This window comes from Musca vetustissima, unplaced genomic scaffold (assembly GCF_032173495.1).
Source record: "Musca vetustissima isolate MV318-11 ecotype Yass unplaced genomic scaffold, APGP_CSIRO_Mvet_v1 utg16036, whole genome shotgun sequence".
Lineage (NCBI taxonomy): Eukaryota > Metazoa > Arthropoda > Insecta > Diptera > Muscidae > Musca > Musca vetustissima.
In genome coordinates this window covers 5,035-233,988 of record NW_026880467.1, presented here as the reverse complement: position 1 = coordinate 233,988, position 228,954 = coordinate 5,035, and the positions used below count along the sequence as shown (strand labels likewise).

General features: G+C 35.9%; 28 protein-coding genes across 34 annotated transcripts; 19 read left to right on the top strand and 9 right to left on the bottom strand.

The window, feature by feature from the left end:
- Positions 1-3,690: 3,690 nt before the first annotated feature.
- LOC133326128 (beta-1-syntrophin) lies at positions 3,691-31,663 on the top strand. Its single transcript, XM_061534803.1, has 9 exons — positions 3,691-3,935; positions 4,008-4,251; positions 5,079-5,313; positions 23,193-23,402; positions 26,988-27,295; positions 27,620-27,705; positions 30,805-30,913; positions 31,040-31,393; positions 31,524-31,663. The coding sequence occupies exons 1-9, from the start codon at positions 3,703-3,705 to the stop codon at positions 31,605-31,607; spliced, it is 1,863 nt and encodes a 620-aa protein (XP_061390787.1). The 5' UTR covers positions 3,691-3,702; the 3' UTR covers positions 31,608-31,663.
- Positions 31,664-37,926: 6,263 nt separating this feature from the next.
- On the top strand, positions 37,927-38,844 carry LOC133326116 (uncharacterized). The gene has a single exon (XM_061534789.1). It carries the CDS (start codon positions 37,927-37,929, stop codon positions 38,842-38,844), a length of 918 nt encoding a protein of 305 aa, XP_061390773.1.
- A 1,813-nt stretch (positions 38,845-40,657) lies between these two features.
- On the bottom strand, positions 40,658-41,613 carry LOC133326134 (uncharacterized). 2 transcript variants are annotated; one of them, XM_061534811.1, is made up of 3 exons: positions 41,433-41,613; positions 41,210-41,372; positions 40,658-41,134 (listed from the first exon to the last, which is right to left on the bottom strand). In XM_061534811.1, exons 1-3 carry the CDS (start codon positions 41,565-41,567, stop codon positions 40,971-40,973), a joined length of 462 nt encoding a protein of 153 aa, XP_061390795.1. In that variant the 5' UTR covers positions 41,568-41,613; the 3' UTR covers positions 40,658-40,970. The 2 variants fall into 2 exon arrangements, with proteins under 2 accessions (XP_061390795.1, XP_061390794.1); XM_061534810.1 differs by having other exon boundaries at positions 40,658-41,372.
- A 5,703-nt stretch (positions 41,614-47,316) lies between these two features.
- On the top strand, positions 47,317-50,623 carry LOC133326114 (uncharacterized). Its single transcript, XM_061534788.1, has 2 exons — positions 47,317-47,774; positions 50,097-50,623. Exons 1-2 carry the CDS (start codon positions 47,330-47,332, stop codon positions 50,621-50,623), a joined length of 972 nt encoding a protein of 323 aa, XP_061390772.1. The 5' UTR covers positions 47,317-47,329.
- Positions 50,624-52,527: 1,904 nt separating this feature from the next.
- Positions 52,528-53,103, top strand: LOC133326113 (myb-like protein V). Its single transcript, XM_061534787.1, has one exon. The coding sequence runs from the start codon at positions 52,528-52,530 to the stop codon at positions 53,101-53,103; it is 576 nt and encodes a 191-aa protein (XP_061390771.1).
- A 2,051-nt stretch (positions 53,104-55,154) lies between these two features.
- On the top strand, positions 55,155-55,703 carry LOC133326112 (uncharacterized). The gene has a single exon (XM_061534786.1). It carries the CDS (start codon positions 55,155-55,157, stop codon positions 55,701-55,703), a length of 549 nt encoding a protein of 182 aa, XP_061390770.1.
- Positions 55,704-57,773: 2,070 nt separating this feature from the next.
- Positions 57,774-58,352, top strand: LOC133326111 (uncharacterized). The gene has a single exon (XM_061534785.1). It carries the CDS (start codon positions 57,774-57,776, stop codon positions 58,350-58,352), a length of 579 nt encoding a protein of 192 aa, XP_061390769.1.
- Positions 58,353-60,381: 2,029 nt separating this feature from the next.
- Positions 60,382-60,982, top strand: LOC133326110 (uncharacterized). Its single transcript, XM_061534784.1, has one exon. It carries the CDS (start codon positions 60,401-60,403, stop codon positions 60,980-60,982), a length of 582 nt encoding a protein of 193 aa, XP_061390768.1. The 5' UTR covers positions 60,382-60,400.
- Positions 60,983-63,110: 2,128 nt separating this feature from the next.
- Positions 63,111-63,689, top strand: LOC133326109 (uncharacterized). The gene has a single exon (XM_061534783.1). The coding sequence runs from the start codon at positions 63,111-63,113 to the stop codon at positions 63,687-63,689; it is 579 nt and encodes a 192-aa protein (XP_061390767.1).
- A 492-nt stretch (positions 63,690-64,181) lies between these two features.
- LOC133326108 (fibrous sheath CABYR-binding protein-like) lies at positions 64,182-64,682 on the top strand. The gene has a single exon (XM_061534782.1). It carries the CDS (start codon positions 64,182-64,184, stop codon positions 64,680-64,682), a length of 501 nt encoding a protein of 166 aa, XP_061390766.1.
- Positions 64,683-66,072: 1,390 nt separating this feature from the next.
- LOC133326107 (uncharacterized) lies at positions 66,073-66,651 on the top strand. The gene has a single exon (XM_061534780.1). It carries the CDS (start codon positions 66,073-66,075, stop codon positions 66,649-66,651), a length of 579 nt encoding a protein of 192 aa, XP_061390764.1.
- Positions 66,652-68,950: 2,299 nt separating this feature from the next.
- Positions 68,951-69,457, top strand: LOC133326106 (fibrous sheath CABYR-binding protein-like). Its single transcript, XM_061534779.1, has one exon. It carries the CDS (start codon positions 68,957-68,959, stop codon positions 69,455-69,457), a length of 501 nt encoding a protein of 166 aa, XP_061390763.1. The 5' UTR covers positions 68,951-68,956.
- Positions 69,458-70,088: 631 nt separating this feature from the next.
- On the bottom strand, positions 70,089-137,047 carry LOC133326127 (lysosome-associated membrane glycoprotein 5). Its single transcript, XM_061534802.1, has 6 exons — positions 136,954-137,047; positions 136,230-136,312; positions 135,904-136,152; positions 134,873-135,282; positions 134,756-134,802; positions 70,089-70,098 (listed from the first exon to the last, which is right to left on the bottom strand). Exons 1-5 carry the CDS (start codon positions 137,045-137,047, stop codon positions 134,760-134,762), a joined length of 879 nt encoding a protein of 292 aa, XP_061390786.1. The 3' UTR covers positions 70,089-70,098; positions 134,756-134,759.
- Positions 71,335-71,911, top strand: LOC133326132 (small ribosomal subunit protein bS16-like). Its single transcript, XM_061534808.1, has one exon. The coding sequence runs from the start codon at positions 71,346-71,348 to the stop codon at positions 71,877-71,879; it is 534 nt and encodes a 177-aa protein (XP_061390792.1). The 5' UTR covers positions 71,335-71,345; the 3' UTR covers positions 71,880-71,911.
- On the top strand, positions 82,232-82,820 carry LOC133326124 (uncharacterized). The gene has a single exon (XM_061534799.1). It carries the CDS (start codon positions 82,334-82,336, stop codon positions 82,811-82,813), a length of 480 nt encoding a protein of 159 aa, XP_061390783.1. The 5' UTR covers positions 82,232-82,333; the 3' UTR covers positions 82,814-82,820.
- LOC133326105 (uncharacterized) lies at positions 86,345-86,935 on the top strand. The gene has a single exon (XM_061534778.1). The coding sequence runs from the start codon at positions 86,350-86,352 to the stop codon at positions 86,932-86,934; it is 585 nt and encodes a 194-aa protein (XP_061390762.1). The 5' UTR covers positions 86,345-86,349; the 3' UTR covers position 86,935.
- LOC133326103 (uncharacterized) lies at positions 88,723-91,300 on the bottom strand. The gene is made up of 2 exons (XM_061534777.1): positions 90,581-91,300; positions 88,723-88,783 (listed from the first exon to the last, which is right to left on the bottom strand). Exons 1-2 carry the CDS (start codon positions 91,207-91,209, stop codon positions 88,723-88,725), a joined length of 690 nt encoding a protein of 229 aa, XP_061390761.1. The 5' UTR covers positions 91,210-91,300.
- On the top strand, positions 92,105-93,091 carry LOC133326130 (uncharacterized). The gene has a single exon (XM_061534806.1). The coding sequence runs from the start codon at positions 92,310-92,312 to the stop codon at positions 93,018-93,020; it is 711 nt and encodes a 236-aa protein (XP_061390790.1). The 5' UTR covers positions 92,105-92,309; the 3' UTR covers positions 93,021-93,091.
- LOC133326123 (cationic amino acid transporter 2) lies at positions 101,570-103,926 on the top strand. The gene is made up of 4 exons (XM_061534798.1): positions 101,570-101,944; positions 102,239-102,499; positions 102,619-103,404; positions 103,472-103,926. Exons 1-4 carry the CDS (start codon positions 101,578-101,580, stop codon positions 103,924-103,926), a joined length of 1,869 nt encoding a protein of 622 aa, XP_061390782.1. The 5' UTR covers positions 101,570-101,577.
- Positions 111,472-115,924, top strand: LOC133326100 (cationic amino acid transporter 2). 2 transcript variants are annotated; one of them, XM_061534774.1, is made up of 7 exons: positions 111,472-111,717; positions 111,863-112,147; positions 112,210-112,314; positions 112,548-113,081; positions 113,141-113,476; positions 113,548-113,823; positions 115,765-115,924. In XM_061534774.1, exons 1-7 carry the CDS (start codon positions 111,477-111,479, stop codon positions 115,863-115,865), a joined length of 1,878 nt encoding a protein of 625 aa, XP_061390758.1. In that variant the 5' UTR covers positions 111,472-111,476; the 3' UTR covers positions 115,866-115,924. The 2 variants fall into 2 exon arrangements, with proteins under 2 accessions (XP_061390758.1, XP_061390757.1); XM_061534773.1 differs by lacking the exon at positions 115,765-115,924 and adding an exon at positions 114,007-115,577.
- Positions 121,218-123,716, bottom strand: LOC133326125 (T-related protein). Of its 2 annotated transcripts, none has more exons than XM_061534800.1 (5): positions 123,475-123,716; positions 122,563-123,019; positions 121,983-122,475; positions 121,520-121,907; positions 121,218-121,422 (listed from the first exon to the last, which is right to left on the bottom strand). In XM_061534800.1, the coding sequence occupies exons 1-5, from the start codon at positions 123,705-123,707 to the stop codon at positions 121,314-121,316; spliced, it is 1,680 nt and encodes a 559-aa protein (XP_061390784.1). In that variant the 5' UTR covers positions 123,708-123,716; the 3' UTR covers positions 121,218-121,313. The 2 variants fall into 2 exon arrangements, with proteins under 2 accessions (XP_061390784.1, XP_061390785.1); XM_061534801.1 differs by having other exon boundaries at positions 121,290-121,417.
- Positions 137,048-144,823: 7,776 nt separating the features above from the next.
- Positions 144,824-157,258, bottom strand: LOC133326137 (long-chain-fatty-acid--CoA ligase 5). 3 transcript variants are annotated; one of them, XM_061534814.1, is made up of 9 exons: positions 157,144-157,258; positions 156,904-157,058; positions 147,082-147,255; positions 146,123-147,014; positions 145,850-146,052; positions 145,700-145,782; positions 145,369-145,597; positions 145,128-145,301; positions 144,824-145,001 (listed from the first exon to the last, which is right to left on the bottom strand). In XM_061534814.1, the coding sequence occupies exons 1-9, from the start codon at positions 157,208-157,210 to the stop codon at positions 144,864-144,866; spliced, it is 2,115 nt and encodes a 704-aa protein (XP_061390798.1). In that variant the 5' UTR covers positions 157,211-157,258; the 3' UTR covers positions 144,824-144,863. The 3 variants fall into 3 exon arrangements, with proteins under 3 accessions (XP_061390798.1, XP_061390799.1, XP_061390800.1); XM_061534815.1 differs by lacking the exons at positions 156,904-157,058; positions 157,144-157,258 and adding exons at positions 149,689-149,724; positions 149,986-150,069; XM_061534816.1 differs by lacking the exons at positions 156,904-157,058; positions 157,144-157,258 and adding an exon at positions 149,986-150,071.
- A 6,176-nt stretch (positions 157,259-163,434) lies between these two features.
- Positions 163,435-164,054, top strand: LOC133326102 (ninjurin-B). The gene is made up of 2 exons (XM_061534776.1): positions 163,435-163,863; positions 163,926-164,054. Exons 1-2 carry the CDS (start codon positions 163,435-163,437, stop codon positions 164,046-164,048), a joined length of 552 nt encoding a protein of 183 aa, XP_061390760.1. The 3' UTR covers positions 164,049-164,054.
- A 167-nt stretch (positions 164,055-164,221) lies between these two features.
- Positions 164,222-169,030, bottom strand: LOC133326135 (short/branched chain specific acyl-CoA dehydrogenase, mitochondrial). Of its 2 annotated transcripts, XM_061534813.1 has the most exons (5): positions 168,900-169,030; positions 168,801-168,855; positions 168,524-168,635; positions 165,192-165,499; positions 164,222-165,122 (listed from the first exon to the last, which is right to left on the bottom strand). In XM_061534813.1, exons 2-5 carry the CDS (start codon positions 168,831-168,833, stop codon positions 164,328-164,330), a joined length of 1,248 nt encoding a protein of 415 aa, XP_061390797.1. In that variant the 5' UTR covers positions 168,834-168,855; positions 168,900-169,030; the 3' UTR covers positions 164,222-164,327. The 2 variants fall into 2 exon arrangements, with proteins under 2 accessions (XP_061390797.1, XP_061390796.1); XM_061534812.1 differs by having other exon boundaries at positions 168,801-168,910.
- A 3,019-nt stretch (positions 169,031-172,049) lies between these two features.
- LOC133326098 (large ribosomal subunit protein uL24) lies at positions 172,050-173,225 on the bottom strand. The gene is made up of 2 exons (XM_061534771.1): positions 173,094-173,225; positions 172,050-172,724 (listed from the first exon to the last, which is right to left on the bottom strand). The coding sequence occupies exon 2, from the start codon at positions 172,698-172,700 to the stop codon at positions 172,251-172,253; it is 450 nt and encodes a 149-aa protein (XP_061390755.1). The 5' UTR covers positions 172,701-172,724; positions 173,094-173,225; the 3' UTR covers positions 172,050-172,250.
- A 3,049-nt stretch (positions 173,226-176,274) lies between these two features.
- LOC133326101 (protein PBDC1) lies at positions 176,275-178,258 on the top strand. Its single transcript, XM_061534775.1, has 4 exons — positions 176,275-176,307; positions 177,087-177,272; positions 177,808-178,013; positions 178,069-178,258. The coding sequence occupies exons 1-4, from the start codon at positions 176,275-176,277 to the stop codon at positions 178,256-178,258; spliced, it is 615 nt and encodes a 204-aa protein (XP_061390759.1).
- A 910-nt stretch (positions 178,259-179,168) lies between these two features.
- LOC133326122 (protein argonaute-2) lies at positions 179,169-181,954 on the bottom strand. The gene is given in 7 exon segments (XM_061534797.1): positions 179,169-179,262; positions 179,336-179,703; positions 179,773-180,429; positions 180,508-180,873; positions 180,935-181,529; positions 181,588-181,705; positions 181,741-181,954. Coding segments are annotated over 7 exon segments (2,370 nt in total). The 5' UTR covers positions 181,913-181,954.
- Positions 181,955-182,044: 90 nt separating this feature from the next.
- LOC133326133 (protein argonaute-2-like) lies at positions 182,045-183,103 on the bottom strand. Its single transcript, XM_061534809.1, has one exon. The coding sequence runs from the start codon at positions 183,101-183,103 to the stop codon at positions 182,045-182,047; it is 1,059 nt and encodes a 352-aa protein (XP_061390793.1).
- Between the last annotated feature and the right edge of the window lie 45,851 nt (positions 183,104-228,954).

The window sequence follows — 228,954 nt, the reverse complement described above, 5'->3', positions numbered from 1 at the left end:
AGGGGCCAACGATGTCAACATTTATGTGTGATAAACGCTCAGTAGGTGGCTCGTACATGTCTGGTGTTGATCTCGTGTGACGCTGCGTTTTTGATCGCTGGCATGGAATACATGTTTTGACAAAGCCCGCAATTTCTTTTTTCATCCCTGTCCAAACAAACCTCGAAGTAACTAATAAGGTTGTAGCACGAATTCCAGGATGAGCTAAGTTGTGTAATGAATTAAGTATCTGTTTCCGAAAACTTTTTGGGACGTATGGTCGAACTCGAGTTGTTGAGGTATCGCACGCAATTTGTTCATCACATCCTAAAATATCCAAATACTTTAATGTCAATGAGTTATGGGACGTACCTTGATTTTTTATTAAATCATGCAGTTCATTGTCCTCTCTTTGCGCTGCTGCTAACTCCTTCAAATTGACGATTGCTTGATTTTGGTTGTTATGTATGGTATTTATGCGAGACAGGGCATCAGCAGTCGAATTATCCCGTCCAGGCGTATGTCTAAAATCAGTTGTAAACTGGCTAATAAAATCGAGCTGGCGCAACCTACGGGGAGATGCTTTTTCCATCTTCTGCTTGTAGGCGAATATTAGTGGGCGATGATCGGTAACTACGTAGCAAGGGCGTCCCTCAATTGCGTAGCGAAAGTGACAAACAGCCTGGTAGATAGCAGCTAACTCTCGGTCGTATGTTGAATATTTCTGCTGCGTCTCCGTTAGCTTTTTGGAATAAAACGCTAATGGTTGCATGTTGCCACTAACCTTTTGGTGCAATGCTGCTCCAACGGCTGTGTCTGATGCGTCAACGTAGACTGCTAATTCTGCGCCGGGTACGGGATGAGCAAGTAGCGTTGCGTTACATAATTCGGTTTTGCAGTGCTCAAACGCTTTTTCGGTGGCAGGAGACCATACCAGTGGTGTTGTGTCATTTTTTTTGTTACCCGATATCATGCCTTGTAAAACTCCTTGATAAGCGATGGTATGCGGCAAAAACTTTCTGTAAAAGTTGATCATTCCCATGAACCTTTTAAGCTCTTGCGCTGTCATCGGCTTTGGGTACTCTTTTATTACAACGACTTTTTCGGGGGATGGTCGAATTCCATCTGGAGTAACAAGGTGGCCAAGAAATGTAATCTCTGACTTTCCGAATTCACATTTTTTTAGATTAATGGCGAGTCGATTTTCCCGAAGACACTGAAATACCAAGCGAAGATCGTGACGATGCTGCTCTAAGGTGGCAGAGAAAACAAATATGTCGTCGACGTACGGGAACACACAATCGATGCCTCTAAACACTTCATTGATTAGCCGCTGGAAGGTCTGTGCGGCGTTTCGCAGGCCGAATGTCATGCAGTTGAACTCGTACAATCCAAATGGAGTACTAATGGCTGTTTTCGGAACATCATCCGGATGAATAGGAATTTGATGATATGCTTTTTGCAAATCGATTTTTGAAAAAAACTTGTTGCCTTTTAAACTATTTTGGAAGTCAGTCAAATACGGTAGAGGATACCTGTCGGGCAAAGTTTGAGCATTCAGAGCGCGGTAGTCTCCACACGGTCTCCACGACCCATCTTTTTTTTTAACCATATGTAATGGGCTGCTCCAATTACTTTTAGACGGTTGACAAATTCCTGCCTCGGTGAGAAAATTGAACTCTTTTTTTGCTGCTTCAAGTATTTCAACGGACAATCTGCGAGGACGACAAAAAGTGGGCTGGCCAGTCGTTTCAATTCGATGAAAAATGGTGGATTTTGTTTTGGTACCGTAAGTCGAGAGTTTCGTGATATCGCTGAATTCGTGCAAGAGATCTGCAAACGGGTTGTTTGTGCAAAACAGTTTAACACAGGCGATTTTTGAGGTCGATGGTAGCTGTAGCTGGGAGTTGTGACCGGTGATGTTGTCTATGAGACGATTACGGCGCAAATCGATCAACAAATCGTGATATTTGATGAAGTCTGATCCTATTATTGGCGTCGTCACATCGGCAATGACAAATGACCAATAGAACTTTCGCTTTAAACCAAGGTCTAACTTTAAGCGCGTTTCACCAATAACTTTAATCGGGGAGCCGTTGGCAGCATACAATGTGACAGCCGTTGGGGACATGTTAGAAGATTTAGAAGAAAGAGGAAGCACAGATACGTCAGCACCACTGTCAACTAAAAAAATTTTTTGGGACCATCTGTCGGTAACTTGTAGGCGAAAAATTTGGCATTTAGTGGGGGATTTTTCGCTGGAATCCACCACTGGCCTAAAAAGTCAATCTGAAGGGTGCGCTGTGACAGCGTGCTCTTGCCGCTGCTTATGCTTGCACGGGCTGCGGCATCTCCTTGCATTACGTCCGTATTTTTTATGATACCAGCACTCGTCTAAATTTGAGGTTTCGCCGTCGGGTGAAGCTTGTCGATGCTGGGAACGGTGACGAGCAGTGTTATGTGTTCGAGATCGTGAACGTGACCGCATGGTAAATTGCTGGAACTTTCTACTTAAATCCATTATAGCTGTGCGTAGCTCGCTTATGTCACTGGCGTGGTCTTTGGACACTTTACATACCTGTGATGGTGACACGGCATCTACAATTGAGTCAGCTATTTTGGTAAATTCCGTTGCTGCACCATTTGACGCTGCTACCACAGGTTGCGCAAAAGTTGGCAATCTTTTGATCCAAAGACCTTTGAGTGCTGTTTCTCCTATCGAGTTGCCGGCTACTCTTTTCATTTCGAAAAAAAGCTCGGAAGGTTTTTTGTCACCTAATGGCATTTCAGACAGGAGTCGGTTGAGTCGTCTCTGTTCGCTGTCGGCAAGATGGTCAATAATTTTCCGCTTGATGTATTCGAATCGGTCGGATGCTGGCATAGATGTGATAACCTCGACCAACTGCGCTATAATTTCAGGTTTTAGTGCGGCAAGCACGGTGGCGGCCTTTTGTTTGTCAGAGGTTATGCCTGAAGCACTGAACCAAAATTCCATTGAAACGAACCAGGCTTCGACATTCGTGTAACACATTTCTGGGAATGGCAAACGGGCATAAATGGCGGATACATTACTGGCGTTGCTTCTTGGCATTTGGCCTTGATCATCGTCATCGGTCTGCATAGCCACGGTGGATGCCGTTGACAAATTGTTGGTTGTCATTTCTTTTTTGTGTTGTCTCGGGGTCACCAATTTGGGTTAGTTTTGACTTACGTTTGTTTACCCAATTAAATAAAATCAAAATGACGCGAGTTTCAATTGATATAAAAAAACTTATATTTAAATTAACTTTGACAAAATATGAAATAAGAAAATTATCGAGATGAGTTGTGTAGGTGTGAACTGCATCGCTGCCGACAGGAAAAAGGTCGAGAAAGTTCTCGTTTTTATGCAAATGCAAAAATGCATGTGCTTGCGCAATACCGGTTATCTGTCTTGGGTAATCTGTATTTGGTAGCTGAAGGTTGCCACATATTTATATTTTTTATTTACTGCGTTATCATTCAAATCATTTGTTTCCTCTTCCAGAAACCAAAACATATAAATTCAACAATTCAAGACTTCAAATAAATATAACAACAACAGAAATCATATCAAAGCGCCATTAAGGCGACGCACCGGGATTCCAATATGTCTGAACCACATCTTTTTGCGGTGTGAGTTAACGAGTTAGCCATCGAATAAATTGATTTTTTTACGTGCAGTAGTAAAAACTGGAAGCCACAATGGTGGAATCTTCTAATTTGGGTAGAACGCTGAACAATCCGCCGGTTCAGCCGCTACCTACACAATCACCATCCGGTATGCGCTGTGGTACCCTGGAGACACGAGTGCGGGGCGCCTGGTATCGAGTACTGGTTACATTGGAAACGGATTATTTGGCCATAAGTTTGGATGAGACGTGTGAGAATGCTGGTAATGGTGGTGACCAATCAACAACATTAAACGGTACATTGGGGTAGGACAACAAATCTAATTTCAAACATTTGGTGAGAGTAGATTTTCCTAAATTTTTATTTTTATTTTTTAGAAGCAATCACAGTGGCCATAATGGTACAATACCATCATCCGCATCTATGCAGGGCATGGGTGGTGGCGGCGGTGGCGTCGTGGGCAGCGGTGGTGGTACTTCAACAATAAATTCTACAACTTCAACAACTAGCAATGAATTGGATACAACAGACAATGGTGATCACATGCTGAACAATAATACGTTAGACAATGGCATGGATATGTGCGATGTACCTGATCATGTGGCCAATCAAAAGAGACACGTAAGTGATGATGAAATTGTTTAGGATTATCCTCATTTCGAGTCGTTTTTTATGTTGGAGAGTATTATGTTTGTAAAGCCTAGAAATACTGGTATATCAATAGATAAATCTATACGATAGGCCCAGTTATAGACCTTCAAGAATTTCATTGGAAATCCATTGCTTCAATTACAAATAGAATAATTTGAATATCGAACGGATTAAATTAATTTTCTAATGGAATATATAAATATCAATAAGACTTTGGGAGAAGAAAATTCGGTAGAGGTATGAAAGCTCTTGGCGAGTATATACACAGAAGGACAAATAAGCTATAGGTCACGTTTCTGATTTATAGCCTTTTTGCGGGTATTCCAAAGTTCATGAAGTAAAACCTTCATATCTTTGTTTGCAGCTATTGCATGCTATTTTGAGCCACATTTCAAATCGACAAGGAATATGTTTGTAAAACATATCCACCATCTATCTCGAATCCTTACAGTAATTATTATCTTGCAAAAAATGCATCACGCCATAATTCATGGTCAATTTGACATTGTTGGTTCTTAATGTACTTGTCGAGTGCTTTTATACATCTAAGGATTTATCCACTACGAGACCATGACATCGATTATGTTTCACAGTGATTAAGTCAGGATCGGAATTTTTTCCAAAGAAATATTTTACACAGTAAAATAATGATTTAGTTTCTGCAAATGATTTTCCTGTACGTCATCTACGCTCTTGAGTCGTTTCCCTCAGACTAGATTTTTTCAAATGACTTTATTTGAGTTTATTTTTTTGTTTAAAAATATAGTGTAATGTTTTTATTTAAATTATACTTTCAGGTTCGAATAATAAAGTCTGAAAACAATGGTCTGGGTATATCAATTAAGGGTGGGCGAGAAAATCGCATGCCCATTCTTATATCAAAGATATTTCGGGGCATGGCCGCCGATCAAGCCAAAGGCCTGTATGTGGGCGATGCAATACTTTCCGTGAACGGAGAAGAATTACGGGAGGCAACACACGATGAAGCCGTGAGAGCTTTGAAAAGAGCCGGCCGTGTTGTGGATTTGGAGGGTAAGTGAATACATTACATTTTACATATTGAAAAAAAAAATCCACTTGGAAAATTTCGACGTAAACTGAAAAAATTCCCAATCTATAAAATATTGTCGAAATTTTCAAGCAATTTGTCATTAGTCACAATGAGGAAGTGTTACACACAAAAAATAATAAAAAACTTAACATAGACATTAACACGAATAATACAAGTCAATTAAAAAACACTTGTCAATCGCCGCAATGGCGTATGGAATTTTAAGTAGTGTCGAAGTAGTTCATAAGTTCCGAAACCCATTTTAAATACAAAGGAGAAGATTACATTTAATTTGTTACCGGTTTAACCAAATTGGATGATGGATGTTTAAGATGTGTGAGCGGATTTATTTTTGTGCTTGAGTAGGGAAACATGGGAAACAATTGTGTGTGTGAGTGTGTTTTTGGCAAGATAAATTGATCGCTCTTTTATAACTACATATATACGAGTGTAGTGATTATATTGCTAAAAAAATATGTGAAATCATTTTCTCCCTCCACTTTTGCTATTAACTCCATTAATTCAAACAAGTTTTTGACATATTCCCCGGGCAACATTATTCAAAATCATTTTCCCACACAGATTGTGCATGTCGGGTTGTGTGTAAAGCTTATTTTATTACAATATGTCATAATGTGCATACAGATTTGTGTATGTTCTTATGTGAAGTGAGAGAGTGTGTGTGCGCGCTCCTCGCTTAAATAAAATAGTGTAATAGTAAATGCCAACATTCAGTTCGCACACACACACATAGTTACACTCACACTGCCTGCTCTGGGTGATGTATGAATACAAGACAGGGTCACATATGGCACATTATTTGCTACAACTGCATAAAATTACAAAAAATATGACATAATTTATCATCACAGGCCTCAAAAACTACAAATGAGAGGAAGAAAAAAATAAAAAAAATGCCGGGATATATATGTAAGTAGTTGTACTGGCGGCTATCGCACACAGTGGTTCCAAACACATATGGTTTCAGAAGTTGTATAGGTCAAATAGATAAAACGAATTATCCAAAACTCATATAGAGCTTCAAGTTCTAGATCAAATCCCCCGGTTCCTTCTTACATCAATGGAGGGTCATATGCTCCTCATGGACCCCATTGGTAGTCCTTAATTTTTGCCAATTCTTTTATGTGTGAAACCACTTTGTAGCCCGTGCGTGAGTTTGTATGACTGCGTGATTGTTTGGTGTGCATAATAACCCTAGAGTTGATAATGCAATTTTAACCTTTTTTTTGCTCTGAGAGTAAATGAATTAACATAATAAAAAAATAACAATCAACAGTGACATGCTTACACATACACTGACAGCTCCATGGACAGCCAACAGTAAAAAATGCCATGAATCTGCCTCGCCAAATGGACATTCGAAAATACAAACAACACCAATACACTTAAACAGACATAAGGACAAATAATCATTTAAAAAAGCACACGAACAGAACACCGAGAGCAACAGCACTCACACGAATACACACACACAAATCTCCATCCATAGAGAACACCATCGAGCAAGGAGAGCAATGTACTGCTGCTGCTACTGCTGCTTGGGTAAGGGTGTTGAGTCAGTTCGAGACGAGTTCGAAATAAAACGATACAATAAATTTAAGTACGTGAGTGGCATAGACGGCGATGACTGCAGCGGCATAAAAATGAAAACGAATTCAATTCATACCAAAAAAACAAAACCAAGAACAACAACTACAGGCTAAATGTATAACAACCGCCGATGACAAACATATGTATGTATAAATGCACGTACCTACCTACATATGTAGGTATATTCTATGTTGTCACTCGCGTACTACATGATGATCATGCTGATGATGACGATGATTTTGTTGCTGGCCATACGGATGATTATCATTTATTACGAATTAACATTGAACCCCAAAATGAAACGCATAACTATGTCTGTAGCTGTGATACGTCGGAATGTATTCGTTTGTATGTTTGTGTTTCTCTAGGTGATATGTGAAGAAAATATTAGGGTGATTCGAAAAAAATATATACCAAAGAAATAAGTTAACAGAAATATTGGAACGGTGTATTGTTATGGTCCATTTTAATTATAATTAAAAAAAGGAAATTACTAAAGTTCATGCCGACGGTTCTTATGTTGGAGATGCTCTGAGGATTCATATTAAATAAAATGTGGATAAATTCTAGAAACTTACCTAGAATTGATTTAAATCAAATTTGATACATTTCATTCAATACTTTAACAGGCCACATATAACGAACGAAATACGTTCTAAGGTTTCTGTTGTAATTAATAGGTTAAACTCTATAGGTGTTATTTACATATGAGATTGATAGATAGTGCCCACACCTTCTGGATGCAATAACTATTGGTCATTTATCCAAAGAATTTATTTTAAATAACAACTTCGAATAAAATATTTATCAGGGTTAAGATGTATAGATATGACCTAGCAAATATTATTCAAACAAATTAAAAGTATTTTAAATTCATACCACACAACAATAACTGTTATTTATTATTAATTTATTTGCACAAAATACCCTTGTCCGTCCCACCCTAATAACCAACGAGCATACTCGATTTTTTTCCAACTACATTAGCAACGCCAGCTACGTATAGGCACCTCTCCGTACACATGATCTACATTTGTATGCTGCTGCACGACATCGTTTAAATGAACAATTGTTTATCACGAGTAAAGACGCGGAGGTGGGTGGCATGGGGTAAGATGGCTGGAAGGGAACCTTAACGCCAGACCGAGACTGAAACAATTATGCGTTTAACGCGTCATCACAGCTTTTTGTTTGTTTGCTTCGATTCGTTTCGTTCGTTTGAGTTGTCACCAGGTTGGGATTGCCTTGGTTCCGACCAACAAGAATTGAATTCTTGATCATTTATAGGTTATTGAGTTTTATTGAATTTTATTGAGGACCGTCGTCGTGAATTTTTTCGGTGGTGAATTTTTATTTGTGAATACGATCAACCAACCAATTTTTTGTTGTGCTTTTATTTTTGGCAACAATGACAAAGACTCCTCACTGAAGTGCTATAATTTGTCATCAATAGTAGTTTTAACTATAAAAGCTAAGTTTGGTTCATTCATCTACATCAGTAGCAACAGTTGCTTAGAATAGTAACCACAACAAACCAACCAAACCACCACCCACCCAACCAATCAGATTCCAAGGGATTATCAACTATCATCCATAACCATGACTACTTCCAGAGGATTACAACTTTTCATTGTAGCTTTGGCTATTTGCGGCTCATTGGCCAACCCCGTTAAGAGAACAAGCGGCAAAAAATCAGCTCGTCAAATTGAATTCACCACACCCTCATCGGTGGTGGAAACTAAAACGGGTTATCCCGAAGCTGGATTCCGTCCCAAGATTCCATTTGAATTGCCCAATGAAAGCCGCAACGAAGTTGTAACCGAGACAGTGACTGAAAGTGTTACCGACTTCAGTGTGGAAACCATTGCCACCACTACCCAATCGACTTTGGAAGATTTCGATGAAGTTGTACCAGACACCACTGTAACCACCACTCCAGCCCCTGAAGTTTTGGATTACACCCCTGCCGATACCTATGGTCCACCAGCTGAATCCCCAAAGGAGTCCGAAGAAACTGAAGCCGAAGTTGTGCCAGCACCCGCCGAAGACTTTCAACCCCCTAGCGAAGAAGACAGCCAGGATTTCTCCGCCCCTTTCAATACTGTTGATACTACTGACAGTGAGTTTATTGCTGATATTCCTGCCGCTGAACAGACCACAGAAGCCGAAATTGAAAACGAAACTGAAATCGAATCGGAAGCAGAAGAAGTAGATGTCACCGTTAACCAAGTGCCAGCCACCACTTATGGTCCACCTGCCGGCGATGATATGGTCAACGAAGTGGAAAACTCTGAACCCAAAACCGATGTTGAGACAGTCGAACAAGACATCTTGGAAGTTGTTGAACCCGAACAATTCGATTTGGTACCAGAAGTGGCAACTGAAGAAGGCGAAGCAGAACAAGTCGATGTTGTCGAACAAGAACAGGAACAGGAAGGTTCCGCCGAAAGCGAATTGGAATTGGTTGGTGAAACCGAACCCAGAATCCAAGAGCCTGCCGATGTTTATGGTCCACCCAACACCAGTGTTGAAACCGAAACTGAAATTGAATCGGAAGCTGACAATGAACTCGAATCGGAATTGGCTGATGTTGAAGAACAAATCGAAATCCTCAGCCAATTGACCAAATTGCGTAGTGGTCGTCTCGTCATTTTGCCCGTGCAAAAGAAATTGTATTTGGGTCGTTTGGTCTCAGCCCCTAAGGCCTCGAAGAGACAACAACGTTTGAATGGTCGTTTGTTGAAATTGTAAATGTGATATTTTAAGGACTGTTGTTGGTGTCCTGCCGCTGTGCAGACACATTTGATTTGTTGTTTTTTTGTTTTATCGTTAACGAAATAAAATATATGTTAAAAAAATAATATTTCGGTGATTTTTATTTGGGGGTGATATTTAATCACAATTTTAATATTAGACATTTCGATCACTGCACTGGAACGTTTGGATTCAAACATTATAAGTTATTTGAATAAAAAATAAAATAATGTATTTTTTTGGGAAACCGAGAAAGGAAATTTTCACAGGTTCTAGGACGAATCAAAAATTTTAGTTAAATTTTCTCATGTTCTATAAACTGTCGAATCATGTTCTTCTTGTTTTAGCAACAAAATAAAAAATATTCAAAATAACAATTCGACAACAATTGAATAGAACTACGATATGAATGCTTTCTCGCCAGGACTACGTCAAAATTATACGGTTTGTTTGGGGAAAATGTTGCCTATCGATCAGAGGTTAGTCACCCTAGCAGCGGCGAACATTAACTTTTAACTTGTTTTTGTAATAGTTTTGATAACCCCACCCTCTCTCCAAACTCTCCCTTCTGGGTGGTATGTTGGCTGGCTCAACTTAAGCATAATTCAATAAATGTTCATATTTTATCCCACAAGGAAACGAAATTTATTCGGCATTAAAAGGACTCTTCATTGTGACAAGTGATAAATATCAAAAGAATAAATATGAGCTAATTGGGAATATTATATTTCAACAATAGCAGTACAAAAAAAAAAAAAAAAAAAAAACAACAACAATAACATCAACGCAATTCCTGGTAGGTAAATAACTTAGCAACCGGATAAGAGATAAACAAGTGATATCACTCAACATTATTTACGGAATATGAAGAAAAGAAAAAGCGAAACAAGCAGACATGGTGATCGAAATACAGGAGGACAAACAAATTCCATTGAAATCCTAAGAGGGTGTTACATCAACGCCACCTCGGCCTTTTCAGAAGAAACAACTAGAATGTGATCTCCCCCTCACATGACCCGACAATGAAAACAAAGCAATGAAAAGCTATAAATTCAGTTAATGTCCTTAAAGTACTTAAAACTCGTTTACATGTCACACCAGACCCTGCGGAAGGACACCAAGGCATTATGTCTTGTCTTCGGCGATACAAATACTTGGCTGTTGCCGAAAAATGCCACTGAATGTGTGAGTGTGGAGGGAGTGCAATTAAATTAAGTTTCCTCAGGTTTTATTTTGTGCACAATTAAAACAACAACAACTGATAGAAGAACACAAAAAATTAAATCAACGCCATCAAGCAAACCATTTTCAAGAAGCAAAGGAAATTGGAAACGTTCAAAATAAAATAACAAAAGAAGAAGAATAAAACAAAACAAATCGAATAACAATGGCCACAGTGACGAGATATAGGTGGAAGCAACAATGCCGGTGCCTTAGAGATAACTAAGAAAATGAATTGAATGAAAATCTAGTAACGTGCTGCGAGATATCAATCGAAACGAACCCATTTCCAAACATCTTTGATTCGAAACGCCCAACACCAATTCACACCTAAATTCAGTTCAACTCAACAATGAAATGAGAGAAAAGAAATGAAGAACCAAAAAAATTGTAATGAAAATTAAGAGACATCAGAGAAAAACAATTGTTTCTGTTTCGAAAATACCAAGAATTGCCAGAGTATAGAATTTCACCTTGGCCACAATCAAAATGCTGGCAAAAATTTAGGTGTAACAACTTTAAATGAAATTGAATTGGAATCAAATATCATAGAAGAAGATTAATGAAAAATATGTATATATTTGGACCAACTTTAGAAAGTGGTATATGAGTCGTTTATTTTGAAAGTGGTTTAATCCAAACTTTTTAATATCTCAATATAAGAAAAAAATTGACTTAAACCACTTTAAAAATAAACGGCTCATATGTGGATGACTCTAAAAATCGCTGTTGACTTGGCCATGTCATGTTGAAATCAGGATAGAGTTCTTAATATTAGCGATATATTTTAGAAATTCTCCACATACATGACTTATAATCATAGGATGTTTGGTAATGAAGAAGGGGTTATATTGGTCCATATATATGGATATTGTATCTTTATGTATATTGAGGGTCCTAGCCACATATTTCGACTGACATGACTACAATTGAACTTTTCGGTTTTTCAGACAAAACTCTTCTCTACGGTATTTCAATGAAATTTCTATACGCTAATCTATGCATTTCAATACCCCGCGAAATACGACCTTAAAATAATATTCACACTTTTATTTATTTTCAATGTCAGATCGAATAACACAATTTCAGTATTGGCAGCTAATCATATTCAAACATTGGCAATATCTTCAACTGATACTGTATTCAAGTGCCATACACTAGACATTGAAGTTGATTGAACTCAGTTCGGTAGCTTGGTAGCTAAGAGGAGAGGAAAAAAAATCGACAATCGATGTTTGGTTGGTTGGCAGGGTCTTTTCTGTTTTGTGGGTGAACCGTTCTTTTGGCTGGCACCACCACCACCTCCAAAAAACCCATCAAATCTGTCTCAATTGTACGTTTATGGCCAGATAACAGAAGATTAATTCTGCTGCGAGTAAATGTGATGAATGGCCAAGACCAAGAGCAACAAGACATTTTAGCCAAACCAAAATCTATGGCCAAAGTTGAGGATGCAAAACTTTGCTGTTCGGCTCTATTCTCAACGCTTGTAGATGAATTTATTTATTGTACAATAATTTATGGTTCTCCTACACAAACATACACACACAGGCGCACAGATACTATGACTCCTTTTGCTGTTATTCCTCCTGCCAAAGAGCGCTGCAAAAGTTCCATTCATAGTTTGAATGAGCAGCTAGCTGGCTTTTGTTTTCATTGGTGGCATTTTGTTGGAATTCCATAACCCCCAGTATTCGTTCCCCTTGACCGTTTGATTGTTATAAATTTTGCAATTGTGGGAGTTGCTTCATTGTTGTTGCTGCTGCTGCTCTTTTTTTGCTTCTTGCTTTGGCAGCAAGCATGAAAGTTTCTTTGAGTTTTTGTTTTGTTCTCCTCTTTTTTTGTTGGTGCGCAGTTTGTAAAAATATAAGTGTGGGAGGAGGGTGGTAAGTGTGTGTGTGTGAGCGTGTGTCTAATGTATCCATTTAAGAAAAAGTTTTTAAGTATGTTGTTGACATTTGTTTCCACAGTATTTGACATTTTACTTACATTTTTGCACACACACTCACACAAAAACAATTTTGCAATCATAGCGAGAAAAGTTGTATAAAACGTGTTGCCATGTTTGACCAAAACATTACGTATATATAGTAGGATCTTTGGGGGATTAGGGATATATGTGATCCATGATTTTGGATAACCTAAACAATCCCATCATTCCTGTAACTTGTCATTTCGGATTATTAGGAGATAAATACCTTTTGATGTATCCCCACATCCTGAATTTTGCATTTACGGTTCTCAGAGGGTAAAGTACATTTTTACAGAGGGTCCATGTTTTGCCATAAAACTTGAGTGTTTTCCAGCGATTGTAATTAAACATTTAAGGTTCTGCGAGAGAGGCCGACGTTTTTGACAAAAATCTGAATAAATTCTATTTTAAAAATTAAAACAAAATAATAATTTATGTTTCTTGAAGAGTTACTGAAGTTTTTGACAAAGGTTTTCCCACAATGCACAATATGTTTTCAATGGGGTTTGTTCGGGATCCCATTATTGGTTTCGTTTGATAGATATAGGAATAGTTCCTAAAAACATAATATCCGAAATAAAAAAAGCCTCGTTTCCCGTCTTTTATTTTTTTTTGGCGGAATCTGATCAGTTCAGAGGGAGTTTTTTGTTCAGAATTATCGTAACGGCAACACTAATTGGTTCCACTCACATCTTGTTGACTGAATGGCTTAGCTATGCTTACAAACGTTATTCGTATGTCATCTACTTCGGCTTCTTGCAGTCTACGAGATCTGCGTACATAAATACAACTTAGAGCGACTTTAGTTAAACCATAAAACGTTCAAAAGTCCATTAGCAAAACCAAAAAGTTTTTCACCAGCTCCAACGTTTATTTTTACATTTAGAGATACTCCAAGTTGAAAAAGAAAATAATGTGCGGAATGGTGGGGGTGGGATGCTGACTGGCTGACTGTCCCCATTGCCCATACTACTCCAGTTCACTGGCTAAGTGTAAATGAAAAGAAAACACACTTTTCATGGTTTTGTACGCATTTTGGGCCAAGAAGGAATCAAACTAAAATGGCAACAAAGAAGAGCCCAACAAAATAAGCGAACATTTTTTTATATGGCCCATGATGATGCTGACAATGGTAAAAAGTTCACACCAAATCGTAGGCGTACACCAACATCACAACGGCGCTACAAAAAATTATTATAACGGATGCAAATATGTTGGAATCTGTTGGTTTATGGAAAACATTTGCCAGCAGTCTCAGCATGTTTGTTTTGTGTTTTTGTCTGTTTTGCTTTTGTTTGTTTCATTCTTTGTTTTGCCAACTTTCTGCACTGAACTTTATTTAAATATTTACCTAAGATTTGTGCTTGCGAAAATATTCAGCACACAAACAGAAACCCCTATTTGAATATCCTGTGCGAGAAAACAAATGTCTCTTGGAATCATATTTGCATTGTATCTCTACTGGCTGGGGCTAACTGACTGACTGGCTGGCTGCTAGGTTGGTTATGTGAAGCGACCATTTGTAAAAAGGTGCCAAAAGTAGGGGTTTAGTTATTGTTCATGTCCTTTTTGGTTTTCAAATAACTTTCGACGATTTTACGATTGTTGTTGTTGCTATTTTGTGTTTTGTTAAGAAAGTTTGTTATTATTTTAAAGTTGTTATGATGGCATTTCATCTTTGGTGGAAAGCTCGCCATATAGTACACACTTGGATAGTTTCAGAATGCTTAAAGTTGAACCATGAAAATACACTACAACAGTGGCATTCCAGGCGTATACGTGACAATGTAAATTATACGTGGTGTAGTACAATTTTAACCATTAATGCTATCAATTTCGAATACAATTTTAATTAAATATAAATTTCAATTCCAGTATCAGAAAATATTTCATATTTTGATTAATATTCAATTCTATTACTTTCCATATTAAGCCTCGTATAACGACCCCATAACACTCAATGGGTTGTTCCTGTTACAGTTGTTGTTGTTTCTCCTTATGTGTTATAGTTGTGTTGTTATTTAATTTTATTTTCGCCAGTTTTTTTTGTCTACTCCATTCTGGCTTACAGTTGAAAATCAAACATCTATGGCTCCCTATATCTCAAGTCTTGGCTGTTTGGTTTTGGTGTGTGTGTGTATGGGTGCGAGATTGTTGTTGTTTTTTTGCTAGCTGTGTTGCATGAACAACCCAACTTTTCGACAAGTTTATTTGCAGTTAAATGCAAAATGTACACAAGTTATTATTGTACCTCTTGTAGTTGTCGTTGTTGTTGTTGGTGCTGCTCTCATTGTTGATGATGTTGTAGTTGACCTCCCCTCATCTTTGTTATTCTTTCTCTTGTGTAAGCTTTGTTATTACTTCTGTTCTAGTGGTCGTTGTTGTTGTTTTTTGTATACTTTTCATAAGCATTTTTAGGCCTTGTAGTTGGTTTTTGTTTGTTGGCTTAGCATTAGAGCCAAGAAAAAACAACAGCAGCAGCAGAAGAAGAAGAAGAAGTCGCACGAAAAGTAACTCAAAAATAATGTTTATTTAACATTTTTTTAGTTGTGAAGAGGGGGTGTGGTGGGTAATATGCCGTCTATGTGTAATGACCACTTCTGGTTAGTGGCATATTTAGACTTAAGATGCGACAACAAAAACATTGAATTGCCTCTTAAGAAAAAATAACAACAATAATGCCAGCCTTGAAAATTTGTCATAACCTCTCTTTCTCTCAGTGACCGCCAGTTATGCGTAAATGCCAATTAAATAGCATTTACTGAAGGAATTTCGAGGAGGGGAGAGACGATTTAATGTAATTGGCATTGAAAGAGGAGGCTGGACAATGGTGGAATACAAAATAGAAAAACTATGATAATGTTATAGAGATTTTAACTAAATTTAAATTTTGTTATTCCAAATTTCAGTGAATATTTATGTGAAATTAATGTCATATTTAGGAATATCTAAAATATCCACATATATCATAGGTAATGTAAATTTCGGACACATTGAGAATATGTGTCTAAAATTTTGAAAAATTTGGTTTGGTCAGGTCGCAAACAAACCATATAGAAATGTCAACTTAAACTATGATTTATTGAGAACAATTAACTTCTTTGGATATGGAATCTCATAGATTTTAAGTATGTAGATTTGATACCCATTGAGATTCTAAAAGATCAAATTAACGTAAATTCGGTTGAATTGTATTGTGGTTTGCCATCTACTCCTACTACTCCCCAAAGCAGTAGATAAAAAAAATAATTTCGATGTATTGATAAAATCGGTGCCATAACTCAATTCCATTGTAGGAAGATTACTCACAAGTTTTCAAAACAATTTTTAAATAGTCTAAATTTACGGCTTATTCGAAAACTGTTTTTTTTTTCAAATAATAAAGAATAATTCCCTGTCCTTAATACGACCATTACTCTATTAAACTTATAGTGTGTACATTTTATTTAGTTCAATGTCCTATACAGTAGACTTATACATATTTTTGTATGGACCTATTATAACGGTTTGTAACATTTTCCTTTAATAATTAATGAAATCCCCGTAATATAATAAAACTTATATGGCTTAATATCAAAATTTCAACATACAGTCCGAAGAATAATAAATTTTGTCACTGTATGCGTATTTTTTCACATTTAAACCGCTGTAACTCAGCCAATCCTCATTTAACATAAAATTAATTTTCGAAGTGACCCAGAAAAACCAAAGGTTTTTCGTGAATAATTAATGAAATTTTTTTTGTTATTTTGTAGCACAGTGTAATTAATGAAATTCCATGTTTCAACAGAAAAGTTATTTCATTTGGCCAACGATGTTATTTAATCATAATTTCGAATGAAAAATGCTTGAGTATTTGTAATATGTGCGTTAGTAATACTGTGTTCTACCACATAACTTTACCGTTGAATTTGACAATAAGTATAAATTATTGTCGAAGTAGTCGCATTTTTTGATATATTTGATTGTCAAAGGTTTTTATAAGTAACATAAATTTGCCGTCTTTATCATCGTCTGCCTATAGAAGAAGAAGCATCATCGACAACAACAACGATAAGAAGCAACACAACTTTACCTCAATATATCAAATAAGTAATTCATTTTCACCTTGACTCCACAGGCTGCTGTACACCAGGCGTATGATTAATATTTTTGGTATTGTTGTCGTTGCCACATTACTCACCCTGCTGGGGTTCCTTGGTATTTTGGATAAGCCAACAACAACTTCGACATACACAAATCCTTAGTCATTTATCTTTCGATATTCACAGCAATTTGTTAAGCAAACTAAATTTTTGGCTACAACTCTGCTACTATTTGCAATCATAATCAACTTTTGATTACCCTTTTTATTTTACCATGGTAATATTTTGCCAGAGATTTTCTGTGGCCAGGTATCGGAGTAGAAATAAAAGAGCACTTATTTAGCCATTACCAACTAATGACAGTCAATAAAACAGAAAATGTCTACTAAGCGAAATTGTAGTTCTATGGGAATACATACGAACAAAATATTTTATTAAGTCATTTAATTGGCAATAATAATTTGAGTATATACATATGATGATGTGTGTAATGTGGTGGTGGTGTGTGTGTGTGTGTGTTTATAACGAAAATTGTACCAAGAACTGATAAGAAATGAAATTAATCCTAAAATCATAATAATAACATTATGACGGATATTTATACTCCATAATCTATGCCACATATATATGCATATACATATGTAGATTTATGTGTGAGAGTGTGTGTGTTCTCGTCCATACATAGTTATGTCTATATGTATGGGAATTTATGCAATGATTCTTCTACATCATCAATATTTGTTAATTTGTTGAAATGCTATCAATAACAATAATGCTAATATTTCATACATAAATATCTTTGTATGTTTGTATGGATGATATCTCATCCATGTGTGTGTGTGCGTGTGTGTTGGTTCGTTACATTTAATTACTGGCACATTTGCATGCTTTTAATCCATCCATCTGCCAATTTGCAGAGATGTATATTTGTCTATTCTCTTGGGTTGTGGCTACTAGCGTGTGCACACACACATACACACAAATACACGTACACACTCTCATCGAACAAAAAATATAGAAAGAAAAATTGAATTGATGGAATTAATGGTCATGGTCGTACAATTTAGCCATGCACACACACAAAATACTCATGATAGAAAAAACGGAAGCACACACACACACACACGTATACACACATCCATAGCAAATGAATCTAAATCCGCACAGACAAATATAAATACGCGCTCTCACTCATCGATATAGGTTTATGGATAATTATTGATAATGAATTGAATTCGCCAAAAACCAAGCTATGCTGGTTTTTGCGGTAAGAGGTGTCAACTGTAAATTGCCGCTGCCTTTAAACACAGTTGAGTAGAGAATCCATAGATTTATGATGGATTTCGATGAAGGATTATTTGGAAACATTATACAAAATAGTGAAGGCAAAGAAATTCTCTTACATCAGAGGGGATTTAAATGAATGATTTGAGGAAAAAAATGTTTGTGGCATTGGTATTTGCGGCATTGTTGACATAGCTTGAAAACCACTCATCATGTTTACAGTTGGAAGGAAGAGGAAAATGATCTAATGAATTATTAAAATACATTGTTGTAATTTGGGCACTGTTCAGTGTGAGATCAAAAATACTATACATGATGTTAAAAAAGAAAATACGATCTTATGGTTGGTTTTAGAACCACATATTCACACATTGGTTAGATTAAAACCAACACATCGTCAATTAATGATTGATATTTCAGGTCATCAACTTTTCTTAAGAAATTTATCAAGGAATAACCTATTGAATATAAAGCCATTTCGGTTTCTGTCCTCCTAAATTCGTCTAATTTTTATATGGTATGGAAACGGGGCTTTTTTTAAACTTTCCAAAAATGGCAAAAGTAGTAGATTTATGCCTACAAATTTATTTAATAAACAAGGTTTCTTTGTTTCTCCCAAAATGTGAACAACATCCACCATAAATTAGGTATGAAGCTTAAGAAGATTTAGGCAAAATGAATACTTGTTGAAGCTATACTGTTAAACATTTGTTGACTGTCACAGGCAGCAAAACATTAAAATTAACTGAGCGGCAAGTTAAAAATTAAAAAAAAACTAGAACCCATATTAAAAGTTTAAACCAAAATTCACAGGGTAACCTAGAACACACACAAACTCAAAGAAAATATCAAATATAAAATTATTTAAATGCCGGGGTGGATGGATGGATTGGTTACCAGAGAGAACCTTTTTCATGCCACCCAGTTAATGATAAAACCCCATTGCCGAGGCTGATAATTAACAATGTTTGCCACAACACTAGAAATTTAAAAGCCACAGGAAATTGTTTCGTCCTTTTTCCTTTCGTACACTTTGCACACTTTTATTGTGCGGTATTTTAATTTAAAAAGTTTTCATTTTATGGATATCTAACGAAAAGAGATAGAGAGATACAGAGGGAGGGAGAGATTGAATTATATGGTTGTGTCGCCACCATGTCAACAAGCATGCATAATCCATACCCACAATGCCAAATCCCCCCTTAAAAAATAGAAAAGATTTGTGTCATTACTGGGTCGTAATCGTGAAACCACGAAATATTTTGCAATAAATACGTTGGCATGTGAATATTTATGCTGTTCTTTATTTTGCAGCTCGTAAATGAAAACAGCAATGAGAAGAGTACATAAAGAAAAAATCTACTCAGTTATACAATCTCGATTAAAACACTCAGAGAAATGTCATCATGGCTGCGTATGAGTGTTGTCGTTATGTATACGCAATGTGTGATAAATACATACAATGAATATAATTCGGATTTTAATGACTATAACTCGTCAGCAGCAATCAAATGGATATTTGTGGCATTACATTTTTAAAATTGTTGTGTATAACGTCCTGCTGGAGAATTACTGTGAAAGATTTGGAAATTTCTTCCTTTGCCCAGTATTTCTCTTTTGAAGTAGTTGCTATCGGTCTTAATTTTTATAAACCACTTAACCAGCAGTTACAATTCAACATTTCTGGTAACGTCTTTTGACATGCCAAAATAATTTCCAGTTACTAATTTTCTCAACGAGATGATTATTTCGAATTTGGCTACGTACTTAGCGTTCTACAAAATAATATGGCGTTCGCAATTTTTTATAAATTATTTAATCAGAAGCGTGGAAAGGAAATATCAAATATTTTGTAGTATTGTGTTTCTTTATACTGCTGTTTGTTTGACAACTCTTAAATCAACCTCCAACATTCTGCAACAGGCCACAAAGTAAAGAAACACAAAATTTGGTTGTTATCGAAATCCCAGTCACCAAAAAAAAAAAAAAAAAAACGGCGAACGCAATAGTCGTATATTGCACACTAAAGTTATACGTTTTTTGGTCTGATGACGTTTTTCCGGTTTCCTGTCTGCCATTACTCTGATAATGCCCGCCCGAAAAACTTGCCGCTCTTAAAGGTTCGTCTTTTTTACTTTTCTATATTGTGCTGAAAATGCAAATGCCAACGTAATTGCAGTTGCCAAGATACCACGACATGCTATGCCATCATGGTCTGCCGCACCATGTAAAGGACCTTCTTCCGCAGCGAGATAACAAATATGGTTTTCTGCAACAGAATGAACAACAACAACTGCAAAAAAACTGAGAAGTATTAGTGAAATACTGGAAACCCAGAGAAATTTGTCAACATAAAAAATTGGGTCTGGCTGACGAACACTGCAATAATATATATATATATATATATATATTTTTTTTTGCTGGCAAGAAGAGAGAAAACGAGAAAAAAAGTATTTTTTTTAATAATAACAACATTTCACTTAAACATCCGCCATAACTGCACCTATATAACATAAATGCTCATATTTTCATATTATTATGACAATTATTTAAAAGTTGGCAAATTGCAAACGTTTCAAGGCATTCGTTAGTGTCTGTATTTGTATGTGCAGAGTGTGTGTGTGTGAGTTTGTGTGCGAGCATAATTGTGAGTGTGTTTTGTAGTTTGGCGGAACTAATTTGCTTTCGAACTTCCTTTTTAGAAGTCAGCAATACAAGCTGCCGCAACACCATCGTCGTCAAACACCAATGGCAATAATAAAGCCTTTTTAAAATACACATTGAGCTCATAGCACACACACATTGATACAAATACATATATATATAACTACAGTAAGAGGACAGTGATATAAGACCCATAAAAATGTGCGGATAAATTAGAATGGAAACGAGATTAATTTCCACGTAAATTGTCTATGACTTCTGTCTTGAGGGCAACTCAAATATTGGAAATTTGTTGGATCAAATATTATAAATTATAATTGTTAACCCTTTAGGTAATGTAATAATTTGCACAACAGAAGGAAAGTGTAACTTGGAGTTAAATCTGGTCTTTTTTTGACCTTATATAATAGCCGTATCTAGTCGTCCCGCACATATTTATTAAACAATATGGCTAGCCTACTTAAGAATTAAGCCCAATTTCAAAAAATAGTTCGTAGCTATTGAAAAATATGTATTTGTATAATTATATTTTTTCAATTTTTCTAAATATTTATAACATTCTAACACGCTGGTGGCGTACTGTTCCCATGTCCCTCATTCAAGCGTATTATGAGTGTGTGACTGTCATTCATTGATAATGCTCTACTACTACTATGTAGTTGTATTCCCGGCATATGGCGGTGTATATGTGCAGAAGTGTGTGTGTGTGTGTGTGACTCTTTCTCGTATAGCATATTTTTGGGCTTCCACATTGGCACACTAATTTTCGCACACACACATTCACATGCACATAATACATTTAGCATTGCATTGACGCGTGCCTTATTTTAGCATTTAAGTTTGCTGCCGTTTGGTGTCTCCCACCAGCCCGCCCAATAGGGTGTATGGTGTGCTAGTGAGTGTTTGCTGGCACTCTGTTCTAAAAATGGAATGGAACGGAAATGTTGAATTTTCCAAGCCAAATGCAAGGTTGTTTGTTTGTTTGTATGTGTGTGTGTTTTTTCTTCTCATTTCAAGCTTTTGGTTTCTTTTGACTGGCATTGCTGTTGATACAGCTGCAGCTGAAATTATTGTCGTTGTTGTTGTTGCTGGTGTTGTCTTTCGTCATTGGTTGTTAGCACTGCTGCTGCTCCTGCTAATATTGCTAAGGGAAGTCAAACGGAAGACATAATGAATTTACACGTTAACATTGTCGTTGACATTATTGCCGTTGTCGTTGCCCCTGTTGTCGCTGTCGCTGCTGTTGTTGTTATTGTCGTTTCAGCTAGCTATATTTGTTTCAATTGCTTTGGTTGCATTCTTGTGTGATTGTCTTCATCATCGTTGTTGTCGTTATTGAGCTCTAGCTCGTCTTCGTCCTTGTTGCCATTGTTATTCCTTCTTCCTTTTGTTGCTGCTGTTGGTTTTGTTGTTGCCAACGTTGTCGCCATTTGAGGTTTAAAGTTTCAATTTCACTCGTGAAGGCTCTTTATGTGGCATTATGTTGTCTTCTAGTTTCTATTTGGCGTAGCTGTGTGTGTGTATTTGCGCGGAGTTCGGGTTTATTGTTTACTAGCAATTTCGCAACTCCATTCCTTCTTCGGTGTCCCCGTTTTGCTGTGGCAGCAACACAGTAACAATAGTTGCCGTTTAAAGTTGTTGCCTGATTGTTTTAGTGGTTTTATTGGCCGTCATGTAAAACTAAATTCCCTTTAAATTGTTGTTAACATAAATGCACATGTGCACACACACAGGCACAGACATACACACACATCAGTACGAACACACATTAACATTAAGGAAATTGTTACGAGCCTCATAAATTTCGGTTACCGCATTTGATAGCCAAAAAATGCTTTAAAATTAATTGTCTACAAAATATTGATAGTCTGGTGCATTGTTCGTTTAAAGACATGGTTATAAATTGTTGCCAACTTGTTTTTGTTGTTGTTTTGTTTTTTGTTTGTTAATTTTTATATAGAAAACTTTGTTGAATTTATAGACTTTTGATTATTATATCGAATGGGAGATATTACAAAAACATGGTTATGGACTAGTAGAGGGGTTTGAATGGAAATATAACAAATAAAAAAAGTAGACCTGTTCACACTGTGCCACAATAATTGGCGAATTGACAATTGTTTATATAGACGAAACCCCTTGTTAAACATAAGGACCTGAATGGGTTCTGATTAAGGGATTTCATGCCCAACACTAATTTTCTACTCTCCAGAGTACAATTTTATTGTGGAATTAATTTGATTTTCTTTTCATTTTTTTTTCATTTCAGTAAAATTTTTACGAGAAGTCACACCTTACTTTAGAAAAGCCAGCATAATATCTGAAGTTGGCTGGGAATTACAACGAGCCTTCTTATGCCCACTGGGACCCGGGGTATCGGCCTCACCACCTGCACCGAAGACAACACCAAGAGCTGATACACGTTACATACCGTTGCAGTTAACGCACTTGGCACGGAATTTAAAATATATCGATCCAGGTGAGTTTTAAAGCACAACAAATATATAAGATCGGGAAGAGTGAATTATATATACACTTCCTCGACATTGCGGGGCTCGAGAGATATAATTTAATTATTTGTCTATGCTCAGAGATCGGCAAAACTCATGTATAAACATATTGAAAAATTGTTTTCTCGTGTATAAAAATCGAGCCATTTGGCCCTAAGGAGTAAATTTATGTCAAACCCTCAACCATAACGTACGGAAAATGGGATATATTAAATCAAAGGCCCATATATCCATATTCTAAAACATTTTTTCATTAATAAGTTGACTCATATGATTAGATCTCTACATTCGCGTATACGATACGACAGCACTAATACGCGCCAGAGAATTTTGTTCATTTGCCATCTAGAGATCATCTACTAAGGGAATTGTAGTGTATCAACACAGTATACCTTGAATACCTGTAGTTTTGGAATTTATATAAATAAATTTTCTATTATAGATTAATATTTATTCCACCTTCAATACACATGAATACCTGTCGAATAGCAATGCGTAGACATTATATTCAATCTCTAGAATTTGTGAATATTAAATGTTGAATTCAAAACTTAATTTCGTTCACCACGTCGTTTCATCGACAATTATTTTGACATGGATTAATTTATTGCATACCATTTGTAAGTGGTGGTCGGCAATAGTTTGCCATCAATTTAGAAAGAGCAAACACAACAAAAGAACATTTCCAATATCACCATCGCCACTACTCCTGATGACAGAAATTTGTTTTGACACATCTTGACATGATGTTGCTATGATGCTATATATTCATGGCCAGGGTAACATATGTTGACTTAAATACGATTTCCTCGAAACTGAATTGAATCAGTTGTGTCTTTTCATTTCTTGTAGAGTTTGTTGTTGTTGTTGTTGGCGATGCTGAAACTACAAATCAAAACTTGAAAACCCAAGTGAAACTTTATGGTTTCCATGACTTGCACTGGTGGTGGTTGGCACAGCAGAATATGTAACAGTTGATCTTTAGTTTTTCGATGTGAGATTGGTTGGTTGGTGGGTGAGAAAGGAACCACACGAATGAATAGAAGACGCAGACGACGTCGACGATGGGGAAAATGAAAAAGTTTTAATCGTTTTATACAACCTGTCATCGATTATGTACGCATAATTCAGCTTAAAAAATGGAAATAGAAACTTTTTCGAGCTTAAATTGCAAAACTTGCAATAAGTTTTAATATTGTTATTTGATATGATTTGCTATGTGTTTTGTAGCTGTAGTTGTAGTTGTATAGGCAAATAACACACTCATATAGTGTATACATGCAAACAAAAGCCTTGTTACGCATTTAGTTATGCCAGTTATACGATGCGATATACACAACAGCTTTGGCTGCAAAACATGCGAATTTGCTGGTCCAATGTGGAGCTATGTACATATTTTGCCGCTGTATTGTGGAGGGGTTAAGAGTTTGTAACTCAATTTAAGTTTCAAAACTTAGGCATCATCGCCATCACCAGCACGAGGAACGGCAACATCATTAGGGTTAACTTTCTATAGCAACTATGCTGCTGTCCTCATCATCATGGGCCACACAGCAGCAAACGGAAGAATAACACAGCAAACTCATTTAACTCGTAGTTTATTTCCCTGTTCAATATAACAAACAAACGAACAAACAGACATGTAGGCAGAGAGGGGAACTACAACGCTACGTTCTACCTGAAGCTTTACAAAAATAAATTTCCCACCATATGTGTAATGCATGGAAGCCAGTCCACACATGTAACCCACACAGTACACGGTATACACGTGAGTGTGTTCGTGTGTGAACATGATGTTTAGTAATGTTAGTGTTTCCTTTGAAACATTTAAAACCTCTTCTCTCTCTCAATCTCATTCTCTCCCTAGAAAAATATTTACCAAAGTGGTTTGATGGTGCAATTGTAGAGTTTTTAGCCTCAAATTATGCTGCATTTAATGCTTTATTTGCTATTTGTTGTTGAAAATGTGAGTGTGTGGGTGGGTCGGTGTGCACGTGTGTGTGACTGTTTGTCTACCAGGATGATAAAATATTCCCCAAACAACAAGAAAACTTAATTAATTCCCAAAGTCTGTAAATATACATACACTCCCACACTACCGTAGAATTTCTTTCCCTCCCCCTCCCTTTACTTGCTGGCATCGACAAGCGTTAAGTGTGAAATCTTCTGTGTTTTTGTACGCAACAGTGCCGAAAGAGAGAGACTTAAAAGTTTCTCAACATTTTCAGCCAAATGACCATAAAATGTGTCTTGATTGTTGCCGAACAAAAACCCGAAATGCATAAAAATTCTATCAAAAGTTTTCGTTTTGTCAAGTAATTTATTTGGTTTGTTGTGGTGGTGGTGCTGATGACTACGACCGATGATGAATATGTGCACAAAAAGTAGTCCTTAATTAATGATGACGGCTTCATATACATATCTGCGACTGTGTACATAATTGTCCTATAAGCCATTTGGCGTTCTTACGAAAATCGTATTTTAAAACGTACATATATAATGGAATTGAGGGAACAATTTATTTATATGCAATATATATATATATATATATATATGAAGGGGGAAATATATCGATTCGAATTTGGAAAATAGCTGGTTAATTGGAAAGTCCCAAAAAATCACATTTGTCATGTCAGAATTAGTCTTGAAGCACTATGTACAGATTTTTATTCAGAAAGAAGAATACACGGTTTTATCTATATTTGCCTTCTCTACAAGTTTTCTTTCCACTCCCTATGAAAATCTCCTGGGGAAGATGTATTTGTTTCTCTTATAATTTAATTATTTAATTTTATAAAGTAGAACCTTCATAGAAAATGTTTAACACTGTCACAATTCAAACACACCTACACACATAATATATGTATGTGTGTGCGACTTCTGTATGGCATGGATGTGTATCTAAAGCTGTTGCATTAAATAGAAGACAGCAACAACAACAACAACAAATGTCTAAGCAACATCATTAAGGCAGAAATAGCAACAACAACAACGTAATCATGAGAAACATAAACTACAGCAAAATAACAACATTTTGAAAACCGGCAAGTAGAGGAAAATTGAAAGTTTGCTTCGTTTGCTTCTCGATTGTAGTATAGCCTGCCCTGTAATTTGGCTGGAAAATACGTTGCCACTCGAGAGAAACATCTGGGGCTTATTTTTTATGTAAAATGCCAGCATCAGCAACGGCAGTGGATCCAAAGCTGTACCCATGAACCGAACGAAGCTACTTCAAGTTATAGCAACTTAAAATTTTAATGACTTGCTGCTGCTTGTGCCGTCGTATTATTGGTGTATTTTTCGCAAAAGCACGAAGCTGACGGCACGACGATGATTAAAAAATAATTTTCACTAAAATGATTCCACAAGGAGACTTTTAGTGTTTGATGGGGGAAATTGTGAAGTGAGGGTGGTGGGAATTTTGAAGTGTTGCAAACATGTGTCACTTGATATTTATTTGAAAATAATTTCATAGAAATTAAGACCAAATTTGTATGTATGTCTGTCTATGTTTAATGATGCCTGTTGATGTGGTGGTGGATGTCTCGTTTCAGAAAATCGCTGCTTGGAATTACATTCACCGGATGGTGTACATTCGTGCATATTGCGCGCTGCCGATTCGGCCGAGGCTTTGGTGTGGTTTAATGCCTTGCACAGTGCCATGAGTGGCTCGACTCAACGTGCTTTAGTGGAAGCCAATCGAGCTTTAATGAATGTCATCGGCGAACTCAAACATATTGGCTGGCTGAGCAGACGCCTAAGTGGCAGCAGTGGGGCCAGCAATGCAAGTGGTGGTGGCCTGGGTGGCGGCAATAATGCCATGACAGGTACCACAACAAGTGCCGGCAGTGGTGGTGAAGTGGTAAGTTTTATCTTAATGGACTTCTTGTTTCTTTTCAATTTGCACTTTGAGTCGCCAAAACGAACTCCTCTAATATCACTTTCAACAGCATGGCGAAGGATTCTCTTTGAAAAAGACAAAGAGGAGACCAACAGTTTATGGCATCCTTATGCCCATTATGTTCCATTTCATTTGTACGATTTCCCCCACGTTCTTTTGGTTTTAAGTTCAATTGCACATTGCCATGTCTTTCGTTTCATGGTACCCCATTTCGGCCGTTTTCTTTTTACTTTGTATGCAATTTTTCTATTTTTCCCCTTTTTCTTTTTGTTTTCTCGTTTGCAGCCAAGTGGTCGTTCTAGTTCAGAAAGTTCTGATGAAAATGATAAATGGCAACCCATATTTGTGGCTGTAACCGAACGTGAGTTAAGGTATGTTCTTCTTATGTTACATCTCATTATTCATCTTGTTTTAGGTTGTACTTTGTCATAATTTCTTTTATTAAAAGGGTTTTTGGGATTTTTAGAGAGACAGAGAGAAAGGAAAATTAAAAATGACCAACAACACACACTGCTTAGCGAATAATTAAAGAACTATCTATTAAACTGAATTTGTTGTTAAACCAAATTAAATCCAGGGGTGCGTATGATCCGACGCCAACAGTACACATACGCACACACTCTCGGACACTTTGGCGCATGAGTTACATTATTATTTGTTTATTTATTGCCTGAAATTACTTTCCAATTTATTTGCTCCTCTATGGAAAATCTGAACTTTTGACCAAATAATTGTGGTGGTTTACTCTTTAGCCCTCAACGATTTTCCGATTCGACAGCAAGAAAAATGTCTCCACATTTGCACATTTCCTTGTCAACATTAACACATTGGCCTTTTGCTCGATATTAAATTAAAAGTTCCTGCCAACAGTCGGCATTGTTGTGTGGAAAAAGTTATTTAACCTCTTGACAATGAGGGTTGGCAAATGAAATTCCTGTTGTTGACAAATCTCAGATAACAAGTGAAAACTATTTTGCTGTGTATGTGTGTGAGACCATGTTTATCACCATACAAAAAATATTTTATTGGATTTTTTTTTTTGTGCTGCAGTGACTGCCGATAACAAAGTCAGACGAAGAAATATGTCCAGATGTTCATCTGCTTGAATTTTTGCCGGAAGATAGAAGATATTTGTGTGTGTGTGTTTATATGCGTGCATGTACTTGTTCTTGACTCATATAAATGCATGAGTCTTATTATTATTTGAGATTGTTGTATATTTTTCCATGTAACAGACAATATGTCAAATGTTCTTCGTTAGCAATGGTAAATCTGTATTTTGTATTCAGCAATACACAATGCACATATTGATGATAATAACGGAGGGTGTATTGAAAAGTTCAAGAAAAAAGGGTTTATTGCGAAAGAAGCAAGCAATTATGAATAATTTTAACAATTGCTAAATATTAAGATCTTAAAATTAAATTCTGATTATATTAAAATGAACAGTCCTCCGTCGTCCACATTATTTTACAACACGTACTCCCAGGCAAAAATATCCGCAAATAAGATAAAATTCGATATTTGGCTCAAGTAATTTTTAATATACAAATTTACTAACATATCTCATAAAAATCACTGCACACATGAAACTGTAACTCTCAATTAAAATATTTACCCACAAATTGTAGATTTACTCCTCTACCACATTTGCCACATTGTGTAAATGTGTGTCCTACACATGCGTGGACTTGAATGCTTCTAAACAAACTTCTTGCTGAAAAGTCAAATTGCAGGAAATTGTTATTTTGCTGTTTTCAATTTTTTTCTGTTCACTTTTGAATATTACAATTCTTAGTTATTGCCCATTGTCGATATGCAGATGACAAGAGAGCATGAGAAGAGTAAAAAATATGAAGGAAAAAAAGACAATACAAACAGTAAATAAACGACATGTGTCAAAAAAGATTCTACTCTATACCCACACATGCACACACATATACATATGAGCTCACATGAATATTGGCTAGAATTCTCATAAACCACATCAATATGACAAGAACTTTAAATGGGCATAGATTTATTCATAGCTCCCAACGTACACACATACACACAGCCACACCCCCGTCCCATACATAGAGTCATCAATAACTTTGAATATAAAACAAGATAAAAGATCACACTCACACATATTCTCTGTGGGGAATTTTCTGACTCTCACTCCCCGTCAGAGCAAATAAACGGAAATAAAGCAAATAACGGAAATAAAAAACCTGAAAAATACTGCATTTCCCGTTGAGATTTTGCTGAGTGTTGTGAAAAATGTCAGCACTCCAACATTGAAAGGAGGGGAGACATTCAAAAGAGTAGTAAAAAGAGCAAGAGAGAGTGATAGGGTGATAATCAACAATATACAAAACAATGGCATAACGAAAGAAATGTGTTGTTATCGTTTAATGCAAAATAACAAAGAAATTGAAATAAATACAAAAAAAACAACAACAAATCCTTGAATATAAAACAACTACTACAAAGAAATAAGCTCAAATAATCATGTTCTTCCTTTCAGTGTTGGTGTGGGGTCCATACCCTAGCCCATGGTATGCATGACACAAATCTTTTGTTTTGTGTTTAGGGAAATAAGGAGCTAATTTGTCATTGATTGATGAGCTCTCGTGGAGTGGAATAACTACAAAAAGAAAAAAAAAAACAAGAACAACAACAGTTGCCTTGACAAAACGTCTCAAGTAAATCAAATGAGCAATGAGAACAACTAAGGCCTTAGTTATTAATAACACGCTCTGAAAGCAAAACAACAAAGAAATGTATCAAGAAACAAGAAAAAAATGCGAAAAAGATAAAGAACTTGACAATTACTTTGTCATAGAGAATGATATAAAGCCAAAGGCCAAAAATCCAATGAAATGAATCTGTAAAAGATTAATGAATATTATTTTGAACTTTTTCTCTGTTATTTGTATTGAAAACATTGTGGGGGAGAGTGGGAGACAATGTTATATTATTTAGTCAATTTTTTGTACAACTAAATAACAAAAATGCGGAAAAAATCTTCATAAAAACGAACTACTTACTACTTAGCTCAAATATTATTTATTTTTCTGTCATCTTCCTTTAAATTTGTTGTTTGTACATAAATCTTTAGAATTTATTTCATAAAATTTATATACGAAATGGACAATGCTGTTAAAATTTTTAATGTTTTGTCTGTTTGTAACATGAGAAAATGTCTGCATTAATGAATACTACCGACGTTTTGTAAGAAAATCCTGTACTTGGCGTTTCTGGGTTATTTTTTGTTGTTGCTGTTGTTGTTGGTCATGCTATCACAACTTTTGTTTTCACAAAATGTAATTTATGTGTAACCTTATTTCCCATTCACTCATTCATTCATGCATTCAATGGTATCCAGTTTTTGTTTTAATATAAATTTTCTGTTGTTGTTTATTTTATGTCTGCTTCCTCCGCTGCCCCCTTTTGCTCATACTCTCCATGGCGCCGAAATGCTTTAGGATATACGAAAGTGCACCGTGGTCGGTGGAAGCATGGGGTCGGCCTTTAGAAAGTTTTGCATTGGCCACAACGAGATTAGCAGGTGCCGGCAATAATTCTTCTTTGAATGTAAGTAAAACAATAACAACAACCTTCAACATTCGCGAACTACAAATTTCTCGTTGCTTTTTTTTCACTTTTCTCATTTTTTGTTTTCGTTTGCTTTACTTGTTGTTGGGGTTGATTCTTCTCCAGGGACAGCAATCGACAGTATTCTGCATTAGATGCGGTACAACACGTGGTGTTCTGGTCTATTGGTTGCGTTCGGAGACCCATCGTGATATGGCGGCCTGGGCCAGAGCCTTAGTTCAAGGTTCCCATAATGCGGTCAACTATCAGCGAGAGTTCTCATTTCGTTGCCTGTACCAGGGCAGGCAGTGTCAATTGGTTGTGCACCTAAATCGTGGCTTTTGTCTGTACGAATGCGGCTATGCGGCACCAGCTCAAACGAAAACCCAATTATGGCAATTTCCTTTTGATAAATTACGCGGTTCGGCAGATGATGGCAACCGGATGCTGTTTTTGGATTTTGGCGATGATGGTGAAATTGTAAGTAGCATTAATGAGAAAGAAATTAAATTTGTATAAATAAGAGAACAATATTTTGGTTATAAAATATTTGTATGAATTGATTTGCTTATTTGTTTCTTATTCTTAATTGCAACTTTTTTCCTTTAAGGAACTGGATATGGAATGCTGTCCCAAACCCGTCGTATTTGTTCTACACAACTGTCTGTCGGCCAAGGTCCACAATATTGTCTAAAAAAACGAAACGAATGCAATAAAGTCTAAATAATAGGAGAAAAAAGGTAAAATAGTTGAAAACCCCCACTCAAGAATATGACATCCGAAACAAAGAAAAGCGAATCTAATTTTTTTGTAATTTCATACTTAAATATCAATCGAATGGAAATTTAGTGGAAAAAAACGTATAAATCAATTTAGAAATCAATTAAACTTAATTAAGTAGAAATTCAATGTAAAATTTCCCTACTTTCTTCTCAACTGAAATGTGAAAGAAAATACACTTGAAACAATTAATGGAGCTTCCTTTTCAAAATTAAAAAAGAAAAACAAACACATACACACACATTCACCGAACAGAATATATGGAAACATGTAAAACTGCTTTCCGAACATATCGTTAAATACAAATGGAATTTTTCAATTGATATATTTTCCAATCCAATGTTTTTTATATCTACATATTATTATTATTGTTTATTCATTTCCCGGGATTCTAGAACGCTAATAAACAATTTCATTGATCATACACACATACAGTAAGTATGTATTACAAATATTGTTTACATAAATTTTGTGCACATGTAAACAGTTGCTCACACACACCCACACACATGCACATACACTCAATTTAATTAATATTTATGGAAAATATTTGCATAATATTTAATTAATTTTTAATATTTTTTATTGTGGTTGTTATTGTCTGTTTCGATCTGCAAGTGTATGCGAGTGTGTGTGTGTGTGTGGTGGCTGTATTTGTTGTATGTGACATTTGTTGTTGTTCATTGAACTGTTGGCCAATGTTTTGGGAAAGGCACACTTTATGGTTGCAAAGCAAACAGTAAATCACTGCACACAACAAACAGCACAGATAAACTGACAAACTGGCAGATGGACAGAGAGCTAGACATACAAATAATCTGTGTTAGTTTTCTTCAACAACAACAACGAAAAGAACAACGGACTGAAATATTTTCTGTAAAATATCATTCCACCTACATATAAACATATATGACACACGAGGACATTTGTGTAGGTAAGGTGATATTTGTCACAATTTGTAAGAATTCTGTATATCAGAGTTCGAATATAACTCCTTGTGATCCTATGTTGTTGTCGAAATTCAATATCGTTTCGTACAAGCGGTACACAATTGAGTTTTTCCAAAGACAATTGTTAAATAATTAATTAACAATTGTTAATTATTATTTTCGTTTAATAAAATTTCATTAGATTTGATCATATATTCTCGTATTTTTTATTTGTACATGTTACTTCTTGCTCTTAAATAAATAAACGTTTGTTTTTTGAGAACTACAAATAAATACGAATTTTAGCATATCCACAGAAATTTGCATTACCTATATAAATAGACATATACACATACACATATACACCGAACATTTATATAATTATAGATATACAAACATACATAAATGCATACTTATATATATATATATATATATATATAAAAGAATAAACATGGACAAACAATATTACAAACAATACATATATTCGTAAATACATACAAACACATATACTTGATATTATACTAAGTACTCTATATATTCTCTCTCTAATGGAAAAACTGAAAAAAACACACACACACACACAAAAACCCAACTATATCAAAAGGAACAAAAGAAAATGGAAGAAAATTCAATACTTTTTTATTCTACAGAAAAAAAACAAAGCCTCTTTCAAATATTTTATAATTATACAAACAAAAAAAACGAAAATAAAATAATAATAATCTAATATAGACATTTGCTAAAGAACACATTTAAACATATATATACACATACATATGCTATAACTTATTTAAGTAAATCAGCAGAAATTGAAACACATGTATAATTGTAGATCACCTTTAATTATGATAGACATACATAAGAATCGAATATAGGATTATTTTTTTTTGTTTTTTTTTTTTTGTTGTATTGTTTATAAGATTCAAATTAAGTCACAATAGTTGTTTTTGTTTTTCTTTTTCTGTATTTTTAAGTAGTAGATTTTCCAAAATATATATATTTTATTGGCCAAGGTATTCAAAAATCTCTATATAAAGATTTATTTTCTATACTTTAGCCAAATGTCCCATGAAGAATATCGAATACATATAGTAAAATTCTCTTTTTAATTTATTGAAAAAAACAACAAATACCAAAACTACTGTGCAATACAAAGGACTAAGAAATCAGAAGAAAAAAAATTAATATTGGAAAAAAAACAATAAAAACACAATTTAATGGAAATCAAAAGAAAAAATGTGTTTTATTTTCAAAGGAAATATATTTCAATAATATTTTTCAGCTGGTAAAGGGAACACGATTTGGGATAAGGTTTGTATAGAGTAGGGAAAACCATCACATTTTGTTTCAGCCATAACTGAGTAATTAAAATGAAATTATTTCAATTACATTTATTTGAAAACATTTAAAATATTATTCAATACAATACAGGGTACGTCTACAGGGTAAAGATTTAATTATCGGTAAGAATAAGAAGAATAGACCACTAATACATTTCTTACGAAGAGATATTTTATCTACGAAGTACCAGAAATGCCATATTATAGTCTATTTGGTTTGGCAACTGTGGCTTTACTCGAGCATATTTGTTCCGATGTTCGATGAACGACATGCAAAATGCTTGGAATATTCTTTCAACAATTCCCTTCAAATCACAATCAATATTGCTACCTGGAATGCGAATTTTAATCACAGTAAGTACAATTACAGACGCACACATACATATATGTGTGTAAATGTGTACCGAATGTATGAAAGTGCATTAAGAACTCTCAAACTGGATAACATTTACCACGGAATTCTCTAAATTGCATTTAGTTGTAAAGTCTTTATGTGAAATTATGGGTATGAGTGTGATTTTACAACACACACACACATTATAAACATATACTCGTACGATTTAGAACTGTGTTGGTACATCTGAACATTGACAGTATTTACAAGACCTGCAATATTTGAAGGAGAGAAATTGTTTGCCAACCATCTACACACCAACCATCTACCCAGTCAGCCATCCATCCAGTCAAGCAACCAACCACAACTGAAATTTCATTAATCTTTCTGAAAACTCGACGATGATGATGATGATGATGACGACGATGTTATGCTCCATTACACCTCAGTCTAGCATGGCAAAGGATGACGTTTAAGGTTCTGTAAACATGTGTGTGTGTGTGTGTTTCCTCTTTTTCCTTCTTCTTTTTGCAAGCAGTTGCCTTGGTTTTTTTCCCTTGTAGAATAAGTCATAGCAAACAGTATTCTAATTTAAATGAAAAATCGAAACTAATGCCTTTTACTTGAGTTATACTCGAATTAGACAAACACACACACACCCGAACACACATAAATACCCAGAGATTGGTGTTGGCTATCTGCAGTAGTTGAATATATATGTATGCCATTGGACAGACGGCATACAGACCGAAGGTTAACAGCATGCATGCGAGAGAAATGCTATCGTCCAACTAGTACGTATTTAACAAAACGAGTGAAAAATGAAAAAAAAAGAAAACAGCAACAAGAAATTGAAGTCATGGTGCAAGTTTAACGCATGAATGCATAGACAACTCTAAACTTCGTTGCATGCACTGAAGGTAGAATAATTCTATGAATGAATATTAGAGTCAGGCATTAAACTCGAAGAAAAATGACAAATAACGTATTGAATTAAAGTAGAAGAGATAAAGAGTATCATCTGGATAAGCTTTAGATATGTTATGCCCGAACAATAAGCATGGAAGAGTATCTTGAGAAAAAAACATGTAAACTACAATAAGATATAGACACACAGCCTTGTAATCGGCGGAGCTTTACAATTTTTCCGCCCCAAAATCATGTCACATTTATTTGCATCTGAATTGTATTGATAAATCTTCCATTTTTTAATACCATATTATTTTTTGTTTAGAAAAAATATGTTGTTTTCCCTTTTAGAAACAACATCAGTTATATGTCAAGTCATGGACTGTTTCATTGATCAGTTTTTTATGTAACTTTGTTTACATTTCGTCCAGATTTTACATATTTTTCAACTTTCACATAATGCTAATTTTCTCTTACATAACATAAGATTATGTCTGTATTGCCAATGTGTATTAAAACTTCAGATCTCCCTCAATCCATTTTTGCAAAATTTTTAAAAATCGGTTAAGTATTCGCTGAGTTGTTATTCGCATTTGAATTCAGCGATGTTCCGAAACATACTTTCTGTTCGGTGCTGGGCGCCTATTACCGAAAAATGAAAAACCACACAAAAATCGATCTTTTAAAAACTGAAATTTTTCGCTATGGCTGCTGGTTTGTGAAGACAAGTATTGCATACTTTTAGGCCACAAACGGGCCGTAGTGCGATTTTTTAATTGATCGGCTTTTGCTTTTATAATTGGAAAAAGCCACGCCCATTGGCGGAGTTTAAAGCATAATTGGGATATAAGCCACGTCTATGAACGGAACTTAAGAATTAGGCCACGCATATGGGCGGGATTACAACATAATAGGGAAATAAGCCACGTCTGTATGAGATTAAGTATTATGCGTCGCCTATGGGCGGAGTTTGGTTCTAGGCTATATCTATGGGCGCTCTTGGGCGGAGCTTAGGTAATAGGCCACGCCTATGGGCGGGGCTTAAAACATAATTGGGGAATAAGCCACGCCTATGGGCGGAGCTTAGGTAATAGGCCACGCCTATGGGCGGGGCTTAAAACATAATTGGGGAATAATCCACGCTTATGGGCGGGACTAAGATATTAGGCCACTTCCATGAGGATTTTTTAAATAATAAGCCACGCCTATGGGCGGGACTTAAAGCACTATGTCCACGTCAAAGCACTAAACCACGTCTGTGGATGTGTCTCAAATACAAATATTTGTGAAGTAAGCAACGCCTCTGACAATATTCTTAAATGCCTGATTCTTCTTGTAGAACTAATGACAATACTATTGTCTAAAAATATAAAATGTTTCTATATTTTTAACTGAGTGTATTGCAGAACACACACAATAACGCCAAACCAAGAACAAGGACATCGTAGTCTAAAAGGATACCATTTGTATATGCATAGATCAAACGAGACCAATGTTGCATAAAAGCAAATCGGTCAACTGGCATTAATTCGAATTCTCAATGAGTTGAATGCCAGAGAGCACCAACAAACGCCGTATGCGAAAACATTTACAAGGACCGTTGGTCCTGTTGGGGTTGGAGAAATATCCCCGTTTTCCAAATACTAAACTCAATGATTTTGAAGTTTCGCTCCAGCTGATGAATGCTGATGGTTTGGTTCTTTATCGCGTCGTCGTTCCAGACTGTCAAGCTGGGTTGATGTGGTTCTATATGTTTGCTAAATAGAAATACACCACACACATGCATTTGTTGGATAGGTGACGGCTGGAGATTCGCTAACTGTATATCGTTGGTTGTCCGGGTGCAGAAACCACCAGACTCGCAATAGATGGGGCGCCACATCAAGAAGTTGCCACACGAATGTCGTAAATGAAATGGAAAAGTGTACCCTCAACACTTTGAGACTCCAATCATCACTAGGAACAAAGAACAAGGGATTCGGGGAGAGTTTAGATGAAATGCTTGTAAATAAATCGCATGGCATGAAAACAAAAATTAAATACTTCTAATATTAAATTGTCAGTTGGCAACATGTTTTGACGTGCCTGGCATACAAAGTCAGCCAGTCAGTCAGTTGGTCGTTGGTTCGTTCCATGAAAACGTGCCTGAATCAAAGGTGGACAAACACAACACCGGCATGTCGCCCCCAACCCATAGAGGGGGTATGGGAAGAGAGTGAGAAATAGACAAACATAAACCTGGGGACGGACTGCCATTTTGAGTCACTCGTGCCCATCTGACTGTGCCGTGTATTTTTGTTTTTATTGAAGACGTGTAATGAACTTTGCTTGGACTTTTCTGGTCGGTAGGTGATTTTGTTTATGACCATATTTAATTAAACTTTAATTAATAATAAACAAGTAAAGTGAGGCAGTGAATCATCCAGTCATCGCTCACTTTACTTACATTTCCGGCTTCCGCATGAACACAACAAACAAATAAAGCAAAACAAATCTGGCACCACAACTTTGGCCACATTCGAGGTCACCCAATGAAACAATTGGCAAGAAGCCATTTGCTCGGTGATTCCCATCAATCCGTAGAATGTTCTAAAATGGGGTTTGTCACTCGTTTCGGCTGAATATCCGATTACGAGTATATAACCCAGTTGACGGGCAGTTTTCAAATTAGTTTCAAAATATTCTCAACAATTTTAACATCTCAAAGGAAAATCTGACAAAATGGTTTGCCCGAAAGTTTTTGTCTTCCTGGCTGTGTGCCTCATAGCTGGCACAGCAAAGGCTGCTGTTATACGCAATGGTTCAGAGGAGGAAATGAAGGATAAGATGGAGGCGACAACAATGGATACGATTACGGAGCAAATGGATGTAACGACTCAAGCATCTCTAACTGATGACATCAAGGAGATGGAGGAGGAGATGACAACCACTTCGCCCGAATCATTGGGGGCTTTGACGCGAGATGAGGAAGCTACAATTCTAATTGTGGATCAAACTCTAATGGATTCGTCACCCTCGGAATCAAAACAAACTCCTGAACATTCAGTGCAAGAGGAGAAATTCGGTAAATTGTTGCTGTTGAGTACTCCGAAATTGGTGGAGAAACCCAAATTGCCGGAAGAGAATTTCGAAGAATCTGAAGAATTGGATACCTCAGAAAATAGCACAGATGCCACCACTGTTGAAACCACAACCGTCGATGAGAGTTTAGACGAAGAGGTGACTACTTTGGCTCCAGAAACTAAAGAAGACGCTGAAAAAGAACAAAACGAAGAAGTACCCGAAGTTACAACTGCTGTACCTACAACAAAATTATTTCCCATCAATGACACTCTCTATGAAGACACCAAAAAGGATTCCAGCAACACTGAAGAGAAGGTCGAAAGCACCCCTGTTGTGGTAGTGATGGATGAACAACCCAAAGAGGTTAAGAATTCCAAATTGGAGGCAATTGTTTTGAGCGAAAGTGAATCGGATTATGTTTTGGTCGATACAGCCGATACTGAAATTATCGAGGATGGTGGTGTCTATGCCGATGTTGACAGTGATTTACATCTGCAGCCAATTGTCCAGTCTGTGGAAATTGTACCCAGCAGTGTGGATGATTCACTTTTGGTCAATTACGTTCAAAATTGGTAACAGCCATCGGTCAACAATGCTTAAAGTTCAATGTTGTTTTATTGTTGTTTAGAGACACAGAATTACCAGTATTTTATTTTCATTATAATTTTCTTTGATAGTTAAGTTAAACGAATCTCGTTAATATAAGACAATAGTTATGTAGGTTGAATAAAACAAATATAAACGAATAAAAATATAAATCGAAAATTGATTGTGATTTTTGTAGATAGAAGAAAATATATTTTTAGAGAGACTGGAATATCTGGAAATGAAATTATTGGCCATTACATGCTGCAAAAGTGAACCGGTCTTTCCATAATCTTTTGATTCCATTTTTGGAGGAAACCCCATCGTGCAAGTCGGAACAAAATGTTTGTCACCTTGGAGAACCTCAGCATATGGACCTAATTAAAAAATTCTACATATGTCCAATTCTGATTTAAATTTTTGGTCGATTTTCCACTTAAATCTTGGTTGAAAAATCATTACCCGAACAAGCATCACTATTTCTAAAAAAAAAACAAAAACTACACCAGCTGTAAATATGTTGGATGCCAAGGTTCATTACATGTGCAAATCCGCAAAACAGCTAAAAAATATTGGCAATGTGGTGAAATTGTGTGAAAATTCTACCGAACACACACACTCTCGCTGGCGCACACAAAACCCACCGCCGAGGCACCCAAAAATATAATTGAAAGTATTATCTTGCCATAACAGGGAAAACGGGGTCTACACTTAAGAACAGCGACAAGTAGCAAAGAGAAGGGGCAATGCAAAGTGGCAAACAGAATGAACACCTGGTGGCATCATGGTGGCATAGATTCCGAACAAACATCCGTGACAATCTAGTTCATGAAATTGCAGTTAAGAGTGCAGTAGTGACAGAAAGGATTTAAATTCAATATGTTTTGGCAACATTATCACACATTTGCTCTCGGCAGCACCTGACACAACGGATGGAAAGGTGGGACAATATCATTATCGTAGAAACACTAACACACAGACACACTCATGTACACACACACTGAAACTGCATACTTAAATAAATTACAAATGGTAATGATTGGCATTTGTGCACGTAGCAGCACCCTGGCATGTTTGTAAGTCTGGATTTTATATGGGCTCGTGATGTGGCCAATGTTGTTACTTTTGTTTTGCCATTTGGATGGAGGGAGGGAGGGAGCGAGAGAGTGAAATGAAAAAGCGTCAAAGAACGAGTGAGACAGGGACAGATTTAAGGTGTTAACAACATTTCAAGCAGCTTAATTGAATTTTCATGAGAAAATATTGTTTTTATTTGTCATTTATATGCACATTGGCCAAAAACACATACACACACAGACTCACACATATACATATCATCATTCACGTACAGATGCCAAAGTGTTCGGGTGTTTTAACAACCCAGTAAACAATTTTTGCCGAATTCGGTCCGATTTCTGTCAGAATCTCTGAAAAAATGTCCGATTCTGATTCCGAATTCCTTCCGATTTCGGTACGAAAGTTGTATGGACGTGGTCACCGAATTCGGAAAGATTTTCTGAAAAAAATCTGAAAAAATATTAGATTTTCTGAACGAATTCGGTCCGAATTCGGTGAAAAAATAGGAGAAAAAATTAGATTTTCGGAAAAGATTCGGAGGACAACTCCGAATTTCTGAAAGAAATCGGGCAGAATTCGAAAGAAAATTCGGAATAAAAATCAGATTTTCTGAAAAAAAACGCTCAGAATTCGGGAGAAAGTTCCGATTTTCTGAAAGAAATCGTTCAGAATTCGGAAGAAATATCGAAAAAATCGTCACACCACTTAAAAATGAAAAAAACACATATTTATTTAAAAAACAAACAATTTATTATTATTTATATTATTTATATTTATTAGTTGAACAGATAACAGATAATTCAATTATTTGTTGTTATTATATACATATATAATTTTTGTAATTCAATGTATCTTTTTAAAATAAAAATAAAATTAATTCAGTCTTTCAATAATTTGTGTCGTGTACAGTGACCAAAAAAAAAATCCGTACACCCCTAGTATTTTTTTGGAGTTTATTTTCAAATATTAGAAGTGTACAATTAATTTTTTGAGTCCCTGTATAATAAAAACAATATAATACACAGGACTATTTAAATTTTTTACGATTCAGATTTTTCCGATTCAGATTTGTCCGATTGAGATTTTTTCGATTCTGCTTTTCTTTTTCGTTTGTTTTGGCGGTCTTTAGCCGAATTAAAGAAATTCTTAATATGAAATTCTATCGTACTTGCAGCAGTGCCCGGGATATGATCTATTGCTGTATCTATATAACAATTAAAGTACATACATATGTACATGTAATCTAACTTATCCATAATCTTAAATAGCGAATACAAACCTCTTATAAGCTTGATGTAATGCATATCTTTTACAGGTATATTTCTGTTGGCACTATTCCATGAAAATCGTGTGATAATTTCGTCCGTCTGGAAAACTAGTTTTAGATTTTCTTGAACAAATTTCCTTATATCGTCATGGGGTTGTGCTTTTATACGTTGAATCTGTAGATAAATATTGATTTGAGTACATACCTATTAAAGAAATGTGGGTTAGAAACTTACCAGTTTGTTTTTCAGTTCGCAATTATCCTTCAGTCTTCTTTCGAAGTCTAATACTTCTTCAGGGGAGCATAGTTGTTCAACGGAAAATACTGATCCTTTCATTTGTACTGCTTTCATGGCGTTTTCTACAGTCATTTTTAACTGAAAGAACTCAGTTGTGAAGTGGGTGTATATTTTGGAATTTTCCTCGGGAGTCGCTACCAGGAATACTTGCTTTGGCACCTAATGGTTCGTTATGAGGTTCACTCAATAATTTGCAAAGTAATTCTTGAGCCTGTTTTTTTGCATTTCTTTTGATAGATCGGCGTGACATTTTTATAATTTTTTCTTACCTGTAATAAACAATTTTGTTTGTTTTTTAATTTTAAACACCTTCTGGAAATTTTTAATTCACTTTTTGAACACTTCTTGTAAACACTTTAATTCAACTATACCGAAGCACGTTTCTCTTTCAACTGCTAAACAAGAACTAAAAATAAAAAGCAGTGCACACAGAAAACCGGTATGTAGTTGTTTTTGCAATTTTTTTCCATCATATTTTTTTGGGAACGAAAGAGAAAGAGGCTGATTCACAACAACAACAAAACGCACATTTTTACAACGGAAAATCTAACAGTTCACAATAACAATAACAAATAGCATTTTTGCTTTGCGCTTTGTTGTTGTTGAGATCTTGAAATGAATGATCACAACAACAACTACTATGGGAGAGAATGTGTCAAACCACCACCATCCGTTTACATGTGGGAGAGAATATGCCAGAGCAATACACAATCTACTCTCTCCGTTTGTACATTTTTCGAGTTTTTTTCGCTTAAAAACACAGGAAAATGTGCAGAAATTCTAAAAAAAAAACGTTTAGAAAATCGGACCAATTTCTATCAGAAATTTCTGAAAAAAACGTCAGAAATTTCGGAAAAAAATCTAAAATCAGAGCAGTCGGAAAAAATTGTTTACTGGGAACATACTAAAAGGCTTTTTTTATTATTTGCTTGGAATATGCATGTGTGCGTGTGTGTGATTGGGTGGCAATAGGCTTTTATGCAACTGATTGTCTTTTTGTTTGATTTTTATGTTTGTATAGCTATAGCGCTACGATTTTTATTTATATCTCTTGGGAGTACTTTTTATTACCTAAATATCTATATACATATGTACATTTGCAAAGAAGATTAACATATCACATATTTTTTTAGAAAAATAAAATGAAACGAATTAAAGGAAACCCAAGAATTGAGAGAACATTTTCCAAATCTATTAAAATTTAACGGGACACAAAATTGGGGATTCTTGATCACAGTAAAATGTCACTTCTCTCTCTTGAAATCACAATAGAGATCGATATTTGTATAATAGATTTGTTTAGTTCATTTTGAAATGAAGGTCGAGCCCCCCTTTCTATTTTTATTTTCTAAGTAGGCATTCAGAGGAAAATATTTCAGTTCGCAGACATATAGTGATTAAACACAATTTTAAGTATATTGAAGGTCCTTGTCGATTTTTTAAACCAAGTGTCTTTAACTTTGGAATTTCGTTTTCTACGGCGGTGAAAACCCACCTGGTAGACTATTTACAATATAGATCCATGATTTTGACATATATGCCATATTTGCGTTCGGGCAAATATTAGGTATTTATAAATAGTTAATTGACGAGGGTATACAAAGTTCGGCCCAGTCGATCTTAACGATGTATTTCTCGTTACTTGATACACATTTCTGTCGTGAAATATTTATTGAACGATTTTGTGTAGGGTAAAATTTAGTCAATTGTTACCAATATATTTAACATGTATCTTCGGTAGCTTATGGAAACATGTTCTGAATTTCATTGATCGTTTGTGAATAAACGCATACGTGACAACATAAAATTGTAATACTAACACAATATCGCTGGGCGATGACAGATCACATTTCAGTATGTAAACAAAATTTTTAGAAAAAACTTGGTGTTTTATTTAACTGAACATTGTGAGTATGTGCAAGGAATATTAACACTATCATCACCATTACATTAAAATAAATAAATAATAACAATAATAAATAGAAAATGAATTAAAGACATTATATTTTAATATCAAAATACGTCAAATAGTTCTGCATTTAAGATTAACAATGATTTTCTACAAACCAGTGTTTGCTGTAGCCACATTCCACTGTATGTGTACGTATATCGTTTATGCGAAGGTGAAAATCTATTCAAATTTATTTGGGATATATTAAAGATATGTAGATTTTGTGTGTGTGTGTTTTTTTATTTTTGCCATAAATTTTAAACTAATTAAAGCCAATGAAATAGAAAAATTGCTTATTAAAAAAAAAATTGTTGTATACATTAAGGCTTTGCTTTGTAGATTTCTATGAAAAGTAAAAGAAATCACTTCTTTGTAAATATTCTCAGAATCCTTTTAAAGCATGCGTACATATGTATGTGTTTACACACATGTTGGTTTATCAAAGAATAAATCGAATCTTTTGTTACTGTTTTATTTTAATTAGATGCATACTTTTAGGTCAAATTCAAACAAAGCCTACTTTTAGATACTTTTAATCTAGATGTGGCTGATAGATCACACATACATAGATAGTGTTTTTCATTTAATTTAATGTTTGTTTTTCTACTTTAAAATGGGTTCTTATGGTTTTGTGGTTTTATTATACATTTTATCATAACTTAATACAGCTGCGATTTCTTCATCCATTCTATCTCCCTCATTCGCACCTTCCAATTTAATAAAATGTCATGTAGCTGTCTAATCTAAGGTGTAAGATCTGCAACCTAGCTCGTTATACTTTGCTCCCCAGAAACCGTGTGTTGGAGTTCAAAGGGCAGTAGCTCATCAGTTCCGTTGCTGTTTTGTTTTTGTTTGCTTCTGGTCGGTGTCAGATGAGGTTATGTTGTTGGTGTTGTTGGCGCTGGTATACAGATGAGTAAATACATCGGACATTAGCTGTGCACACCACCAGTGACATCCGTTTAATGCTGCAAAAACAAGATTAGCTGATGAATTATCGGCAATGGAAAGTGGTAGGTAATAATGGGTTAGTATTATTTTGTTGTAATTATAAACTGAGTAACGGGGGGTTAATGTGATTTAAATATTAATAAAAAACAAAGAATGCATTAGTTGTTATATTTGGCCGATTTGGCCGCATAAGGCCGAATTTTGTCATTCCATTTGATAAACCTCGAAATATTTGTCTGAAACCTCAATAAAGTATACATATAGCGTTAAAGTAAAATTGAAAGTCATTGTATGTCAATTTGGTAATATTCGGTCCGATATTGGAATTGTAGGCACCTTATGTTTGCATTATGGTTCTTAAATGGTTCGGACTTCTTAACAAGAATATTGTCGAAGTGAGTCTCCACTCAATTTGAAAGTTTCGTATACGAAAAGTCCTTCGTTTCCGTTCCTTTTACTCATCCATCAGTTTGTACAACAGAACACATTAAGACATTTGAAATTGTATTTTTCACTTTGACGCCTGCCACATGACACCTGAAATCTGCAAATTAATTTTATGGTTTGTCTGGCCATCTCCTTCTCCGGCTCAAGCTTAAATCCAGCAGTTTGTAAATAAATAAATTAAATCCATCTTTTGTGTTAAAGTCATTTGTTTGATTTTAATAATCTTGAAATGATGATCTCTGATATCCTGAGACTGCCACTACAATACATGGTGTCTTAGTTCGGCAGCAGCAGAGCTGCTGGTGGTTCATTGTTTGTCCAGACACTGTGTTGTTTGTGTCCAGTCAAACACAGACACACACACACACAAATATACACATGCATAAAAAACACACATAGTCACTCAAATTTGTTTCGTTGGAATTACAACGTGACCAGCAAACAGCCAGGAGCGTCTCATACGGCAAGCATTGGCTCTCCATGTGATGCATTACACTCTCGAGCTGAGTTGTTGTTGCTGTGTTGTTCGGCTCTGGCGTTGTATGAATGTCCTTATGCTAAATGAAAGATGAAGAAGCAAACTCAGTGAGCTATAATGCAGACAAAATGCAGGCGGTAGCTGCTCTGTTGTTAGGTGGTGTTCTAGCTGAGCTATTATTTTCTTTGAGTCCTTTGGTGGTGGGTGGAGGAGCCCAGACCACTTTCGGTTCCTTATAGATGATCTTTATCTATGATGTGGCTATGTGAGTGAGGGTGGGCGCGTTGGTTCGTGCAAATGTGCGTTATGGTTATCCCTTTGTTCTATGTATATGTGTTTTCGTGGCCATGACTATGGTTGAGAATGTGTGAGGATGAACGTGTGTGTGTGTGTGCTTGTGTAAATGGTGAAATGCATATCATTGGCAAGCATCCAATTATCATTGTTATTATGTCTTTGGGGAGCATAAATTTGTTTGGCTTTAGCATGACAATGCAATTTAATTCTTCTTCTACTTCTGCCAGGAATTTTTTGTCCTGCTCCTCCTCCTGCTTTAGTGTGTCGTTTATTTTGTTGTTGGGTGTTTTGGTTACTAAAGCAACAACTGTTTTATTATTGCAGAGTATAGAAAGGATTTTTGCCCTACATCCTTATTATTTTTTTCCTCTTCTTTGTCTTTCCAAATCCTGCTTGTATTCAATGGAGCTACCATTGACTTCTATATCAAAAAGGCAAACACACAGGCACACTCACCCTCTCGGCGCCCACCTATTTGTTGGAACAAGGATCTTGAGCGTAGAAAATGTTGATAAATGGGCATTATAACTTAACAAGATTTCAAAATAAAATGAACAGTTTCATTTGAAGATGAATTGCATGGCATCGACGCAATGCATGCTCGGACATATCTCAATGAATATTAGGTAGCCTTGAGATATCAAAGCAAAGAAAAAAGCGAAGTACACGTCGTTCCCATTTTTCAAAATTTCTAATTTAAAACTATTTCAAAATGTATTACCTGAAGGCAATCGACGCTTCAAGGGGGAGCTAACTGACAGTCATGGCTAGACCTAGTTACATATTTACATAGATTTTGGAATCTAAATATAGGATTTTAAGAAGTTTTATACGAAATGATAAATTCATCATTGTAGCCTCCTTCTAATAGATGGGAAATCAAAAAAAATTGCCGTCCGTCTATATTCCTCCAAATATGTCCAAGTAATAAACTGACTTCTGGCACCTTAATTTGGCTCTTTTAAAGCTTTGTTTTGCAAACTTTTGCCAAACAAAGTGGAAGTATTAAATATCAAGGTCGATGGTGAGGCGGTTTATTATACGGAAATGAATTAATTTTACTTAACATGGCATGTACATGGCAATTCGAATCAATCAATTAGCTATTCCCTGAATTTGGTTAGCTCGAATTTGAACTGCATTTATAATGTGGCCAATAAAATCCCCAGAATTATTTTGGCAATACAAAACAAATAAGTAACCATCCGCATGTTAGCTAAGAATTTTGAAAAATATAAATAAAATGTGGGGTGTGGGTCAAGGAAGATGCCTTGAATTGTGATTGTTCTATCGGACATATTAAGACTAAAAACTGCTTCAAACGACGGATGTTCTAACCAAAAATAGTTTAGGCCTGTCTAGAATTTATTCAGTTACCGATGATATAAGCTGACTGTATGTGAGCGTGAGTAGTAGTTGGGGGTAGTTGTTTGGTTTTTGTTGTTGTTGTTGTTTTAATTGTTGATGATGGTGGCGAATTCTTAAGTTATGCCAAACATGTTTTTCGCACTTGCTGCTGATATTAGCATTGCCATCACCAGAACTTTGACAAACCATTAAATTTGAGTATTAAAATGCAGCACTGAATTTAGCAATTAATTCGTTCAGTTTCTAAGCGCGGCACTTTCATATAAATACCCTCCGGCGGTGGTCAATCGACATCAGTTGCCGTCTATTCAACTAACAAATCACAAAACCAAAACCTAAAACATGGCTAAATTCGTGCAAATCCTTTTCGTCGCCTTCTTGGCTATTGCCTTGTGTTCCGCTGAAGCACCTCGTTCTCGTTATGCCCGCGTCCAAGCCAAGCGCACCCGTTTCTTGGCCCGCCAAGAAGTCGCTGCTGAACCTGATGTTGTCACTCCCTATCCCAGCGCTGATGAATTGAAACCCGAAGTGCCTTTCGATGAAGCTGCTGCCTCCACCCCTGAAGAGGAACAAATCCCCAACCAACCCGATGAAGTCTATGGCCCACCAGAACAAGATGTCCCAGTTGCTACCGATGATGTTGCTCCCGTTGAAGGTGAAGTTGAAGCTGAAGCCCCAGTTGCTGAAGAAGAAGCTGTCGTCCCCGTCGCCGAAGAAGAAGTTCCAGCTCGTTTGACAGCTCGTCGTGCTGGTCTCCGTAAGAGTGCTGTTCGTCCCGCCAAATTGCGTAAGGCTGTCCCAGCTAAACGTCATTAAATAAACCATTGGCTGACTGTGATAACTGATTGAAGGAGTTCCAAGCTTACTTTGATGTGGTCTTATATTAATGTTAGTCTTTTTTTGTTTGCACCCTCATAAATCTAATTTAGTCATGTTGAAGATCTTAGGTGAAAATCTACTAAAAAAACCCGTACTAACGAACAATCCGAAATAAATAATTGTATACAATTTTATTGTACAGAATATAAATTATGTGTTTAATTGAAATTATTTTTTGTGATAACCTTCTGCAGAACAATGAAAGGGAGACACACTCCGTGGTTTAATATTATAGGATATTTTAAGATATAGTCCATATATAAAATAAATAAATATCAGGAATGGCAATAAAAATTTAGTACATCTAAAAAATTAGAATGATAATATGAAAAAAAATATATATAACTTCGAAAGATGTGTTAGAAGGTACAATTTTTAGACTTGATGAAGGCAGAAGTCAATTTTTTAATCTAACAAAAATATCGAATTTTCGATCTATTGCTTTTTATAGTCTCAGCCGTGTGGTTAGAGAGGGTATATATACATTGTAACGTTAAAAATGTGCCTCATGGACGTAAAGCAGTCGATTTACAAACCGATTTCATTCAAACTGTATACATATCTGAAGAAGGCACTTCTAGCCCCTCTCCCACAACATATTGAATAATTGTAAAGTTAATTAAAAAATTACCTACCTCAACACTAGACAGCAATGCCGCAGAGATGAATCCGTACGGCTATATATGTTGACAACACCGAATGACACTTTTTTACTTGTTGTAATTCCTTATGCTGATCTTCCTAAAAAACAAAAAAGTAAAGAGAAACACAATAAATATACTTAGAAAATTGGGCAATAAAAAATTAAGCATTCACATTCATATAAACTGTGCGAATTTTCTATGGATCTGTAAGGAGGCTTGATATTTTAACTTGAGGCATCCTATCGTAGACAGTATTGTAGGAACAGCCAAACTTACTTATATTATTTATACGTCGTATCCATATCTTCAAGCGAATAAAAAGTCAAAGTTCGGGAATATGGCGTCATCATTTATTTTGCTGGTGACCCTATTATACTTGTAGAGATAACTTCATATAGACATTTTTTATACTGAATTTATTGACATACATATAGGGTTTTATTGACAAGAAATGGGCAAAATTAAAAATGGCCCATTAAAATTTTAAAATATAGATCACGTCTTTGAGGACCGAACCTAAAATCGTTTGAGCAACATTATGAATATTACGATGATGAAAAATCTCATCTTGTGATAATTGGAGTCCGGTTCAATAAATTAAGGACGAAAAGGACACACAAGGAATCGATCTGGAAATAAAAAAATGTTCAACAAAAAATCCCTTATTCGAATTTAGTGAAGAAATTTAATGCCAAAAAGCTATCTCTTTAATTATAATAATTTCGCCATCAAAAAATTATCACGCAATATCTCCAAACTTTGATCTATGTCGAATTTTTCCTTCTGGGGTTTTCATATATTCCATAGGGTCTTTCATCCCCAATAGGAATTTCTACATCAAAAACTACATTATTTCATAGTTAAATAAGTTCAACGTGAAATTTCGTACGCTCGGCGTATTTCGGTAACATTCATATAAATACAAGCCTTTTACTTTTGCGATGAAAAATATCGAGTTTTAGGTAGGGGTCTTACAAATCAAAAAAATTTTAAATTCAAATGGTACCAAGTCTGATAAATTCATATTTAACTGGTGACCCATAAGACGATACTTAATATTTTTAATTTAATTTACTTTGTATGAATGTTAATTACATTAAAGACTTACATATTATGTAATGACAAACATGTTTTTGTATTCTAAAACAACAACCAGCGTGATATTTATAAATAATTTTTGTAAACATTTATTTTCATTTTCAATGTAAAAGAATTAAATTTCCAGAATATGTGTAACCCACTTCATGCTAATTGATTCATAAATCTTCTTGACAATTGTAATGCTCTACTCACTATTGAACTATTTGAACAACAACGACAACAAATTAATATATTCCAATAAAAGTTCCGGTCACTATGGAACTTAGGGTTATTGTACGAAAACCTATGAAATTATTAAATTATTCCAATCAGGTCTAAACACAGACACACACACGCACCAACTACAACAGCTACACCGACACCGACAGCACCAAGAACTACACGGCATATCATTTACATATCATGGATGGACACACAAAGCAATTTATTCGTCAAAAATTCTTAAGAAAATCACCGATCGTATAAATAGTTGAAATCGAAAATAGTTCGGTATCAGTTGCTTTTCAACCGAACATATCAATCAACCTACACAAACATGGCTAAATTCATGCAAATCCTTTTCGTTGCCTTCTTGGCTATTGCTTTGGTCAGTGCTGAAGCTCCTCGCAGACGTTTCCAAGGCAGACGTCGTTTCTTGGCCCGTCAAGAGGTGGCAGAAGAAGCTGTTACTCCTTATCCCTCGGCTGATGAATTGAAACCTGAGGTGCCATTCAATGAAGCTGAAGCTCCCGAAGAACAAACTCCCAATCAACCCGATGAAGTCTATGGTCCACCAGAACAAGATTTACCAGCTGAAACTGATGACATTGTCCCAGTTGAAGAAGAAGAAGAAGCTGTTGCTGCTGAAGAAGCTGCCGCTGAAGAAGAAGCTGTCGAATCTGCTCGTTTCACCGCTCGTCGTGCTGGTGCCCGCAGAGTTGCTGCTCGTCCCGCTAAATTGCGTAAAGCTGCTCCTGCTCGTCTCCAACGTCAATTTGTTCGCCAACCCGTCTTCTTCTACGTAGCTCAATAAGTTAATGGAGTATCTAGACTAGACTTTCACCAATTACATTGTTTGCATAATTTAGACCACATTTTTTAGTCATGTTAATATTTTTTAGGTTGATAATTAAGAATACTATTCGATAAAACCAATTACGAAAAATAATAAAAAGAATCTTAAAAAAATACACTAAGATGTGTGCATTCAAACTAGCTAAAATATGGGAGGTATGTCAAATCATGGGCCCACATTGTTAATTATTTTTCACGACAGACAGACTCTTAGGAACGAGACCATTATGTTAGGGTCTAGGTCAATACATGGACCTATATTGAACCTCCAAAACCCTTGAGTGTTTGGAAAACGAAGATTCAAATTTAAAAGATTCAAATTAGCAATATTCTACAATATTTTCTATAATATCTTAAATTGATTGTTGACACATGCTAATAGTTATGGTGTTTGAATATGGTGAAACTATGTCGAAATTTGTTTAATTTTTTTCTTACTTACTGGAAATATGAAATACTACATTACAGCCAATGGGAAATTACCTAAAATTCGTAAATACCCTTATATGAAGGCTGTAAGAAAAAATGGGCAATTGCAGTGGCATGGCCTACATCGAATATGACCATCCTCTAAACTGAGTAGTTTGTGTAATCGAAATATTTATACAAATATATACTTCCCGTCAGAAGGGAATTTTTTTAACCTATTAAAGTTTTAGAACCCTCTTAAAGTTAAAAAAAAAACATTTTAGACAATTTGGATTTGATTTAGAAATTCATGTCCGGTACGCATAATAGGAGTTACTGCTTTGCACAAACTTTGGGAATTGTAATATTTTTTACGAAACCTAGATTAAGTCTAAGGTTGATTTATATTGGAAAAGAAAAGCCCTTATTTTTGATGGCGGGCATGATAACTCCTCACTGGGACATCGGAATCCGAAAATTCCAACGGTGTTAGAAAGAGTACATGTCTGGATCTCGTATGATGTAGGATTATTGACTTCGCCCTAAAATTAGCAAAATGGCAGACCTTTAAAAAAATATTTTTGGAAAATTGCCGATTTTTTACCAAAAACCAAGTTAAAAAATAAGGAGAAAATACTTTGTAAATATGTACGGCATTGTGGAAAAAGAGAAAAGAGATTCTTGAAGGAAATTTGTCCAACTTGTAAAAAGCTTTTTCACCATACTCAAAGTGTTAAACCAATTTTCCACCTGTATGGGTATTTTTGTGATTCGTTTCCTCTGAGGATAAAAAAACACCTCTGTACAATTTACAATAGCAAAACCTCCATGTAAATGCGTTATACATAGTAGTGTGTAAAAGAAGTTCGCCTGTCTGAACTTAACTGGCATATTTAACTATTTTTTTTAAATAATTTAGACCAAGTTATAGGGGAGGAACTTAATTATATTTATTATAAATATTACTATAGTCATATTATAATTAAATCACGTACCCTTAAAGAGTTATTGTGCGCAACAATGAACCAAACATCCGATCTTATGGGTTCTTTTCCGACTTTATCAAATGATATAGCCATACGAATATTAAATTGATTTTACTGAAACCAGGCATTTGAATTATTAACTTTATTCCGCCAGAGCTTTGAATATAATATTTTCAAATTATACGGAAATAATATTCAGGGGAAGTTTCACACACTGGTCAACGCGCTGTTTGTGCGTTAAACTCCAACAAACACAGCTAATGCTACCACTTGTGACATTGTACGATATTTCACATTGAATAATTAAAACACCGACCACCATCAGCAGTTAGCATTCCAGACAATAATAACGAACTATAAATGCTGTATTCATTTGAATTTGATTTGTATAAAAAGGTTATTTTATTCGGAATAGAACATCAGTTATCGATTATCCCATAACAAATCACAATCAAAACATCAATAGAACATGGCTAAATTCATGCAAATCCTTTTCGTTGCCTTCTTGGTCATCGCATTGGTTGCCGCCCAACCAAAACGTTTCCAAGGTAGACGTAATCGTTTGGCTCGCCAAGAATTGGAGGAACCTGTTACCCCTTATCCAAGTGCCGATGAATTGAAACCAGAAGTTCCATTCGATGAAGCTGTTGCCGCTGAAGAACAAACTCCATTCACCCCTGTTTCTGCCGAAGGCGAAACTCCATTGACACCAGTAGCTCCAGAAGGCGAAACTCCCTTCACCCCTGTTGTTAACGAAGAAGAAACTCCCTATACACCCGATGAAGTCTATGGCCCACCAGAAGAAGATGAAGCAGTCGTAGATACTCAAGATGTTGTTGAAGAAGAATATGTTCCAACTGAAGAAGAAATTGCCTCTGCTCGTTTAACTTCTCGTCGTGGCGCTGTCCGCAAAGCTGCTGTTCGTCCAGCTAAATTGCGTAAAGTTGCTGCCCGCCCCGCTAAATTGCGTAAAGCTGTCCCAGCACGACTCCAAGTCCAGCCACAATACGTTCCTCAACCCATCTTCTATTATATTTCCCAATAAGCTCATAGGGAGCCATGGACCAGAGGATTAATAATTGTTTTCTGTTAAATTGTTCACATTACTATTGATGTAATAAAATCGAAATGAAAAAATAGTAAAAAAGTGTCAGTCGGTGTATTCAGACTTATTATAAAATGTATATGTTTTAATCAAAGAGTTGAACATCTGTAGAGAGGTACCAGAAGCGGTTGCTCTATAGACCTCATCTTCTGATTTAAATTAGGTTTGGTAAAATATTACGATGTGCAAACTAAGAATTCAATCGATTATTCCATTCGCTTTAAATTAAATTTATAGGTTTGTAAAATGTTGACACTTTGTGGGGGAGGTGACCCATAGGTCCCACCTTCGAACATGATCTGTGTAGGGTAACCATACTTCGATGTGTAAATGTTCGATGAAATTCGACTGTTATTTTTCATAATATATAGTATTTTGAACATATATCTGGCTATTCCTTACTAGTCCTGATAAAAAATCTAAACTTTTGTGGGCGGATATTTTTAAAATTTGGTAGGGATTTTAGTAAAGCATAATGGGGACCCCCCATTCTCGGTGTCAAACATTTTTTGATTTAATACGAATCTACTCTAATTCTAGAATGTCCCTACAAAATTTCAAATGAAAATCTCCCTTAAGTAATAAAGATGATAAAAACTCTACATGTCGCGTTGCTGCATTGCCACACAATGTGAATATCCATATTTGCGTGAAGTCGCCATTAAAAAAGAGTTGTTTCGAAATGAATACCTTAAAGCAGTGAAAGGCTAGAATTCGAAACGACTAAAGGTATACTTTAAGTTTTACAGTAAATAGTTTTGTTGCGAACCTATCAAAGAAGAATGAATTTGTAATTTACCACTTTGGATTCTAAATGAAGAAAGGAAAGAAGAAAAATGTCCTCCAAAGATTTATAAATATTGGTCCACATTGTAGCATTGCTCCATTGCAACACCCCAAATTTCGTTTATTGGGAAGATTTGGCTCGTATTTCAACAAAATTGCTTGTAATTTTATATTTTGGCTTCTCATTGGGTAGAAAATATCCCTACATTGGCTCAAGATTCAGGATGGCCCCCATTTTTCCATATTTTGGGGGTTTGGCATGTTTTTCAACCAAATTGGCTCCAAATTAATTTTTTAGGTCTTTAAGAGGTGTCAAATCTCCTTACAAAAAATAAATATCGGTTTACTATTTGGTTTACCTCCCAGATAACGATAACATATTTTGTATGTCTTAATCTTAATGTCTTAAGCCAACATAAGCGTTGGGAAAATGCCCAACGTAGTGACTGTAATTTAGTACAAAGGTTTCATGGACATATATATTAACATAATTTCCCATAAATGGGTCATTTTGAAGGAGGTTAGCCGCCTTTTCCAATTGTATTGGCTGTAATTTGGCATTGCTGGATATTGGAGGGCATAACACATTTTTGGGGAAAATTGTTAAAATAGGTTTGTGAAACATCAAAATTAGTACGTGGATTGTGTGATTAGAAAATAGCGCGTTAGTTGTGAATAAACATTAATTCCAAAGTCAGACAACCAAAACGATTCTCAACATTTTAAATGCATTTTATTTGCCTTTTTTATATAACACACACAAATAATTATATTAAGTTAATAAGTTAACAATACACATTATTTAATGTAATAGAATTGCGTATTTGAATTTCAAATGCATTATTGCACTTCTACTTCAACTCTTAAACGTTATATTTTAGGTCATTCACCCTTTTTCGCTTCAAAGTATGAAAGATTGTCTACTCCAAACTTACGGAAGGTGTCCTCATCATAGGAAGTACATTTCATGCATATCGTCGTGATTTTAGCACCCAATTATTATCGTGAAGTGTTTGTGGTATTGTCCATTGTCATGAATAATTGAAACACACAGCGCCACTAAGCATAAATTACCGCACAAGTAGCTGCGTACACACCCACCAACCCGTCAGATTTGTGTTTAATTTGATTTGTATAAATAGTTCATTCAGTATCAACTAGAACATCAGTTTCCGAACAAATCACAATCTAACCACAACAACAATATGCCTAAATTTATGCAAATCCTTTTAGTTGCCTTCTTGGCTTTGGGTTTGGTTGCCGCCGAACCAAAACGTTTCCAAGGTAGACGTAATCGTTTTTTGGCCCGTCAAGAAGTTGAAGAACCAGTTACTCCTTATCCCACCGCTGATGAATTGAAACCTGAAGTTCCTTTCGATGAAGCTGTTGCTGCTGAAGGACAAACTACATTCACACCTGTTGCTGCCGAAGGTGAAACTCCCTTCACACCTGTTGCCGCCGAGGGAGAAACTCCCTATACACCTGATGAAGTTTATGGTCCACCAGAAGAAGATGAAGCTGTCGTAGATACTCAAGATGTTGTTGAAGAAGAATATGTTCCAACTGAAGAAGAAATTGCCTCTGCTCGTTTAACTTCTCGTCGTGGCGCTGTCCGCAAAGCTGCTGTTCGTCCAGCTAAATTGCGCAAACCTATCCATGCCCGCCCCGCTAAATTGCGTAAAGCTGCCCCAGCCCGTCTCCAAGTCCAGCCACATTACGTTCCTCAACCTATCTTCTATTATATTTCCCAATAAGTTCATAGGGCGTCATGGACCAAAGGATTAATTATTGTTGATTGTTAAATTGTACATATTACCATTGATGTAATAAAATCGAAATGAAAAAAAGTAGTAAAAAAGTGTCAGTCGGTGTTGCCGACATGTGTAAATGCTCAGCCTATGGTTTGGGGAGGTCTACGGAATTATAAACAGGATTTATGATAAAATGTATAAGTTTTCATCAAAGAGTTGACCATCTGTGGATAATACCAGAAGAGGTTGTCCTACGGATCTCATCTTCGGATTTGAAGTAGAGTTGGTTAAATATTACGATGTGAAAACTATGAATTCAGTCGATTATTCCATTGGCTTAAAATAAAATTTATTGGTTTGTAAAATGTTGACCCTTTGTGGTGACCCAGGGTTCCCACCTTCGAAAATGATCTATGTAAGGTAACTATATTTTGATGTGAATAGGTTCGATGAATTGGATATGAGATTTACAAGTTTTTAAAATGTTGACCCTTTGTAGGGAATGTACTGGAATGAGTGAGCCGATAAGTACCATCTTATTTCAATATTTTCCTTCACGGCTGGGGATAGGGATGGTCCATATGACAAATTGTTAGGGTTTCGACTGTCAAAAAAGTGTAAATGTGGAAACTGTACCCGTATAAAATGTAATACATGTAGTAAACGTCATTTATTACAATAGTATTTTTTTACATATATCTGGCTATTCCTTACTAGTCCTGATAAAAATTCTATACTTTTTTGGGAAGATAATTTTAAATGTTGGTAGGGAAGCATACGTAATTTTCATATTGATTGATGGGAATCACTCTTTTGTCAAAAACTTTATAGGTTTGCGTGGGTTTCCGATGTTTTTGGCTTATGTATTATATGTCGGAAATGTATGTTAAATATTTCATTTTTTGATTTGAAAATACTATTTTACTCATATACATCGGAAGAATTTCCATTTTTATCGAATTATGTAATAAAGATGATAAAACTCTATATTTTGTGTTGCTACCTGCAGGAATTTGCTTTTTACCATTGCTCCGAACCTTGCTTAGAAACCCACTAAGTCAAATACTGCCAATATAACTTCTATAAAATTGCCACACAATGTGAATATCCATATTTGAAGTCGAAATTAAAATAGAGTTTTTTCGAAATGAATACCTTAAAATAGTGAAAAGCTAGAATAGGAAGTAAATTTTCCCTACTAAATTTTATAAATATAGGTCCACATTTTAGCATTGCTCTCATATAACGCAACATCCCAAATTTCGGTAATTGGGAATATTTGACATGTTTTTCGACCAAATTGGCTCGTATTTAATTCTTTAGGACTTTATAAGGTGTCAATGCATCAAAAATCAATGTCGGCTTACTATTTGGTTTAGCTCCCAAATAACGATACTACACTATTTGGGATTCCGGGATATTTGAGGATAAACCACTTGTGAAAAATTGTCTAAATAGGTTTGGGAAATATCAAAATGAATGCCAGCAATGTGTGATTAGAAAATAGCGAGTTAGTTGTGAATAAGCAATATTTCCCCAAAGGCAACCATTCAATAAATCTTTGGTTTTTTCTTAGATTCGGATGTCTGTTTATTAGACAGCCAAAACGATTCTTAACATTTGGAAAATGCCTTTAAAATTACCTATTTTAAATAACACAAAAACAAATTATTATATTCACTTAATATATTAACATACACATTATTTAATCTGAATTGCGTATTTGAATTTCAAATGCCTTATTTTTAGGCTATTCACCCGAATTCGCTACAAAGTATGTCAGATTGCCTACTCCAAACTTACGGAAGGAGTCCTCATCATAGGAAGTACATTTCATGTATATCGTCGTGATTTTAGCACCCAATTATTATCGTGAAGTGTTTGTGGTATTGTCCATTGTCATGAATAATTGAAACACACAGCGCCACTAAGCATAAATTACCGCACAACAGGCTTCGTACACACCCACTAACCCGTCAGATTTGTGTTTAATTTGATTTGTATAAATAGTTCATTCAGTATCAACTAGAACATCAGTTTCCGAACAAATCACAATCTAACCACAACAACAATATGCCTAAATTTATGCAAATCCTTTTCGTTGCCTTCTTGGCTTTGGCTTTGGTTGCCGCCGAACCAAAACGTTTCCAAGGTAGACGTAATCGTTTTTTGGCCCGTCAAGAAGTTGAAGAACCAGTTACTCCTTATCCCACCGCTGATGAATTGAAACCTGAAGTTCCTTTCGATGAAGCTGTTGCTGCTGAAGGACAAACTACATTCACACCTGTTGCTGCCGAAGGTGAAACTCCCTTCACACCTGTTGCCGCCGAGGGAGAAACTCCCTTCACCCCTGTTGCCGCCGAAGGAGAAACTCCCTATACACCTGATGAAGTTTATGGTCCACCAGAAGAAGAGGAAGCTGTAGTCGATACCCAAGAAGTGGTAGAAGAAGAATACGTACCCACCGAAGAAGAGATCGCCTCGGCTCGTTTGACTTCTCGTCGTGGCGGTGCCCGCAAAGCTGCTGTTCGTCCAGCTAAATTGCGTAAAATTGCTGCCCGTCCCGCTAAATTGCGTAAAGCTTCTCCAGCCCGTCTCCAAGTTCAACCACAATATGTACCCCAACCCCTCTTCTATTATATTGCCCATTAAATTGGTATAAATCGGAGACCAACGATGTGATAATAAAAATTTTAGACAAATTATGGCCATGTTAATGTTTGAGTTGATCATTTAAATATATTTTGCGAAAATTTATATATGTTTGTTTTTAATTTTTATTTGCGGAAGCCTGTGTGACATCTTTGTAGTCAATCGAAAAACAATATTTCTTTTTTTGGAAATTTCACTAATTGTGAAGAAATAGTACAATATATGTGCTAATATGAAAACTAAGGGGTACCAAATTATGTACAGTAGAGCAAACATTTTGGAATTTATATCGAAATAAATACAAAATTTAGGAAATGAAAATGTCTTATGAAAAATTTTAAAGGGTGACTTTTTGAGAAGAAATAATAATTTGTATGAGGATTAAACGGAACGATTACATAGTGCAGCACTAAAATCTAAATCCAATCAGGACCCCCAAAATCTGAAAGCATATGATAGTAGAAGAGAACCCATAGCTGGGTTTTAAATTATTAGCTTAGGTTTTGGTTTAAACCCGGTTTTACTTTTTTCAACTTGAGGCGGATTTTTAAATAATATAAGATATTCACGAGATAAAATCCAAAAAACAACAATGTGGCACAACTGTCAAAAATATACAACTTGCTATTGATTCGACAAACAAAATGTGACAGGAAGATAGTCAAAGGATAAACAAACAACAAAAATGAACAAGTTGTATTTTCATAGAAAATGGTATACCATAGACGAAGTTTTTCGACCAAAAAGTATTCTACAAAAATGTCACACATCTGATTTTAGAAAGAGTCCCCAAAGACGAGAAATCGATATTCGTATGATTTCTTCGTCATTTTCCAATTTTAACCGATCCTTAATCAGAAAACCTTATACTGAACTTTAGCATGGTTCACTGTTGTGAAAACTGTTTGGCTGACAAATTATTCCATGGTATTAGCAATGATTGTAGCTTTCAAATGATATACATCTCATACGGTTGATTAAAACAGGTACCATAATCTGGAATATTGTCTGAAAATACCGTTCAAAAATGTAGGGATCTGTATAATTAATGTATTTGACATAATGGGCACTTTTATGATAAATTTTTAAGACCATATAGGCAGTTCTTCATAATGTACAATTTATACATACGTTTTGTATGTTTTCTAGAAAAGGATCGGGAATGGTAGAAAATGACGGCGAAAACACACGAATATTGATTAATTTTTTTCGATGACCATATCTAAAATCTTTAGAAATACATTTTTTTAACATCCAACTATTCGGATGTTAAAAAATGTCGTTTTAAGGTTTCGAAAAATAAGAATGAAAAAGGAATCGTTTTAGGAGAAGGATATGTTTTACAAAAACAAAAAAAACTCCGTGAACAACAGCAAAAAATGCACATAAGTAACATATTTCCAGAATCGATATATGATCATTTTTGAAATGTGGGCATGGTACAAATGCCTTAAATGTATACACAATTGAAAGATGTTGACTACATAAACTATATTAAAGACTATTTTGCAAAAACAAAATATTAAAGAATTTAATATTTGATCCTAGTTCTGATATGAGACGAAAAATCCACTTATACGTCCTTCTCTTCTCACGGAAGACCCTTAACTGCAACATAGTTAAAGTTGTAATAAATCTAATTCAATATTATTATGAAATAATATAATAATATAATTTTTAAAATATACAAATATTTAGTTTCATTTAATAAAATAAAACTAAATATATAGGTTATTCACCCTATTACCCTACATTTATGTTTACCACTGAAAGTACATTGATTTTTAGGAAGGAGTTGTATTAGGAAGTATTTCTCAAACCTGGCGTCTAACGTAATTAAAAACGTCAATTGCTGTGATATTGAACATCATCATGAATAATTTAAACACACACAATACCTGTTAGCATAAATTATCACGCCTATGTACACTGTGCACACGCACACAACAGATGTGACTATAATTTGATTGGTATAAATATTTCAAATCAGTTAAAGTTGAACATCAGTTATCGAGTATACCATAACGAAGCAAAACAAAAAACAAAACATGGCTAAATTCATGCAAATCCTTTTCGTTGCCTTCTTGGCCGTAGCATTAGTCGCTGCCGAACCAAAACGTTTCCAAGGTAGACGTAATCGTTTCTTGGCTCGCCAAGAATTGGAAGAACCTGTTACCCCTTATCCAAGTGCCGATGAATTGAAACCCGAAGTTCCTTTTGATGAAGCTGTTGCCGCTGAGGGACAAACTCCATTCACCCCTGTTGCTGCCGAAGGCGAAACTCCATTGACACCAGTAGCTCCAGAAGGCGAAACTCCCTTCACCCCTGTTGTTACCGAAGAAGAAACTCCCTATACACCCGATGAAGTCTATGGTCCACCAGAAGAAGATGAAGCTGTCGTAGATACTCAAGATGTTGTTGAAGAAGAATATGTTCCAACTGAAGAAGAAATTGCCTCTGCTCGTTTAACTTCTCGTCGTGGCGCTGTCCGCAAAGCTGCTGTTCGTCCAGCTAAATTGCGCAAACCTATCCGTGCTCGTCCCGCTAAATTGCGTAAAGCTGTCCCAGCCCGTCTCCAAGTCCAGCCACAATATGTTCCTCAACCTATCTTCTACTACATCGCTCATTAAATGGAATTTCAATCATGAACCAAAGGATTAACAATTGCTTTTGGACCCATTGTTAGCCATGTTAATATTTTTAGTTGAACTTGTAAATAAAATACAATGAGTAAATAAATTTTGTTACCAAAAAAAAAAAAATATGAGTTGTCAATTTTTTACAATATATAAAAAGAGTGGCAATAACATTAGGTAGCCATATAAGCACAAATTACGGTCGGACCATGTTAACAGCCGTATTACATCTGTATATTTGTATAATTGAACTGGAATAGTTGGGAAATAAAGTGGTAAAATAGTTTTGAAATAAAAATCGATATGTATATAAAAATGGTACATACCAGAACAAATACTTTTTTAGTCCGGTTGAACTTTTTGGTCTCAGATGTTCTCTGCTATTCGATATGTATTGAAATAATTTTAGTATATCTATTTTAGTTCAAGGAGTCTTCAAATAGAAACGAATACAATTTCCTAAAGGAATCCAAAATATACTTCTATTGAAGACCAAAAAACATTTTTATACAACGACAAGGAATTTTCATATAGGAAACCAAGATGCCTTCCTATAGCAGGATGACTTTCTATAGGAGAAGAACCTGATCCAAAGGTTGATCCTGTAGTAGACCAATAAGGATCAACGTAAGAATGTCATGGGGTTTTCTTTTTCTAGTTATCCCTATAGAAGTCTTCTTATAGAAGATCAGTATTTTTTTTTTTTTTTTTTTGTAGAGTACCAATAGATCTTTTTGAGGAGGACCAATAAATTTATAGTTGAAGACAAGACGATATATCAGTAACAAGAATAGCTCTTGTTACTGATATATCTTCTGTATAAAAGGAGATCTGCTTATAAAAGACATGAAGGTCTTCTTATTTGGAGATTTGGAGGTCTACGTATAGGAAACGTGGAGGTCTTCTTAAAGAGAGTTTGGAGGCAAGTAGGTCTTCTTATAAAAAACTTGAAGATCTTCTTATAAAAGACTTGGAAGTATTTTTATTGAATATACTTGGAGGTCTTCTTAAAGAGAATTTGGGGGTTTTATAGAGAACATAGAGGACTTATTATTGGAGGCATGTAGATTTTCTTATAGAAGACTTTAAAGTCTTCTTATAAAAGACTTGGAGATCTTCTTATAGAAGACTAGAAAATCTTTTTGGAGCCACAAATGTACTACTGCACATATATGACGATCTTAGTATAAAATATCAGTAATTCTATTTTGTAGAAGATCAATAGATATGTTTTGAAAACGACCAAAAATTCTAGTAGAAGATCCAGAGGTCTTTTTGTTCCTGGTATATTTTATTATAGAAGAACTTATGGTGGTTCTCCTATAAAAGATTTGGAGGTCTTCTTATTGAAGATAGAAAAGTGGGAGGTCTTCTTATGGAAAAGGTTTGGTTTGGAGGTTTTCTTATGGAAAACATTGATGACTTATTATTGCAGGCCTGCAGGTCTTCTAATAGAAGACTTTGGAACCACAAATGTGCTACTCAGAAATGCTCCGCAATAACTTCCATCACCTAGGAATTTGTAACAGTGATTTTAATAATATGTTTTTCATTTCACGATTTGAGTGAGAATTCATCGGTAAACAAAATGTATCTCCTTATTTTCTAGGTGCAACTACGAAGACTGTTAATCACCAATTAGTTTCTCACCTTCTTGCCTTCTTTCCACTTCTTTAACGCATCAGTATTCTATTCGAGTGTCTGACACATAACTCTTAATGCAATTCAAATGCAGTACTGAAGTGATCAAAATTTTAATTAATCACAAATGCACATTCGGCAATAATGTCCGCTTCTATTTTGAAACATGGTGCTTAGGTTATTCACCCAAAATTGGCAATATCATGAAATGGGAACCTCACGGAAGAAATTTCGCAGAAAAAATCTTTCACAAAAAATAACACCGGATTTCTAGCAGCTAATTAATGTCAAGATTTGTGTGTTGATATTGTCAATCGCTAAAATAATTGAAACACAATAAAAATTGGTATAAATTAGCACACATTATTGATAGAAGTTTTGAACGGAATTCAATCAGTATAAATAGTTCATTTTAATTCAAATCGAACATCAGTTATCGATCGTTTCGTTTCATAACACATCAAAAACCAGTCAAGAAGTCATGGCTAAATTCATGCAAATCCTTTTCGTTGCCTTCTTGGCCATAGCTTTGGTTGCCGCCGAACCAAAACGTTTCCAAGGAAGACGTAATCGTTTCTTGGCCCGCCAGGAAGTAGAGGAACCAGTAACTCCATATCCCACTGCTGATGAATTGAAACCAGAAGTTCCTTTCGACGAAGCTGTTGCCGCTGAAGGACAAAATCGTTTTACTCCTGTTACTGCTACTGGAGAAATCCCTTTCACATCTGTAGCCGCTGAAGGAGAAACTACCTTTACATCTGTGGCCGCTGATGGAGAACTTCCCTACACACCTGATGAAGTTTATGGCCCACCAGAGGAAGAAGATTTTCCAGTAGAAACTCCAGTTGTTGAAGAAAATGCTGTTGTATCTGAAGAAGAAATTGCCTCTGCTCGTTTAACTACTCGTCGCAATGGAGTCCGTAAAGCTGCAGTTCGCCCCGCAAAATTGCGCAAACAAGTCCGTGCTCGTCCAGCTAAATTGCGTAAAGCCACCCCAGCTCGTTACCAAGTACAACCACAATATGTTCCTCAACCTCTCTTCTACTATATCGCCCATTAAATACGACTTAGACTGTACATTGTGACAATATTTGTAATTTGAAATAGAATAAAGGCAACTGTTATGAAAAATCTAATATTTTAAAATATTATTTCTCAGAGGATAAGATAAGAGGAATTTAATATTTTGTATTAATATGGCATCTTCTAAAGGAAAAATTTCAAATAATTTGCAAACACATATTTTGAAAATATAATTATGAGTTGAAAAAATTTATGAAAGCTTTAGATTTTAAAAACCTAAATTACTTCACATACGTTCTGAATGGGCTTTGATGTGAAGCACTTAGTTCACACACAACTGAGCATTATTAAAAATATGCCGCATGATTTTTAATAAACTATAAAACAACAAAACTAGCCGCACACGCACAAAATTAAATCATTACACACTCTGAATCGAATAATGTGGTATAAATAGCTGTGTTCGATTTGATAACCACATCATTTTCGAATCATCCAATCAAACAAAACACAAATCAAACAAACAAACATGGCTAAATTCATGCAAATCCTTTTCGTTGCCTTCTTGGCTATTGCTTTGGTCTCCGCTGAACCCAAACGTTTCCAAGGTAGACGTCGTTTCTTGGCCCGCCAGGAAGTAGCTGAAGAAGCTGTTACTCCCTATCCTTCGGCTGATGAACTGAAACCTGAAGTGCCATTCAATGAAGCCGAAGCTCCCGAAGAACAAACTCCCAATCAACCCGATGAAGTCTATGGTCCACCAGAACAAGATGTTCCAGCCGAGACTGATGATGTTGTCCCAGTTGAAGAGGAAGAAGCCGTTGATGTAGCCGAAGAGGAAGAAGCTGTTGCTGCTGAAGAAGCTGTCGCTGAAGAAGAAGCTGTCGAATCGGCCCGTTTCACTGCTCGTCGTGCTGGTGCCCGCAGAGTTGCTGCTCGTCCCGCTAAATTGCGCAAAGCTGCACCAGCCCGTCTCCAGCTCCAACGCCAATTTGTCGCTCAACCCGTTTTCTACTACGTTGCTCAATAATTTCATTGCTGGCGATGATTTGAGCCGTATGCATATTACATTAGCTTAAGGACATTAATAGCTTCGTATTTAGAGAATTTAGTCATGTTTTGTGTCATTGCTTTGAAATAAAATATATTTAAAATAAAATTACCAAATTTCTTTTAATGTGGAAGGACTTATTAAGTATCTTGTGAGGGTATAATGAGTATATTTTCACCCACATCTACTTCATATATAGACTAGCTGAATCAATCTAGCTTTGTGTGTCACTCCGACTGACCATACTATCTTTTATTCGAGCTACGGGCTAATATGCACGAAATTTAGCATGAACCTTCAGTTCTGGCCAATGACGAAACGTGTTGTTTGGTGTGGATGCTGGTTAATAGTTAGGGCCTCAAATGGACCAACTACATTACTGTTGTCTGTTTCTAGTTTGGTTGTAGGCATATGAATGTATTTTAATGACGATGGGTTAATATTTTGAAATCCAGAATTTATTGTAAAAAGAGACTTACATTCTACTACATATAGGTATAATACGCAAAAATTTATTACAGAAAAGTTGCTAGTAGTATTGACACATCGATGGTGCAGTAGGAGGACAATTGTAAAAATATTTTGCTTATATACGATATTTTGACCAGTATTAAATAGTTTGTGTTATTAAAGGAATTGAAGAACCATCCCATGGTTCAGGTGAACCTTTATAGTTCCTAATTTATAATTTTCGGCCCAGAGGACTTTCATGAATTTCCATGGGACCATAATATAGTGGCTACGTTAGAACATACACGTAAATTAAAAATTTACTGCGAGGAACTAAAAAGAAATTTAAAGTCCGTGGGTAAGAATAACACAACATGATTGTTGGGTTAAAAAGAGTCATATAAACTAGTATATCACTTAGTCTAAAAAATGCTCATATAGTCCAACTCTGAAACTTAAATAATACCATATAGGTACTGAACTAATGCTCGAGACCACAGAAAAAAAATATGGGCTTCTTTCCTTTTGTTTACTTCCTCCCTAAATTTATATTCTATTAACACGATCGACAAAGCATTCTTTGAAATTTAAATACTCAGGTTTCCAGCAATCACGTTTATCTATAATGTGCAACACCGTGTTTAGGTTATTCACCCAATTTGGCGAGATCTTAGAAGAAGTCGTATTACAAACAATTGATACAATTTTTTGTTATACCACAACAACACTTGGGGAGGGTTTTATTTTTATATTCACTACAATCATTGCTACCCATATTCAATATGGCATAAATCAACACACATTATGGTCAGATGTTCTGAATAGAATTTGTATTTGTATAAATAGTTCAGTTTAATTCAATTTGAATATCAGTTATCGATTATATCATAACAAATCACAACCTAACCAAAACTACAACATGGCTAAAATCATGCAAATCCTTTTCGTTGCCTTCTTGGCCGTAGCATTGGTTGCTGCCGAACCAAAACGTTTCCAAGGTAGACGTAATCGTTTCTTGGCTCGCCAAGAAGTGGAGGAACCTGTCACCCCTTACCCAACCGCTGATGAATTGAAACCTGTCGTACCATTCGATGAAGCTGTTGCCGCTGAAGGACAAACTCCATTCACACCTGTTGCTGCTGAGGGCGAAACATCTGTCACAACTGTTGTCGCCGAGGGTGAAACACCTGTTGTCGCTGAAGGCGAAACTCCCTTCACCCCAGTTGTTAGCGAAGGAGAAACTCCTTATACACCCGATGAAGTCTATGGCCCCCCAGAAGAGGAAGTTGAAGAAGAATATATTCCAACTGAAGAAGAAATCGCCTCTGCCCGTTTAACTTCTCGTCGTGCTGTTGCCCGTAAAGCTGCAGTTCGTCCAGCTAAGTTGCGCAAACCTCTACGTGCCCGCCCAGCTAAACTGCGCTTAGCCACTCCAGCTCGTCTCCAGGTCCAACCTCAATACGTTCCTCAACCTCTATTCTATTATATCGCCCATTAAATGTTTTTGAATCATTTGTACCCATGTTAATATTTGTAGTTGAAATTGAAAATAAATGGATTTAGTAAATTTGTGTAAACCAAATATTTTTGTTGATTTTTAAAGGGTTAAGATAACATCGTTTAATTTTTGGGGGAAAAACACTATAGATTCGGATTTTGTCGCAACTGCTTATCAATTCTCTTAAGAGAACCCCACCCATTCTCGATTTTAATTTTTCGAGATTTTCAATGGGCTGGTAAATCAATACCTATGCTTGTTAAGGTTTGTAACTTTGCACATATATATTTGAAGATTTAAAAGAGAAGAAAAATAATTTACAAAATTTTTTTGTTATTTCTTTGTTGTTGTTTTTTGTGATTAAAGAAAAGTCCTTATTTTTGATGGCGGGCATCTTAACTCCTCACTGGAACATCGGAATCCGAAAATTCCAACGGTGTTAGAAAGAATACATGTCTGGCTCTCGTATGAACTATAGTTCCTATAGGATTATTGACTTCACTCTAAAATTAACGAAAAGCGGACCTTTGAAAATATATTATTGGAAAATCGCCGATTTTTGACCAGAAACCAAGTTAAAAAATAAGGAAGATCTTTAACGATTGGCTTTATCCTAGTTCATACGATAGCTATACACTCACAGAGAAACGTGTAAAAATTTGGAATCGATTGGGTTATTAGTTTTTCAATTATTCGCAAAAGAGAAAAACACGTTTGAAGTTTGAGAAGCCCTTTAGCCGTCACTTGATGCTGACACAATAAATCGGCTATATCTTCAAGAGTTCTTAAGATTTTCGCTTGAAATTTTGTAGAGACATTCTTGAATTAGTGTAGAATCGAATTAAATCAAAATCCTCTTAAAGCTAATCACTCCGCTAATCAAAATTCATTCTTCTACAGTTTTGATACCTTCATAAACTCAATACGCAGGGCAACTAAAAAATATTCGTATTGAGATTTCTCCAAAGAAGAAAGAAGGTCGAGTCTTCATCTGATTCTTGTTGGGGGAAACATTCGACAAACAAAGAAAATATTAAACAAATTCTATGGGAAATCTGGCCCATCAAATTCATTCATAACGTGGTCTGCAGAAAAATTTTGTTAGAAAGAAAAAGTAATTTTTAGGGCAAAATATTTTTCCTATAGAAGTTCTTCTCCGAAATGTAACGGCATTATGTATAAATTGTGTAAGGGAGTTGTAAAATATGTATTTAATTTATGAATAAGTTTAATAAATAATATTGGAAATTTATCTCATTGATCCATATTCCATTTACAGACAATGGATCTAATATGCGCTTTAAAGAAAACGAAACAAAATATGTTCTATAATATAGAACATTTTGAACAGTATTAAAAAGTTTGTGTTATTAAAGGAAGACCCATCCCATGGTGCGCGCGAACATTTTTAGTTCCTAATATAACATTTTCGGCCATGAGGTTTTTTATCCCCTGAACTTCTGAAATTTCAAATTAAAAGTCATTAAAATAAATAAATTTCCATGGGACCATCCAAGTATCTAAAATGGGGAGGGACCAGTAAATTGAAAATTGACTATGACCTCGAATAGTAGGAATGTTATTTGGGTTATATACCAAAAAGTGGTCAAATTTATCTCACTTTCAACTTCTGGACCAAGACCCCTTCCTTGAGAAATTGAAGACCGAATGACTATAACAATTCAACCTTCATATGCTAGTTACGCTATCTCACAACTTTACGATCTTCCCCCTTATATAAGATTATGGGAGAAATGCTCAAACTATGCAATCATGAAATTACATGGAGTTAAGTACTGGTTTTGTAAAACGAAAATCAGTTCGAGGAAATATATTTTTTCTAGGTGTAAACTATTTCACTGATTTGCAGATCTACGTTAACATTGTACTATTATAAACCATATTTAATGTCAAAAAAGATTCTCTCCTCATTATTATGACTACTACATAAATATTTGGAATTTTTCTTTAATAAAATATACACATTTTTGACAATATTTCCTTGGTAAACTCTCGTCCGACCATTTCACGGGAAGTTATTTGCATATTCGACATATCTTATTCACCATGGGGATGTGATTGACCCCCATGTATGGTTAGGAAGTATTCTTCGTTTTCGCACACAACTATGAATTATTAAAAAAAATATGCCGCTTGGTTTTTAATAAACAAAAGCCGAACATAACTAGCCGCACACGCACAATATTGATTCATTACCAATACCGAATAAAACAATGTGGTATAAATAGCTGAGTTTGATTTGATAACCACATCAGTTTCGAATCATCCAATCAAACAAACAAACATGGCTAAATTCATGCAAATCCTTTTCGTTGCCTTCTTGGCTATTGCTTTGGTCTCCGCTGAACCCAAACGTTTCCAAGGTAGACGTCGTTTCTTGGCCCGCCAGGAAGTAGCTGAAGAAGCTGTTACTCCCTATCCTTCGGCTGATGAATTGAAACCTGAGGTACCATTCAATGAAGCTGAAGCTCCCGAAGAACAAACTCCCAATCAACCCGATGAAGTCTATGGTCCACCAGAACAAGATGTTCCAGCCGAGACTGATGATGTTGTCCCAGCTGAAGAGGAAGAAGCTGTTGCTGTAGCCGAAGAGGAAGAAGCTGTTGCCGCTGAAGATGCCGCTGCTGCCGAAGAAGAACAAGCTGTTGAATCTGCTCGTTTCACCGCTCGTCGTGCTGGTGCCCGCAGAGTTGCTGCTCGTCCCGCTAAATTGCGCAAAGCTGCCCCAGCCCGCCTCCAACGCCAATTTGTCGCTCAACCCGTTTTCTACTACGTTGCTCAATAATTTCATTGCTGGCGATGATTTGAACCGTCTTCATATTAAATTAGCTTAAGTATTACAAATTTGTTGGAGTAGCTTCTAGTCTAAAGAATTTAGTCATGTTTTTTTTTTTTTTGTACCAAAAATAACTAATAAAAAATCTAAGTCAATAATAATTAAACAAAAATAACACTAATTGTTTGGTTGTTATTTTCAAGAGAATTACTGATTGGCAGCGGAAATGGATGTAGACTTCTTTCGGTCAGATACTTTTTAATATATGTAATAATATTTTCATTCTATACCATTGTCAATATCGTGAAGGTTAATATCAAAAATGTTTTCGAAGGCAATCCAACTTTTTGGGGTTACATACAGAAATCGGTTGAAGTGAATCGTATTTAAACGCAATTATAAGAAATTGCCAATGGTTTTGTTCCCGTATTGCAAAAATCTAAAATTTTTTAGTAAAACATTGCAGGTTCTGAAACAGAGAAAACATTTCTATAAGAAAATTTTGTCAGAAATTTCGTTAATTACCCAAATTAAAAGCAAGTGAAAATTTGCCGGTTTTGGTATGTCTGAGTTTTTGTCGTGGACTAATTACTGAAAATCATTGATGGGTTTCCATTGTGTATCTATGAAAAAATGATGTTCTGATTAACATTTACTAGCGGCATTACCTATCTGACCTATAGACTACAAGAATTTAGTCCCAGTGCCAAGTTGGATTGGATTGAATTAATTCAATCCAAGAGGATTGTTAAAAATGCAATATGCATAAAAAACCTTACATTGTATTTGTTGATTCCTGTAATATCGATCAAACATATGTCAGAAGGCGAGCAAAATTTATCAGCCTTTTGATACCTAGCGTCAAAATATTATAATAGGAACTAGTAAAACATGTAATGTAGAAATAAGGCCTAGATTTCATCCCGGTCATCGATGAAATTTTATTCTGGTACAAGTATATTTTTTTACTCTGATTCAGACTTTTTAACGCATCGTGGTCGTCAGATTATCAATTCCCCTTTGGAAATTTAATTACAAGACGCTCTATAGAAGTGATTCGACTGCCTACATAGTGCATGAATAAATACACTTGACTACAATGCTGAAGAATACCCAGAAATATATTTCTGAGTTACAGGCATTTGTGAGATTTTCAGTATTTTGTATCCTCTCTAGAAAGAAATTTGGAGGAATGTCGTAAATGGTGAGTTCCTAGGTTCGCTCTATGGCTTCCCTTTTCCTTGCAAAATATGAATCATTAAGTTCGACTCGAAAGAGAAAAAACTGACTTAGAATTTCTTTAAGGTAAATAAATATTCTATTATCCCTTTGTGATTATTGAAATTCGCACGTAGTGGCAAGTATCAACATACTTGCAATGCCGTATTAAAGGCATAAAATAGTCCTCTAGCAATTCCCATCTTTCCTTCAAATTATGTTATTTAGTTATTTCTGTATAAATAGATTACACATTTTACACTTTTTAATTCAGAGAAAATTCCCGAAAAATGTCATCTGCCGTAGGCTTTTTTGTTGGCGCTTCCGGAAGAAAACAATCATAGGAAGTAAAGTACAGATTTCAAGGTATTCGAATTATTAATTGCTGACATGTGAGCGCTATGGTTTAAATGGCAAACCCAGTGAGTTATTAAAATATGCCGATCAGGTGCCAGCACCAACACCACCGGTCAGTGAACAAGAACTAAACACGAAACAAAAACTGAACTTACAAACAAAGGCACTACAACAAATCGTACACGTACGACAAAATAAAACAACAAGAACAACAATTGATGGGCTAAGAATCTAGGAGAACATTATTTTGTATAAATACTTTGTAGAGCTGACGATTTGATATCAGTTGTCTGTCAACCAATTCAAACCCCTAAACTCAAACATGGCTAAATTCATGCAAATCCTTTTCGTTGCCTTCTTGGCTATTGCTTTGGTCTCCGCTGAACCCAAACGTTTCCAAGGTAAACGTCGTTTCTTGGCTCGTCAGGAAGTAGCTGAAGAAGCTGTTACTCCCTATCCTTCGGCTGATGAATTAAAACCTGAGGTACCATTCAATGAAGCTGAGGCTGCAGAAGAACAAACTCCCAATCAACCCGATGAAGTTTATGGTCCACCAGAACAAGATGTACCCGTCGAAACCGATGATGTTGTCCCCACTGAAGATGAAGAAGCCGTTGCTGTAGCCGAAGAGGAAGAAGCTGTTGCTGCTGAAGAAGCTGCCGCTGAAGAAGCCGCTGCCGAAGAAGCTGCCGTTGAAGAGGAAGAAGCTGTTGAATCCGCTCGTCTCACCGCCCGTCGTGCTGGTGCTCGCAAAAGTGCCGCTCGCCCCGCCAAATTGCGTAAAGCTGCCCCAGCCCGTCTCCAACTCCAGCGTCAATTCGTTCCACAACCCATCTTCTACTACATTACCCAATAAGCAGCCCGATGTAGTTGATATTGGGAAAATAATTCTCACTGTCATGTATTGATTGCATTCAATTTTTATTGTTTTCATAAATGTTATTAGAAACCAAATTTAGTCATGTTGAACATTTTTAGGGAAATAAGGTATTACAATTATCAATAATAAATAACGAAAAAATAACACATATATTCTTTTATTTATTTAAATACTCATTTAAAAATGAGATTTTGGGTAATATTCTGAGTGGTCAAATAAAAATTAAAGTTACGTTGATTTAGATGATCGTTTACAGAAAAAATCTAGTATAGATATATACTACTGTACTATTTTACAAAATTTCAATTAAGTTTTTGCATCACAAAAATTTTTGATACAAACAAATTTAAATGCTTTAAATGTGTAATAATTCGGAATTATTGTGGGGAAATCTCCTTTCCAAAAAAAATAAATAAACTACCATAAAATACTTCACTCTATCCACCATTGCCCTGTGATACATATATCAAATCTCTGCAATGCTACCTATATTTCCTACCTTTGTCGTTGCAACAATCTCATTAAATAATGTAACATTATTTACACAAAGGACAAATATCCTGCCACAAATACTTAATCAACCAATATTTAAACAAGACGAAATAGAAATGTAAAATTAAATTGAAATAAATAAGTCTCCAATGACAGTTAGAGTATTCCAATGTGAACTAACGCACACACACACATACATTCACATACTCATTCACATTCAACTACTACTATTTACATCGACAGTTCTGTAGTTGTTGGGGGAGTAACAACAGAATACGTGAACGTGGTCACAAAGTTCGACAATATGAGCAAAGCGTGTATCCTTTTGCCTTAATCCAACAGGATATTTTAGCAACAGGTGAACACATTTTACTTGGCTATACTTACACATGGACCATTCATCAATGTATTTGTGTTCGGCGAGGTTACACCACACACTCCTGAATTGGAACCGAAGTTAATTCCAAACTATTTAAGTTCAACATGGATTTATAGAACAGCAATATCTGTAACTGTTCCAAAAGAGAAAGAGACTCAAAGGCCTGTGACTTGTGTTTGGCAACAATACTAAAAATGAATCCAACAACAACAGCAGCACGTGTATTGCAGTCCGTCCGTCTGCGCTATGCAATGAGTCAAGATAAGACCGGTGCTGTATTGGTATTGCAAGGGAGGGGAAGAGAAGGAAGTAACAGTTCAATGTTCGTGTAAAATGTTGGTTAACTTACTGGCTGCCTGACAGACGGCTCTGAATGAACATGGACAAAAAACAATGAATATTTGTTGGGTCTACAAGACAGGTAACATGGACAAAAATTATAGAAAGTTGAAGCGACAGAATGTTTCCCTACAATACGACATAGCAGATATATAATATATCTGCTATGTACTTACCAATCTAAAATGTTTGTTTCGAATATCCCCGTGAGAGAAATCACGTCTTCCGGCTTATATAATGACTTTTCTTTATGTCGAAATTTGAAATCGACATATTTCAGCAGCCAGAATTTCTTTAGTGAGACCGAATTATATATCCTAGATTTTTAGAAGAGCACAAGAAGTTTACAACTGAGAGCTACATACACTGCACTTCATAATGATTAGCCAGTCAAGAATAAACATTTTCCTGAAAACTCCCCCAATAAGAAATGAGAACAATATTTTATATATGCCATTATTCGCTTTGCCATAAAGTCCAAACAAGTGAACAATAAGGATATGGACCAATTGTCCGAGTGACAAAAAACCAAGCCAGTTAATGTAGGGTGCTATCCTTTTTTGTATGAAAAAAACCTAAGCAACGATATACATATATAATGTGCATGTATGTATGTAGTGTGAATATATGTATGTATATGTATTTCTCATTTAGAAAACAGAAAAATATTCTGTATGTTTGACACGTACTGCTAGCCGGCTTGACTGTGATCTGATGGTCGTTTTTAGCTCACACACGTACAAAATATGTCTTCGATTTTTGTTATTTCGTATTTCAATTTTTGTTGTTTTCATTTTTTTTTTGTTTTTGGTGTGTTCAATATCCCCACAATTGTCACTTACAGTAGCCGAACTGAATATTTTGTACACAAGTTAACGTCTCGATTTTATTTATTTTGTTGCTTTGAAAATATTTATCATTATTTTTGCATTTATGTTTTGGTAGCGCAACAAATCATTTATCATTCGTGAACATATTTCACAAAACCCAAACGGCAAATGAAATATTCGATAGAATTGTTGCAAAAAACCACCAACAACAACAACATTTGGGTGAACGAATTCACGATTAAAATTAGAGTGGTAAAGAGCAGTATTTTTGCCTCGCATTGAATTATATTCCAATTCAGAATTCAAATTTTGCTTTCAAAAATCAAAAAAAAAGAGACACATAAAAATAATGAATTGTTTCGCCGTGTGACAAAAATATAATACGCAATTCATTTATGCTAATATGTAAACATTATTTTTAATTTTTATTTTTGAAGTGATGAATTTAACGTTTGGGCGAATGCATATGTCCACCCGAACAAGGCAAGAAGAAGAAGAAGAAGAAGCCAGCCTCCGTCATCCACCAACAGCAAAAGTTCATTTGAGAAAAATTTGCAGAGCCCCTTGGGGCGTATAAGCAACACAAAAACCACAATGAAACGTTGTGGAATTTTTAATAAGTCGGTGTATTCATAAAATTTTGTTTTCAAAACAAATTTAGAAAACGGATATACACATCTGTTTATATTGATTCAAATATAAGGTATTGTATTCTTATTAAAAAATATTTAAATAAAATAGAAAAAAAAATTGATTAATATGGAGAATACATGCCCCTACGGTTAATGAAAACAAATCTCAATGGAAGCTACCTCATGAGACTAGATCAAATGCGAAACCTCACTATTCCATTTTGTGATAGAACCCTATTGCCATACTTTGCTTAATTCAGTATTTTTTGATTTTGTGCATTAACAACACATAAAAATGAGGATAATGTACAAGTTAATTTGAATTAAGGCTGTTAATGCAAATTAAGGATGTCGTCTGTCTAGGCTATAACAAAATTCAATGAGGAAAACTACAATGATAGTTAAAAATGTTACGGAATATTGATTAATCCTTAAATTCCTTGTAGTGTTGCCCAAAACATTTTCATTACGTTTTCTTTATAAATCGTACTGAATTCAAGGCCATATAAAAGTTCTTTTCAAAAATTAACAATTTAATCGTAAATTGTTTGTATCGCTTATAACGGCGGTCAAGGGACCTGTATCGTTTCAAACGACAGAACTTTTTGCGTAACAATTGGATACCGTCGTTATAACCAAAGGATAAAAACAATTTCAACATTTTATGGAAAATTTCTTCAGAAAATCTTCATCGATTGCTAACGTTGAAATAATTCTCCCACCATACACTGTATCCCCAAAAGTTCTAGGACTCCAGGGTCTTTGTTTTCCTTTACGAGTCGGTACATTTGTTGGTTTTTATTCCTCTTCCATTGTGCTCGCAACAATTATGGGCCTATATCAATTTTCTTTTTCTTTTTTTTTTTTTGAAGTTTCGCCTATGCCTGCCAAAATCGGACTGTTGGTCTTTTCAAAAAATGAAAATGAAGTAAAATGAAATGAAAAAGAAAACAAAGATATTTACAATGATGGTTACTTTTATTTTTACTGGTTTTTATTATCGAATTATATTGTTTTGAGAAAATAATACCAAAATGAAATAGTACAATACAACAACAACAAACGAAGAAACAAACATGGATTGTAGTAAAAAACCAAAATTGAAAACGAAACGAACGAAACTGAAACTGAATCACAAAAACAGCAAAGAAAACAACAACGACAACATACACAGTAAATTTGATTGGTATATGATTGTGTCTAGTAGCTTGGCATGAATTCGCTGGTGTTGGTCGGTGTATGCCTTTGAGCCAAGACCACCACAGCTTGGACCACATTGGTATGCAACACGTTATGCTGCTGTGTGTTTTTTTATGGACAATATTTTCGAATACAAATGACTTCCTACTTCCGTTCTAATGGTGGATCTCAATAGGTTTCGTCTTTGTCTACGAACGTTTACCAGACCTATGAACGAGAGGGAGTAGAGGGAATCGTTTTCTTATTCGTTTTTTGTTGCTTTTGTTTGTGATGTTCTCGACATGAATGTGAAATGAAATAGAATTGTTTGTGTTGGTGTTAGTGTTACAGTGACCTAGAAAGTAGTAACACAAACAGCAAAAATTACAACGACAAATATGGTAATTTTTTTAAGCCAAAACTACAAAAAAAAACACAATAACCTCGAAAAATATTCTAGAAAAAATTTATTCAAACATAGTTTTGAATTTTTATGCATTTCTGTAGTTTCATTCATTTTTCTCTTCGATAAAATATTAAGCAAAAGCCAAATACAAAAACATGAAATCAAACTTAACAAAACATTATAACAATACGAGTAGGAATACGGCGACAACAAATTTCCGAACAAATACAATTTTGCACAATAACTTAAATATCTACTGAGGAAGTTTCAGGTTCTCACTACCAGGTTTGAACGTGGGCGGTATAAACAAAAGGCCTTGTTATGATAAGAGGCTGGGCGGCTAGACGTACCGGCACGACCACAGTTTGAGGGTTTATAAATATTGTTTCAGAATCGGGATCTTTCTGAGAACCATCAGCCGGTTTGGGGGCCAAAGGATTTGTGCTTGAACCACAAACAGGATGTTTACTGTTGTCTTCCTTTGGTGTGATTTCCTCTTCTGCCTTTTCTTCTTTGTCATTAGTCTCTTCCATTTCTTCTTCCTCTTCTTTTAATTGTTCATTGGGCAACAGAAAAGCTTTTGAAGGCCTATAGCCACTTGGAGGATAGGGAGCCTTTACATACGTTTCTCCTTCTTCTTCCGGCATAGCCGTGGGCACAACTGCTGGTTCTTCAGATTCTTTCACTTGGTTTTCTGTTGGCAAATTAAATGCTATTTTTGGTCTAAAGCCAGCAGCTGGATATGGAGCTTTAACTGGATCTACAGCGGAAGGAATATCTGTAACCTCATCCACCGTGGCCTCTGTAACTTCTGGCATTCTTGTGGTGAATTCAGCCAATGGTACTTCTGTACTAAACTCTGGAGCAAGCGTTGTAGTTGTGATTTCACTGTCCTTTGCCGCGGCAGTAGTGCTCTCCTCTGGTTGTGGTATTTCCGTGGTAATGTCACCTCTTTGAATTCTATCTGGCAAATTGAATGGTATTTTTGGTCTAAAACCTGCAGCTGGATATGGAGCGTTTGCAACATCTACTTCTTGTGATTGTTGTTGTTCTTCTTCTTCTTCTGCTACCACCTCATCAGCAGCACTAGTCGTAGTTTCGATCGCATAACCTTCAGTTGTGGTAATAGTCAGACTATCCGGGGCTACCTCTGTACCCGATTCATTTTGGTTTTCTTCATTTGGCAAGGGAAAAGGTTTGGTTGGCCTAAAACCGGCGGCAGGATATGGTGCATATTTGATCTCACGCACTGTTGCCTCTATTTCGAACGGTTCGACAATATTGCCGGCATCGATGTCGTCCTCGGTTATCTCGGTCCTGTAGCGGCTATAGCGAATTTGTCTTGCATTTGCCAAACAAATGCTGGAAATTAACGTCATTAGCCAAAAGGACTTGAGAAACCACTCCATAATCAGTATTTTTTGTTCAAAACCCAACGACACAGACAGAATCCTTTTGATAAACGGCAAAATTCAACAAAAGCAACAACACCAGCCGTTTGCTACTAATTATTTGTAATATTTTCAACAGACTAATTCCACTCCAGCCGGAATTCATTATTTTTATATAAATTCTCATTAAATGGCAGAACCAAGTCCATATACATTTTGGCTTGCCTTGTTTTTTTCGGTTTCAATTCTAAGCCATCCCCCGAGGGAGGTAAATGACTGAGTTTGAAATGGAAAGTGTAATGGCGGCAGTGGCAGTGGCGTCTGTCTCAATTTGGCTACAATCCAAACTTGACAAATCGTCAACAGGCATGACGGTACAACACGTATTATTCACGTATGTCGGTATGCATGTGTGTGTGTGTAAATATTGTATAATAAGTCTGTGTAAATTTGATAATTAATATTTATTATTATTATTTTTGTTGTTGTTGTTGTTATTTTATGCATAAATACAAAATTGTTTGTTTTTGTGTGTGTGTGTGTATTGTGTTGTACTGAAATTTCTAATTAATTTTAAAAAAATATATGTATTATGAAATTTAAAATGTCCCACATAAATTAATTAAATATAAGAATTTATATCTGAAAGGATTTTTGGAAAAAATATTGTCGGTAATTGGCGCTCAATTTATATAAAAATGGACGAAAGCTAAAGCTATCGTAGGAAGCTAAATCCGAATCGATTTTAAAAAAATAACAAACGTATTTGTAGATTAAATTTGTGTGTCAACTAGACATACTTTCCGTCTTTATGCGAAAACCATTTCTAAATCTAAATCGGTCCTTACCAATTTCCGTTAGGTTAGTCCTTTTTGTCATATGAAAATTTGAAACAAAATCTTACGAATATTCCCTAAACCGATCTTTAAATAATTTTTGGTAAATCAAATTCGTAGTTACACCCTAATGTACACTTAAACACAAGCACACATTGCTGCTCCATAGGTAAGTTAGGAATTTTATTAAAAATTCTAAACATTTGCTTAATAATATTTACAAATATAGGTAGGCATTGTTCATCGTATTAAATAATTTCCTTTACTATCAATGATTGTCTCACCTCGCTTTATACGTACGTATGTATGTCGGTGTATAAGCATTTATTTGTGTGTGTGTGTATGCGTAGAGATTATACTGTCGTTGCCGGCTATGTATGTATTGAGTGAGAGATGCTACGTGCCTTGTTAGTTAAATGTCAATTTTCTCGCAACAAAACACATTTTGGGTTTCATTCATCTTTGCTAAATGTGTCTGTGCGAGTGTGTGTGTGGTTGTGTGCGGTAACATTAAATAGCTTTTAATATGGTCCTGTCATGAAAGAGTGAGTGAGAAAGCATTTAACCAAAATCTCAAATCTCTTTTTCTGAGTATCAAAGTGTATGTATGTGTGAGTGTGTTGATGTGTGTCTGGCTATGCGCTTGTATTGGTAACATTAACATATCAGTTTGGTCTGTTTGTCATTTGTCATTTCGCATGCAAAATGTTAAATTTGTCAATGGGGTTTTATTTCCTTTGCTTTGGTAACAGATCCAGAATAAACTTTTACGAAAACTGGTTTCTATGACTGTGTATATGTATGAATGTGTGGGAGTGTGTCTGAATACAGTGTACACTTATATCATCTAGACGACCTTGACAAAGTAATCTAATGATGAAGTTTCTGTTGATGTTATTAAAGCTGTCCTAGTTCAACATTTCACATCCCCCTATCGTTCGTTCTCCCAACCAAGCAGACGTAGTTGACTTGTTGGGGGTTTTCTTTGGGATTTGATTAGTTTAATTTTGAAAGAAATTTCTGCAAACACTTGGATAAATGGAATGACACACAATTTGGGTGACCTTAAGTTAATGATGAATGTTTACCGAAACCATGGTACAAAAACTAACCACAAGGATGTTGAATTAGCATTTTTTATTGTGAAATGAAAGGACACAATTAATATTATAAACATAGTTAAAGGGAAATGTAACTGTAAGTAGTTAATGCGACTAATGTCAATTTTCTTACAAATGTGTTCTACACTGTAATCAATCCCCAGAAAAAATCTTTACCTATAAAATTAACATCATAGAAGAACCGATACTTTGGCGATGCTACAAATACTCTCTTTTTTTGTATATACAGTAACATTCAAAAGAGTCTTCTTCCTAGGGATCTGCTGTTTTTTTTTTCTTTTCAAATTAATAAAATGCAATTGGCGCCACCCCGAATCGTCCAACCATAAAACCCTTGTGGATGGCGGTATCCAAAATTGCCTATGGCTAAATTTGAAAGGACAGCATATGGACATCAATAAAGCCACTAAAGCGACACATACCCGACGACTGTGTTGGTTCAGTCATTCATCCAGTCGGTGCCATGCATCCTGATGAAGCGCAATTTGCCACAACCGTCCAAACATTATCAACAGCCATATCAGCCAATGGCAATAAAACAACACTAAAGTGGGTAACAAGGCCCTCCATAAAACCGTCACAGCAAACAAAACACACCGACAATTCGGGGATTTAGTTGGATTGGACAAACAGTGACAGTCGAATAGCCTGCCAGCCAGTCAGCCATCCAGGCAACCGACCAGCCATTGAGCCCCAAACGTCAGCATATGAAGTTAGGCAGCATGAGCAGAAACACAAACATGTGGCTTCTAGCAATACCGGGCAAGGACTCGGGTCCTGTGTGGTTCAAATGTCAATAGTGTGGAAAAATGATGACAATGAGAATGTTGATGGCATTGCTGTTGATGAGACTGAGAATCAGAATCAGAATTCAAGTCCGAATGCCTGGCATGTTGAGTACGGCGTGGAAGGAAATGCAAGTGAAACGCCAGTAATGCAATATGGCTGAAATTAACTTGCATGCATGCACAAACAAGCCCGTTCTCTATCACAAAACACACGCACACACAGACACTCTCGCATGCAGCCGTGGACAATCGCATATTTTAAACGCTAATTCCATAGAGAAGCCACAAGGCTAAGTGCAGCACGTATCGTGTGCACCACAAGGCATGTAATTGTCAACGGTATTCCACGTTCTGGAACCCATCTGCCATGTGTGCGTGAGTGTTACATGCATGGAGTGTGATTCTTTTTGCCAAACGCATGCATGCAGGTCACTTTAGGGAATGCAGTTTTCTAAATTGCGTAAATAAATCTCGAAGTGGAAATTAAATAATTTTTGTCATTGGTGGATTTAAACCCTTTAACTGGTGTAATGTGTGTGTAAATTTCGGAGTGAGTATTACACATAGTCTTGTCTATGTTGTTTTTAAGGGAATAGCCGGCAGACGCTGGAATTTTACATGAAATCGATGGATTCATATTTAAATCTGAATAGATTTTAATCAACTTTGGGACAATTCAAGTCAAAATTCAATGCAACTGAGAAATATACCCTTTGTTCTGAACTTATTCCTCTAAACCTTTTAATATTCTGCGTAACATATGTATTGTGATACGCGACCAGCGGGAACACCCCAGCCGTACTCTCATCCTGCATTCCTGAAAAAATTATAAATTCACTTTGAGCTGATACTAAACAAAAGGAACTCCCGTTCCATTGTATTCTAATACACATCCCTTTCTGCTCTGGAATTCGGCTACAATTGCCATGCCCAACCCTCCAATGATGTGGAAAGTTGTGTGGTGTTTTGATTATTGACGTCTGGCCGGGATGTATAGCAATATTTTGTTCGCCTGCAATAAATATGTTTAGACTGCCACAATTTTCATTTTATGGAAACACCACCACACCTTTCCTCACTCGTTGCTTCGCATGCTTCGTGGAAAGGGCGGGTGGAGGTTTGGCGGTGGTACTGGGCCATGAATGAATTGATAGAGGATGTTTGAATTGCAATTGTTTCCCCAATTGGCTTTTATGTTCATTTTGGCAAAGGCATTGCTTTGATTTCCGGTGTGTTTGCAATGTCCAAATGCGACAACGCCGACAACAATCGGCAATAGCTGCTCGCCAACCAACCAGCCAGCCAGCTATCTCGATTGCTTGTGTATGGATGGATTCTTAATTAAAATTATTTGGCACTGCATTGTGGAGTGGAGACGACAATGTCAGGCGGGTGTTGTATAAAATCAGAGCACTATTTGGGTATTGTTTGCGAGTGTGTGTGCATGGATGTGTATAAGTGTGCGTGAGTCTTTGGTACTATTATTATTAGCCACAGTAGTGAGTTCTTTGTGGGACTTGTTGTGTAGTGTTTTCCATGAATCGCAATTGGTGCAAGGGGATGAAAGCTAGCACCTAAGCAATCCATCGAACTGCCAGTGTATGTGTGTAAATAAAAATGCACAATGCTGACTGCCAGCTAGATATATGGTGTCGGTTAATGGCGTCTTTGCTGATGAATTTTTGTGCATAACGTTCCGTTCTATACCAGAATCGAAAGTGAGTGGATCATTTTGGTCACGTTAGCCCATAAAATCAGCATAACTTTGATTGTCAGCACCAACAGCAGCAGCGGCGGCAGCAATGAATCCAACTATTTTTTGCTTATGCACGATGACGGACCAATCAAGGTAATTAATGCGATCTACACAAATAAGGATCTAAACGTTGTGCAGCTATGGCGCATCCGAGCAGTATAAATGATGAGGCGTTTCAACGAAATGGTATCAGTCGTCCCAGGCTTAGCCAAAGCTAAACAACCCACTTTACTCTCAACACTAACCCAGCTCTTTTCAAGTGAAAACCATCCAAACGAAAAATGGCCAAATTCCAATTCGCTATTGTCATGCTCCTCGTAGCTTTCGCCGTTTTGGGCTGTGAAGCTCAAAGACAACACCGTGGTCGTCCAGTTCGTCTCATCCAACGCAACCGTAAATTGGCCCGCCAAGAAGTCGAAGAACCCATTACTCCCTATCCCTCGGCCGATGAATTGAAGCCCGAAGTGCCCTTCGAAGAAGTTGCCCCCACTGATTTCCCCGTCGAGGAAAGTGAAGTTGCCCCCGAAGCCAGTGAGCCCATTCCCGATGAAGTCTATGGTCCACCTGAGGTCTCTGTCTTGTACAACACTCCCGATGAGGTCTATGGCCCTCCTGAACTCGACGCCAATGCTTTGCCCGCTGAAGTTGTCTTGGCCCGCCAAAGACAACGTCAAGCTCGTTTGGTAAAGGCCCGCCGTCAAGCCGCCTATCGTCAAGCTAAGTTGGCTAAATTGCGTGCCGCCAAGAAAACCACTGCCTAAGAAGAGCTGGCTGTGTAGGTAATTCTCTACTTCACAATGAGAAGTTTAGAAGAATTTCCACTCCCCCACACCCTTACCCCCCGGAAAGATATTGACATTGCTGCTGCTGTATAAACGCATTACGAAATTGTTCCCCCTACCAACACTAACAACAAAAAAACTAATCTAATTGTAAATTAAATATAATTTAAACGAATTTCTGAATGAAAGAAAAAACCTTGAATCTTAGAGAAATAAAATGAGCTTTGTAAAGTAATTTTCAATGGGTTTTGATCCGGCACATTGCGCTAATACACTTCCGACAATAGTTTATTATGGCAAATGCCATCGTTGGCAAATGCGTTCGAAGAGCCTGCAACAAATTGAAAGGAATTTCAATTTGAAGGCAAAAGACAGGCCAACAAGGAAGATGGCAAAGGAAGAGACAGAGAAAAATGGAACAAACAGGGCTCCTCGATCGAATGTCAATGCAGAAAAGGAATTCCATTTAAACGCCATCTACTCTACCAACCATCACAGCAACTGTCGTCGCTGCTTTACTAAATTTCATGAGACATTATCCTTAAGGATAGGAGCACGCCTCCTCTCCACCTTGCGCCGTTGTTCGATACAGGATTTTTAGATGCATTGGGTTATGGTTGGAAAAGCAATTCAATTGTCTGGTTCTTAACTTTCAAGTCCTATTGTAGTTTTGCCGAGGTAAATATTATCCTGTGATGACTGGCTCAGGGTGGTGTGTACGCGTGTGTGTATGTTTGTGTGTTTATTGCACTTGAATTGTGTTGAGTTTTCATTTCATCTGTATCGTAATCATATATAAGTGTTATTGTGTGTGTGTGTGTTTCTGGGCATCATGTGGATGCACCAAACATTGGGTGTGAATCGAGCGTAACTATTATCCAACTGCGGGATATTTCGTTCACTGAACTGGCAAATATTGATAAGAAATACCGAAAATACCACCACCCATTGACAATCATTGGATAGGGAGGGTTTTTTTACTGATTACCCTTTAGCTACCATGAAATTTTGTTCGCTGCATTTTATAGGGAAGTAATTGTGTCCGCTGGCGAGAGGAGATGAGATCAATGGGGAGTAGTTAAGAAGAGTTGTAGAGTCTAGCGATGTTTGGCATTATAATGCTTCAAAAGATTTGAAATATAATTTCTTTATATTGGAATACCATTCAAAAGAAAAACAAGACTTGGCTACTGAGAAGTTTATCAAGATTTTCTGCATCAATTTCTTATGACTTTACGAGATTTTGTAGTAACTTTCGACTAAGTCCCCTCTTTGTGTTTGATTTTAATAAATTTTGGAGCTATGGAAGCTAATTAATTTGTCACCAAATTTTGTAAATTATTTTGATTATCTTATTCTGAATGTAATTGTGACTGCAGGAGGAGATGATCATTGTATAGTCAAGCTATGTTTGGCACGATTGTGTTTCCAATGGTTAGAAATCTTTGGCTTTGGGTCTACGTAGTATTTTTTTGTTTTTATTTTTTTTTAATTCTAATGAATTTTGCAGCAATTTAGGCAAACTATTTTGTTACGAAATTTTGACCGTTATTTATATGTTCTTATTCTGAATTCAAATCACAATAATAAGTGCGTTTAATACTGATATAACACCCTTTGGTTTAGGTGATTTCGTTATGCTTCCGCTGAAGCTTTGGATCTAGGACTACATCTAGATACCTGGTGTTATCTGAGTATAGTATTTCTCGATCGCATAGCCGTAGCTTACTTTCACCCAATTTTGGCATACATTCAAAAACATAAACATATAATTCACAGAGAGAAAGTTTTCTTATATTTATGAGAAATCAAAAGAGCAGCTTTAAAAAAATAATAGCCTAAGAGAAACGTTAATCATCTCTTAAAATTTTAGTATTGAAATTATTTAAAATATAATTGAGGTTTACTACGTCATCTTGGGAATATCAAGAAATTATTAATCACCCGTCGCTTAATCAATGGCGAAGTTGTCGTCTTCATTGTCATCGTCGTGCTCATTATTAGCGTCATCATTATCATATTTGCCTAAAATGTAGGGGAGGTGATTTTCAGAATTCTCATGAAGCACGCGTTTCAATAATATTGCAAATATAGATAGCCGCCGAACCTCGCTCCGTTGCGCCAGACGTTTCTCGTGATTTTGTCAATTCGTGGCCTTTACAAAGACGTTTAGTTTGTTTTCGTATCACAAAACTCTCGTGAATGTTTTTGGTGTTGTTGGTATTGTGGTTTTTGTTTCGTCTGGGAATAACCCAAACCACAAAAAAGAAAACCCAAACAAGTCACCGGCTTTTGTCAAGACATATGAATGAGATACAAATGTGTCTACTTGAATAACAACTACAACAAAAACACACCAAAACAAAGGAGAATCCATGTTAACGGTGAGTAGAGTCAATTGGTTTGATGGACATTAGTGGCAGCATCATTGAAAGAAATTTACTCGTTATGACCATTGTGAGAGGCCCAATATATATGACGTAGGTTGTCTGTCTACCCGCTGAATTTCAACAGAATTTATAGGGGTTCAATAAATAGAAACAAGTTCATACTTGTGGTATAATATTTTCATAGGCAAATTCTTAATTAATGCAAATTCTTAATTTAATTATATATGTAATTAATTATAACAGCGGGAATAAATTAGAGTAACGTTCAAACTATTATTATTATTTATTCAAGAGATTATACGAGGGACTCAAAATTGTACAAACTTATCATGTAACCCACTGTTAGATTCTAAAAAGGTTTTGACAATATTCCAAGAGAGCTATGAATAAATTTTAAGATCAAATTGAGGACTGAAACCAGAAACAATGGATTTAAAAAAAGTTATTAGAAATTGAGATTTTGAATGATTGTTGTTAAATGTGGACCATATCTATTAATGTATTGTTCCGATCTAGAACAAAACAAAAAATACGTCATTGAATAATCTGCTATATAAACAAAAGTTAGTTGGTTTTTGTCTCGATTCCATAATAATGTCGATTTGTCTTTGTGAAAGGCCACATATGAATGAGTAAGTTCGTATACACCAAAGACATGCTTTTGTTGATAATTTTTGGTTGTTTTATCAAACAAATAAAAATAAACCATCTAAGAGAGTACAAACAATGCCAAACAAGGGTCATACATGCTACTTACTCATAAGTCCATGATCTCCCGTCTGGCCATAATGCTGGCATGTAATCCAAGCGTATCACTGTCATTGAGTAAAGACCTGCACCTGAAGAGAGTGAGCGAGATACAGAAAGAAAGAGAGTCTTTGATGCGAGATCAAAGGCAATCGAGGCAATATTCGTATTTATAAGCATCAGTTTAGTAAAGCTCATCGTAGTTCCATACGTGAAAGTGACATCAAAGTACACACATAAAATTTAAGCGCGTCAATTCAAATTTGCTAAAACAAAACGAGTTTGTTTGTATTTTGCCAAACAAGAAAACAGCAACAGCAGCAAAAAATAAACAGAAAACATTTGTGTAATAGAAGCAATCAACACACGAGTCAACACATGATGGCAATTAATGACAGATTTGTTTTAACAGTGGCAATAGGTGTACTTGCAATGCAAATGACCCTGGCCCAGAGACCCCCCTTTGCCGGTAGCCGTCCACCAAATGGCCTCAATCAAAAGGATAAATACAACACAAATTCGATTTCGTCAACTCCCGAAGTTTCCAATCGCTTTGGTGATTCAGCAGAGCCCATTAGCAATATCATACCCTATGGCCAGCCACAGAGACCTCCAGTGGGCCATGTCGTTACGCCCATAACACCATATATACCATTGCCATCGCCAGCTAATGTACCGTCATCTGTTCCCAACACCAATGCCAGTGGAGTTAACTTTGCTGATCGTTTTGGTGATGCTGGTTCAAATGCCGTCATATCACCTGGTGCCTCAACCACTACATCAAGGCCAGTACGTCCCTTGGATGCCCATGGCGATCTGGCGTTAATCGACAAACTGAGTAAGCTACCACCAGATCAACAGCCATTCTGGTTTGTCAACTATCAGGCCATTGAAGCCCAACGCAATGGCACGGCGGCAAATGTTGCAGGCTCCATATCGGCAAGGGGATCATTTTTCGGTTGATTTCCAACAAATAGCTTTAGTATTTTATTTTATACATATTTAGTCATTTTACAAATGAAATTATTTTAAACATTAAGCACTTAGTATAGGCATTTATTTTTTTACATTTTGTGTAAACCACAAAATATACACCAACAATAAAAATTATATTTATTTCAAAAAGAGACAAATGGAAACATTTTATTTAAAAACAAAAATCACCTTCCAATGAGGGAGGGGTAGTACAGTAAAACAAAAACATTAAGATTCAGAAATTCAGCAACACATATCATTATACTGAGATTAACCAGGGGTCTATTCTCCCGAATATAATCGTGTTATCTCTGGACATGGACCAACAATAAAAATAACAATAACAAAAACAACAGAGTATATGTTTGTCGTCTATAAATACGGTTTGACAGTCCACATGCAAGCTATTTTATTTTAAATTTATTGTTTACAGATTATTATTATTTGTCTCAAAAATATCTTCAATTGTGTATATTTAAATATGAGTGAGTGTGTGCGTATGTAATACCCATGTGACGCATTATTCGCAATGTAATACACAATGAAACTGAAACCTGTTCTTGGGGAATTTAGGTGGTTATATAATTTATATAAAGTAAATATGTATGTCATTTAATTTAAATGAATAAACACTTGATTTGATATATTGATGCATGCAGAATGACAAGGCAAATTTATTCACTATCCTGCAATAATGATCACTTAATCTCAAACATCCAATGCGGAGGAAATGAGTACAGTAAGGAAGTGGTCTACTGTAAAAATTTGAGGTTCTTTTGTCATTATCTGAAGTTCATAAAAAAGAGTTTTTGCCCCTAATATCATTTAACATCCCTGGGGATATTCTGTAAATAATGATATACGATTATATTTCGGTTCCAGGAGATGTGAAGTTCTACTTCGGACGAAATAACAACATTTGATTCCGATTTAATATAGTTGCATGAATATGTTTTTTTTTTTATAAAAATGTATATAAGTGGGACCATCACATATTGAAACAACTCTTTAAGAAACAACCTAGAAATTCCCGACAGAGTAATTTTTAATGAAAAAATCCCAGCAATAACCAAGAAAAAAATTTAATAGATAACCTTAATGTGTATGGAAATAATTCGGTAATACCAATCGTTTTAATCAGTGAAATGATGTTCAGAGTTTTAATAAGACAGAAAATATTCCATAGTAAAAAAAATCAGATCATCCTCATTTATCATTTAGAATTGTGGGAAATCCCATTCTTTTTGCACTTGATTCTTAGAATATGCTTCAATGTCATCCCACAGTTTATTAATAATTGTATTTAAAAAAATAATTCATTTATGATTTTTTACATTAAAATGTTCTACGAAATGTCGTAAATCTGTTAGCAATTGTGATACGCTACATTGCAACAACAACAACACGAAAAAATTTTCCACTCTTCTACGTTTCCACTGCTTCAACATTACTCACACGAACGTCCGGATGCATAACCACAATTGTCAACAATAATTGCCACAACACTGAGATGGGCAAAGTTCAGATGACGGGTTTTGGTTGCCTCTTGAAATTCCATGTAAATCGGCACAAAAGTAGAATAAACACTCACGACAAATGATTCAAGAAGTTGCAATGCCATCATCCCTGAGATGGATTACGTAAAAACTTCTTAAAATACGTATGTATATGACTGTATAAAAATAAAACAAGGAAACAGTAAGAAGCGGGGATGAACGAACAACTACTTTTGTGTGGCAATGAATCTGACTCCAGTTTTTACAGTTGGCATTACATTTAACGGTTATCTACCTCATCGCTGTCGTCAGCATCACCGTCTTCGCCATGCTTGGGGAAACTACAAGCAACCAGGAACAAAAAAAAACGACACATCTAAGTCTCGAAAGCAAACCAAGCAGGTGACAAGTACCTATGTATGAAGAGGCAATCAGTCAGACGGTCACAAAATAGCATCAACATAAGCACCCAACTTCATGCCACCCTGGAATGCCAAGTCACAGCAGACGTGAAGACAAATAAGTGAATAAATATTGGACAGACAAACCATCCATGAGCAGACATGTTGTTGGCCGTGGCGTTGCAATTTCCCTGGATAATCGTATTGGAATCAGCAACGGATGTTACCAACCAAAAGATATGTGGTCGGAAGTGTTTCGTAAAGCTTCATTAGTTCTATCCCGAATGGGCAAATATTAAAGGATTGTTGGCGGAAATGTTGTGGGTTTAGCTGTTCCACCCAAAGGACACGAGTGAAATTATCTGAATATAGGAGTATATCTGAGTATAGGAGAAGTTATTGAAATAAAAGTAAACTTCATATATATTTTTGTAAAATAATAAGGATAATTTTCAAACCTTAAAAAATATTTTATTTAGAAACACGATTTGAGTACACCTAATAAACACACTAATCCGCAATGCCGTAGAAATAAATGATTATGAAGAACAAAAACTAAAATTATAAAATCTGGAGTGAATAAATTAATCGAATAATTCCACAGCTAAAGCTCCTCTGAAAACTATTTTTAAATCGATTATCTTCATAACAGAGTCCCTTATAATCGATTTTTCAACCAGAAACCGACCTACCATTTGTCCAGTCAACTTTCAAACAACTAAAACTGCAGTTTTAAATATTTTCCACTGAAAAATGTTTTCCATTGTTTTCAAGCAATTACATAAAACGATCGTAGTCCGACACTACGACCATCCACGACTAACACCTCACCTCACTGGATGCTATCTATGGTAATTCAATGCCGTCATATTCCTTGCACAGAAAAACAACATTAATCTGGCCAAGTGATTATTGTCATTGGACGTTGGCAATAAAAACCAAATTCTCGTAAATGCTGATGTTTCACATGAATTTGAACTGGGCACCAGAAGGCCGGGAAAGGCAGCTGGTTGTGTGCTACCTGGATACAGGCCACCTATCTATGGCTGGCTCAGCCTTTCATCCATCCAACCAGCCAGCCAGTAGAACTCATCGCTTTCAATCAAGCAACCACTCACTCCTACCAGGGAATGTGACGGTTGGTGTGGCAGTAGAAACAAATAAATTCTTGATATTAAACTTGCAGCGAGGTAAAGACCAAACGGAGAAAGGCAACGGTTATAAAATGCAGGATAACACCTAGCAGTAGCTCGCTTTCAAAGATTGTTGCCATAGCTATGAACCATGAATAGAAGAAATGCCACAAAGACAGACAAATCGAATGACTGTCTCTGTGACTCAGATGCGGCAACAATTGGTGCCCTCTTAATAATAGTTTTTCGCCAACTGTGGTGGCTCGGTCGACGAATGGTTGGATGGATGAATGCTGCTGCTGATGATGGCTATGATGACGATGATGCTACTGATGGTGTAATAAATATAAATGGCCAAACACACACAGACACACATACAAACAAGCAATTCGTATTTAATTCGTTTTCTCTAAAGATTTATTAACAAGTTTTCTATTTCCATCTTTCGCTCTACTTTACTTTACATTCGCACACATAGTCAGGACAGGGAATGGTTATTCCACATTAACTACAATTACAAAAACTACAACATTATGGACAAACTTAACAAATTCTACTAATCGGTGTCCCGAGGGTACTGCGGGACGATGGGTTGGTTATTTACCAAATTTGATATTGAGCCGAATAGCCGAAGGGCTGGTTAACAACAAAGTACTGTTGAGCGGAGGCGGGGAAGGCAGCAGCAAAAGGTACAGCAGATACGGGAACAGCGGGAGCGGCAGCAGCAGCAACTACTGGAGCTGGGGCAGCGGCAACCAAACGTTGAGATTTCTGGGACTTCTTCTTCTTTTGGGTCAAACGAGAGGGGGCAATCTTCTTGTTGGACTTCTTGCGGCTGGTGAGGCGTTCAGCTTCGAGTTCGGATGGTTGGAATTCTTCGGCATCGGGATTGGGAGCGAACTCAATGGGCGCGTCTTCAGAGGGCAACACATCGGGTGAGGATACATCGGCTTCTGGTGGGCCATATACCTCATCGGGGGGACCGTAAACTTCATCGGGCTGGTGGCCCTCTTCGAAAGCTACTTCCGGTTTCAATTCCTCAGCAGTGGGGTAAGGAGTGACAGGTTCTTCTTGGCGGGCGAATTTACGTCTTGGTGCCAAGCGCAAGGGTTGTTTCTGCTTTTGCTGTTGTAATCTTCTTACCTGACTCAATTTCGACTTGGGTGCCTCAGCACTGCAGGCCACAATGGCCAAAGCCAAGACGAGGAGGGAGATTTTCAACAAGTTTGCCATTTCGTTGGGTTTGTAGAGTTCAGTAGTAACTTCTTAAGTTGCTTCCAATCGTACAATGATGTCAACTCAACCGATGTCCGACACTTTTATACGGGCCGATGCGTGGTTCTAGCCAATTGGAAATTCATGCGTTATTGATTTGGGGAAGTATATTTTTTCGGCGCAACTCGTTTCGTTTTGTTCTGTTTCATATGAGAATAGTTATTGGCGATCATCGAACATTCGTTCATAATGCTCTGAAAATTAATTATGCTATTAAATTATGTAGTGCGACACTTTGGTTTCAATGTCTGCGCCGTATGAATACCAAGTAGCCAGCTACTGTCAATAGTACGCAGAAGCAGGTGGAAATGACGTTTATTACCCCCAGCGCTGGGGTGTCCAACAAAGCTAAGCGACAAGCAAAGTAAGCGCCACGAACATGAACTTGAAAACGGGCCAAAAATAAATCGCATTAAATAGATAAACAAATCGGATAAAATTACTGGGCAAGTTCAGGGCTGAGGACCACTGCTTGGGCGCACAGTTCAATTCATATCTGTGGGTTAGTAGATCACTGGAATGTTCTGGAATTATTGGAGCTGACTATAATTCCTTCCATCATTGCCAGTCATAGTAATCGAAAAGCCGGCACACCAAGCAGCCCTTGATAATGGCAGTTATGGCCGATTGTAAATCGGTGGTGTCGCTGGTAGTGTTTGTGGTGGTGGGTGATTAAGCTGCTTGCTTCCAACACCAAAACGTATGGTCACGTAAAGCCCATCAGAAATACAATTCAAAGGTGAACACAACAATAATAATAATTTCTGCTCATTTTAAGTGGCATCCAAATAGGGTATGGGTTGGCTTGACTTGGCTTCGCTTGTCATACGGCATGCAGTGTCAGTGTAACCAAAATTCATTTGACATTGGCAAATGCCGGCAAAAATGCTTGCGGTACTAACATAGACTAGCCTAATGTCAAAGTAATCATTCGGTGGAACTATAAAAACCATGGCCTACCACCAACTCAACATCATATCTCCACTTACAACAATCAAGAACACAACACAGCAGTAGCAGCCACATCAACAGCCCAGGAGCAAAAAAACATAACAAAGATGGCCAAGTTCTTTACAATTATCGCAATTATCGGTGTTTCGTTGGCTTTGGTAGCAGCTGAGCCGACTCACTTCAGACAAGCAAAACGTTTGGGAGCTTTGAGGGCACAAAAAACAGTGCGAAAATCAGCACGCCAAGAAGTGGCTCCTTCGCCTGCACCCTACCCACCAGCAGGCGTTACCCCTGAAATTCCCTTTGAACTGCCCACCGAAACTGAACAGCCCTTCGCTCAACCCGACCCCACCTATGGTCCACCCGAAGTAGTTCCCGATGAAACTTACGGCCCACCAGAACCAACTCCCGATGAAACATATGGCCCACCAGAAGCCGATCAGCCAGCCATTACTGAACCCGATCAAACTTATGGCCCACCAGAAACCGAAGAAGAAATTGTAGCCACTCCCGATGAGACTTATGGCCCACCAGAAGCTTCGGAACCAGCCATCACTGAACCCGATCAAACCTATGGCCCACCAGAAACTGCCACCACAGAAGGTCAACCTGCCATCGAAGAGCCTGCTGCCGAGGAAGTCCAACCTGCTGCCGATTCCGAATTGGTCTCGCAAAACATTATCCAGCCCAGACAAAAATTGGTGCGCAGCCGTTCCCGTCCAGCTAAGTTGCGTGCACGTAAATTGCCCGCTGCTCCCCGTGCCAGCATTGTAGAAATTATCCATTCTGAACCGGTTCTCGTTTACACTTTGCATTAAAGGAAAAGTGTTGTAAACTTCAGGTTTACCGTAATGAAATTGTAGAACCAAAATCACTTGGGTGTGTGTATGTGTGTCCCCTACGCACACATGCCCATTTGAGTTTGCTTATTCCAAATACTACAGATTATGCAGTAATTTAGTTAAAATTCATCTCTGTTGAGTTTTGTTAATGAGAGTGTGTGTGTGTGTATTTTGTTTTGTTAAAGTTTTTTTAGTCGTATAATTAAATAATAAACCAAAAAAAAAAAACAAATAAAAATAAACCTCGTCTGAATATAAATTTCAAAATAAAAAAATTGTTTTGTTTTTGCTTTCTAGAGCGAACTGCTACAAAAAAATAGATACAATTTTAGCTTCTGATCAGAATACCATTGTTTCGTAGTCAAGTTAGGACGTCATAACAAATTTCGCAGGAAAATTTTAGTTCAAATTGAAGCAAACTAAGAGGAAGAAACAGGCAGAGTTTTATTGAATTTATATACAACATATAAGATATTTACCATCTTTCAAAATTGCGACATGGAATTGTTTCGATGTAAATTATTATAATTAGAAATAAATATTGGACATAATTACACATAATTTGAGTCTATGTTGAACAAAAAAGGTCTCAGCGAAAAATCTGATACAGGATGTCAGAATTTATAATTATTCCGTGGAAACCTAAGGGGATCCAAAACAATGGAAGCCCACAAATGAAACAAGACTAAAATATCCCCAGTCAGGCATGTAAAAATAACCGCATTTCAAATACCTGGCAACATGTGGCTTTTTCGTTCTTATAACATCAGGAGGACCAACAAAAGAGTTAATCGACGCTTCAATCGGCCTGCTAGGGGAAAAATATATATTCATACATCTCAAAACAGTTAATCTCTGCACATCTTTTAGATCTTTCGGGCGATTTTACAGAATCCATATTTTAAGTTTAAAACAATCCACTAAAAACCATAAATGGATGGTCGTTCCGCTTAAACCTTAATATGAACGTTAACTATTCGGTTACATCTGACAATTTCTTGAGAATCTCGCTGAATATTGACACGAAGTTTTAACAATAATTGCAACCTATAGTTCGACTTCAGAACAAGTCCACATGACCCTTTAGACATTAAATTATCATTACCAAGAACTATGGTCCATGGCCGGATCCAGAACAAAATATTGCAGGTCCACCTGTAGGTCATACTACCAGGACCCATACAATATATACATTTTTCCAAAACGAGTGAATCACTCAAATCCATTCGCCTGGAATTTTACAGAAACAATCTCTGTTTTAAAATGGAAAATATTTAAATGAGAAGAATATGGTTTGGAAATATTTCAAATACTGGAGTAGGGTATCAAACATCTACGAAGTTGCACTTTAAACAAAAATAAACAAAACAAACGTAAACAACATTAAAACCATTTTTATTGCATTGTTAATGGCTATTTGAAACATGAACTTAATATTCTGCAAATGTATGCAATTGCAATTTTTATTTCAAATATTATTTATAGAGTATTTTTATATTTTATTTTGGGAATGGAATTTTAATTTCTATAACTTCATGGCCTTAATCACAACAACAAACCATCTTCACTTCCAGAGAAGAAAGAAGTTCTCCCATAGCATTAATTCCTTTCGTTTCATCACTATAGAATCCAATCCTTGAGCAGATTGTCAATAATTCAAAACACGATCCTATTAATATGACAGTCTGATGTGGAAATTTAATGTTTGTTTTATCGCTAACATTGAAATAACAACAATTAACAGCATTAAGAATAAAGAATAATAACAAAACGATCCAGTCGTAGAGCTATCAAAAAGTGTCAATTATAAACCGTGTCTGTCCGCCAAATATTGTCCGATAAAAAACAAATATTCTATTGATTGGACAAAAATAATGGCAATCATAGATGGACATGGAATATGATGGATACTCGGTCGGGTATTTTTTGTTTTCTATTCTATGAAATAGAAGGCACTTAACGTATTAAAGGCCATGTTAGTCTTCCAGACTCATTCATAAACACTTAGGCACGTTCGAATTCATATTTTGAACGGGGCGACTCGACATCATTAATATGTGCAGCTCGATGACAAATTGTCATTGTGGGTGGGGGTGGGTTATTAACGACAAAAAACAGCCAAGAATATTTGTGTGTGATTTTCAAAATTATAGTCAAAGTCATTTGGACTTAAAATCTGAATTAAAAATAGAATCGTTTATTGATTCATAATTAAAGGCCTATACCAAAAATCGAAAATATTATATTTATATAAAAGAAGCTTCTGGTTTTAATGAAGTCATTATTACCAAATAAGTTGTTACAGAGCAAAGACTTAACAAAAGCCATGGTGGTGTCCAATAATTGTCTGAGAATTTTAATGGCAATTGCCATAGTACTTTCCGCAGAGGCTTTAAATCTAAGGAAATCATCTAGTAGGACAAACAATAGGAAGCTGTTGAGATTGGAAAAGGCACCCTATCCAGCTGCCGGTTTCAAACCGGATATACCCTTTGAGCTACCCACTGAAATTGAAACAACCACCCATGTTAATTTAGAAGATGAAACAACAACAACTGTACTTCCCATTGTCGAAGTTAATGTAACTACCGAGCAAGAGACATTCGTGCCCTCCACCTATTTGCCACCACAACAGCCACAAGATGTCTATGGACCTCCACAACAGCCACAAGATGTCTATGGACCACCACAACAGCCACAAGATACCTATGGCCCACCCAAGGAGGACTCTAACACTGAAATTGAGTCGAACATGGTCAATGGCTCTCCAGAAGTCGAACAGCTGGATGAACAAGAATTTGAAACATTGCCTCAACCCGAGCCGAGGACAAGGAACGGTCGTTTATCCTTTGGTCGCAAATTGAAAAAGCCCATAAAATAACTAAAAGCACACAATTTGTTACAGATTAAATTTAGATCTTGTTGAATTTTTGTTAATAAAAAATAAACAAAGTGTTCACATACACACTCACACACAACCACACAAATGTGCAAACATTTGGATGTATTTGAATTATGGTTAACAAAATATTTATTACGCTTAAGCTACGTTCCAGCAACGCCTCCGCCGCCACCATCACCACCACCAAACGACAACAACTACAACAAAAACACAAAAAAAGTCTTCTGAAATCCAACAACAATAACTCGAATTGTTGCATATATATAGACCATATTTTGTTTTGGTTTTGGTCAAAAACTAGATTCTATATCTGTAAATCTATGGGAGAAATATGTTTCGCACATAGCTGCATTAGTGTGTGTTTGTATGTATGGCACATACAGGCGTACAATTCCTATATTCATTTTTAGACACATATAGAAATTTAAACATACAATGCACCAGCAGCTTGATTCTGCACACACGAACGTTCAAAATTGTGGACAAGTGTTGGGAACTAGAGAAATAAAAAAAAAAAGATTTTTGTAAAACAATTAGAGATGCTAATCCAGTTATATTTTTGAAGAATCTGAAATAAATTCGAAAGGTAGTCTATATTTCATAGATGCTGGTTACACTTTTGAAAGCAACATATATAAATCTGAGCAGATTTTCACAAATTTTAATTGGGTTTGTTCTTCTGCCGAATATATGATAGATGCGATCGAATTAAGTCTAGACGAAGTGTTTAAAGTTTGACATAAATGGGTGAAATTATGAATATGATAAAATTATGCATAAAATACAACCTGTCAGGCTCCTCCGAATTTCGTTATGTCCTTATCGATTACAGTTTTCAAATTTGGAATTTAATCGCATTCGCATCACCCTCATTGACATCTCTATTCTAAAAGCAACAGAGCTCCTTAACAACGGCAACAATAACAACAACACAAATAAAACATTCTGTGGTTTCCAAATAAAATTCTAAATAAACTAGAAAATAAATGATACTCGAAAACAACAAGACAAACATGTCGACCAAACCAAGCCGACAAACCACCAATACCAACACCATCACCGGACTGTGTAACCGCAAAACACAGAGGGGTGCGCCTTGTTGTCGTTGTGTTTCGAAACTAGCGTTATTCTCGCGATGACGATATAGCGTCCGAATATATTCCTATGATTCGTGTGAGTGTTTGTGTGCGTGTGTTCGTTTGTTCGTTTGTTGTGCGAATGGCATTTTTGATTTGAAAGCGCCTAAAAGCGAGCATCATATTGTTTGGTATTTTATTTGCAACAGACGGTAAATAATTCATTGGCCATTGGTAGCTACAACGTTCTCAATAGGGAATATTGAATGCAATATTACAATGACGGTAAGGTGTAGATTGTTGAAGGACAACGAGTTATAAATCGAGAAGTGTTAGGTTTTTACATTAATTGTAATGTGCTGTACAAAAAAAAAATAATACTCATCTATATTTCCCTTGAATACGAGATTTTAAATTCTTCACAAATACATTTACATTCGTTAGTATCATCTGAAATATCCCTTAAATTAAAATGCACAGCATTCGCTGATGTCCTGGCCTACCTACATATATGTTCAGACTGCACTGCATGTTCAACAACTTTCAGGCTGTGTTTTTTAGCAATTTCATGCATTTGCCTGTGTAATATTTTGCCATTTAATTGAATTAAATCTATTGACTTCAATGGCAATATGAAAACAATTACAAATGCACAAAAGTAAATTGAATTTAACAATCCACATCAGTACATAAATTTCAATACTGTTCTGATTTACAAAATGGTAATTGATTAACATGGCATAGCAATAAACAATAATAACAACAACAGCGCCACACATCGTGGCATCCATGGGCAAATATAAAATAAAACATTCACACTCACACACACACCCACATGGAAATATACTAACTTGGTCGACAATATAAAAATTATAATGTTATTACTGATGAAACAGATAAATCAATTAAATGTTTGTATATTTGTTTATACATAAGCGTATGTGTTCATTTGAAGTTAATAGAATTGAAAATGGAAATTGAAATATCAACCCAAAACAATATTCATACATACATATGTATAGCATGCGATAAAAATGTATAGTGGAGATAATTTCCCTCCCAACTGTCGTCTACACAATTAAATTAATCTGGCAACATTGTATTGTGTTTCCGTTTTTAGTAATTTCTCAACCACCACCACCATGCTACCGTTCTAGTTCCCAAGAATACAGGTATTTGCCGACTTTGGCTGTCAGCGTCTTAAGTCTGATGCAATAAAAAAAGTACAAACATCATCAGTTGAGAGAAACGAATGTCAAGGCGAGTGTATGCCTCTGGGTGTGTGCGTGTGTGTTTCGTTTTCTTCGGAAAAGAAACAAGAGCTGAAATTCAAACAACCCCCTTTAAATGAGAGATTTAAGGATTGCCAACGTGCAATTTTAAACATTGAAATGTTGGGAAGAAAATACAAGATGGTCCAAGTTTTCAAATCTTATAATAAAAATATGAAAAAAATACTCCATAGTAATACAATTTTATGTCATACCTACATATACTAGATATTATTTCAATGTATGAATGTAAATATAATGCTCTGATTTTTTTTTATCGAAATAGAAATATGATCGATTTTTTCCAAAACTCGGAAAATTTGAAAAAAAAAATAAAATAGAACTCACCTAAATTTTCGAAATCCTTAACACTGCCACTCTATCTTTGCGACAATGTGGGCATTTTCCATTCATTCTACACAAAACGCGGCAACACTATTCTTTCTCTTTTTTGCCATCAAATATAGCCGAATGGTACACATTTGTTTTTGGCTCTCTTCATTGAAATCTCCCGTTGCGGGTTGGCAGCTGTTGAGTCAGTCAGTTGTTTAGGGCACAACGTGTATCTGCAAGATATTAAATATTCACTCAGCAGTTTTGTACCGACCAAACGAATGTAAAGACCACCAAATACAAGCATTTACCGGCAAAGAATGCCGCGTGTTACCTAAAAAGAAAAACAAATAACATTAAAGGAAAATTCATTAACAAATTATTAAATTACTTTGCAAAAACTAAACCAATTGAAATATATTCTGATATTTACATAATTAAATCATGGAGGAGTTCTTAGAAAACATTGGGTAAGTTCCACTGAGGAAATGACTAGCATGACATTCCCCACCTATACATTTTGTCTATTTTCATTATCTTATGGCCTATAAAATTGGTTATCATAGACAAAAAAATAGTGATTGATGTGAAAAATTAAAAATACCTCACCGCGTTTGTCTCGTGCAGCACTTTTCACCGATTCAAGCAAACAACAACAACAACGCACCACCCAGTCAATACGTAGATATTTTCTTCTATTTATTTTCATAGTAACAGAGAGCACAACCAACAACAGCAACAACATCAGCTGCAGAAGCAGCAATACTTATATACGGCATTTGTTTAATTTTAGTTTGCGTGTTCACATTTCAATTTATTTTTATTGATTTTATTTTCTTTTTTTCTGTTTTGTTTGCTTCGGTTGTAATTTGCGCGACGCCTTTTCTACGTCATGTGGAATGAAACACTACGTTGAGGCATTGTTGGCGCCTCTGTCGCTGACATTACACCGCTCACATGTGACTTACTCTCAAATGAGAATTAATCATGTGTGAAATATGACTCTTGTTAGGCAAATTCTCAGATGTTGATGGGAAGAAGAGGAATGTAATTGGCGGCAATGTTGTTGTTGCAAATATGCCACACTAGAGTTGACACTCTTCCATAATGGGCTATACACGAATTGGCGTTTGTATGTTTTGATGGAAATTGTTTTGAAAACACCCTTTTTTATGAAATTGTATTTAAAATAATTGAAATATTTAATTGATTGTGGGCAATAATTGGGAAGACCCAGTTGGCTATGATGTTTAAAGTTGACATGAATTACAATTAATGAATCTGAAAGGGTTAAATAAAAGTGTTTGTTTGTGTGTGTCTGTCGCACATATCGGGTAATGAGAGAACTCATTTGACAATAATTCGATTTGACAATTTACACCAGGAACAGTATTCATTTAGGCGTTAAAGCAATCATACAATTTCAAAATGCATTTCCCGTCGATAGATATTACACAGGTGATGACATCTAAGTAGAATGTGTACATTGTCATATCCTTTGAATTGTGAAATATGCTGTCAAAATAATGTCAATGTGAACAGTATCATATACACCGATACCTGTTTCAAAATGCAATAAACATTTCCTTAAATGTATAAAATGGTTATAATTGTTTTCGTTTTCAGTAGGAAAGAACCCCATTCAAAATCGGATAAGGATACGCAGTTAAAAAAAAAATAACTGAAACTAATAATTAAAAGAAAAAAATGGCCAAACAGATTAAAAAAAGATAAGCAAAAAAAAAAAGCCAAATTATGATTGGCTGTTGTATTGAGTTTAAAAGAATTGCCATCTAGTTTTGATATTTTTATAAGATGTCCGTTATTTTTATTTATTTTTTTTTTTTAATTTGCACTTTCCCTAGTTTTGTTATGAAAAAATTGGCATGTGTTTATAGTACGTTTACATTGTACCGGATTTCGTTATCCCAGTGGGTTTCCAATGTCAATTCCATTGTATACATGCCAAATAGATACTCATAGAGTAGGTTAACCCGGAAAAAGTTTTAATGTAAATGTCGTCACAAAATTTTGAAATTAAAAATTTTAAAGATACACAATCACAAAACATTAGCGGTAAATAAATATTTCATAAACATTCAGTGGTTATCGGTTATTTAAAACCACATTTTACACTAACCACTGACAACGAAAGCTTTCGACATACAACCCTAAACATCAATATCATATTCACCAGTGTAAAACTGAGCTGAGCTTTATTGTTTCCCTCTCAGTTTGCCATGGTGAGTTCAGAAATTTTAACGATTTTTGATTGAATTGGTATTTAAGTAAAATTTTCACAACTTTTCAATTCAGTACTTTCTTAGAGCGGTCATCGTGGCCATCAAGTTTTGCCAAAAAATAAAATAAATATAAAATTGTGAACTGAAATAGAAAAATAAAAAAAATATAAAAAGGTACAAATAAAGTGTTTTCGGCATGTTTTACATTACGTTAATGACTGAAAATGCTGAGCAGACAATTTCTATTTAACATGACTCGATTTCGATCATTACAAATGGATCAAAATAATGAAATGTGGGTTATATTTCTGTGCGTCAGATCAAAAGAGTATTTCCCCGCGTCTATTTTTGATTGCTTCTTTATTGGTGTTTTCATTTCGCCTATTAACAACAATGTGTCAATTAATTGCAGTTCTGTTTAAAGATTCTTTTGAAGCTGTAAAGCCATAATTAAGCCACAAATACATCTTGTGATCGTACCAAGCAGCGCCTTAATATACTTTAACTTAGCGGCAATGTTTCACTCTTTAACTAATAAAAATTATCTGAAAGATATAAATTACGTGCTAATATGCGATTTCATTGGGTCACCTAGAGAAACCGCAACAAAACACGATTATTCTGATCGTCGTAATGGGGGTTTCACTCAATACCATTTCATCATAACACGTTTCATTTATTTATTTACTTACATATTTTTGTTCTAGGATGCCATTTCCCGGTTTCAAAAGCATATACGAGACGCTAACTCGGAAGAAACCCATTGAGGATTCGACCGAATCAAAATTGGCCAAAGTTTTGTCGGCCTTCGATCTCACAACATTGGGCATTGGTTCCACATTGGGTGTCGGTGTCTATGTATTGGCCGGTCAGGTCTCAAAGATTTATGCAGGTCCTGCTGTGATATTCAGTTTTCTTATTGCTGCTATAGCGTCCATATTTGCCGGTCTGTGTTATGCCGAGTTTGGTGCACGTGTACCCAGAGCTGGATCGGCTTATGTTTACAGCTATGTTACAATTGGCGAGTTCGTTGCATTCATCATTGGCTGGAATTTGATATTGGAATATGCAATAGGTATGTACATATGAAGCATAATGGTGTAGTGTTGAACATTTTGATGTCTAAAAGAACAGGGTCTGGAATGAAGCGACGGTCAAACAACAGACGCTCAGATTAAATTACTGGTGCCTTTACAAATGATCAGCATTTAATTGAGTTGATTGATTTATATTCGTTTGGCCGCATGTACACACATACACTGTTCTAATTGATCATTAAAGAACGCGAAGTTCGGCAGAAATGCCAAACAGTTTACGAATTTTTCAAATACCTAAACATGTGGAATTCAATGCCATTGCTTCGTTTTAGGTTCGGCCAGTGTGGTGAAGGGCTTAAGCTCATATTTGGATAACTTATGTGATCATGCCATGGAGAATTTCTTGGGCACCCATTTGCCCATGAATGTTGAGGGTTTGAATCATTATCCGGATATATTTGCATTCGGTGTAACCATCATATTCGCTTGGGCTATTGCGATTGGCGCCAAGGAGTCGACCAGGCTTAATACTGCTTTCACACTTTTAAATCTCAGTGTGGTACTGTTTGTTATTGTAGCCGGTTTATTCAAAGGTAAGTTACGTGTAATGATCACCTCTGAAGCTAAACTCGGTGTAATATGTAATACATTTGTAAAGATATTAGCTCCTCGATATTGCAAACATGCACTCATATGTTTATCTTTGTTTCAGTTTCCACCAAAAATTGGGCTATACCCAAGGAAGAAGTTCCCGCTGGATATGGCGAAGGCGGCTTTGCCCCATATGGATTTGCTGGTATAATAAGAGGAGCTGCCATTTGCTTTTACGGCTTTATTGGTTTCGATTGCATCGCCACTGCCGGTGAAGAAGCTAAGAACCCAAAGAAATCCATACCCTTTGCTGTTATCACTTCCTTGGCCATGGTATTTTTGGCCTACTTTGGCATTTCCACCGTCCTAACAATGATGCTGCCGTACTACGAACAAGATGAAAGTGCGCCCTTGGTGCATGTTTTCAGCATTTACGGCTGGACAGTGGCAAAATATGTGGTGTCGTTGGGCGCCATATGTGCCATGTGCACAAGTTTAATGGGTTCAATGTTTCCGCTACCACGTATTGTATACGCCATGGCCACAGACGGCTTGTTATTCAAATTTATGGCTGAAATTAGTTCCAAACACAAGACTCCACTGAACAGTACTCTGCTGACGGGATTCTTAACCGGTGCCTTTGCTGCCATCTTCAATTTGAAACAATTAATGAATATGATGTCAATTGGTACATTTTTGGCCTACTCCATGGTGGCGGCTTGTGTGTTGATTTTGCGCTATGAATGCGACGATAGACGTGACAGTCGTCATATGAGCAACGGTCGAGCTTTAATGGATCAGAACGATTCGGATTGTGGATTCCTAAAATTACTGTTCAACAGCTCTAAATCGATTGTGCCCACGAAGAAAACAGCACGCATCGTTACGGTTATGATTTGTTTATATGGTAAGTGCTCCATTAATAAAATGTCATGGACGAGTAAGGTAAATCAATTGTCTATATTTCTTTGCAGTTCTCCAGTGTGTTTTACTGACGCAAGTATTATTGCCATTCGAAGAAAACTTCACCAGTATTACAATCGTTGATACTACCAAACTCGGCCTGAGTGTTGCTTTCTTATTCGTAACATTATTCATCATTTCTCGCCAACCTGTATCCTCCTCTTCATTGGCCTTTAAAGTCCCCTTTGTACCATGGGTGCCTGGTTTCTCCTTGTTAATTAACATCTATCTCATGATTAAGCTGGACATAATGACGTGGGTGCGTTTTAGCATTTGGATTGCTATCGGTCTGATGATATTCTTTGGCTACAGTGTGCGTAATAGTCGTATGCGTCACAGAGAAATGAAGTGCTTGGCCGATTCAGAGTCCAGGGAAAGAAGTGAAGTTGATTCAATATCATCGCTGCATCATGATGAACGTTTTAGCACACAGGTGCCGCTAATGGTTATGCATACTGCAAGTTAATATGAGCATATTAATGATATTTTGAGAATTCTGGGAGGTATTCCTTCTATTCCTGTAATTTCTCATATTCGTCTCTCATTTGACTTTTAAGAAATGTCAAAATTGTACTTAACCTGCAAGGAATTGAATATTTTTCTTAAAGCACTATATATATTAATTCGTATGTAAGGAATTGAATATTTTTAAATTTTGTTGTTCGACAAAACGAAATTAGTTTTTAATTTAATAATAATTATTATATAAAATAAGTTGCAAAATAAAAAGTATACAATTTGTATTATTAAATGTCGAGCTGTCTAACGTTTTGTTTGTTTATAAGAGATAAGGTAAAGTATAAAAGTGTTAAGGCAATATATGCGCATAATTCCAATACAACAGCCAATCAGCAGTTAGCATTGCTGATTATTATTTTATTGGGTAAAAGGTGTTTAAAGAGATAAACACATTCTATTGTGAGTTCTCTTATATTTGAATGAATGTTTTCCTAGTTTTCTTTGGTTGGTTTGTACACGGGACTTTGAGTAGCAACGGTACATTTAGTTGTTTCCGAACAATATGCTCAAGAAGATGATTTTTTAATAAAAACTAATCAACTCGGTAGTCCCGATCAAAACTATACATGCTCCTGTATATATAGGGGAGACTGGGGCACCTTCGGCAATCGCGTTTTCGTAAGTATTTCGTGTATAAAACTTTTTAAATTTTTAAGACAATATTATTAAAAAGTGGTTAACTACGATGTGTATTATTATAGAAATATTTAAAAATATAATGTTTTTACAAAACTGATCGAAAAAAATTAAAAAAACTATAAAAAAATACATTCGGGGTACATTCGGCATTTTAAAGTGGGGCACATTCGGCCATATACAGATTGTGCAATATTATTTCCTTAAAATGTTTTTGAGTTTGTCTTGCAAACTAATCCTTTAATATGGTTCGAAATTGCATATATAAGATTAAAACGTGAAAATGCGGTAGAAAGAAAACCCCTATTTCTGATGGTGTGTGCGACCTTGAGATGTAAACGTCCGCCGCTATAAAATAAAGTCCTATAATTCAAAAATTTTGTGGCGTATTAAAACCAAATAGAGCCTTTAGAGGATCAGAATTTCAACCAGACTCATAGCGATGACAATTGCCCGGCTATGACTATGGTGCCGAATGTGCCCCATCAAATGCCGAAGCTACCCCGGGTTGGGGCACATTCGGCGAATTTGACTTTAAAAAATTTTTTAACTAATACTATTTATTTATATATTTTTGGTACTGTTTTTTATAATTAAGTGTCAGAGGACAATAATCAGCCATAAAGTTGTTATATATGTTGAATAAGTACTGAGATATAGAGCTCTAAAAAAAGTGCCGAAGGTGCCCCAGTCTCCCCTATACAATTTTCATTTTGTGGGAGAATTAGTTCCCTGGTGGTATTCAAGTATTTCAGTGCCGCTGTAGTATATATATTTTTTGGATTACTAAAGCATACTTTTAGACAGTGAAATGTTGTATATCTATTTTCATTTTGTGGTGAATTTGGCTGTTTTAAATGAATCTTGTATTGCATAGTTTTAGGATGCAAGATGTAATCAACAGTGGACATCGAACAGACAGAAAAGAAACATTTAGAAGATACATTGAATCCTATCAGAAAAAAATCCATTTAAGACACATACCCTTCCAAAATTACGATTACGAAAATTACGATCAATTCCAATCTTTTACAGTGAGTGTAACCGTTTTTTAGTCGTTGTTTTTAAAATACAGACAAATTGAGTGAAATCAGATACATTGTTGTTAAGATGAAAATTCCAATAAGTGTCTTCTCTTTGTTCAATAGGCCTAAACGAATAGTTCTACTGTATTGAAAATATATTTACAATTTATTAGGCTACCATTGTATTTTAATTTGTGTTAACAACATGACTAGCGATTAGAACTTTTAATCAAAATTTAAGAAAATAGAGACAATGCTGTTCGGCAATAAGGTTTCAAGTGATAAGAGTGTAATGTAGCAAAGATATCTAATCTTGGCCAATCGTTGTTGACTGTTGTTGCTATCACTGCGAGATAAACTCTGTCGAATGCCAAAACTGATTTCAAAATAAGAACTAAGGTAGATATCGTTTCATAATTATAAAATAAAAAATGAAAATAATATTGTAGCCAAGTAAGAAATCACCCTTTTGAGTATAATTAATAGAATAGAAGTTTTTGCAATATTGAATTTTAAACGTATATTTAATTACAATAATATACGAATAAAAATATATCTTTTTCTAAGCGTTCAAATATTTCATTCATAAAATTGAAACATTCATTGTGGAATTTTTCTTCAATCGATTTTGTACAAAAATGTATTTTTGATTCAGAAAAACTCAAGAAAATATTGATATTAATTTTTAATAGGGATTCTCAACTTGTTTCCTATCGAAATTTATTAAAACCGGATGCAGGAGTTGTTGTTATGTTAAGCTTCTTCCTTTTTAAATAATATCCTCCTTAGATATTAATCGAGAAATACATACACATGTATGTATGCGTCAGTATAACAACACCAGGCATTAATCATAAAATCTGCTATATTTTCAAAATAAAAAAAAAACGTTTAACATGTGACGTCTGAATCGCATTTTTTGCATTATCGAAATTTTTAAAAATTCTACACACACCACTTTTGTTGGACGTAATTTCTGCTTTGCGATGTATGTATGTATGTGCATGTTGATGATTACCCGATTAAATACATCAACAACACAAACAACAAAACGCTATAACAATATTTTAAAATAATTGCCCGAATTATTTGAGGAGTATCATCAACCGATCAGGTATGCGACTACGTTTGTAGGTTTGTATTAACTAGAATGAATATCGGTCGGTGTGTATGTGTGTTTATCTGTTCGTTTGTTTGTTGACACTTGTTTTTCTTTGTACTTCGTTGTTATTATTATTTTTGTAGACGGTTGTTGTTGTTGCCATTGCCACTTTTATTTAGGCATTTCTCGGGCCAGAGCACAGCCAGCAAGCGAGCAGTCGTTGGCGGCTATCTTGCCAGGTACTTGATGCCGGCAGTAACAATTAGTAAATTAGTCTTATTTCAGAATTGAAAACAATTGGAACAGTGTTGAATGAGAACGCTAGTATAAGACCGCGAACGTATCTGTCTGTGTGGCTTTTATTTTGCTCTCGGTGCGATAATAACAGCAAGGCAAAACAATCAACTGAACTTGCAATAGAAAGATACGCGATAGAGAGAGCGACAGTGAAAGAGAACGTGTGGATGCGTGTGTGAGAGGTACTTCGTAACGATTTGTTTACATAGCCGTGTTAGTAGATACGATCCCAACGAAGAAACCATCAGCAATAACAACAAATAAATAGTATTATGACACAGCCTGTCCGCATCCTTATCAGTGACAACGGCAGTATCATGTTCATCTAAAATTTGGATGTTTAAGTCCATTGTTTTTTGCCAATAACATGGAAATTTAAAAAAATGCAACAAAATCAAATTGAATTAAAAGAGAATACAAAAAAACGACAAATGAAAAACAATAATCAATTTACTTTATTGGTTGCATGTTTGAAATTGAAAGTGACCGATCGTCAATAATTCAGGCGTATAAATAACTTATGGTCGAGTTATAGATATTTATTAATGACGTTGTAGAAATTGTGTTGTATGTGTGTCTGCAACCGGGGTCTGCTAATGAAATTTGAAAATGCATTTTATTTTGTAATATCGCGAATGGAATATGTAGCAGACAAATTGTGTTTTTTATTATTTACATCGAAAGAAAAACATATGTTGTTATTAACCCTAAGGAATTTACAAATTATTCATTTATACTGCGGTGCATTAATATATGTACAAGTTTTTAAAAACTATGAATTAAAATATGACATAAAATGTAAAGTAAAATATGACTGAGAAAATGTAATTGCTGCCAGATTTAGCATACAAGAAAATTATAGATGCAGTATCGAATATTTAAAATCACCGAAATCGAAAGTTACATTCCATGGAGGTTCATTGAGAGAAGCATACATTTACAGAACCATAAATTCACGGATTAAAATGTCTATAATATGAAATTATAGAAGCCATTTGATAGAAGTCAATACTTAATTTTTTTTTAATTTATAATTTTATAAACAAATAGGAACAGAATTATGAAAGGAAGTTTAAAACTTAAGTATTTTTTTATGGTATTAACAATTTTAAATACCGTAAAATAGGTTCCACAATTTCAGGGTCATATAAACATTTTGATCAAGAGAGACAAAGTTGAATATATTCATTATATATGAAGGTTTTATTTGAAATAATCTAAAATTTTAACGCAGTACTTATTTTATTTACCAGCCGTGTAATTACATATTTACGTATTTTCGTACAAGTTTAAAACAGCAGCCGAATACGAATATTTCCAATAAGAGATAGCCTCACTTGTTTTCGGTGTTACGGAAAGAAAACTGATTTCCTCAGACTAAAATGTCATACGACAGTTAAATATTCTCTGTCTCCCACAACCATATAAAGAGAGAAACCCGTAGATTTTTTTTAATATTCTTATCTCTGTAGTAGTATAACGTCTCAGTTATATATTGTTGGTGTTGCTGCTGTTTTTGTTGTTGTTGATGTTATATTCTTATCAGTATCATTGAGATACATTTATTGTCTTTCAAATGATGAGTTCCTCTCGTTGTCATATCTTTTTACATTTATTTAATACGTGTGTGTGCGAATGTGTGTGCGTGTGTCTGCCGTGTTGTTTGACATTTTTGCAAATATTTTTATTTTTCTTTTTCATTTTTTTATTTTTTTTTGCCTGCACTTCACTGAATGTCGTTGATGGCTTCTACTTAGAAGAAAATGATGAACCGTAGAATGTCGATCAGTTTAAACGCTCTGTGAACGTTGAGCTAAGCGGTTAAGGGGTGCTTAAAACAACAACGTCTATTTGTCCGTGTAACGTGTGAATAAAATTTAAATGAAACACAAAATAAAATAATTATAAATACAAGAGTTTGGAATTGAAGAAAAAGAACAAATTTTATATTTTTTGTTATTACAAAAAAATATCAGAAAAATTGTTTGAAACAACATTAGCATAATCGTTGTGAGAAATTCGTTGCCATTATTAAGGTGAGTCAATCTGAAAACAATAACAGAAAATATGAATTTTGTTTACATTTCATTTGCTATTTAATTTCCTCTATATTGCTGCTCCATAAATAAAAAAAATCTTATCTTTATTTGTTAAAAATAGTTAATGGTTTTTTATATACTCGCATATAAAATTAGGTGAGTTGTTTTGTGGGTACCAACTGTCACACGCTTTTCCATTATAAAGATTTATTGTTTTCTTTTTCACTTTCTATTCACAATGCAAGTTCAACTGTGGCAATGGACGTTATTTGTATTGAAAATTAAAATTCTAGAATTGCATGTCCCATATATAAATAACGGTCAATTCTTATCGTAAAATTGTTACAGCATCATTTAATTGTAATTGTAATATTTTACTTGGACTTCTTGTTGACTTTTGTTACTAGTTTTAGTATACAAAGTAGTTACTTTGTAGTGTAAATATCGGACAGTGAATGTGAAAACTTTTTTCCAAAATATTATTTTTGTGTGTTCAACGCAATGTATTTAAACACTGAAAACCAGCATGAATAGATCAAAATCGTTAACATTGAGAATATATAAAGATGGAGTACTTCGATTTCATATCCAAAATAAATTGAAATGAAGATATCTTACCCAAAATAAATTTATCAAGCAATATGGAATGTAAAGGAGTTTGGGTGAGCTTATTCTTCACATTACACATTGGATGTTTTGGAATTAATATTCCATCACCCATGTCAAAAGAAAAGTCAAAAGAACAGCATATATTATATTAAATAACAATTTTTCAAGCGAAATGGGGCGCTATAAGACATAACGTATCGTTAAAACCAAAGTCGTTATAAACGATTTCGATTATATATCCCCAAATATTACAATTCCTTTTCTCGAACTGCAATTAAATACTATTTTTATTATAAAGCAAAAATTGTTATTGTAGTTAAAAAATCTAAGAATCTATATGGAACACACATTTTTACATAATTATATAAATTTTGGGTTATTACACTATTTTCTTTGAAAAATATAAATTTGACTATATTTCTGTAGGTTCAATATAATCCAAATGTAGGACAAACCTTCCAAATATTCGAAATATTAAAGGAGAAGAACATGCTTTATTGGTTGGATATTAAATTATTTATCACAATTTGTTGTTGTTTACTTCAACAAAATAAGTTGTTTATTTTTCTTAAATTTTTTGTGGGTAGTAAACATTACCTAGACATACATTTCTTATCATTAAAAAGAAATTCTTAACCCTGTAGTTGTACATGAATTTTTTTGTGAACTTATATCCCATGATTAATATAAAAAAATAAAAAAGGCGTTCGATATATACCACAATTTTGCCAGTTTGTGTTTTATCTTAGACTGTTCAGTTATTATTCGATTCGCTAAAAGCCAAACAGGTTGGTCATTGAACTTATTCTCTGCAAATGAAATGCACATCCGTGGTCATAGCAACCCAACATAACTGATATTAAAAGTAGGAGTTTTTTATTATTGTGAGGCTATGCTCCAAATTCACGCCTGAAAAAGAAAACCAATCTTTAAATAGAATATTTTATTCCTTTTGAGAGATAATCCGCTGTACATACTTTAAAGGTTCAATGTTCATTTACGAGCAAAACGCTGCAGCATCAACATATGCACCACTTCAGATGCAAATCGACGGCGTCAACTTCTGACATGTTTCGGTGGCTTTGTGATTATATGGCCCCCACAATGAATCAATCGGCAGCGTCTAATTCTATACTGAAAGTGGAACACAATGTCTGAAAATGGCTTAGATTCAAAAATGATTTTTATAAAACGACGTAGATTTTTTATGAGCATTTGTGACCGATCGAAACTGCTGATTGTAGGCGGCATTGAGCAATGCTTTGCTTTGCATTGCAATCGCAGCAGCAGCGTTCTTGGTCCATAAACCAGTTTCAGTTAGTTTACGAAGGATTTTTTCTAAGATAAGACGTTTTGTCTTGTGGCCATGGACGGAGTTAAAACATCAAGACTTTAGTGTGACTAGAATAAACTAGAATTGAGGGAAAAGCCACACCCATTCCCTTTCTGGCTTACAATTAAACTCTAATGACTTATCCAAATAATTATTCTGAAAACTAAAGAAACTTCCTTCGCAATCACATATTTTAAAATTCCCGCCCATCCCCCAATTTTTTATTAAAATTTTAACTTTAACAATGTATGGAGAAGTGTCATAATTTCATTCTCAGAGTTTATCTGTGGGCAACCCCATACATAGTATAAATTTTGAAAATAAATTCGAACTGAAATTGATATGACAAATTTGATGACATGCATTTAGTCTTTGTTTTAAACAAATCCATTTTAATATATTTTTATATTTTTTTCCTTTCAGTTGGATTACTAAAGTCGATACCACAACAACAAAATGGTGCAACAGCCTTCATATTGGAAAGTTTTAACACGTCGGAAAACCTTGTCCCAGGAAAGTGGGGATGGCGAAGGAAAACTTAATCGTGTCCTGGGTCTATATGACCTCACTGCCTTGGGTGTGGGATCCACTTTGGGCGCTGGTGTCTATGTGCTAGCTGGACAAATTGCCAAAGATCAAGCTGGACCCTCAGTAATACTTTCATTTGCAATAGCCGCTCTGGCGTCACTCTTGGCCGGTAATTAAATACAACCCTCAGCAGTTGAGCTCATAAATTGCATATTTGTGGAGCTTTCAATGTGGTTTTATCGCTCATTAATATGGATTACAATTTCATTGTCTGTTATTGTTCCCTTTTCTCTTCCACCTCATTACCCCACCAGGTGTCTGTTATGCTGAATTCGGTGCCCGTGTACCCAAAGCCGGCTCAGCGTATGTCTACAGCTATGTATGCATTGGGGAGTTTGCTGCTTTTGTCATTGGCTGGAATCTGATATTGGAATACATGATCGGCACAGCGGCAGTGTGTCGCGGCATTAGCTTGTATCTGGACACATTAATCAATGACACCTTGAAAACCACTTTCGCCGAAATATCACCAATGAATGCCACATTTCTGGCAAGTTATTTTGATTTCTTTGCATTCGGTTTGGTGGTGGTGTTTGGAGGTAGGCCTCGTAAATCAAAATTATTTAAAAAGTTAGTCTAAATCCTTTGCTTTTTTTTACAGTGGCCCTTGCTTTCGGTGTGGAGACGTCAGCAATTGCCAACAACTTTTGCACTTGCCTCAATTTATTCATTTTGGTTTTTGTCATTGTTGCTGGAGCCATCAAATGTGAGTATAGAAAGATATACTGACAAATTAAGTAGATGTCTGATTTTATCGGCAGAGGCTATCTATGTTTGGCTACACTGTGACTTTGAAGTCCTGGGGCAGTCAATTTATGTATAACATATTTTTTCTCAATATGTGTAAAATCTCTCCAAAAATATAAGACATTGCCACCAGCGTATTTGTACAAGATAAAATTTCATTTGAAATACTAAAACAAGTTCGCTTTTTAATAGCAACATGGTCCAACTGGACTATCGATCCTAGCACGGTAAATACCACAAGTTTACCCGAAGGCACCGATCTTGGTCTGGGCGGTTTCTTTCCCTTTGGATTTACCGGCACCCTAAAAGGAGCTGCAACCTGCTTCTTTGGCTTTGTCGGTTTCGATTGTATAGCCACAACCGGTGAAGAAGTCCGAAATCCTCGCAAAAACATTCCACGTTCCCTAATGCTGTCGTTGCTGGTGATATTCCTTTGCTATTTTGGTGTTTCGACTGTCCTAACCCTCATGGTGCCCTATTATCTACAAGATGCCAACGCTCCACTGCCCAGTGCCTTTAAAGAAGTTGGTTGGAATTTTGCCATGTGGATTGTATCGGTCGGTGGTTTGGTTGGTCTACTCGCCAGTTTATTCGGAGCTCTGTTTCCACTGCCACGCGTAATGTATTCCATGGCCCAGGATGGTCTGCTGTTTCGTTTCTTGGGACGTATACATCCCCGCTATAGAGTGCCGGTGATTGGCTCAATCTTTGCAGCAATATTAACCGGTGAGTTAAATTTATGAGACTTTGTTGTTTCCCTTTTTAACCGTTCTTCTAAATTACAGCTTTGATTGCCGGCTTATTTGATTTGGCCCAATTGGTAAATCTTCTATCTATTGGTACTCTATTGGCTTACAGTGTGGTGGCCATATCCATTACAATTTTGCGTTACATGGACAATTCTGAGACCTTTGGCAATCATGAAACAATCGCAGAAAATGGTCATGCCAACGGCAGTGCCAATGGAAATGGCCACAGTGTTTCCGAGCATTCGCTGTTAACCTCTAAAGGAGAACGAAACACTTTCAAGACAGTATTATTGCAGATATTCAATTGTCGCCGGGTTGATGTTCCTAATGCACTTACCACCCGAATTGTGGGTAGCCTAATTACCGTATTTTGTAAGTATTTTAAAATACCAAATGCATTGGAGACCCCTTTTCAACTATTGTCGGTCCACCTTTAATTTTAGGTGTCCTCTCCATGGGCATTGGTCTGATTTTTATGCAGGCCTATGATGCCTTGATCAACAATCAGCTTTGGGTTTTAGGTCTGCTAATAGCTCTGGTAATACTGACAGTGCTGGTGCTTATTGCGATATGTCTACAACCTCGAGAGGCCTATGCCCGAGTATTTAGAGTACCTCTTGTGCCCTTGGTGCCAGCCATAAGCATTTTCATCAACATCTATTTAATGTTACAGCTGGACGTAATGACCTGGATACGATTTGGCGTGTGGATGGCCATTGGTAAGTGATGTATACATTCGAAGGAATTCATTCCATTCGAATGAAGATGACTTCATTCATTCATTCGCTAGAATTGGCATGACACACACATCATCCAACTAATCCCACCTGATTGCACGCTCGCTTTTTCTCTTTCTGGTATCTCGTAGTCTACTAATCTGGATAACATTATTGTCACACTAGGTATTCCTATGTTTATTGCATGTTGGTGCATGTATGATATAAAAAATCCGGCCAAAAGGCACCCCGAACGTTTAGAATTCGAGAAACTGCTGAAATCCAGTCGGGGCAGTGCAGGCATAGCTGACAATTTCAAGGCCGTGTCAAATGCCTCCACCGCCACCACGGTAGTGATGCAGCAAAACGAACGTTCCGTCAAGAGTTTAGACGAAATCATGGACATGAATGAGGTCAGCGATGACCTTATGGCTGTCAAGCAGCCCAACGGCCAAATAAATTATGTAGAAGATACAAAAAGTGACAAGTCCCACGGCTCGGGTCAACAGGGCAAAGAACCAGCCGAAACAACAAATTCCATATCAGTTCCTAAGTTGGAATCGGCGACCACAACAACCGAAGAGGAGAACTCAGTTATAGCCATGCTGGACGATGTCCTACAAACGGAGGAGGATGGTCTATACGATACTCCCTTCTACGATCGTAAAATTAGTGTGGACTCCGAAATGGTGCCCAGTGTCATAAGAAGTACCACCGTAGCTACGGTACACAGCAGCAGCAGTGGTAGTTCTGACATTGCAGAGGGTACAGAGGGTAACCAAACACCTCCCAGTGTAGATTCCGGAATACAAGAAAATTACCTGGAGAAACAGAAGGTTGCCATGGAATTGGTAGAGGAAATTCTTAACAGTCCTCGGTTGTGGGCGGCCTTGGAGAAACATCAAGAGGAACAGAAACAAAGGCAATTGGCCACTGCGGCTGCTGAACAACATAATACAGTAGCTTCGCCCGACGCAGAGAATTCTATTTCCCCTGAACAACGCACCAAATCTATGGAGTCCTTACTGTCACTGGCCTCCGTTGAAGATCCTTTACATTCGGAGAAATTTCGCAATAAATTAAGTCAATTGATCATGAAACCACCCGAACCGACGAAACCCCTTAAAGAAGCCGCGAATCCCGACGACAACACAACTGTTCGACCAAAACTCAAGCATTCCAAAAGCGAAGCTGATGTAAGAAAATTAGTTTTAAAGGCCATAGAAGGCTGCGACATCGACATAGATAATGACCCAAAATCGGATACGACAAATACACAAACCATTCCCAAGCCTCCCAAGTTTGATCCAGTTCTGTATAAAACCATTAACACTCTAGGTCGTTCCAGAGAACGTCCCAGCTTAGACAAATTGTTAAAAGCGGATGAACAGTCTAAACCTAGAATATTTGTGGAATTGAGCGAACCACAAACCAACAACGAACAAGTTCCTTTTAAACAAAAACTGGAGGCCATATTAAAACGAGGCCCATCTCACAAGCCCCAAACTAAACCTGAAGTAGAGCTTCGAAGACCCAGGTCTGCAGAACCTCAACTAGAGGAGGAGACCCTGCAGATGCCCAGGGAGAACGTAACCAAGTCACAAAGCAATCTCAGTACACCATCGGCCAGCATGATCAATGAAACTCGTAGAACTTTAAGATCGGTTAAACAAAAACAGACCACCGAATTATAACATTAACCAGGCATTCAAAATTAGCAAATCTCTAACTAATCCAGCACAAACACCACCTAACCTAGAATATTAAAAAAATAGAAAACCGAATTGCATGAAAATCGTATAGCATGGTTACAAATCAAATGCAACAAAAACAAACAAACAAATACAACAACACAAATCAAACTAGTCTTCCTTAATTCCTTAATGTCTCAAATCGTTTCTTATTTATTCTCGTTTTTGTTTTTAATCCTATATCGATCAACAGGTCTGGCCATCTACTTCCTTTACGGTCTTCCCAATAGCTACAGGGACCTGAAAAGGCAGCGTCTTGGCTGGCAAAAGCTAAAGTACAGTGAATACTTTTAGATAGTCCAACAGCTGCCAAGCAAAAGCATCCGCAAACAACTGGTGAGGCTTTTCGGCACTCTTCACGCCACCGTGGTAGGGGAAGAGTCGGTTTTTGTTTTGTTAATGGCAAATCTGACATCAGCATCGTTGTCGTGTTATTTGGGATTATTTAGATTTAAGATATTGTTTTAGAAACATTTTTTTGTTATAGAAATAAGTTTTAAGCTATAACAACAACAAACATATTGTATAAGTTTTATTTGGTCTGAATAAAAAAGTAATATTGTGTGTCATATTTTTAGAACAATGAGAGTAATGTTTAAACAAATTGGGAAACGAGAGTTTCAAAAATTTAATTCATAAATCTCAATGTTTGAAATATCACATTTTACATTCTTTAAATTACAAATGGTCGAAAAAATCGATAGTAATTTATTTAATATTAAACAAAAGAACATTGACATGCTTTTACAAAAATGTCAATAAGCGCCATTGTTAATAATAAAATACTTTAATAATAAAATATGACATAAAAATACCGTTTCTCTCTTTAGAAGTTATAATCGTATGAATTTGCAAAATATGAATATATAGAAAGAACCGAGGAAAGTCGGGATTTTGTTCACATACCACGAACGTCATTAGAGAAGAAAATTAGTTTGTTAAAATGAGGAAAATAAAATGGAAAGTAGAGCTTCGATGTCGAAGTAGGCAAAAAACAAAACCTTCATGATGACAAAAATGCATTCAAACCACTTTGTAAAGTTTGTTTATATTTTTTATGCCAACACAACACAAAAAATGGAATTTCCACGTTTCAGATAGACCCTGATAAAATATTTTAAAAAATCCATGCTTCAGGTAGTCGTTAAAAAAATATTAATTAACGATTTTAATTCCCAAATGAAAGATTTTAATACGCAGCATTAAGTTTTTAGTCCCGGGTTACAGATTTTAATCCGCCGGATTAATTCTTTTAGTCCGCGAATTAAAGATCCCCAAACATTCGTAGAGTAATGTAAAAGGTAAACATAACATTCGAAAAAAGAGGTATAAAATACAAGATGGCGTTGCAATTACATAACTATGTTGATATTTATTACAACAATACAGAAAAACTTACCAGTTTTCAAATCGCCATCAATTCCCGAAAGTTACAAATCTGCATAGAAAACTTTTGATTCGCAAGACGAATGCCATATCGTGGGGGCACGACTAAAAGTTCATTTCATTAATTTATTGAGTTTATTTAACATTACAATAAACGACACCGAACTCTCACATTCATATTTACACGAGAAAACAAATTCATTAATTTCACTCTTTCGTCGTTTTTCATGTTGACGATGAACTACAAATCTATGCAATACCCTTTTTTCTCCGAAAAAACATACATTCTCATTGAAATATTAAAATGAAGTTTGTTGTTGTTATTTTACTTCCCCTTTTGGATTTTTCCAAAACTGAGTTGAATTCACTTTTACTCCTTTTTATTTTTTGCCGTTTGCTTATTTCATAAACCAACTAAAAATGCACGTTTCGTCATTTGTTTTTATTTCTCTCTGCACTCTTGTTTTTTCTTTGTCTCTCTCACCCTCTCCCTCTTTTGGGGAGCAATTTGTTTTTATTTGCACCAATTCTTGTTGCTTCGCACGGCCAACGCCATGTGATCGATAGATTGATTTACTTCAAAATCACATTAATTTCACAATTTAACACTTAGAAATGATATATTTGAACATATTTGAAACACAATAGAATATTTATTTATTTCAATAGTAATTTTATATTTGATAATAGCACTTAATAACACAAACAAGATGGAGCCGGCGAAAAACAATGCGAACGATTTTAATGGCTACCGAAAACTAACTCCAATTTGAAAAAGAAGAAGAGGAAGAAAACATAAAGGCGCTCTCTGAGTTGCAGTCAAAAGTAAGAGAACAATGAAGCGGTCATTTTATCAATGATGAGCATCATTTCTCTTACAAATTTCTTGTGGGATTTAATTAATTTAACATTTTTAGAACATAAACAATATCCGAAGAAGTGTAAAAAACAACTTTTCGTTAAAGTTTAACAAACAAACCCCCTATGAGAAAGCATCAACGCTGGTGTGCAAAGCTGCCCAACTTTGGTTGAAACCACGCAAAAATTTAAAAGATCGATTAATATTTCAATATTAAGAGATAAGAAGAAGACATAAGAAGCATTTATTAATGGGAAAGGGTTCGTTTTTTAATGCCATACAAAACTATTTTGGCATTTGTTCCAAGATCTTTACAGCTTAAGACCCTTGCCAAACCTTATTTATATTCGAAAACAAGTTTTTTGATCCAATCCATTATCTATAAAGGGATGGAGGAAGGGATTTATATATTTAACCATTTTAATACATCCTACATAAAGGGTCTTACACAGATAAATTCTTAACACATCTACATTAGATACGAAGACATTTTGCACATACGTTGTAACTACTCCTGGCAGCATGATGGCTTTAAAAAGGGGTATATCGATCCACAAATTGGTATTGATCGACACACCAAAATATTCCTTATATTGGGTAGGTTTGTTTAACCGTTGTAGTTTGGAATTTTGGGTTTTCAATCTTCTTACGAAAATGATCAATAGTTGTCCACTTTTTTGAGTAGACCCATATAAAGGTATGGACCTTAGTTACAGTATTTGGTGAATTTCAACATTTCTTTCAACGGGAGTAAATAGGGTGTACATTTATTGGAATATGAACCCACCTTTTAGGAAATCGGCCGTCATATCTAAACTAACTTCATCGCCGTATTTATGGGCCGCCAAATTTTATATACATGTAGGTCCGGTTATGGTCAAATTCTTGTTTTTAGTAATAATCTGTTAATATTTTCGTTATCTAATCGACCAAAAAATACAATTATGATTTTAATATCACGAAATTATTCATAGAGAGGGGCATCTGGCCAACCATCATGGTGGTTTCGATGAAGATGTGACAATATTAATGGGGTTAAGTGGCCAAAAACTTTCTAAGTCAGTTTGTAAAAAAGCCCAGATCACATTTACTATCAGAATTGTATGAAACTAGATAAGTATATACTTTGTGGGGTAGGAGTAAGAGACCAAGCATATGTATCTCTTTGATTTCTTTTTTATCATCCCCATTTTAATTTTTATTTCAGTCAAATCTCTAATATGTAATCATAAATTATTATGTAAAAAGATGTCATTACATTCCCCCTCTATTAGTTTTACAATATCTTAATATTGAAATATAAATCGATCTTTGAAATTTTTGCATTATTTCAACCAAAGTTGGGCAGCTTTGATGTTTTATCATAGCGGGTTTGTTTGTTATAACAAAACTAAACTTTAACGAACATTTGTTTTTTTAATTTCTTCGGATATTATTTATGTTCTAAAACGTTTAAATTAATTACATCCCACATTTCCCTAAACAATTTTTAAGAGAAGGTTTTCAAATTTGCATAAAATTGCTGCTTCATTGTTCTCTTACTTTTGACTGCAACTCAGAGAGCGCCTTTTTGTTTTCTTCCTCTTCTTCTTCAAATTGGAGTTAGTTTTCGGTAGCCATTAAAATCGTTCGCATTGTTTTTCGCCGGCTCCATCTTGTTTGTGTTATTAAGTGCTATTATCAAATATAAAATTACTATTGAAATAAATAGATATTCTATTGCGTTTCAAATATGTTCAAATATATCATTTCTAAGTGTCAAATTGTGAAATTAATGTGATTTTGAAGTAAATCAATCTATCAATCACATGGCGTTGGCCGTGCGAAGCAAAAATAATTGGTGCAAACAAAAACAAATTGCGCCCAAAAAGAGGAAGAGAGTGAGAGAGAAAAATAAAAAGAATGAGAGTGCCGAGAGATATCAAAACAAATGATGAAACGGGCATTTTTAGTTGGTTTATGAAATAAGCAAACGGCAATTAATGAAATAAAATTGAATTAAACTTAATTTTTGGAAAAATTGAAAAGGGGAAATAAAATGACAACAACAAACTTCATTTTAATAATTCAATGAGAATGTTTGTTTTTTCGGAGAAAAAAGGAATTGCATCGTCAACATAAAAAAGACGATACAGAGTGAAAATATTGAATTTGTTTTCAATGATGTCGCAGATGCAACTACTCGCGTAAATATGAATATGTAAAGTCGGTGCCGTTTATTATAATGTTAAACTCAATAAATTAAATTAATGAAATGAAATTTGAATCGTGCCCCGATATGGCGTTCGTCTTGCGAATCAAAATTATTCAATACAGATTTGTATTTTGCATTACTGGTAAGTTTTTCTGTATTGTTGTAATAAATATCAACAATGTTATGTAATTGTAACGCCATCTTGTATTTAATATTATGTTTACTTTTAAAGTTGATCTTCAATTCGCGGATTAAAATAATTAACCCGGCGGATTATAATATTTAATCCTGGGTTTAAAACAAATTAATCCTTGCGGTTAAATTCTTACATTTGGGGACTAAAAACTTTAAGCTGGTCATTTAATCCTTTCTTTTGAGAATTAAAATCTTTAACCCGGACGACAAAAAATAACATAAAATGATCTGGGGGAGTAAAATCTGTACTCCGGGGACAACTATTTTACATCCTGGCGATTGATATTTAAGGAAGCGTGATAGATAGTTTAAAAACATTTTCCACGACTATCTGAGGCGGGGATTTTTTACAAATAGCATACTTCGATTGCATATTTACAAAATTTCAAACTTTTTGACCATAATAGTTTTGTATGGCATTAAAAAACTAACCCTTTCCCATTAATAAATGCATTTATTCCTTCATTCGTTGAATTTATAAATGTTTTGCATTTATTTGGTGTGATGTTATATAACTCATCCTACAAACTTTAATACTCTGAAGAGGACAAAAGAAAAATAAAAAATAGTGGTTTTCATTAAACAGAATTGTATTTTCTTAATTTGAAGCTACTTAACTAGAATTTTTTTAACATTATAACTAAAAACTAACTAAAAAAACAAGTTTATACTCAGACAGAGAAATTCAAAAAAAGGAAAGAGAGATAGGCTTTTTGCAAATAAACCTTCGCTCTCTCTCTCCAAATTGTTGATTAAATGAATAAAACGATTGCATCTAAAGGCTTAAATCTTAAATCAAAATAATAGTTTAAATTATTGGTGCTATGTCTAAACAGACACCAGCGAGTCATTTCATTGTTGTAGGGCACTTTGGGGAGGCGTTAGGGGCGTCCAGGTATTGCCCGTAGCAGCATTATTTTGTACAGGAGCTGAAACGACGGCAGAGGGATCGGCTGAGGGGGCTCTGAGGTGACCATTGGCGTTTGCCGACGACAACGTTTCCAACTTAACCGAATTCTCAACAACATGGGGTGCAGTATCTGCCTTAAGGCTATTACATTCCAAGGTCAGAACTGTGGTGGGTTCTTCGGGGCTTCTGTACAGGGCATTATGACTGGCATTGTCCATGGTTTTGGTGACTTCTACTGGTTCCAAAGCGGGTGGGACATAAGTGCTGCATGGTTGACGAATGAAAAGAATAATCATTGATAACTAAACTACAATTTATTAGATAATTGAATAAATACAACAAAAATAAGGTGAAGATAGACGGGGAGAGAGAAAGAGCGAAAATGACAATTGATTAGAACTTACCCAATTTCCGAAACCAAAGGGATATATTCGGTTTGATAGGCATAGGCGGCTGGATTCTGATAGAGACCGTAATCGGCTGCTGCTCCGTTATGCCACGACGTACTGGGATACGATAAGGCACTGGGCGTATTCAGAACGTTCGAGTACAGCTGGTGAGAGGTGGGTGATGTTGGTGTGGGATGATACACTTGATGAGCAGGAGCAGCATATGATTGTGTGGTGGGTGAAACACTTTGATACATATCGGCCGAATGGGTAACAGTAGGTTGGGCCATGTTGTACTGATGTGTGTGGCTATGGGGAGTCAAATGATGAATAGTGTAACCAGGAGAGGGGGCAGTGTAAGTGGGTGAGCCATTGTTTGTGGGTGAAGGGGAATTGTGAGATGCTACAGAAGAAAATACACATGCATTAGTATATTTTTAAAAATGTTTTTTGTAGGTTCTTATGTTCTTATACTTACTCATGGCTCTGGCTGTATTAACTGGCATGGGTCCAGGCACTGCTGGAGAACTCCAGTAATTGGCATTTGTTTGCCATGTTGTGGGATATGAGAATACTGTGGCACTTGAGGTGGGTTCTACGGGCATAAAACCCGACTGTGAATAGGAACTGGTGAAACAACCACTTGATGTGGGTGTTGAGCCGAGCTGGGTATTGCTCGATTGCAAACTGGTCGGTGTCTGGGGTGCTGATGGAGGCTGTGGTGGTGATGCATTTCCAGTACTACCATTGCTGCCCGATCCGGAGACAATACGTGGACGACTATAAGGTGTGGATCTGTTGGAGGCATTGGAGCGGCTACTTAAGGCCCGACCATATCGGTCACAATTACCCGACACCAATGACGATTCGGCCAAGCTGTTGTGATTCACCGGAGAGCTGGTGTAGTGGGTGGGTGGTGGTATTAACCAACCATAATGGGCATCATGAGAGTACAACGTATCGGGGCGCTCCTTTGTGAAAAGATTTGTTTTTATTAGTTTTTGTTTTACATTGCGAACATAAGTCATAGACGAAGACAAAGAAGGAATTGAACTCACCTTGGCATCCAAAAAGGCCTTTGCAAATGGATTGTATTTAATCTTCAACGATGTCACCTCCTCATTTTGATAGGCAGTAACGGCAATAAATTGGGTTTCTGGAAAGGGATAGGTGACCACATGACGTTGTTCCGAACCCACACGCACCAAATGTACCCGAGGTTCATATTTGTGCAGGGAGTTTAACATTATTTGGCCATTGCCATTTGTTTTGTTGGTCAGCTTTACTTTGGCAAAGCTAATGGGTTCCTTCATCCAATGGGCACCGAAGTTCGGCGATTCTGGGTGTACATATATGGGATTGGAAGGAGGGACTTCTGCCTTACCGCCGGGTACCCATTCGCCATTGACGTATTTCCAACGATGGGTATCAACTTGTACAAATTCCAAAAGCACGGTATACATGGCGGCTGGATCCAAACCTGAGGCACTGATTTTAACCACCGGAAACATGCGCCTATAATAAACAAACACACACATACATACATACATACATAAATATCGAATCGAATAGTAAAATTTGTTTTGTTCAAGTTTTTCTAAGAAGCATGACTGCATCAATTAACACTTCTCTATTCATATTTCCAACAACAACAACAAGTGATACCAAACTTGGATGGGTTGTTTTCCCAATCATTTGCTTCTTCTTTTGTTTTGTAGTGGAAGAAAACGTTAGAATCTCATTATTATATATATTTTGTTTTCTTTTTTAAATAAGAACCTTCGAAAGTAATTTGCAAAAGAAAAATCACTTTTTGTTCTTTTGATGTAAACATTTAGCACCTTCGTGTGCAAATACAGTAGGTCTCGCTTATAACGACCTTCAAATAGTCTACAATTGTAATAAAAGCTATGGAAACAATTGTGATGTTTCCAATTGCCTTCATTTTTCATCAAAACAATCGAACTTACCTTCCGTTCTTTGTAACAATCATTTCATTGGTGAGATTTTGGAATCGCAACCACAGCTCTCTGTCATCCAAGGAGACGTGTAAATTTCTTTCCAAGGCATTGGGACTGCCACGGTTACCCAAAGAGTTGTGATTGCCGGCACCGACCATGGCATCTGGGGCATGCAAATGTTGAGGTGAATGTGTGCCATTGCTATGGGGATCCACGGCCGATAAGATGTGTGAAGTTGACATGTCTTCTAAAAAAAATAACAAAACAAAAATTCCAAGAAAAATAATTAAAATTTATTTCTATTTGTGTTAGCAGGAATTTCATATCAAAACAAAAAACTTAAGACACAAACTGGCTGTAACCAATTTCTACTGGCAAAGAACTTGGACAAGAGACAATCGATTGAACTCCAATTCGGAACATAAATATTTCTTCTGTTTTGAGTTGTATAATTTTTGTTTCTTAGCTGTTTAGCTTTTACCTCCCCCACCGCTCTTCGGGCACGTTTATTATTAGCAGGTGTTGTAAAAGCGTTCATAATTTTATTAATTTACAATGGCAATGCAAATAGCTTATAAAGTTCGTTGTTTCTTTTAAATCGCTTTTTAAACCATTAGATTTGTGAGAGACAGCATCGACCAAAGACCAAAAACGCCGCCATGTATATTGAATTGATACAATAAAAGTCTCTGTATTGCCCAAACAGCGGTCAAGATTTAAGAAGTTTGTTTTCCTAAGCCAAATTCTGATGGATTGTGATTGTCTGTCCGTCGGCCGGCCGGCCGGACGGAATGGTGTTGATAGCATAGGACTGCTGTCTAAATTACTCATGTCGGCATTGTTTTAAAATTTATATTGCACATTTTAGCCACGCTCAAGTGAATAGCCCGACAGACAGACGGACGGACAAACAGACATACAGCCATACCGAATAAGCGGTCAATGCGTCATAACTGTTTGAAGAGTAAAACAAAAACAACAAGAAAACTTGCATCTCTCCACTGGTGATAGGCCATAAAAACGAGGGAACCCTTCTGTTTTACGATATCCACCATAACCAGAATTTATGTAAGAAGTGTCGAAAAAACAAAAATATTTTGAAGTATAGAAAATGATGTGACGTCTTTATAAACACAGACAATAATCCGAAACAAAAATATATTGATCATCGTGTCCAGGAATAGAATTGAGCTATTGAAGGCATTGCGTTGATGTTTCTGGTTGCCATCATAAATTCTCTAATTGCCAAAATGACAGATTTATTCAAGGGGTATTTCGAGAAAAAGAAAAATAATTGAGAGATCGAAAATCTTTGGAAAATTGTGAACACAAAAAAAACAAAGATTTGGTAAATTAATTTATTGGGCCCATGCCGACAGAAGTCTTGTCAAAAGGTATTACATTTATGACGAGCCGTCAGACAGTTCTTACCAAAGGAGACAAATTCAATGATTAATAAAAGCTACTGATATCAAATAAAAGAAATTGTGGGCTCAATAAAAAAACATCGAAACGAAACAAAATAACTAAATTTGTTTTCTGTTTCTAGGCTATAAATTATCAAACTTCTTCGTGGACATGCAAAGGCAGAAGCCGATAGACAAAAAATTCGAAATTTCAACGTTTAATTATTTAGTACGATAGACCAGTATTTGTTGTTGTTGTTGTTTTCTTACGATTTTTACTTAATTGTTGTTTTCTTTTATTTATTTATTTATTTGCCATTGATTAAACTTTGGCCGTCTTCTTTTCTGTTTGTCTAAATCGTGACTTCAGTATTTACTTAAGTCAAACGCGTTTTTAGTCAGTAAACATTGTACATATGTATATATACATGGGTTTATATAAGTTTCGATATGAATGATGGTATATCGATATCGAAGTATACATTTTGGATTTTAAAGTTTTTTTTTTAATTTAAAAAAAAATGCGTGTAAGATTTAGTTGGGTATATGTTAGGACATCGGTCAAAAAGCGAGGATTCCCTCTTATTAAAAATCCCTAAATTAATAGAAAGAAATTGAGTTTTAAACTGTAGATATGCCAGTCTATATGAGTATAATATTAAAAACGATAAAAGAAGCGAAAACAAATAAAACTTATTATTTCCGAATCGATGAAACAAAAACCTATTAGCAATTTATCAAGAAAAATTATTAATAGATAACCGATTTTTTTATTACGAAGGATATATCTCTAACCGTCTGAGTATGAATAAACAAAACACTTCGTTTTTAATTGTATAAATATGTATTTAATTATATTTAAGAATAAATCGATTGAACACGTTCAAGTTATGATTTTCTTCTGAAAGTTTTTATGTCGTACTTTGGCATTAAGTATGCGTCTTAAGTCTTTTGTTTTGAATGCAGTCTATAGTGGATGTTTATTTGTATTTCTTTTAAATGATTTTTTTACAAGTCACATGGACATTAATTAATTAAAAATTATATCAACTTACGCATTGTATTTAAAGTTAGTGGTATTCCAAATGTGTTGAGTGTTGAGTGTAAATTAAAGTTATGCGTTTTTAACAGGTGATTGTCACAATTACCAAATTGTTTTTTGTTGATATATTCAAAATATTTTTATTGTTGTTTATTTTTTAGAACATATTTTCCCACAATATTATTTTAATTTAATTTCTTTTTATTATGTTGTGATTTTGACAATTGTTTTGTTTTTTGGACTTTGTTTTTTGTATTTTCACTTTTTTTATTTTTTTATTTCGGGGCAACTTCTTATAATAAACGTTTAACACTTGCGTGTCAAATATGTCACGCGCCACTTTAAATTATCAGCAAATGATACACCGCGGGAAACGGAACTGACACACAAACGCCTATGGAGTGAGTGTCTCAGTGTGTGTGTGTGTTGTCAACTGTGTGGGGTGGTGATAAAATCAAATATTCAAGACAAAAAATGAAACACTGCAGATTAACAGTTGGCTGCCTGATCAGATTTGATTGGATTGGCTTATTTGATTTAACAACAACGACAACAGCAGCGCCGTTTAGATTGTCTTTATTGAGGATCTCCCCCGGTTTGGGCTTTGGTCGTTATGATAATTAGGTACTTTTCACTTCACTTTTTTGCGTTAAATTATTAAATTACTGTTAATTTTATGTTGTTTTTGTGTTAATAGCGGTTTACGGCTGTTAACGCACTTTATGATGTCTGCCGATGGCTGGTTGGCTGATTTGAGCTGTACTAAAATTTTGTACAAACTGTAATTAATTAGTATCCATTTGTCAAATAGCAATGGGTCCTACTGCAGGGGGTCGGTTGGGAGGACAGAATTTACTTTTTTTTTGGTTGATAATATTTTGAGTTATTTTTAGATTTGCGAATTTATTTTTAGATTTCAACACTTGTTTTTTTTATTATGTTTAGCACTTTTTTTAAGAATTTTATTGTTGTTTGTCGAAAGTGTTTATTATTAACAAGATTATTATTTAAAATTTTAGAGAATTGTGTTTCTCTAATTAAAACTTACTTTGAATATTTCTAATATTTGAAGTTCTTTCTTTTTCAAATAATTTACTAAATATTTATTTAATATTAGTCTTCAATATAAATATTTTTAATTTTATTTTTCGATATTTTTCGTTTTGTCAAATAGCGCGTTCACACCCGTTTGCGTACTCCGAAGCTAATGATCGGTGTTAATTTGTTCAGCCATCACAAAAGTTGTCGTTTTTCCTCATCATCTCCTCGAAACATCATTCACAAACCCAAAACCCACTTGTTGCTGTTGTTTTTGTTGTCTTTAGCCTTTCTACACCTTTTTGCCGGCCAACTCGTTCTTCACTCTTTTAACTCATTGATCTTTACGGACGGCAGGTATCGATGTCTTGCTTTTGCCTACGGGCCAAGCTCCGCCTCGTATTCCGTTTCGTCGGTGTGTTGTTGCAGGCAGGCAGGTAGGTTGGTAACCATATTTGTTGTATTGTCTGGCCAGCCAGTCGTTCAGCTTCAATGTGACCATTTTAACTTAGTTTTGTTTTAGTCATTGCACGTTTGCGTACTGACGGTACGACTATAGCCTGGCAACAGCCAGGTAGAATGAATGGCTGGATATCTATTAAATAACTACATTGAGAAAAATAATGTGCGAGTAGTTAGTTGATCTGCATATGTGGTCAATGAAACGAACTACGACAATAGGGACAACTAAGCCATCTTTGCGATTACTTAAAATAGAATAAAACTATATTCAATCCCTTCCAAGTCTAACAATATATTACGAAAACAATTTATCTGAAGTAATTGTCAGTAGCAACAATCCATAGCTTGTTATTTACAAAAAAAAACCGTTTTGATTGGAAAAACTTTTCTCATATATTTATTCCGGTGAACTTATACCGATCTTGTCCTGTTAAAGTCTGCAATCGAAACGCAGGTCGCAATAATAAATTGATCAATACGGTGATACTAATCGCATGAATTTATAGCACATTAGCTGCAAGATCGGCATAAATCAAATGTCGTTATTTTTGAGTTAATGACTCAGGACTGTCCGCTATATCAGACTTTATGTTTTGTAAAAAAAAAATCGGATGAACATCTCTTTCACACTCTAATTTAGAAGCTGTAGAAGTTCTTCTGTTCCTTGTAAGGTGTGGGTCAATTTTCTGCAAAATCAGGCTTTTAATTTATACCGGTTTAGCAGTAAATGAGCGATATGGCAAAGAAAAAATATTGTTCATTAAGATAATGAAATAATCTCCGGATTCTGGCTCCAAAACCTACTTCAAGCAATGACCATTTTTCTTGGATACCAAAAGTTAATATTTTTGAAAATGATATGAGCCCATTAAAAGGGTGTTTCGAAATAATTTCAATGCAATTTTTATATTTAACCCATTTAGCTGCACTGTTCGATTTTTCGTTTTTCTTTTCTAAAAAAAAATAGGTATGAAAAATATATATATATATATATATTTGGGCCATGATATATATTTTTTAAAAATATAAGTTGGTATTAAGTCTGAATCGTCTAATAAAAAAAATCCCTCAACTACTTCCCCTTTCTCGATGGCAGGGGTCAATTTCTGAAACCCATATTTTTGGATACTTTTTCAATCTGTACAAAAATTAAATTGAAAACTCCAAAAAATAAATGGATTGGGGTCCATTTCATTCTAAAAAATAAAAATTGAATCTCATTAAACAACTTGTTTCTCTCGGTGTACTTACGACATTTCTTACCATCGTCATATTGAATGCCTGGTACAAAACGAATCGGGTTTTTTGTCTGCTTCTTCTTCCTATTTTTCTATAGATTTCGTTGTGATTTGTTTTTGTTTGTTAAACTATTTGAACGGAACGGAGCAATGAGGAACAGCAACAACAACAACGACGATTGTTAAGTTTGTTGTTGTCTTTTTTCTTTTTAAAAATGAATCTCATCTTCTGATGTAGTTTGGTTGCGCTTCAATGGTCAACTTTGGCTATATCCAAAACAAGTGGTCTCGATATTGTTGGCTAGTTATAGAAAAAATTACCCCACCATAAACCTTTAGGTTTTGAAAATATTACTTTAAGCATCCTGTACGAATGATGATAAATTGTGTACACTACTTTGGTTAATAAACAACAACATGAAATAAAAATTCCATAGATCGATCAAGAAGTCATCGAGAGTCTCAGTTTCAGATCCCCATGGATTATAATGACAATCTGTCACTCCCGATGACCACTTGTGTACGTAATAAAACTATGTGTCTCTTAAAGGAAGTCTTTATAGCTGAACTGAAAGGGAGTGTGTTTATATATGAGTTGAATGGAGTCTTTAAAGGCGAGCCGAATGTAGTCTTTATAGATAAGCCGAAGACTTTCTTTATAGACAAAGGTTAGTCTTTATAGACAAAGGTTATAGTCAAAGGCAAGATAAAGGCAGTCGTCTTGGATGAATTGGAGTCTGTATTTATAGCAAACTGTGTTTCTAGACGAGCTGATGACAGTATTTATAGACGGGCTTAGACGGAGGACTTAATAGACGCGATGAAGACATAGTTTATAGACGAGCTGATAAACGAGTTGAATGGATTCTTTTTAAAGGAAGTCTATATGGTGGAGTAGAAGGGATTCTTTATAGGCGAACAGGAGGTAGTCTTTATGGATAAACTGCAGATACTTTTTAAAGGAGTCTTTGGAGACGATCTGAAGTTTTTATAGACGAGTTGAAGGTAGTCTTTATTGACGGACTGGAGGGAATCTTTAAAGATGTGAATAAGGTCCGTTATATGCCGTAGTCAATATAAAAATGCATATAATTTGGTCATTCGTTATATCCAGAATTCGTTAAAATGAGTATTCGTTATACCAAGTGTTGAATGTATCTTTGATTTTAGAAATTAACCCCTTTCAGTACCCAAAATTATTTTAATTTTCAATGTTGTTAGAATAATAGAATCAATTTATGTTATTAACTACTGGGATAAAATGAACAAAATATTTTTTGTTGGCAATTAGAATAGAAGACATTTGGAAAATTTGTAAATAGTTTGGATGTAATCCTCCTCATATCCAAGTCTCAAATCCCCCACATGATCCGTCCTATAGGGTATTTTTAAATTCGAATAAAACTAAACAGAATTTGAAGCATTTCGAAATGATCTTCGTCATCGACAACGCTGCTTATTGAATATTACACTGTTTGCTTTGATTTCCATTATTTTTTGTTTTCCAAACAACTATTGGTGTTGATGTTGTTGTTTCTGTTGCTATTGGTTTTTTTTTCGTTTTTTGTTTTTTGGTTTTAAGCTTTGAGGCGTTTAGTCAATGGCAAAGTATCCACGAATCAAATGATGTGCAAATGAGAAAAATCAACAAAATAACATATAACAAAAAAAAGAGAAAAAAATAACAACAACAGCAAGCAGTAAGTCCATGTTTGTTCATATCGAATGTACGACAGCATGGTATCGTCCATGTTGGTATTACGAAAAAAAAATACAAAATATATTTCATTTATTTGGCTTTTTAAAGATCAGTCTTCGAATACGCTCTTGGAAATGAAACCCAGTGCTAGCTAGCCACATTAATGGATTGTGGGACAGACAGAGAGACAGACAAACGCTTCGTTGAACTGTATAAATAACAACAAAATAAATATGGATACGTTTTGAGGTATCCAAATGTAAGTGAATGTTGGTGAAAAAAAAACAACTTGAATTGTATCGAACCGAACCAAAATGAACAAAACAGCATTACTTAAGTTCGAGGCACACACTCACACATACTCCATAATACACTCTTTGGCCAATATGTAAAAAATGTGTGCATGCATTTGTGTGTTTTCGGGTATTGAACTCGGCTCCATTCATTTGTGCCACACTTTCTACATTCACCGCTCGCTCCGTCGCTAATCCCTAATTAATCACTGTTTGGCAGGCAAAAATGCGTTTAACTAAAACAAGGCCATTCATACTAAAATTAGTCCTTGAATAAGGACTCGTTCTAGAAAGGGACAGTGGCCGTTTGCTACCTGCTCGACCATTACTAAGCATCGTGTCTGTATGGCTGTGTTTATGACCCCCGGTGTTATTGAGCACACGTTTGCTCTAATTTGGGAAAATCTGCTTTTGTCTGCTAACCTAAATCCGTTTAGTACCAGCAGACGTACTAAATAAGTAGCTGCTGCTAACCCTTTTCGCGTTCATTTAGTATTTCTTAGATTTCTGCTGAACCCTTTTGTCATGGCTGCCCTAAATATTTACCACACTATAGAATTCCACATAATCAGGCCGGCTTAACGGTTTTATGGCCGAGTTTAAGCGTAAATCCGCGCCCTAATTAGTCTGAGGTTGTAAACTAATAAATGCGGTGCTCTAGTATCCTTTGTTGCAATTCCATTGTACTAAGCACTAAATATTTATGCTAAATCGCTAGTACAGTAAGTAAATATAATTAGATTAAATACTATCTGTTTGTCTGTCCGTCTATCCATCCGAAGAAGGATGCTTAAATTGTTATGGATTTTTTTCCAGTTTAGGATTTTTTTCCTTGCCATTTTTGCTGAGTTGGAAAATACCCAAACAGCCTTCAAGATGGTCTATGCATGACAAGGACATGCTCACTCATTTAATAACAATTTTTTATGAGACAGTAGGATTTTCATGGCGGGAGTGGAGATAAACCCGAAGAAATATAAATAAGGGTTTATAGAAAATAAAATAAAAACGTTATCACCGTCGTGAAGGCGTTTCGTGTATTGCTTAACACGTTTGGATAGTTGTACTCTATTCGCGGTAGGGCAGAGAGCTTTACGCGTAACACATTTTGTTTAACACTAACGTATATGGGGAAACTAGATCTTTGCAAATGATTTGGCATCGAGTTTGAATAATAAAAACACCTATTAGACTTTCATATATGTGTCGGAAGAATCTGAACATTTTAGAATAAGAAACAGGCCTCAATTCTCGCACGTGACCAACATTGCTAAGAAATTCGCATACATTCCCTATAAGAGTGGATGATATCTTATAGACGTTCGATTGGTATCTTTAGGGTGTCAGCAATTTCATTTAATTTCAGTTTTCCGTAACTTTGCGGTTTTTCTAATATTTTCCAAAAAGTTGTGAAAAAATCCGTGCTTGCTTTTGTTTATAGTGGCCAATCTCGCCGGTCCCTTGATTGTCATTGTAACCATTTTGAGTATGTTAGAATGCTTAGATTTTAAATAATTTAATGGTTTCGTTTTTCGAAAAGGATGAGTTAATGTCTAAATTCAATAAATCCGATTAAAAATGTTTTGACCAGAATAAATTACAATTATGACGGTATTCGTTAGCAATTTGTTTTTTTTTTTTTAACATTTCAATAGAACGTGTCCACAAATTATCTACGGAATAACACGGTTCCAATCGGTAAGCTAATAAACACTTTTTTACTTGCAACTCCCTTTGATCCAGGCCGAAACTGGTGTAATCTAAATGTTATCACTTTGAAACCCAAATCCTAGATACACTTGATCGGAGTTTACCCAGGGATCAACTGACTGATTGACAAATCGTTGTAAGCAAAAACAAACAGTTTGTCAAAACCCCAGTAAATTGTTTAGTCTTTCTGCAAAAACAGAAAACCCGTACACACACACTCACATACATTGGAAGCATTCCCAGTCGGGCCAAGTAGCATTGTAAATCATTTTATCTTCGATTTGTGGTGTTCCAAATCTGTTTGTTTTCTTTTTTCTTTCGATATTCTGTAGTTGTTGGTTTCAAAAAAAAAAAAAAAAATTGTCTGCTCTGTTTTAAGTTGTGATTTTGTTTTATTTTTCTTTAATTTGTTTTTGTCTTTGGTTGTTTTCTTAAGAAAACTCCGCCTTTGGTTATTTAAGATTCGATAATAATTTGTACGACTCTATACCCTTTTGGTCATGCGGGGGTATGCTGGGCCCGTTGCCGTAACCGTGGCAGCACAATGTGTGTTCTATGTATACGATGTGTGTGTGTGTGTCTGTGTACATAGAGTGCGTGTGTTTGTAAACATAATTTATTTTGTGTTTGCCTTTCAAAAACCTTTTCTTTCGAACAAATCGGTCGGGAATGCCAATATGGATGCTCTGTTTAGAATGGACGACTGTGGAAAGACATGACAATCATTGTGATGGCTGCGATGAAAGCAACAGCAGAATCTCTTTAAAGAATATGGCGCATCTCCACAACGTTCCAAGACAATAGCCTATTCCAAATAACTGAACTGGATTGAAATTTTAAAAACAATTTAAAAATTTTCAAATTTCTACCATTTTTTCATCAGAAATGAAAATGCCTTCTTTTTCAAGTGGGTTTTTTTTCTGATAACATAATGAGTTTATTTAAATGTTTTTTTCTTTTTATTATGCGGAAATTATTTGATTTTAAATAACTTTTTTTCTGGAAATGTTTAATTGTAGTTGTAATGATTTGGCTTGTTAAATATTTATTTTCTTGTTGTTGTTTTTGCTATGAAATTTTCTATGATCTTTTTTTATTCGGAATATGGTTTACAATTTCGGCTGAAGGTACATGATGATGCAATGATTTATATGTATGTTAAGGAAAAAAACAATATTTTATTTGTTAATAATAATAATAATGATGCAGATTAATACTTTCAACTTGTATTGTTAATTAAAATATATTTATATATAAATAACATTGTACTAAATTGTTTTTTTTTCTTTTTCTTGTAAACAATTTTCAAATTGCAGCTTCATTAGGAAATTCGAAATTAGTTTAGCATTTCATTTTGTTCTGTTTTTGTTTTTCTTGTATCTATGGCCTAATGATGTTTCTTTTGGTTTTTGTTTTTTTTTTTACTTTGGCTTTTGGTAAGAAAGAAACAAATCTGAATGCGTTTAGTTTTGTAAATATGTCAGTAGATGTATGTATGTATGTACGTATGGCCTTTCTATTACGTTTTCAAATGTGGTTATTTTTTATTGATTTCTCTGATTTCTGCGGCAATGTTGCTCTATATATATGTATGTATATATTTCTCAGTATTATAATTGTTGTTGCTTTTGTTATTTGTTATATAATTTCAGTTTAGATATGATTTAAACGTTTCAACATCTTAGAATAAGTTTGTCTTGTATTTTTATTATTTTTTTTTTATTCTCAATATTTCCAATATAGACTAAAAATTTTTATATATTTTATTTGTTATATATATTATTAATAGTATTTCTTACTGAGTTTTATCATTTTCAATATATTTTTGTTTTTAAATTTATATTTTTGTTTTATTAAATTGAAATAACAACATCGAGATTATTTGAAAAAGGTGTTAGATTTTGTAGATTACAAAAAATTAGGTGCCAAATAAAAGGAAACATTTGAAATACAAAGAAATATAATAAAATGTATTTTTAATAATAAACAATATAATAAAAATATTAAGATTTGTTTTTATTAAATATTTAATTTTCTTTTCTTAAATATTTATTTTTTTGCTTTTTTTAATTTTTATTTTTGTTAATTTAAATATTATTTGGTTGTATTTAGTTTTAACAATATGGAAGACATTTGCAATTCATTTTACTATAATTAGTTACTTTTTGTGGTTTCATTTGTTTGTTTCTTTGTTACATTTCTTGTTAGAGTTTCATATTAATATTTATTTATATATATAATAAAATTCCAAAAACAAATATTAAAAATAAATCCAATTAATAATTCAAAAATAAATAATCTTTACACACACACTTCCCTTTTACATATTTTTCTTTTAGGTTTGTTCTCATTTGGTTGCTTAGTTTAATACTCAGGTTGCCGTCTGTCCCTCTGCTGGATAGCCATTTATTCCATGGTGCCATATTGTACCTTTTTGATTTTGAAATACCTAAGGAAGAGGAAGTAAAGAAATGTATTCGTTAAAAAATGGTTATAAATAAAATCTATTCCGCACTTACCTCCAGCCACCATAACCCGATATGGTGAGTAAAACAGCTATCGCCAATGCGGTGCCCACTGCCAGTGGTGCAGTTTCATCTCGATACGAACCAGTGGCACTGCAGTGGAATGGTGGTCCCCATTTACCACTGTCCTTAAACATGAAGCTCTGCATGTGCAAGTCACGCAAGTACAGTCGTGCAATGTGACCCGACTGATCGCCCGAATCGAGCGGGGCGTACATGACCACAGTTTGTTCTTTATCGCAGACATAGGATTTGCCCACCGGTGTTGGGAAATACATGGGCGTGTGTGAGGGCGAGGTTAATTTAACATCTAAGCCTGGACGATCTGGATGTTCGAATAATGGATTCGAGGAGGAATATGTCAATTCGAATAGATTGATGTACCAGCCTTCGCCACCAGATGACTGTGGATCAACAAAATAAATAAAGAAATTACATTTATAAGTAACAACAATGTGTGCAGAGATATATTTGGGAAGTGTTTAATGTCAGGACGATGTTATGATAATGTTGTCTTGTTTCCTATACAAACATGTACCGATACAAAAATAATTCTATCATAGTAAAGAAAATATTTTTTCCTAAAAACTTCAAAATTTCAACTCTTCTGTAAGTGAAATTACTTTCGTATTTCGGGTTCGCCAGAAGTGTGTTTATACGTTTGTGAGGTCTACCAATACGAAATTTCAGATCGCACAATCGATTAAATGGGTCTGGAAAACCGGTTAATAAAAAAAATCCCACACAACAAAACGGGAGGCCATTTTCCGAAATGGAGACGGAAAATGTCAAAATTAATCTTTTTTTTTTGAATTAAATACTTATAGAAGCGTAGTGAAAATCACTCACAATAGTTCATTGGGCTATTCGCCACATATGGAACACCTCCCGTTAATTCATATCCAGCAAAGCCCCTACCCTCCACTTCGTACATTTAATGACATAATGAGTGACCGGCACACACACACAGTGTAACGGTATGTAGTTTGTGCAACAGCCTTATATTCCAACGTCATGCCACTTACCTTTTTGAACGTCATCGATAGCTTGAAGCCTTTGAACTCTAACGTCAATAGTTCCATATTGGATTCCACACATTCGCCGCTTAATACTGGATTATCGGGCAGATACAAATCGGCCTCAACGTCCTCATTGAGCTTGTTGCGATACTTAATGCTGATTAGGCCATCAACACTAATCAGGATGCAGGTAATGCCGTTGGTGGCGTTGAAACGGTAAATGGAAGTGGTGGCATCATGGTTCATTGATGAAGACTGCCAACAAGAACAACAACAAAATAGATTAACACCAATGCTTATGTAAGCTGAACCTGCAATTGATTAATACTTACCGCTGGCGATTTTGTCGTATATCTGGTAACCCTGGGCATTTTCGTTGAAAGTGAATTCAACTGTAGACCTTGACAATATGTAACTGAGATCGAAAAGAAAGAAAACAGAAGGGGAACATGGATGGATTATTTTGCATTTCAATCATCACTCCTTATTCTTATCTGTAATACAATTCAAGAGCAAAGCTGTTCAACACTCAGTTAGTCTCATTGGCATGTGATAAGCCAGAAGTTCGTTGTCCCACAGACCTATTTTTAGTACACGCCAGTCCTCCAACCCAACCCAAAGTGTTTCATTTATAGATGATTGTCCATTTTTGTCGATTGTAAAATATTAATATGTGACCAAATAGAAAATCGATAATTCTACACGTTGTATACACGGCAGGCGAACGAACATACGCCAACCTTCATTCCACTCCGCTCCCCTCACTCCCTTGACATGCCAGTTTTCATATAAGAAAAATATGCTGTCCCACTTTCATCCCTCTCTAGAGTTACTTTCGTTTTCTTGTTTTTTTGGCTATTTTATTACGTTTAACGTCTTTGACTAATACCACCACCCTCCCATCCATACACCTTGACGACATCACTACCCCCATCTGGCTGTTTGGTCAAAACGAGTGGAGTTGTGAAAAAATAAGTCCATGACGTTGTAAGGACCCCCCAAAGGACTGGCAGTAGGGGGATTGGGACACCAGATGCAACACTTTTCTTTACTTACCCATTAACGAGAAAAGTATACTCGTGATTATTAGAAAATCATAGCGCACTGAATTCCAATTGGCTTTACTTAGAAATTTCAGTAAATCAGTCATCTTTGGGCCTTCGACTTCCAAAAAAACTAACACACACACACACACAAATCACAGGCTTTCAATAATACTTAGTTTTGAAAATGTTTTGAAATTGGTTTTTATTTTTTCATCAAATGCTTCTGCTCGGGATGTATAAAATGAATAAAATTCCTTTTTTCTTCTTTATCAAAATCGAACGAACGAACACACTCTCAACACTCCCGTTTCTTTCCTTTCTGTGAGCTGTAATGAAAAAAATTCGAAAACCGTTCCCAATGCGAGTGACGAGTCCTGCGTACAAATGATGAATGAAATTGTTTGTATAGAATTAACGTTAGACATTAGACAGTGAAGGAGTGTAAGAGCGAAAAAATTTTCGATTTCCCGATTTAGTTGGGCGCTAAAAGTGCGCAGGTCACAATTCAAATGAAACGGAAGGATGATGTTGCCACTGTTTCCTGGGTATCCTTGTTAACAATAATATTTATTTTATTCAAATTTTCAAGAAAAAAAAAAGTAATAATTTCACTACATATTCATTTGTTTTTTAAATATATTTAATGTAGTATAATAAAATAGCAAATATAAAATAACTGTAACTATAATTCGGTTTTATAGAAATATCTTTCTCGAAATAGAATTCCTATAAAATAGATTTGAAACAAGCTAAGCTGGCAATATTAACAGCAAAGACCTGAAATAATAAAGACTAGACAAAATGCATTTTCCAGAAAAATTTCAATTTTCTATATATATGGTGTTGAAGTCGACTGGAAAAAAATGCAGATTTTGAAAGCTCTCTCAGAAAAAATATGGCTCCCAACATTGAGTGTAATGTTATAGATTATCTCAAAAAATGCTTGCCATTTTTTCAAAAATAAAAAGCTTAATTTGAATTTGTCAAACAACAGCGTTTGTTTATTAAATACTGCTCAAGCGGACAATTGGAGCCTAGGAACGACGATACGCCCAAATCGCATATGATGGCAAAAATATGCACTAGGCGGAAATGAGAAATGATATACCATCAGAATGGTATCGTGTTCATGTCCATTTTTATTCACTTTACATATGTTCTTATTATCAATAAAATTTTGGATGAATTAATAGAAAGGCATTGATTTAAAGTTTTCAGTTGGTATTAAAGAAATTGTTACCGTAGACAAATACATTTAAAACTTTTCAATATTATAAAGAAAAAAGTTTAAAAAGTCGTTATATTCGGCCGGGCCGAACTATGAGGTGGATATTCAAAATGCCTGAATCCGATAGAATCTTTTAGGAGAAAACGTAATACCAAATTACAACATATTCCGATGAAAAACATGCCAAAACCAGTAAGGAAAGTTCAAAAATCGGACGGGCCCGACTATATGATACCCTTCACCACTTTGGCTACATGCAATACATGTTAACATCTACAATATCCTGTAGATAGAAAGGTCATAAAATCTTTGGAGGACCATTGAGATGAAATCGGGCGAAATTAAATGTTCTATCTAGATAGACATTTCAACCAATTGAAAAAACCCCATACACACCATTCTGAAATCAATGAATAATTGCATGTCAAACGGACAGACTTGGATTCTTTGGTGTACCATTTGTATGAAATCGAGTCAAATTGTGTATGGGAGCTGTATATAAACACATGGACCTAATTGAGTAACCGTTGCGTACATAATTTGTTTTTTGTAATCACTACATTCAATTTAATACCCTCGGCCAAATTTCGTGTAACTACCATTTACATAAAATCGAACCACAGTGTGGGGAGGGGTGTAAATACCGAATATTGGGGGTACCGCTATATGGTGGCTATCCCGAAACTTGGATCAATATTAATCATTTTTGTTACGGAGGTTCGCTATACATTAGAAAACAAAAACGCCAAATTACAGCCAAGTTATTTCGAGGTATAGCAAACAACATGACAATTTTACACAAAGATACGTTTCCACGACAGAGGGTTTACGTTTCCACGGCGATCTGAAACGACATTACATCCTTCTTGATAAGAAAATAAAAACTAAATTTGATTTTAGAGATCAATTATAATGTAGCATTTTGGTCATTGTGAGTTTGTCTTATAAAAAATACGTAAACATATTATTATTATTATAAATTTAAATATTATATTTTTTAGAAATCCATACACCACATAATGATGAAATTTATGGAATTTTGACCCAATTTAACACAACTAAAGATATTTCAAGGACTTCAATAAAAAGTTTAATTTTATTGTTTACGTTTAAAAAAAAAATAATAATTCGGGAAGAAAACATCAGATTTGATTCACAACATTCTCAGCTTTTATAAATCATAAATCTCACATTTAATGTCTGGATTTAGTACAAATATTGCAAATCGCCACATATAGTTCAACTTATCGAGAAGTATTAGCTGACTTTTCGGATTGGTAGTGATTCTGATGATAATTTAAACAAATTGGTAATGCCTAGCTGGAATAATGAGATTTGCTTCATTGACAGTCTCAGCGGAAGACATGTGCACTGTAAAGATATTTTCCACGGCTAATTTTAATTAATAATAGTTCCTAGTAACAACCAAAGAAAGTCCAACCGCAGCATCGAGCTCCTGTGAAAGCTCAATTGATTCGGATACGTTTTTCTAAATTTCCACATATTTCGTCTTAGCGTGGTGGAGGAGTGTGTCACAATGTATCTCAAAGAATTGCACTGTTATGCCTTCCTTCTTTATCTGATTCGTTGTTATCTTTGGCTTTAACAACGTCGAACATGACAATTTGAAATAAACAAACTTGCAAATGAGTATGATTTACATAATAAATAATTGGTTGTTTGTGTGTGTGTGTTTTTTTTTAACAAAATACTGCTAAACTTTGCTATGACAATCTCTTAGAAATTGTCTTTTTGTCAAAATTCCAGTGCATTTCACTCAAGAGTTAACATTATGTTATGTCACCATATCGTGACATAACATAATGTTATACCACACCGACATCTATATTTCATTCGTGACTATAAAATGTCCTATCTTTATACTTTTATGTCTTTGTATAGATAACTTTTTTGGTTTGTGTCTTTGCTAACATAAAGAAGAAATACAACTCTGTTAATAAATAACTCAGTTTTTTTACAAAGACATAAAAGTATAAAGATAGGACATTTTATAGTCACGAATGAAATATAGATGTCGGTGTGGTATAACATTATGTTATGTCACGATATGGTGACATAACATAATGTTAACTTTTGAGTGAAATGATTTTTATATTCTCTGAAATGCACTGGAATTTTGACAAAAAGACAATTTCAAAGAGACTGTCATAGCAAAGTTGGGCAGTATTTTGTTTGAAAACAAACACACACACAAACAACAAATTATTTATTGTGTAAATCATACTCATTTACAATTTTGTTTATTTCAAATTGTCATGTTCGACGTTGTTAAAGCCGAAGATAACAACGAATCAGATAAAGAAGGAAGGCATAACAGTGCAATTCTTTGAGATACATTGTGACACACTCCTCCACCACGCTAAGACGAAATATGTGGAAATTTAGAAAAACGTATCCGAATCAATTGAGCTTTCACAGGAGCTCGATGCTGCGGTTGGACTTTCTTTGGTTGTTACTAGGAACTATTATTAATTAAAATTAGCCGTGGAAAATATCTTTACAGTGCACATGTCTTCCGCTGAGACTGTCAATGAAGCAAATCTCATTATTCCAGCTAGGCATTACCAATTTGTTTAAATTATCATCAGAATCACTACCAATCCGAAAAGTCAGCTAATACTTCTCGATAAGTTGAACTATATGTGGCGATTTGCAATATTTGTACTAAATCCAGACATTAAATGTGAGATTTATGATTTATAAAAGCTGAGAATGTTGTGAATCAAATCTGATGTTTTCTTCCCGAATTATTTTTTTTTTAAACGTAAACAATAAAATTAAACTTTTTGTTGAAGTCCTTGAAATATCTTTAGTTGTGTTAAATTGGGTCAAAATTCCATAAATTTCATCATTATGTGGTATATGGATTTCTAAAAAATATAATATTTAAATTTATAATAATAATAATATGTTTACGTATTTTTTATAAGACAAACTCACAATGACCAAAATGCTACATTATAATTGATCTCTAAAATCAAATTTAGTTTTTATTTTCTTATCAAGAAGGATGTAATGTCGTTTCAGATCGCCGTGGAAACGTAAACCCTCTGTCGTGGAAACGTATCTTTGTGTAAAATTGTCATGTTGTTTGCTATACCTCGAAATAACTTGGCTGTAATTTGGCGTTTTTGTTTCCTAATGTATAGCGAACCTCCGTAACAAAAATGATTAATATTGATCCAAGTTTCGGGATAGCCACCATATAGCGGTACCCCCAATATTCGGTATTTACACCCCTCCCCACACTGTGGTTCGATTTTATGTAAATGGTAGTTACACAAAATTTGGCCGAGGTATTAAATTGAATGTAGTGATTACAAAAAACAAATTATGTACGCAACGGTTACTCAATTAGGTCCATGTGTTTATATACAGCTCCCATACACAATTTGACTCGATTTCATACAAATGGTACACCAAAGAATCCAAGTCTGTCCGTTTGACATGCAATTATTCATTGATTTCAGAATGGTGTGTATGGGGTTTTTTCAATTGGTTGAAATGTCTATCTAGATAGAACATTTAATTTCGCCCGATTTCATCTCAATGGTCCTCCAAAGATTTTATGACCTTTCTATCTACAGGATATTGTAGATGTTAACATGTATTGCATGTAGCCAAAGTGGTGAAGGGTATCATATAGTCGGGCCCGTCCGATTTTTGAACTTTCCTTACTGGTTTTGGCATGTTTTTCATCGGAATATGTTGTAATTTGGTATTACGTTTTCTCCTAAAAGATTCTATCGGATTCAGGCATTTTGAATATCCACCTCATAGTTCGGCCCGGCCGAATATAACGACTTTTTAAACTTTTTTCTTTATAATATTGAAAAGTTTTAAATGTATTTGTCTACGGTAACAATTTCTTTAATACCAACTGAAAACTTTAAATCAATGCCTTTCTATTAATTCATCCAAAATTTTATTGATAATAAGAACATATGTAAAGTGAATAAAAATGGACATGAACACGATACCATTCTGATGGTATATCATTTCTCATTTCCGCCTAGTGCATATTTTTGCCATCATATGCGATTTGGGCGTATCGTCGTTCCTAGGCTCCAATTGTCCGCTTGAGCAGTATTTAATAAACAAACGCTGTTGTAAAAACAATTCATCTACTATGTCTATATTTTGACAAATTCAAATTAAGCTTTTTATTTTTGAAAAAATGGCAAGCATTTTTTGAGATAATCTATAACATTACACTCAATGTTGGGAGCCATATTTTTTCTGAGAGAGCTTTCAAAATCTGCATTTTTTTCCAGTCGACTTCAACACCATATATATAGAAAATTGAAATTTTTCTGGAAAATGCATTTTGTCTAGTCTTTATTATTTCAGGTCTTTGAACTCAGTTTTAACTATTTGATTGTAGCCAAGTGCTATAAACTGATATGTACCAATTTCATGTCAAGCTAAACCAAACAGACAAATATTAGGTTGTCCCATAAGTTTCTCCCCCTTTCATACCAATTTGCATATCCCATCTTGATCAAATGACTATGTACCGTTGTATTGGCAATGGTAGTGCCATCCACTATCTATGACGGATTTTCAGTGAGCACAGTCTTGAAAGAGCTCTGGAACGACTGAAACCGATGCCATAAACGGCCATGAGATAACCCTGCATGTGTATACCTATACATGGCCCGTCAGACTCATTCATAGCGTGGCGCAGAAGAAACTTATGGGGCACCCTAATATTATGCAGATCGAATCGGAGCTATCGTAAAAAGTAAAGTACAAATTAATATACGAAATGTGCCAAAGCAAAGTAGTGTCCTTTAAACTTATTTTAACACAACCGTCCAAATTCGATCCCTCTTACTTACCTATGCTCTTACCTTCGCCATCAAGTTTCGAAACCAAATAGTGTATTTGATATTTTTATTTATTGTTATTTGTTGTTATTCAATATTACAGTGGTGTATTATTAGTGTTCATTTAAAACTGTTCAGTATTAATATTATTGAATTTAGGACATTTTATTTGTTTGCATTAAATGTATTTGATTCCTATTGAAATTAACTTGAAATAAAGTAAATATTCTCTTTTTTCTGTTTTTCTGTTTTTTCTTTCATCTCTTGAGATGAAGATAATTGAGTTTTGTTTTTGCCCCTTTTTTATGTTCTAATAAAGCTTTATAATTATATGTATTAAGTTGATGATGTATGGCTATTATGACGACCCGATTGATTGATTTGTTTGTTTTTTTTTTTTTCTTTTCTTCCTTTTGATATTCTTTTAGATTTTTTCTTACCGTTCTAACTAGAAACTGGACGTTTTTTTAAAAAAATTTTGAAAATGAAAAGAAACCAAAATAAAAAAATAAAATACCAAAATATATAGTAATGAAACACATTGATTTATTTATATAAATAATTTTATATATACATACATTTATCTAAAATAAAAAAATAAATTCTGGAACCAAACAAAATAAAAGAAAAACAAATCACGATATTAACAACATATTTGAATTATTTTAGAACTAAATGATAAAATTTTAACTAATTTCGTTTTGTGTATAAAAAATCATATAATAAATACGATAACAATGATCGAGGGTGCATGTCTGTCACCCACAATCCCTCGCACTTTTAAATAAAATACAACGACAATGTGCCACAGCGAAAAAAAAATATTAAAAATTACACTAACCAACTTTGTTTCTACGTTTTGTTTAAATAATTCTTTTAAAATTATGTTAAAAATCTTTGGTTTGAGGATATCCAATGTTTTTTTTTTCATCTACCTTTCGACCTAGCGACATACCCCTGGTGGCCACAAAATGGCGCCCAAAAGTGTTACCGCCGATCGAATGGTTAAATGTCTAGTTTGCCAAACTTTTGTTAAAAACAAAACACAAAATGCTTTCAATATAAAGAACCTGCTATCAGTTTTTTAAACTATCCATATATGTATCTTACGCAATGTTTCAGGAAAGAAAAAAGGTCCATCTACCTGTAATTGAAGCCGCATGGCATAGCGGTCTGTCCACTGTTTTGGTATTTATGTTAATTATTAATTTGGTTTTGATAATTCCTACAAATTTCTACAAAAAGGTGAATTTATTTGATTATTTTTCTATTTTTCTTGATTTCTAAGATTTGAGTCGAAATGTAAAGAAAAAAAACAGAACTGAAAAGTAATCAAGTTTTGGATTTTTGTTACGTGTGATAAAATCGTATTTTCGTTTCTTGAAATTATTGCTTTCGTTTGTTTTTATGATATAAATGTGTGTGTGTGTATCTGTGTGTGTTTATTTGCTTTTATAAGACGTCTCTGTTTGTCTTTTTTTACATATCTTCCTTCTATTAAGTGTTAAAAGAGGTACTAATTTATTTTTCATATAATGCTCTATGACTCTGTTACTGTTTCTCTTTAATTCTATTTAATATGTTGTTGTTGTAGTTAAATAGTCTTATCGTTTTTATATTTATTATTTTTTTTTTTAATTTTCGAAAAGAAAGGAAAAATCAAAGGAGTTATTGAGAATTTCTAAAAATTGAGTTTTGCAGCCTGTTTTCTGGTTGATTTTTGGTTTCTTTGATAGGTCATAAAAATAGTTTACTTTTTTTGAATTCATGTGATTATTATTAAAAATTACTTGTAATTATTGTTTTTGTTTTTTGGTTATAGTTTAAATAAGTTTGGCAGCCTTAGGCCAGATGCTTATACATATCCTCCAACTGGGGTTTAAAGTAACTCTTTAATTGTGGCCGTTTTGACTTGAAGGTAGGTGTCAGTAGACCATTTTGCACCGAAAATGGATCTGGATGTAGATAAATGTCTTTAACCTAAAATACAAAAATAAAACGCAAAGTTAATATTCATGGAAACATTATAAATATAGTGATAGGTAGTTTAAAAAACATTTCTTCATTTCTATATTAGAGTGCCAAGCTCTTTAGGGTGTTACTCACCTGTTCAAATGATTTTAAACCACTCTGTTTGCCCCACTTCAGCATATCGGTCATAATGAGTTCCTTAACTTGAGGATTATTACACAGAACCGATAGGGTACCACGTACACCATTTTCCATTGCCCACTGCTTTAAAACTTCAACGTCGGGTACAACAACAGCAACAATACAACTCTGTAATTTAAAGCATACAAATGTTCAATGAAAGTGTTCAGCATAGCATTGCCTCGGTTCTACCCACCTTCAGACTTTCACCATAAACAAATACTTGATTTACGTACTGACTTAAGGTATAAATGTTCTCAATTTTCTCGGGTACGATATATTCACCCTGGCTCAGCTTGAAGATATGCTTACGACGATCGATAATACGCAAAGTGCCATTCGGTAGCCACATACCAACATCGCCAGTGTGGTGCCAACCCTCAGGGTCAATGGCTTCGGCAGTTTTCTCAGGATCTTTGTAGTAACTGGAATTATAAAAGACAATTTTAATTAGAATCCAAAGAAAGTACAATATTAATTTTAATAATAATTCGATAGGAGAGTTTGAAACTCCCTCTCCCACATACCCGTGGAACACATTTGAACCTCGAACACAAACTTCGCCGGTGTTTTGATTGGCATAGTATTCCATTTCCGGTACATCCACCAACTGAAAATGGTAATAAATTTTTTTTAAAAAATTGTTGTATTTTAGATGTAGATCCCATTTCGATTACCTTAATGGCATTGCAGGATACTGGTGGTCCCACATGATTGGGTACATAGTCGCCCTGAACAGTTAAAGTTATGGCACCGGTACATTCGGTTTGACCATAGCCCTCGACCACCAAACAACCCAAAGCACAGCGCATAAAAGTCAAAACATTACCAGCCAAGGGAGCCGATCCAACCACCATCAAACGAAGATTTCCACCAAAAGCTGTAATGACATAAAAAAACAATTTTAACAATTTCTATGCAGAATGTATCCACGTTAGCTGCCGACCTACCTTGATGCACTTTTTTAAATACCAGCTTATCCCAGCAGCCATTGCGTCTCAATATACCTCGGGATATTTCCTTCTCTTTGGCTTTCAAAGCCATATTAAATAAGGCTCTCTTTATGGACGAGGCAGCGATATCATTTTGAATTTTATCATAGACACGATTTAGTAGACGAGGCACGGCCGGCATCACAGTTGGCTTCAGCATCTTCAAATCATTGTTCAGTTCTTTGATGTCGCCCGAATAGAAGCCAACACAGCCTCCCACATAGTACATGCCATTCTCGCAGCAGCGCTCGAACATGTGAGCCAATGGCAGGAACGATATCATAACATCACCAGCACGGATGCGGTGATCACCCAACTGCAGTATTACAGCGCAGACTCCAGCGACAACATTGCCGTGTGTCAGCATAACACCCTTGGGATTGCCAGTGGTACCCGAGGTATAACAAACTGTACACAAATCTTCTGAGGTAGGCGGTACTTCGGGATGATTACTTTTGGCACCCAACTTCTCGACATCGATGAACGAAAAGATTTGTATGCCCCGATTGCGAGCATTTTCCAATGTGGCTGCCCTGACCGGCTTTATAGCAACAAGAATTTTCAGCGACCGCGGTGCTTTGTCCAAAAGCATCGATGCCTTGGCATCGTCCTCCACGACCACAATTGACATTTCAGTCTGACGTATAATAAAAGCACAGGCATCTGGTCCTAGGGTGTCATAGAGCGGTACCACCACCAGCGAATAGCAATAACAGCCCTGCTCATACAGAATCCATTCGGGACGATTTTGTGAATAGATACCCACCAATTGTTTGGGACGTACGCCCAAGGCTAGCATGCCCGAGCCGAAGTTTTTGGCACGCAGTAATGCTTCGTCATAGTTGATCCACTGCAAGAAAATGAAAATGAAATTTTAGCTAATCGGGGATGCAATAGGAAAACGTGTATCTCCTTACCTGATATGGGGATGTCAGAGTTTCACGCCATCCCAGACAGGGTCCATTATTGGAGGCATAGGCACCTTCACGAAATGTCTGATACAGTGTCCGAACATTCTCTGTGATGTACGAAACGAATTTGCCATTTTTGGATTCTTTGTAGAACTTTGATACGTGAATTTGTTCCGGACCCTGCAAGCAGAATGGAATTCGAACAACGACAACAAGAAAAAAGAAGAGAAAAAAGATGCAAGAACAAGACAATGATGAGTAATGAGTGGTGCATAAATTGATAAATTGTATGTGTGTGAGTGTGTGTGTTGTTATTGTTTGTTAGACGTAAATCTAAAGCCATAGGGAAATTGACATTTCGCGAAGGCCATTCCCAATCGGCACACACATGCCAAAAGGCATAAATCCTTCGTGTAAAGACATTTATCGACCCAAAATCTAAACCAAGCGAAAATTTACGACCAGTCACGTCAACGTCAAATGCATGAAATCGATTTTCCATACGTCTGTCCGACTGATCGTTCTATCGGAGCTTCAATTAGCAATCAATACTTTTATTGACTTTTGTTGGCAGTTTTATTGTTATTAGCCTGTTGACGGCGTCGACGACGATAGACAACGACATGACGTGGCTTCGACAGTCCAATTTCTCTTGCGCACAGCCCCAGTCAGCTATAGCCATGGCAGTAGCTGTGGTGGACCAAATTTAGATAAATGATGCTACTGCCAAGAGTGACGTTCAAATTCTTCTCTCTAAAGTTGCTACCAAGCACTTAGCATTTCTAAGTCTAAAACGCTTTTAAAATAAATTTTAATGCGGTCAGTGTTGAAAAATTCATTCCATTTAACGGCATTATGTTAATATTCAACAAGTGTTGATGGACACGAATGCCAGATGATCAAAAAGATCGTCTATTTTTCTTTCCTTTTTAAAATTGTTGGGTGGGTTGGGGTGGTGTAATACCACAAATGGTCGCCCCACTGTTCGGCGCCAAATTGAAGGGGAACAAAAACCTGCTCGATTTTCAAAGAACAACTGTTTCATCTGTGTATGTGCAGTTGTGTGAGTGTGTTTGTGGGTATTCGTAATATGGAATGCAGACCGGTGGTATGCAAATAATGTTTATACCTGTCAAAGTGAATGAATTCATCATCACCATCATGAATATGATCGATCAATGGCACCTTTCAGGCAGGGGAGGGTTTGGATGGGGGACAGGTGGTGGTCTTAAATCATCGATTTCAAATGATTGACAATAACAAGTAATACATGCCGTTTATGTTGTGTGTTTTCTAAAGGCGTTTTGTTTACGTTTTCCGTTGAAAAACGTAACGAATTCTTCGAGCACAACTAATGATGATTTGAAATGCTAGCTTGTGTAAAAGGAGGGTATCCGGGAAGTGGTAGATAAATTTATTAAAATTAAAAAAACAAACAGAACAATAGAATCGGTAAAGAAAACTAAATGTTTTTTCTTTTTCCCATTTAAAAAAAAAACTGTTAGTAGTTTTTCCATTTGTTAACAAGATGAGGATATGACATATTTTTGGATTTCATTGGAAAATTATATAGAACGATTGGCCCCTATCGGTTTTGTATATTACATTTTACAAAAGAAAAATATACAAAAAACAAAACATATTTTGACGTCATCCGAAATCTATAATGTGTTGCTCAATGTTAATTCAAACGAAAGAAAAAGGCCGCCATTAATTCCTCTTCTGACACAAAAAACCAATTTTGTAATGTAAATAATTGTTATTAAAACGCAACCGCCGACATCTTTTTTCGTTAATAGGCATTTGCAACAAACACTTCAAAGTGTTTTATTTTGTTGCTGTGTATTGTCTAAATGTTCCTTTCCAAATGCGATATTGGCCACATGACTTGTGTTGAAACATCCCCGATTGCTAGTTAGCGCAAGTGGACTTTGCTCTATCTTCCGCGAATATCAGAATGTCATAACACAATTCAGAGATGTCGGTGTGTTATTATTTGAAATTAAATTGAAAACTAGACATTTACATGGACACAAGGTTTATTGTGTAAAATGTAGATATTCATTAAATTAGTATTCCGGATTGCGTATACTTCACATCAATACGTATACGCACATTGGTATTTTTTATACTAATAGTATTTATTCTACACACAATAACGATAACTTCATTGAAACATTTTAGCCTACAAAAATTGTCTCTTGTATCCTATATATAGTGACAAATGGGCCCTTAATATAGTTTTACAATCCACAACAAAATTAAGAACAATACTCACTGACAAATTTATATGATTTATTAATCGAATTAAATAAATTTTTTAAAAATTCTGATTGAGTAAACATATTTTTCAATAGTTATTATCCTACACTTATACAGCAGATATTATTTTTATAAAATTGAATAGAATTTTCAAACGCCAAATTTTTAAATACGCTTTAAAATGTAATTTTGCTCATACATCTTCATAAAATACCACTTCCGTTATAGCCCCCTAACACCTGCTGATTTATCCACATATTGAACGAAACATGCATGCCACATAACATTGATTTGTGCCAGGGGGAATGGGGAAACTTTATGTATTTCCAATGTTTTTTTTTTCTACCCTACCCTTCGGTTAATGTCTAGACGGGGATCATATTTTATCTAAAACATAAAATCAAAATCAAACAATGGAAATATGCCACAAAACAATGAAAAAAAAACCATGAAAAGAAGAAGAAAACTCGGCATTAGTCTGGAGTTGTGGTTAACAATTGTTGTTGCTTTTAAAATGTTAAACAAATACTCTGCGGTTTGTGGAGAGCATATTTAGCAATAAAATTCTGTTTTAATGCTACTCACATACCGAGCAGGTTGTATTCTTGGCAATAAACCCATTGCAAATTATAAACATGTTTTAATTACCTTGAGAATATCACTCTGACTGGCCATGTCGATGGGCGGACGAATGGTGGTGATTTGGCCACAGCAGGACATCTTGAAGGGGTATTTTTTTCGAAACTACTCTGTATGGAACACTTGCAAATATCAACTACTAGCCCACATACAACACACCACTGCTTTCCCCGCTTAAGCAAGTGTTAATAATTGTTTTCAATTTATTTTAATAGAATATTTATTTAAATGAATTATGTTGCTTTTTTTTGTTTTCTTTGAGATTGAATGTTGTTGTCTTTTTTGAGGCTTTCTTTTCACACTATTAGTTTCCAGGACGCGCGCGCTCTTTCGCTTTCTCTCTGTCTCACATTAGGATTGCCGGCAATCTTTTACTCTATTCCCAGCACATGTTGCTAATTTGTTAGGTTCTTCAATAAAATTGTTGTTCTTTTGTAAATTAACCAAAATAAATTGCTTATTTAAGATTATTTCGAGGTATGGCGTGGTGCAGGCGGTGAGATGCTTTGAATTTATTTGGCTAACCGATTAACAAACTAAGCAACCAAACCAACAACATCGATTAACCAACTCCCTGGGGGGATATATCATTCAACGCAATGTGCAATAGAACATTATTTCTGTTTATTCTAGATACAATCTACAAGATATTTACGTATGTATGGGTGTTAATGTGGAGATTAAGGGATATCTATAGATACCGATAGATTCATGTATGTGTGTATGTACAAATATATATCGTCTAAAGACCAAACACCTACTAATGGCAGACGAAGAACTCTTTGGATACTCTGTTGATTGGATCACAAAACGATAGCGAAATGTTTTTCTTCTTGAAAATCTTATGACTTTTTATTGTGGCAAAAAAATGCCAAAAATTAATATGTATATGTATATGCATGTGTTGTTTAACTTTGACGTCATACATACACAGACACACACGTCTCTAAATATTTAAGAAATTATGTTATTTCGATCATCAGCCTTCGTGTTCGTCCATAAATGAGAAGGTATATTAATTTCATCAAAGCATTTGCCACATCCGAAGAAAATGTCGAATTACATCTTTAACTCTGGGGAATGGAAGCACAATGTTTTGAGGTGGCGTATGCATTACGACAATATGTATACGCCGAGAATGTTATTGACCTCAAATCAGGTGGTTGTCCATACTATCTCATTTAAAGTAGAGTATAGGGTGTTTGAAAAGTCGTATTGCCGAAGTATGTTCATGTATATTTTTATGCTCGGGTGACAACAACAGTTTTCCATTCCGTTCTGTTTTCCTATAATTTTTATCACTTTAGTGAGGGACTAGTAAATTCAAGGTCGCGTGTGTAGTTAACGCAACCGTCTGGGACGTGCCCCCTTTAAGTTTATAGTTTTTTTCTCTCATTTTACACAATTTTGTATGACGAACATGTTAGCCTGTCTCAAATACCAACCGTAATATAAATTTAGTTAGCAAAGGCCTTGTTAAAGTTCAAAGATGTTGGTGTAAAATAAAATTCGACAAAAAGAACCAACAAGAAATGAAAAGAAAATAAGAGCAAAAAAGTGGACAAAAAGGACGTGAATTACTTGTTTATCGCATGATGATGAGAAGTGAATTGTTCATTCACTTTGCGATTGAACAATCAAACATACCTAGATAGGTAGGAAAACGATGAGCTCATTTGTCATATGATTTAGAAAGTCTGTTTCATTTCACATTAGTCTATTTGTGGCTCGAATCAATCGTCATACGATAATAACAAGTGTTCGAGAGCAAATTATGTCCATTTCGTCTTTTTATGTTTCATCATATAAATTTGAATTTATTTTTCAAAGCTCTGGGGAAATGTTATTTTGTTAATTCATATGAGGTGTCAGTATACTAATTAAGTAATTGATTTTCCAATTAGAACAAAAAAAGAAACATTTAGAAATAGGTGGAATGAACAAATATGCATCAAGAATATGGTACATTTTGTCAGACCCCAGAGTAATTGATGAACCTTTTATATTTGACTATAAAATTGTCGTTCTAATCTAAATATTCGGTCCAAAAAATAGAAAATCGAAATAGATAAATCTGAAAGGATCGATTTTTCATAATCTTTAGTTATGAGAGAAATATGTAATTATAAGTTATTTTATAAAAATGTTCATTTTGGGAAACTAATTTGCGACTAATTACATTTTCACACAATCCAGATTGGAGTAAATTTAAAAAAATACCGTGGTGGGGAACTAACTATAGTGTGGAACTGGTCAAATGTACCTAATGCCATAAAGCAACATACGAAAAATGATAATAATCTTTGGACTAGACTTCTTTAGTCTAAAAATGTAAAACTTTTATAAAAATTGACCAATTTCATAAATCTAAGTCAATGGCATTTAATCAACTTTCCCTTGACTATTTCCAATTAATTTTTTATCTCAAAAAATCGAAACATCTCAAAATAATTCTGCAATTATAAATATTCCCAGTGAACCATGTAATTGTCTAAAAAAATGTATATAATTACAATGACCCTAAAGTGTTGTAGAGCGGAAAAATGTGTATTAGAATTTCCTGTCATTAATATAAATTTATAATAATTTATAAATATTTTTTTAGGTTTTAATTACCATTTTTGTTTATATCTATCGAATTGATCAGGAAAACCTAACTTTACAAACAAATAATTTTGGAAAATTATTTAAAGCCCCCTGTAATAAGTAATTTCAGAATTTCCACTATTATGGAAACGTTCAATAGATCTTCATATACCTAATGTATCTTCATTAATTTAAGTTTGAGGATTAGCCATGACGAAATTCGATTTTGAAAACATCAAACCATTACTGAGAGAAATGCCACAAAAATCGGCGGGAAATTGATTTTTGTAAAATAAAGTAAAAAAACCACACACATAGGCTTAAATATTTAATTTTTTAAATAAATTAATAATAAATAAAAACCCGAACATTTTCACTTTCCTTGAAACATTTTCATAAATTTTTACAACTTATTTCGAGTACAACTTATTTCGAGCAGGAGATAACCAGATAATAATTTTAAATTTCAGTTACCGGAATAATAATCAAAAACAAAAATCTAAATGCCACAAATAAAGACTAATGTAACCACTAACCTGAATTTAAAACAAATTGATATTAACATCGAAAGAAAAAATATTTGTGTTTTAAAAATAAAAAAAGAACGGAAACTACTAAACAAAAATAAGTGTTTGGCATTCTCCCCTCTACTTTTGACAATTTTCATATATATAGAGATAAAATAACAAACAGAAACACTAACGCAACAGCAACTAAACTAGAGCGAATTTTTAAATTTTATTTCAATTCATAACTGAGTCATTCGTAAGATAATGAAATCAAGAAGAAACTTATTCGCAACCGGCCAATAGGGAGGGGAGATTTTTTCAAAAAAAAAAAATGTTTGTTATTTTTTTCTTTTATTTTCACTTTTTTCTTCTTAATGGCAGACAATTTAAATTTATTCATTCATATATCAAAACGGTATTAGAATAAAAAAGTGTATCGTATAGAAAGAAAACAAGGCATTGCTGGTGTTTTGTGGTATTTTTTTTTTTTTGTCAGGGAAATATTAAAATTTCTCTCACTTTTTTTTCTAGACACAAATAGAATTGTTATGGAGAACCCACAGAACATTAAATATGCAATTGCTAATTTTATTAAAAATGTTTCTTTTTTTGGTTGTCGAAAAATTGTTTATAGACATTTTTATTGGTTGTTTTATATTTAGGCGACAAATTGTCAGGTTGTTTGGCAGAGATTTCGAAACAAATAGTGGCCAAAAGCAGAAACCACAATCAATTACGTTATTTATGGTGGTCATTTCTTGCTTTGTTGGTTTTGGTTGCACTTCTTCGGGGTTTTACGTAATAAATGAGATGGCAAAGCAAAATTGTCACATCCCCATATAAAAACGTATTGAGAGTCGCCTAATTTTTGTTTTTGTGTTACTGAAAATGCTTTCATAGACAATGGACTTTTTTTAATTTGCATCTCAAAGACCACTATGTTGGCAGATTTATTTTGGAATTTACATCTTACAATTTTTTTGAAGCACACCAATTTATTATTTATTTGTATTATTTGTTAATCTTCCTAAAGTGCAATTTTCGATTTTTTTAAATTTTCCGTATATATCCAACCACAAAAGATTTTCACGCGCGTCTCAACACAATTCGGAAATTTCGCAACACGGTAGACGTTCAAAATAGTACTGAGCGAACATTTTTTGGTATATCTTTCGTTTGTCTGCCAGTCAGACAATCTGTTTACCTCCGTTCATCTTCATCTACTTTTTAGACCGAAATGATCGTCTTTGCATATATCTGAAGATTGTTGGAAAAGAGTGCCAAACGAAAGAGATATTCGATTGAAAGAGAGAAAATAAAAACATTTGTTGTAAGTGTGTGTGTGTGTGTGTAGGGGGGGGAGTCCCACCACAAATGAACATTAGACAATTGCATGAAGATCACATGCGAATAACTGGGGAAATCCTTAGCACCAACACACAGACACTCACGCAGATAAATCATTCGCATGTGACTTAAGTGGCATGTTGCAAACAGTGACTTGTTATACACCTTAACATCATGCAACAAAACACATGAGTCAGAATTGGTATTTTCTATAATAACAAATGTTAAAGGAAAGCCGATTGGGATCAGTAGATTGGATATTTCATGAAGTATGAGACATATTTTTAATCTTTAAAATATATGAAATCAATTTGTTATAATTTTGTTGCTGATTCTGGGATGAAAGTGATAGTTTTTTAATGCTAAATGCTGAAATCTATTAAGGAGTGCAAATAGGAAAAAATATTTGTTATTTTTTAAAAAAGAAACAAATTAGGTAAGTGGGTTTCTCCACTCTTACGTGCTCTAATAAATGTACGGATGTAGTTACAAGCCTACCAAATAGTTTATTTTCGTACAAAATTGAAATCGAGAATGGTGGACATGCATTTTAGTAATGTATTGATCTATCTTATTTAAATCTAAAATTTCCCTACTTATGACCAACAACAAAACAGTATCAAGGGATTTTTCTCTGCAACAACAATAGTAAACAATTCTAATTGCATATTGAACGCGGTGGTTTGAATCCACAATGTTGCACATGTAAACACACATACACACACATTGTAGTTCGTACGAATGTGTATTTATTTTGTATGTAAAAAAACCACAACAATTAATTGTTGTATTCGAACATCATAGGGTATTTTATTTGTTTCTATTTTATTTATTTTTATTTGAAATGGATGGCAGACATGTCGTATAAAAATAGCCCCCCGGGAAACGTAAACTTGCGAGGCGTTCAACTGTCTGTTAGGCAACAGCAGGCAACTCAAGAGAAATTCCTACATTTTACACATTATTTTCATGATGAATTGGGGTTTTTATTCTTCAGTCTTGTAGTGTTGTTGTTTTTATCTTTGTTGTTGCGTTGCGAATGCCGCAACATGAATATTGAATTCAATTTGCATGTGCAGTGGAGTGTTGGTAGCCGCCTTGCATAAAATTCATTCATGCAAATTTTGGTGGGGGAGGCTATTGCAATGCGGGGTTGTAACAATCCCAGCGTCATCGATTTGACGATAATTATACGCTCTCAACCCTTGATTTTTTTATTAAAAAAAAATATATGTCCATAACGAAATAGAAATACAAATTTATATAATCGATAAATGATTTTGATTGAAAATTAACGGAATGTGGTATATGAAACATTAGGGTGCCCTTTAAAAATATCGAGTTCATTGCCTTATTTTGTAAAATTTATATTAAATATGGATTTAATATTTAAACGGCATTTACATTAGAAAATTTTCCGGTTAAACCCCCTCTATGAAGATTTTTTTATGGATTGAGATCTATATATATATATATATATATATATAGAATAAAATGCATTAATATTGCCTTTAGAATATATTATGCATTCTTATGTACGCATTAACAAACTGAAATAAAAAAATATACAGGGTGTTCCCTAACCATAAATGATACCAATTAAAAATCAAAAAAAATCACCCTAAAAACATTTTATAGTCTGATATTATTTTCAAGTAATAATATTAAAAAAATAAATTTAGAATTTAAATTTATACATTATGGTCCACCCTGTATATTAGTTCGTATATATATATGTATACATTTGAGGAACTGCTTTCTATAACAACAACAAAAACAAAGATAGAAAATGAGTTCAGTAGTCCGCCAAGTGGACGGACAACGTTCACATCAGATACTAAATTACATTATAAATATTTGAGGCGTGTCATGATTGATGCAACTATTTGCTCATTAGTAATTCCTACAAGATGTATGTATGTACAGTATGTCTTGTCTCTTTGGACGGAATATTGAAAAAAATTATTTTCCTCTCTCGGTCGACTACAAATTAATATATAAATAAATACAAAAAAAATCTGTTCCAGTATTTAAAAAAAAATCATTAATCGAAATTCTTTTTGGATTTTTTTCATTATAAATTTTAAAATTTTTCTTCCTTTTTTGTTAGAGAAAAGACACAATATTAATGTAATTTTTGAAAATGATTAACAGTGAAGCATGACTATGGAATGAATTCACCTCCTGCTGTAAGTATGTCCTGGATGGTAGCATAGTTTAGTTTTTGTTATTGTACCGTCGATGTATAATTTATGTGAACTTTGTACGGTTATTAACAGCCCTAATTAGCTATTTACTAAAAATTGAACACATCCGGATAAATGTCTGCTTAAAGTTCTCACCAACTTCCGCAATTAAGATATTGGATTGTTTCCAAACATATGTTTTATTCAAAACACTATCACTTATTATTTGGACACACATACATATGTACATGGCACACATCACTCGCCCATTTGTTTAAAAATTATAATTATATACTCACTTCTAGTATAGGCGATTGATTTTCCAGAGGCACTAATGGTTTTTCCGGTATGGGCCGGGATGTAAAATAATAAGCCGAGGCTGCGGCAATGCCAGTTAGCGTTAGTACACCGGCTGTGCCACCAAAATAATAAAGATAACCATCGATTTCATCAACTGTAATTGCAAAATGGAAGAAAGACAGAAACAAAGCAAATCAAGAATTTCCATTATTGCATTAAATACATCTACAACTACTTACACAAATATGAAATGTTGCTCATTATGAAATGATTCAAATAGGCCCAAATTGACTTTTCTGGCGACATATGTAATTGTTGTTGTTGTTCTTATCCTTTTTATTACTACTAAAGTTGAATGGGGGAGGACGTGCTGTAGCCTTTTGCTATTGTTATTAGTTTAGTTTTTTTTTTCAATTTTATTGTAGTTGTAATTATTATTATATAATTAGATTATCTTAACAATGTGAATCTTAAAAATGATGCATCGATGCAGTGTTTTTTGTTCAGTTTTACGTGTTTTGAGTTCCTGAGTTTGTTGAATTGAGATGATTAACACAAGTTAGCAATTCAAAAATTTATTTTCTACTTAAAACGACAAATCTGAAAATAAAAAAAAGAAAATAATTATTGCTGAATTTTATTTTAAGGGAACTCATGAATAATTATGTTTTTAATTAATATTAATTCAGGATTATGGCGTTATCATAATATACAAATATGATCTGAAATAACTACTTCTTTTAGGTACCACTGAGCAATTCTACAGATTCGTGTTTTCAAAATATCAAAACAAAACACATTATAATCAAATTGTATTGCTTTCTACAGATAATTATCAATACGCTAAGGAACATTTTCAATGAATATGATTCAGAAATCGAAGTATCTAAGACACCTAAGCATAATAACAACTAAATTGTGTTCCTAATTTCATTTTCCCGTTCTAAAATTAACCAGTCATTTTATATATTCTTACTTGAAATAAAAATGTACAGAACCAATAATATTTATTATTTAAATAAATATAAACAAAAGAATTTATCGCAATAATTACATTTATTTTTATCTATGAAACAACAACTTCACACCCTCTCTTATTGGCACGCATTTTTCGACTAAAGTCTGAGCCTATTTTTCGAAAATATTTCTGTACATTTGTGCACAGTGTTTTTCGTCGTCCGGCTAGAAATTTTCTCATTTTTTTTTAAACTAAGGGTAAGACAGAAAATATTTCGAATTTCGGCACCGATCTATTTCTGTGGGCCCTTGATTATAGAAAAGTACTAATGGAAATTATGGAGATCTGTGACAAGATCCAAAACTACTATTTCCAACGACTCAAACATTGAATACTAACACCTATTAAAAATATTTATATTTGATTCACTGTGCCAAACATAAAGTGTGTGATCTCTTCTCTTATATGGCCATTTTTGAGTATTATAATAACGTTGAGTAAATATTTCGCCCTCTTAACATTCTCTGTTAAAAAATATTTTGAATGCAGTGTTCTCTCCATCTCTACAGGGTATACGAAGGTTTTTGGTTTTAAAATGAGAATTTTGGTCCAAACGTAAGCAACCACTGAACATTAATAGGTAGGTATGGGCGTCTGCTGTATTTTATTAAGAAAACAATCGTTGACTGATTGTTCCTTGTATTCTGATAAATGATTTAAGTCAAAATTCGCAGTATGGATCTCTGTGGCGAATTGACAATTAACCTTGGTCCATTTGATAAATATCTCCAAATTCGCTTTACCAAGGTGATAGCTTGAATAATTCACTACTCATTGCACTCGACGTAAATGCATTGTACAAGTAAATAATAAAATATTTTTCTTTTGACTCGTGTAGACAATAATATACATCGTTAATATTTAGTTTTAAATAGGTTCCCATATTATTTTTTTAATATATATATTTTTTCAATGCTGCTAAGGAAGGTTGAAGTCAACCACAAGGCAGGTAGTTTAAAATTAAGTTCTTGCTTTGTGGGAACATCAACATATGCCGGTTATAAAAAATACAGTAATCACCTCAAAATCCATATTCTTTAATTCCCAGCTAAAGTTTTTTTAAGGTGTGTGGAAACAACAACATATGGTCACTGGGGTCACTTAAAAAAGAGTATTTTAATATCTACACTTTAATGAGCACTTTGGTAAATTGGTAATTCATTGAACCCTTATGTATTTTAAATACCACAACAACAGCAAGACATTTTATTAAACTTGTTATCGACTGTCTGGAACCACTTGCACGCAATGTATGATGATAACAAATGTTGTGCATGAACGCTTTCAAGATTCTGGTTCTTTGTTTATAGAATTTGTTGTTGTTTTTATATCGAAGTACATCCGCAGCCCTCGGACAAGGAAGGTACCAAGCGAATGAGTTCTCCAGCTATCGCAGTAAAAGACTGGAGTCCAAAATACAAAATTTGCTTTTCTTATTTGCAACGCTAATCGTTGTTCGGGTTTTCTGTCTGTCTGCCGTTCTCTCTAGATCTTGAACTAAGAACAACAGTCAACTTAGCTATCATTTAGTGAGACGAGCGAATTTGTCACCCACCACAAGAAAACAAACAGCAAAACAAAAATATTAAAAACGAAATGCAAAACAACAAAACAAAATCAATCTAAAGTTCTTCTGAAATGAAAGATAAGGATTTCATTTGTGTAGATTGACTGTGTGACCTCAAGAATCAAGTAATGTATGCCAAGCGAGATCGTCGATCATTGTCGCATCGGCGGCTATTTATTGCTAGATCCAGGATTTAGAATATATGTCAAAAAGCGGTCTCTCTCACATAGAGTTGTTTATTAGACATGACGGAGAAATTGACTCTTTGATTATGGGCTAGGGAACGATTTGACAATTTTTGTTTGATTTTAATTTTTTTAGTAAATAGTTGGGCGCCACCAATAGCAGTTGTAATGGTCATGGTCATCTTATGATTAATATATATATAGGGTAGTCAGTCCACCCCATTCACCAAAAAAAGCTGCATCCATTTTTGCTTCGAAGGTTGGTTTATTGTGTGTGTGTTTATGTTTCTTTTTGTTTTATTTCTTTTTTTAATCCTACATTCTTGTTAACCTTAAATCCTAATAAGGGCCTATTTCGTGTACTCTGTTTTTTTTTTAACTTGTTTTTTTTTTTTCGTTTTCTTTAATTCGAACATTTTAGATACATTTTAAGGGAGATAAGTAGCACACTATTTGTCTGAAACACGCATTGGAGGGTGGCTGTTGGATAGGTTAGGAGACAAACATTTATATAAAAAAAAAAAATAGTTCAAAAATACATTCGTTATTGCATACAATTGTGTAAGTTTGTATAGGCTATGTGCCACGGGCTGGTATTTCTTTTTTTCATACAAAAACAACATCACACATTTGTACAAACAAAAGGGCTGCTGCAGTCGATGTCTTGTTGTGTTTGCCATCGAAACACCCACCCTCCGTTTTGTTCCTTGTATGTATCTATGTACATATGCAAGTGTATATGCGACATGTGTTAGTGTGTCTGTGTGTGTGTGTTTTTGTCTTTTCTATCGGCATTGACTTTGCAAACACAGAAATCAATACTATTCGGCCATTTGTGTATGTACTGTATTCTACTACATTGTTAATAAGTCTAAGTAAAAGTAAGCAAATGGCACAAAAGAAATAAAACAGAAATAAATAAAACAAACCTCACACAGATATGACTGTGCCATGGCATACCAAAGGTCAACCCCCAATTGTGGAATATGCTCTATTTTTTCAAAAAAAAAAAAAACTGGGAAGCAAAGAACTATGATCGAAAACAGGAACTTACCGCTATTGTTGTTAACTGTGGCCTAGGTTCTTATATCCGTTGTTTGGTTCCTATATCCGTCGTTACACTTTTTTAAACGAAACTTTCCATAAACATTTACAACGGATGTATGTTGGGTGTGTGTGTTAAGGGTGTATCAATTTATTTTTGTGGCCCAGATTGCACGACAAAGACTTGGCCTTTCTTATATTTCGATATTCCTCCTTTATATTTAATTCTATAGGTATTTTATATTTTAATATTTCGTTTTTATAATATTTTTCCTTATTTACTAAAAGCGAGTTTCAATGTTTGTTTTTTACGGTCTGATTGGACGTCCAACGAGCTGAGAGGAAAAACAAACAAAAAGTCAATAATATATAAGGTATGCAAGAGTGTGTGTGTTTGTGTGTACGAGACGTTTTATTAGTTCAAGGATAATTTTTGTCAAAAAAAAAATTTTTAGCTTTTCCTCACATTCGTAGGTACGCACGCACGGACACACTCAGAAATGTAATGTTTATTGGTAGGATGCCTGTGGATGCGTATATAAGGCCATTTGTCACTGCAGTGGAGTAAGACGACCCGACCAAACATTCTTCATTTAAGTTTCGGTAATATTTGGGCCGAAAAATTTCTGTAAAATTAGCACAGGCTACATACGTGTACATACACTCAAGAATATTCAATAAACTTTTTAGAAAATTGCTGTTCTACTTGCGGCCTGCTGGCTTATATAAAACATGGTTGGTACCATTGATAAACACGTGAGTCCTGGCAACAGACAATTCCACTTGCAAACAAAATGGACAAGAATCATGCACGTAGTATGTATGTATGTATGTGTGCACATACACATTGGCACCAACCACGGATGGGTTCTACTGCCAAAATTTCCAAATGGCCAGTGAACAATGCATACGCATACAAGAATCAAGCTTAATGATAAACTATGTGTGTGTATGTCGTAGAACAACGAGTATCCCCGAATTTTTGTTTTAGGAAACGGTATTATATTTAAGACACCTGATTACCGGTACCCTTTTCAATACACACTCATGTTATATTTAAATTATTATACATATGTATGAGTGTGTTTCAATTTTAAATCACACGCGACAAAGGTGGCACACATTATTTGTTAAAACGTTTGTGTAATTTGCCTTGTCCTTCGTTTTTATTCAGCATTATTGCTGTATTTCGTATTTTGTTTTTCATTCTTCTTGGTTTTCTTTTGACGGTGCGCGGTGATGGTACACGACGATGGCAGCCAATTCTTTTACCACAAAAGCAATCAAATACAACGATGACGTCGAAACTCCTTGTATTTGGGTGTATGTTTGGAGGAGTTTTTCCTCTGTTCGGAACAAAACCAAATTAGCAAACACAAACTGAAAATACCGAAAAGAACATACTCAAATATCGAAAATAATATGTTTATTTTAACACCTCCACGGATTTCAGGATATAGAGAATGTATATATTATGTTTTTTTCCTTGTATTTAGTATTTTTAACACACAAGAAACACAACACAAGTTAGTAAAAAAACCAACGTCGTTGAAACAGAGACGACGTTTTTATACTGAAACACAATTCCACTTTTGTCCGGACAATAGCATGCTTATTAGTCGCCCACAAAGAGGGTTGCTATAGCAGCAATCATGACTCAAGACTCAGTGGTAGATGCGCACAATCGCTCATTCTAAAGGTTAGAATCTAACCATAGCTGACATGCCGAACCACCGAGCGGCTACGGTCCAATGTTAAATGCAAAGAGAGTTAGTTATCGCATACAAGAGAGGGAGAGAGAGAGTGTCTGTGTGTGTTTCTCAGAGACTTGATTCAAAAAGCCGGCTTTTAATATTGGCTAACAAACACACACAACGTTATCACATCATAAAAACGGCACGACTTTGCATTAAGTCTAAGCATCGACAGCTACTTTTAACGCAGTCCCAGTTGTCATACAAGTGTTACCAGTTTTTTTTTCATTTGACCAAAAAGATTCGGCCAATATGAATTTCTTGATATTCATTTCGCATATATCAAAATCGTGACTTTTGAGTTAATGATGCAGGCTTGTTCGCACACCTGTTAGGTGTGAGTGGATTAAAGACTCAAAGGCATTTTCTCCAAAATCAATTAATATTTTTTAATTTATGTCGGTTTTACAGAAAATAAGCGATACATAATATATCGAATGTATTAACATTATCGAAATGAGGGTTGTTGTCGGTGATTACGCATATTGTTTTCATGATTTACAAAATGCCGCCTAAAAGTATACTTCATCTTTTTAGTAGAAGCCTTGTTAAATTGTCAGCAGTATAGATAGGCAAGATGAAAGTTTGGCGAATTGATGATATATATTTAATTTAACTTAGAAAAACTCCAAAAAATAATTATTATATTCTAAGATTATATTTTTGTACTCATTTCAATTCAAGTAATTTCCCATTAGAAGCTCTCGCTAAAACAATTTTTTATTTAAAACAAAAAAAAAACATTTTGGGAGAAAATGGAATGGTTTCCACTCCCGTGGTCGCTGCTATTATCATTAAAGTCCACAAAAACCGCAAAACGAAAAGAATGAATGACATACAAACAAAGAAGAAATATAGACACCAAGCTAGACACTCTGTTTGGTGTATGGCTGGATTGAATTTCAAATTGTTTACATGCGTATAAAGTGTTTGTTCCATAGAAAAATTACTCTGAACTAGTTATGGCAAAATTGTTAAACGTTAAAAAAAGAGAGGTACCCACTTTATCGGTCTCCTCCTCAACATCGTCTGCTGATCAGTCCATAGATGATGATGATGATGACATCAGTGAAATGAGCGACAAATGTTGTAGTGGCAATGACAATAAGAATACAGTGCTTGGTGGTGATAGTGCTAAGAAAAGCGCATCCAAAACGTCTGGAAATCCTTATAAAATAACAATAGAAGAACCGAATGGTGCCAACAGCTATGCTGGTAATAAAAATATAGCTGAAGGTCTTATGGATATTTCTCTCTTGGCAGCTAATGCCAATCAGTTGCGCTTTCTAATTACCTACAATCACGATGCTTCCACTTACTACATTAGCATGGCTCTGGTATCGTTATCGTTAATAATGCAAATAACAGTTGGAATAGCTTTGATCTTTAAGGTAAGTAGAAGAATTTGTTGCATTCCAAATCTATCTATTGACCGCAAATGTCTGTCTTACAGCGTCGTTTTCGGAGATGCCGTAATAAACGTTACAATGAATTTATTTTGGGCGGTGTGTTTGTCATCACCGTTGTGAATATACTTCTGGCTGCTTTTACCACCACAAAGAACGATGTGAAATAATTGAAACAATTTTTTTTTAATTATATTATTTTTATTTTTTATTTTTATTTGTGTAAATTTGTTTACTGTTAATAAAAAAATAAATCACTGTTACAATCCCTAATTACAAAACAATGTACAGATAGCACATGACGACCTGCCATTTACAATGGACGGTCATTCAGTGGTACCCATTAAATGCACTGTTGGTATCTGTTACGATGTAGTATTTTTAACGATGGAAGGATGGTGTTTCAAAATGAATCACTAGCATGAACATGCACAGCATGTTTTTACCGCCTAAGAGGAGTATTCCTTCTTGATGAGCTTGGCAATTGTGCTGAGCTGCATGTTGGTGGTACCTTCATAGATAGCACCGATCTTAACGTCACGGTAGTACTTTTCGTGGGGGAAGTCACGGGTGAAGCCAACACCACCCATCCAGTCGATACACTTAACGGCAGCACGTTGAGCAACTTCGGAGGCATAGTATTTGGCCATAGCGGCTTCCTTGGCGAAGGGTGCACCGTGTTCAACCATACGGGCAGCATTGTAGGTCAACAAGCGAGCAGCTTCAATTTCGGTGGCAACGGTGGCGATTTGATGTTGCATAGATTGGAAGCTGTAGATGTCCGAACCGAATTGTTTACGTTCCAACAAGTAGGGGATGGTGTGGTCAAAGATACCTTGGGCCAAGCCAATCATTTGGGCGGCAATACCAATACGGCCTTCGTTCAAGAAACCAGCGGCGTATTTGTAACCATGGCCGAATGTACCCAAAAGGTTTTCTTCGGGAATGCGAACATTTTCGAATGTCAACATGCAAGTACCAGAGGCACGGATGCCCAATTTGTCTTCGGGCTTGTTGATGGTGAAACCGGGGGTGTCACGTTCAACAAAGAATGTGGTAATGCCACGGTAACCATCTTCGGGCTTGGCATTGGCAAATACAACAAACACACCAGACAAATCAGAGTTGGAGATCCACATCTTGGAACCGTTTAGAATGTAATGGTTGCCATCCTTTTTAGCTGTGGTCTTCAAGGAGAAGGCATCAGAACCAGAGCCGGGTTCAGTCAAAGCAAAACTTCCGGGCTGCAAACAAAAACAAAAATATATTTATTTCCCATACGTTCTGGTTTCCTTACTCAAGGATGTACTTACATATTCTTGAGCCAATTTGGGCAAATATTTCTTCTTTTGTTCCTCATTGGCTACCTTAATGATCAAGGAGTTGACCAAGGTATTGTGAATATCAACCAAAGCAGCAACAGCTGGATCAACTTTGGACAATTCTTCAACAGTCAAAATGGTGGTCAAGAAATTGCATCCACTGCCACCCAATTCAGTGTCGATTTCAATACCCATGAAACCGTTGTCGAACATAGCCTGGACAACAGAGGGTTCGAATTTGTGTTGTTCGTCCATTTTCTTGACATGGGGAGCAATTTGTTCCTGAGCAATTTTGGCAACTGTTTTTGAAAAGAAACAAAAAATAATAATGATGAAGAATGAAAGAAAAAAATAAATCAGAATGTGAACACACGTTCGTTTTTAATTAATTGTGGAAATACTATTCTTCCATAAGGTGGGTGATGGTTGTTAAATTAGACTTACATAATTTGGTAAGGAATACAAATAAAAATCCATTCGTTTTCTTTTTTCCAATTATATTTTTTCTACATCTCCTTTTGTTGCTATATATATATATATCGATGTAAGCGAAAGAAAAGTATAAAATTATGTCCCATATACAATAATAGTCAGTTTAACGACATTTTTCGTATCATTTCGAGATATATCTGCATTCTCTCCTAGGTACATTGTTAGTTAAGTACGGTTAATCAAGATATTTCAAAAAAAAGTTATAATGTCTTTCGGTGGTATTGATTAGGTGATAACGTTTTAATTACATTCAATATATTAAATTTTCCACCTCGGTTTTGTTACGGCAATCCATAAACAAATATATATGTATTATGAAACAAATGTTGATAATTTTTTTATGGAAAACTTAATTTAGTTTGTAGATAAGATAACAACTGATGTGTTTGCAATCACACAAAAAAAAATATTTCCATATCTTTCCATTTTTAACTATATCTAACTAACTATGTATGTATTTTGAATAAATAATGGAACACATAATATAATATATATATATGTATATAAAATTGTCAACTTTCCAACTAAGAATCGGGCTGTCTATTTAAAGCCATCAATTCAACTCTCTAGGAAAGTTACGGATTCCAACATCGCAATCCACGTGAGTCCACTAGAACAGTGAACGGTCACAGGCGCAAAGCTGATTCCCTGATTTGCTCTATCACAAGTGTAACGCCGTTTAAACACTGGACTGGTTCCAATCCGCTAGGAGAGGAACACCCATTTAAACCGCTGACTAGGCTTGTGAATGAAATTATTGAAATTATGTTGCCGGCCTTTTAAAAACTCAGCTCTCCCCCACCGAACACCACAGACGACAGATCCCACATCATATAAAGTTCGACACATTTCCCCAGCGAGTTTCGAACCCACAACCTTGCCTACATAACATTTTCCATGACATAGTCTGCGACGTGCCTACCAACTCAGCTACGGTATGCCTTGCCGAACAAAGAACTAAGCACAGTACTGTGTTACCTTCCTCTCACTCGCTCTCTATCTACCACGAGTATGTCTCCCATCTTTCCTACTCTGCAGCCAGTTTCTCTTGGGTTGATGTATGTGAGAAAGAATGTATGTATCGGGGCACGTGTGTGTGTTTTTAAATGATTTTATTTATAGAAAAAAAATCAAATTAAATAAATCTAATAACAAAAGTTATTTATTCTAGTTAAATGCAAATAACGTATTTTCTCTCTAAACGAATGTTTATTGATGAAATGTGTTAATTTATTTTCTAATTTGCACATTGAAATGTAACAAAAATTTTGCCAAAAATTAATTGAGGGTGTTAACTAACCACGTATACAACACTTCGTTAGATTATGGGATAAAATCCCATGAAGACAATAAATAATTTTTTATTAATATAAACTATATTTTTTTGTTAAGATAAAAATGTTATATTAAATATAAAATTAATAAATAATAAAGTTTTGATGACAGTACAGAAGAGTGGACTTAAATAGAAAGAAATAGAAAGATTTTCGGACTTATGGGAAATAAACCAAGATAATGATAAATTCCGAATCGCTGAGGAATATTTCAGATGATAAGCAACCTTATACATCAGTTATATGAATCAAATATGCAATAAAATTCGGAAATGGATTTGAAAAAAGGAATCCACGATCTCTATCAGAGATTAAACCATGTGTTAGCGAAAATGTATATATATTTTATATATATATATATATATATATACATATATATATATATATATATACAGTTGACTGTCAAAGGACTGGCAAAAGATATAGAACTTTTGGTTACCGCCATTTTAACTGATATGTCGTTACAAAGGATTTCGACTGTATGTATATTGAAAGATATAAGCATGGGTTTAAAAATTTTGTTCGTGATTTTACATACTAGACCATTTTTCATTTCAAATCGAGAGATTTTGATACCAAATAGACTATTGAGTAAGAGAAATGTGTTATTCGAGAAAAATAAAAAAATGAAACCATTGGACTATAATAATCAACTGCCAATAACTAACAATAATTTTATTTGACCTAACGATCAGAGATAACTTATGGACATCATAAAAAGTTTAATATTATACGATATGAAACAATTAATATAGTAAGAATTATTACATTCTTACTACTCTTACTTTTTGAATTAATTTCTAAAAATCACTTTGAAATTTCCCATCCCTGTGATCATCTGAATATGGGTTGGCGATCACTTATAGGGCTTAAGAGTTCATTGTTATGTAATGTTATTGATAACTTACTTTGTTACTGTTAATTGACATTCATTGTGGCCGGTTGTGTGTGTTTGAAAGTGGGTTGGTATTGTAGACCGAGTGTGCATAAATTATATTCCTCCATTTGGTATGGTTTTGTTCAATAAATTTATTTGTTGAAACCTAACGAATCACAAAGTGTATCGTTGCCAACGTATTGCCTTCCAAGTGATTTTTTATAGAACATTCTTTTGAGAGCCAAAAAACCCTAACTGACTATTTGTTCAATTGATGTGCAATGCCAATGCAACGATCGTATATATTGTATACAAATTAATTCTGTTATTCGTATTTCTCCAAATCGAGCTTTCCTTTCTTATTATTTTTCCTTATTATTTTTTAATTGCGACGCAATTAATTTTTTTGGTTCCACCATGTCAAAATGTAGTTTTTGAGATAAACAAAAATAAAAGTGGAACCTTACGATAGTTACGTAACATATCTGCGCAAAAAAAACTCGCTGGACCATTTTTTTCTTTTTTGCAAACATCGACCCACCTTATAGAATTAACCTATATGGTATCACACCACAATCTTATTTTCCACGTAGACACATTGTGATTTATTGTGAACTTACCGGTTTCCTTCATCATCTTCTCATCCTCAGTAAGGAAAGTCAATGGGGTGGGAGTAGTGGCAGTGCCGGAGGACATAGCGGCACTTTGTTGTTGACGCAAGGCATTGGCGATCTGTTGAAAAATATAAACATAAGATATTTATTGGGAAATTACATAAATACGGTTTGTATGTTTTTATTTGTAGCGGTTGTTGTTGTTTTCACACAGAACAAGTTATGTGTGTATATTTTTATTTTAGTTTTTTTTTAATATTATGTTGTATGGAAAATTACTTACCAAACGTGTGGGCAATTTTCTCAAAACATTCATTTTGTTGTTGTTGCTGGTGCTGCTTCACTTAAGAATATTAAAGAATTAATTCAATTTATTAAACACGCACACACACGCGCTGTCAAATAAGCGATCAATTGATGGCCTAGTACAAGTCTCGATGTGACGGAACTGGAAGGCGAACCGTGGCAAACACTACGACCTCCAACGTCTGACTGCTGACACAAACTGATCTAACTAGATCCTCCAGTGGTCGTACGAAGCTCTTGATTCTCACTGTGGTGAGTTTTGTTTGATGTTAAACTAACAAGAAAGCGCAAGAAGACCATTCCCGCCCCCTTCTCCAACATCCTAACAACAATTTACCATTTTTTAGTTGTCGTTTCAATTTGTTGCTAATATTTGCCTTCATATTTGCTTGATATGAATAGTAATCGTTCGCTGTCGTCGTTAGAACATGGGAGCTTTTGACGGGGGGATAGGTGATAATGTTCATATGTAGAGGAGAGAGGCGAAATGTATACACGCACGCACACACAACAATGGAGACAATTTATAACCAATACCAAAGACGACTATGAAGTACCCTACAAAATGTTCTTCTTCACATATGTATGTACGTATATTGTTATAAGAAATAAATAAATTATAACAGGCAAATAATGGATCGAAAGTACAACATAAAATATAAACTGGGATTTTGAATTTTAAATTAAATAACTAAAAAAAATGCTACACTTCCTATGATACACATAAACTTTGAAAATCACTACTTCAAATAAAAAATCAAAAGTTGGGTATCCACTTTATGGCTGCCTTCGACTTTGAAATTGATCCAAGATGGAATGTCGGCATATTTTGTACTCTGTGATTGTTTGAGTTGTATAAAATAGTTTTTATCTGAACAATTAGCATTCGAAACAAAATTAGAGTCAAATTTAAAACAGTTTTAGTTCTGCAGGTAATAAAATTGATTTAATATTCCGTCATATGGATTTTCTTCCTATTTGGTCTTATGTTGATCAGATAAAATATTTCTCGAGGAAAGTTTTTTTTATATATTCATATATAAAATATTTATTTGATATATATTTAAATAACCAATTATATTATTTTAATTTAATTCACCCTTATATATATATATATATATATATATATTTAATTTAACAATATTATTAATTTAACAATATCTGCTTATTAATTATTACTTTAGAAATTTATTTTTTCGCATTTTGTAATATTCATAAAAATTCCGCTTATGGGGAAATTAATTTGGCGCAGTAGTAAATTTTAAAAAATACGCCAGATCTGGCGTACAACGACGTCTATCCATAAACATATTTATTAGATCAGTTCATGAAAACAGGTTTTCCACTCATTCATGCAAGAATGTCTTAAAACCCTGATCAAAAATTATGTTACTCTTAAACGGCATATACATTAGAACTTAAGTTCTAGATCTACTGCATATTATGTTTCTGGGGATTTTTATTGTTTGCATACAATTGTTATATATGTTAATATAAGTAATTGGTCATGTTGGCTTGAAATAAGTGAAATAACCGATCGAAGTCCGGCTGCTTAGAATCCCAGGAGAAGGCCTCCAATTTAGGAAGACATTTTAAATTTAAATAAGATTCTCATATTAGTCCAATTTTGAAGAACTATTTGAGTAGTTAATTTTGAAAGTGGTTGAAGTCCGTTTAGGTTCTAATACAATTTCCACAAAAATTTCCACAAAAATATATGTCGCTGTAAACAGAATCAAAAAAATGTCTGTTGTATGATTTTTTTACAAAAATGATTAAAAAATGGGGTAATATTTGGAATTTGATTTTCATCGAAAAAATAATCTAAATGTAATCAATATCAAAAATGCTATATACTTTGAAAATTCTTAGAGGTGCACCTAAATTGATTGATTGGTCTACAGATGAAATTATCCTTATTATAGCTGTTAGATAACAACGAATTACTTATAGAGATAAAAAGAAGATACTATTTTATAGACATTTAAATTTGATACAAATACAGTATAAACTTGATAATCCGGACCTCGACAATCCGGATTATTCGGTAATCCGGACTGCATTTCACAACCCATTGCGTATCCTATAATCCGGATTGATTGACCTATTTGACTCAAAAATCCGGATTGTAAAGATACGTTACTTTTTATTTGAATAATTTTTTTTTTGCAAATTTAATTGAAAATGGTACTTATTATATTCAAAGTTCATATTTTTGAAATGAATAATTTTCATTTTCAATAAAAACATAAAAATAATTAAATTATCACCAAATTAATATAAATTTAAACCAATTAATAAAACTCGATAATCCGGAAATCTCGGTAATCCGGATTGGGGTCTGCAATCAATTATCCGGATTAGCGAGTTTTTACTGTAATTGCAAATGTATTCTTTACAAAATTAGAAATAATCGAATTTTCATTCTTTCAAGTGTCTAACAAAGATAATGGTAAAACAGATTTACAAAATATAAACAAATAATCTTCTAATTACTCACGGACAAAGTAAAACTTTGTACATTTTGTTCGTTTATGATATATAATAAACATTCGTTTTGACTGTCATTTTAAATTAAAAAAAATACAGTTTAATATTGATTTATTTACACATTAAATATTCAAGGATATTATTTTTGTTTGACCCATTACATTTTGTAGTTAAATCCAAACTGGCAAATAATGGACAACCAACCCCAACACATTCTATTACTGTCATTGCAGACTACTTACTATTCTTTTGGGAACGTATGTTCTATACTTTCGAAGCTTCTCGGCTAACCAAAATTCTATTGCAAACAATTAATTTATTTGTCTTATTTTAAATATCTGTGTTTTTTTTTTTCATTTTCTCCCTTGCTAGAAGATGGACAGTAGTTGATTTTTTTTTCGGCGCCAAATCATTCTGATAACATCATGAATGTTTTTTATTATAAATCTAGCATGTTTCAAATTATTTCCAATTATACTACTGTGTAAGCACTTCTATATTATATATATTGTTATATCTAATGAATTTTCGTAGCTTGAAACTTCTATCATAAGACCAGATTGGATCTTATCATAGATTGCATCCCAACTCTCCTCCTGTCAATGAAAACAAATTGCAACCGAATGTAATTAAAATTCATTCATTTACTACGTTGGCCAATTGCAATCGCTGGCTTACCTTTAGCATATATATGTGATTCTTGTTTTCCTTCCGAACAAAAATTCAGTGTTACGTCTTAATTTTATAAAACAGTTGTTTTCTTTATTTTAAAGAAATCCAGTGGTTTTGTATTTTAATAAAAATAAATCGATGGCATTCGTCAACAGTCACTGACCATTATTTCGTATGCCATCATCCTCCCGATAATTGTATTGATGGTTGTTTGTTTTTGTTGTTGTTGATATACTACACAGCACAACTATGAACTAAATCAGGCTTAAGCGGTTTCCATGGGTTGGGCAGCGGTTTCTTCGGTGTATTTGCCCTTGTCCTTGCCCAAAGCAGCCAAACGTCCCTTGCCGCGACGTTCCAAGATAGCCTTGCGATCCTTGTCCAACTTCAATTTGACAATCAAGCACTTGGAGGGATGAATGCCAACATAAACATTGGTGCCGTTGGCGTTTTCACGTTGGATCTTTTCAATGTAGACGACAAACTTCTTACGGTAGGCTTGGACAACTTTGCCGACTTGGTTACCCTTGAAGTGGCCGCGAACAACTTGCACTTCATCATCCTTGCGAATGGGCATGGAGCGAACGTTGTACTTTTGACGCAACTCCTTGGAGAGGGGAGCCGACATAAGACGACGGCGAATGTGGGAGGGGGCCTGGAAATGGCGCTTGCGGTTCTTTCTGCGGGAAGATGTCACGAACTTGTTCAATTTCATTTTGGATGTGCTTTGTTGGGTTCACTGCAAAAGAAACGGAAAGGGGCAAACATTAATGCATTTCTTCGGACACACTTTTAACTTCATCTAAAACTACAACACAATCTGCAAGCGTTAGTGAAAATGACAACTGGTGGCGGGGTTTCATCGTCACCGTGGTTTGTTTATTTCTTCGTACAAGGCAAAAACATTAACGAGCTCTTTCCATCATTTGCCGAAGGCGACATCTCTTCAAGTTGGGGTTTTTTCATTTTCAATAACACTTTTAATGGACATTTTCATTTCGTTAAATTCTTTAGTTAACTGAGTATATCTTTCAAAATGATTTTCTATTCAATTCTTTTCGCAAAGCACGATGTTTTTTGATTTAAAAATTTCACTTAGAAAACTTACACCAAACAACTATCGTAAAAATACGAAAAAGAAAGAAATTGACAGTTGCGCTGTCGGAAGTAGCAGCGGCCAGTTGTCAAAGAGTTTCGTCAAGTTTGACAGTTGCCATCGGTCAAATGCAACCCTAAACTGAACGAAGGAGCTGGACAGAGTTGTAATAGCGATATCAAATATTACTCAGGCAGTATTTTTGAAAAATAACTCATACGCTAGACATGCATTATTCGGGTTAAGCATAAATTTTTGTAACTAAGTTTTAATGGGCTGGATGGTATTAAATATATATTATAATACATATAAATAAGAGACCAATTAATACGAAATCTGGTGTTGCTTTACCGCATTTTATGTAGGGATATGTTAGTCGACTTTCAACTAATCGATTAATCGACATTTTGTATTGAAAAGTTTAAAGGGCTCCACACAATGATCGCATTACACTTTCTTGCATTTCTCCAAAGTTCAACACACATCAACATCAATTGTTGATTTAATCGTACCCTTGTAGTTATTGCATTTTCGATAACACATATCGCGACGAATGGCTCACGAATCTATTCCGCTTACCCTACATTAAGGGGACCCCCCCATTCACGGGGTCAAAAAATTGTATTTAGTTTTTCGAATCTATACTAATTCAAGAATGTCCCTACAAAATTTCAAATGAAAATCCCAAGAACTCTTCAAGATATAGTCGATTTATTTTTCAAATGAAATTTATGGCGGGCAAATTTCAAAAACTAACAATCCGAAAAATTTTGGGACGTTTCTCTGTGAGTGTATAGCTATGAACTAGGATAAATCCAATAGGTCGAGATCTTCCTTATTTTTTTACTTGGTTTGTGGTAAAAAATATTTTTTTCAAAAATATTTTTTTAAAGGTCCGCCATTTTTTTTTTTTTTTTGTTGATTTTTGAGCGAAGCCAATAATCCTAGTTCATACGAGAGCCAGACATGTACCCTTTCTAACACCGTTGGAATTTTCGGATTCCGATGTTCCAGTGAGGTGTTATCATGCCCGCCATAAAAAATAAGGACTTTACTTCAATCACCAAAAACAACAACAAAATTTTGTAAATTATTTTTCTTCTCTTTTAAATCTTCAATTATATATGTATGTGTATAGTTACAAACCTTAATATGCATTGGTATTCATTTACCAGTCCATTGAAAATTTAGAAAATATAAAATCGAGAATGGGGGGGGGGGGGGGTTGCCTTAACTTAATATAACGAAAATTGTCAAAGACCCAAAAATCGAAAAATAATTTCTGGAATGGAATGGGAGTAATACATACATATGTATTTGGAAACGAAATAGGTGTCATTTCTATTACTTTATATCGTTTTTCTTTATTATGATATATTTAAACGTTATTTCCCTCTATTATACGTCAAAAATATCAGAAATTCAAAAGTTATTAGATGTACATGTAAACTCCTTTTAAATCATTCCTGTCAATTATTCTTCAACAATTATCGATCCATTAATCCCTGAATTTGATTGTCTATTGCAAATTATACCATGGCAACTCTATCAAAGTTAACGGTTTGCGAAAGTTGGCTGGTCGATCTTTGCATTGAAGTTTGTTGAGTGAATAAAACAAAATTGTGTACAATTTGTTGTTAAATGAAATAGCTTGTGAAAAAATCAATTCCACAATTTTCATTGAAATAAATGTTAATAGCATTTTCCTAAACAAACAACTAAAAGCAAAGCTTTTGTGAAATTGAAGTTATTCCTGTGGAAAACATAGCTGTCATTCGTGGTTAAAAAAAAGGAGCGACGACATCTTCGATTTGTGATGCGGATGTTCGGTTTATTGTAAATGTGGTCGGGCGTTCATTTCACACATTCGCGAATGTCGGTGAAGGCGTTTTTATACTCTTACTACGTAAAGGAAAAGGAATGTGCAAATGTGTTTGTTCTGGAAATTGTGCGTTTCCTTGCAGTCATAAATTAATACAAGTGCAGGAATATAATTTTGGTCTTGTAATATCGCGTGCGCTGTAAGAATGAATAGCATAACGAGTGTTAAATTCAAGTAATCTTTATATTTAAACATATTCAAATGATCGAAGATACACACAGAAGCGACCACCTATATAATTTGTGTTTCGGATGTTCGGTTTAACGTAAATGCGGCAATGGCGTTCTTTACTCTTTATCGGGGAGCCGTGGCCAAACTACATAAAGGAAAACAAAATGTGTGAAGGTGTTTCATGTTGAAATTGAGCATTTTGCCTGTTTAAAAATATATAAGCCCAGGAGTGAGTATTTTTTCGCAAAGCAAAAAAAAAAGAGGTTAAAAATATAGTAATATTTGTTTTTAATCCTTGTAAAAAATATTTTTTTGTGTGGTCGGTCGTTTATTTATTAAATTCGCGATTGGCTCTGTTGTTAAAATGGTGCGTTTAAGTGCAGGAATGCAATTTTTTTTCTTGTTAATATCGCGCATTTCGTGTTCTGCCGGTATTAAATGCAAATTATAACTAAAAAAGTGCCAAATAATTGTAATATTTCTAAATAATAATCATTCATTAATCAATTGAAGAAATCCGTGACGAAAAATATCTTGATATCTGTGCTATAAAACGGGTTTTCCGAATTACGGAAAAAAATCTAGTGCTTCAACATTAAAATAGCGGTTAGAACTTTGCAATATTTATTTCTGGTAAGTGTTTTATTTGTGATTAACTAAGCCTTTATTTAAATTGAGAATTTATTTATTTCCTTCTTTCTTTCAAAAAATGCAAATGTCAATTTTAATTAAATTGCAAACCAATTAAATTGTAATTGCAAAAAAAAAAATAATTTCAATTGCGAGTCATTACAACTCATTTGTAATTCGATAATTTCATTTGAATTTCGAATTATTTCAATTCCAATTCAACATACAAAATAAAATTTGAAATGTAAATAATTTCATTTGTAATTAATAACAGTTTTTTTTGTAATTCATAACATATTTTTTTTATAATTCGTAGTATTTCAATTACAATATAATAAAATTTTATCGAAATGAAATCATTTTAATACGAATTTGCAATAAAATGCTATGAATTACAAATGCAATGTCACGAATTTAACAAACACGCTTCGAATTACAAATGAAATGATTAAAATAAAAAAATTATCACCAAATTTCAACTGTAGATGATTTGAATAACACCTGAAAAAGATGTGTGATTGTCGATTGTTGTGTTTAAATCAGGTAATAATTACTCAATAAGTTATTTTGTGAGAGTTTATTCTTAATCAAATAACAAAATGATAATCATTTCCATAGTTTTTTACTTGTACAAAATTTAGCTGAGTAGATTTGTCCAGTAAGATTTTTAAAAACTCAGTATTACAAAATTCAAAATAGTTCCCTCCATTTTTTTGTAAAATGATGCAAAACGACGTGAAGTATTCAAATTTTAGGAATATAATATATATTCGAAAATCAAGTAAATATGCCAAAATTAGGCAATACTTCAAAATCAGCATAAAACTGCATTTACATTATTGGTACGTTCCCGTACTGCAAGAATCTTCAACTTTTTACTACCATAACGAATTTTCCTTTATGATATCTAAGAAAATATTAAAACCGGGTTAACCTTCTCTATGAGGATTTTGTTTTGTGTTCTCTTAAATTTGTTTCAATGTTTTTCAAGTTTTGTGGGTTCATGAATGGTTTTAGAGTAAAAAGTTGCAAAAAATTAGTAGATTATTATATTATTATAGATTAATTGTTATCGTAAATAAAAAGGTAAATTGTTATCGTAGTAAACATTTGTAAATTCTGGCAGGTTCTGGAACGGACCAAATTGTTTGTGGAGATGATGATGATGGTTGTAGAGCAGACAAAATATCGATATTCGCTTTGTGCGATAGTTTGCTATCGATTGTTTGCCATCTCTAATGTTAGTGTTTTTAGTTCATTGTTTCGTTTCACGTGTTGGTGCTTTGGGATTTTCTTCTGAGATTTACAAAAAAAGGGACTAGGAATGGCCGAATTACTGGTTCGTACAAAAGAGAAATCAATTCCATTACATCAATAAAACAACGTCTATAATATTTCAGCAAGGTGCTTCATTATTGTCGAGACCGGCCGAAGAATTTGGCAATGACGGTTTGGTAGAGGAGATGTGGGCGGTAAAAGCGATGGATCATGCCGAAGTGCACTTTAATGTAGGTTTATTTTGCGTTGGGAGGGAGCACTGTCTTGTGGGATAGGTCTGAAATGTTTTGCCACAGCTGATTAGCTTTAACATTCGGAACCATATATTTATGTATATGCCGATATTAAACAAATTGCGTCTTTAAAGGTCTGTCCATATTCAGAATTAATATTAATATCGGATACGAAATAACATTATTAAAAGTATTTGACTATTCGGCACTTTAAATATCTACCCTTTGGGGAATTTAACTTCAGAAAAAATTGATAAAAAAACTAATTTCTTTACAAACAACGATATTCGTCCAACGTGTTTCAATAGATTTCAGTCGATGGTTCGGTCTTTATTCTAAATCCTTGGTCTGGAATTCAATTCAAAATGCTTTATATACATATATGTACTATAATTGAAATACATTTATAATTTTCGCACGTTTCGGTTGAATATGGGCTATGTGCATCTTTTGTAAAAGGCTATCACAGGACTTGCTCCCTCAAATTACTGTAGACACATACGAAAAATTCAATAGTGTTTTACTTTTACAGTTGATTACTAGTGTTCATCCTTCATGCCTCAGACTAACACCATATGATGATCAAATTTACCAAACGTTCCGCCAAGATTTCCCAGATTTAAAAGTCGATGTATTGTCCGACGAAATTTTAAAATCTCCTGAAGCAAAATTGGCTTGGCGTAACTTTGCTGAGAAATTCAATAAACTAGAAGATTATTCGTATGGAACATTAATGAGGTATGTGTGACTTTTCCAAACAATCAACTTATGTTGAAGATGATATTCGTTTTAGGGCTGATGCTTCAAAGGAATTTTCTCCCGAAAATTCACTGCTTGTAGTGCGTATTCAGTTTCTGGCCATTGAAATTGCTCGAAATATTGAAGGTTACAATGATGAAGTGTATCGCAAATTTAAACCCGCTCCCAAGACATTGCAGACACACGAAAACAATGGAACCCAACAACAAGAAGTTTCTCAATAACGGAAATGCTTGAAATTAGGTTAGCTTTTTTAATAAGAACATTTTAAATGTAGTGTTGTGTACATTTTTATAAAACTTAAGTAAAGTTATGTGAACTAGATATAAATAAATAAAATCCGGAACTCTTCAGTACACCAACGAGGTATTTATCTATGACGAAACTTGTCCTGATAATTGAATAAATGAAAAACATTGGATGATGGAATTCTGTATAGTGTAGTATATATTTGGCATGTCGCAGTAGTAACCAAACCTATGATGGGTTGCCAGTTGTTACAGGCGACCAACATAAAAAAGTTTGCATATGCCTATGCATAATACAATAATGTTGGGGAATTTTCCCCAATATTATTGTATTATTGTACCATGAATTTTCCCATTTAGGCAAGTTCAACTTTGAAACGTATTGAAAAATATTTTTTTTAGAAATGATTTAAAATTTTACAAAATAAATTAAAATAGTCCTTAGGATTCAGACTTATCCTTCAAATCAGACTATGGTTTCTCAATCATAAGTCCTTTTTTATTATTGGAATTTTGGCAAAAAAGTCATCCTCAAAATTAAGGGAAACATGTTCAAATCATTTTAGTATTGATTTATATAAAAAAAAAACTTAACAACAAAACAGTATGATTGAAAATGTTAACCATCATCCAATGCAAAAATATTTATCCAATGCAAGTTTATCGCAATTACAACTACTAAATGGAAAAGATTAACCTCAATTTACCGTTCGTTAAGTGTATTATTTTTGCAACTATGTGTTTTTAATGAACATTAAAACAATGACATACAAAAGAAAAATCAAAAGCTTACTTCTCTTTTAAATATATAAATAATAATTAGTATGATGCAAAGAAGTATTAAATATGCTTTATTGGTATTTTGAATGACAATGTAAATATAAGTTTAGATGAAATACATGGGATTACATTGCATAACATTTTCCTTTATTGTACGTTGCTTGTATTCTCGGCTTAGATCGGTGGAAAAATTTCTGGCACTAAAAATACAAAAAAAAAAAAAAAACGAATAACAAAAAATACTGCAATTTTATCACAATTCAAATGTATTACCCTTCTAAATATACTCGGCCTCGAAATGCTACCAAATGAGCCAAATATGCTGGAGCCGGATATGACACAACACGGTTACAACGTGGAAACAAATGACATAGATTGTAAGTCAGTTGTTGCAAAAGATCTATATTAAGATTCGATTCGTCCAAAATGACATTGTAACGAGTTGGCTTTGCTGTTCCTTGTATCGATTGGTGGCTTACCATAAAGAATTGAATTTCATTTGGATGTGTAATATGTTGGTCGACAACAGTGCCAGGTTCCACATTATTAAAGTCACGGTCGTGACGTGGACTCGTCATGGGGAAAAACCTGGTATGATGTCGCTTTACAACAATTACACAGGTAAGCTTCGGGGCACAACGCTGTGGCAATAAAATGGTGACATTTAAATATTACTACAATTATACAGTGCCTTTAATAGACTTATTTACCAATTTGGCGCAAGCCCTTTTAATTGCCTTCAATTCGACATTCGCAATTATGGGAAATTGACCGTCAGACACGCCGTCTCTATAATAAATGATCTGAGAAGGATATTGTTTCTGGTATTGGAAGTAGACCTGCAAGTGCCGTGTGGCGATCGATTCCATATCTTCGATGTCTTCCCTAGTCGACTTTTGCAATCTGTACTGCATGTTGTAGCAGGCGCCGAACGGGTCGTGTGAAGCTGTAGTTCCCACCACGCTAGGTATGTGACGCTGGTCGGGGGAGGGGTGCGTTACATCGGCACCCATGAACATTACATTGTTAATAGGTGCCATCAACGCTTTCATCCTTCCGTCATTTTGAGAGATTTTGTGATTGGTTCCGTTAAGCTTTGCATTTACCTTCAGGAGTATGTTCGAAAACACTGTTTCATCCCTAGCCGTTCGGGCTACAGTGGCCTCCTTTATGCACTGTGTTAAGATTCCGACTCGTAATTCAGCGTTCTGCTTAATATCGCTGTACGCGTTTCTACCAATTACAACAAAAACAAGAGCGTATTTCTTCCTGGCCAGATCTTCAAGTGTGCTATTGATATTGCTGTACTTTATAATTTCAGCAGTATTTTCAAGATTCATATTTAGCTCCCTGGACTTATTTAACACCTATCACATTCAGGCAAGTTGGGAAATAATGAAACTAGTATTGGTCGCTTTCGCAGTTGTATAATTTAGTTTTCTTACCTTCTTCTTGAATTGATCCAGTTCATTGTAATTCAGCCTGGATCGCGGGTTGTCTTCATATATGATTCCCCATTTATGACCGGATTGTGGTTTCGAGCACATCAGGAATTTTAGGTTATCCATTCGCCAAGCGCCGCGTTGGGTGGTAACTGTTCTACCTTCCCAATATTCCATATATGGAGTTGGCAAGATACGTATTGGAACTTTTATAAAATTGGTACCAATTTTAATGCCAAATGACTGAACTAATATGCTGGCGTTGAGATTGAAATACTGCAACATATCCATAATTTTTTCCTTACGACGATTGGTCGATGTTGCAGCAAAGCGAATCATCTGCTGTACTTGTTTCGAATCGTCTTTTCGCTAAACAATTGCCATGCCCATAAAAACACAAGAACAGAGGAACATCATTTTGTATACTTACATTCAAAGCTTGACCTTCCGCAATGGTACAGAATTCCATCGGTAAATATATTGAGCGAACCGAAGAACCAACTTTAACACAATTTAAATTTGGATACTGAAGTGGACTTCCACGAGACCTGAAGTATGCATCAACAGTCATCTCCGTGCCCTCATCGTTTTTAAAACGTATTTTCGTGGCTGATTCCCCAATTCCCATTACTTTGTACTTTTTATCAAAGCTTCCAAACGATTTTGGCGGTTTATACACAATATCAATTCCCTTCAGGTAACGTTCTACATCTCCGTATTGGTATCTATTAAAAGGTTGTCTCGGGTCAATTCTTTCGTTTGACAAGTAATCAATTAGATGACATTCACGAGGGAACGATTTGTGGGCAATATCCACATTAAGAAATGGCTGTTCACCCAAAATAGCGGCTTGGAACAAACCAGTCCAGGCTTCATATCCATTTTCCAAATCAACAGGTTGTTTTGGTTTACAGAAAAAGGAACGTCCAACACGAACGCTTCGCTCATGATTATTTCCGGACAAAATTACATCCAAAGCTTGCAAGGCTCTCATTGGTTTGTCAGAAACTTTGTCATTGTGGTAGCTGCGAGATGGAGACATTAAAAAGGATACAACAAAATTCGCTGGTTATTTCGACTTACGTTCGAAGTGAATTAAGATCCACGACACAATCATTCGTTTCCTTAATCTCTACTTGAAACTCTTTCATACGATCGCCAGAATCTGGAACCTTAAAAAATACGTTGCACTTGTTGCATTCTGCAGTATAATTATGTTACGTACCAGAATTTTACATTCGATTGGGCCCGGGAGACGCACTGGGGTATAACAACTCTTTCTGCCATCAAACGCTGCCTCAATGCCGTTAAAATATTCTCGTTTGCACTGTTCAAAAGCAGGACGCATCATTTTTTTTGGTCGATCAGGTGTTATTGTTACATCGTAGTGATAGGCCTCATTGGGCATATTATCCAGAATCAACCTCAAATAATTCACTTCCACAACTCCTGGTCTACCCAGGGTTCCGCGAACAATTCCAGCACAAGATTTTGGTTTAGGCGGTAGTACACCTTCTGGAAGATGCAATGTATAAAAGCATTAGCGGCTGTAGATAAAGTATGAATTCAGTTTACCCTCCGACAGTGATAGCTTCTGGAATGATGCTTCAATTTGTTGATGTCCACCACCTTGCCGTGGTCCCGGACCTCTTTGCTGTTGTTGTGGACCTTGATTACCGCCCCATGAACCTTGTTGCGGGCCAGGGCCCCTTTGTTGTTTTTGTGGACCTTGATTACCGCCCCATGAACCTTGTTGCGGGCCAGGGCCCCTTTGTTGTTGTTGTGGGTCAGGGCCCCTTTGTTGTTGTTGTGGACCTGGTCCTCTTTGTTGTTGTGGACCTGGTCCTCTTTGTTGTTGTGGACCTGGTCCTCTTTGTTGTTGTGGACCTGGTCCTCTTTGTTGTTGTGGACCTGGTCCTCTTTGTTGTTGTGGACCTGGTCCTCTTTGTTGTTGTGGACCTGGTCCTCTTTGTTGTTGTGGACCTGCTCCTCTTTGTTGTTGTTGCGGCCCCTGATTACCGCCCCATGAACCTTGTTGTGGGCCTGGGCCCCTTTGTTGTTGTTGTGGACCAGGTCCCCTTTGTTGTTGTTGTTGCGGCCCCTGATTACCGCCCCATGAACCTTGTTGTGGGCCAGGACCTCTTTGCTGTTGTTGTGGACCCTGATTACCACCCCACGAACCTTGTTGTGGATTAGGACCTCTTTGCTGTTGTTGTGGGCCAGGACCCCTTTGCTGCTGTTGCATACCCTGATAACCTTGTTGCGGACCGGGACCGCTTTGATGTTGTTGCGGACCCTGATTAGCACCACTTGTCCCTTGTTGTGGACCGGGACCTCTTTGCTTTTGTTGCGGACCTTGATTACCACCACTTGTACTTGGTTGTGGACCTGAACCCTTTTGCTGCTGTTTTCCACCCTGCGCACCTTGCTGTTGTGGCTGCCCTCCTTGACCTATATGTAGAGAAAATGTCTTGAATCCGCCAACAAATATTGTGGCTACGAAACCGGGAACATTGAAGATACGTACCAGCTTGAGAAGTGCTCTGGGATCCAGCTTGCGGAGGCTGGCTTTGTTGCTGTGGCTTTCCTTCGGATTCATTTCCCGTTTGCTTATGTTCTACAAACACAATAACAAACGATTTCATCATTCAATGAAACAAACATGCAAATAAATTTCATCCACATCCAGACAAACCAACCAACCCACGAAATACTTACTATTTTTTTTGCCCATTCTTGCAGAAGAATATATTTATTAATAAATATATAAATTTGTTTTTTTAATCAAGATTTTCAGATAAATTCAATCACTTTGTGATACGAAAACGAAAAAATATTTTGCGTCTTTGTCTATCGCTGGCTGTTGCTGTGTGTTGGTTGGATTGGTGAATTCAGGGTATTTATACTCTGATGTTCAGAGTTGCCATTCTGTTTCTTTTATAACAGATAATTTCTATAAATTTATTTATTTTTGGGTAAATAGATTGTATTATAATTTTTAAATCAATGTAAACAAAAAATGCAAAGTAAAACTATACTTCGTGCGCGGAAAAATGTATACTAAGACCATAAATGCCCCAAACATTATACTTCAAATAGTATTTCATTTAGCACGGCAACCCTTTTCGTGGTGAAATGGCACGTATCTGTCTCACAATTTGTGTGTTTCCCCCATTTTGAAAAATGTAATGAAGATATGACTCATATTTTTGCAAATGATTTTTTTGAACAAAATTTGTCTCAAAAAGTGCCGGTCCACACTAGAGTAATTTCATGTGTTCGACTGTACATGAAATTTGGCGAACTTATAACCATACAGTAACTTTAAAAAAACACTCAAGTGGGTCTACGATGTATTCTAGTTTTTTCATTGAAATATATTAGAGTGAATATGTCAATACCAGTTTTGCTAAATATAACTTTTAATATTAATATATTTTATAAAATTTTTTGGACATATTCTTTCAGAAAATGTTATAAATTATGTTGTCGAAATAAACCCTTCCAAATTCAGAGATTTGCCATTTATAATTCTGTGTTTTTAGTATTTTGGTTTCAAATTACAATGCCTTGATTTAATCCATGATGCAATAATAAGGTGACGTATATCGAAGAAAATAGTAAAATCTAGTAGGTTCTTGTAGTACGGGAACAGCCCATTTTTTTTTGTCTCGACCATCTGTCAAATTGTTCTTTATAATATTTCACATGGTTGGCAACTTTGCACATCGAACTCAAGTAAAATTCATGATCCAATAAACAGGTCGTGTCAGAAGCAATCGTTATTGACAATTTTGGATTAAAATCCCCCAAGCTGTCAAATTTTTTGTTTACGTTTTCACACAATTAAGTCAAAATTGAAAGCATTTTGACAGCTCGGGTGAAATCATCTGGCCTTATCGGAATGGGTGTGAAGATAAATTGGACAATTTAAATTGGATATTTAACAGAGTGGAAATTAACAGAACTCTGTTAACTCATTAACAGAGCTATATTAAGGAGTTACATAGTGATAGAGTGCGAAGATAAATTGGATTTTTTAGATTTTATTATTTTGTTTTGTATTTATAGCACATATATGATAATAAAATAAAAAAATCACCTTCCCATAAGATCTCAACATCATTTAAACAAAAATCAGAGACCTACTTAAACTAAATACAACCGATAAAATATATTAAATCGACAATGTAGCTCAGGCCAAAACGACTAAAGCAGCTACGTTATAAAAGATGGGCGGATGAAACTGGGCTTAAATTAAAGGTCTCGAGGAATACTTTAAGACCATATACCAGTTATATTCCAAACCCGAATTACCAGAATTATTGACCCAATTTATTGAACTTCGGTTAAATGAAACAGATATCAATTATTCGGATTTGCCATTATTGAAACACTCGGATAATTGAAACAATTTCACTGCTTTCGGCCCCTTTCAATTAAACGGATTGGACTGTACAATTTTCCCATTGTGCATTCTTGGATGTCACATGTTTTCCAATGATCTATTTATAGCTCTTTATACTAGTGCGTGTGCGTGTGTGGATTCAACACACAAAATATGCGTTCACTGAGATTCCGCGCTAAGGGTTGTTTTTACAGAAAACAAAAATGTAACGTTCGCTATTTGTTGTTGTTGCATAGCAACGAAAAGCAACTGATCTCATCGGAAAGAAAACAAAACAAGCATCATATTACTTTACGCAACGAAGGTGCTGTGGCTCAGTTGGTAAGCGCGTTGGTTTTTTGACAATTCTTTGTTTAAACGTTGGGTCGTAGGTTCAAATCCCAGCGCAGGAGAACTTTTTTTTTTATTTTAAAATGTACTAAACCATATTAATTTTTTATATATATTTAATTTTCATATCTGAAAAACATTAAATTTTTTAAGCATATGTAAATATATATATATATATATACCTATATGCTTAATAAATACGCGCATTGTATTTATTCGATATTTACAAATACAATCATTTTGGTTATTCCAAAAAAATACATATCTGTTGTTTTAAAAAAAAAATCATATAGTTATTCAAAAAAAGTTTAAAGTAATGAAACATTGTGGTATTTTCATAAAAAATCCTGTGGTTTTTTGAAAAAATATATATTTTTTTTAAATAGACCAAAAATTCGTGAGACCCTTGGTCGATTTTTTTCTATAGAAAAAAATTCGTGAGACCCTTGGTCGATTTTTTCTATAGAAAAAAATTCGTGAGACCCTTGGTCGATTTTTTTCTATAGAAAAAAATTCGTGAGACCCTTGGTCGATTTTTTTCTATAGAAAAAAATTCGTGAGACCCTTGGTCGATTTTTTTCTATAGAAAAAAATTCGTGAGACCCTTGGTCGATTTTTTTCTATAGAAAAAAATTCGTGAGACCCTTGTTTTGTATTTATAGCACATATATGATAATAAAATAAAAAAATCACCTTCCCATAAGATCTCAACATCATTTAAACAAAAATCAGAGACCTACTTAAACTAAATACAACCGATAAAATATATTAAATCGACAATGTAGCTCAGGCCAAAACGACTAAAGCAGCTACGTTATAAAAGATGGGCGGATGAAACTGGGCTTAAATTAAAGGTCTCGAGGAATACTTTAAGACCATATACCAGTTATATTCCAAACCCGTTTCAGAAAGCCATATTGGACGACTTTCTGAAAATATCCTGAAATCCTGTAAAGACCACTGTGCGAAAATTATGAAAGATGGGCGGATGAAACTGGGCTTAAATGAAAGGTCTTGAGGAGTACTTTAAGACCATATACCAGTTATATTCCAAAACCGTTTCAGAAAGCCATATTGGACGACTTTCTGAAAATATCCTGAAATCCTGTAAAGACCACTGTGCGAAAATTATGAAGTACTTTAAGACCATATACCAGTTATATTCCAAAACCGTTTCAGAAAGCCAAATTGGACGACTTTCTGAAAATATCCTGATTTTCTATTAAGACCACTGTGCGAAAATTATGAAAGATGGGCAGATGAAATTGGGCTTAAATTAAAGGTCTCGAGGAGTACTTTAAGACCATATACCAGTTATATTCCAAACCCGTTTCAGAAAGCCATATTGGACGACTTTCTGAAAATATCCTGAAATCCTGTAAAGACCACTGTGCGAAAATTATGAAAGATGGGCGGATGAAACTGGGCTTAACTGAAAGGTTTTGAGGAGTACTTTAAGACCATATACCAGTTATATTCCAAAACCGTTTCAGAAAGCCAAATTGGACGACTTTCTGAAAATATCCTGATTTCCTATTAAGACCACTGTGCGAAAATTATGAAAGATGGGCAGATGAAACTGGGCTTAAATTAAAGGTCTCGAGGAGTACTTTAAGACCATATACCAGTTATATTCCAAACCCGTTTCAGAAAGCCATATTGGACGACTTTCTGAAAATATCCTGAAATCCTGTAAAGACCACTGTGCGAAAATTATGAAAGATGGGCGGATGAAACTGGGCTTAAATTAAAGGTCTCGAGGAGTACTTTAAGACCATATACCAGTTATATTCCAAAACCGTTTCAGAAAGCCATATTGGACGACTTTGTTAAAAACGCCTTTTATCCTGTTAAGACCACTGTGCGAATATTATGAAAGATGGGCGGATGAAACTGGGCTTAAATGAAAGGTCTAGAAGAGTACTTTAAGACCATATACCAGTTATATTCCAAAACCGTTTCAGAAAGCCAAATTGGACGACTTTCTGAAAATATCCTGAAATCCTGTATAAACCACTGTGCAAAAATTATGAAAAATGAGCGGATGAAACTGGGCTTAAATTAAAGGTCTTGAGGAGTACTTTAAGACCATATACCAGTTATATTCCAAAACCGTTTCAGAAAGCCAAATTGGACGACATTCTGAAAATATCCTGATTTGCTGTGAAGACCACTGTGCGAAAATTATGAAAGATGGGCGGATGAAACTGGGCTTAAATGAAAGGTCTCGAGGAGTACTTTAAGACCATATACCAGTTATATTCCAAAACCGTTTCAGAAAGCCAAATTGGACTTTCTGAAAATATCCTGATTTGCTGTGAAGACCTCTGTGCGAAAATTATTAAAGATGGGCGAATTAAAATGGGCTTAAATTAAAGGTCTCGAGGAGTACTTTTTTATGGGCATCCACTGGTTGCCAAAATAAAAGCAACTGTAATATTTTGGATTTTTAAGTGGTGACTAATTTTGGAACATTGACTGCTAAATCAGAAAAAAATCTGAAATTCTGAAAGTTTAAAGCTATTAAATGTTTCAAAAATTCGATTTATTGTTGCCATATTATTACCAGAATTATTGACCCAATTTATTGAACTTCGGTTAAATGAAACAGATATCAATTATTCGGATTTGCTATTATTGAAACACTCGGATAATTGAAACAATTTCACTGCTTTCGGCCCCTTTCAATTAAACGGATTGGACTGTACAATTTTCCCATTGTGCATTCTTGGATGTCACATGTTTTCCAATGATCTATTTATAGCTCTTTATACTAGTGCGTGTGCGTGTGTGGATTCAACACACAAAATATGCGTTCACTGAGATTCCGCGCTAAGGGTTGTTTTTACAGAAAACAAAAATGTAACGTTCGCTATTTGTTGTTGTTGCATAGCAACGAAAAGCAACTGATCTCATCGGAAAGAAAACAAAACAAGCATCATATTACTTTACGCAACGAAGGTGCTGTGGCTCAGTTGGTAAGCGCGTTGGTTTTTTGACAATTCTTTGTTTAAACGTTGGGTCGTAGGTTCAAATCCCAGCGCAGGAGAACTTTTTTTTTTTATTTTAAAATGTACTAAACCATATTAATTTTTTATATATATTTAATTTTCATATCTGAAAAACATTAAATTTTTTAAGCATATGTAAATATATATATATATATATATATATACCTATATGCTTAATAAATACGCGCATTGTATTTATTCGATATTTACAAATACAATCATTTTGGTTATTCAAAAAAAAAAAAAAAAAAAAAAAAAAAAATACATATTTTTTGTTTTAAAAAAAAAATCATATAGTTATTCAAAAAAAGTTTAAAGTAATGAAACATTGTGGTATTTTCATAAAAAATCCTGTGGTTTTTTGAAAAAATATATATTTTTTTTAAATAGACCAAAAATTCGTGAGACCCTTGGTTTTTTTTTCTATAGAAAAAAATTCGTGAGACCCTTGGTCCAAGTTTTTTCTATAGAAAAAAATTCGTGAGACCCTTGGTCCAAGTTTTTTCTATAGAAAAAAATTCGTGAGACCCTTGGTCCAAGTTTTTTCTATAGAAAAAAATTCGTGAGACCCTTGGTCGATTTTTTTCTATAGAAAAAAATTCGTGATACCCTTGGTCGATTTTTTTCTATAGAAAAAAATTCGTGAGACCCTTTGGTCGATTTTTTTCTATAGAAAAAAATTCGTGAACCCTTGGTCGATTTTTTTCTATAGAAAAAAATTCGTGAGACCCTTGGTCTCACGAATTTTTTTCTATAGTCGATTTTTTTCTATAGAAAAAAATTCGTGATACCCTTAGTCGATTTTTTTCTATAGAAAAAAATTCGTGAAACCCTTGGTCTATTTAAAAAAATATATATATTTTTTCAAAAAACCACAGGATTTTTTATGAAAATATCACAATGTTCCATTACTTTAAACTTTTTTTGAATAACTATATGATTTTCTTTTTTTTAAAACACAACAAATATGTATTTTTTTTTTTTTTTTTTTTTTTTTTTTTGAATAACCAAAATGATTGTATTTGTAAATATCGAATAAATACAATGCGCGTATTTATTAAGCATATAGGTATATATATATATATATATATATATATATTTACATATGCTTAAAAAATTTAATGTTTTTCAGATATGAAAATTAAATATATATAAAAAATTAATATGGTTTAGTACATTTTAAAATAAAAAAAAAAGTTCTCCTGCGCTGGGATTTGAACCTACGACCCAACGTTTAAACAAAGAATTGTCAAAAAACCAACGCGCTTACCAACTGAGCCACAGCACCTCCGTTGCGTAAAGTAATATGATGCTTGTTTTGTTTTCTTTCCGATGAGATCAGTTGCTTTTCGTTGCTATGCAACAACAACAAATAGCGAACGTTACATTTTTGTTTTCTGTAAAAACAACCCTTAGCGCGGAATCTCAGTGAACGCATATTTTGTGTGTTGAATCCACACACGCACACGCACTAGTATAAAGAGCTATAAATAGATCATTGGAAAACATGTGACATCCAAGAATGCAAAATGGGAAAATTGTACAGTCCAATCCGCTTAATTGAAAGTGGCCGAAATTGTTTCAATTATCCGAATGTTTCAATAATGGCAAGTCTGAATAATTGAAATATGTTTCATTTAACCGAAGTTCAATAAATTGGGTCAATAATTCTGGTAATAAAATGGCAACAATAAATCGATTTTTTTAAACATTTCATTTCATTACATTTTCCACAAAAATAGCTTTAAACTTTCAGAATTTCAGATTCTTTCTAATTTAGCGGTCAATGTTCCAAAATTAGTCACGACTTAAAAATCCAACGCATTTCAGTGGTCTATTTTCGCACAGTGGTCTTTACAGGATTTCAGGACATTTTCAGAAAGTCGTCCAATTTAGCTTTCTGAAACGGTTTTGGAATATAACTGGTATATGGTGTTAAAGTACTCCTCGAGACCTTTCATTTAAGCCCAGTTTCATCCGCCCATCTTTTATAACGTAGCTGCTTTAGTCGTTTTGGCCTGATCTACATTTTCGATTTAATATATTTTATCGGTTGAATTTAGTTTAAGTAGGTCTCTGATTTTTGTTTAAATAATGTTGAGATCTTATAGGAAGGTGATTTTTTATTTTATTGTCATATATGTACTATAAATACAAAACAAAATAATAAAATCTAAAAATCCAATTTATCTTCGCACTCATCACTATGTAACTCCTTAATATAGCTCTGTTACTGAGTTAAGAGAGTTTTGTTAACATCCACTCTGTTAAATATCCAATTTAAATTGTCCAATTTATCTTCACACCCATGAATTTTTCAACAATTTTATTAGCTTGGATGATAGTACTCTCCATTAGCTTTCCAATGATACCCATGTTGTCCCGGCAGAATTGTCCTGGAAGGATCAGTGGACAAAATAATTATCCTTGCCCCAGGACTTCGCCAGTTTTTGTTAAATACACCCAACTCGGGCGGAATTTTTTAATAATTTTATTAGCTAGGATGAAAGTACTCTCCATTAGCTTTCCGATGATACCCATGTTGTCCCGGCAGAATTGTCCTGGAAGGAGCAGTGGACAAAATAATTATCCTTGCCCCAGGACTTCGCCAGTTTTTGTTAAATACACCCAACTCGGGCGGAATTTTTTAATAATTTTATTAGCTAGGATGAAAGTACTCTCCATTAGCTTTCCATAGGTACCCATGTTGTCCCGGCAGAATTGTCCTGGAAGGAGCAGTGGACAAAATAATTGTCCTTGCCCCAGGACTTCGCCAGTTTTTGTTAAATACACCCAACTTGGGCAGAATTTTTCAATAATTTTATTAGATAGGATGAAAGTACTCTCCATTAGCTTTCCGATGATACCCATGTTGTCCCGGCAGAATTGTCCTGGAAGGAGCAGTGGACAAAATAATTGTCCTTGCCCCAGGACTTCGCCAGTTTTTGTTAAATACACCCAACTTGGGCGGAATTTTTCAATAATTTTATTAGATAGGATGAAAGTACTCTCCATTAGCTTTCCGATGATACCCATGTTGTCCCGGCAGAATTGTCCTGGAAGGAGCAGTGGACAAAATAATTGTCCTTGCCCCAGGACTTCGCCAGTTTTTGTTAAATACACCCAACTTGGGCGGAATTTTTCAATAATTTTATTAGCTGGAATGAAAGTACTCTTCATTAGCTTTCCATAGGTACCCATGTTGTCCCGGCAGAATTGTCCTGGAAGGAGCAGTGGACAAAATAATTGTCCTTGCCCCAGGACTTCGCCAGTTTTTGTTAAATACACCCAACTTGGGCGGAATTTTTCAATAATTTTATTAGCTGGGATGAAAGTACTCTTCATTAGCTTTCCATAGGTACCCATGTTGTCCCGGCAGAATTGTCCTGGAAGGAGCAGTGGACAAAATAATTGTCCTTGCCCCAGGACTTCGCCAGTTTTTGTTAAATACACCCAACTTGGGCGGAATTTTTCAATAATTTTATTATTTAGGATGAAAGTACTCCTCATTAGCTTTCCATAGGTACCTATGTTGCCCCGGCAGAATTGTCCTGGAAGGAGCAGTGGACAAAATAATTGTCCTTGCCCCAGGACTTCGCTAGTTTTTGTTAAATACACCCAACTTGGGCGGAATTTTTCAATAATTTTATTAGCTGGAATGAAAGAACTCTTCATTAGCTTTCCGATGATACCCATGTTGTCCCGGCAGAATTGTCCTGGAAGGAGCAGTGGACAAAAAAATTGTCCTTGCCCCAGGACTTCGCCAGTTTTTGTTAAATACACCCAACTTGCGCGGAATTTTTCAATAATTTTATTAGCTAGGATGAAAGTACTCTCCATTAGCTTTCCGATGATACCCATGTTGTCCCGGCAGAATTGTCCTGGAAGGAGCAGTGGACAAAACAATTGTCCTTGCCCCAGGACTTCGCCAGTTTTTGTTAAATACACCCAACTTGGGCGGAATTTTTCAATAATTTTATTAGCTGGAATGAAAGTACTCTTCATTAGCTTTCCATAGGTACCCATGTTGTCCCGGCAGAATTGTCCTGGAAGGAGCAGTGGACAAAATAATTGTCCTTGCCCCAGGACTTCGCCAGTTTTTGTTAAATACACCCAACTTGGGCGGAATATTTCAATAATTTTATTAGCTTGAATGAAAGTACTCTTCATTAGCTTTCCATAGGTACCCATGTTGTCCCGGCAGAATTGTCCTGGAAGGAGCAGTGGACAAAATAATTGTCCTTGCCCCAGGACTTCGCCAGTTTTTGTTAAATACACCCAACTTGGGCGGAATTTTTCAATAATTTTATTAGCTGGGATGAAAGTACTCTTCATTAGCTTTCCATAGGTACCCATGTTGTCCCGGCAGAATTGTCCTGGAAGGAGCAGTGGACAAAATAATTGTCCTTGCCCCAGGACTTCGCCAGTTTTTGTTAAATACACCCAACTTGGGCGGAATTTTTCAATAATTTTATTAGCTAGGATGAAAGTACTCTTCATTAGCTTTCCATAGGTACCCATGTTGCCCCGGCAGAATTGTCCTGGAAGGAGCAGTGGACAAAAAAGCATACGGAATTGTCTTGCCACATATGATGCCATTACGAGTGAGGGGTTTTTCTTAGTATGGTCAATAATCTTATAAATAGTTTATTTTTGAATGTTTCGCATGTTTTTATTAAGAATAAGTAATAATTCTAATATTTTTTAAAAAAATAGTAATATTTATTAGCTTTATTAAAATTAACATTGCGCTGTTAACGTTAACATTGCTCTGTCAATAGCTCTGTTAACATGATGGTTTGTGTCTTTGCTAGTTAAATACTGAATTTATCTTAACGGACCTAAATCCTATATCGAAATCCCGTGGCTTTTTTCTATAGGGCAAATAAGGGCTAGGTTAAAGCGATTCTTTCTTGATAGGAAAACTGAGGTTCTACGTAATATACGACTGGGACCCTGGGAATTTTGGTATATAATTGGACAAATTTAAGGACTGTTGTCCTTTGACCCTTTGTGTTGGAAATGCCAGCCGTACCCTCCTCCTTTAGAAAACAAATTGACTGTAGACCTGCGATTTTTTATTGACACAGATTTTTAAGGCCCACTGTGCAATTACTATTACTTTTACTAGTTTACACGTTCTGCTTTGTACCTATTGAGTCATTGTGCCAAATAAGTTTCGGTTTCCATCATCATCGTCGTCGTAGTCGTCGCCATCACCATCAACCTGATTATCGTCACCATGAATAGGTCTTTTGTTGTAAATCGCAAATTGTCTTTTGTTTTTAGTTCCCCCAACCGTTCGCAGACTGCCGCTCTGACTGTGTCATTCACACAGTCACTTAATACCTGATTTGTCATCTGTTGTTCGTTGTTGCTGTTGTTGTTGGACTTGGGTCATTTAGTCGATTGTTGTTGGAAGTTAACAAATCATCGAAGGCAACAAATTCTCATTACTATCTGACTTAAACGCCCCCGATTTTTTGAAAACAAATAGTCCCGTTGTTTTCTTTGTTTCACAGTAATGAGTGATAATGGTAATGGAGAAAAATGGGCTCTGGTTGTTCAGTTGTTTGTTAATTTGCGATTTGCAGTTTTTTTGGAGATGCGCAAAATCACAGAAAAAATCACTGATACATGGGGACGCTGAATGTCAATATGTTCCTCAGGGAAATATTTTTACTATAGGGAAAATTTACATTCATTCAGGGTCCTATTTTTTCAAGTAGAAAAATTCATTGAGCTTCAGGTTCCTGTCTATTAGACGTGCGTCTATTTTTTTTCTATATTTAAAAAAATAGTGGGAACATCGGGGTCCTATTTTCCTTCCATTAAAAAAACAATGAATAACATTTTTTAAAACAACAATTGCAGACCCTTAAAGTCCTATCAGTCTTAAGTAAAAAGGTAAAGACCTTACAGACCTATTCACAGAACTTTAAAGTAGTATTTGTTCTGTAGAAAAAATCACAACCGCAGGATCCGTTTTTTCCTATAGAAAAAAGTTCACAGATCAGCCCCTACAGACGCATTCGCAGAATCTAAGAGTTGTATTTGAAAAAGCCACGGGTCCTGAGGACACTTTTTCCCAATAGAAGAATCCACAGAAACGCTGAGTCCAATTTTTTTTGTAGAAAAAATGACAGAATTTATGCTTTATTTTTTCTATAGAAAAAATCGAGTTCCTATTTTTTAATTGCGAAACCAAATAAAAAGCCTTAGGGTTCTATTTTTTATTCAAAAAGATATAGCAAAATCACAGACTAGAGTCCCTATCACCTGACTAAAGACCCTATCAGCTGACTAGAGTCCCTATCAGCTGACTAAAGTCCCTATCAGCTGACTAGAGTCAGTATCAGCTGACTGGAGTGATTATCAGCTGACTAGAGTCAGTATCAGCTGACTACAGTCGGTATCAGCTGACTACAGTCAGTATCAGCTGACTACATTCATTATCAGCAGACTACAGTCCGTATCAGCTGACTACAGTCAGTATCAGCTGACTACAGTCAGTATCAGCTGACTACAGTCAGTATCAGCTGACTACAGTCAGTATCAGCTGACTACAGTCAGTATCAGCTGACTACAGTCAGTATCAGCTGACTACAGTCAGTATCAGCTGACTACAGTCAGTATCAGCTGACTACAGTCAGTATCAGCTGACTACAGTCAGTATCAGCTGACTACAGTCAGTATCAGCTGACTACAGTCAGTATCAGCTGACTACAGTCAGTATCAGCTGACTACAGTCAGTATCAGCTGACTACAGTCAGTATCAGCTGACTACAGTCAGTATCAGCTGACTACAGTCAGTATCAGCTGACTACAGTCAGTATCAGCTGACTACAGTTAGTATCAGCTGACTACAGTCAGTATCAGCTGACTACAGTCAGTATCAGCTGACTACAGTCAGTATCAGCTGACTACAGTCAGTATCAGCTGACTACAGTCAGTATCAGCTGACTACAGTCAGTATCAGCTGACTACAGTCAGTATCAGCTGACTACAGTCAGTATCAGCTGACTACAGTCAGTATCAGCTGACTACAGTCAGTATCAGCTGACTACAGTCAGTATCAGCTGACTAGAGTCAGTATCAGCTGACTACAGTCAGTATAGACTGACTACAATCAGTATCAGCTGACTACAGTCAGTATCAGCAGACTACAGTCAGTATCAGCTGACTACAGTCAGTATCAGCTGACTACAGTCAGTATCAGCTGACTACAGTCAGTATCAGCTGACTACAGTCAGTATCAGCTGACTACAGTCAGTATCAGCTGACTACAGTCAGTATCAGCTGACTACAGTCAGTATCAGCTGACTACAGTCAGTATCAGCTGACTACAGTCAGTATCAGCTGACTAGAGTCAGTATCAGCTGACTACAGTCAGTATAGACTGACTACAATCAGTATCAGCTGACTACAGTCAGTATCAGCAGACTACAGTCAGTATCAGCTGACTACAGTCAGTATCAGCTGACTACAGTCAGTATCAGCTGACTACAGTCAGTATCAGCTGACTAGAGTCAGTATCAGCTGACTAGAGACTTTATCAGCTGAATTAGAGTCAGTATCAGCTGACTATAGTCAATATCGGTTGACTAGCCTGACTGCAGCCACTACAGGTCAGACTTTAGTCAAAACAGGCAAAACTAGAGTCATTATCAACTGACTAGAACCAGTACAAATTGACTGGTAAGTATCAGCTGATTGGTGCCAGTATAAGCTGAGTAGAGTCAGTACAGGCTAGACTAGAGCCAATATAGACCAGATTAGAATTATTATGGATCAGGTGAAGTCGATACTGCCTGATTATATTCTGTACATCCAGATGATGTCAATAACAATGACCTTATGATAACAGTTGTTTACTAATTATTATATTAGGAAACTCTAGGCCGAGAACAATTGATTACTCTACACGGTGTCTAAGTTTGATGTCTTATTTTGCAAAAAGACAGAGGTTACTTTCCTAATTCTAATATACATTATGGAAGAATACAGCCAGTCTTACAGGCTGTATTCTTCTTTAATGGTAAGTCTCAGATGTTATGTGCCAAAAATATGCACCATAGTAGTCAACAAGGGATACTGACGTCAATAATAAGCTGTTAGCGATTTTAAATGTGCCTAAAAACAACAATAACAATATATACTATTTTGACGTTGGGCGCCTTTTTTAGAGAGAAGAAGCTAAGCTGTCTAGAGTCAGCGATGACTCTAGCCTCTATGAGGTGACGAGAGTCAGCGAGGCCAGGCTTACTAGATTCAGCGAGGCCTGGCTGACTAGATTCAGCGGGGTCAGGCTGACTAGAGTCAGGGAGGCTAGGAATCAGCTATAATGGCTGACTACAGAGAAGAAGCCAAGCTGGCTAGAGTCAGCGATGCCAAGTTGACGAGAGTCAGCGAAGCCTGGCTGACTAGATTCAGCGAGGCCAGGCTGACTAGAGTCAGGGAGTCCATTTTGACGTTGGGCGCCATTTTAATAGTCTTATTAAAAACCCCAATCCATCCATCACTTTGCTTCCATGGAAACTATGTCTTCCTAAGCACGTACGATACGTTAGGCGCCATTCCTGAGTCCATATCCGTACCTAACCAACCAATCTCTTTGCTTCAATTTCAGTTATGTCTTCCCAAGTACATACGAGACGTTGGGCGCCATTTCCACATTAAAGATTTTAAAGAATATTATACAGATTATAAAAATTTAACTACACGAATCAAGAATCATAATGGCACCATGTTCACATTACACAACGCATAATTATGTTTACACGAATTTAAATTAATGGCATTTCGGTAACTATCGCAACTGCTAATAACTGTTTTTTGTTTTTCATCCAACGTTAATTTACTACATTTTAATGAGTCGAATTTTATGCAAGGCCATAAATATCAAATAACAAACAAACGAGCGAGTTGTTTTTTGCGAGTAATTAGAATGTTTATAAACAAATCATCGGTAAATAAATGTTTGGCTAATGTTGCGTAAATTTGAGAGTAGATTTTTTGTGCGGGCGTTGCTGCTACTGCTTTTCCATTTTCAAACAAAATTTATTTAGTGAAGTCCATTAATTTAATTTTTTGCTATAATAATATTGAATGTCTGGTATTTGGTTTTGCTGTTGTTGTATTGAAATTCTTTATTGCCCTCTTGCTCCTCATTCTAGGTCCCTTTCCAAATGCAAGCCTAAAATATTTTATGTATTTATTTGATGTACAACCTGACAAAAAATATATAAAAACAATATAATTTAAATCAGTAGCAGCAGTTTATTAGGTGGGATCACATTCTTCGAGAACCGATTTTTTTCCATGGATTATTTTTTCAGCTCGAATTTGAGAACAACTTTGTATTTGTATCCGTATCAGAATTGTTTGTTTAAGTCCCATCTTTCTTAGAAATATATGATATATATTTTCCTTCAGCTACTCCCCCGTGTGAACTACCCTTGTACACCTAAGTAATTCAATAAAAATGCTAACCAAATAGAATGCTCTTTTATGGGGGTTGGAGGTTGTAATAAAAATGAGCATGCATCGGATGTCACGTACGTTCACATTAGGAATAACACATACAAATTAGTACCTCAACAGGGGTGTAGACTCCAAAAAGGCCTTATAAAATTAAGCCTTGATTGCACCAAGAAACTGTTCGTTTAAAACTAAGCCAAAAATATTGAGACTTCATGGAAGAACTCAGGCGTCTATAAGCAAAAAACAAAAAAAAGATTCAGAACAGACCCACGGACTGGAGTTCATACAGCCTGAATGGAATTAACATAGGATGATAAGATCCAGAACAACTTGACTTGATTGGCCGATTAGAGTCAGTACAGGCCAATTAGAACAGTACAGCATGACTATATCCAGTACTGCCTGACTAAAGCCAGTACTACCTGACTAGAGTCAGTACAGCCTGACTGGAGTCAGCAGTACTGCGGAAAATAATTATTTAAGTCAGCGAAGAAGCGCGGTAGGTTCACATGAGTCAGTGACTGGACATGGTCTAAACACTTTTTGGGGCCAGCGAGAAAGGCTGACTTGATTTGACGCTAAATGCGGCCTGGAGTTAGCGGTAAGGCTAATTGGAGTCAGCGAGGGTAGGCTGACTGGAGTCAACGAGGCCAGGCTAAGTAGAGTAAGCGAGGCTAGGAGCCAGCTAGAACGGCAGACCTGATTCGACGTGAAATGCGGCCTTTAGTTAGCGATAAAGGCTAACTGGAGTCAGCGAGAGTAGGCTGACTGGAATCAACGAGGCCAGGCTAAGTAGAGTAAGCGAGGCTAGGAGCCAGCTAGAACGGCTGACTTGATTCGACCTGAAATGCGGCCTTGAGTTAGCGATAAAGGCTAACTGGAGTCAGCGAGAGTAGGCTGACTGGAGTCAACGAGTCTAGGTGGTATCGACGGTATTCGACGTGAAATGCTGACAAGGGCCAGCGATGAAAGTTGACTTGAGTCAGCGAGTCAGCTATAATGGCTGACTAGATTCAGTGAGGCCAGGCTGACTAGAGTCAGGGAAGCTAGGAATCACATAGGCTGGTTAGATTCAGCAAAGCCAAGCTGGCTAGAGTCAGCGATGCCAAGCTGACGGGAGTAGAGTCAGCTAGAATGGCTGACTGGAGTCAGCGAGACTAGACTGACTAAAGTCAGAGAAGCCAAGCTGGCTAGAATCAGCGAAGTTGACAGGAGTCAGCGATGTCAGGCTGACTAGATTCAGCGAAGCCAGGCTGACTAGAATCAGGGAGTCTAGGAATCAGCTAGGCTGGCCAGATTCAGCGAAGCCAAACTGACGGGAGTAGAGTCAGGGAGGCTAGGAATCAGCTAGAATGGCTGACTGGAGTCAGCGAGGCTAGACTGACTGGAGTCTGTGAGGCTAGACTGACTAGAGTCAGGAATTCTACGCTGACTAGAGTCAGGGAGGCTAGGAATCAGTAGAATGGCTGAATGGATAAAGGCTAACTGGAGTCAGCGAGAGTAGGCTGACTGAAGTCAACGAGTCTAGTCCGTATGGAGTCAGCGAGGCTAAGATAAGGCCAGAACGGCTGATTTGATTCGACGTGAAATTCTGACAAGGGCCAGCGGTGAAGTCTGACTAGATTCAGCGAGGCCAGGTTGACTAGAGTCAGCGAGGCCAGGCTGACGAGATTCAGCGAGGCCAGGCTGACTAGAGTCAAGGAGTCCAGGCTGACTAAAGTCAAGGAGCCCAGGCTGACTAGAGTCAGGGAGGCTAGGAATCAGCTAGGCTGGCTAGGCAGGCTGACAAAGTCAGGGAGGCTAGGCATCAGCTATAATGGCTGGCTAGAGTCAACGAGGCCAGGCTTACTAGATTCAGCGAGCCAGGCTGACTAGAGTCAGGGAGTCCAGGCTGCCTGAAGTCAGGGAGCCCAGGCTGACTAGATTCAGGGAGGCTAGGAATCAGCTAGGCTGGCTAAATTCAGCAAAGCCAAGCTGGTTAGAGTCAGTGATGCCAAGCTGACTAAAGTCAGGGAGTCCAGGCTGACTAGGGTCAGGGAGGCTAGGAATCAGCTAGGCTGGTTAGATTCAGCGAAGCCAGGCTGACTAGAGTCAGGGAGGCTAGGAATCAGCTAGGCTGGCTAGATTCAGGGAAGCCAGGCTGACTAGAGTCAGGGAGGCCAGGCTGACTAGAGTCAGGGAGTCCAGGCTGACTAGGGTCAGGGAGGCTAGGAATCAGCTAAGCTGGCTAGGTTCAGCGAAGCCAAGCTGGCTAGATTCAGCGAAGCCAAGTTGGCTAGAGTCAGCGATGCCAAGCTGACGGGAGTAGAGTCAGGGAGGCTAGGAATCAGCTAGAATGACTGACTGGAGTCTGTGAGGCTAGACTGACTAAAGTCAGGGATGCTAGGCTGACTAGAGTCAGGGATGCTTGGCTGACTAGAGTCAGTGAGGCTAGGCTGACTAGAGTCAGGGAGGCTAGGAATCAGTAGAATGGCTGAATGGAGTCCGCTGACAGAAGTCGACGCTGCAGTAAGAGTCAACGACGAAAGATTATTGACGTTAGCGCAAAACTCTGACTGGAATCATCGGAGAAGACTTACTGGAGTCTACGGAGAAGTCTGATTGATGAAGGAGCCAGCGTGTAAGACTGACTTAAGTTAGCTGCGAACATAATATAATATAAAAGGCCTCGCCAAAGGCCCTCGTGTTATTGTTTTCGATTCAAAGCTATTTTTTGTGCTTTTGTGTTTTATTTGTAAATAGATGTATAGACGCATCGGTGTGGGCATATTTATTTGATTTATTTGCAACAATAACTCAGGTATAAATTAAAATGATTATTTAATTAAAAATGCAATGAGCGTGTGAAGTATGTTCGGATGTTCTTCGTTGATGTTGTTGTCGTTGTTTGTTTTTCCTTCCATTGCTAATTGTTGTTGTTGTAGTGATGTTAATTTAAATTCTTAACATGTCTTAATGGATGGTAGTTTATTTTTACAAATACATATACACACATAGACACACACACACTGAGTTAATTTATTTAATGGTAATTTGTTTTGCATTGGATGAGTAATATAAGATTGAGATACATATTGAAAGAAATTAAATATTTAAACAATGAGAAACTAAATGAAGAACTCCAGGGCCTGAAAAGATGCTAAAACCATGGTCCCTTAAACCTTAAAGATATCAAAATCTCTGACTCTCGTCGGTGTCTCTAACTCTCGGCAGTGGTTCTGACATTCGTCAGCGTCTCTGACTCTCGTCAGCGTTTCTGACTCTCGTCGGTGTCTCTAACTCTCGGCAGTGGTTCTGACAATCGTCAGCGTCTCTGACTCTCGTTAGCGTCTCTGACTCTCGTCAGCGTTTCTGACTCTCGTCAGCGTTTCTGACTCTCGTCAGCGTTTCTGACTCTCGTCAGCGTCTCTGACTCTCGTCAGCATCTCTGACTCTCGTCAGCGTCTCTGACACTCGTCAGCGTCTCTGACTCTCGTCAGCGTTTCTGACTCTCGTCAGCATTTCTGACTCTCGTCAGCGTCTCTGACTCTTGTCAGCGTATCTGACTCTCTACAGTAACTCTGAGTTTTTAATCGTCGTTGACTCTCATCAGCGTTTCGGATTCTCGCCAGTGTCTCTGAGACCGTGAATTTAGTCAGCATGTCTGAATTTAGTCAGTATGTCTGAGTCTTAAACTCTAGTCCGCGTTTCCGACCCAAGTCAGTGTCTCTGAGTCTAGTCCCCGTCTCCGACACTATTCAGTGTCTCTGACTCTCATCAGCAACTTTGACTCTAGCGTACGTGCCACAATGTTTTTCTGAGTCTTGTGGGAGTCTATGAACCTCGCCAGCGTCTCTCATCAGTGAGTTTACCTCTCCTCCCAACGAGTCCATCTCTTAATATTTCGAATAAATCATAGCAACGCCAAACTATTCATATGATTTCAATTAACATAAATAATTACTTCTATTATGATTATTAAATTTTATAATTGTAAACAATTATCAGAAGACCACCACAGCCTGTGGTGTTGGCGGTGGGTATCGAACTCAAAACAAAACAAAAGAAGAAAAAATGCCGAACTGAGCAAAAAATGTGGATAAATCAATTTAAATAGAAACCAGTAGTTTAAATATTTAATTATGGACAAATATTATCACACAATCGAATTAAAATCCTGCGGCTATAATAAAGAAATTCTGATTGGAGGAGGAGGAGAAGGATTCCAAATCACCCACAAGATGAATTGAATGGCTGCGGTGGTGGGTGAGTAACTTTAGGTTACATTTTGTTGATGATGTTAATGAACCCCAACAAATGACTCAATTATTTAAAGCAAATGCTTAGAATAAGCGTGAGGCTTAAATGTTGAAAAAGGGTTAAGCTAGGCAAGGGATATTTTGTTGTAGAATTTATTTGCTGGAAAAACAATTTGTTCGCTTGCCATAGAAAACATGATGTTTTGTAAATCTGCTTTTAAATTTCGTACAGTTTTTCTATTTTCAATTTACATTGTAATCGAATGTATTTTTCAATGTACAATTTTACTAAGCTTATTTAAAGCAACAGCATACGCAAATGTGTAGGTATTAGGATGGACCGCTGAATATTTTTTAATATGAAACGGGATTAAGGTTACCAGCATCGAACCGAACCAAATATGTCAAACAAGGATCGGACTCTAGTCCTCGTATTGGTAACCAGGGTTCCTGGCAGTACTCAGCATCTCTGATTGTAGTCAGCTTTCATATTTAGTTAGTGTTACTATTTTGCTAACATTGCCCTCTACTCAGCATAGGTACATTACTAATTGGCGCCCAACTGTAATCAGCGACCACTACACTAATCAGTGCTACCAACTCGAATCAGCGTCTATGACTCCCCATTGTGTATTACACTCTGCTTAGTCTTCCTAGTTCTAAGAATTGACTCTTACCCTAGTCTCTAGACATAATACGTTACATACCACCCTAATATATTCTAAAGTAACTCCCTTCAGATTTTGATTTATACATTTGTTTATGTTTAACATTTATTTATGCAAATTGATTCGATTTGTTGGTGTTGTGCATAAATAAAACATTTATTTATACAACAATACAATTATGCTTATACATTTACATACATTTATATGTTTTATTGATTTTGTTAAATATTACAAAAACCAGAGGAACATTTTAACCGCATATTTTATTTATGGAAAAGCACTTGTTGCAAAAGTCAAGATAAATCCCGAACAAGTGTTATGGATAAAATAACAAACAATTCTATTTTAAAGACTCAAAGAACCAGAGGCACTGGGACGTTGACTAGAGTCAGAGGCGCTGACTAGAGTCAGGGACGCTGACTAGAGTCAGGGACGTTGGCTAGAGTCAGCGACGCTGACTAGTGTCAGAGACGGGGACTTAGTCAGATACGCTTACTAGAGTCAGAGACGCTGACCGAAGTCAAAACAATCGGAGACGCTGACTAGAGTCAGAGACGAGGACTTAGTTGTATATGCAGACCAGAGTCAGGGACGCTGACCAGAGTCAGAGACGCTGACTAGAGTCAGGGACGTTGACTAGAATCAGAGACGCTGACCGAAGTCAAAACAGTCGGAGACGCTGACAAAAGTCAGAGACGAGGACTTAGTGGGAGACGCTGACTAGAGTCAGGGACGATGACTAGAGTCAGGGAGAATAAGAGTCAGGGACGTTGACTAGAGTCAGGGACGTTGACTAGAGTCAGGGACGTTGACTAGAGTCAGAGACGCTGACTAGAGTCAGGGACGCTGACTAGAGTCAGGGACGCTGACTAGAGTCAGGGACGTTGACTAGAGTCAGGGACGTTGACTAGAGTCAGGGACGTTGACTAGAGTCAGGGACGTTGACTAGAGTCAGGGACGTTGACTAGAGTCAGGGACGCTGGCTAGAGTCAGGAACGCTGACTATAGTCATGGACGTTGACTAGAATCAGAGACGCTGACCGAAGTCAAAACAGTCAGAGACGCTGGCTAGAGTCAGGGGCGCTGACTAGAGTCAGATACGCAGACCAAAGTCTGCTGATTGGATTAAGGGACGCTGACTAGGGTTAGAGGTGCTGACAAAAGTCACAGACGCTTACTAGAGTCAGAGACGCTTACGTGAGACAGAACCGCTGACTAGAGTCAGGGACGCTCACTACAATCGGAGACGCTGACAAAAGTCACAGATGAGGACTTAATCAGAGACCCTTACTAGAGTCAGTGACGCTGACTAGTGTAGGAGACGAGGACTTAATCAGCTAAGCAGACCAGAGTCAGAGACACTGATTGGATACAGGGACGCTGACTAGAGTAAGGTACGTTGGCTAGAATCAGAGTCACTGACTGGCGTCAAAATGACAATGACTAGAGTCAGAGAAGCTGACTAGAATCAGGGACGCTGGCGAGAGTTGGAGACAGAGAACCTGGCTTGGGTCTGAGACACTGACTAGAGAAGAGACCATGGTGAATGATGCTTACTAGAGTACCGCACTCGGACACCAGTTCGCGTTACAGGCTAGACTCAGCGACCCTGACCTGAGTAGATTCTGGGACACTGATTAGAGTTTGGGGCACTAACCAAAGATTTGACTCGGAGATGGTGTCCGGCATGGTGACTAAAGACTCGGATGCTGACTAAATTGAAAGATCCTGATAAGAATCAGATAACTTGCCTAAGTCTGGGACGCTATGTAGAGTTTCACCAGCATACTAATATTTCGAATACTGTAATGAGACTTACTAGCGTCAGATATGTTGGGTAGATTTAAAGAAAAGTTGACTAGACTTACAGACGGTTACTTGAGTCTCGAATGCAGACTACAATAACGGATACTGTGATACGTTTCGGACGCTAACTATAGTCTGGGCCGCAAAATAACGTTTCGGCCAAACTATAGCCTCTGGTGCAGTCTTGAGTCTTGGGTGCAGACTATAGCATGGAAAGCATGCTTGAGTCTAGGATGTTAACTGTAGATTGAAACGCTGTCTTGAGTTTCGGCAACAAACTAGAGCCTCTGGTGTAGTCTTGAGTCTTGGACGCTGACTATAGCATGGAAAGCTTCCTTGCGTCTAGGATTCTGTCGTTCACTTGAGACCCATTAACTAAGTACAGTTTGGTATGTTCAGGATGTTGACTGGAGTCAGGCATGATGACTTGTGAGGAACTCCAACTAGAGTCAGCAACGCTAATTAAAGTTCGATATTATATCTAGAGTTAGGGATGCTAATAAAAGCATTGGTAGATAGCCAGCTCTGGAGACATTGTGTCTCACTGGACCCTGAAAACAGTCCGGAATATTGTGAAAGTTGAGAGCAGTGAACATAATAGAGAACAGTGAATATAGTTTCGGGCATTGTGTGGTGTTGGGGTTATTGACGTGAGTCAGAAATTTGGAACGCGCTCTCGAATCGTATATGCTTAACGAAGATAAGAATTCTGATTATTGCGACTGTGAATAATTCGAGTAAGGGAATTGGCTTAGTTTGTTCCGGAACTAACTCTACAACCAGAACTAGTGTCGTTCATTCCCTTTGCGAAATATTTCCTTTGAACTAGTTCATTCCGGTACAACACAACTCTACAACCACACCTAATTCCGTTAGTTTCTTTCGCAAAATTGCTCATTGAACAAGTTCGTTTCGGAACGACCAAATGTAAATTTAAAAACGTGTTATATATTTGCGAATAACTTCCCAAATAGGATCAATTGCAGCTATTTTGGCCTCTGTCAGTGATAAGTATTTTAAGTTCAAACCAATTTCCTCCCTCTATTCCTTGTAACCTTCCACTTCAATGTGAGAAATTGATGCTTCCCTATATCTTTTCTTTGTTCGAAAACAGAAAACAAATTGTTTTCAATTTTTAAATGGCTTCGATGGTAATGCCCTTGTCGAACTGGCATTTGTAATGTGTTCCATATAGTTTTCTTCCGTTTTCTTCATTCATTGGTATTGTCTTCACAATTGATTTTCATCCTTGTGGCAATCTAGCCACTTTGAAATATAGAGAAACATTCTTTCATTTCTCCCACATATCTGCCTGCCTTTCAACAGAAAACCAATTTTGGGTTTTAGTTTTCAATTTTTTTCCAAGCTACGTCTTTTCTCCTCCACCCAACACAACCACAAATAGGTCAATTTGTAAGAATGTTTGCCTGTTTGGCTCCGATCATCAAAATTGAAAACAGAAAGAAATTCTTTAGACGAAACTTCTACACAATAGTTGGCAACAAATGCCCCGAAATATTTCGTTGGCTGACTTTCACCTCCTCCGACAAGGGCGAGGAGGACAACACAACAAATTTCATTTTGCCACAGATCCAAGTAGAGTTCACACAAAAGCATAGCGAAGCGGCGCCAAAACAAATTTTAAATAAACTTGAATTGAGGCAAAACAAAAAAAGAAAAGAATGAAAAAATCCGAACGACCGACCGACAAAAAAACTGAACGATACAATAAAATAAAATGTTAAGAGAGAACTTGTTTGGCGACCTTTTTCTCATACTTTTAGGTTTATTTGGGCCACTTAATCAACAACAGAAAAAAGTAAACGAAAAAAAAACGAACGACAAAGAACAAAAACCAAACGAGACACAATGTTTGCACGACAGAAAAAAATGGAAGAAGAAGAAAACCTGTACCGAAAAAAGGCCAATAAAACAGGCTATGAGAACTGTGTGCTTGCAGAATCCCATGTGAATGTGAGCGCCATACTTTCTGAATGCATTCGAAAGATGTCTCATTTTTGTTTGGCCTCCCAATCCCCTCGTGGGTCTCATATATTTGCAGCACATTTTTTCCTCTTGCCACTTTTCGAGATCTCAGACTAGACCAGAAAACTGTTTTTTCGTGTTTTCCGTTTACAATTTTACAAGTGAGATGTCGTTGACAAAAGGAAATTGTCTTTAAATGTTGTCAACTTTGATGGTTTAATAAAATTTCGTGGGAACCTTAAATGGTTTTGGTGGTAAAAAAAAGTGGGAAAGTAGGATAAATAGGGTGCTTCCAGAATGCAAAGTAGAATAAGGTCACTGGTTCAAAGGAGGTATCTGGTTAAAATCTTGAGTCTGAGACGTTGGCTAAAATGCGAGACTCTGACTAGAGGCTAGTACCCTTCCCAAAGTTTCGTATACTGGGTAGAGACTAGAACTCTGACTAGAGTTAAGGATGCTCATTGGAGACTGTGACGTTAACGCTAGTGTCTCAGACACTGAATCTGGGATGCCGACGAGGGTTTAGGAGTCTAACAAGAGTCCGGGGCGGTAACTGTGATCAGAGACGTTGACAAGGATCAAATATTCTGCCGACTAGAGTTGAGACGCTGAATAGAGTCTGAGACGCTGACTGGAGTCTGACTAGAGTTAAGGATGCTCATTGGAGGCTGTGACGTTAACGCTAGTGTCTCAGACACTGAATCTGGGATGCCGACGAGGGTTTAGGAGTCTAACAAGAGTCCGGGGCGGTAACCGTGGTCAGAGACGTTGACAAGGATCAAATATTCTGCCGACTAGAGTTGAGACGCTGAATAGAGTCTGAGACGCTGACTGGAGTCTGAGACGCTGACTGGAGTCTGAGACGCTGACTAGAGTTTGCGGCGCTGACCTCAGCCTGAAATGCTGCTAGAGTCTGAGACTTCTGTCTGAATCGCTGACTAGAGTCTGGTACGCTGACTAGAGTCTGGTACGCTGACTAGAGTCTGAGACGCTGCCCAGAGGCTGAGACACCGACCAGAGGTTGAGACACGATACTAACTAGAGTCTGAAACGCTAACCAGAGTCTGAAACGCTGACCAGAGTCTGAGACGCTGACTAGAGTTTGAGACGCTGACTAGAGTCTGAGACGCTGACCAGAGTCTGAAACGCTGACCAGAGTCTGAAACGCTGACCAGAGTTTGAGACGCTGACTAGAGTCTGAGACGCTGACCAGAGTCTGAAACGCTGACTGGAGTCTAAGACGATGACTAGAGTCTGAGACGCTGACTAGAGTCTGAGACGCTTACTACGGTCTGAGACGCTGACTAGAGTCTGAGACGCTGACTAGAGTCTGAGACGCTGACTAGAGTCTGAGACGCTGATTACAGTCTGAGACGCTGACTACAGTCTGAGACCCTGATTACAGTCTGAGACGCTGACTACAGTCTGAGACGCTGACTAAAGTCTGAGAGGCTGACCACAGTTTGGGACGTTGATTAGAGTCTGAGACGCTGAGACTTCAGCCTGGAATGCTGACTAGAGTCTGAGACCTGGAATGCTGGCTAGAGTCTGAGACTTCAGTCTGAGACGCTGACCAGAGGCTGAGACGCTGACCAGAGGCTGAGACACCGACCAGAGGCTGAGACGCTGACCAGAGGCTGAGACGCTGACTACAGTCTGAGACGCTGACTTGAGTCTGACACGCTGACTAGAGTCTGAGGCGCTGACTAGAATCTGAAACGCTGACTAGAGTCTGACACGCTGATTACAGTCTGAGACGCTGACCAGAGTCTTAGACACTGACTATAGCCTGAAATGTTGACTATAGTCTGATACGATGACTACAGACTGATACGCTGACTATAGTCTGATACGCTGACAAAACTCTGAGAGACTGACCAAAGTCTGAGACGCTGACTAGAGTCTGACACGCTAACTAACTTCTGAGACGCTGACTTGAATCTAACACGCTGACTCAGGTCTGACACGCTGACTAGAGTTTGGGACCTTGATAAGAGTCTGAAAAGCTGACCAGAGTTTGGAACATTGACTAGAGGCTGAGACGCTGCCTAGAGTCTGGAGTATGGGATGCTGACTGAAGCTGACTAGAGTCTGGGATACTGAATGCTGTTTATGACGTTGTATGGAATCTAGGAACCTAAATATGGTCTAGAACTTCAACTAAATTAAAGGACTTTGGCCATAGTCTAGAACATTGATTAGAATCTAAGATGCTGACTGGAGTCGTTTAGGACTCCGATGGTATAAGTCGCTGACTAGTGTTTGGGAAGTTAATTAAAGTCAGGGACTCTTCAAAGCTTCTAAGACGTTGCCTTGATTTCAGATGTTGTCGCTGATTCTGCTGTTGTAGTTTCTGAGTGTGTTCACTATAGTCAGGCATGCTTATGAAGCCAGGAACGCTGATGAGCGTCAGGGAAGCTGGCATGCCTTGTGGAATAAACTCGGGTACCCAGTATAGGATGACTAGGTTCCCGTATGCTGACAAGAGTTTCGGACGTTGTGTAGACTTTCGGATGTTATTAACAAATGTGAATCTATTAAGAGCGCTGGTTCGAATTAACAACCTGTGATGAATATGGGTCGTTGACTGAGTCTGGAGCGCTTCCTCGAGCCTTTGATGTAATTCTAGAATACTTTTGCAGCGTAGCTTAGGGTTCTTATTATTCTTATTATTTAGTTTATCACATTTCATTATTTAAATCTACCAAATATGCTGCACATTTTCTCGAAAATACGTTTCCTTCCTCCATATTTCCCCCCGACCCAATTTCACTTGTTTATCTTTTGTCTTTATTTACTTATATTTTTTGCCAGACAGCTTAAAATCTCCGACAACATAATATTATTACAGTTTAAATACATTACATGTGGGTTATGTTTGTCGTCGTCGTTGTGGTGCGACTTTTATTTAATATTGCATGTTGGGTTGGTCGGGCAAGTACTTAAACTTTGTCTCACATCTTGCGTCCCAAATTTTGACTATGAAACTAAAGGCAGAAAAAATGTTTTTTTTAAACAACTCATATGGGATTTACTATAAAAAAACAACACAACCATATCAGTGGTTATGGGACTACCCCGCCAAACCTATTTCCCTTATGTCATCATAGTTGTAGACTAAACGGGACTATGAATGAGCAAGAACAACAACCGAAAAAAAATGTTAAATAGCAAAGTTGTGGGGCTTAAATTTTCATTCGAATGCATAGCTTGCCTGAGCCCCCTACCCCGCACTTCCGCTGGCATATTTTGGGTTATTACAAAACATCATTATTTACATGCAACATAAATGGTAGCTGTAGTTACCACATACACACTCTCACTAACTCACTCACTCTTACAACCAACCAGCCAACCATTCTCACTTGTCAAACACTCTTTAAAAGCACACACAGAGAAATATTTATGACAGCCAACAACAACGAAAGCACGGACAGCCATAGTTGGAAGAGCTGAAACCTCCGGATTTTGTCACTATTAAAAATTCACCAAAATTGTTACAAAAGTTAATAGAAATTATGCAAAAGGACAAAATGTAATTCCTCTTGGTAGAAAAAACAACAAAGCGAACAACGTCAATATGATTTAAACATGTCCATGAATTGTAGCCAAAAGTTGAATAGATACCCAGAGTTGTTTTTTTGGAAATGTTGCTGCTGCTGCTCATGATGATGACGACAACGACGATCATGATGACAATTTTATGCCTTAATTGCTTTTGGAAAACAAAAACTTTGCTCTGAATCTCTCTTGTCATTGGGCCAACACACATAAAACACAACCAGCAAGGAGCAGTGAAACATAGACTGACGACGCCTGATGAATGGTAGGAAAATCATTTTCACACACACACACGGACACACCGACTCAACACACCACACGCAGATGTTAACAGAGCAATGCACAAAACATGCCATCAAAATCAAGTCATCGACATGGGGTTTTACATCACTGTTCACCAAACAGGCGCCCGTGGGCGCTTTGGGAGAGTACCAATACAATCACAGTTCTGTGTTCGAACTCAACATTATACTCGACATCGAACATGTCGTATGCTTTGCAATGCTTTAACATAGACATCTTCCCTCTATGCGTGTGCCAATACAATCATAGCAGTTTGCATATGTATTGTTGGCTAACCCTGTTTTACATGGAGTCAAACAGACATCATTTCCCTGCAGACAACAAACACGAAAACAACAACGAAAATTTACAATGACATAAGGGGTAAAAATTTGGGGGAAACTCAGGACTACTGTAGCCAGTGACTAGAATTCGAGACGTTAACTTGAATTTGTGGCACTGAGTAGGGGCAGAGACGCTGAAAGGAATCCCGGGATCTAACTATAGTTTGAGAAGCTGAACAGATTAAGGAACGCTGACCAGAGTCAGGAACGCTGACTAAAATCAGGACAGCTGACTTGAATCAGGACCGCCAGGTAGAGACAGAAACGCTGGCTTAAGTCGGTGACACCGTCTAGAGTCAGGGAAGCTGACTCTAGAATCAGGGAAGTTGACTAGAGTCAGAAACGCTGACTTGAGTCAGGAACTGTGACTAGAGTCAAGAACGCTGACAAGAGTCAAGGAAGAACACTAGAGTCAGGGAAGAACACTAGAGTCAGGAAAGCAGACTAGAGTCAGGGAAGCTGACTAGAGTCAGGGAAGTTGACTAGAGTCAGGGAAGCTGACTAGAGTCAGGAACGCTGACTAGAGTCAGGGAAGCTGACTAGAGTCAGGGAAGCTGACTAGAGTCAGGGAAGCTGACTAGAGTCAGGAACACTGACTAGAGTCAGGGAAACTGACTAAAGTCAGGGAAACTGACTAGAGTCAGGGAAACTGACTAGAGTCAGGGAAACTGACTAGAGTAAGGGTAACTGACTAGAGTCAGGAACGCTGACTAGAGTCAGGGAAGCTGACTAGAGTCAGGAAAGCTGACTAGAGTCAGGGAAGCTGACTAGAGTCAGGGAAGCTGACTAGAGTCAGGTAAGCTGACTAGAGTCAGGGAAGCTGACTAGAGTCAGGGAAGCTGACTAGAGTCAGGGAAGCTGACTAGAGTCAGGGAAGCTGACTAGAGTCAGGGAAGCTGACTAGAGTCAGGGAAGCTGACTAGAGTCATGAACCCTGACTAGAGTCAGGGAAGCTGACTAGAGTCAGTTGCGCTGACTAGAGTCAGGGAATCTGACTACAGTCAGGGAAGCTGACTACAGTCAGGGAAGCTGACTAGGGTCAGGGAAGCTGACTAGGGTCAGGGTAGCTGACTAGGGTCAGAGAAGCTGACTAGAGTCAGGGAAGCTGACTAGAGTCAGGGAAGCTGACTAGAGTCAGGGAAGCTGACTAGAGTCAGGGAAGCTGACTAGAGTCAGGGAAGCTGACTAGAGTCAGGGAAGCTGACTAAAGTCAGAGAAGCTGACTAGAGTCAGGGAAGCTGACTAGAGTGAAGGAAGCTGACTAGAGTCAAGGAAGCTGACTAGAGTCAGGGAAGCTGACTAGAGTCAGGGAAGCTGCCTAGAGTCAGGGAAGCTGCCTAGAGTCAGGGAAGCTGACTAGAGCCAGGGAAGCTGACTAGAGCCAGGGAAGCTGACTAGAGTCAGGGAAGCTGACTAGAGTCAGGGAAGCTAACTAGAGTCAGGACAGCTGACTAAAGTCAGGAACGGTGACTAGAGTCAAGAACGCTTACTAGAGTCAGGGAAGCTGAATAGAGTCAGGTACGCTTACTAAAGTCAGGAACGCTGACTAGAGTCAGCGGAGTTGACTGGAGCCAGGGAAGCTAACTAGAGTCTGGAACGCAGACTAGAGTACGGAACGCTGACTAGAGTCAGGGAAGCTGACTAGAGTCAGGGAAGCTGACTAGAGTTAGGGAAGCTGACTAGAGTTAGGAACGTTGACTAGAATCAGCAACGCTGACTAGAGTCGGGTACGCTAACTAGAGTCAGCAACGCTGACTAGAGTCAGGGTAACTGACTAGAGTCGCAGGAACCACGACTAGAGTCAGTTACGCTGACTAGGTCAGGTAAGCTGACTAGAGTCAGGGAAGCTGACTAGAGTCAGGTAAGCTGACTAGAGTCAGGGAAGCTGACTAGGTCAGGTAAGCTGACTAGAGTCAGGGAAGCTGACTAGAGTCAGGGAAGCTGACTAGAGTCAGGGAAGCTGACTAGGGTCAGGGAATCTGACTAGGGTCAGGGAAGCTGACTAGGGTCAGGGAAGCTAACTAGAGTCAGGAATGATGACTAGAGTCAGGAATGATGACTAGAGTCAGGGAAGCTGACTAGAGTCAGGAATGATGACTAGAGTCAGGAACGCTGACTAGAGTCAGAATCGCTGACTAGAGTGAGGTTCGCTGACTAGATTCAGGATCGCTGACTAGAGTCAGGATCGTTGACCAAAGTCAGGGACGTTGACTAGTGTCAGGATCACTGACTAGAGTCAAGATCGCTGACTGGAGTCAGGCTAGAGTTTGGAACACTGAGTTTCGCTAAATAAAGTCCGTGTAGTTTTTGGGCAACCGAAGTAGTTTCACGAACGCCAACTAAAAACTGTAACTCGGTCTGGGGTCTAAAACTTCAAGTAAAGTTTGGGATACTGACAAGAAAAGGTACGCTGACTAGAGTCTACTATGCTGCGTAAAGGCTGTTATCTACCTAGGATTTGGAAGCTTGAATTGAGTCTGGGTCATTTACAAGACTCTGCGAAACTGGCAGTAGGATAGGTTAATAACTTGCATCGAGGAGATTGTATGGAGTCTAGGACACTGAGTAGACTCTGTGAGGATGATTACACTTGGCGGATCGGACTAAACACTGAGACAATAGTCTGACACGCTTACTGGGGTTTTGGATGCTTAACAGAGGCAGAAACACTGGATCTAGCTTAGGACAATGTCTATCAGATCGTGTCAAATATTGTCACTTCTTCCTTGGCAATGCCGAAGTCTCTTACGAGGCCCATGTGCATTACACACTCGTTTTACGTAAAAAACCAAACTTTTCTCAATTGCTTTATATTCAGCAAGTCATTTATTCATTTATGCCGTCTGTCATTCAGTCAGTCATTCTTTTATTCTCAACATACATAGCGCCACAAGTACTTGGTTCGGTTGGCTGGTTGAATCACTGATGTTGTTTTTGTTTGTTCCGAATTTTTTGGAAACGAAAACCAAAACTTTGTTTCACATTAATTTAAATATTTTATTTAGTTCGGCTGTTCCTGCTCTCATTTTCAGATTGGCACAAATAAAAGTTCTACTTGTTGTCGGGTGTTCCACACTAACAAAAAATGTTAATGTACATTTGTGGCAAATGACGGGTGGCGAATACGACTATGACAGAATGTTGAGGACTTTGTATGTTATGGTATGGCGTGGTGTGGCATTTACAATTGTAGTTCCTTTGGGCCTAATGCCAAAATGAGAAAAAAAAACAACCACGCAGAAGTTACAACAACAAAATGTGGTAGGAAACAAAATATTTAAAAACATTACTAAATAAAAAAACGAAAAAAAACTGTGACAGAGGAATGCATTAACATTAAATCGACAGTGAATGGGATTACTTTTTTGGTTAATGGATGTCAGGAAGTTTAGGAACTTTTGTGAATATGTTTTAACTTCGGGGATTTTTTGCTAGATGTAGGTCATGTTCTTAGAAGAGGCTCATTTAATAGAAGAAGAGAATATTATCATTTAGATATTAAGAAATTCCTCCCACAGAAAACCTGGAAGACTTCCTATAGAGGATATGATATAAGATGAACCGGATTTGAACCACCTGCAAAGCTGCTAAATTCCGCAGAACAAATTTTATTAACATTGTGGCAGATTTTATGGCCTCTCTAAGGTTATCATTCATACCAAATCTTTTGAGGAAGGCTTTGACTTTCATTCCCATAGCTGGACGGCTTATTGGGATTTTTCCGAAAGACTACAGACTGATTAGCCATTCCACATTTTATTTTATACTAAAAAGTTCCTCCTACAGAAAACCTGGAAGACTTCGCGCAGACTGCAATATATAACCCTCGAGCGGTATTTTATTAACATTGTACAAATTTTTAGGTCTTCTGAGGAAGGTAAATATGCCTTTCATTCCCAAAGCTGGGTAGCTTAGTTACACTACAGACCGATTAGCCTGAGAGAAATTTGGATACTTGTAGTTTTGAGATAAAAGATTTCCTTGACATAGAGACAGCTTTCAGCAACGCTAAGCTGGAATCTATCCACTTAGCTCTCAGTAAGACAAGAATCGTTTCTACACAGTTGGGATGGATTGATGTTATGCTGAAAAGCAAGATAATCAATGTTAACATTGAAGAGAGTTCCAGAAGGAAGTTTTCCAACCGAGGATCTCCACAGTAAGGAGAGCTCTTGCCCCCTACTCTGGCTTCTGGTGATTACGAGATTTTTGTTAACTTTGACCAAATGGGAACTAAAGTAGTGGCTTTTGACGATGATGCTGTAATGCTGATTAGCGGACAAATTCTTTCCTAAAATATCCGAAACTATGCTACTGGTGCACTGGTACGTTTGTCAGGGTGGGCGCAGAAAATGGTCTGCGAATACTTGTGTGGAGGCACTGAGGATGAGAATGGGTTTGGTCAAAAATTCAAAGATCGATAGCAATCCTTATATCCGGTGCTCCTAGAAACACTCCTCAGACTGTTCCAAATTCGATCATAACTATTTGGACGTTTGATAAATTGACTCGTTTTCAACGTTTAAGAATATAGGAAAGTGGCGATCTTCACTCTATGGTCATGCTAACTTCTTAAGCATGACAGGAGATTGCGAATTTTGTCATAATAGAAATTCAAGAGATTATATGTCCCCCTGCTTTGACTTTGAGGAACTTAGGAATGTAATATGAAACGGAGATTTCTGGGCGGGTTGACTTTTGGTTCAACGATGGAAGAAGGCAGGTGTGTGGGGTTTTTCAATGAAGAACTCTCAATAGAGAACATCTACAAACTAAACGAAAACGATATCGTTTTTCTTGGAGAAATTTAAGCTTGAAAGCTGCGGAGCTAAGAGCCTTAACCTCTACTTTTTCCTTTATATTCTATTTGATTTATCGATCTTCTTTAAGCGAATCTACTGCTTCACTAAAAGGAGACTTTCAGCTTTATCTACACCTTTTTGTGTTCAATACGAAGCAGGTTTATCTTCTAGGGTTTTTAGGTTAGGTTAGAGGATGTGCAACTCTCAAGGGACAGCCGCTCCACTCGAAAACATATAATCCATTGTGATCATCCTAAAGACGTTGCAGATAAATGAAGCTAGATCTACCTAACATATTGCTCTTATTGAAGATTGATAGGCATGCAAACCATTAGATTATATTATACCTATAGGACTTCTTATAGGCATACATAATATTTTTATTGGTGCTCAAAAGATTTACTTATAGAATGTTTTATCATTGTAGATTATCAAACAATCTTCTTAGGGAAGAACAGAACGCCTTTTTAGAATCCTTGAAGATCTTCATATGGAAGGCCAGAAGGTATTTTTGAGAGATCAGATGTCTTCTTATCGAATAGTAGAAGGGAAGAGCTATTGACCCTCTTATAGAAGATCAATAAGATTTCTTACGGAAGACCCAAAACTTATAAAAACCCAACAACCTCCTTACAGAAATATTCTTATAAAGACTGCCTTAAATTTGAAATACAATTGGACTTCCGAAGAAAGACAAAAGATCCTATAGAAGTTCATATCATAAAGAAGTAAATATTTTAACAGATCTTCTCTCAAACTTTCTATAAATCCTTATTGATAGAATGGTTTCCGAGCTTCATAGAAGATCTCTATAAAATTGCTGGAGGCCATTTTTATAAAAGGCCTTTGGATAATTTTTATTGAATTTTTCTAAGTCTTCTTTATGAGTGCTTCAGGTCGGCTTTATCGAACTAGGACTAGATCTAGGTCTTTTTCATAGAACATCTCTAAGTATTCTCAATAGAATGGCTTCAGGTTTGATATATAGAATTGCCATATCAAACGAAGGTCCTTAGGACCTTTTTTGAAGGGCTCCAGATCTAGGAAGATCTGGTTTATGGAATTACTTTAGATTCTCTATATAGAAGGCCTTGTTTATGGAATGGGCATAGTTCTTATTTATAAAAAAATGCTGTAGCACTTGGACTTTTTTATAAATGGGCTTTTGCTCAGGGAGGCTACAACTTACTACTATGTGAATATTTTTTTCTGGCAAACAGATAAGTCAGGCAATAAAATGACTTCTAATGGGAGACCACAAAATGTTCTTTTAAAAGACCAAAAAGTCATCTTATTGAAGAACAGAAGCCCATCTTGTAGATGATCAGTATAATTTCTTAGAGAAGACCAGAAGGATTTCATATAGGCGACAAGTAGGTCTTTTAGTGTCAAGTGCTAGACTTATATTATAGAACCTCAGAAGGTATTCGTACAGAATACTGGAGGGTATTCCTGCAGAATATCAGATGGTCTTCCTATAGCAAAACAGAAGGTCTTCTTATAGAGGAACATAAGGCCTACCTTTAAAAGACCCGAAGGAAGAAGGCCATCTTATATAAGACCAGGTGATCTCCTTATAGAAGGCGAGTAGGATTTTATATAGAAGACTAGAAGGTCTTCTTGTAGGAGATCAAAAATGGTTTTTAGGAGGCCCAAGAGGTTTTCTTTTAAAATGCCAGAAGGACATCTAAAAAGGCCAGAATAACATCTTCTTATGAAACTCCAGAAGGTAATCTTATAGAAGACCAGAGGGTTTTATTTAAGAACACCATCCTGTAGGAGACCAAGAAGTCTTCTTATACCAGAAGGTCTTTCTATCGAAGACCAAAAGACCAGATGCCTGATTTTTTAGAAGAGCAAGTGCTACAAGCTTTTTTTTTTAAGAAGAGCAATACCCATTCCATAAATAAGGTTTAGAATCTTTCTATATAGAGAATCTAGAACATTTCTATGAGACAGATCGTGGGACTTTCTATAGAAGGACCTATGGGCCTTCAATATATAAAATACAAATCTAGAAGGTCATCTCGCTATGGAAAATGTGATAGACATCTTAAGGAAGGCTAGTAGGTCTTCTTATAGAATGCCATAAGGTCTTCTTAAAGAATACCAGAAGGCCTTCCTGTATAATATCAGAAGGTATTTTTAGAGAAGACTAAAAATCTTCTTATAGAAGATCAGATGCTATTCTTGTAGAATACCAGAAGGTCTTCTTAAATCGGAACATAAGCCCTTCTCTTAAAAGACCAGAAATTCATGTAAAAAGGCCCTGAAAGTCATCTAAAAAGGCCAAATTGTCATCTTATAGAAGACCAGAAGGTCTTGTTATCGAAGATCGAAAGGTCTTCTTGCAAAAACTAGATGCCTTCTCATAGAATACCTGAAAGAATTTTTTTTTTAGAAGAACAGCATGTCGTCTTTCAAAATGACAATGGGTCTGCATATTGAGGACCAAAAGGTCTTCTAAATAGAAAATGTGATGGTAATTTTAAAAATGTTTAGGAGGCCTTGTAATGGAAAATGCTATAGCACTTGGATTTCGTTATTGAAGGGTTTTAGGTCTTCTTTATAGATCGGTTCAAGATGGTAAAGAGATTGTTTATGCCTTCATTGTGGAAGAGCTTTAGATGTTCTGTAGGACTTTTTTGCAGACATGAGCTGCGTGTTCATTGCTGCAGATCGCTTTGTAAAATGGCTCTAGGTCTTTTTCATAGAAGTTATTTAGGTCCTCTTTATAGACAAGCTCCAGGTCAGTTGTATAAAATTGCTCTAGATCTTCTATATAGAAGGATTCTTGACCTTATAAAAATGTGATAAAAATGTACACTAGGCCTTCTTTGCAGAAAGGTTTTATGTCTTCTTTATCGAATGGCTGGTAAGGTAAGTTTTTTTAAAGGGCTCTAAATCTTAAATATATAAAAGAACCCTGGGTCTCCTTCACAGAAGGTTTTTAGCCCCTCTGTATAAAAGTGCTGTGGATAGCAGTACTCTAGTTATTCTATGTAGAAAGATTTGAGGTATTTGTATGGAATGGGTGTATCTCTTCATTATAAAAGGGCTTGTCTCTAGACTATGGAATTGACACCAGATGACCCAAAGCTCTTATACACTGAAGACCTTCTGACGATTTATAAAGACGATTAAGAGCATTTTTTGGAAAGAAGACCTGAAGTCCTTCCATAAAGAAGACCTAGAGCCCTTCTAAAGCTAGGTATTCTTTATGGAAGGGCTTCCGGTTCCATAAGGCCAAAGTCCTTCATCTTTATGGAGGCTCTAATGATTATGTCATTACAGAGTAAATATATCACATTCAATAAATCGAAACATTTTACAGTTTGCCCATCAACCCCTCCATAAAAATTTTACTCTCCTACATATATTTCCTACCGCAAATGAGCCAATTTAGTGTTGATGGCCAAAACCGAACATCATTATCATCGGTTTTGGTAATTTTGATATCATTTTGCCAAAAAAAAAAAAAAAAAAACAAATTAAAAATCATCGCAATCAACGATTATGGTTTTCTAATAAATGCTATCAACACCGCCATGACCACCACCACCATTCGGGGGAAAATATTGACCACAACCAAACAACAATTTTCGACTTAAAATCAAATCAAACTAAAAAAATAAGTTACGGTCATTTAACAAAACCTCCGATGATGATACTGATGAGTCAATGATTTCATGGTCTGATTTTTGGGGGGAAGGCTACGACCATTAAATGTTATGACCTCTGGCAATGAGAGATAGAGACAGGGTGGAGAACAGAACAAGATGTCCATGCTGTCCATTATGAGTCATAAATATAAACGAATGCTTTGTTTTCGGCCTGGACACCATCTGTGCCATCTATCATCAATCATCGCAGAGGTGTTAATAAATTTTAAATTAAATACCATGTTTTTTTATATTTGGTCATAACTTCGGTAAGGCTTTTATGGGTTCTCTTGGGGGCAAAAACGAGATAAATGATTGGCCATTAAAAAAAAGTATATTTGGCCAATGAAATATTTTGCGAAAATGAGCCGCAAAGTTGTTTTAATATTTAAAAGGGAAATAAAAACGGGGAGGGATATAAAGGTCCTTGTTTTTGTTTGAGGCCGTAATGACAGTCATTTGTTAAGGAAGGTGGTGCAGGAGAAAAAAATGGTGTCATTATTGAGAGCATAACAGGAAACAAGTTTTGAAATTGTTACAATGTCTTTATTTCCGTTTTTTCCTGTTCGAAAATATAAACACAAAACATCAACAATTCACACATACACATACACGCCCACTCACACATTTATATATTTTTTTGACGACCAACGCACCTCCTCCTTTACTGGCTGATGTCTTCACCAGAAAAAACCAACTCAACCATTAAAGTAGTGAGTGAGAAAAAACACAACACATCAAATCCCTTAACAACTCAATGATGTTGAACATAACCTTTCCCCCTCACTCTCTTTCTCTGTCTCCTTCTCTCTCTCTAAATCTTCAATTGCTCTCCGTTCCTGTCCTTTAGGCTTAAAGCTTAAATGTGTTAAAATTTTCTTCGAACTATCTTCTTTTGTCAGATAACAACAGTTTATCAGTTATGGTCCAAAAGGATATCTTGCACAATATATTGGCCTCTCCTTCAATTCCTCTCCTCTTGGCCCCTCTCTTTCTTCTACATATTCTTCGATGTAAGACCAGCCATCAACGGTTGTTGTAGAAGCAACCAACATTGATGTGAATGTTTTTGGCATTATTTTAAATTGAGTTGTTGTGTTGTTTTTTCGGGTTAGTGATTTCATCAGGACAACAACAAAAATAGACAACAGGAGTTGAGGTTGTTAGTCCTTCACTTTTAAACCAGAAAATGTTTAACAAACACATTTTTTTTTTGGGCAGCCAACAACTTAATCTACTATGTGAATGAATTGGGGTTTCTTGGTAAATAACTAAGTCAGGTGGTAGACGGACTTCTTACAAGAGGCCGGAAGGCATTCTTCTAGAAGACCAGAAGATCATCTTATAGAAGATTTGAATGACTTTGTTTTTAAAAAGAACAGCAGGCGATATTGTCGAAGATCAGAAGGACTTCTTATAGACGACCCGAATAACTGTATGTAGAAGACCAGCAAGACACCTTATAAAATGCCAGAAGGTCTTCTTAGAGAAGACAAAAAAGTTCTCTTAGAGAAGATCAGAAGGTCTTCTTAAAGTGAACCAGAAGGTCTTATTAAAGAATACCAGAAGATCTTCTTCAAGAGGACCAGAAGGTCTTTCTTAAATAAGACCAGACGATCAGGAGGTCTTCTTATAGATGACCCGAATATCTGTATGTAGAAGACCAGCAAGACATCTTATAAAATACCAGAAGGTCTTCTTAGAGAAGACAAAAATGTCCTCTTAGAGAAGATCAGAAGGTCTTCTTAAAGTGAACAAGAAGGTCTTCTTAAAGTGAACCAGAAGGTCTTCTTCAAGGTCTTTCTTAAATAGGACCAGAAGATCTTCTTATAGAAGGCTAAACGGTCTTCCAGTAGACGATGGGAGGAATAGAAGATTCTTTTTTAAAAGACCAGAACGTCATCTATAAAGGACATTTAGGTCAAATTATAGAAGACCAAGAAGTCATATTAGAGAAGGTCAGTAGGTCTTATTATAGAACCCCAGAAGGTATTGTTATTCCAGGCCAGAAGGTATTCTTATAGAATTCTAGAAGCTAGAAGACTACAAGGTCATATTATAGAAGACCAGGAGGTATTTTTATATTACAGCAGAAGGTATTCTTACAGGAATATGAGGCTTTGCTTCACAATACCTGAAGCTCATCTGAAAAATGCTAGAAGGTCATGCAGGATATCTTCTTATAGAAGGCGAGTAGGATTTTTTTTTATAGAAGACTAGAAGGCCTTCTTGTAGGAGATCAAAAATAGTTTTTAGGAGACCCACAGGGTTTTCTTTTAAAAGACCAGAAGGACATCTAAAAAAAAGGCCCGAATTTCATCTTATAAAAGGCCAGAATAGAATGCTAGAATGTAGAAGACTACAAGGTCATATTATAGAAGACCAGGAGGTATTTTTATATTACAGCAGAATGTATTCTTACAGAAGACTGGACGGTATTCCTGTAGAATACCAGAAGGCCTTCTTATAGAGGAACATAATGCCTTGCTTTAAAATACCTGAAGCTCATCTGAAAAATGCTAGAAGGTCATGCAGGATATCTTCTTATAGAAGGCGAGTAGGATTTTTTTATAGAAGGTCTTGTAGGAGATCAAAAATAGTTTTTAAGGGGCCCACAAGTTTTCATTTTAAAAGACCAGAAGGTCATCTATAAAAAAGGCGAGAATTTCATCTTATAAAAGGCCAGAATATTTTCTTATAGAACACCATAAGATTTTCTTTAAGAAGACCAGAAGGTCTTCTTGTAGGAGACCAAGAAGTCTTCTTATAGAAGAACAGAAGGTCTACATATCGAATACCAAAAGACCTTTTCATCAAATACCACATGGGTCTTCAGATGGAGGACCAAAATGTCTTCTCTAATAAGTTCGGAAAGAAATTGTGATGGACATCTTGAGAAGTTTAGGAGGTTGTCGTATTAATGAACCACAATAATTTCTGCTCTTAGAGAAGAGAGGTCTTCTTTTAGGGTTCCAGAAGTTCTTCTTATCGAAGACCAGCATCGATTTAGAAAAGGTTCATAGAATGGTTCCGATTCGTCTGTATAGAAGGGCTCAATGTTTTGTTTATTGAAAGTTCCTTGGCCTTCTTTATCGAAGGTTCGTGTGTCTTTTTCTTATAGAAGGTCTCAAGATGAGCTCTAAGTTTTCTTCATAGAAGAGCTTGTGGCATTCTTCATAGAAGCGCTCTCGACCTTCTACATAGATCCTCGTATAAGAGGTCTAATCCATATTCACAGTCGGACTCTAAGCTTTTTTACAGAAGTGCTCTAAGCCTTTTTCCTTTATAGAATGGCTCAAAGAAGCGATCTCGATCTCTAGGACACCAAAAGTTCTTCTTATCGTAGACAGAAGTGATTTAAAAAAGTTTATAGAATGTGTCCGACTCTGCTGTATAGAAGGGCTGAATGTTTTGTTTATAGAAAGTCCCTTGGCCTTCCTTATCGAAGGGTTCTAAGCTTCCTTTATAGACGATTCAAGGGTTCAAGTCCTTTATATATGGGTTCTAAGTTTTCTTCATAGAAGAGCTTGTGTTGTTCTTCAAAGAAGCAATGTCGACCTTTTTCAGAGGTCCTCGTGTAAGAGGTCTAATACTTCTTCACAATCGGACTCTAACCTTTTTACAGAAGGGCTATAAGACTTTTTCATAGACCTTCTTCAGAAAAGGGATTCTTCAAATAAGAAATCTAGGCCTTGTTTTAGTCGGTATGCCAGATTTTATTCGCAATAGACCTCTAGGACTCCCGAAGTTCATCTTATCGAAGACCAGGAGTGATGTAAAAATTGTTCATAGGTTTTCTTCATAGAAGAGCTTGTGTCGTTCTTCAAAGAAGCAATCTCGACCTTTTTCAGAGGTCCTCGTGTAAGAGGTCTAATACTTCTTCATAACCGGATTCTAACCTTTTTAAACAGAAGAGCTATAAGACTTTTTCATAGACCTTCTTCAGAAAAGGCATTCTTCAAATAAGAAATCTAGGCCTTGTTTTAATCGGTAGGTCAGATTTTATTCGCAATAGACCTCTAGGTCTAGTGAAGTTCATCTTATCGAAGACCAGGAGTGATGTAGAAATTGTTCATAGATTCTGATTCTTCTATATAGAAGGGATCTATGCTTTGTTTATAGAAGATCACTTGGTCTTCTTTATCGGAGGCCTCAATTTTCTCAATTTCCATATAGAGGGATTCAAAGTTTCCTTTGTAGAAGTTTCATGGGTCTTCTTTATAGAAGGGCTCAAGTCCTTTTTTTGTAGATGGTCTATACGTTTTTGTCATAGATTAGCTTGAAGCGATTTTTATAGAAGCTCTCCCGATTTAGCTTTTCTTCAGAATTTATTTGCAAAAGGGCTCTAGGACTTCTTTATCCATGGGATCTCGAACTTTTTCAGAGAGAAGGGCTCTAGAAGGGCTCATAAAGTTGTTATGAGGCCTAGAAAGTCATTAGGCCTCTTTCTAGAAAATCTCTAGACCATCTGTAGAGAAGAGGTTGTAGTTCTTCTGCATATCAAGGCTTTCGGACTTCTTTATAAAAGGTAGGTTGTCTAGATCTATAAACAAAGTCTAGCGTCATATTTGGACGCCAGGCCTTCTCCATAGTCAAATTCTAGTCTTATTTCTAGAACTGCTCTAGGACTTCTTTATCGATGAGCTGTACACAAAGAGAAGACGCAGGATCCTTGGTCTGCTTTATAGAGGGACAAAAGGTATTACCAAAGAAGGTCTTCATCCTTTATTAATTTCTCGTAATAGCAGAGTCCTTCTATAAACCTTCTATATAGAAGAACTCTAGACTATTCTCCATTGAAGACCTGCTTTAAGAAAGACTTTTAAAAAAGGGTTCTAGGCTTGGGGTCTTCAGTATGGATTCGTTTTACGTTCTCCATAGAAGATCTGTTATAGGATTTCTGTAAAGGCTTTGGGCTTTCTTTACGGACCTTCCTTAGAAGAAGTTATCTTTATATAAGGCCTTTGGGTCCTCCCCATTGAAGTCTTTGACTAAAAATGCCGTTTCATCAATTACATTCTGCACATTTTTTTCTCCAAACTAATTTTATTTATTGCAGTGAACTACCATTTTTACGCCAATGGCAATTACCATGGAACAACAACAACCACCACCAACATCAACCACCACCCGAAGCCAGGAACTTTGCTATCTGTGTCAGTTTAAATAATTTTCGTTTTTTTTTTAATTTGCAACTTTTTCATTGTTGGCATTTGAAATCATACTATTTGCTGGTTGCTGCTGTTGTTGTTGTTGCAGCAGCTTGTTTGCTTCAAACTCATTTACGAAGTAATTAATGGGTTTTGCCCAATAAAACCTTCAACCTATTCCTGGCCTTTCTACTAGGAAATTGTGTACGAAAGAGAAAACCAGGAGAAAAATTAAAGGGGAGGACAATAAAGCATTAATGTTACAATGGACGGGAACATATGTGTGTGAGAGGCGGAGGGAAGAAGGGGAAAAGGGGGAATTTGCAATTATGGGAATACGAGGTTCGGTTTTTCGTAGGTAAAAGAAAATATGGAGCTAAAGGCTCACTATAAGGAAGGCCTAGAATCAGACCATAAAAAACCCATACATCCTTGTAAATCTTCTTCGAAGGATATCTAGAGTCCTGCTACAAGGAAGACCTGAAACCTTTCTACAAAAAAATAACTATATCCCTTCAATAAGGAGCTTTTATAAAGGAGACCTAGGAACCTTCTAGAAAGAGGTTCAACAGCCCTTATTAAAAAGACCTAGGGACCTTCCATAAAGATGTCCAGGATTCCTTATTTAAAAAATCCATGAGTCCTTCTATATATCCTTTTAGATCCTTGCTATAACGGAGGCTTATATTCCCTCCATAAAGACCTTTATTACGAATGCCTAGAGCCCTTTTATAAAGAAGGCCTAGAGTTCTCCTATAATGAAGACATAGAACACTTCTACAAAGTAGGCCTGAATACACCCTATTAATGAAATTGAAAGTCATTCTATAAAGAACCCTGTTACATTTTAGAAAGAAGAGCTCCCCACTACTTCCTAAACCAACTTCGTATATTTTTCTACAATGACTCATTTATGGCTTCCCTCAATATGACCCCTCTCTCTCTCTTCTCTCTAGCAATGGTTCCTCATGTTCGTACGTGTTTCTACTTAACACAATTGCTTTCCTTCCCCATGTTTTATGTTTGTCCTCTTATGCGGTTTACCACCTCATCCTTGTGCTCATCTTTATGACACTCCATCTTCCGTGCAGCACAACGTCATTATCAACTTCGTCAACGTCCTCATCGTCATCATCATGGTTGTAATCGTGATTATCGTCGTGGTGCACTTTCAGCATATAATGATATTGTAAACAATGATAAAAGCAACAGCAACAACAATAACAAGAAATTTAATTACCCCATTCTTAGTGCGTGTCGGGCAATAAATGCTTGGAAAAGGGGCACAGTGGGATAAAAGTGGGCACACAATTGGAGCCCGGCTATAGGAAGACCTAGGGACAATGAAAACCATTAGAGCTCTTCTATGAAGATGACCTAAAACTATTCTATGAAGTAGACCTAAAGCTCTTCTATGAAGAAGACCTAAAGCTCTTCTATGAAGAAGACCTAAAGCTCTTCTATGACGAAGACCTAAAGCTCTTCTATGACGAAGACCTAAAGCTCTTCTATGACGAAGACCTAAAGCTCTTCTATGACGAAGACCTAAAGCTCTTCTATGACGAAGACCTAAAGCTCTTCTATGACGAAGACCTAAAGCTCTTCTATGACGAAGACCTAAAGCTCTTCTATGACGAAGACCTAAAGCTCTTCTATGACGAAGACCTAAAGATCTTCTATGACGAAGACCTAAAGCTCTTCTATGACGAAGACCTAAAGCTCTTCTATGACGAAGACCTAAAGCTCTTCTATGACGAAGACCTAAAGCTCTTCTATGACGAAGACCTAAAGCTCTTCTATTGACGACTGACTGTGGCACGCTTCAAACTGAATGAAGCCATGAATAACTGAATGAATTACGAGTTACGGAAGGACCATAACCCCAGCCCACTACGTCGTTCTCCTCCCACCGAACAATTCATTCCGGCTACAAAACATTATGTGGCTACTTTACAGTTATTCAACAACATTAACAGCAGCAGTAGCAGCAACAACAACAACGACGACTACAATAAAATCTAGTTGAAGGGGCTTTCGTGTCACTTTGGCAGAAGAGAGAGTGAGATGGTCACACTGATTAAATTTGAAGTAGTAGAAGAGAGTGGAAGTGGGGGAGGTTAGGTCAACTTCAATGCAATATGTCACTTCAAAATGTCTAAAAATTTACAATTGAAGACACAACAACAATTGTGATGACAGGGGCAGGTCAAAATTCAAGCACCCCGTCACTCACTCACATGGTAACCTAGCCTTTCCAACCACCCCCCATTCCACCCACATTCCTCATTTCTGTGAAATTCTAAAGTGACAAATTTACAAATGTTCACCATTGAATTGAAATTTTATTGAATACTAGTAGCCTGCTTTGTGGTCAATACACCAATAGATCTGATCGATTTGCTCATTGGCCAATTTCAGTGGAAGTGGCCGGCCAGCCAGCCATTCATTGTTTGGGGCCCAGGTAACTATCTACCCAATTGAGTGGTGGAGAGTGTCGGCCATGCTAACGGAAGTTTAATCCAAATTGTGTGACAATTTCATTTTGTAATAAAGCCTCCGATGTAATCCACCTTGTCATAGTAATTGCCCGAAGCTAATTAAATACGCAATTGGCAATAAACGTTAAACAAAAGGTAATTAAAATGACGAGAGAATAAATGGAGCGAACAATAGTGGCCGGTAGGAGGCAACTTAATCAAAATAATACAACTACAAGGGAAGCGATGATATATTTTTTACATACTTTTTCTCAAGCAACAACCAAGGAGTGGATTAAAAAAAATATTTTTAAGGATCCACCCAAGGCGTAGATATTTAAAAAATACCAAAAATATTTTTTAAGGATCTAACCAAGGCGTGGATAAAAAAAATTTAAGGATCCAAAAAAATATTTTTTATGGATCCACCCAAGGCTTGGATTCTTAAAACATATCTTTGAAGGATCCAACTTAGGCGTAGATTTCAGAAAAAAAAATTATTATTTATCCATCTAAAGGGTTAAATTTTGAAAAAATATTTATTAAGGATTCAACCAAAGGGTTACATTTTGAAAAAAAATATATATTTTTCAAGGATTTAAGGATTTTTTTGAAGGTGTGGATTAAAAAAATGTTTATAGTTGACCTGGAAATTTTTAATTCTGTTTGATGATCGTTCGGCTGAAGGTCAATGAAAAACGTTTGTTTTTGTTTAACTTTGTTTTTTATTTATTTCTCCAATATTTCGATTGTCATCGACAATCATCTTCAGGGATCTGTTACAAAGAATACAATTAGTTACAAATTGATAAACGACAAATTCACGAATCTTACATTTATATTAATGTAGAGGAAAAGCGTCTACATTACACGTCACAGTCAAACTAAGTTTTCTTTTTTCGTCTGTGCTTATGTACTAAGTTCCTATAGATATGTGCACAGTGGTCTGTGTCAGTTTTATAATTAATTCTTTTTTCCGTCGGTACATTTATGATGTGTAACATTTCTAATGTAAATCGTCTCTTGTAATTATTTTCCTGTGCTACAATGTCAATATCTTTGAAATTTGGTTTGTGACCAGTCAAAGTGCAGTGTGCTGCTAGCGCCGTCTTTTGCTCTAATGGTTTGTCAGATTTTTGATCAGATTTATGTCCGGAAAGTCTAGTTTTTAATTTTGTTTTTGTCGTGCCAATGTATACCTTTTGGCATACATCACCTTCGTCACCGTTACATGCTATCCTATAAACTACATTGCACTTATCCTCTTTTTTTGTCTTTGTCTTTGTTTTACTGAACATATTATTAACAGTGTTGATGGTCTTTAAAGCTATCTGGAATTTGTCCTTATTGTACACATTAGATCTGCAAAATCTCTCCGAAAATCCTGGGATGTAAGTTAAAGATTTATACACTTTTTCATTCTCTTCTCCAATTCTCAAGTTTTTAATCTGTTTTGCATGCTTTAATAGTTCGTCGATTATTTTTCGTGGAAAATCATTCTTTTTTAATATGCGTCGTATTTTGATTTCATTGTTTTGGTGGAATTGTTCGTCACTTATATTGAAAACTCTATGTATAAAATTTGTTGCCGTATTTATCTTCACTCTTCGTGGATGATTGGAATAAAAGTTTATAAGTCGTCCAGATGCTGTTGGTTTTTGGTACCAATCTAATTTAAGTTCCTTGTCTTGTCTGATTATCATTGCATCTAGATATGGCAGCTTGTCATTTTCCTCTATTTCATGTGTAAATTGTATGTTTTTGTCGAATGAATTCAATACCCTTAGTGTATTTTCGACTTCCGTTTTTTTCACTATACAAAATATATCGTCCACGTATTTTGTTAATATCCTTGGTTTCATCGTCATCTTTTCTATAGAAGCGTCCAATAATTCCTCCATTATTACGTCAGCTATAATCGGTGACGCTGGTGAACCCATTGGAAGTCCTTTCCGTTGTTCGTACACCTTGTCTTGAAATATAAAATATCTGGAGTCTTTAATACAAAGAGTCAGTATTTCTATAAATAAATCTTTTGGCATTCTGGTATAGTCTTTCAATGTGTTCCATTTTTCGGCGATCGTCTTTAGTGCTAAGTTTATTGGAACGCTGGGGAACAACGACACTACGTCAAATGATATTAATATTTCGTCATCTTCAATGTTCACCTCTTTGATTTTGGATTTAAATTCTATTGCATCCTTGATATTGTAAGCTGAGTCCTTCGTCAAATGTTTTAAAA

Excerpts from the sequence above, each read along its gene's own strand:
- LOC133326128 (XM_061534803.1), top strand. The coding sequence starts at position 3,703 with ATGGTGGAATCTTCTAATTTGGGTAGAACGCTGAACAATCCGCCGGTT. Across the intron at positions 3,936-4,007 it reads ACATTAAACGGTACATTGGG|AAGCAATCACAGTGGCCATA; the intron begins GTAGGACAACAA and ends TTTATTTTTTAG. Across the intron at positions 23,403-26,987 it reads TTTAAAATATATCGATCCAG|AAAATCGCTGCTTGGAATTA; the intron begins GTGAGTTTTAAA and ends GTCTCGTTTCAG.
- LOC133326116 (XM_061534789.1), top strand. The coding sequence starts at position 37,927 with ATGGTTTGCCCGAAAGTTTTTGTCTTCCTGGCTGTGTGCCTCATAGCT.
- LOC133326134 (XM_061534810.1), bottom strand. The coding sequence starts at position 41,567 with ATGACTGTAGAAAACGCCATGAAAGCAGTACAAATGAAAGGATCAGTA. Across the intron at positions 41,373-41,432 it reads GCGAACTGAAAAACAAACTG|ATTCAACGTATAAAAGCACA; the intron begins GTAAGTTTCTAA and ends ATTTATCTACAG.
- LOC133326114 (XM_061534788.1), top strand. The coding sequence starts at position 47,330 with ATGGCTAAATTCGTGCAAATCCTTTTCGTCGCCTTCTTGGCTATTGCC. Across the intron at positions 47,775-50,096 it reads TGTTCGTCCCGCCAAATTGC|TTCGGTATCAGTTGCTTTTC; the intron begins GTAAGGCTGTCC and ends AATCGAAAATAG.
- LOC133326113 (XM_061534787.1), top strand. The coding sequence starts at position 52,528 with ATGGCTAAATTCATGCAAATCCTTTTCGTTGCCTTCTTGGTCATCGCA.
- LOC133326112 (XM_061534786.1), top strand. The coding sequence starts at position 55,155 with ATGCCTAAATTTATGCAAATCCTTTTAGTTGCCTTCTTGGCTTTGGGT.
- LOC133326111 (XM_061534785.1), top strand. The coding sequence starts at position 57,774 with ATGCCTAAATTTATGCAAATCCTTTTCGTTGCCTTCTTGGCTTTGGCT.
- LOC133326110 (XM_061534784.1), top strand. The coding sequence starts at position 60,401 with ATGGCTAAATTCATGCAAATCCTTTTCGTTGCCTTCTTGGCCGTAGCA.
- LOC133326109 (XM_061534783.1), top strand. The coding sequence starts at position 63,111 with ATGGCTAAATTCATGCAAATCCTTTTCGTTGCCTTCTTGGCCATAGCT.
- LOC133326108 (XM_061534782.1), top strand. The coding sequence starts at position 64,182 with ATGGCTAAATTCATGCAAATCCTTTTCGTTGCCTTCTTGGCTATTGCT.
- LOC133326107 (XM_061534780.1), top strand. The coding sequence starts at position 66,073 with ATGGCTAAAATCATGCAAATCCTTTTCGTTGCCTTCTTGGCCGTAGCA.
- LOC133326106 (XM_061534779.1), top strand. The coding sequence starts at position 68,957 with ATGGCTAAATTCATGCAAATCCTTTTCGTTGCCTTCTTGGCTATTGCT.
- LOC133326132 (XM_061534808.1), top strand. The coding sequence starts at position 71,346 with ATGGCTAAATTCATGCAAATCCTTTTCGTTGCCTTCTTGGCTATTGCT.
- LOC133326124 (XM_061534799.1), top strand. The coding sequence starts at position 82,334 with ATGGCCAAATTCCAATTCGCTATTGTCATGCTCCTCGTAGCTTTCGCC.
- LOC133326105 (XM_061534778.1), top strand. The coding sequence starts at position 86,350 with ATGATGGCAATTAATGACAGATTTGTTTTAACAGTGGCAATAGGTGTA.
- LOC133326103 (XM_061534777.1), bottom strand. The coding sequence starts at position 91,209 with ATGGCAAACTTGTTGAAAATCTCCCTCCTCGTCTTGGCTTTGGCCATT. Across the intron at positions 88,784-90,580 it reads TCGGCTCAATATCAAATTTG|TTTCCCCAAGCATGGCGAAG; the intron begins GTAAATAACCAA and ends GGTTGCTTGTAG.
- LOC133326130 (XM_061534806.1), top strand. The coding sequence starts at position 92,310 with ATGGCCAAGTTCTTTACAATTATCGCAATTATCGGTGTTTCGTTGGCT.
- LOC133326123 (XM_061534798.1), top strand. The coding sequence starts at position 101,578 with ATGCCATTTCCCGGTTTCAAAAGCATATACGAGACGCTAACTCGGAAG. Across the intron at positions 101,945-102,238 it reads GATATTGGAATATGCAATAG|GTTCGGCCAGTGTGGTGAAG; the intron begins GTATGTACATAT and ends GCTTCGTTTTAG. Across the intron at positions 103,405-103,471 it reads GGTTATGATTTGTTTATATG|TTCTCCAGTGTGTTTTACTG; the intron begins GTAAGTGCTCCA and ends ATTTCTTTGCAG.
- LOC133326100 (XM_061534773.1), top strand. The coding sequence starts at position 111,477 with ATGGTGCAACAGCCTTCATATTGGAAAGTTTTAACACGTCGGAAAACC. Across the intron at positions 113,082-113,140 it reads CTTTGCAGCAATATTAACCG|CTTTGATTGCCGGCTTATTT; the intron begins GTGAGTTAAATT and ends TCTAAATTACAG. Across the intron at positions 113,477-113,547 it reads TAGCCTAATTACCGTATTTT|GTGTCCTCTCCATGGGCATT; the intron begins GTAAGTATTTTA and ends CTTTAATTTTAG.
- LOC133326125 (XM_061534800.1), bottom strand. The coding sequence starts at position 123,707 with ATGTCAACTTCACACATCTTATCGGCCGTGGATCCCCATAGCAATGGC. Across the intron at positions 123,020-123,474 it reads ATTGTTACAAAGAACGGAAG|GCGCATGTTTCCGGTGGTTA; the intron begins GTAAGTTCGATT and ends TGTTTATTATAG. Across the intron at positions 121,908-121,982 it reads TAATACAGCCAGAGCCATGA|CATCTCACAATTCCCCTTCA; the intron begins GTAAGTATAAGA and ends TTTCTTCTGTAG.
- LOC133326127 (XM_061534802.1), bottom strand. The coding sequence starts at position 137,047 with ATGACTGATTTACTGAAATTTCTAAGTAAAGCCAATTGGAATTCAGTG. Across the intron at positions 136,313-136,953 it reads TATACTTTTCTCGTTAATGG|TTACATATTGTCAAGGTCTA; the intron begins GTAAGTAAAGAA and ends TTTCGATCTCAG. Across the intron at positions 134,803-134,872 it reads TCGGGTTATGGTGGCTGGAG|GTATTTCAAAATCAAAAAGG; the intron begins GTAAGTGCGGAA and ends CCTCTTCCTTAG.
- LOC133326137 (XM_061534814.1), bottom strand. The coding sequence starts at position 157,210 with ATGTCGCCAGAAAAGTCAATTTGGGCCTATTTGAATCATTTCATAATG. Across the intron at positions 145,783-145,849 it reads TATCCTGCAATGCCATTAAG|TTGGTGGATGTACCGGAAAT; the intron begins GTAATCGAAATG and ends TACCATTTTCAG. Across the intron at positions 145,302-145,368 it reads TTTATGGTGAAAGTCTGAAG|AGTTGTATTGTTGCTGTTGT; the intron begins GTGGGTAGAACC and ends TTTAAATTACAG.
- LOC133326102 (XM_061534776.1), top strand. The coding sequence starts at position 163,435 with ATGGCAAAATTGTTAAACGTTAAAAAAAGAGAGGTACCCACTTTATCG. Across the intron at positions 163,864-163,925 it reads GAATAGCTTTGATCTTTAAG|CGTCGTTTTCGGAGATGCCG; the intron begins GTAAGTAGAAGA and ends TCTGTCTTACAG.
- LOC133326135 (XM_061534813.1), bottom strand. The coding sequence starts at position 168,833 with ATGAATGTTTTGAGAAAATTGCCCACACGTTTG. Across the intron at positions 165,500-168,523 it reads GAAGATGATGAAGGAAACCG|TTGCCAAAATTGCTCAGGAA; the intron begins GTAAGTTCACAA and ends TTTCAAAAACAG. Across the intron at positions 165,123-165,191 it reads CCAAATTGGCTCAAGAATAT|CCCGGAAGTTTTGCTTTGAC; the intron begins GTAAGTACATCC and ends TTTTGTTTGCAG.
- LOC133326098 (XM_061534771.1), bottom strand. The coding sequence starts at position 172,700 with ATGAAATTGAACAAGTTCGTGACATCTTCCCGCAGAAAGAACCGCAAG.
- LOC133326101 (XM_061534775.1), top strand. The coding sequence starts at position 176,275 with ATGTGTGATTGTCGATTGTTGTGTTTAAATCAG. Across the intron at positions 176,308-177,086 it reads GATTGTTGTGTTTAAATCAG|GAATGGCCGAATTACTGGTT; the intron begins GTAATAATTACT and ends AAAAGGGACTAG. Across the intron at positions 178,014-178,068 it reads TCGTATGGAACATTAATGAG|GGCTGATGCTTCAAAGGAAT; the intron begins GTATGTGTGACT and ends TATTCGTTTTAG.
- LOC133326133 (XM_061534809.1), bottom strand. The coding sequence starts at position 183,103 with ATGAATCCGAAGGAAAGCCACAGCAACAAAGCCAGCCTCCGCAAGCTG.